Consider the following 235,281-nt stretch of genomic DNA (forward strand, 5'->3'; position numbering starts at 1 on the left):
GTGAAAACAACATTAAATTGGATAAGGTGTATATGCTCCAGGATCACTCTTGTGGATGTCTAATGTATCTTTCCTAATGTTTTTGTTAATAAATCTGGATGAGAGCTTAACAGGATCTGTGATATAAATGTATAAACTGAATATTTGAGTATGCCAGATATTAAAAGAATATTGAGCATCTAAACAAAACTAATTGCGTTGTCTCTCCTGATGTCCCTGAGAGAGTTTCTCTTAACGTATGCGCCGTCATGATCCTCCTCTGCCTGTTTCTCTTTCTAGGTTTTGAGTTGTCCCATTGTGAGGACCCTGGCGTGCCTCAGTTTGGCTTCAAGGTCAACGACCAAGGCCATTTCTCCGGGAGCAGCATCACATACAGATGTGAGCCTGGATACACTCTGCACGGTGCTACCACCTTGAAGTGCATGACAGGCGAGAGGAGAGCCTGGGATAACCCTCGGCCTTCCTGCATCGGTACGTCCCTGGCCTTTTTTAATTGTGAAAAGAAGTGCATTGAAAAGACACAAGCATATGTATACAGACACACAAAGGCAAGCACAAACTCAATTACAAGATGAACCTTGAATAGCAGTCTGCAATAAGCTTGAGAGGGAAAGGTGAGGAGGGTTCATTGTTGCTCTGGCTTTCTCTGATATTACAGCATTTTTTGGATGTATGATGTGTGGTCCATAGTGCTCCCATCTGCAGACGTGTATCCATTTATCTGTTAAATAGCCACACAGCAACCCAAGGCCTCATACAGGCATTGTTTTCAATTGAAAACGTTCATTTTGTTAAAGCCAAAAATTAAGAGCAGGATAAATTCAGTGAATACATTTCCACATAACTGAACCCTTCTTCTCTTTTGAGTGTTTTTTCCTCCATAATTGATGATGACATCCAGCTGTTCTCAGTGTAGAATATCAAATTCAACCCAGAACTCGAAAAACGCATCTTTTTTAAGTTGCAGTAAGCATTACTGTACTGAATCTACAGTGCCGTGGCTCTCAGCTTTATGTTAAATGTCTGCTCACTGGATGTTCATTCAATAATCTGGAAAGAAAGCAGTTGGAGAACAATTTCCTGTGGAATCCCCTTCTTGATTTTCTCATAAGATCACACAGTGCTGTAGTTTTAAAGTCTGGTTGATAAGCCCATTTATTTTGGATAGTTTACCACCTGGACTCCCTCTGGCAAATTGACCCATTTCTCTTCCTGCAGTGTCCCTTCCTGTAGACCGCCTCACCCCTAAATGTTCTGCCTTGTATTTTAACATTCACACACATACTGAGCACACCTCCTGGCTTCTTCTTAACCCTTATTTATGTCATTCCTCCTCTATAAAGAGCTAAGTGACAAACCTGTTTATAAGACTTGTTTCATAAACAGATTTTAATTGATTTGGTTTGCCGCTGAGAACTGTATCAATACGCAGGCCATTTTATGTTAGCCATTAAGCGTACCGGGAAGCGACCACTCTTTCAGTATTGACATAATTCTAAATATTTCATTATAACCTCATTGCCTTTTAATTCATTTTTCATGACTCCAAACTGATGGGGAAACTACAAACCACAGCTCTGAATATTGATGTCAACAAGTCAATAATAATGCATTATTATGCATCAAACGGACTGCACAACTCAAACAGGCCCATTGGTATACGTGTCTGAAAGCTTGAAGCTTGTTCGGAGACAGACCTTTCTAGAAGCTTTTTTTGTTTGAATGAATACATTTCCCAATTAAACCCAAATAAATGCTAAGACTGTACAGAGTGGCACACAAAATGGACGCTGCAGCTGTGCCCCAGATGGGAACTATAAGGATAACAGCCGCTCGATGTTTTAGGGACCTTTCCTTCTTCATCGCTGCCTGTGAACTTTCTGATTTTGGATTCAGCTTAATAAGTCTCTCTCCTTCTCACTATCAATAATGAAAGACTCATAAAACCACTGGCTGATATTCTCTGACTTTATATTCAAGCAGTGACACACAATGACCTCAGCGAACCTCCAGTCTTAATATTATATTGCTTCTTATTATTACTCAGTAGTGTTTCCCCCCTTGGTTCTCGAGTTTTGTCTTTCTTTTCCCTCTCCTTCTCTCTTTTTCCCTCCTTCCCATCCCCCTAATATTGCTCCTAATACTCTCGTTAATATATTCCAGTGAGGGGAGGGCAGCCTGAGGGAGGAGGAACATAGGGAGGGAGGGGAAGCAGAGAGGGGATGGAGATTGTGGAAATATATAACAGAGAGAGACAAAGAGAGAAAGGGGAATTATTTTCTGTTATATAATGTGTGGTGGTTTCTTCAGGGATGGTCAGCAGTTTGTCTCTGCTCCTCTCCCCTCTCTGTGCATGAGAAAGACAGAGAGTTGCAGAGAAAGAGAGTTAGCTTCTTTCTGAATCCATTTGTCTCAGTGGTGACTATTAAATCACTGCTCAGCGGCTGCTGAGGTGCACTTTGTGGATCTGATTGCCTTGATCAACAATTGCCACAGACAGATAACTGGTTGACTTGTCATACATCACACACACAGTTAAATACACACTCATCAATTACCCCTTGGTTTTAATAGATTTTTGGTAATGTTGACACTGTGCTTATCAGACATTAGGATATATAATACAGGCTCGTTTGTTTACTGGTTCATATTAAAAGTGTGTAATGTGTGTGTGTGTGTGTGTGTGTGTGTGTGTGTGTGTGTGTGTGTGTGTGTGTGTGTGTGTGTGTGTGTGTGTGTGTGTGTGTGTGTGTGTGTGTGTGTGTGTGTGTGTGTGTGTGTGTGTGTGTGGGTGTGTTGTGTGTTGTTCCTGTAGCCGAGTGTGGAGGCCGTTTTAAAGGGGAGTCTTCAGGGCGGATTCTTTCCCCTGGGTACCCTTTTCCTTACGACAATAATCTGCGCTGCACTTGGACCATCGAGGTGGACTCCGGAAACATTGTGAGGTAAAGTAGACCATTTAAAACCCTCCCATTGGTAAAGTAAAATAACTCTGTCATTAATTTTAGTGCCCACTTCAGGAGAAAATATGAAATTGAAAGGTAATTTCCTCTGAGTGTTTTTTTTTTCTACTACAACTATTGAAGGAAATGATCTCACTAAATTAAATCACCAACCACACATTATTTTTTTTTATCTGAAATGATTTTATAATAGTCTCCCTGTGAGTTGTTGGTTTTACACAACGAAAGCAGAGAAAATGTTTTAATGAATAGCTGAAGATATAATATTTAGATTGTTGCTAACTTTGTTTTTCGTTACAGTCTCCAGTTCTTGGCGTTTGACACCGAAGCCAGCCACGACATGCTGAAGGTTTGGGATGGACCACCTGAGAACGAAATGTCTTTGTCTGAGATTAGTGGGTCTCTACTCCCCGAGGGAATCCACTCTACACTGAACACTGTCACTATTCAGTTTGAGACAGACTTTTACATCAGCAAGTCAGGATTCGCTATTCAGTTTTCCAGTGAGTATTGTCCAAAGTAATGTCCTTAACATTCTTGAATTGAGACGTTTCCTTGAGACTGTGGATATTACTTTTTCTAGTGTATCCTCATTAGACTCAAGATATCTGTATTACTCCTATTTGAAAGATCCACATGTGCAAATACTTGGAATGGAAGGAATGCTTATTGAAACTTAATTTGACCAGCCAGAAATGATCTTATTTAACAAAACAGGAGCAAACTATTATTTTATTCAGTACAGATTTTATGCTCTGAGTTAATGCATTAGCTTAATAAGCTCCAGATATCCAGTGTGATACATATTTTAATCAACCTCACCTCTTTCTCCTCCATGCACTCTTCTTTCTCCCTCTCTCCCCTGGTTGTATTTCTATCCAGGCTCAGTAGCTACAGCCTGCAGGGACCCGGGTGTACCAATGAACGGCAGTCGTAGTGGAGATGGCCGTGAGCCAGGGGATTCGGTGTCCTTTCAGTGCGACCCAGGATACGAGCTCCAAGGGGATGAAAAAATCACCTGTATACAAGTGGATAACAGATACTACTGGCAGCCCAGCCCGCCTGTCTGCATAGGTGAGGAGCCCAGCTTCCATATATGCATAGGAACATTCGATATATATGTGCTGCATACACAGCCGCAGTTGTTTAAGGCTGATTGCCTTGCTCAAGGACACGTCTGTAAGTGACTTATATCAAGGCTGTGTAAAGAAAATAATGTTTAGTGAACTCGCTTTTCATACAGTTTGATATTGTTCCAGTTGCTGCCACATTTCTCCATGCTGCTGCCTGTTATTGAACATCACATCACTGCGACTCACAAAATAGTGTTGTGAATGTAAATGTTAGGCTACTTTTAGACTTTATTGACCTTTGCTTATTTTTCCGTCATAGCTCCATGTGGAGGAAACCTAACGGGCTCCAATGGATTTATACTGTCTCCTAACTACCCACATCCCTACCCTCACTCCAAGGACTGTGACTGGCTCATTGCTGTCAACTCTGACTACGTCCTGTCGCTGGCGTTCATCGGGTAACTTTCTTGTCGAATCAAAGTTCACAAAGTTTGATAAAATAGCATTTTAAAACATTTATTTGCCTGAGTTTGCTGTGCACAAAGGCCTTCACTCCTACTAGAAACACAGTCTTTAGGTAGAATAAATGTTAAGAAATCACTAAATTCATTAGGAATCATATAGAAACACAGCATGTGTACATAGACTACCACTCCTAATTGTGTTTTAATTTTGTTACACACATTATGCTTTTATAAGAAACTGTCAGCAGCAGCTTCTGTTTTTTTTCAAGAACTGTTTGGACCATGACACTGTTTTTGTAAAGTAATTATGACTAAAAGCTGCTCTCAGAAACAATCTTCACATGCGTCCTAGTATCAAAAAAAACAACATTAAAAAAATGATTCAAATTAAGACTCAATGATTGAGTTTTATTGTTAACTCTTACTGTGCCTCTCTTTTCTCTTCCCCCTACCTCCTATCTTTGTCCTTATCATAATCTTCTCTCCAGTTTCAACATTGAGCCAAACTACGACTTCCTGTATATATACGATGGTCCGGATAGCAACAGTCCTCTGATTGGTAGCTTCCAGGACAGCAAACTCCCAGAGCGGATAGAGAGCAGTTCGAATACCATGCATTTAGCATTCCGCAGTGATGGGTCTGTTTCTTACACCGGTTTTCACCTCGAATACAAAGGTACAATTTTCTCAGAATAGTACCACCATCTCTTATGTACTATAGTGTTTTGCGCCGGAAAAGCTTCAAAGGTGTAAGAGGCAAACAGAATAGAACACAGACATATTTCACACCACTGTTATAGGTGCACATGTACACTGTGTTATTTAGCAGCCAGTAATTAATGATTAATATCTTGGACTAGGTGTCCCCAGGAAATAGACTCAAAATATATGTCTTTTGATTAACCTATGATGACATGAGATAAAAAAACAAAACAAATAGAAAGACAAACATCCCAACTGGGAATGTATTTATCGCTTCAATAATGTACTCTGCTTGATGTAATTGCCTTAGGGGCGGTTTTTTTGTGTTCTTCTGTTTTTTTATACGAGAGGTAAAATGTTTCAGATGTCTCTGTAATGTATTTAGACATATTTCATTTTCACATTGAACAAAGAAGACTCCCGCATTACCCCTTACTGCTCAATACCAATGTACATTTGCAGTTAATCTCCCCACACTGATGACAGCATGATGCACACTGATGACAGTGTGCATCATGCTGATTTTAAGATGAAACGGAATGATTGCTCTCACAGTCCATGTTGAATTAGTGTTTGTTGAAATAGTCTGTCATAGGGGCAAATTTGATTCAGTTACACAAAAGAATCAACATTGGCAGCATGTGGATTCAGGAATTAAGTCTTGAGTTGATGCAGGGTGGCCGCTAATCTTGTAGGAGGGGAGGGCTGAAGCCATAATTTACAAGGTTCATGTAGCATATAAAAGCCGGGGGATGAAGTTATCGTTCTCGCTCCATCTTTGGCGAAGAAGGCTAAGTCAAACAGACTGTTTTAAAGGCCAACGAAATGCCTGCCTCATTTGATTATGGCTAAGGATATAGTAATTATTAATTTGACTTAATATTTATGTGTGCCTGTCTGTTTTTATTTCCCTCAACTTCTCTCCCACTTACTCGTTTTCCGTGTCTAGCCAAGCTGAGGGAATCATGTTTCGACCCAGGTGTGGTTCTGAATGGGACCAGGCTTGGATCTGACTATAAGCTTGGCTCTACTGTCACCTTCTATTGTGAAGCCGGATACGTTTTGCAGGTAAAACATTCAAAAAAGGTTGGTTGGCTCAATGAATTGGTGTTAGTGGTAGATTGATTTGTTGGTTGTTGTCTTGATCGGATAGATGCTTGCTACGTTGGTTGGTTGGTTGGTTGGTTGGTTGGTTGGTTGGTTGGTTGGTTGGTCGGTTGGTCAGTCAGTTGTTTGACTTGCTTTTCTGGAAGTAAAATTATTTTGATTTTTTTCTTCAGGGCTATTCTACCCTCACCTGCAGTATGGGAGATGATGGCAGACCAGGGTGGAACAGAGCATTGCCGAGTTGTCAAGGTAACACACAATTAAACAGACTGGAATAAAGCATCCCCACACAACTAAATCATATGTTTGATCAAAAGTGGTTTCCTCTTTTCCTGTCCTCATGTGCACATGTTTATGTTCTGTCTCCAGCTCCCTGCGGAAGTCGTTCTACAGGAACAGACGGGACTGTTTTATCCCCAAACTTTCCCAGAAACTATACCTCTGGACAGACCTGTGTGTACTCCATTTCTGTACCTAGAGAGTTTGGTAAGTTCATCCTAAATAGAAATGTTGTTAATGTTAATCTCTAAAAAATGTATAACGCTCTAATATGACAGTGAAGGTCAACAGACAACAGATCAAAGGACACTTGCTGGCCATTTATTTGATTCCAGGTCAGGGTTTCATCATTAAAATGACATTTAAATGTGAGGCTGTTTTTTTATCTCGCCACATTTGATTGGAGGTCCATAAGCCACTCATAAATGAATCATTACAAAGATATGAATATTGTAGAGGATTGTTCAAATTAAATAAGGTTATTAGTGTCTATGAGAGCTTTAGAGGAAATGAGCATATCATCTGGTCATGACCAGGGCTGCAGCAATTCTGTCAAGAATTAATATCTCAAAAATCACTGATTACAGTCAGTCTGTGGGACAATTAATCTCACTTACATATTCAATTTTAATTTCATAATAAATGTATTTCAAAATATGTAGAATAGAGGGCTACATTAACAATTTATTCAAATACTCGTTATGGTTAGGGTTGACATTTTATAGAACTTATAAAGTGTATATAGAAATAGTGAGACATTGTTTTCTTAAGCAGATATTAAGAGCTAGCTAAAGAGCTAGTGAATGCACGTAGAGTAAATTGGGATTGTGTCAAGTATGTGTTTCATTAAATGGTCATGTTGTGCGAATGTACATTTGTTTCTCCAATATCGGTATCATGTATTGACATCTACATTACTGGCTGACTGATTATTAGAACGACTGAGTCATTGGGTCTGATTTGAGCTTTTACAAACAATCAGTAGTCGTTGCATATGATGTCCAATTATGCCCTGTGGTGTTATGAATAAATAGCAGTTTCCCTGAGGCTGTTGATGGTCGCTGTCTCATTATATTAGCAAAGCAGCGTTTGGAGTGTCAGCTCCGTGAAGACATTTTGAAGTAGAGGAGCTAACATTTGTCTGGCCTACATATTGTTTAAGACACGGCAGTCTCCACATGAACATCCTACACAGAGCAGCTGTCATTGTTCAAAAAACAACAACAAAAACAGTGGTTGAATGATACAGACTAAAGGTAGCAGGATTGTCAGTTTGATGATGAGGTGAGATGAGTTGTATTCAAACCACTTGGTTGGCCTTTAAATGGTTAATGATGGTTCACCACTCATCCAAATGGCTACTTAGGATTCAACACCAGGTGGGGGACCACTCTTGGCCTTCGTTCCTGTGGAGATGCCATACTTCCTGTTGTATGAGGACGTGGCTCAGGACAACTACTCAGGCAGCTCCACATGGATGGATACCCAGTTTTCTCCACCTGATGTTAAAAGCTGAAGCAGCATCCTTTTGAAATTAAACATTTCAATCATTTGATAACAAGTCAAAGGGAATATTTTAAACTTTATGAGACATTACTAAACAGATCTATCAGGTTTATGTAGTTCAGAGGGATTTCTCTACTAAGAAGCCAAGTGGGAAGCAAATTGTGGGGCAGCACTGCTGTGATCACTCATCACTGGGTTTAACTTTCTCTTATTGAATGTATTCATGCATTATTTCATGTTATCTAAGTATAAGTAAAATCCACAATGGTATTTTAGCTGCGTGTAAGCAATTTTCCTGTGTGTAATAGTGCTTTAAGGTTCCATGTGTGTGAGTTGATTCATGTGTGTCCTCGTGCCTGAAATCTGTGCTGTTATGAAATGGTTTCGGCTGTGAACTCCTCCACCTGCTCTGCGGTCTGTCGATATTACAGCAGGGCATGATGGAAACCTTAATCACTCTAGTTTCCTTAAAATCCATACGTGGTGGGAGCTTTTAAGTATTTCTGCTGACAAGCAGAATCGTGTCATTTTTTATGACCACTCAACTCCATGCCCTTATATACATCCTCATGTACAAGCATGGCATGCCTATTAGATACCAGTATAAGGAGAGAGATTTATCTGCACTAAAGAGCTCTTTCTTGACAATTGTGTCATCTCAACAGCATTTGAATATTCACTGTTTTGTTTCTGAGCCGCATTGTTTTCTACAATTATTTACCTTCGTCAAAGTGTTTGTTTCAGGTTTATTTTGGTGGTTTATTTGTGTGTTATCAACAGAATAACGTATACAAAAAGTAATGGCCTAGTTGTCCTGAAACTTGGAGGAAGGTTGTAACACAAGCAAAGGAAGAATCCATTATATTTGGAGAAGATCGGTTTCAAGGGGACATGCATTATTTTTTCAGTTGCGTAAACGGCCTTGGCGGAGGGGTGCGCTCTCTGAGTGCCCTTCATCTTTTAACATGAAGCAAAGTTTTACATGAAAGCAGACAGGGTATCTTTGTGAGTCAGATCAATGTTTTAGCAAAATGCGGATCATGCTTTAAAAGAACTCCACAGAGGGAAAAAGCCTTGTACAAAGTGACTAGTGACCTTCTTATAGCGCAATATCCTTGGCAATGTTCAGATTTAATCCCTTACACCTCAGCCGCCGGGCCAAATATAGAGGAAGGGAAAGATGGAGAGGCGATATTGTGTGTGTGTGTGTGTGTGTGTGTGTGTGTGTGTGTGTGTGTGTGTGTGTGTGTGTGTGTGTGTGTGTGTGTGTGTGTGTGTGTGTGTGTGTGTGTGTGTGTGTGTGTGTGTGTGTGTGTGTGTGTGTGTGTGTGTGTGTGTGTGTGTGTGTGTGTGCGTGCGTGCGTGATGTGTGATGTTTGAGGGAGCCTGTTTCATTGAGGCTGAAATAAATGTTAGTTATCCTTTAGGAGGATTTTTCATGTGCAGCAGACGCACACATTTTATTTATACAAGTACACCTACAGATCTGCATCCTAAGGCAACTTTAAATTATTTTAAAGAATCAGTGATCAACCAAGACAGAGAGTATCAGTTTAAGCAAGTACGGGACCTAGGGGCCCCAATGATGCTTCCTTTCACTGCAGCTGCACTGTAAAATCCTGGCTTTAGTCATGGTTCATGGCCGCTGCTCGGTCTTACCTTCCATCATGCTGCAACAGAATGAAACATGGGTGTTAGGGCAGGTTACCACTCCATATACTATTCTTTCACTTTGCTGCTTGTAATAATGTAGAGAAGACAGACAGAAAGACATCTTGCCCTACTGACATATAGTTGTTTCCAAAACTAGCATTTCTCACTAGCTGACAAAATTGATACACTCAAACCGAGGGGGCCGAGGAGGATTGGCGCATGATGATGATAAGGTGATGTTTAGAATATTAAGTGTCCTGATATGCAATTTTGTGCCAATAGTTGACTTCAAATAGAGGTTGACACTGCAGCTTAATACAATTTAAATTAGGTATTACAGTTTAATTTTATCATCAGAAGGTCAGGCACAGACGGCGGCTTGGAATAATAATTTGCAACCATGCAAGTGTGGTTAACTTATTTCCCTATCTGTCTTTTTTCCCTTTCGTCTCCAGTCCTCTTTGGACAGTTTGTGATGTTCCAGACTTCTCTCAACGATGTGGTGGAAATTTACGATGGACCAACTCAACAAAACACACTACTGTCTTCTCTCTCTGGATCCCACTCTGGTAATGATGGATGGATGGATGGATGGATGGAGATGGATGGATGGATGGGTGGGTGGGTGGGTGGGTGGATGGATGGATGGATGGATGGGTGGGTTGTTTGGTGGTTGGAAGGATGGATGGATTGATGGATGGGTGGGTTGGTGGGTGGATGGATGGATGGATGGATGGATGGATGGATGGATGGATGGATGGGTTATTGAATAAATGAATGGAAATTGACAGCAAAAGGATCCATAACTATATGTCTGTCTTGTTGATATTGTCTTTATTGTCTCTATAACTCTGTTTCCCTCTTCCTAGGTGAGTCTCTCCCTCTGAGCTCGGGAAACCAGGTCACAATTAAGTTTACCACGGTCGGACCAGAAACTGCTAAGGGATTTCACTTTGTCTACCAAGGTCAGCAAATAACAAGTAGCTCAATGTGTTATTCAAAGTATCATTATTATTAGTTGCCTTTGGCTTAATAGGGTGTAGAGTGTCATTTAAAAGTCCTAAATCCAATTGTATGAATGACCAAGATAGGCAGTAATAACTGTTCATTTTGCATTTCTTTTTGAGTTTAACATTTTTAATGATTGTTACTTCTTCTTTATGTCTGCAGCTGTACCAAGGACCAGCTCCACACAGTGCAGTTCAGTCCCTGAGCCGCGTTTTGGGAAACGTCTCGGTAATGACTTTGCAGTCGCGTCGATGGTGCAGTTTGAGTGTAACCCTGGTTACGTCCTGCATGGCTCAACTGCCATACGGTGTGAGAGTGTACCTGACAACCTGGCACAATGGAATGACACCCTGCCAACATGTGTTGGTAAATATGAATAACGAAACTAAAGGACACTTTGCTATTGAGAATGCTGTAACAATATAACATTTATTATAAGCTTTACATTGGATGCTCCATTTTGATAAGTATTACAAGCAATACCTACAGTTAAAATGCAGAGACGATTTAAATTTAGCTGCATGCTAAGTCTTACTATGCCAGGTCTCACCCTGTTTGGTCCTCTCCTCTATAGGAGAGGAGATGGCACAGCAGGCTCTCTCTCTTCCTGTTATTTGTAGACAACATCTTGTTTAACCTCTTCTTTTTGCTCCTTTCTGCACTATCAGTTCCCTGTGGGGGTGTGTTGACCTACCGTCGCGGGACTATCCTATCGCCTGGATATCCAGAGCCCTACGACAACAACCAGAACTGTGTGTGGAAGGTCTCTGTTCCAGAAGGAGCTGGAATACAGGTATCACCTATCACACATTGCTTCCTGGCTGACCTATGTATCATTGGCTTAAAAGCTGAGCAGGCAGGATGTCAAGGAAGATAAGATATTATTAGAAGGATGAATGGATGGATGGTTTGGGAGAGAGAGGCCATCCAGAGATAACCAGATAGTATCTAATCGTGAGAATAATGCCTGATTGTGTGTAAACTAAACTGCTCTCACGGACAAATACAAAGGCAAAGATACCTCTGACACAAATTGGAGTCCGTTGCAAATATTTAACAGACACCTCACAGCAGCACAAGTACAGGTGTGTTCTGTGTAATTTGACTTTTAACTGAAAGCTTTGTTTCAGTCTGTTGATGTTGTTAGACAGTTTCATTTGAACCATAATTAACAAACATCACTAGTTTCACTCTGAATGTGTTTCTTTTTGATTATGATGTCCATTGTACCAGAAGGGATCAAATGACAAAGTAGTTGTGTTTTAAAGAGAAAAAACCAAGCTAACAAGAACGTATTTTGTCTTTCTCTTCCTCTCTATCCGTCCCTCCAGATACAAGTTGTGAGTTTTGCCACAGAGCATAACTGGGACTCTTTGGATTTTTACGATGGTGCTGACAACCACGCACCAAGGCTGGGCAGCTACTCTGGTAAACATTATTATTTGGTGTTTTACAAAGTCATCGCCAAAAGTAATGTCAGCGATAAAGTGTTGTACAAATTGCATTAGATTGGCAAGTAGTAAATTATTATATCGTAGTTATGTTCAATTACAAATAGTTTGAATCAAACAGAAGTTTTGAGAAGATAATTCTGAACTACAATCAACATTTTTTAATCAAGAGATCCTCTGTAACAGATATGACTATAAATAAAAATTAATGCAGCAACTTCTTCATACTCTACATAAGCACATTTAGGGAAGAGGTCAAATGACGTTATTGCATGTTGCCTGTAAACATAGCTTGAAGGTTAAATACACAGTGACAACATGCAAATGAGAACATTACATGTTGTCTCACTGATTGAAGCATACAAGACGCTGGCCATGTGGCCCCCTGCTAAGTTTGCAATTGGAGCTAAACTGGTCTACCAGCAGGAAGCATTGAACACACACACTGACACATGCTTGTTTAGCTGTGATTCCTGTAAAGACATATGAGCAATGTTGTCGCATAGCTAATTAAACCTTATTCACTGTAATCCCCCCTGGAAATAGATATTCCCTGAGTAAGATATGACATAATGTGTCAAACATAGAAATGTAAACAACAATACAATGATTCACGTTAATAAAAAGCTCTCAAAATGTACTTCTCATCGTTGTCAGCTTAATTCATGTGATGGGAACCAATTGATATTAAGGCCTGTTAAATATGAACTTATTATAACCAATAAGCATCTAGTAGTAAATATTTCTTACAAATATTGGAGCTCAGTACAATGGGAGTCCCTCTGCTCCAGTGCTCCAGAAACTCATATTTAATGAAAAAATGTGTTTAATCTTGGCAAAGCATCCCTCTGAGTTCAGTCACTCATGTAGTTTAAGCAGCCATCCAAAGCTGGAGTCAGCATCTTCTGGGGGTACTAATACTGCTTTTATGAGAGCAAAGTCATGATAATCTGCGGGTTGTGTTAAATAATCTATGGCAGGGCCTGACATCCCAACGGCAAACTGGATAAGAGATGATATTGTTGGCAAGGAAACAACCGAGTTTTTCCATATATCCCGTCAATATATCAAGGAGGATGGTACACTTTTTTTTACTAGGGTTAATTACAAGTGTTAACTAATATTGTCATGAATCCAAAAATGATGTGTAATGCTTCAATCTGCACAGCTAATTATTTACCATCATTCATAATTTATTATTGGGTAAAAATATGTTTTTTTATTTCATGATGATGAGCGAGAGTTTCTCTGGAATATGACCAGCAGGGGTTCTACAATTTACCCCTCACAACAGGCAACCAATAACACCTATTGGCCTAAATTACTTCTAAGACAGAGTTCTGTCTTTTAGACTTTGATACTGATTCGGCTGCTGCTGGACAACAATAAGGCCGCAAAAACTGGCTCTGAGAAATGTTCAACAAGTGGCTACTTTCGGAAAAAACTTTTACTACTTTATAGTCTTGACGCTAGCCAAGAAATGACAATTTCAAGGAGTTGGATAAGGTTAATATTCCTTTACAATAAAGTGCATCATCTACTGTCTTATTGTGAGGGATAGCGATCACACTGTTGCATGGTGCCAGCTTTGAGTCAGGAGTGCAGCATTCATTCTTTACTTTGTACTTTCCCTTGCCATGCTATGTAGGTCAAGCAACAATTTGAAAAGTAGTTTCGAATAAAACAGATGTCTCATATAAAAATAATTCCCTTCTCTCTCCTTCGAGAACACTTCACACACAACAAAATATGAAAATGTAGGTTTGGGAGGCCTTTGTTGTTTCCTCTGCTGTCAGATAACTAAGATAATTTGCTTTCAAAGCTTGGTTGAAAAATGTAAAAATGTGATCATGTTCCTCCGTTGCAGGCACGACTATTCCCCCTCTCCTGAATAGCACATCCAACAACCTCCATCTAAGCTTCAGCTCAGATATTAGTGTCTCAGCTGCTGGTTTTCACCTGGAATACACAGGTAACATACTTATTTTGTATACAGCTTTATCTGCAGCATATGCAGTATGAACACAAAAAATGTGTGAATCTTTTACAACCGTGTTTAATACACATGTCTTATCAGCTATTGGTCTGGAGTCATGTCCCGAGCCACAGACACCCAACTATGGAATAAGACAAGGAGACCGATTCATGGTGGGAGATGTCGTACAGTTTTCATGTGAACAAGGATACTCTCTTCAGGTAAAAACTCAACCTATGTGCGTGTATTCTGTTTGTTTTCTGCACATATTCCCGCTAGCTACTGAGGGCCTGAAGGATAGTCATTATACATACTGTACATAGAACACCCACATGCACTACGGATTACTGTTATTTAATGCATAACAGACTGCCGGATATGTTTGTGAGAATCATTAAAGGCTGCTCAGATGTTTCTTATGCGCCGCCATTCACTCTTTTTATCTCCCGGCTGCGCAAACCCAGAACTATTTCAATCGTAAAGGAAACGCTGCTCTCGGGTGGTTTTCCCACTTCCTAGTAAACATACAACTCTAGTGTGGACTGCAGAACTCTTAAATAATGTATGCTTCTGGAGGGGTCTGCCCAATTTCTGTGGAGGACTGTATACGACTGAAATGGAGCTTTGCCTTTATCCCGCTTGAGATACAGTAACGCATTACAGCTATACAGTTGAACAATAATTGATTTTGGTTGCTTTCACATTTCTAGGGCAATGCTCATATCACCTGCATGCCTGGACCTGTAAGAAGATGGAACTACCCTGTGCCACTGTGTCTCGGTAGGTGTTTCTACAACACATATATGCACACATGCATGGATATACTGTGAGAAAACTCCAGTGCTGCAGTAATGATGCAAGCTGTCCTACCCTGACTCTGTGGAAAATAGGACTTATGATCAATTCGCTGTTCTGTGATGAGCTGATTATTTAGTATTCTGTGCAGAATACGATTAAGCTTTTAAACTGATGCAAAGCTGAGGCAGAGTCTGCCATAAACATGCAGTGTGCCAAAGCATCAGCATGCACTGAGGCAAACTAGGGAAAACAAGCCCTGGACACATTTCTACTTGCACAATGGTAAGTTATTCAAGAAGGGTATTTATTGAAGACTCAGAATATTAATGTGTTATTTAAAATGATGCAAACTGTCAGGTTAAAGAAACTCAAGAGTCCAGTCAGCAGCGGCAGCTTCCTAAAAAAGGGAGAAGCTGGCTGTGTGTGCCGGTGCGAGGTCAGCCTGCAGCTTTTGATGTGTTGCTTTCAACACTGAGCCTCTGTTTCCCTGTTCTCTCTGTTTGTGCATTATGTGTGTGTTTGTGCCCCCAGCTCAGTGTGGTGGGTCTATGAAAGATGTAAGTGGAGTGATTCTAAGTCCTGGTTTCCCCGGCAACTACCCCAGTGGATTAGACTGCACATGGTCGGTCAACTTACCTGTCGGCTTTGGTAAGAAACACTGTCAACTTTGAACTTCAGGAAAAAGTGTATGCGGTTCTCTCTCAGTTAGCCCTTGTCTATTTCTGTCTCACCCTTCATGTAACAATATTATTTATTGTTAAATGTATTTAATTACTCACTCAATAACTCATTATCAGTGGCCTTTATTCACGTCGTTGGCTGCTGCTGAAGCATTGACAAATGTTTTTATTGCCGGTTTCTCTGCCAGTCAAGCTTTGCTAATCGCTTCAAATGTCAAAAATCTCTCTCAGGAATCCATCTCCAGTTTCTGAATTTCTCCACTGAAGCGATCCACGATTACTTGGAGATCCGCAGTGGAACGCTGGAGATGGGCTCGGTCATTGACCGGTTCAGCGGTCCGGTCATCCCTAAGTCTCTGTTCAGCACCACCCACCAGACCAGCTTCTTCTTCCACAGCGACTACTCACAAAACAAACCAGGGTTCCACATCACATATCAAGGTAAATGGTGTCTCTACACGCTCCTGTCCGACATCTTGTGTGCACTGATCGAGAAAACAAGAGCGACTCTCTGATGGCTGTGCTTTCTCTTTGTTGAAAACAGCGATTGTTGCTGAAGTGGAAACGTGGTTGTTGACTTATTTATTGACTTTATTTCCAAGGAAGTGACTGACAATAAAATGATTTCCTTTGTCAGACAACAATATAACTGTTTCTTGACTTCTAAAGCAGTTGCCAAAAAAAGTCAGGGTGTAGAAATCTCATTTTGGAGGAATTGTTGGTGATGAGATGAGTTTTCTATTTAATCTATCTGACACTGAAAAGGTTTTCAGAAGGTGTTGTATTTTTATTATGACATATCTCCTTGATAGCCTCAATGTGTTATGGCTAATTCTATTTATGTGCAAATTCCAGTGACTCATGAATAAAACCCTTTATCTCATGACAGGGCACTGCCAAGGTGTTTTAAAACAGGAAAAATAAATCTGAATACTATTATTTCCCCTTCTAATATTTCTCCTAACCAGTGTCTTTTTCAGTCACTTGTCTGTCTTCAGTCATGCAAACACTTGACTCATGTTACTTTGTTTGTCAAAATTCACTGTAACAAAAACAGTTATATAGCAGACTGTCAGTTTTAAATTGGGAGAATGTTGGCAACATCAAGATAACAAGGATGAACTTGTTTGGTGCATGACTTCCTTTTCAAAAAGTTAGTCATCTTAATTTGTGTCTAGAGATCTGCAGCTGCTATTTTTTGTTTCTCCAGTATGTCACACAGTATGTCAGTGTTAATTGAGATTTCTGCTACTGGAAGAAAAGGCAGAGGAATTTGAGTTAGTCTTTTCTTGAACTGGATAATGACTGTTCAGTGTTAGAACTATCTCTTTCTCTGACAAATGTATTTTTATGTACTAGTTTTCAGCCTAATCTTGATTATTGTGTCTCAAGCCTACCAGCTCCAGAGTTGTCCAGACCCTCGGCCTTTTCGAAACGGCATCGTGATTGGCACAGATTTCAGTGTAGGGATGACGGTGTCGTTTGAATGTCTGCCCGGATACTCTCTGATTGGCGAGGCGTCACTGACATGTTTACACGGAATCAGCAGGAACTGGAATCACCCACTGCCACGATGTGAAGGTAACACAGAACTAACTGTGTCAGAATGACTGTGTCTCATTTGTTGACAGCGAGATGTGACATTGTGCTGTGTTGTTGTGGAAACATATAATGTTAGTCATTTTCTATCTGTTAGGTTTGCCAGTATTGAATAGTTCAATTTCTCAGACAAACATATACAGTACATATTGTATTTGGCTGGTTTACTATTCTTTCAGTCCAGTAAAACTTTTGAAGGAAAATGAATTTCCTAACTTGTAAATGCTTTTTAAAGCATTTCAGCATTTCTTCTGTCACTGTTGTGACTGTTGGTTATGTTGTTTTTATGCTGATGACTCTGATAACCTATTACTACATTATTAAACAATATAATCTTCCTCCAAGCTGTAACTGTTTAACCTATACATGTTTGTGATGTATTCATAGCTGCCAACACTGTTTCCTAACAATAGTATTTTAAACAGTATTTCCCTTTGTACTTCTACTCAAGTATAACCAGTTGTTGTTAAAAACACAACATTTGATTTGTTCCTCTGTCAAGTGGATGCATAGCAAAATAGCTAAACTGTTAAGGAGTGTAGAATAAATCTTGAGGCATAGGAGAGGCATCCGGTACGTTGTTTTTATACATTGCCACAGTGAAATATTAATAAATTAAATGATATTGTGCTAGTGTTTTGACATGTAACTGCACACTAATCCATGTTTTGTTCTTTTTTTTACTGTAAGCCTATACTTTAGAGCAAGAACAATTAATCAACTCTTCTTGAATTAATTTGACTCTGTGTTTGACAATTTATTAAAGCCATTTAGTTGTTATGCAGTGGTCATTATATGAATAAATATGTGTCCTCTCTCAGTCATCCAGATCATCACTCAAGCCTCTCAAAGGTAAAACTTCTTTACTGGTAATTTATTAGAGGTAATTCTGTTAATATTGTGCCTCGCAGCTCTCTGTGGTGGAAACATCACATCGTTAAATGGAACCATTTACTCTCCTGGCCACCCTGAGGAATATCCCAACTTCCAGGACTGTGTTTGGAGTGTCCGAGTTCCTCCTGGACACGGGATTTACATCAACTTCACTGTCCTGAGCACCGAGCCCATTTATGACTACATTACTGTCTGGTAGGTGTTATTTGTTTCCCTACATCTTTACCTCTAAACTGACACTGTTCATCGTCATGATGTACGGCCGCTGACAAATCTTTTTTGTTCGACATAAGCCGAGAACTTCTGCCACACACACCACCTCTCTCACACAGGAAGTTGTGCTCTTTACAACCTTTCAGAGATGGCCACTAATTTGCTAAACAGTAGCAAGGGTTACTATGACTACAGACGTCTCCCCCTGAATATAAAGCTAGTCTGACATAATTTCCTTCTTGTCATGTTTTATCCGTCCCTCTTTACCCGTAAGTATCTCTCCCTTTACCCTCTGCCTCTCACACTGTCTCCAAGGCTCAATTGGTTTTATAAGTAATATACATTACGTCTTTCTCTCCCTACCTGCCCGGCCTTGACTTCTCACTTCATCATTCTTCCTAAGGAGAGCAGACAATGGCAGCAGCAGACATCTTGTCAATGCAAAAAGTTTAAACACTGCTTAGATACCATGTTACACATTTATCTGCCTGTACAAGGTGGCAACAGCACCATAAATAGGCTGTATCATCTATTTCTCTTTGGTTGCAATGCAGCTGCCCATTCTCTATAGCTAAAGCCTGTTTCCTATAAATAGACAGCAGGGTGCAGTTTAGAAACGTCACCTGGCATACAGACATGGAGAGGCAGGGCGAGGAAGGAAAAACAAACAAAAAAAACAGTGTGAGAAATAATTTGCTGGAAATACATTCCCATTTATTTTTAACCAACGCAGAAGGACCAATCGTCTGGTACTTTTGTATGCCTCTCATATTTTTAAGTACTTTCAACCTTCCAGATTTCAGGGTTTGGTTGTTTCCCTATCCCTCAGAAAGCTATATTTTTATTCCAAATAAAAACTTGAAAACCATTGTCCCTTTTCTAACAAGTACCTAGATCAACTTATATAAGAGTTTACGTATAAACACTGACTTTCATCTCAAGAGAAAAGCTGACATAGACAAAAAAAGTGCATGTATTCTCTTACAGAATAAATGATTGAAGTTACAATGTCCTGTACCGCAGTTTCTCCCAGTCTCTAGTTAAATCCACCTTACATTTGGGAAAACTTTACTTTATGAGGTCCTATTTTAGATGCAGACAACACACGGTTCCCTGTGGTACACCACATTGTGTCTCAGGACATTTATCTCCGACCGTCTGAGAACAGTTCTTTGCCCTTCTTTCACATGTAAGGTGAAAAAAAATCATAATCACTCAACCAACAGGTAATAAGAGATACCTTTAAACAAGTATGTATCCATACACACTCGAAACCATGAGTTACTTTAAGTCTTCAATATTAATTGATGAATCATTTAGTTTATTCAGTGTCAGAACATGTTAACAACCCCAAGTCATGTCACATTGCTTTGACCAATAATCTAAAAGCCAGAGAATGCAAATACACAATAGTCAAACAAATAGTTTAAAAACAGCAAATCCTCAATTTGAAAAGCTATAACCTCTTTGAAACGATTCACTTAGTAGCTGCTAGATATTGTATAACAAAATGATAGGAACAAAATGCAAGTACTTGTTGGGATCTAAACCCATTTGACTTTGGAGGACTGCCTCTCACAGCTTTTTAGTCGCTGAAAATACAATCATGTGCAACAGCTTGCTTCCAGATAGCTGAGGATTTTGTAGTGTATAGAGGTCTTTAATGTTTGGTAGTTCATAACTGAAAAATTATATAAAGCCTGCCTCTCCCACATCTACACACAGTTGAGCCATGTGCTGTCCACCCACAACCGAATCTGTGAAGTCCATGAATCGGTCGCACAGCATGTTCCTGACCCAGCTGTCACTTGGAAAAGTGGACAAACTGGTGAACTCACATTGAAATGTACAAAAAAAACTTCACAATTTCAGTCACACAGCCTCAAAGTTGGCTTCCTGCAGAGAGCCCAGTGTCTGTAGTAAAGGTGTGATTTTCACAGCGGTCTCCTCGGTCCAGAGCCAGCCAACCTGACAGTCAGTTAGTCTGCTAATTGGTCTCAAACTGAGAGGCTTACTACATGATTCCATTGTAAGTATTATCATATATGCCACAGACTTCACCTTTATACACTAAACTGTACTCTGTATGTTGCCATTATGTACTCATAAATGTAAGTGTGTGTTGGCCTCAGCAATGTGAATCACAGCAGGGGACCATTCCTAACATAACCTGACAGGTATAATTGGCCACATAGAAAAACACTTACCAGCAGGAAATAATTATTCCATTTAACTTCATGATGATACTTTTTCATCACTGATAATGAGCCACCTATTGGTTAGTTCCAGTCTGACAGCTGTTGGGTCGGTCATTAAAGGTGAAATATGTTCACGGCGTTGCACACAGAGCATGACCTGCCAGTTGACAGATGTCCCCCTGTCTGCATTTGCTGGTAATTGTGTAACTTTTCATGAATGCCAGGCTGATATCAGCGGCAAAACTAAAGCCAAGTCTACAAGAGGACTCGCATTTGTTATTCTTACGATCTGACGACAGTTCAATCAATATTTATGAACTTGAGCGTCCCAAAGCAAGAATAAGAGAGCCGGGGCTTTGAACTGTGTTGTTATCCGAAGACAAAGAGGAGATGCTGTGAGTTGAGTGGAATCTGAGTTTGTGAAAGTTGTATGTCTAAATGAGCTTTCCGACATTGTAGTTTGGGTTCTTTTGCAAGAGGGAAGATGAGCCTATAACCATGCACAATCACTCTGGGCGACGGCATTTTGTCAGACAATGTCCGACTCCATTCGCAGTCAATGGAGCAGCTCCAGGTTTTGCCTCATGAATATCGTCAAGTGTCTTCTTTCTTTGTTTTTTGCCTCGGATAAACCATTTCCTCATCACAAATAGCCTTTTAACTGTTAGAAATGGCTGCAATAACTTATTCAAATTAGATTTTGGGTTGAATTTTTCTCTCATATTGTTCTATAAAGAAAGATCACTTCCATTTCTTTATGGATCTTTAGTCTCTGATCCCCTACTTTGTAACACAAGCTTTCTTTGTGTGTGTGCCTCTTTTTCCTTGTTTCTTTCCTTTTGTAGGGATGGTCCAGACCAATCCTCTCCTCAAATTGGCCAGTTTAGCGGGAACACAGCTCTGGAGTCTGTCTACTCGACTTCCAACATCATACTCATCAAATTCCACTCAGACTTCTCTGGAGCCGGCTTCTTTGTCTTGAGCTACCATGGTGAGACCGTAACAACATTATACTTCTTTTTTTTCCCCCAGAGCTAGTAATGGAAGCATTGGATTGAATTTGTTTGGGTACAATACCTTTCTCATTTACTTGCTCTGCTGTTGGCTGTGTTGTTCTGAGGTATAGTGGTAAAACTATAATGCTATCATTAGTTCCTGCAGCAGTGATGGCATCGATCTGTTTGTTTGTGTTCGACTCTCTGCAACTCCATCCTCATCAACTCAGACCTGCTTCCTTTGACTCATTCTTACTCATGATTGTTTGGTCTTTCATGTGAACTTTTTACCCTCTGAATGAAGCCGTCGTCTTAGTCGCTGCCTACCAGTACAGTAAGGGTCTAGGGTCACAGTGTTGCTATTCATGTTTCTCATGCCAGTTCTGCTACAGACAGCTTTTCTTAGTAAACACTTTAACATGTGTTAAACATTTGCAAGCTTCCATCTCTGAGTGTACTCAAACAACCATGCTTAATGTTTATCCAGCTGATTTAAATTATTAAAGAAGGAATACACATTAAAAATGTGTCATACAACACTTCAGAAAATGCCATATGTGTCTCACTTTTGTGCGGTATTTCTTCACTTTTTCAAGGTCTCTTTTGCTTGGTTATAGAAGGAATGGATCAGACTTTCTTTTGTCAAACTAATTCTGGATTCAGTTATTTAGACCAGGGATCAATTCACTGTAGTTTGCCATATATTGCCATATTTTCAAGTGTTTTTTAGGTTGTTCTTTTTTGCTTTCAAGGTTACTTGTATATTTAAACTTAAATTTGGTGTAAATACTTGCTAAATAGTTTCTTTAAAATAATTATTTTTATTATCTTTGTCATTGGACCTACTTTTGCAGCTTATTTTCTTAGATTGTTTATATCCACACCGCCAGACACCAACTCAAATTCTTTGTGTGTGTAACGTACCCGGCAATAAACTTTATTCTGATTTTGATCAGTGTAATGTGAGGTACACATGATATCATTGCTGAATTTATTATCTTAATGATGCTATTGTTGGAAGAAAAGGTATATTTTCTCTGTCAAATGCCTGATCGATTAAAAGCTTAGAGACACTGAACAGCTGAATGTTTGTTCATTTATCAGCTATCTAGATACACAATAGGGGAGCAGATGTTCTGATTCTTTTTCGTTCTGACTTCCTAGCATGTTGCACTGTTTTCCAGTAGCTTGATTTTGTCGGATGGAGAACGGCACTACAGAAAATGGCTGAAAAGAGAAAGAAAAATGTAACTTCAACTTAACCTTTTTGTGAACATTAATCTTGTCTTTCAACATTGTTTACCTCCACTTGTCTTTCAATTTCTGGCAGATTAATTTGAAGGCTTAAGTAGCTTTAGCTTTCACCACACAAGAAAAAAATGACACAATCTAAAGTGAAACAAACTTTTTGATTTTATGATTACATTAATAAAAACAATTTAGTGTGGACAAGCAGCTAATTTATCATTCTAAAGGCAAAAGTAAACCTGAAAGTTGGTCAACAAAAACAATTAGCCTTGGCACAATGCTCTCAGAGATGTGTATCAGTATGTTTTACAACAGCCTGAGTTTGTTATGTTGCCATTGCGCAGACTCACAGTCATCCTTCCTCCACAGCTCTTTTGGAGATTGTTTTCTTGCTGGTTCTGATCTGTTCTTTCTCTGTGTCAAAGCTGTTTATGCGTTTCAGTTTTTCAATCTGTGTGTTGTTGTCCTTCAGTGCACTTAGCCTCTCTTTGTTTTCAACTGTGCTTTAAGATGAACCCCCCCCCCCCGCAGTTGTCTTTATTCTCAGTTCACCTGCAAACCTCGGACACGTTGGCTTCTGTACATTTTTTATGTACGCATCTACGGTTTTGAGGAAAGAAATGTAATGCTGACCACACAGACTCAATTATTTGAAGTGGTAATATCCTTTGTTTTGAAACAAGCACTAAACCTGCAACTTGTACATCAACTTGCATACATGTAGGAAACCACCATCATGTTAAAATGCAGTATTGTAGGTTCTCTGTTTGAATTCATAAGATTTAACTATAGTGTCCTTTTTACAATATGTGTGCTCTCTAGATTTATAGCAATGGGAACGTTTGTTAATCCTATGCTTTAAGTGAAGAATAAGAGAGAAATTACCTAAAAATGATCTGCATAAAATGCAGAAAGAATGAATTAACTTTATTCTAGCATTATAAGTTTTAAACGAAAAAGAAACTGCTTATATTTCTTATTGTTGTCAGAAAGTTCCTGAGAGGGTGCATTTCAGGAGGAATATTTAATTTGACAGAATGGCTCCTAATGAGTAAAGCTTTCTTTTCTCTCTTTAGCCTTCACAAAACATTCAGTCATATATGTACACATCTTCCGCCCTCCCTCTCATGAAGCTTATTCTCACTTCTTCAAAAGTTTCTGTTCAATGCTCTATAGTGAAAACATGTCAAGTTGTTTTAGCTAGAAGAGTTTCCCTTTTCAGACAGTCAGGGTGTTAATGAATTTCTGTTGGCAGGTTTTAACTATCAGCTGTCACACTCACACGGGAACTGTACCGTTAATTTTCATTCAAGTTTATTTGTAATTTCTGCTTTATCTGAGGATGTACAGCAGAGAGTGACAGGTGTTGATTGATAAGAGGGAAAGGGGATGACATGTATGGCAGGGGTTGTTAACATCATTTTCTCAATTTTGTTCTATCAGACAATATAAAAAGAAAGAGAGGTAAAATTGAGTCGTACAGCAGGTAAACAAGATGTTAGCAAGATTGCTTTTTGATAGTCCAGATGCAGTCTTTGTTTATTTATATATATATATATATATATATATACACACAGGAGGAATTGTCACCTTCTCTGGCAGCAGAAGGTTGGCACAATTAGACATAAAGTTTCAACATTTAATCTTCAGAGTCTGTAAGTGATGCAACTGAATTTCAGAATGTCAACGTTTGCTTCGGAGACAGCTGAGAAAGTGTGGATTTGGTTCGAAATGCCAAATGAACCCCAAAGGAAGCATCAATCCACGGTTTAGGGATGTTTATCTTTGTCATTGTCCTTCTATTTATTTATCTCTGGGTTCAGGTTCTGAATGCCAATGCTTCCATGCAGAGATGACGACCATTACAGTTTTGGATAATGTTGTCATGGACGTGAGACTGAGGGAGCCACTGTGACATGAATGTTGAAGCAGCTATAAAAAATGGTCGTGGAGCTTAGTGAGATCAATGACTACTCACAGTGATCCTCTCCTCTCACACTCAGACACATAGACATCGCTACACTCACCCCACACACTCGGACATGGACATATACTGGCACACACACACACAGAGACCACAGGGCTTTGATATGCATGAGAGCAGCAGATACTATTGGCAGGTCTCATTTTCATAGTCAATTTCATCCTGACTTATAGCCCTCAGTCCTTTCTCTCTCTCTCTCTTACCCTTAGTCCTCCCTTCTCTCTCTCCCTCTCTTTCTCTCTGTTAGTGAGTGATCTATGGTCATGCAGTAGTATTGATTGCAGCCCTCAGCTCAGTGGTTGTGAATTCAGTTCCTTCTTAAAGATTCAAGACAGTGCTGCATATGTAAAGCTGCTCTGTCGTTGATTCCATGCTTTGTTATCCGGATCACCTTAATTAAAAAATAAACGTAATCTAAAACAAGCTGGATTAAATAAATTGACAGAAAAGAGGTTGAGTAAGGACTTGTATTTCTAAGTTTCCTCAATGTACAGACTACAACAGAAAGCTTACATATTGTTCAGGTAAATTTCATAGTAAAAAAGTTACTTCTTGCTAGTTTCCAAACAATCCCCCTTTTATTACGGGGTTTACAGACCACATTTCCTCTCACAACCTTATATAATGTCCCTCTTTGTCATCTCTCCCCTCCTCTGCTGTGTCTGTTCTCCTAGCGTACCAATTAAGGGTTTGCCAGCCTCCTCCAGAGGTGCCCAATGCTGACATGCTGATGGAAGACGGAGAGTTGGAGATAGGTGAGTCTGTCTGTCTTCCTGCAAAGCCTCTAGACATGTCAATTTGATGGAGGAAGCAAAGTTAAGACTTGTAACTTTCCAGCCCCAATATCATCTTTTAATAAAGGATATCCAAGCTAACATCTGATACTCATTAGCTGAATACAGTGAATACAGACATGCAACACTTAATGTATATCTATTTCAAAATTGAGTCTTGACAGCACTGCACACATTATGATGCACCTTAAATTGTAGGGAGTCTTCAAATCCTTTTCTTGAATAAAAATTGCAAAACCCATCAACAGAAATACTTCATTGCAAGTGTAAGTTATACATTTAAATATTTACTCTTATAAAGTACATCAGCATTATTAGAAAATATTTACTCAAAGTATCACAACTAACTAATAAGCAGAAAAAAAGTCACTAACTTTTATATATATATATATATATATATATTATAGTAAGTAAGTAATAGTTGTAATTTGTTATAACAAAGCATAATTTTTATGATAGTATTAAAAAGCATATATTTTACGATATTATATGTATATTTTTTTAATGTAAAACCTGAAATAAATCTTTCCAATGTACAAAAAGAACAATCATTTCCTGTCATATGTAGCGGAGTAGAGGTATTTGCTTTTTTAACACTTCATATCCATTTTGCGTGTTTAGGTGACATCATCAGGTACAGATGCCATCCTGGTTTCTCATTGGTCGGCAGTGAGATTCTAACTTGTCGCCTTGGAGAGAGACTACAGATGGATGCACCTCCTCCAACATGCCAAGGTGTGTGTGTGTGTGTGTGTGTGTGTGTGTGTGTGTGTGTGTGTGTGTGTGTGTGTGTGTGTGTGTGTGTGTGTGTGTGTGTGTGTGTGTGTGTGTGTGTGTGTGTGTGTGTGTGTGTGTGTGTGTGTGTGTGTGTGCCTGAACAATAACTATATTTGTAACAAAAAGTAGTGAATACTTATTTAACTATGGTTCTCTATTTATTTTCTGTCTATAGTCCAGTGCCCTGCACATGATGTCCGATACGACTCGTCGGGTGTCATCCTGAGTCCCGGTTGGCCAGAAAGCTACCCTAACCTCCAGATGTGTTCATGGAGCATCACAGTAGAGAAAGGATACAATGTCACCATCACCTTTGAAGGTTTCCACACTGAGAGAGAGTTTGACGTGTTGGAGATTTTTGATGGTAAACAAATAAAAAACACACTGACAGAAAGTCTAATGGTGTCCATAGGACCATTCCAGTCCGGTGTTTCACCATGGGAACACTGGACAAATAAAAAGTACCAAAATAGAAAAAAAAACAAGTTTAATTGTACTTTCCTTTTTGATTCTCCTTATTTATTTCTCTTCTCTTTTTCCTCTTACGCTGTCTTCATCTCTCTCAGGTCCCACAGCCAACAGTCCCACTCTGGCAACGCTGAGCGGCGACCTTCCTACGCCCTTTAACCTCACAACCTCCGGCCACCAGTTCCTGGTCCGCTGGTCTTCAGACCATGGCACGAACAAGAAAGGCTTCAAAATTCGCTATGTTGGTGAGTACCAAAGTATGTATCCCAACTTTATTTTACTTCTACTTTATATCATGATAGTGCATGGTAATACGAACAGAGAGACATTCTGAGTAATGGAGCACTTGGAGGAGTTTTTAAACCCTCTAAGTTGTGTCATTATTGTAAGTTAATCATGTATCCAGACATTGAGACTGTTTCTCAATTTGAGATTTCAGAACAAAGATTGTACAAGAAAGTGGATTATAGGAAAAAAGGAAATTAATTATTAAGAGTATCATTAACTTCATCTCACACATTTGATTCTTCATATTCAGTTTACTTTTTGATCTCACCTCTGTCTGTCTCCTAAAGCAGTTTACTGAATTGCATTACAGGCTAGTTGTTAACTTTAATTCATTGAAGGAAAGCTTTATGAGCGCAGATGCTGTCTTTGCATTCACACATTCTTCCACCTGGATCTGCTAATTGTAGACTGTTGGCTATTAAGCACCTTCACTTGGGTAATGAAGCTTGAGTGCTTTATTCAAGGGCATATTTTGGCATTTAAGGAGAGGGGCATTACATGTTCAGTTTGCTTTTTCACTTAATACCATCTATTCAGTAGTTTGCTTCCTTAACCTTTAAAACACCACTGTTCTGTATGATGAATTATATGCTGAATCATAACAGAAAAGCCTCCTCAGTAACCTTCTGTAGTGGCTGTGATTAATGTGAGCATCTGCAAGGATTGTTAAACATGTGTTGTAGGTTTTTTTAATATGGTTGATTCTTTATGCCTCGAACCAGTATTTGACAACGTCCTCCTGCTAAAATATGCTCAGTTTGTAATCACATATTTCAAATTGGACTCCAAGATTATATTGACCATTTTGTAAAATTAAGTCAACATTTGGTTTCTTTCTGTCTTCTGATTTAAGAAGAAACATCATCTTTATAACAAGATAAGCTGGCATTGCATTAGAAAAGGTTATTGTGTGATTGAAACAGCAGTTTAATGCCATCAATCTTAAAATACTGTAAAAGGAAAAGAGCCTGGACTGAATCTAATCAGCGGCCGTCAGCTCATCTTGTTGCTTTTCCTACAGTACATGCTGGCACACCGACTTTTAACGCTGTTTAGAAATATGATCTGTCAGACAGCTTTAATTAGAAATCACCGACACACTGTAAAAACTATTGCTTCACATAATCATTTTGTATCTTCAATGCAAGGAAAAAGCACAGAAATAGCAACAAAACTCCCACCAACTCACAAGTTGTCCTTGAACATTTTGATATGAAAGCACCACACTGATGAGCCTGGGCCGGTGACAGAGCAGAGGGATATAAAACAGGTTTATCACTAATAAATAAGGTCAGTTAAGAACTTATGTTTGGGCCTGTGTCCAATTTGAAGAGTTACAGGCCAGGCTACATGCCAAAGTCAACATCTAACTGGACCCAGGCCCGGATCATCTTTATGGTTTGACTGAGGAGCATAATGAAACTGCCTGTAACTTATCTTATGAAATACTGACATCATCTCATAAGGAGACAGAGACGGACAGTAAGGGATAATCTATGAACAAACGACAAACTATCTGCATAACTTGTTGCCAAGCTCCTCAGCAGAATTCCCTTTTGTTTTGCCCACAGCTGCCGATATTGTCCGGGGTAAAGCGGAAATGTTTCCTTGTTGAGGAATATTTCATAAAATTGCTTTTATAGCCATTGATTTTTGGGCAGTGTGTTCGACAAGGTGTCTGACATCTACAGTAATTCTACTCATTGATTGTTTGATTGAAAAACACTGCCAGGAGAGACTTATTATGTTTCTTATTTAGCATTCATACAGCTTGTCGGATCCTAATTAGCTGAAACACTTGGGTTTTAAGACGTGCTGGAAAGGTATAATTCTGTTATAAATGGGGTTGTTAATAATTCTGTTCACAGAACTTTTAGTTTCTTTAGCTCAACACTTTTTCTGAGATACATTACTTGGAGTGATGACATCCTACTTCATCTAATGTCTGTAATACACTGTTGTGCATGTTTCAAATGCACAATTTAAGATATAATTGCAGCCTGTAATCATTTTACAATTTACTCACAAACAAGATACATTTGCCAAGTCCATTATCGCTTGGCCTTCTGTCTTGTGGTAAATAATCTTCTGTCTCGTGTTAATAAAAGATAGCCATTACCCATTGTACGGTCAATAACACTTTAACCTTTATAAAAAGACTTTCATTACATTCTGTGTGAATCAGATCAATGGTCTTTTAGATTAAGTAACAAGTAATGTTCAATGATATGGTGACAGGATAACACTGTAGCCATGGTTGTAGAATAGCAACTGTATAATAGTAGTAAAATACACTTCTGCTTGGTTTCTAACTTTCTACTTCCTGTTTGTGCTGCAGTGAGCCACACTATGCGAGGTCATTATGAGGTCTAAGTGCTTTGTTTTGTTTCCTCCACTCCAGCGCTGTACTGCTCGACCCCAGACTCTCCGCTCCACGGCTCTATCTCCTCTCAGAGCGGCGGCCATATTAACAGCGTGGTACGCTGGGCTTGTGACCGTGGTTACCGTCTCATAGGCAACGCCACAGCAACCTGCCGCCGCTCGTCACTCGGCTACCACACATGGGACTCTCCTGTACCTGCGTGTCAAGGTGTGTTTGTTTTCCTGTGTTTATTACTGTGTTTGCACTTAGTATTTTGTATAAGTGATGTGTAAAAACCAATTATTATAAATATGAGCTTGGAAACGGTGTGACTAACCTTTAGCAACAATGTAAACATTTCAGAAAAAAGGAGAGCTTTTTTGAAAGGGAGGATTGATTGCACTTACAGTGTCACCCATTCATTCTGTCATGTTGCCAACCATTTAAGTGGAATGCTAATTGAGCTAATAAAATAATTTTGGTCGGCTACATTAATGTGACAATCAGGTCAGATTGCTTATTGACTTGGTAATAAAGTAGCTGATTGAATTGCCAAAACAAATGTAGGTTATTTGAGAAAATACAACTTATCCATGCTATTAAAACAGTGAAAACTGTTTTGATCATTTTCGCTCCAAAATAAAAGTACTGCACATTCAGTGGGTGTGTAAATGCCAGAGTCACTATTCACATGAGGATGCTTCTGAATTCCAAATATAATTTATATTATTATTTGGTAAGTTAAATAAAACACATAAGAGCAAAAAAAAGACTGTATTTTTGAAGACTGTTTCGTAACCTTTTATTTGCTTCCTATTTTAATGGGTAATTTCAGAATATACTAGATTATTTTCCAAGACTATAAGAGATTTGCACATGGTATTGTCTTACTCCAAACATCAAATAATGGTAGGAGGGCACAGCTTGTAGCTGGTATCGAAAGAAAGTCAAATGAAGGATGAATAGCAGATTGTCGACACTCTAATTACATGCTGTGTTGCCCCACAAACCAGTCTATTTAAAACAAGTATGGACTGTGAAGCAGCATTTTCTGTAAGATGGATGTCTGTTGTTAGTTGGCACTGAAGAGGAAGCGTCTCTTGATTTTAGTTTTAGTTGGATGACTTCATTACAGAAAAAATGTATAATTCACTGAGTAGCTTTGAATCCCAAGAAACAATTTGGACAAGTATCAAACCTGCTTCCTGACATAAGTGTGTGTTTGTTTGTGCGTGTGTGGGTCCTTCTGCATGTTGTCTTAACCACTGTGTATTTGTCCTCCCCTAGCTGTTTCATGTGGGGTGCCCAAGGCTCCTACAAATGGAGGCGTTTTAACAGCCGACTACTCCGTCGGAACAAGAGTTTCCTATTTTTGTAACGACGGGTACAGACTCTCCAGCAAAGAGCTGACGTCAGCCATCTGTCAGCCTGACGGGACATGGAGCAACCACAACAAGATACCACGATGTTCTGGTGAGTAACCTTAGGTGTCAGTGGAATATTAACAACACAAATAACAAGTCTTCTAGTGTCATAAATGTTGAAATACCTAATTGCATGAATGTAAATATCAGTGTGGTGTGAGAATTATTGCATCAGTGACAAAGAAACCACATATTTAACATTAAATACAACATAGTGCAAAATAATTGATTTATCATTGATTAAACTAAGTGAAATACTAGATTGTCAGCAACATATAATTACCATACGCTTTGAGTGGCAGCTTTTTTTGGCTGGAACATTGTTATTTAAATGGAGTCATTATTGTGCATCTGTTTGATATTTAACAATGGCTTGGCCCCACTCTCAGCCAGCATTTCAATATCTGACACAATTTCAAAATGGTAATTGATGGTTGTTATTTAAATGAGTGTTATTAATGTTGTTTTACTGTCTCCTCCCTCTGTCTCTGTAGTGGTGGTGTGTCCCAGCATCGGGTCGTTTTCCTTGGAGCACGGCCGCTGGAGGATTGTCAACGGCTCGCACTACGAATACAGAACTCGCATCGTGTTCACCTGCGATCCGGGATACTACAGATTAGGCCCCGCCCACATCCAGTGCCTATCCACTGGCGTGTGGAGCTGGAGAAATGAGAGGCCACACTGCCAGAGTGAGTAAAACAAAATCACTTACCCACTGCAAGTGAAACACAACATCAGAAATAAGCCAGCCATTATGCATATTTAAATGAGTAGGCATTAGAATTCTTCCAACTATTGAATCCACACCTGAATATTAAAAAACTATAAATACAAACAAACATATAAGATAAAAAAACTAGCACAACATTATTTAGTTTTTATATAGTCTGACATACATTTGACAATTATACATATATATGTATATATACTGTATATAAGAATACAAATGCATGATGTGCTGCTTGGTTACAATAAATAGGATATCTGAACAGCAGGGTAGAGTACGGTGCATAAATATGCATATGAATACAAATAGATATAATAGTATGAATATGAATATCACAAGGTGCAATGGTACAGTGTGTACAACTATATAGTGACAGCCAGTGTTAGTTAATCTTGTGTTTTTTCACTGATCCATTTAGTGCAAATAGTAACAGCAAAGTCTTAATCGAATTCTGGAATCTCCTGTGGTCGCCTGGCAACTGATCCAAGCCAAGAAATAGTCTGGCACAAAATCCCTTGTAAAACGATAAAATAGTTGTGAAAAAAATATCCAAATATTATATGGGTGAGCTTTAGATCTGCTGGAAGGCGGGTTCACTTACAACTGGAGTGAAAAACAGCTTCTCCCCAAAATCTGCGACACTACTGAACTAAGACGTCTCCTCAAACTGACAGGACTGATGTGCTGCCATCACGGCGGCATGTCACTCCAAGCCACTCATTATGTTCAGTTTACCAACCACACATTCAACAGCACATCACTCATGCTGCTAACACTACTGATAACATTTGTCAGTTATGTAATATTTTCATTTTCATAACTTCTATTAATTATTTTAACTTATATGTGCTACTTTGCACCCTTTATTGTTAATTTCTTTGCACTTAAATAATGACAATAATGTTCTTGGGCCTTCCTAGCTTTTTCCCGTTGTTTCTACGATTGCTAACCAGCTGTTGGTAGTTCATATTTAAAGGACAGATAAGAGATAGATATAAAGGTTCTCATTTAAATCCTCCACAAATAAGCATTTTCCTTCAGAATCATTGAATGTTTTCTGATTACTTTATTAATTACATGTTACTTGTTAGGCACTTTTATCCAAAGCGATTTGCATACATTCAATACTGTGGACAATCCCCACAGGAGCAATTTGGGGTGAGGTGTCTTGCCCAGGGACTCAATGACATGCTGACTCCAGAAGGGTTTTATGTACTTCTTGATGAAACTAATGAAAGTATGGGCCATGAAAACAAAACATAATTTATATTAAAATAAATAAAGTGATAAATAAGTAACTGTAAAAGGAAAACAGCTCATTCTTTCAATCTGTTTTAGCTTTGACATTTTGTCATGTGTTATTTCAAATGTGGGGATTTCTTGACATTTTGAATCAATGTTATTTACCTTTATAGAAGTGTGAGATTTCCAAAATGGCTGTTATATTCTTCACCAGCCATTGTGAAATAGTTCCATCGTAGTAAAAAAATGCATTAACACCAGATTTGTAAGAAGCATCCGTAGCATACTCTCTCGAAAGCAATGTTCTTTACCAACAACTCAAATGAACCTGCTGCATAATTAATTGCTGCACGAGTGCTTTAAAATTGCTTGTTTCTGCCTGTGTGTTTCAGTCATATCCTGTGGTGAGCAGCCATCTCCTCCCAATGGTAAGAAGATCGGTACTCAGACAAGCTTTGGTGCTACAGCAATTTACACCTGCGATGCCAGCTTCATGCTCGTGGGGTCAGCTGTCAGAGAGTGCCTGTCCTCTGGGCTTTGGAGTGGAACAGAAACTCGATGTCTAGGTACGTAACAACCGGAATAAGTAATGCATTGAAACATGTAAGTATGTAGATAATTATTATAGTATATCTAGAAACTGTATTGTATACTTAGACTTAAAATGAAGTCATATCACTGCATGCCACTCTGAAACACTGACCATTGAAAAGGGGCTTTGAATGATTGTTTTCAAGTCAAGCTAATGAGGAAAGGTATCAAAGGCAGGGTCTGCACAGCTGCTCCGCTCTGCCCTCGTCCACCTCCCAAGAAAAACTATTACGAGCTCCTGCTGTGTACTCACTAAATTCAGAATGTTATATATATATATATATATATATATATATATATATACTATATATATATATATATATATATCTTCTTTCTTCTGTCACAGTACCAGCAAAAGTTAACAGATGCTATGACATGTTGCTGTCACTTCTCCATGAAGCCTCGGTAGAAACAGCGCTTCCCAGAATACTTCACAGGCTGAGGGGGATATGAGATGCAATTTATAACAGAAAGGTTCAATGGAACTTAACCTAGAGTGATGAGAAAGCATGGCTCTGTCAAAACATAAATGGATTGAGCCCTAAAAAATTGCTATAAACATCATTTTCAGTCAGTAACTTTTAACTTGTCTTTTGAACCTACACTGTCTTTACTGTTCTTGTTTTGCTAATTTTAAAGTCGGTATAGCTGTGTTTCTTAATTCCAATCGTCTTGTAATTAAAGTTATAATTACCATCATAAGTTCAATTATGAAACTTGAAGAATACAGTTCTTACTAATGTCTATTCTTTATACATAACTTTCTGCAACATTTTCAAGAAAGCAAAAATCGTCTCACTTTAGAAATGCCCTTTAACTGAACAGTCATCAAAATCTCAAAGACAATGTGGAAGGACAAAGGCTATGTGGAGCAACCTTTTCTCTTTCTGTTCTTTCCCACTCTCATGGCTGTCTTTGACATTGTTTGCATTTTGTATTGAAGTCACAGCGCAAGTTTCAAGGTTTCAAGGTTTTATTGGTCATATGCACAGCATATACAACATATATGTTGGCAATGAAAATCTTATGTCCCATGCTCCTCCAACAACTCAACATACATGGTGCGAATAAGATAAATAAAATAGTGCAAAAAGAGAGAACAATATTTACAATAACAACAATAAAGATTTAAGGATGTGAAATATATACATATGTGGAATACATTGAAAGTATTTAAATACTTTACACGGTTGAATGAGGGGTATGGACAGATGCATATATTATGTATAACAGAGGTATATGGCAGATATGTATAATATATAGATATGTGTATTATAAACAGATATGTATGGCAGATGTGTATAATATATATATATATGTATGTGTGTACTATAAAAAGATGTGAATAGACATTCACAGAGCTCAGGAGTTCAGCAGTCTTATAGCCTGTGGTATAAAACTGTCTTGGAGTCTGGTGGTCTTGGTCCGGATGCTGCGGTACCGTCTGCCAGATGGCAGCAGACAGAACAGATTGTTGCTGGGGTGATGGGGGTCCTTTAATATCCTACCGGCCTTCTTCCTACACCACTGGGTGTAGAGGTCCTCCATGGATGGCAGCTCCGTCCTGGTGATGTGCTGAGCAGTTTTCACCACCCTCTGTAGAGTCTTACGGTTCAGGGCGGTGCAACTGCCATACCAGGCGGTGATGCAGCCAGTTAGGATACTCTCGATGGTGCACCTATAGAAGTTGCAGAGTATCCTGGAGTCCATGTTGAACTTCTGCAGCCTGCGAAGGAAGAAGAGCCGCTGTCGAGCCGTCTTGGATATGACCCTGGTTTGATGTGTCCATGTCAGGTCCTCACTGATGTTAACCCTGAGGAACCTGAAGCTGCTGACTCTCTCCACAGGAGTCCCGTTGATGGTGATGGGAGGGTGTGCCTCTCTCTGCCTCTTCCTGTAGTCCACAATCAGCTCCTTTGTTTTGCTGACGTTGAGATGGAGGTTGTTGTCCTGGCACCAAGATGTCAGGGCTCTGACCTCCTCTCTGTACGCCGTCTCGTCGCCGTCTGTGATCAGGCCGATGACGGTCGTGTCGTCAGCAAACTTGATGATGGTGTTGGAGCTGTGTGTGGCCACGCAGTCGTACGTGAACAGGGAGTAGAGGAGAGGGCTGAGCACACAACCCTCCCACCCGGAGGGGCTCCGGTGTTGAGGGTCAAGGTGGAGGATGTAATGTTCCCCATCCGCACTGCCTGGGATCTGCCCGTTAGGAAGCTCATGATCCAGTCACAGAGGGCGCTGTTGAGCCCAAGGTCCCTGAGCTAAATGATGAACAAGTTTTATCTACTGTAAAGAACCAAATCAATACCAAATCCAAAGCTTCTGGGAATGCATTTCGTCCTACATCTTGCATTAGAGCTGTGCATCAATTAGACCTTTGGGGAGAATCCTGTTTGATTGGCTGTTTCCGGTAAAGCTTGATTGTTTAAAACCACAGAAACATCTTCATTTAAAAGATGGATGCTTTTGACAGCATTGCACAACGACACATCTGTGAATGGGGGTAAATTCCCATGTGAGACTTTACCATAAATGACTGGTTGTCCAATTTGATAGTGCTTGTAATATTTTTCTTGATGATATAGCGCTTGTTGTGCTCCATCTTTGATGTTTCATGGCATGTGTTTGCTCAGAGTCAAATGTCTCATAGACAAGATAAACAGGTTTCAAGCGGCAATTGCTTCTTTTACAGGCTAACAAAATGTTTCAGCAGATGTTTAACATCTTAATGTCCCATATGGAGGCAGCAAACTGTCTTCTAAGCCAAGATGATGTTAAACCTGCAAAGTTTGTTTAAAACTCCAAGGCTTGATTACATTCTTACTGTGTTTCTGAGATTCTCACAGTCTCCCTGTAACCCAGAGCCTGCATATCATGGGTATGAGCCTGAAACATAAAATATCAATGTCTTGAAAAACAGTTTTGCCCTTGATCACATGGCAAAATAGGAGATTTGTTAAAGTAAAATTGCAATTTTAAAGTTAAAGTCAACATTTGAAGATGTTCGGTCATGCACCAAAAATTGAGCCTACAGCAACCTGAAATCAAAGCCTTAAGATTTGCAGTGTTAAAAATCGGTTGTCTGTTGCAACATTTTCCAGGAAAAGGCAAGACTGTTTGGATTTCTTTGAAGTGAGATCAAAAAATACATCTACAATTACCCCTTCAGATCAGAGCAGCACTTAAGAGCATCATACATGGAAATCTCCAGATCTTAATTATTATTGAAGAGTATATATCAATGTGTGTGTATATTAGGTAGATGTAGGACAGCCAAGAACTGGAATCATAGAGAATTATATTTATAGGTATAGATGCTAACATCAGTAATAGTGAGAGAGGCCGTTTACAAATAAAAGTGGGTGCCTCCACAAAGTATTCAGCAGTGATGTTTCTGAGGCAGCTTGTAGGACACGTATATTCTGAGTCGTCTCTATGTCTTTCTGTGTCTTTCAGCCGGTCACTGTGGAATCCCAGAGGGCATTGTGAACGGTCAGGTGATCGGGGAGAACTTTGGTTACCGTGATACGGTCGTGTATCAATGCTTGCCTGGATTTCGACTAATAGGCTCATCGGTGCGGATTTGTCTCCAAGACAACCAGTGGTCTGGACAACTGCCTGTCTGTATATGTAAGGAATACACACTCTCACTTAAGACTCACATTATCTGATAAATTAACCCAAAACCTCTACTTCACTTCTTTCTCTGTATAACCTAAGATCTGGTCGGCTTCTTATCATTTAAGAAAAAATGATATTACAAGTAGTGGAAGAACGTGTATCCTGATCCATTCTAAAAATCATTATATAAACGCCTGAAGTAAAATGTTTGCTATAGTTCAGTGGTTACACAAACAATGAATTAGGGAATACTAACAAGAAACAACCTTTTCAGGTATGTTGGTGTTAGTGTGCAATTGTGTGGCTGTGGTGTGTGTGCGGTTGACAACAACAATTTCATTCATTAAAAAATGTATTTCAGCCTTAATGTGTTCTTAAGTGCAAACTCTAAGTAAAAACACACAATGAGAGCCTCACAACGCTTTCTTTACAATTGTGATAACATTGAACATTACCTTTGAAGGCAGGGTAATTTGTCATTGTCCCAATTCTTTTTTTCCCCTTTTTTTGAGGCTATGTCCAGTAATCAAGTCTATAATATTGTCTGACTCACAATAAGCCAAAAATATACAGAGCAACCAAAGATACCGTCTGGTTTTAGTGCACATTTTCTACATTGTTGTCAAAACCTGCCCTAGAACTACCCACAATTTAATTCAACTGGTAAAAATGTAGTCGTAGATTCAGCTGTGTGAAATTGGTTTAATAAGAAACAAATGTAAGAACATATTCAGTTAAAAAAGTAGCTACTATAACATTGTTTATGAACACAGCACCAAGGGACTTAGTCTGTTAGAGCCGATAAACCCCAGTCAAATTTCACTGGAGGGTGGAAATGTCAAAATTAAACCTTTTTGTTCAACAGTGATTCCATATTGAGTTAAGCCAGCATGTGGTTTGTATTTTGAGAAATATCATGTTTTTGATGTATTCACCAAATGGTCCTGAGGTTCTGCAGATCCACACCAGCAGTCTTATATAAAGTGCCAGAGGGCCAAATTGCCTGTGTGGTCTGGCTGAGATAAATTACTAGGCTTGAGGATAAAGCAGACCACTCTGAAATGTCCAGGCTTCTGTGAAAAATCTTCTAAAAATGGTCACTTACTGTGGGCGTCCTGAATGTTTTGAGGCACAAACTGGGCACTGTTAAGGTGGTGATGATGAGCCAACTCAAGCCAGCTAGAGGCGCCTTTTCCCCAGAGAGACAGCCCGTTTGTTCACTAAATCAGAACCATGTTTAAAAGATGTAGGTGGTGAAGCAGTGTCAACATTTTAGCAGTGGCCTGAAAGGGAGTTTATTTCCTCTGTAAAATGTTTTGACTATGACACTTAAAGGACAAGAAGTGTCATCATGGGGACTTTATATTAGATAATATGTTTTTGTGTAAGTATTTTTCTTTGTATTTAGGATAGTGTGTGTATCTGCTGTTTCTGTGCTCTGCTGTTTTTATTGTGTTTATTCATGCAGGAGTTATTGAGGGAAATCATTTTACAGCCAAATTATACTGTAATTATGTAGATGAGAGGCTCTTGTTTAGAGGCACAAACACAGAATGATGATGAGGCCGTGTGTGTGTGTGTGTGTGTGTGTGTGTGTGTGTGTGTGTGTGTGTGTGTGTGTGTGTGTGTGTGTGTGTGTGTGTGTGTGTGTGTGTGTGTGTGTGTGTGTGTGTGTGTGTGTGTGTGTGTGTGTGTGTGTGTGTGTGTGTGTGTGTGTGTGTGTATCTGCAGGGCATGCTGACAGTGTCGAAAACATTTGTATCTTAGGCAGGCCCACAAACTTCTGATTCTCACTGATCAAGTGAAAACAAGGCCTTGGCTTCCTCCCTTTCTTTCCTGTCTGCTCTTCTTATCGCTTTCATCTGTTCTAGTTCCTTTTTATTCTCCTTTTCCCAATGCACCTTTCTACCCTCCTCTTCTGTGTCTTTCCCGTGTTCTTTCTATGGTCAAACTCCTCTCCTTTCCTTTCCTTTCCTTTCCTCTCCTTTCCTTTCCTTTCCTTTCCTTTCCTTTCCTTTCCTTTCCTCTCCTTTCCTTTAAAAGGGGGGTAGTTAAATTATCTGTTTACACAACATCAAAACCCATTTGTCAGCACAATGAGGACAAGGGACACACACAAACTTCTAAGTAGCTCCAGTGAGTGAAGTTAACACAATGAATAATTATGAGGCACAATGCCAAGCAGAGGACGCTTAATGCTAATGCAGATGATTGCAAGATCTAATATTCTAAAATGCTGTCCTGAAATACAGATCCTTGCTTTATATGCTCCATCATCAAGCTTTCTCATAATTATTTATGATTGACTAAAAAGCAATTGCAATTTGGCCCAAATCTGTGTTTATTGTATTTTATTTTTGGTTGCGATATATTGTATAGGATTTTTATGCGTGGGCCGCCAAATAATTTGCAAAACATTTTTTTTTAAATGTATATATATGTATATATTTTTTTTTTCAAAACTTAAATTGGAAGTTGATAGTAGGAACTTTCCCGCTGGACCACCTTGATAAGGCACCTGATTGGTTGGTTTTGGTAAAACTAAACATCCGTAGTGTATAAGTAAGGGATAATGTGCAGTCATCATTGTGGTCATTATGGGGAAACACCCAACAGGCTGATCAGGGAGCCCAACGCGAAGCGATCTCTTGCTCCTGGCTGAGCCTACATGCTGCTTTTACAGCATTTTTTCAGGCCTATCAATTTAATGCACTTGTTTTGGCTTGTTTTGATGTTTTGGTTTTTTCTGCACCATTGTATGTGTGATTAACCTTACTACAAATGATGCGTGTAACATGTGCAATTGTTATGTTTTCTCAATTTCTGAATTAAATGGTTATTAATTTGCCTATTGCAGACAGCCCCTCACTTTTTAGTTTCTTGTTTCTGTTTATTACTGATGGGCAGCTCCTTTTATAAATGAAATGAAAAGTAATTTGAGAACTTTATTTAGCCTCCGTATTGTTTATGGTTGAAAGAGGGCCGTGGATTTTTTTTTAATTCTTAAGTGGGCCCTGAGTCAAAAAAGTTTGGGAACTGCTGCTGTAAGAGATTATACGTTTTAGTGGCTTTTTTTCAGGAGGAGATTTTGCTGAATTTGATGTTCTGAATTTAAGGAGAAAATCTGTCAATTTGTCATGAAAATTCAACACTTTTTTGCCAAATAGACTTAACATTTAGATCAGTGGTCAGCAACAAAAGGGCATTGTTAGATTATTTATAGCACAAAGGGGAAAAAAAGAAATACAATTTTAAAAAAACATGCATAAAAGAGATACAAGTAGCTGTACAAATTGTCATTTCCTTTTTTTCCATGCGGTTTAATAAAGGTTTTTAAGAAATCCTTATTAAACACAATGACACACGGCGACATGCTAATTTGTAAGCTCTATCTCAAAATAGAGTTATTTAAATGGAAAAATCTGCTTGTTCCATGTATCCACGGTTCACTCTTGTCTTCCCTTTAGCGATCAGCTGTGGCCATCCAGGAAGTCCCATATATGGTCGTACGGTGGGAAACGGCTTCAACCTCAACAACGTGGTCAGCTTTGTTTGTAACCGGGGTTATGAAATGGAGGGGCCCGCACATGCTCAGTGTCAGGCCAACCGCCAGTGGAGCCATCCGCCCCCAACGTGTAAAGGTGGGGAGAAAAGTTAAGTGTATTCACCCCTAACCTTATTTATCCCTTACCTTTTATTACCATCCAAACTCTTATCTTTATTTACCCTTTCTGCATTTCCCAAGATGGTTCTCCCATGTTTTACCACTGCCCGTTTCATTTCAGCTCAGTGACTGTTCATCCTTTATTTAATTTATTGAAGTTTTGAGCTAGATTTATTCCTCTCCATCCCTCCTGACTCCAGCCTCATGAATGGAAATGTCTTGATTTTGCTCACAAGCTTGTACACAAGCTATAAGCGTTCTACCAAGATTACAGAATGAAATGCCAATGAATCGTGTAAAATGTACAATGCAACCTATTGGAAGCAAGCATTACCCTGCATGGGTGCTGGATCCAAAACACTCAAACCTGCCATCATCATGTCATTTGCCATATTTACCATTTTAAACACCATCCTTAATTAATCTCCTTTTTAAGCCCTTTATTATTTCACAGGCGGAAAGAGGAAGAGAAGGAAGAGAAATGACTCTCCCTGGTTTAAGCCAAATAACACATGCTTTTCTCTCTGTGTGTACTTGTGTGTGTGTGTCTCTGTGTCTCTCTGTGTATAGTGGTCAATTGCTCTGATCCAGGTATCCCAGCCAACTCCATTCGGCAGAGTAAAATAGAGCATGGGAACTTCACCTTTGGCACTGTGGTTTTCTACGACTGTAACCCGGGGTTTTACCTGTTTGGATCACCTGTGCTGACATGTCAACCTACTGGACAGTGGGACAAACCTTTGCCCGAATGTATAGGTTTGTTTGATCTGTGTTGTTTTGTCTTTTTGATTCCACAATGAATAAAAGATAGTGAATTGCCTTTGCTAAGCCTGACTGCCCTTAGTTACTGTTGCCTCACCTGTCTCGTATCCAATTATACGAAAGGCACATAATGCAGTTTATTTATTTTTGAACAAATTGGTCCTTCATGTTGAAGACAGCAATAGGACAGCAGTCTTCTCATTGTTTGTGATGTGTTCCTTGGCTATGGGAATAACCTCAGAACGAATATTAACCTTTACACCTTTTTTAATTGGACACTTTAAATGTGGCTGCATTTAAAGTTCACGTCTTCTGAAAAAACACTGTTGACTTTTATTCATAGAGATGTCGATACTATTTATATATAAACAATGACATTTTTGATGAATCATCTTTTGTTAAGTGGATATAAACAAAGAATAAAAGGGCAAGAAAATGATGTCGCTTTAATGTTAGTTATACAGACTTTAAAACAAGTAAAAGTCACTTTTACATTATTTCAATATCCAAAGTCTAAATCTATGTCAAGCAGCAACAGAGTGAGAGTGAAACACAGGACAGTACAGATTCACCCAAGGTAAAAACACGATATAAAAATTGTAAAGATATATACATATTTGGATTCGGATTGTTAAATATTACTGCTCACTTTAAACAAATTGCTTTAATAAATCCAGGCGTGCAAAACATATCTGAAAGCAGTGTGTCTGAGTTTCTTTACTACCCATAATCCTTCACTTACATGTGAGTTTCTGAAACTGTGCTTTGAGTTCTTGACGGCACTTAATGCAGCTCCTCTCACAAAGCTGTGTTTAGTTGAAAATAGCTGTCTTTCCTGCCTTCATCTCGCTCCCTCTCTTTTGATCTCTAGTTGTGGATTGCGGTCATCCCGGCTCTCCCCCTAACGGTGTGCTGAGTGGAGATAAGTTTACATTTGGTTCAACGGTTCGATACTCTTGTCTGGGTGGGAGACAGCTGAAAGGAGAATCATCCAGGACGTGTCAGCTCAACGGGATGTGGAGTGCCCCCATGCCCTTCTGCTCTGGTAACCATTTTAACCTCTATTGAATATACCGACTTTGAAACCCACCCTATCACAAGGGGAGATGGATGGATGGGAGATGTAGATGAAAGATGAGACGTCTAAAAACATGTAGACTCAACAGAGTGTGGAGCACTTCATGCAGGCCCAATTTCTTAGCCCTTTTGCACTCAGTGGAAGGGATAATGGGATGGATGGATGGACAGATAGAGGCTAGGCCTGGCGAATGAAAAGAGAACATATCAGTCCCTGTCTGTTAAAAGGGTTGTGGAGCATAACCTGCCCCCCCCTCCCCACACACACACACACACCCACTGTAAATCCTCAGCCATAGACCCTTGGCCATGTGCATTCCTTTTCTGGTTGTTGAATTTCAACGATTTGTTAACCTATTTTATTTCAAGTCTTTTCTCATGAAGTCTCTCGGAGATGAATGTGTTTTCTCTCTTGAGGAGTACTGTGAACTGAAAGGATGAGAATAAAGAACACATGAAGCAGTGACTGTAGGTTCTTTAAATATTAACACCTTTATATACTTCAGTGTGAGTATTCAAGTGAGTCAATTTAAGACAACTTTGTTTACCGTAGTGTAGCCTTTCCCCCCTTGCTCGATTTACTGTATATGCATATATCATCACTTATTGAGCTATATTGTCTCTCCAGACAGAAAGCCTCCTTACCTTCCATCTTGTATAAACAAACCGGCTAACTTATATTGTTCTCAGAGGGATGGCTGGAGGCATGATTATGGCTCTCCAGACTGAGAGGCTTCCAGCTGCTTCTTATATAACAAACTGACTGAAAACACATTCCAGACGACTTGAGTAAAAACTCATTGTTATTTACAGCTATTGCCTGGGGCATACGCAGGGTGAGAGAGGGTAATATTGTACACTGCAGTGATTCATGGTTTACACCTGGCAGGTTTGTACCCATGGTAGAATAGCGACGTCAGCAATGCCGCTTGTTGACTGTTTATAAGCTAATGTTATTTCTAATGTATTGACGTTTCTGATAGCACATTTCAGGGGTAGTAATACAGTTATTTAAAACTAGGAGGTACAATGGTTACTGCGTCTAGCCCTGGAGCCTCAAATTACATTTCTCTCATGTCTCATTTTGACATTGTGCAATAGAGCCGATTGTGCAGTTTCTAAGTGAGGATTCGGGATTCTTCCTACACTAAAATGCTATGAGACTTGATGTACTTGAGAGTTGAATCAGTATTCAAGCAGGACATTCAGAGTCACATGCAGGCCTTGCATAGCAGCTCGAATATCTATTTATTCAGCCTCTACTTTAAACAGCCTTGGTTCATGTTTTTGGTTCTTTAATTGAACTGATATAAGATTAATACGACCCTTTGAAGCATGGTCTTCCCAATAAACTCATGTCAATTAAGAGGGAATACAGCTGGTGTATTTAAATGACGTTTTAAAGTCTGTGCTGGTCTATCTTTTGAAGTGAATTTGTTTTTTAAAAAATGCTTCCTTTATTATCGTAATAACTACTAATTATTCACAAAATTAGGATTCAAAAGTGAAAAACCTTCCAGCTTCACATTGTTTTTTGACATACTGTATGTGTTAAAGAGGCGTTTGTTTGACAGTCTTGATTTTATATTATTTAATTAAACATAATGTTCAAATGTTGTATAATGTTTTAATCAGTATTCCAAAAACCTAGAAGACATGCATGCAGCTAGCTGTTTCCCTGCTTAAAACCTTAATGCTCAGATCCGTAGCTGGCTGCTGCAACATATTTAAAGGGCAATGGTAGAATTACCCAACATGTCAGCTATTCCTTGAATCTTTAGTTACTGCTAGTTAAACAAAAATGTGATCTGAAAACCATATTTGATAAGATACTACATGATGTTCAGACCGTTTTATTTGCCCCCACCTTCTCTACTCGCCAGCCTCCAGTAAGTCTCAGGATCAGACGAGTAAGAAGGTTATAGCCTTGTAGCTTTTATCGTCTAGCTTTATGACAACTCCTGCAAACCTGGGCAAAAGAGCTTCAGCTCAGTAACCCGTGAATTTACCCGAGACAGAGTAGAGCCAAAATCTTTCTATCAGATGGATGTGTGCGTGTGTGTGTGCAGATGCATGTCTGTGTGACCGATTAGTGGTTGTTCCAAAGTCACCTAAGGGAAACGACCGAGATTAGTTTTCACAATGCTCTGTCACACAAAAACCTGCAAAGATACGTGCATGCCATAGACTTTGTATGACTATAGGTCACGCACATTCAGACACATAGAAATACACACGTGCGGCAGTGACATCAGGTAAATTGGTTGTTCTCCCCGTTGAGACCAGCTACACCTGAGGCTGCGTGATGACTTTGGAGCTGTGTATGTGTGAGCTTCCATTGCAGTTGGAAGCTCACACTCTAAAGATGCAATGTTTTTGTGTTTGGGCTAGATCCTTATAGTCACATAGAAAACCTCCATCTCGCTGAAGACGTTTTCCTCACATGTCTGAGCTTTTACAGACAAGCATTCATGAGACAAAGCAGTAAAGGCTTATTTGTTTACACTTGAAAAAAATCCTGGGCCATTACAGAAGATGTTGTGTCATTATGAGTTGTGTCTGAAGTATGTGTAAGCTCAATTTGGCTACAGGCCTCTAGATGTTTGCAGTAAAGCACCAACCGAGCCAGTGTGAAATTAGGTTATTTTTCAAAAGTATGAGGGTAATCACAAACACATTGCACATACATTTGGGAAATTCTTAGGTTGGTTGTTTATCACAACAACTACGTTGTTCCACACTTTGAGTTATGGTCAATAATGGATGAGGATGCTGTGAGTAAATTTAAAATCACTGTAAAAATGATAAAATATTTATTCTGCGTTCTCAGAGCTATCCAAAACTATCTAATTAGTCAGGCGTTGACATTAATTATATGCACACATAAACCAATGCAGATGTTAGATCATTAACAAAATGAAAAACAGTGACTAGAAATATTTGGCTTGTACATGCAGGTGACAATGTGTGTGTGAAAGTGTGTGGGTGTTCCCAGGAGCACGCTCTGTCTGTCAGGCAGATTTTGCTGACCAGGCACCCCCGCAAGGGCAGAGTGAGAATCACTCACACACACAGTGCGTCCCAGCCAAGCAGCAGCACACACAGGCACCCAAACACACACACACACACACACACACACACACACACACACACACACACACACACACACACACACACACACACACACACACACACACACACACACACACACACACACACACACACACACACACATTCCCTCTAAAGGCAAACATATGCCTCTTATCACCAAATGTAGTCCACAACAAATTGTACCCATGCTATACTCAGGTCCCCTGAGAGTCATTTATATTAAAATAAAGCAAATATTCACCTCAATTTGCTGAATTCACTTTACTTTTTTGTTGATGATTAACAGTTATTGTTATTTTGCATCTTCTTAATCTTCTCTGTTCTCTAATGGGATTTCTAATGTGATGAATCAAAAGTAATATAAAGGTTTGAAATACATTTTTGGTTATGGTAAGTGTTGTAGTTTCGAAGTCGGAAACCTAACTCTGTCTCCTTGTGTTCTCTATAGGCGACACGACAGGCTCCTGCGGCGATCCCGGCATTCCCTCCCAGGGTTCGAGGGAACAAACGGATTTCAAAATCCGTTCCAAGGTTTACTTCAGCTGCACAGAGGGCTATGATCTGATTGGTTCTTCAGAAAGGATGTGCTTCCCTAATGGGACGTGGTCTGGCACACAGCCCTTCTGTAAACGTAGGAAGATACAATTTTACTTAATCTCAACATAGAAATAACACTCTGACACTGATCCAGTCTATAGATCCCCCCATGTACTGCACAGTCAGTTTAAAGGACCATATTCATAGAGCTGGAGCTAGTTTAGATGTTCATTATCTCATTTTTTCCCCAGCTGTCCAGTGTGGTAACCCTGGCACTCCCAGTAATGGCAGAGTATTCCGTTTGGATGGAACAACGTTTTCTCACTCGGTCATCTACTCCTGCATGGAAGGCTACCTGCTCAGCGGCGCCACCACCAGGCTGTGTCAGGCCAACGGGACCTGGTCAGGAGCGCAGCCCAACTGTACCAGTGAGTTACCTGATGAATGTTTACAGTGGTGAAAAGTAGATTAATTCAAGTACTCTTCTTCAGTACAATTATAATTTATTTGGACTTTACTTCAATATATGCAGCTTTCACTTTTACTTCACAGCATTTTGGAAAAATCCACTCCACTATATTGACATATATCTGACAGGTTAAGTTACTTTTCAAATTACAAATTCCCATACAATTCCTGCTAAGTAAAATCCCTGATTTGTAGTTTGGACGGAGTTAAAAGTAGCACTTTGTTTTGCATTTGCAGAAGAAGTATGCAAAATGCACTTAATCAGCAGTAATATTAAAACAAAAATATGTGATATATATTTATATATAAAATATTATATCAGGATATTATTTTGTTTATAATACTAACATATATTTACTTAAGTAAGATTCCTACGTTTAATTGAAGTTCAGTGTGTGGGATTGGTACTTTGACTAGGCGATCTGATTACTTCTTCCACGACTTATAAATCAGTTTAACTTCTCAAAGAAAGTGGAGTTTTCTGCGATACATTTTATGTCAAACCTTTTTTTTTCTAATTTAAAGTGATTTTAAGCTAAACAGCAAACTGTCAGCTTTATGTATTACTTACTATATATTATCAAGGTATTAAATCCTTCAGGTAATAAATAAACACCACCAAACTCCTGATGTGTGATTATAAAGTCTGCTCTCCAGCCTTTTGGGACTCTGTTTCATGCCCAGATTTAAATGATTCTGCGACAGTTTGGCTTCTGAGTAATGAAATCGGCCTCAATTGTTCATTTTACTGCTACAGACTTTATAGAGTGACATGAATAACCTTGATTGTTGTTTACTTTAGCTAATTTGCTTTTTGAACTCTGTAAATAACCATAAAATATAACGTTCTGCTCCCATAAGAAATGTGACCCGGCCATGATTGAACAAGTGTTAATCAGTGCTGCATGTTACACATACTACAAAATTGCATGTAAAGTTGTGTATAATAATATTCATTAACATAAACTTTAGTTGGTAACAAAAGATCTCATTGAACACAGTTCTACATTGTGTTTAACGGGGTAAACTTGACCTTGCTCTGGACCCATCATAGAGTGTTCAAATGTTACCATTTTTCTCTGACAATTGAAATACCCAGCAAGGAAGGAAAGAAGAGATAGAAGTGCTGAGAATCCATATCTCTTTGTGGTGGGATCCTGGCAAGAAACTATGTTTTTTAAGAATCCCCTGACTTCAAGGATATAGCCTTTTACAGTACATTACATTACATCTATTTACAGCCATGACATTATCTGGGGTGGGTAAAAGCATTTAAAGTGCCTATTAGACCATGAAGGACGGAGCGTTATAAGTATAGTTTGGGGAATCCTAATGCTCCTTAAAACAGTCCCAGGACAACTGCAGCGATTTTAAATATCTGTGTTATTTCATTCACGAGAAGAAAAGCTCATAACTGAATCTGCCCGATCTCACAGATTCTCTATGCAGTGTGATTGTGACTGTAGAAACGGAGCACAAGTAGACATCTAACTAAGTATAGTTATAAAAGATAAATATGAAGTTTTAGTCGTCATCTTTTGGATCACTGGCACTTTTTTAAGACCAGATTTAATATTTGTACATTTACAGCTTTAATCTTAAACTATGAAATTCTGAAATATGTATCAGAGGGTCATTTCTAGGCCCACGCAGATTTTAAAAGAGTTATAAAAAGATAGCAAAATACAAATAATGAAAAAACAGCTCCCCTTCCCCTTTTTTTTTCGGTTAATTACGTCTCGTCAGCTTTCTTTTCCCTCCTTCTTCATCACTCCTGATATTTCAATCACACATGTATGAGTTTTATGCAAATTGATTACTAAATTGTCTCGCCATAGCAAAAAACTGTGAAGCAATTTTCGTCTTCATCCAATTTCTCCTTATCCAATCCCACTTGTCCATCTCCCTAGTGATAAACTGCGGGGATCCTGGTGTGCCTGCTAGTGGTCTTCGCTATGGAGAAGACTTCACGATTGGTCAGAATGTTTCCTTCCAGTGCCAACCCGGATACAGGATGGAGGAGGATGGTTCCCCTGTGAGGACATGCACCAACAATGGGACGTGGAGTGGGAATATGCCTATGTGTACAGGTAAGTTGTTAATGAAATCACTTAAAGCTTGGGTAGATCATTTATTTTAAGTACAGTTTTCAATGAATCATATGCTCATAAGCTTGTCCAATCACTTCAGCCCACGTCAAATTATTAATTACAAGCTCTCATTGTTTGATAGAGCTAAAAATGGCACTCCTCTACCCATTGCCCTCTTGTGGACTTGTCCTCCAGCAGTAGTCAGGCAGTGAGCATTTATGTGTTTTGAGTAACTGGCCTTGGATTTACCCCAGCCTTAATTAGCTTAAGCTATTTTTGGCAGTCTTTAATTGTTGATACATTTGTTCTATAGAGTGTATTATACAACTATCTCTAGCATTGCTTTGTCCAGAAGATGTTAATAGTATATGACATGTCTCATGGCTACAGCTAGCACAACGTATGTAATAGTATGGTTGCTCTAAATCCAACTCTAAATATAAAATGTAAATATTTTAAGACCAACACGGCAGATTCTGCTGTCATAAGAACATCAAACAATCTGCATAACATGCTGTAATTGCCTTGATTAGTTTAAACTGTATCTGTTATTGAATTTGATTAAGTCTCCTGTGGCAAAGAGATTAAATCGGTACATTTTAATGGCTCTAAAATTATAAATCAGTTGTTGAAATCAGTGATCTAATCAATGAGTCTCTCTCTCAAAAGCTATCCCTCAGTTTGCACAACAATCACTTTTCACCTGCAGCTGCTAAAACTGGCAGCTTTTTTTTCTGTCTTTCTTTCCTAACACGTCCCTCTCTCTCCCTCTTTCTCTCTCTCACACAGCTGTGACCTGTCCGGCTCCCCCTGCCATCAGTAACGGGGTACTGCAGGGCAGTGACTTTGAATGGGGCAGCAGTGTGAGCTACAGCTGCTCACCGGGATACGAGCTCTCATTCCCAGCCGTCCTGACCTGCGTGGCAAATGGAACCTGGAGTGGCATGCTACCACAGTGCTTACGTAAGAACACACACACACACACACACACACACACACACACACACACACACACACACACACACACACACACACACACACACACACACACACACACACCTACAAATATGCCAGCTCGCACACTTCCTGTCATTATTCTTTCATTCATTAGTTACAGTTGGAAACAAAATTTACATTTGTCCTTGAGCTACTCAGAAACTATGCACTTATTTGCAAGGTAAGCACCACATAGTAAAATGGGATTGTGTTTGTTTGTGTGTGTGTGTGTGTGTGTGTGTGTGTGTGTGTGTGTGTGTGTGTGTGTGTGTGTGTGCGCGTGCGTGCATGTGCGTGTGTGTGTGTGTGTGTGTGTGTGTGTGCAGCCAAGTTTTGTGGAGACCCAGGAACTGCAGTCGGGGGTTTCAGAGAGGGACGAAGTTTCATCTATCAATCAGAAGTCTCCTTCAGTTGTTCTCCACCTCTCCTTCTGGTCGGAACGGCAACCAGACAATGTGAAAGTGACGGTTCCTGGAGCGGCACGCACCCTCGCTGTATCGGTAATTTGATTCAATTACTATTAAAAATCCATTTCATGAATATTTTATTCTGGGAGTGCTTCCTTTAAACTAGCGAATCTGATGCTCGTAAGGTATTAGTTTTATTATAGTTATATGAAGTTTTTTTTCAACTTGGCCAAATGAAATCATTTAGAGTTTCCCCTCATTTTATAATTCATGCTCAATCTCAACTCATGTTGACTCTGGATCTTGTTACATGCAGCTACGCTACAATTATTTTATAAAAGATGTAATTGGCAACATATTCAAATTCAAATTTCACTGATCTGAAAGGGGATGAAAAAGAGCATTAATGACCAGAGATCAAATGCCAGTTTTTGGAAAGTTTTAAATACTGAGATTTGAAAGTCTTACTCAACCAACTTAAAATATGAAAGTGAAATCTTTTGCACTTTATTTCTGAATACATGTAATAGTTAAGAAAACTCCACTTTAGTATGCAGTGCAACTAAGTCTCCAATTTGTTTAAAATACAGTCCCGAGGCTGTTAACCTCCACCAAAAGATTATTAAAGATTTGACTAATTACTTTTTAATAGTTCCTGACTATATCATCAATCTTTTACCCTCAAATAATCTGTAGCGTGGCCTGCTATCCTCAGGCCGGGGTATCTGACCCACTTCAAAGTTTGGGTTAATATTAAAATGCAGAGATGGAAAATCTTTAAATGATATTTCATAGAAGGAACAGACCTGTTTTGATTGTCGTCCCACTGCTGTACATATCCTTTTGATTACTTCTGTTTTGCTTCTTTTTTTTTTATGTGTTTACTTTATTCACTGAAGAGATATGTGGGTTTGTAACCTGTGAAGCAGATGATTTAGTTTATGTTGTTGGCAGTTTATTAGGACTGGTGTGTGGCTCAGCAGGGAGCCCAGACTGGTGACTGCTTAATGATCATGGCAATTAATGGTCGACGCCCACATTTCAATTTACTCCTGGGTTTGCTGTGCAGAGCAGCTGCTGTTCTGCCAAAGCTAAAGTTACACAGACTTATCCGAATAATAATGAGTGGAGGAGTCATGGGAGGACAAGCCTTAAAGAGTTCCACGGATGTTAGTAAAGCTATCATTTTTACAAACAACTATTCTTACTTGTTCGTGAATATTACAAGTGTATATTCTACTACCAATCACAACTCTGTCAAGGTTGCAGTGTCTGTAACAACAACACGTTTCTCCAGCATCGTTAATGGCAAGGCTACAACATACATTTTATACCAAGAGTCTTCAATTCTCTTTTAGATTATCATATAACTACTAAATATGTGTTTTAAATCTATGTTTTGCAGCTGATCAAACATCACAAAACCAATGTGTTTTAAATTAGTTATAGTAACTTCTTGTGATGCCTACTTACTTACTCCCTTTGAAGTTATTGTACAATGAGCACTTTGACTATGAACCGAATTCCAGCATTTGAAAGAAAGATAATACAGTATTATGTTCAAAAACATTCAGTGAGTAATTTAAAAGGTATGGATCGTATATAAGATCCCCTTTTTCAGAAACTAAAGAGACAGCCCTTGATCATTATCGACAAAGGCATACGCTCCTTACTATGCAGTATATAGTAAAAAGGTTTCAAAAAAAGGGCGTCCACAAGCTGCTGCTATCCAGGAATTAAAAAAAAAAGCATATTAAGCACACATTACAAATAGTCCCATTGGGTCACTTCATCGCCACTGGATGTTTAGAGCACCACTTCACATGTCTGACTCAGAGCAGGTGCTTAAACATCAAGTATGGTGATGAATTGTAATAAATGAGAGCTTTTGTGATGCGAACAGACACTTGACTCTTTGTTCCTTCATAGCGCTAGATGGGGCATGCTTACAGAACTCTGCAGCTAGTATAAAGTCGAATGCTCTTTGTGAAAACGACTATCTAAAAATAGAAGGCTCCCTCTGAAGTGTTTCTCCACTGATGTAAAGGCTTAATCTATAGCGACTGCAGAAGGAGAAGTTACAGCATGAGTGTGCTGCTATCCAGTTTTATACCATGACTTCTTCTCAAGACACGAGCACACACACAAACATCCCAGTGTTTTCTGCTGTGATGGAAGTGAATGTAATGTTCACTGTGTGTGTGTGTGTGTGTGTGTGTGTGTGTGTGTGTGTGTGTGTGTGTGTGTGTGTGTGTGTGTGTGTGTGTGTGTGTGTGTGTGTGTGTGTGTGTGTGTGTGTGTGTGTGTGTGTGTGTGTGTGTGTGTGTGTGTTTAGGTTGATTTATTAGTGTGTGATTGCAGGTGTACATTAGTGTGTGATGTGTATTACGATGTGAGCGAAACAGAATGAGTTTTGAGCCCAAGCAGCCTGCTCTTTAAATAAGAAAGAAGAAGGGGGGGAGTGACATGTAAAGATAGAAAGAGAGAGGAAGAGAGCAGTTAAAGAAAGAAGGGGAAGACAGAGAGGGAGGGAGGGAGGGAGAGAGCAGTTAGAGAAAGAAGGGGAGAGGGGAGACAGAGAGGGAAGGAGAGAGGTGCAGGAAGAAAGAGCGAGGTAAAGGCAGGGGTAAGAGAGAGAGGAGTGGGGAGTGAATCTGTCATTTCGGAAGCTGTATTGAATCGAGCTCTGCGTCAGGATGTGCTCTACATGCTGATGTTCATGCCCCTCACACACTCTCTTTCTCTCACTCACACACACACTCTCTCAGAGCTGGCCCCGCTTCGTTTTCTGATAAAGCACTACTGCCCCCTGCTGTCCTGCTGGGGTACATGCACTACAGTTACCATGACAACAGAGGAGAGGGAAGTAGAGTTGAGGGAGGGTATATAAAGCTTCTGCTAATGTGTCTCTCTTTTAGATTTTGTGTAATTACTTCCACGCCTGTTCTGTTCCTTTCAGAACCGACCAAAACCAGCTGTGATAACCCAGGGACGCCACGCTACGGCTCCTTAAACCGGACCTTCGGCTTCAAGGTAACATACCCCTTCTGACAGATAACTAACTCCAGCTAACTTCCCATACAAGTAGTTAACTCCTAAACTAATATAGAAGCTGACATTGTGCCTCCTAGCATAAGTAAATGGAGCTTAGCATCTGTTGTAATACAAAGAAAGAGAAGGGGAGAAAGAAGTAGGGGAGAGGCGGACAAGATGAAATGGAAATCTTTTCAAACTGTTGCTCAGACTCAAGACATTTAAAGATGTTAACTTGGATATTCAAATATGTCAAACTTGATTAATGGGGAAGGTAGTTTGCAGATAAATCCATTATGAAATTAATTGTTCGAATGTCCTTTTACAACCAGACAAATTAATGGGGTAGCTACCACGCTACATGGAGGCGGCAAAATCCCTCATGACAGCAGGGGGGACACAAATGTGAGATGTTGTGATTACATGACTAACATTTCAAACTTGAAAGTCTTTTTCTCCTTTAATTTGAAGCTTTATACCATACTCACACCGCATGTTTGTTAAAAGAGTGATGGTTGCGGTAATTATTCATCCTGTCCCTTCCTGCGTGTACATCACTGTAAAAAGATGGGGGAGGGATGATTCACAGTACAGTTCTGAAGAGAAAAATACTTTCTAAAGTTCAGCCAAAGCTTCAGCTTTCCCCTTCACTGAGGCTCATCAAGGGAAGAAACAAAAAAGAAATGTCACCAAAATAACCATAGCATCCTCGATTCAGCTGAACTTTGAAATACACGAAAGAGCACTTTTATTCATCCCCATAGGTATTACAGTATAATGATGATATAAAGAGAATTACTGCAAACTATATTCAACCTCATTACTATGTGTATTGTAATGAGATGGGGATTTAAATAACCATATATATCTGGTGAATAGATGAAATCTTTGTAGTATTCCATTATTTTAAAAATGGTATCACTTTAGTCCTGTGTGTGTTTGTATCCTTCACTCTCTCCATCCCCCTCTCTCTTTACAGGTGGGGAACGTGGTGTCTTTCCAGTGCCAGCCAGGTCATTTGATTCAGGGCTCTTCCTCTAGAACCTGCCAGCCTGACCTGACGTGGAGCGGTTCACAACCCGAGTGCATACGTAGGAGACATTCATCCTATCATCTTGTCAACCTATCGCCCATCCATCCCTTGTCCCTCAGACTCCTAACTCCAGTGCACAAATTTTTCCTCTCCACCATACAGCCCACGCCTGCAAACAGCCGGAAAGCCCGCTCCATGTGGACGTGGTGGGGATGGATCTGCCTGGTTTTGGCTACACCTTGGTGTACAGCTGTCAGCATGGCTTCTTCCTGGCGGGAGGCTCAGAGCACAGAGTCTGCAAGAATGACGGCACCTGGACGGGAAAGATGCCTATATGTCGAGGTAAAAAAAACCTCAATGTTTCATGTTATATCTTTTTGAGTTTTGAACGGTCTTGCCTGGAAAAATTAAGTCGGAGTGAACAGGTAGGAACATTTAGTGCGTCTTGCTCAAGGACACTTTATCAGCATGCAAACTGGGGCAAACAGTCCATCTGGAGTAGGGTGAGATTACCTATTGGGCTGGTCTGGCTGCCCTGATTAAATGAAAATTAAAAGATAAAACAACATCCCGTGGTGTTTCATTCTTTATTAGATTAGCATTAATTACATTTCTTGAGGAGAGCAATGACAGACTGATTTTATTGTTAGGGTATTCTACTTGATTTTTCAAATAACCAAAGTCTGTGCACAGTAATATAACTCTACTCAAGTAAAAGAAAAACTGCTTAAATACTCTGAAACTAAGAAGTACTAAAAAAAAAACGTCTTGCATGTTGCCTCTTTTTACATGAAATGGAATCATTTGTTTTTGGTCGTACAGGGCCAGTCTGACCGACATTTACAGGCATGTGTTTTTGTTGTTGTTCTATTGTTTTATTCTGGTTGTGAAGAACATGCCAGCTAATGCAGGGATTGTTGTGACCAAAGACCGTTTATGACCTTATACACTTGCATAGGATTTTCACTCAGACAACATCAATGCTTGCCAAAACAATTTTCTCAGTAATGTGTTTCTGTAGCTGTTTGGAAGCCTTCAATCGTATCCCACAATCTCCACCAGTAGATGGAGTTTGCTGAGCTGTAATTTTAGATGTTGATATTTTCACCCTTCTGAGCACTTTAAGGACTTCTCGTCCCCATTAGCTTGAAAGTGTCTCTCTGACTCTGAAAGTGGTTGTAGACAAAACAACCTCACCACCACAAGGCCCATTTAGCTCTTCAGTTGTTTCCTCCATCAACACTATTGCACAACTCATAAGGGACATTCCCTAGAATCTACATCTTAATAAAATGTACACACCAATATTAATGTGTCTATTTTTTGGGACATTAGTAGAGTTCCTGTCTTTTTTTATCAAGACATGCTAACAGAGGAAGTTGTGCAGGGGAACAATTCCAGCTTCAACTTTGAAATCACTCACAAGGCGTGTCACCTTTTTGCCCCGTGGTAGCCTTTAAAATTGGAGCTCTCTGATCCAATTTGAGATTCTAGGACAAATACTCTCTCTTGCTTGCCATTACCTGTTGGTAACAATGGCTGCATGTTGAAGTGATGTTAGGAGCAGCCCTGAATAGTCAAACCCAAAATGTCTTAATTCTATTCTTAAATGGATCCAATATGCACAACAGTTATTGGTCATGAACTATTTCCAGTGCCTTTAAAGACCCATTAAAGAACCTTATGTTTGAGGACCCTATTCCACACACTTGTCGCTTACTACGCACATGTGTGACTAATAGTAACCAACGCTGCATTCTAATTTGCTGTTCTGATACTATTAAGTGCGATCTCCCCTGCATAATGGCCTTAGATATTATCTTAACCACCAGTCAGTTAAACACAGGGCAGACTGATACCTTTTAATATCTCAACATGATTTGTTCTGCTCGTTTATTATTTGGACATTGTCTTTAACCCTTTGTCTCTCCTGTGTGTGCAGCCGGGGAGAAGAAGAAGCCTGTGAAACCAGCAACAGGAACTCCAAGCCCCAAACTAAACGGTCAGTTCTATCCTCGTCTTTTCTTTTCCAGAATAGTCCAATCATTCTTTGTCTATTTGTTGACTTTTCTTATCCGTTCTCTTTTGGTCAGCTTTAGTTTGGTGTTGTCTGCTATACTTTAATAGATTCTGCTCTGTTCCTGTCCAACTATGCTCTCCTCTGTTCCGCACTGTTGTTCGTTTTGAGTTTTGGTCGCTTTTGTTGTTCCATCATGGTTCTAAATATTTTATATTTCCTCATTGCCCATAGAAAGAAGGATGAACTATGGTGATGATCTGCTTTTCTTTGTACCGCCTTTTGTTTCTTTTTGTTCAGTGCTCTATATTTTTCAGATCTGCTCTGTTGTTATCTGTACTGTTCTGTTGTTATTTAATAAGTCTTTGCTTTTTATTGCAAATGAAAGAGTACCTATAGCTACTATATATGCACGATGGTTGTTATACTCAAACCAACTAGCAACCTTTAAATCTAAGTAATGATTCAGCCTAAGCCAAGCATTAGTTATTGTTTCTTATTATACAGTATGTACTTCATATGGATTTAGGGTTATAGGTGACCTGAACTTCTTTACATTTACTACCCTTTGTGTAATTTTCTGCAACATGTTGAATTGATTGAACTAAATTGGATAACATCTAAGACCTCAGCCCTCTGAGACTTAACCATATTGTAAAAAAGAAAAACAAGCAGTTGCTTATGTTGTTGAATGGATATTATGTTCATGCATCTATGTATCATTTAATCAATTCATATCTTAATTTTTATCAATTTATTAAGATAAATTGTTGTAAGAAAATGTTATAAACAAAGTCAAGCAATCAAATATAATCTTTAGATAAGACATGACCTTTGTTGTTTTTTTCCCTCTCTTTTATGTCAATTCTGTTTTGTTTTTATCTACCCTGTTCTATTATTTTCTAATCTGTTTGGTTATTAATCAGATAGTAAAGGTCCTTGATTATCATTGGCTTAGGCGCATTCAAAGCCGTTGTAAAATACTCTGTACTCTGTCAACACATGCTGTACCTGTGCTGCATTACATGCTAAACAAATTGTTTCAAATATCAGATTATGTTGCTGAATCATGATTACTGGGTGGACTTATGGTGGTAAAAATAGATGGAGAGGATAAAGGAGGAGGTAAATTAAAAAAGGAGACACCCTGAAATTACTGAGGGACACATTGAAGGGCTGCAAAAGTCATTAAAAAGTGAAAAATGTGATTCGTTAAACGTTTTCAAACCTGACGTGCAGAGAAACACCTGGATATTGATTTTAATGAGAGCTAAAACAGGAACGTTGAACCCTGTGGTTCAGCAGTTAAGTGTGTGGGGCTTACCGAGCGTGAAATGCTGCACAAATATCCTCACTTCAGGTACCTCATAATTAAACCTAGCAAAGAGGAGTGCTAACATTAGGGAACACTACTTTAACATTTGCACAATTAATAGTGATATCCAGCTGAAACACCGCATTCAGGAGTGCTTTCCACTGTTCCCCTAAATGTTGCTGAAGAACAACTTTGCATGGCTGAAGAATAATTATAGTTCTCAAAAAAGAATGACATATTTCTTGCTGTGTATCTATTTCTACATATATTTAGTAACCATCTTGACATGCCCTGTGGTTTAATCTGCTCCGTTTGATTCTATTCTCTCCTATAGTTCCTGATGACGTCTTTGCTCCTAACTACATATGGAAAGGCTCCTATAATTACCGTGGGCGGAAGCAGCCGATGACACTGAGCATCACCAGCTTCAACTCCACCACAGGGAGAGTCAACGTTTCCCTTAGCAACGGAAACATGGAACTGCTCCTATCAGGCATGTCTGCAAATGGATAATTAATTATACTAATTAACTCCATACTGTTCATTCAGTACAGTATGGGGAAATGACATGACAGGACACGTCACAGTCATAATGTATGTCGTGATAATGCTACAGTACATCATTATTTATCCATTGGTGACACACTAAATACACACATAGCTTTTCTGTTTAAAATGGAGCTCCAACCCTTTAAACATCCTCTAAGACTATTCAAATAATGCTTCTGTCTGGATTTCACTACTTTCCCAAGGCTACCAAGCTTCTTTTTAATGTTGTTTCTATATTCCACCCGAAACTGACACATGCACTTTTTCACACACAGACCTCCCAGGGTCCTACAACAGTGTCTGCAGGGGGTTAAGACCCTATTAAAACACAAATCCTCTTGAAGCAAGAATTGCTTCTTGGAGTGAGCAGAGAGCACAAACACCATATCACAAAAGCGTGCAGCTATTCGACTTTTAACATTCATCTGCTGGCCTGAAGGAGCAGCTTTACTGCTGTTCAATAACAGCTAAAGATGCGCTCAAAGAGGCACAAAAGGCCAGGGCCCCCGTTGCGTAAAATGTGAATGTTTTTCTTCTTAAAGGAATGCTTCATCATTAAAATGAACAGTTGAGTTTCAATAACTCCGCCTGTGTTACCTTCAATTCTTTAAGAAAACATGTTTTTTTTCCACCGTGATGGAGTATCCAAAAGAGGAGGAAATTCTTTTTTCAAGTGAAGTAAAAAGAGGCCAGATTTAACAACAGCAAAACTATATCAAAACATCTGTTTACAATCTCTCACACTACTCGTGCTGGATAATGCAAGTTTTGTTTATCCGGTTGTGTGTTCACTACTTCCCGAGGTCAGGCGTACTATTGGAGACAACATTATGCTGTGTCCCAGATTACATCATTTTTCAGCTTCTACGTGAACGAAGGAAAGAAGAAACATAATCAGAGATCTAACAATGTGTAATCAATTGTATTCTTGTTACACTGTGCTGTAGTGCAAAGCAGTTGATTATTGTGTCCCCTGCAGGAGTGTACAAGGCTGCTGAGGCCAGGCTCTTACTGCTGATGTACCAGGTGAACCATGCGAACCAGGGAAACCAGCTCAAAGACTCAGCCATCTCTCCAGCTAAAATCATCGATGACTCCTGGACCATGGATGGATTTGTAAGTCTCAGAGGATTATAAAGCAATCCACTTAATTAGATTCAGTTGAGCTAGATTAATTCAGAGGGGTTAAAACAAAGTGTCAAATGAGAAATGCTTCTTATTGTAGTTAATCAAAAACACAAGACAGGCCGTTTGAGTGTAACAACGCCTTTTTGTAAAGGCATTTAACTGAAGTGCTGATAACTTTATTATGCATGTTCAGGCCACATTTCAGTGCTTTATAGTTCGTGGAATTTTAATCAAACTTAATGGTATTTGTCAAACTATAGATCAAAGCCAAATATTAATAAACGTTCATAAATATGTATGCATGTTTGTTCATACAACATGTTAATTACATGTCCTCCTCATATTACTAAACAGCAGTGGTTCTGAATCAGTTACTTGAAGGAGTTTAGGGGGGTCCCCAGAAAATTAGGAATCTTTTTTTTTAACCATTTAATTTAATGTAGAAGAAATCCTTATTTGACTTAGTGGCACAAGAGTGACTTTTCTGATCATAGGTTTCAATTCCTTCAGGGTCATTTGCTCATCTCTTGTTCAAAAGTACAGATTTCTTGTCTTATTCATGTCAAAAACCCACATTTTTTAGATGGAAGTCCCTTGAGAATAAGCTTCACTAAAAAGTCAAATTCAGGTGTCCTTGACACAAAAAGTTTGAGGACCACTGCTGTAGAATATGTGTTGTAATCCTTTTTTTGTCGTCTCCTCTCTTCCCCTCAGGTGTCAGCAGAGCCTGATGGTTCCAGTTATGTATTCCAGGGTTTCATTCAGGGAAAAGACTACGGACAGTTTGGACTGCAAAGACTGGGTAATTGTCTGAGCTTCACATAATCGATGCGTTTCTGATAAATCAATTTGGTCTTTAAATGGTAATTGTAGAAACCCTGATGAACTCCTTACAAGAACCTCACTAATGGAGAAAGTGATCAGGGAGCTTCTATCTGCTGGCGACAGAGACCTTATTGCTCACGCCAAGTCAGCCCCAATTAACCTTGAACTCCATTAACCTGTGTCCAAAGATCACTACCTTCTTCATCAAAAGGAGTTGAGAGAAGTCCCTTCTGAGCTCATCTGCACTGATCCTGAAATAGATTGGCCAACAACTAAAGATTTAGGGATGACAACACATTGAACAAGTTCTGAACACTTCTACAACCCATAGACATCCTGAAATATTAAACAATGTAATCCTTCTCCATATCATACATACTTAACAGTATTTCTATAATTACTTACACTTTAAAGTGCAGGAATACTTTACATATGGAACCCCAACTTAAAATCATGTTTTACTATTTTTAAGCAATCTCTCTTATTTGTTTTGTCTTTTAATCGAACTGTGTGTTTCCCTGTATGTCTCAGGTCTGAATATGTCTGAGAGTCAGAACTCGCCGCCCCCTCAGCTCGGTACCAACAGCAGTTCTGTGGCTATCGCTATTCTGGTGCCCTTCTTCGCCCTCATATTTACCGGCTTTGGCTTCTATCTCTACAAACAAAGGTATCTTTGCTTATAAAAATGTATCCCTTTTAAGTGTATTTCTGTTCAACTTCAGCAGCAGGAAAATAAGACGTTTCTGTCACTGCATAGTAATCTCACCCCTGTTTTTCGTTATTGTCATTGAAAAACCTGGAAATGCATTGTTAACATTTTAAGAAGCTGTGTGATTCATGGAAAGAGTAGCTGCCTCGCTGATTCGGTTGTTGGGAGTCATTGTCTATTGCAATCAGTGCAGCAAAACAATTCTGTTTAGGAGCTGTTAAATTGGATTTTTCAGAGATATGATTTAAGCACAATGACTGGCGTTCGCATTGTTAACAGATGCAAATAGCTTCTGTTCTGCTGTTAATATCTGAAGGAAAAGCCTGCTGAAGGAATTAGTTTTGGATGGGCTGATTGGAATCTCTCTAGGCTTCCTAAAAAGCACAACACTCTCTCTAATCCTTCTTAAAGCTTGTTTACTAATGCCTCTACTCCCAACACTGCATTCACTATTGTCCACTGTTGTGTTCATATTAATAAGCAATTAGAGCAAAGTTTATCTCTTTAATGATGGTATTTATATATTTTTTTTACTGTACTTTTCCACAGAACCACACCAAAAACACAGTACACAGGCTGCTCAGTCCATGAAAACAACAACGGCCAGGCTGCCTTCGAGAACCCGATGTACAACACCAACGCCAAGGCTGTGGAGGGGAAAGCTGTTAGATTTGATCCCAATCTAAATACTGTCTGCACCATGGTCTGAGGATTGATTATCCCCACTTGAACTTCATGACTTATATACCTAATGGGACCACATGGGTGCGAGGCTATGGGAGGGAGAAACCATAAGCTTTGACTCAGACCTCGACATGTTTAGCAGCACTACAAAAGACCTTCAGAAACCGGAGCTCCCCAAGCAGAGGGAAAACTGGCCACATGAAACTAAAATCAAGCGATGGCTCCTTTTATTTACAGCTCTTTGTATCCACCGATGAAATCTAAACGAATGTGAACACAAAATGTCTGCTGCCTACAATGGATGCAACACAACCGGATTGAACTCACAGTGAGACATAAAGCTAAAGAAGAACCCAAACAGAAAACTAAACCGACTATTATCCAAGACTCAGCTGGTCATAGTAAGTTTATAATTTTAGTCTCAACCGGGCACAGCCATTATATTTCAACCTCCTATTTAACCCCGCTCCCTGTCCTTCTTGCCAGTAGTAATGATTATGCCACGACCTGATGTCGGTTATCATGATATGTCGGCGTAACCCAATGCTGACTTGTGTTCAGCAGAGCTTCAAAAAGAATGACCCTCTGTGACCCGGTGAGAGGGGGTGTACGCCATCAGCGCTCTGGCCATGGTTTGACATCACACAAAAAAACTGCACTACAAAAAAAGGGTTGATTTAATTCGTAACAAGTTGTCTCCCCAGCTGAACTGAACAAATCCTTACTGTGAGGAGCAAAACATCCACAGATGGGAAAGTGTGACACAAAGTCACAGAAGACACTGTGAAGCAAAGACAACTGTTTCTAAATATCTGGATTCATAACTGACAGTAAAAGACACTGTCACCAGCAGACCATCAGTAAACCACACTGAGATGTTAATAGGAGCCGAGTCCTAAAACAACCAAACAGGACAACCTCCTGTCTCCATGACAACAAAAGGATGGTATTGCCTGTCTTTTTTTTCTATGAAAGCAGACTCTCAAACAGCTAATGCTAGCAGACAGTAGCTAAAGTTGCTTTGAAAACTCCTGGGCAAAGGATAAGGACCACCCTGGAGACAGAGCTATAATCCTAACTGAACTGGGATTAAAGGAGAAAGCAAAACTAAAAGGAGTCTAAAAGAGAGCAAGCACTAAAAGAAGAGAAAAGACTGACTCATCTAATGGATAAACTGCTCCTTCACATCCAAGAGAGGATGCCGAGCAGACAGAGACAACCTCTTCCTGAACTTGGAAGTCAAGAGAAAAGACACAGCCAATCAGAGCCTGTCTAACCTGAAATCAACTACTGAGAGAGGTCAGCCTTGCCTCTACATGATTAATCAGATCAGACAGAATATGGTCTTGAGGAAAGATATTCCTGATCCTGTGAATTTAAATGGATACAGAGGACTCTTATGAAACAAAGAAATAGACTTTGAGAAGCAGAGAAAGCTCTGGCACTAAAGCACATTTCACAGGAACACTACCTGTCTACCCACTGAGAGATGGACTAACCCAGAGACAGATAGAAGGGTTAGAGAGGAACTGATGACTGATGACAGACAGAAAAGATGACAGGTACACGCGCTAACACAAATCTGTAGGGACGGAAAGACAGATGGTACAAAGACCAACAGTTAGACACACAAAGAGATAGACAGGTTCAAGACGAGCATCGTCTAAAGACTGTTGTGGACCATCGTCCATTCCTCCACAGACAGATTTAAGGGTTAAACATAGATTAACAGGTTTATAGTTGGACAGAGAAAGAGACAGGCTGATCGACAGAAGACACAGACTGATATCATTTGACGGAAAGGCTTAAAGAAAGACAAACAGGGTTGTATCCCTCCGATTGTGGACGCGGCTCCACTGTAATTCTGCACTCTGCGAGTGCTTATCTTCTTTCTTTGTTATTGCTGCAGAATCTTCTGATCTGTAAATCTATTGCATATATATTCGGGAGCATTCATCACCTATATTTTTGTGCTATATATTTACCACAGGGGGTGGCTGAAGGGGAAAAGACGGCTTATAGCGGACACTTTTTAGTAAAAGAAATAATAAAAGGAAATAAATACCAGATTAAACGATATTACAACTATGTGTTCACAGAAGTCACACAAAGTGTTTTGGTTCCTTTGAAACATGATTTTTTTATTTTTTTTATCTGCTGTGTAATGTGAAGTCCCTCTCACTATCACTGTTTTTCCAACTGAGGCGATTGTGAGTGTCAGTGGTATCATTGTCGTCATTGTTGAGATGCAAGGTTTGTCAGCAACAATCATTGTCTTTCAAGTTAATTTTTTATCAACTTTTCAACTCAGATGGAAGATTTCTAAACCTGCGAGAGATAGTAAAGCTACTACAAATACATACTGTATATGTCCCTCAAAATAATGCCACCATTGTGACACAGACTACACTTAATGATCTCCTGGAATAACATCACAGTTTCCTAACCTAACAGGTGAAATGTGCACATTACAACTCAGTTCAGACAGATGTCAACACAGAAAAAAAACCCTCTTGTTTGATTACACATGGCCAAATTCATAGCCTGCTCTTACCCTGGTTTACTTTCTCACGAGGCAACAGTGAGAGAACAATCGCAGTGAATATTATATGACTATTAATAGTGATAATTGCTGGTGAACTGCCCAACATGTAGATTGCTGATGATGGTCTACAAGTGTCAACTAACGTAGGAAATGTGTGTGTCAGTTAATGTTTGTATTCTTTCGTCATACATTTTAGGATGTTTTCCAACGGATATGTTTGTGAACTTTAACTAAAGTCATGATCTGATTTAGCTGTTCATACAACCTCAAAATCTTAAATTATCATGACCCTTCAGGTTTTATATCACTGAGTCTTTCTCCCTGTGATAAAGATGTGTTTTGTCTCACAAACCAGTCCTGAAATGTTGAAATCATTATTGAAAGGTTTGTTTTGTATCCCTTTGGCACAGTAGGTTTAACAATTGCTTGTGTACAGTACGTTGCATTTCAAAGACTAAAAGGCCTTGAAAGTTATTTCAGAGACACTAAAGTTTTAGGATGAATTGAACATTTTGTCAGAAGCTCTTATAATTTCACATCCACATGTTGAGTAAATCCAAACACATTACTGATGACATTGAGATTCAACATTTCCCCCTTCTTCTGGTCATTATATTTCATGAAAATTTAGCCTTAAAGTCTCAGCTCAGTGTTGCTTGACTGGTAGCTATTTTTCACATCTGATCTACCATCTACTCTATTAGTTTTGTCTATAAGCAACCATCCCTGATTTAGCTCCTGTGAGCTGCTGGAAGCTGCAGGTGCACATGTTGTTGGCAATCTGAGGGTTTCATGTGTGTAAGTGAACCACTCCTGAGAGTTTGATTTTGTGCCATCCATAATGTAGTATCATATTGTAAGAAGTGGGCCTGAAAGTGCACCATATTATATCTCTAATTGGTAAGCGGACATGACAGGAATACATGTATCAATCGATCTTCATGTGTCTTTCCACTTTGGTGCACATTTCAGATAAACAATACTTGTTTTGTTTTAAAGAGCCTGGTTTAAAGTTAGTGAGTGTGTGTCCAAAACGTGATGAATACCAGTTATTTTTAATGAGTCTGGGTGTCAGGGTGAGCAAAAACATTTCCTTTGCTTTAAGAACCCCCGCTGTCGTAACCACAGGCGCCAACTGCAACCAGCTGACTGAAAACTCCTTTTAAACTCATTACTGATTTAAAAGCAACGGTGGCTGCGGCTTTCATGTTGGTCACTGCTGCAACTGTCCCGCACTGCATCGCTATGGTGACATTGTTTCTTATTACAGTTTGGATTGATTGTTGCTGCTGCTGCTGTTGTTGTCGTTGTTGCTGTTGTTGTTTTTTCGGTATGGATCTGACACAGTGCCTACCAAAAACCATGGGACCCTCCCTGTCATCTACACACACACACACTCTCTTTTAAACACACACATACATACAAACACACACCTGCTCCAGCGCCCCCCTTTCTTCAGAAGTCATTTTTTTCTAAGCTTCAGTCTATTTTGCCACAAGCTTTTCCTACTGACTGACCGCAATAAGACCCATGTGATTTGAAAGACTTAAAGCTGTTCCTGCCTGGGGACATTGGAAATATTCACCATTTGAAAAAAAAAAGATGAAATATAGAATAAAAAAGTGTTTTGTACAGAAATATATTTTTATGATGAAATTATTTGTAAAATGTATGAATCTATTATGTAAATTTTCAATGCAATGTAAGATTAAAAAAGGCTAATTGCTTTTGTAAAAAATGTGTGTTTCTTTGCTGTCTTTTTTTAAAGTGACTGATATGTTTTAAACACTTTAACTGATGTATAACAGGCAAAAAAATCTTTAACAAAAACCTGAATAATTGTCATTTAAGAGGAACGTACATCACATTACAAGCCAAATGTTCATGTGAAGTTTAAAAGTTTTGACTTGAAAACTAGTTTTCAAAGTCAGGGATTGCATGGAAGAGAAAATCCTGCAGGCATAAAATATTGAATTATGTACATATAGATAAACACCGCTATCTCACCTTGAGAGGACATCCTTAAAATTGTGAAATTTATTCACAGTGAATTTCTTATAACTTGGAAATTCACAATATTATTTTGCAGATACGTTCTGCATAAAAATGCAGGTTATGTGAAGAACAAAATAAAGAGTATAAAGAGATATTGCACACCTTAGATGTGTGATACTTTGTAAGTGCAAGACTATATTGTTTTCAATCATCCATTTTGTATTATTAAATGAAGGGTGCAGTGGTATCCATGTTGTTGTATATTCATCAACCAAACGACATTCAATTGTTAATACTGTAGGAACCACACAGAGCAGGTCGACCTTTGCAACTACCCCACATGCCCTGAGCATTAAGCGTAAGCAGGCGTTGGGAAATGAGACGGGTAAGCTTAGTCAGAAAAAGCACTCTGTGTCTCTGAAGAGACACAAATAAAGTGCTGTTCCCCCAGCTCCTGATTTAAAAAAAATAAAGGCTTCATATATTTTGTCAGTGATGACAATCGTAAGCAGTCATTATCTGCATTTAGATATCATTAGTTTCCACTTAAAATGTAGGATTTGCTATGCTAAATACACATTTTTATTTGTGAATACAACCTAAAATGTACATAGTGTTGCACATTTTCCTAATACATATAAAGTTGAAATGAAAAGTGCTTATGACTTTGTTAATACCCATACACTTTAGATGTTCTGAGCCCACCTAATAGCTCCCAAAGGATCCAGCAGGTTGGACAGGCTATGCATACTAACAGCAGCACCTTATTTTCTGTGTAACAAGTACGCCTTGGTTTTTTTCGTTTTTCCTCAAAAATATCCTATTTGACGAGCCACTTCAAAACCTGTCAGCTTTTATCATCTGCTTTGAAAATCATCATTTTAAATTCTTGCGCGTGTGTGTACATTCCAAGCACCAAAATGTTTCTTTACAAATTAGATTAAAGGTCTCCTATTATGCAAAATGCACTTATGGCTGTCTTTTATACATAATATGTGTCCCCGGTGTGTAAGTAGACTCACAAAGTGTCAGAAAATACAGCTATCCTCCTTACCCACATCTCTAAAAACTTTAATGATCCAGATTTGCTTCGGTTATGACGTCACAACCTAAATGTGGGCTGGCTTTACATTGAACTCCTGGCAACTTCCCGCCCACGTGACACGTCCCAACCTATCGTCCCCCATATAGTCGGCGAGCTGAATCCCCTCCGCAGCACATCTGTGTGTCTGTGTATTCAGAAGGACGTCTGCAGGAGGGACTAAGAGTTGCTGTACATATAATGTCTCTGTTCTAGTGGTAAACACTGAGAAGATAAGTGTTTCAGAAATAATGCTTGATGTGGTTTTGAACATAATGGCATTTAATCACGGCAGCTTTAGCTGAGAATCTTCTCCCAGTAGAAAACGTTCACAGAGAGAGAGAGCTGCATGATGCTCCAAAGGGGCATGGTCTGCTTCAGCTCAGCCAAAATGTTAAGCGACAGTCACACAATCAGCACTTCAGGAACAGGGCTGAAATAGAGGGGTATGAGGTATGCTACAATGGGTGATTTGTTTGTTATTTTGAGCAAAACACTCCACAGACAAGTTAGATATTGCCCTACAATATATTGTTCAAATATAGCATAATAGGAGATCTTAAGACTTCTGATCAACAAAGGACTGAGGTAGCTGAGGTAACAGCCAGATGAACTGTGAATTCATTACATTCTCATATCATACCAGAGGAGAATGGTTGGCACTAGCTCAACAAAAGCTTCACGTTTTGCTAGAAGGAAATGTTTGAAATATGGAGCCCTGTGTGACCTTTACTGATCTCTGATGGTTGCCAGGGGGAACAGCATAAACTCTAACTTTTTCCTGCTATCTTTGTCTGCTGGTTAGCTCTTTAAAGGGCTTTTGGTTCTGTCTGGATCAGTGTTGGGTGTAACGAATTACAAAAGTAACGGAGTTACAGTAATGTATTACTTTTAGCTGTAACGTAGTAATGCATAATGCATTACTTCTGAAATGTGGGTAATACATTACCCGTTACAATTCTAAGTAACGCAGTTACAACACATATGATGTAGTGTTTTATTTTTAAGAAATCACAAACATCGCGAGACATTCCGACACCAGAGAAATAATTGCGCCGGTACAATAGTAACTCTAAGCCTGTTTACTATTGGTTAAGAAGGCTGCAGAAACAGATTCGCGATTGCTCATAATGGAGAGCTGCAGGCTCACAATGCAGAGCTGCAGGCTCGGATAAAAGAAAGAAAAGACAGGAGTGCGCGCAGGCCAAAGCACCAGAAGGTAACTTTCTCTCTCGGTCTGCTATGCTAGTTGAACCCCGACAAGTTCAGAGACTCGTGGCAGAGTGTTTAAGATCTGCAGCCTCTGTCCTCTGTGATATCGCCGGCTTTTAGAAAGCTTGTCAGCCAAATCCCTGTTAACACACCAATGACAAGGTGAGCTAATGTTATCATAGAGACTCCTTCATATACAGCAGGTTACAGGGCCGTGCAGAGGCTCCACTAACATATTAATAACAAACAGCGACTTAGTGTTACCGGTATCACATATTATTCAGCCCACTTAAACGGAGCATGAGTTTAATTTCAGCATACTGCCATAGATAGCTTTAATTAATGAGCTGCAATAAACTACATTTTAGCATTTAAAGCCCTACTTTTGCGGTTATTTTTGGTGAAAGTAACTCAAAGTAACGAACAAGTAGTGTGACGCATTACATTTCAGAGACAGTAATAATGTAATGTAACTTATTACTTTACAAAGCCAGTAATATGTAGGCTACTGTATTACATTTTGGAAGTAACTTGCCCATCACTAGTCAGGATATATGTTTCTGTATGTTTCTTTTTGAACATTCACATCTCTAAACTTTGCAGATATGCGGGTGTGTTAAACTTCAGATAAATGACGATATCTTTCATCGGATTATAACTAAAATACAGTAGAATTGGAAATGTGTTAATTAGTTTTAGACTCTTCATTTATTCTTTCAATTTACAATGCTGTGAAATTGGGTGTAACTTGCTATATTTGCGTTTATATCTTGTAAATTAAAAACGTTACAATAAATATAAGGTTCTATCATGTTCATAGATATTCTACCGAATTCAGCCTAACATTTGTATTTTTCTCCCAAAAAGTACTTTATGTATCTGGTTGTAAGTTCAGTTCCCATGTTGCCATGCAGCTACGTCACAATAGCTACTTGACTACAGGTGCGTTTTCCTTGCCTCGTGACAGCCAATGGCCACCATCAAATCTACCTAATTGTGTCAACACCCGTGGAATCATTACCATTGAAGTTATCAACGGTTCTAGTTGGACGGAGCTCTTTCTCAAGTGGGCTTTTCTCAAAATGGTGAGTCGCTTTTGACTTTTGTTTCTGCTGCTGCTGCTGCGGGTTGCTAAAGTTGAAGCACACATGTCTTTTGCTAACAGAGCTTTAACTTTCATTGTTGCTTGGTACGGCTAAGTTATGCTAGCTGTCAACCTGCTGCTACAAACTAAATGTAGTTATTCGGTCTGCAAGTTACTTTCTTTGTGTTGGACCTAAGGCTTGTGTTATTGTGCTGTTGTGTTTTGATTTATTAACATTTATTCACGGTATTACAAACAGTCAATTAGTTTTAGAGGGAGGGGGTGCTGCAGCAGGCCAAGTTTTCACTCGATTGCATTTTTTAAAATGTATTATCATCTACTTTACATGTTTCAAAACAGATGTGAGGAGATAGTTGAACTTTTTAAAAGCTTCACTTTAGGTACTACTTCCAAAGTAGTTTATACCGCTTTTAAAGTTAATCCAGTTTGGTATTAGAACATGTGGTATATCTCATTTGTAGACAAAGAAGAAAAAGAAGAATAATATGATTCATAAAGTTCTGTTTATAGTTTCGTTTGTATAACACTTTCAAACAGCCATCATGGCATGAAGGCTACATGTTATCTGTAATGTTCAAAACATGTTTTTAAACACGCACGCGCGCGCACGCACTCAAACACATCTGATAGAGAGCAGTTGCCAGGTAGAGCTGCTCTGCGTGTTTTCTTTGAATATAGGCTTCATTTGGAGTTATTTGGTGTGTACAGAGCTGCTGCAGGGAGTGTGTTGTCGATCACTGTGATGTGCTGGCATGTGATTTGTTTGGGAAACCTGCCTTAAGAGAAGTATGACAGAGAAGGTTATATTGGCTCCTAATGTCTAATTTATATGATGTTGGTTCTGGGTGGAGGGCTCCAAATCTTAAGGATTTTGATTATTAGACTGTAATGATATTTACTACAATATTGGTAAAGATATATAACAAGTGTGGTGTATTTGCTTCTTGGCTGGTATTGTATTTGCCTCACATCCCCGCTAGATGGAGCCAGATGACCTTTTTTTTTTAGCCATTCAGCCTGTATGACGCATGTGTTTCACCATGATAGCCTTCATTAAATTAGTACATTTACAATTAAATATATACGGACATTTAGTTAAAAAAAAACATTGATTACTCAAGCTAAAACTTCATATGACAGTTCTTTATGATTCAGTCTTCAGAAAATAGTTGTTGGTGTAGTTTTGCCAGAGCCTGGATAAAAACCCTTTTCATTTTTGTGTCCAACTAGAGCAATAGGCTGGCATGTTTTCTGTTATCTTCTACAGAATTGAGTAAATTAGTTTCCAAATCTAGAGGATGAACATATTTCAATAAAGTATAAACAGAATCAGAATCAGGATCGGTTTTATTACCAATTAGGTTTACACCTAAGAGGAATTTGCATTGATATATCTGGTGCATACAAACTCACAGTAAGAAGAATACGTGGAAGGATCTAGTTAACACTTGCAGTGTGTAATGTAAAGGTGTGAAACCGTATACGTATAAAGACAATGCCTGGGATAGTCAGGAATGTGTTTGTTTTTATTTGTGCCACATGATTTACTCTCTCTTAAGCTCAGAGAAAAAGCATGTTATTGTACGGGCCATGTGTGACCAGTGGATGGCGCCAGATAACCTCTAAACTACTTTGCCTCTGTTGGCACCATGCAGCTGTAAAGTGTAAATGTTGGTGTTCTTAACCATCATTTTGTCTTTGAGGTGTAAATAAAATCAATTTTAAAACAAATATTTCTTAAAATGTCGAAAACCAAAATGAGTTCACTTAATAACTTTACAAACAAAGACATTTAGTCCTAAGTCTGGATGGCAAAAACATTACACTTATTTTTGTAATTATTTTTAAGAAATGCTGAAGTTATAGCCTCTATAAAAGTAATGCATATTTGAAAAATGGGCTATGGATGGTAAACTATGTTTTATCATAGTGTTTAGTATACATAAGAGAGGGATGATAGACAGTAAGACATTCAAATGCAGTCATTTCCTTATTAAATACAAAACTCAAATGTTCGTCCTGAATAGAAATGCGGTAAAGCAATTGAAACACCACCACGCAGGGGTGTCCAAACTTTTTGCACCGAGGGACACGTACAGAAAAATATACGGAGAGCTGGGCCACTTATAGAGGTGAATATAGCCTCATAACTTAAGTAGTAAGTTAGCAAAACAAATCAAATGTAGGTGAATAATGCGCAATACTTGACAATGCTTTAAGGAAAAAACAGCCCACATCCCGTCTCTCTTTAGGGTTTCATTTATTTTGTTAGCAGCTCATTCCTTAAAACAGAAGCCTCAGAATGCTTATAATAAGAGTAAATATGAAGGTTCAATTTCAAGCTTGTTATGGAAATAAGTTATTGGGCTTTTTTTTTTATCAACTAAGATCTTTTAGAAAATGTTTTACATTTTGAATGACTGAAATGATTTGAAAATTGGGCTCATTAACACATGAATACTGTGTCATATATTTTAACATATATATTTGAGAAGTACAATATAAGACAAGCTAAAGTTTAATTTGTGGGCCATACTCCATTATACTTTTAGAATTTGCTGAGGGCCGATTCAAAATGGCCTGCGGGCTGCATTTGGCCCCCGGGCCGTAGTTTGGACATCCCTGCTATAATGCTTTGGCATAATGTGTGTGTATTTGCATTGGACTTGTATTGACGGTGTGTCGTCAGTAGATGGAGCTTGATGACCTTTAGTACAGATTCCTTTACCTGAGTAGACAGCATAACACAACATAGTGTTGCTGAACTTTCCTGTTTGCTTTAGAGCTAAAACACACGTTATTTATTTCGACAGTGAGCCAAATTATGACTAGTTTACATGAATTGGCACCTTTTTTGTTGAAATAATTTTGATATAATTACTTTCCTTCTTGTTCCTTTGGAAGTGGAAGATATTGTCACATTATAAACATTTCTTTCTTCAGTATCACTGTGTTTAAAACCTTAGTGATGAGGCCCTTTTTTCTCCGGTGGTGGCAGCGAGGGGACAAAGCAGAACATTAAGTCCGCCGTGTGTTCGTCAAAGTGGGGCACGCTGAGGCTGCAGGCTCCGTGGGAAAGGAAAATGATGCAGCAAAGCTCCTCGGGAAGTCTTTTCGTGTATGAAACCCTTGTGTAGCCACGTGAGTGTAGAGGAGAGCGTGTCGGAGGGTAATTGCAACAAAGACAGGGACCATAATGTGTCCCCGCTGCTGCACTAATGGAGAGAAAAGGTGGTTAGGGATCAGCTTTGCACATTTAAATGATGTGGATAATATTCTATTTAGGATACACGCCATCACTTTTTTTTTCATTTAGCAGAAAATATATCTAAAATGTAAAACAATTAAACACCTAATATTGACATTCACAATTGATAAAAAGTGAGAAAAGTAAAAGAAAACCAACTCTAAATTGTGTATTTTAGGAGGCATTGATTGAAAATATTTTCCTTTACTTATGTTGCAGTTCCGTGTCTGCCTTTTCATATATGAGACGTGTATTAAATCTTAGAAAATATGACAGTATAATGTGTATTCTTCGTCCACTTCTTGTATTGTCTTTCTTGTCACTGACTCTTCTTTCATTTACTCTTGCAATATCCTGGAATCTCAGCTTCCCTCTGTGCTTTCTCTCAGACACAGCGTGCAGCTTCAGTAGTACCAGAATAAATAAATACATGACTGCCATCACAAACGCGCACACACACTTAATCGAATCAGTGTGATATGCTGATGTGAGCAATATATGGTTAAAATAACCGATAGCTTGAGAATCTTCAGAAAAAATGGGCTTTGAATACAAAAGAATAGACTAACCAGTAGGCCTACTTCAAGGCTTTTCGCTTAATCACTTTGAGGCTTTGAAACTCCACATTTTAAGCCAGTGTGGTTTAAACAATCATCACATTTCGGTCATTTGTTTCATTTTTTTTTTTCCAGAGCTATTTTATTATCCTGTCATTTGAAACCGGAGCTTCCAGAACGGTTTCTTCCGATCACCCCGCTTCCCGCAGTCTCCCTCCTGTGACAGAGAGCTTTCCCAGATTTCTCCAGCTTTCTGTCTTCGACTGCTCTCAAATCAATCTGGGATTAGGCTTGATTACACGGATATCCCTCTGGGACGGTTTATTTCAATGAATTAGTCGAGTGAATGAACAGAACTGCAACAGAACGGTATTTTGTACCAGCCACATAAATTATGCATAGTCTGTGGATTTCAACCAGCCTTGATCATCTTTTTTATGGTCTGAATTCAGAGTGAGAGAAATGGTTAATTGCCACTCTTGTCACATATAATCTGGCCTGTGTTTGATGTACAATAGGGATGCAGTCTATATGTTGCTTATTTATTTAGGTGGGGATGGGGATGCTGTGTGTGATAAAATGCAGACCTAGATAAAATGGTTCTGTGATGTTTTATGTTTAACACTACGTGGTTATTGGTAGAAAAATGCCAAGCAAAATGAGAAGGAAAACGCAGTGATTGCAGAGAAAATAGGGACTTCAGCTTTTTGTCTCGTATCAATAATTTGTGTCCGTGCAGCATGTATATAAATTCTATAGTGGTATGCATTTTATTTATTTGGCTTTCATCTGCTTCATTCTGTTCCTCTGCAACATCATGTGCAGCCTGCGTTATGTTTCAGTGGGGTAAAATGAAGAAATAATTAAACGGCAGAGTATAAAACTCCACCTTTTTTTAAATCTGAAAAACACTTTTATTTGAATTTCAAGAGTTTACCGGTGTTAATGTGTCCTTATCAAAGCTGACCAAATAGATAGTGTTTGTAAGAATTATAAATGTGCTTTAATAGCTGAATAGTTTCTAGCTGAGAAGGTGCAAAAGCAGTTTACAAACACACTTGTGTTTTCCCTAGTTGGAAGTATTTTCACTCGGGTCGTAATGAAATACATATGCATTTCTGACTCATTGTTAGAAGCATATGAGTGTTTTATATGATTGACAGAGGTGCGTCAGTCTGTGATCAGACACGAGAATCCAGTGAATCCTAGGGCTTGAAATATTTAGAAATGCAAATTGTGTGCAACAATTTGCATATGGCAGTATTTAAAAGCAGTGTCCTTGCCTAAAGAGGGGTTTGTAATAGACAAAGGGAGGGATTATGGGAGGACACCCACCCACGTTTTAATCGCAGCACCATTGGTCAAGTCAGATCTCGGTAAACAATGGGCTCCTCAGGAGGCTGGATGCTGCATTTAGGCTAACACGTACAGTGCCTAGAAGTGCTGTGACTAAATGTAAATGATCATCTGGTTTAGAGGATTTAGCACCAAATATAATCCTCTTCTTCTTTGCCCTTGAAATGAGAAACTTATATTGCGTTTAGATGCTATTCTCTGGGTAGATGGATGGAGAGATGGATAGATGGATGGATGGATGGATAGATAGATGGATATTATAGATAGATACTGTAGATGTAAAGATACTATAGATAGATAGATATTGTAGATGGATAGATACTATAGATATTGTAGATGGATAGATAGATATTGTAGATGGATAGATACGATAGATAGATAGATATTGTAGATAGATAGATACTGTAGTTGTAAAGATACTATAGATAGATAGATATTGTAGATGGATAGATACTATAGATAGATATTGTAGATGGATAGATATTGTAGATGGATAGATACTATAGATAGATAGATATTGTAGATGGATAGATACAATAGATAGATAGATATTGTAGATGGATAGATATTGTAGATGGATAGATACTATAGATAGATAGATATTGTAGATGGATAGATACTATAGATAGATAGATATTGTAGATGGATAGATACTATAGATAGATAGATATTGTAGATGGATAGATACTATAGATAGATAGATATTGTAGATGGATAGATACTATAGATAGATAGATATTGTAGATGAATAGATACTATGGATAGATAGATATTGTAGATGAATAGATACTATGGATAGATAGATATTGTAGATGGATAGATACTATGGATAGATAGATATTGTAGATGAATAGATACTATGGATAGATAGATATTGTAGATGGATAGATACTATGGATAGATAGATATTGTAGATGGATAGATACTATAGATAGATAGATATTGTAGATGGATAGATACTATAGATAGATAGATATTGTAGATGGATAGATACTATAGATAGATAGATATTGTAGATGGATAGATACTATGGATAGATAGATATTGTAGATGAATAGATACTATGGATAGATAGATATTGTAGATGGATAGATACTATGGATAGATAGATATTGTAGATGGATAGATACTATGGATAGATAGATATTGTAGATGGATAGATACTATGGATAGATAGATATTGTAGATGGATAGATACTATGGATAGATAGATATTGTAGATGGAGAGATACTATGGATGGATAGATAGATAAATAGATAGATAGATAGATAGATAGCTCTCTCCAGCAGAGGTAAAGTGCTCTCTGCTCAACCTGCAGTGGTTTGATGCTGTGACCAATCGATTAGCATGACATGCTCAGCCATGTCCTACAGCGAGGGGCTACAATGTTAGATTAAATGCCGGCTAGATCCTCATCAGGAGGAAAATCAATGCTTGTTGTTAGGGGCGAAGAGTGTCCGAGGGGGGTTGGGGGTAGAGGATTGTAGAGTCACTTTACATGGTGTGTCCTGGGCTGTTTGCACAGTGGCGCCTGCTTGTATTGACGGGAGGAGGGAGGAGGGAGGAGGGAGGAGGGAGGAGGGAGGAGGAGGAGGAGGAGGAGGGAGGAGGAGGAGGAGGAGGAGGAGGAGGAGGGAGGAGGGAGGAGGGAGGAGGGAGGAGGAAGGAGGGAGGAGGGAGGAGGGAGGAGGAGTTCGTCACCGTGGCTCTCCTTCACTCCTGAGTCACCACTCACTTACTCTGACTTTAGATTGCTTACTTATGATCATACTACACTACGACTGAGAAAGCACCACAGAGAGAGGCATGTACTCACAGATGTCCAGACGTGTCAACCCAACTTCATTCCATCTAATTTTAATTCATGTGAAGAATTGTTACACTTTTTAATATAGTTTTTAAATTATACACGACCTACATTTTAAACTTAAGAAACCAATCAATCACATAATTATCAAAAATCCACACGTTCCCAAAATATATTGCTGTAGTATTTTACTAAATATTTTTAGACAGTTGCAAGTCAGCTGCATGATTAATTTATGTCAACATATAAAAAAAATAGGTTCTAACAGGTGAACATCAAACGCATCACTACGCATCAACACATCCGTCATTGTTTTGGTTATTTTGTTAGACCATTCATTATTTACGTTTTGTTTTCTTGCACGTCTGTAAAGAAAGGTCCAATGTCCTCATCGAAACTCTGCGGAGCTATGCATATGTTTAGACGTCCTTTTATTTGTGTTGCAGGAAATCAAGTATACATAGTATTTGTGCTGCATTTGAGTTTATTTAGGTTTATAAAGAAACTATACAACCAATACTCTGCTTTTTGTTGGATTTGACCCACCATGTCTTCCTCTTCCAGATGTTGAATTGCAGAGGGTTTCAGACAATCGGGCTACAGGGCATTCACAAATCAAATCTGGATGACTTACTTCTGTTTCACGACGTACTGTGGTGAAAATCCCAAACCTCAAAACCCCACAAAGCTGCTCTCAACATGCCAAACTGACAGATAATATTAGTCAGAAAATATCAATAAGGATAGTTAGAGCCAGCCACCAAAAGAGGCCGATCAGTAAACAGTGGGGGGGGGGGGGGTTACAATCCTTTAACCAGGCTTTGCACAACTCAAATAACGCCTGCAGTTCGCATTGATCATTAAAATTATTCACACCTGATTTGTTCGACACTGTACGGTTCTAGTAAATGTTTTTGCCGTTTCAGAACTTTGAGTAAAATCCGTCAGAAGTCAGTGCATGTTGATGTCTCACTTCAGAAGAGTGTGTCCTTAATACTTTCAGTTGCTCAGAAGCGGGGCCAGTCACTTTTAGGGTACTTTTGGTTTACCGCCATTAACAGCCCTGATGTTAGCGAACGCCTGTGGAGTGTTTGCAGACCACACTGAGCAGAGTGACAGGTCAGGCCTGGCATGTGTGAGGACAGCCTCCCGCAGCTGCACTGTTTTGAACACAGAAGTTGTGCGTAGCTGCTGCTCCGTACTGCCTGTCATAATGTTGTGTCATTTCAGCAAGTAGACCCAGCTAGCTGGAAAGCAGTAATTAGGTTGCATTTAAACAAAATAAACAGAAACTTATCAATTGTATTACTTTGTTGCCTACTGTTTAGCCGACTAGGAATGGAGCCTCTTCAGTCAGCTCTGTGGACATGTTTGTTCCTGTATTAAAAAAACAATGTAGGATAAAAATGCTGTTTATTGAATGTATTTACTTTTATGCCCGTTTTTGTATTTGCCTGCCAAAACGGCTGGCCAGGAACAAAATGAACCACACATGAGTAGAGGGAGAACAAAGACAGTAGAAATGAAAAATGCTTTATTGTTAATGACATCAAAAAGTTTAGGACTGGCAGTTTTTTTATGCTCTCAGGTGATGTTGCGTCCCCTTTTTTACCTGCCAATATGGATACATCTCAAATTGTATGATAAGTTATCTTAGAACTGCTGTATGTGGTGTTTGACCTATAGTCAAATCTGACCTCTGTGTACAAACTCACAATCCTGAATACCCGAGTACTCCATTCTGAAAGTCAGCACCCACATTATGAAACCCCCATGAAACAGGACTCCCTACCACCTGTCTGAATGTTTGTGTAATGGATTAACCCTCCTGCGTTGCGTCTTCTTTTCAATATTTTTCTTTAAACAATAACTTTTTGATGTCAACAGTACATTTTATATACACTGACAAAAGGCAACACCAAAGTACCCAATTGAAGGTATGCAGACTCACTGTTAATAAACCTTTTAAATTATTCTTATAAACAGTATTTGTGAAACATTATTCTTGTACTATATTTTACTTATTCTTCTACTAGTAGACAACCAAACGTATGTACTGAGGAAATGGTGAAATAATGGTCTCACCGACTCTCTCCTGCTTCACACACCTCACATCCTCTCCACGCCACGACTCTCAAGGACAAAGAGAGAATGACTTCAGTGTTTTGCTGCTGTGTGTGTGTCGTGTGTTTCTGGGGCAACAGAGAGATTACTACTGCAGCGAGAGCCCTAGGTGCTGCTGGTGATGCCAGATAATTATGCATAAACAAACGAACCTCCAGAAAAGGTGTGCTGCCAACACTCTCGGGCCATTTCAAACCAATAAGAACACAAAAAATCCTCTCTGCATAATTAGAATTTTGAATTAGTGGTAAGAAAAATAAATGCAACTAAATTATTCTGAGGCCCTGACATATTTTCCGTATTTTTGCTTTTAAAATATGAATTAGTTTGAAGGTTGTTAGTTGCATGTGGTGTGCTACATTCTTCTCTCTTGTCATTAAAAGTCTTCCCTAAATTCAGGTCAGGTCCAACATAACATCATAGGTTTTGTCACATTATAAAACTGTTTTTCATAACCTTATTTTATTGTAAACCCTGTTACCTTCTATAATTATTCAGGTGCTTACTGTCTATTACAGCTTCACTGATTCAACTATGTTTTACAAAATAGAAATGTAATCAATACATACGTCTATATGTAATCTCAAGTATCACATTTGATTCCCAGATGGATTTTCCCTGAAAAAAACCCCAAACTATTATATTTTATTTCCCAAAAACACAACAGATTTTCATAAAGCTTTCATCGTTGCCTGTAATGTATTCAGTTTCACAGCAGGGAGAATCCACAACTCAAGATAAATAAATAATACATAATAGTAATACAGTGACATAAGTACTTAGCTTAATGGAAATGTGATTGTCTTTGAGTATTTTTGCACAGAGTAACTCGTAATGCTAAGAGCTCCACGGGGTTGACATGTTGCTGTACATTTAAAAATAAAAAAGTAATATAACATTTTAAAACAAAGAATCTGCTTGAGATAATTTAATCTTCTACGAAAAAAATCTGCCATTTGCCTTTTTCATGTTTTTACTGGCAATTAAGGTCTCACAGTATGCGAGGAGCGTTTAAACCTGCGAGTGAACTGCAGCTGCTGTGAAGTGCTTGTTAACAAGTGATTTATGACTCCGGCTTATTACGCTGAGATTTCATTGATTTGTGGAAATTGCCCACCCCCGGTTATTGTGTGGTTTTCACAGAAGAAGTCAGGAGGTTGGTCAAAACTGATTTACTTAATGTTTAATGGGTTTTGTTATGAATCTCGTAGTCACAAACGTGTATACGAGCTCTGCAGTGTGCGTGGGAGGAGGGTGCAGTCAAACATCTATACACACCGAGAGCTCTGAGAACACCTTAAAATCATCTCCCTTTTCTCAGAGCAGTTTGTACCCTCCAATTTCTGAGTTCATGCTTGCCTTGTCCAGAAAAACTCTTCCCCTTCATCGTAGTGTGGAAGATCTCCACAGAAAAACCAAACGATAGGCGGAGGAGGACCTGCTGGGGTGTGGGATTGCTTGTAGAGAAGCACCCGACCGCTCGTCTGCAGGATTTGTTTGACTCGGGTAATTGAAAGTGTTTTAAACTATTATAGCAACCGGAGGGCTTGTTTAACTGTCGAGCTGCCAGTCAAGCGGGTGGGCCAAAAGCCCGAGCCCGTCAAGGCCTGTCAGTCAATGGAAACGAGAAGTGTCGGCTTAATGGATTTCTCCACAGCGCTCCGTCTGCGCACACAGCGGAGCTAGCAAAGAGGGGGAGGGAGGAAAATAAAAATCAATGCATTGTCATGTGTGAGTGTGTGAGGCATCAAAACACCAGGTGGATTGGAACTGTGTTTGTCTCGTGTCGATGTCACCATGCAGTACTGGGAGTGAGCAAGAGCTGTTGAGTGTGTGTGTATTTGTACCCGTGTGTGTGTGCCTCACCTGTATCTCTTACACCAGTGTGTGTGTTTTGGTTGCCCGAGAGGAGCAGGCGTTTTGAGCCTGTCTCCAGGGGCTTTTGTTGTGATGTGAGGTGTAAGAGGGGTCACGTCACCCTCAAAATAAGTTTGCTTTTCATCCCGCGGTTTCTCCACAGGTGAGAAACTGCCTTCTGACTGAATGCTCTCTGTCCTAATGGACGCATGTTGGCAAGAAGAAACTGCTCACTGTTCTCGTTTTTATTGTTCCAATTATCTGATATATAAAAAATAGCTTAATCTGGAAATAAGTGAGTCTGATCAACGTATTTAATCAGTTACCTCATTATGCCATTGGTTAGAAAGTAGAAACATTTTTTATCCTAGAGATCTTTTTGAGAGATTGTGCCCCACTGTTTTGCTGAGGTCTTTCAGCTCTCATGTTTGTCTGACTAATGTTCCAAAACACGAAGATAGAACAGAAAACTGACAAAACCAAAAAGTCATTGCAGTTGTAAAGCTCGAACCAATAGCTAATAACAATGTTGGCTTATTAGTTTGAATAAAGAATGAAGAACTTTGAGAAGATTGACCTCCCTTTAATCACCTAATTGATCATCACTCTTTATGAATGTTTATTGGAAGACTTTCTTTTTCAGATTACAATCGGCCACCTAGCTGTGTCGATCTAGCAGTTGATGAAGTTATGGTTGACGTGGAAAATGTCCCAATATATTACTGCTTTAAAGACGGCATTAATAGAGGGCCATTTCTGCCTGACATTGCCTAGAGTGATCTCACTTATTAGTAGCAGTGTGTTTAACCAGAACAATTGGACAAAAAGATCCCACATTAAAGCGTGGATCTGGTCTTTAAAAAGGGTCATTTCCCACATGTGCAGTCTAATCTAAACATGTGGAGAGGTTGGCTGATGGATGTCTTTCCAGTATTCCAAGTCCTGCTACAAGGCACAACACGAGTAAGGCATCCACACACACCTTACACACTGCGCCCCCACCCCGGGAGATGTATTTATTTTATCCTCACTGGTCTTGGCCGCAGCGAAAAGGCTGTCGTGGCACGTACCTTCACTTCATCTCAATACCACCTTGTGTGATTTATAGCCAGCAGATCCAGCTCCAGCGCCATCATTTTTAACCGCCCCGTGTTTTATCTCCACCAAACGATCGTATTAACCACCGCCAAACACTAACACAAGGCAGAGGGAGATGTCTGTGTTGAGCTAAACCAGACGACCCTCCGAAAGACATCGAATCATTTCACCATGTTGAGAGCGAAAAGTGGTAATTACTTGTAATTGGGGCGTCAAATTCTTCTCTCGCTCGTCCTTCTTTTGGTAAATTGGATGATTTCCTCTTTCTTTTTTTTTCTTCTAGAGGGACGATAGATACCTCAAAACCTATAAGGGGGCCAAAATTGAAAACAGTTTTTGTTCCATTTGAAATGTATCAGTGTTAATGTTCTTCCATTTTGCATGCTTTCACACACATGCACACACACTCCTGTTATCCCTCTAATCCTTGATACATTTCAAAGATTCTTCATCATGCTGTTGACTTTGTATAACTGCTCCTAGTGCTTTCTGTAGCTCTTCTTTTATTTTTAAAGTTTTTCTTGTAATTTTTTTCCTACTGCTATAACACAAATAAAGAGAAAATGCAGCACGTTGTTACAATTGACTGAGCAAGCAATGCTAATAGTTAACATTTAGTTGACAATTACTAAAGAGATTAATTGATTATAAACATGGTTGCCCATTAATTTCCTCCACGGTGACTAATCAATTAATCAACTAAATGTTTCAGGCGTAAGACCCTCCCCCTTCTTTTTCATTTGTAGCATTAGAACACTTAATAGCTCTGCTTCAGAAAAAAAATCACAAAAACTTGATGAAACAAACATCTTGTACTGTAACATGTTGTACCATGAACATGTCTGGCCCACAGAACACGTAATTATGAAAAGTCAAACAACATATTTTAACACACAGATGGTTCAGAATTTGCAATGCATGAAATGTACATAAACATTTGTAATTACTGCGAATGCATCCATGTTTTAGCGCTTGCATAAATAATCCAATTATTGAGCAGGATTTTGAGTGGGAACTTTTTTCGGAACGCTGGGACACAAATAATTGCTGTGCTCATGTTTCTTTGTAAGAGAAAGACAAGAAAATTAGTAAAAGGGAGGGAGGATGGGAATGTTTGGCAAAATGAGAGCAAGAAAGGAAGATTGCCAAAGACTTGACATAGTGCTGGAGGAATATTTCCTTCTTGTCTCTCCGAATCAAGCAGTGGTGTCTCAGCAATATTTTAATCGTGCTCTAGCATGGAGTTCCTGTTGTTATTACATGTGTGTTACTGTCTGTCTCACACACACACACTCGCGCACACACACACACACACACACACACGCATAATAGCACACACAAGAGGACTGAAATGGTGTAATGTTTTCAGATTATGCAGCGAAAGCTAGAGGCAGACCGTTCTCTGCACTGGTGTGAAACTAATAGTAAAGAACACAGAGGTTCTCCGCTGAGTAATCCAATTTGACCTTGTCTATGAGAAGACGGTCCATCGAATAACATTCTTCTAAGTACGGCACTGGCAGAACATCTTATGACCCACTTTCAAAGGGTCTCAGCTCACCAGCTTTAAAACACTGTTCAATGACATCCAGGGGAGGAACTCATCTTTGTAAAACCTCTGAGAGAGTAACAGTAAAGCGTTTATCTCATATCTCTAATATCGATGATAAAAAAGGATATAAAAAGGATACTGATGAGAGAAAATCCCCTTTGTATATTGGATACACCGTATGGCTTTGTGGACACCTCTGCCTCTCACCCTCCATATGCTCAGCCTCACTTTTTCCTCACACTGCAGACTGTGTGAGGCGGAGGGTAAAGAGCTCACTGTGTCCTGCCAGCAGCGGAGACATCTAAGGAGCTTTTTGGCAGAAGTTGGGGGGCCTGAGCACATAGGATTGCAGCAGGAATAACACAGGGTGAGATGTTATTATTACAAGGCTGATTTAGGACTATTATGGAGTAGCTCTGTGGGGGTTTCGGTGCTAACCACCCTGACGCGCACACACCAAGCACACATCACTTGCATATCACTGGCACACATTCATAAAAGCAACCTACACACACGACAACATGGCATATGTTGTTGGGTTACATTCCCAGTATGGAGGAAATCTCACACACACACACACACACACACACACACACACAGCTTGGAGGGAGATAGATGTGTACGCTCCGAGGGGAGGGGTGTGAGGTTGTCTGACGGCGAGTAAATCACATGTGACAGTACCCAAATCCAGCCGAGGTGTGTCTGTTGACATGGTGCGATGGGGCGCGCCCTAATGCATTACCGTCCACCAGGGGTGTGTGTGTAGGCGAGCATGTATGTATGCATGTGTGTTTGTGTATGGGCCCTCTTTACTGCAATGTTGTGAGCAGCCAATCATTTCTTCCAGTCTAATTAGCACACATGTAAATTCAGGGTAACCGTGGAGCTCGTCCAGGGAAACCAACTGCGACATGGCAACTGTTCACCATGAGGGGGGGTGACTGTGTGTGTGTGTGTGTGTGTGTGTGTGTGTGTGGTTCACTGATTTTTACACAAGATAATACAAAGTGTAACAGGGTTGTCGACCACTGGTGACCAATGAAATACAGTGTTGTCATAAGTGCTCATATTTGACCCCACCCGCCCGCTGCCATACACTGCTACATGGACCATCACTGACCGTGTTCAGGAACCATCATCTCCACCAGCAGCCACCAAGCAGATTTTAACCGCTGCTCTGTCAGATACACACAAACCAGTTTACAAAATAAATATAAAGACAGTCAGGGAAAAAATATGTCAAATGTTTAAGAGTCAGAAATGGCAAAGGGGACAGTGCCATTTAAAAAGCAAAAATAAAAAGGGTAGTCTAAAATCTAAAAAAGAGGCAAGCACACATGAATAAAAGTAAAAAATGCATGTAAGTAGCAGCAATGATACCATAGATAAATTAAAAACCCTATATTACACAGTGTTATTCATGAGCATTTGAGGTACAGTGAAGAAGATAAGATGATCAATTGAAAAAAATATTTGTTTTTGCACATTTTCTAAGGGTTATTTTCATGTCATGTTTCAAAGACAGTAAGATACAAAAGTATAAATTGTAATGCTATATTTCTAAAAAGACAACAAAATAATAATCTATTTTTAAAATTGATCATATCTGGATAGGTTTCAAATAAAAAAATGTTTTGTTTAGCTATACGAAATTTCCCATTTTTCCAGCGGTTGGGGGTGGGTACATATCACACCTGATGTAACAAGACAGTGTTTCCTCGTTGGCACCTGGGGGGGGGGCAGGAAAGGATGGAGAGACGCTGGATCGGAGAGGGTAACGACAGGAAGAATAGACACATGAATAAATAACAGCAAAAGGCAAACAGAGCCCAGCCATCAGTCCGATTTGGCCGAGCCTTGTCGCTCGCTTGCTCCCTCGCAGCTGGGAGACTCACGGTAACTTGGTTCGGTCGAGACATTGGACTCACCTCCATGTTGGCGACCAAATGCATGTGGCAGATGTCAGCATTCAGATTTCTTTTTGTGTGTGTGTGTGTGTGTGTGTGTGTGTGTGTGTGTGTGTGTGTGTGTGTGTGTGTGTGTGTGTGTGTGTGTGTGTGTGTGTGTGTGTGTGTGTGTGTGTGTGTGTGTGTGTGTGTGTGTGTGTGTGTGTGTGTGTGTGTGTGTGTGTGTGTGTGTGTGTGTGTGTGTGTGTGTGTGTGTGTGTGTGTGTGTGTGTGTGTGTGTGTGTGTGTGTGTGAATATGTTGACATTGAAGTTTAATTATAAGCATTGATTACATGTATAATGTAAATGAATATATAACCACTTAAGGCAGTATTATATTTAATAGTTTTGCATCACTTTATATCAAAATAAAATGATAGTTTTATGTTTGGTTGGGAGCAATCAACATGGCAGAACAGGCAACAACATTTTAAGTAATACTGATACATTTCCGAACCTGTTGGTCCTGCTTTGTTAACAACAGCATGCAGATATATATATACATACAGTTTGTGTGTATATATATATACAGAGGCCCGGAAAAAAATGAAGAGACCACTTCAGCATTATCATGTTCTCTTGTTTTATTATTTATAGGTATGTCTTTGAGTTAAATGACTTTATTTTTTTATTTTATTCTTCAAACTACTGAGAATTTTTCTCTGTGTTGGAATCCAACAGACACTGGAATGGTTGCCATACATGTAGAGATAAAGATTTAAGAGCCATTTTTCCCGGAGCTGTATATATATAAACGTGTTTGTGTGTGTTTATTTTTGAGCATTCACTCAGTAGTTGGCAGAAACAGGTTTTTTTTCCAGGATCTACCCCACAGTCCAGGCTTTTATATTTAATTCCCAGAAGAGAGCTGTACAGATATTTTTCTCTGGGCTTTATCTGTGCGCACAAGCAGTAATAAATACACATATTATACATGTGTGTGTGTTCGTGGGCGTCTGTGTGTGTCTGCATGGCTGACTCAAAAGCAGCCCTTTGAAGTGAAGTAACGATGAGGGGAAGTTAATTACGTCCCATTATGCAGGCTGGGCGCGACCATGCACCAGTTAAGGCCATGTTTTTCCCTTTAATTAACTAGAAAGCCAAACGCTCGGCTGTCAGGGAGCCGCTAAAAGAGCGTTTCAGAGGAAGAAACCCTCGGGGGGCTGATGAGAGGGCGCTAGGACTGGCCACATGTTAATGGCGAGGTGTTAGCATCTTAAACCGCGTTATCACTCGCCACTCTCAGTAGTCTTACGGAAATGTGCAAAGGGAAATCTCCGGGACAGTCTCCGGGGGAAACTAGCAAACCTCCTAGACTTTGAGAGTTGATGCTGCGGCACTACAAAGTGTGCAGGACTGGGGGAAGTTAAGGAACTTTTTTTCAAGTGCATAAAAAGAACCAGAAGTGCCTCAGTGGTAACTTCTTAATTAGAAAGTCCCTTGGATGGCTTGTGGATATTTTGCCAAACTGGAGAACTTTGGAACCTTGATTATCATCTCCAGCCTAAATAAGTTTCTAAAGAGCAACACTCAGGTTAGGAATCGCTCCATCAGAGCTGTAGATGCGACTACAGATGAAGCAAGTAAACAAGTTTAAACTTTCACTCATTTTATGTTCCCATGTAAATATGTGACTTTAATTTGAAGGAGAAAAATATTTGCTAAAAGGTTCAACCCAGGTCACAACAGATGCATTTTCAAAAAGAAAATCCTATTAAATGCTTCAAATGTTTGGGTTTCATCAGTGAGAAGTTTCCGTTTTTTTTAATTCACAAGCAACTAAATTAAAAAGCATGCGTCTCGCAGTTTGAAATTTAAAGACTTTGCGTGTTAAGCACTAGCTTAAGAGAGACGGGATGTTCAAGTTGAGTTCAATGTGACCAATATCGTGCCAGAACGTTGTCTTCTTATTTACTTTATCCTGGCAAGGATGGATGTTGATGGATGTAGGATAATTGCTTTTTCCCACTTGTATCCTTTATTACACGTAGATAATTTTGTTAAAATGACTGAGGAAGTGGACACTGACTCTACAGAAAATGTTTGATCACGTTATTTACCAACCTATCATCATTTCATGTTGGAAATCAAGCTGCCTGGCAACAAGAAAAATCAGAGCCTCTTATTCACTGCCCCCTCACTTGCAGGTTTACAGTCATTTCCTGTCTTTAGCAGACAATACCTGCACATCTTACCTCGTTGAGACTGCACAGTGTTCACCTGAGCACGGTTTGCCATGTTCGCTCTCAAAATAAACACACGCGGGGCCTTGTAACGTCGGGTTGTTTGAGAAATGACATGATTGCAAAGAATTAACTTGTCAGGTGCTGCTGGTGCAGGTAACTAAAACTAGCACGCTTTAATTGGTGTGTGTCTGTCTTTTCTTTGCTGCGCTCCGTAGGATAGGGAAAGTTGCCGGGGAAGCACGTTTCCAAGGCGAGCAATTATACAGAAAGTGACAGCATGAAATATGATGATTACTGTTCTACCAAAGGCACATTTATTGGATTGAGAAGATAGCAGTTTTTTTTGTTTCCTCCCAAAGCTGTTATTTTGGTCACTTAGCTTTGTTTGCTCTCTTAGGATTGTCAGTCTCACACGCCATAAGTTGTCTGCTATTTTACTAACTGCTATTATTTTGTCTAGTATAAATCCATGGTGTTTGAGGGTTCCTTATAAAGTCAGCAAAGGGAATATCTGACAACAGCTGCTGTATTTTTGTTTACCAGGGTCTGAATAGAGTTAATACCCTGAGCTTAATTTCCCATTTGATGTTGGATACAGACAAATCCAGTCAAAGCATTGAGGGTTGTGTTCATATGAACTCATCAGTCAGGAATTATTCTTGTTTTAGATGCTTATAGCAGAGAATATAGAGCTGACCTATTGCCACAACTCATTATATTATGAAGGCATGTTTTCCCCAACACATGTACCACGTTAACATGACTACATCATTCACACAGCCTGCATGCAAAGAGGTTAATTAACATGAACCGCTCACACGTCTCCCAATGTTCAATACTGTGCTCTGCCAAAGGGTGGTGCTAACCACAAACTGAATCAAAACCTACACACACATATATTTGAATCCAGAATACATATGGCCACAATAAAATATCTATCTGTAGTCTGCATTTATCTGTGTTTTTGTAATGTATTTTCTGATATTTATGTGATTTCAGAAGCAGTTTTTGCTCATGCCATGGTAAACACCCATCCGTATAGGGATACGCACTCTTTTTCTCACTCTCTCCTCACATATTGACCGGTCTGGGGGTCAATGACTGTGCAGATGACAACTGAGTTGTTATTAATGGCCACTGCGTTCCAATATATCCGTATCTGTGCTGGGAAAATGGTCTGCAGCTCCTTCCCCCACACTGGGCTCCAGCTGTCTGGCTCCACGTGTAAAAAGATCCAGGCCTGTCTCTCTTCTTTACCCCCTCATAACCTCTTAAAAACCAAGGAAAAGCAGGGGAATCAATAATAAAGATGCTTCTGGAAGTTCCCACTAGTTTTAAAAATGTTACGGGAAGTCATTACGGTAAAACATGTTTGTAGAGGATGCAAAAGAAAAATCAAACAATTAATTTCCAACTATAAGACTATATACATGAGATGCGTAATCATATTATGGTTCATTTCTCCACCTTTTTCTGGTGCATTGACATTTATGTTACAACTAGAAGTGTAATGCTAGGAAATGTATTAAACAAATTGAGTGAAATCATGGCAGCAGAAACCAGGGCAGCATTCAGATGGTGTGTCCTGGAACGAGGAGGAGTGTTGGAGTAGGAGGAGGGCCTGCAGCTTCACACACTGCCCGCTCCAGCCAGGCTTTTTATTCTCAGTCCTCGGAGCAGCCTTCTATTCCCTCTTATATCTCATGGCACCAACCCCCACTTCATCCCATCATCTGTAACCATTATGTTGTTTTTTTCACACTTCTCTATCCTCCCGTGACTTTCAGGAGGACTGCAGCCCTGTCGCCACCCTAACGGCTGCTTTTGCTATCCTCTCCCTCAGAAATCATGAGGCCTGTATGAGTGCAACCCTCTCAACTAATTCAGCCTACCTTTCTTTTTGCATCCTTGCATGTATTTGTTTATTGTTGTCCTCGTGTTAGTCTATCCGGTATTTCGTCCTTCCTCATAACTCATATTCACCCTCATACCATTCCTACGTCAAACATTGAACTTGTAATCTGTGCTAATTAAATCCAAAAAAGATCAAATTAGAGTCGTTATGATTTGATAATATCCTGATTCAATCTCAAGCTGACAAGGAAACACATCTTTCGTTCTTGTTCACTTGTAACCACAAAGATATGTTGTAGATGGTCTTATTTCTATATCATTCTACATTGAATATATTTGGGTTTTTGGTTTGTTGATTGGGCTAAGACACATTTCGCTATTTTATGACAGTGTTCGGACAATTAATTCATCAATAAATCATGAATGTATTGGCAGTAATCTATAATGAAGATAATGTTGGCCTTCATTCCTAGTTTCTACTCAGAGGTCATGACTATCTTTTTTCAGAACTCTTAAACTGTGTCACATTTATAAGTATGTTTAAAAAATGGAATGGATTATGCAGTTAATCAGAAATTATGTATTGTTAATTTTTACTCCTCCTTGGTCCTCTTTAGTTTCTATTTTACCCAATAATACACACACCGGGATCTGTTCATCTCAAATTGGTGTGTTCCTACAGCACTACTACAGTGTAATATTTCGTATTCTTTATCATTCACATTCTCAATTCATCCTTTTCACACAAAGCATTTCCTCTCTCCTTTCTTCTCTTTCTCCCCAGTGTGTCCCCGTGTCTGATCCTCTTTCTCTCCTTTACTTCCTGCTCTCTTCTTTTTAACTCTCCATCTTGGTCCATTCTTCCCCGTCTCCTGCCCTGTTCCCCCCCCCCCCAATCCTCTCAGTCCCTCTCCTCCTTCCCCCTAACTCTGTGTGTCTCTCTCTCCCCTCTGTGTCTGTCTCCCTCTCCGGATGGGTTCCGGCTGTTGAGCTGGTGGGGCTGGTGGCCGGTGTGACGGCTCGGCTGTCTGGTGTCGCGTGCGATCAGGGCGGATGTCGCGCGGCGAGGACGATAGGAGCTGAGCACCTCCGCCTCACCGCGGGTCACCTTTCACGGGCAATTAGTGTCGGAGCAGAGGCGCGCTCGCCGCTTGTCGGCCCTGCTTATTGTGAAGATCAACGGCAATCAGTCTCCACACTCCACTCTGCACTCTCTCCCTCGCTCCTTCCACATCTCTGCCTCCACCCCTCACTCTCTCTTCCACCTGTCTTTCTTTGTTGCCTCTCTATCTCTTTGAGTTTCCCCCTGATGTGCTTTTGCAGCTCTCTTGCTAATGGCTGCTGTCTGGCAATATGTTATCCGACCGTTCAGCTCTCTCTTCATTATACACTGTTTGACTTATCGGCCACTTCTATTGAATAAAAAAATACAATGTTATGAAGAACAGAAGACACTCCACAATGTTCCTCTTCCTTCTCACCGCACATTATTTAACTGACTTTTACTCTCTATAGCTGACGGCAGGATGCGTCCTGTGCTTCCTCTCATATCATGAGAAGGCAATTTGATTCAAACTTAGATATAGAATAATATGCATCTGCATTCGAGGCTCTTAGCTGTGTTCCACATACAGTAAGGCATTAGGGTCTAAATAACGGAGGATTTGTTTCCAAAAAAGCTAAACCTTGGTGTGTGTGTGTGTGTGTGTGTGTGTGTGTGTGTGTGTGTGTGTGTGTGTGTGTGTGTGTGTGTGTGTGTGTGTGTGTGTGTGTGTGTGTGTGTGTGTGTGTGTGTGTGTGTGTGTGTGTGTGTGTGTGTGTGTGTGTGTGTGTGTGTGTGTGTGTGTGTGTGTGTGTGTGTGTGTGTGTGTGTGTGTGTGTGTGTGTGTGTGTGTGTGTGTGTGTGTGTGTGTGTGTGTGTGTGTGTGTGTGTGTGTGTGTGTGTGTGTGTGTGTGTGTGTGTGTGTGTTGCCTGCAGTTGACTTGGTAAAAGCAAAGTGGGAATCTTGGATGACACTGTGGTGCTGTTTGGTCGCGCACAGTAGAAGATCCTGATCTGAGAATGACATTTTCACTTTGATTGGAGCGTTTGAGTCATGAGTTTTCTTTTATGCAAACTGTCTCATAAATCGGTTTTTAAAAGCCAACATTTATAATGTCTCTCAGAATCAGTGCATCGAATCTAGTTGCATTCTTTGAACACTTGCTGCTGTAGTTTCTTCTGATACCTCCGATTTGTTCAAGTAGGTTTTACTTAAATGAGATATTTACTTTTGTGGCAATTCATTTTGTAAGCAAACAACACAAGAAATAAACTAAGCTTAACTTGAAGTGAAAACACTTTAGTGTGTCGTCCGTCCGTACCCTGTCTGTATGAATAGTCTTTACGTGAAAACGTAAAGATATAAAGATTAGTGACACCTACCGTTGCTTAAACCAAGAATCTGATTTGATTTGATATGTATAAAAAGATATTTTCCTATTTTTGCTCGCTTAGAGTTTCTACATAGTTGACACATGAGGTTTTTAATCCTCATGAAGACTTTGCTGTTATCTCAAAAAAATCTGTTTTAAAGAAACGAACTAGTAGAGCTCGGTGCATGAGTGTGTTGTGCGCAATAGTAAGTGTGATTCTTTAGATAAATACCGTGTCCTCCATACATACATTATCCTGTGAATTTAGAGTGCTTGTGCTGTAACATTTCTGCCACATTGAAACGCCCACTTTCACACATTCAGCTGTAAACACAGAAGAGGAGAAATCAAGGAAAAAGGGCATGCTCATTTGCATACGGGGGCTTCATTAGATAAAGCTAAGGACAGCGAGGAGTGCATCTTCAGCCACAGTGATGAATCGCTGCTGCATTACAAAGTTGCTTCAAAGTAGTCTCGTCCTAACCCTCATTTGCATCAGGGCCTTTTTAAAAAATATATATTTACCAACTCACTTAATAGTGGACACTTACCGTTATCCTCCGTCCTCTTGAGGAACCTCTGCTGGTGTTCTGCTATTTAAATTGACTACTTTTGATGGCATTAGAAAAGGCTGATATTTCAGAAAAAAGGGTAGTCAGTTGTAATGAGAATGACGATCAGCAATTTAAAGGTGTAGAAAAAGGTGTTAATTACATGATGTTTTAATAGAGAGCCAGTGGTGCATACATTATAAGCTTAGTTTTAATCACAAGAGACATTTCTCTGAAAGGTTTCATGCATACACACACCATGTTACGCAAGTAATAATCCTATTGCAGCATAATACAGTTGTACCGTTGAATATGGTTTAATTAATTGTGTCAAATGGAAGTGATTGCTTCTGTAACCTCAACTAGTATCACTTAGGAAATTGGAGTCTTTACAATAACCAAACAACTTCAGCTGAGCTTTTTTGTATGCAACGGGTTTCCCGGTCAATCAAAAGGCGATCTGGCCTTTAATAAGAGTCTGTGGTGGCTCTGAAAGGCTGTACACAGGCATATTGGTGACTCGGCCTAAATGCTAACTTAAGTTTGCTATCATGCTCTTAATTATAATACTGTCATGCTAATGTTGGGCAGGTATAATCTTTTACAAATATGGTATTTCCCTCAGGACTAAAGGGATGTACCAACCCAATGAGCATCGAGCAGATTTTGCATGCTTTGTGGAAAAATGTACCCGAGTGTAGCGCACATGCATTGATGTTTTTAATCGGCCTATAGATAGAAGTATGTCAAAACCGCCATTGTGTTTATTCATAACAGCTGCATACAGTAGTTAGGTTGAAAACAAACGTGTAGGTTGTTTTATTACAGAATAAATATAAATAAATTGAAATCTAAGGCACTAATTGTTTAAGCTAGGGTTGAAACCTGTGTCTTATGATTTTAAAATGCCTCTTGTTAATTTAAAAATGCATTTCTTAATTTTAAAAAAATGTGATAAAAAGTTAGATTCATTATTATGTTCAGGTTAAGATATCTCACTGAACATTCACATTCCTTATTCGCTGTGACAGCAACACATCTTGAAAAGGTAAACAAAAAATACAACTACTAAATTGTTGTACATTTTGTAGCCACATTAGTTAGCATAAGCAAATGTGATTGTTAGTATTTTGTTCTCAGTTGAAACTTCAATTACCACCTATAAATCCAGCTCCTCACTTTGAATGTTAAACTATTTGCCAGAAATAGAAAACTAAAGCAATGGAACTTCCCCGTGAAGGTGAAAGAGATCCTGCCTAATAACGGGGGATCAGTGCTGAAGTCAGATGCCACAGGAATCCAAAATTGAAACGCTTGGGATTTCAAGTCAATGTTTTCTTGAAAAAATGAATCTGCTCTCCAAGAAAAAGCACAGTAAACATGCTAAATAAATCATATAGTTTCTCTTTCCATTCCTCCCTGCTCTTTTTTAGCCTCTCACTTTATTTTTATTTTTTTGTTATAAACGGACCCATGGGCGTTTGCGTCTCCCAGGCCTCATGCCATGCTGTCTTTTGAACACAAACCTGTGCGGATAGGCCTTGAACGGCTGTTTCATCTAGTCATCCAGGGCCTGACGAGATTTGACTGGTCCAGTCCCAAGTGAGTCCTGCATCTCAGAGGCTAGCCATCACCCTCCATAAACAAACCGTGCCCCAACAATGTCAGATGTTGGCTTGCATTTAAACGATGGTCGCTCTGGGAGGCGAGTAGGAAGGGTGGGGGAAATAAACCAAAAAAATCAAGATCTCATGGAACAAAGCAAAACAATCTCTAGAGAACCGTTTTGGCTCTTTTTTCAGAAATCGTGATACATCCTGACACAAATCATCTTCTATCATTCTCCTTTTCTGTGTCTTCATCACTGGTGATTTTTTAGCTGTTTTATTTTTTCAAGACTGTTGATTCTCTTCACAATCTTTTCCCAGAATGCTCTTAATTTTTTGTAGATACACACACATAATCAATCAATGCAAAGCTGCCAAACATTTTGTCTTGTGAAAATGATTCAAATGCCCAATTTTCTATTCCACATGGCCACTGTACAAGGCTGCTATGCGTGCACAAAGGGTCCCAGCTGGACTCAAACTAGTTGTATTGCCGTTGCATGGTTTATTATGCCACCAGGACGTTTAACTCAATATACCACTTTCTTCTTTAGAGTCTTTGATTGTCTGTAATTGCTAATACCAAGAATTTTCAGAAGAAACCATAGCCCAGATTATCTCATAACACAAGCTTCCAGTGTTTTCTTCATCCTACTAGAACCCAAGGGTGAAGCTCAACCAGCCTTCAGGACTGCAGTGCTCTACATCTTATGTACCAGTCTTTTTTGAAAAGAAAAGGCAACAAAAAAAAAAATTGTAAGAGCTTGCAGGCAGGACTTTATTTTTTGGTCACAGGCGCAGATTTATTAGATTTTTGAGGAAGATTTTACTAAGCAGGCTAATGAGAAACAGTGCTGTTGAATGATTTAGTAGGGATATCGAGCTCCTAGAGCGAAAGTCACAAGATAAATTCTCAGTATATTCCCTAATTGGTGAGAGAAAAAAGAAGGTAGTTTAATAATCAAAATGACAATTTAAAAAAAGGGTTGCTTACTCTAATTGTGCCATATGATTCACAATTAACCAAAACAAATAATTGTATCATGCCATTACTTTAAAGAGGTTTTATTTTTTAACTTTTCCTTAAAGGCATTAAACAAACTGGTTCTATGCTTGTACTCAAACCCACAAGAACCACCAAATGATTATTGGTTATCACTGACAGTATTCTCCTCAAAAAATATAGTTGGCAACAATGGAGGCATCACACATACAAAGCTGCCAATCGGATCAAACTCACATCTGGCTCTTGGGTCAATTCATATTTTTAGTAATCTTTTGTATTATTATATGGATTTTTTTAACATACTGTTGCGAGCAGTAAGTGATGAGCATTACTTATGCTGCAAGTACAGCTTCCTGTTTTTCAGGAGATTCTGTAAACCAGTGGTATATGAGGGAGGGTAGCCAGAGGAACTCACAGGGAAATCCAAAATGTTGGCTCCATGAGGAAGTTTTACAAAAATCCACTGACGTAAACCCTTTGCACTTCTCTCAGGAGATTGTGAACCAGCTCACTTGATGTGTGATAGTACTTTGCACCAACCTCTGGTGTTAAGAAAAAACAAGATGGCGACTGCTAAAATCAACCAAACTTGAGGCTTCAAGATGTGGTCGGACAACCAATGGGTGATGACTACAAGCACTTGTGGTTTACATTCAATGTGCAAACCACATTGATCTGAAAACATTACAGGACAGGTTTGTCTACTATTCGGTAAAATCTGTAAAAAAATCCCCGTTTGTTCTTCTAGGGCTATTTGCATCATGTATTTGCTCCTATACTTCAATAATCAGTCATAAGTTGCCAAAGGCCTACCATTTCTTTCTCACTTTTTTTCAGTTGCATCAAGAAGATTATCTAAGAAGAGCCCAAAAGGAAAATTATCTTGGAGGGAAAATATTTGATATCCATTTTGACAAGAACTCCTAAGGATTAAAGGTGTAAACGGTCCAATTACTTTCATTATCCATTTAAAAAAAGACACTAACATGCTAACGGGAAATATATTAGCAATTGCCCATCATATTTTTTATATTATTCACAGAGAGAAATTGACACTTTTTATTCTGTGAGCAGGCGGAGAGCTTAAATCTTAAAATTGTGTAAGACTGATGATTGGTGATTTATAAAAAATCTTTAGAAGTAATATCAGGTTTGGCAAATGTGTACGTTCAGAAGACATTGAAATATCCTGCTGGCTCTAAGGGAGTGTATGGAAAACTTGTTCTTCTCAAAACAGGTTTTGATTGTAAGTGGATTTGCTGTTCTTGTAAATATGAACTTTGACCCCTTACAAGTGTAGCGGAAGGAGGACTAGGCTCATGTTTATTCAGCATGTGTAACAGCCCCTGGGACAAATCACACTCAAGAGTGGCTGTCGCCCCTGGAGACTGAGAGAATCACCTAAGGGTGTGGAGCTAAATATGGAAATTGTAAGACATGCTCCAATATGCATATTCACTAATGTGCAGTTCCTCCAAATAAAAACAGCTCCTCGTTCCCATTATCCACCCCTCCGCCTGTCTTTCGCAAATTCCTCAGCGTAGAAATGTAAAGCTGCCATTATCTGAGGCATGTTGCATTAATAGAAATAAACCCAAGTCATGTTTTAAGTAAATTGTTCTCCTTTTCCATTCTGTCTGTGTGCCTGTGGAGTGACTGAGAGCTGTGTCTGCACAATGATGTGTTTGCTCAGGTCTGTTTAACTGCAGCTGGAGTTGTCACTGTTAATCTGGGTTTGTATTCAATCATCCTGTCAGCTTCTGAGCACGATGTGAGTGACAGATGTAAGAGGCAGTGGAACTGGGGGCTAAACTCAAAGAGGGCAATTTCTTTCCTGTAAACGTAAGATCTCCGACAGACAGGCGTTAGCTGCCGAAAGTTAGACAACACCGTCTGGTCCAGTAAACGCATTGACAGTGATCAACAAAGGACTGTTGTCTTACCTTTTTTTTTTTTAAATTGTCTTCCTGCGGTCTCAAAGATCAACTGCTCAGTTTTTTTTTCCTGCATTCGTCAAATGTTCACTGTCTTTTTTTGTGTGTGTGTAAAGCTGTTGAAGTAAATGAGATTTCCCAAAGAGCTGTATTCGCAGAGACGCTCTCAAAGTGATATTGACATGTTGTCAAGCTGGTGCGTCTCTCTGAGGACGTCTTGGGTTGTTGACGGGCCCGGGCTGCGATCATGATTTTTTTCCCCTTCTGCTGTTGAGTAATTTCAGCTTGTCTCCCACAAATGATTGGTTGCTCCTATTTTTAGTCCAAACTCCAATCTTCTTAAGTCAAGTCCGTCAGAAGTTGTCTAGAAAACACCTGCCGTGAAGTTCCTCAGAGATCAGCTGTCTGAAATCTGGCCAGTTGAGGGTTTCTGATTGAGCGGAGAATGATGATCCTGACTGGAGATTAAGAGGCGAGTTAGGAGAGGTGAGGCTTGTTATTTGAAAATGTTACTTAAAGATTGGTGATATATTTCCCTCTATTCAGATGTCTTTAAGTAAAATCCCCTGTGTTTTTGCTGTGAGTAGATATTGAGAGTATCCTCCATGGGTCCGTCTTAGGGAGTAGCAAAGCAAAGCAAAGTGAAGGTACCCGACTACACTTTGAAATGCTGAGCTCAAAAATGAGGTTATCACTCAAAACAGCATCTTCTCAAAAACAGAGGAGCTCAGTTGTTCTTAATACCCATGTTGTCCTTGTAAGTCAGTGGAAACATGCACCTGCAGTTGTGAAATATATGTCTAGTTGCCAGTTTTGACACATTTGGAAGGATTTAGCGCTGTTTAAATGTTGTCGAGAAAGATACATTGGCCATTGGTGAAGATTCTTGGATTCATTACTAACCAAGTATTGGCCTGAAGATTTAAAGTCCAGACCGGCATGATTTTTGGCCATATAGTCGCAGTGCAACCATCTGTCAACTCAACGCTGCTATATCATTACCTACGTACATTTTTTAACCTTTGTACAACCCCTGATGAGATAAGGTAACGTAAGCATTACCTATGTTTTTGGAGTTTCTGGTCACCCGCCTAAAGTAAAAAAAATCCCTCTGCTTTTATTTCTGTTTTTGGTCTCCACCAACTACCGAATGTATTGAATTATTTCATGGTTTAGTTGAATACTGGATTCTGATTGGTCAATTCAGAACATGTGACATGTTGTTAATCCAGTAGTAGAGACCACTGTGAAGAGCTTTATTGACCGTTGTTAAGGAGGATCAAGAAAGAGAAAGGACAAGATGTTAAAAGACGTAGCGCTGGACCTCAGATAAATCACCAGAAGAAGACACAGGAAGTAAACACTAACAGGAACACGGTCTGGGCTCTGCAGAGTTTAAGGACTTGTTAGTGGATCAGAAGCTGTAAACAGACTTGAACAGTTACAGAAAACCTCCATCGGTGCTGCTTTCTTAGCCGAAGAAAGATCATTTTTGAGTCATTAAATGATTTCAATTAATATTGGGAGTGGTTAGTTTGCTTAGTGTCTGGCCGTGTAATAAGCGGGATAATGTGCAGCGAGGCGGTCATTATGGGGAAAAGAACATCGTTTGAGCTGATCAAGATCCCTGATCAGCCTGTTGGGTGTTCTTTTCCTTATTTGATTGATAAAAGCTATGTTCACCAACTGGTTCCTAACTTTGTAGTTGTTGTTTGTTGCTACTGTAGGCTTGATGTTTTTCTTTTTATTTCAGCATCAGTGGTATGACTAAACCAAATCATCAAAAGTTTTGATCCTTAAAACCATACAATTAGAGATGCTAAGATGCTCTACAGAACCGATGCTGCAGTCGGGTGATCATTGTCTTTGGGTTAAACCATGGATGTATAATAAGAACTGGATACAGCGTTGGAGTCGAGCCTCTTTCATTCCTATGACAGCTGCTCATTAGCGCATGAAGACAAAATGGCCTGAGATTCTCGAGAGCAAAACGTCACAAATTAGCAGTCATGCCTGGGTGGTTGAGTTTCCCCTTAATCCCCGCCCCCAATCTCCCACTTTGGCTCAGTAGAATGAATGGAGAAAGAAAACAAATCTGGATTCAGCTTTTAGCACATTTTACAACTTTAAGGACTTAATGTTTTTAATAAGGGCTATAAAAGGGTTCATGCTGGGTAGTTTATTTGGTTTAAAAAAAATTATCCACCGATTTACAGACGTCTCTTTCCCAATGTGAGTCAATGGGAAAAAGTATTTCTGAGCCGGGTGACGCCACGGACTGATACAGAAGTTGTAGTACCGCTGTTTGGCCACTTCAAATATTTTCTCATTGTCCGGAGCACTTCCTGGGGGCTTGGGTTAAACAGAGTGGTTCCTGTCACAAACACATTACGGTATATATTATATGCAGCTGTCCCTGTTGATCAGTACAGCTTTAAATCAAACAATCACTTATTCAGCTTTCTTTTTACGTTTGGAGAAAAAAACACATAAAGACTTCTTAAGCAAGTATGAAGTTGCAGGTTTAGAAGGGAGAGTACGGCTTTGTGGAGGTGGCTAAAATAACAAGACATGCCCGAGGCAGGCCGGGTTGGTGGCTGACTCTGTCATGGGCATATATGGGAATCATGTGATAACAAAGTAGGAATATTATCCAGTCTGAAAAAGACGTATTGCTTTCATATTGCAACTACCCTCAGGATGAAGATGCGCAGTCAGAGCCCTGCAAGGTTGAGCGGTCGAGGTCATCAGGCAGCTGTGTGACATATTGTCCTGATGTTTGTCTCTATGGGCACCTCATGGGCCCTCACCCCCCACATCTACTCATCCCCTCTCGAAACACATGAGGCCAGACCAGCTCAGATGAGGAGCTTGTGGCTGTTGACCATAAAAAGAACATCAGGGCAATGAGCCACAGAGAAAAGAAGGAAAAGTGAACGAGGGATGGCGAATAGGGAGGTGGATGAAAATAGAACAGGGAAAAGGCACTGAGGACTGGTTGGTGAACAACTAAGATGAGAGTGAGAGAGAAAGACAACAGTAAAGTATGGTATAAAGAAGAGCAGGGCAAAGAATAAGACAACGAGAGATGGAGGAAGTGAGAGAGATTGTTCGCTCTGGGCCAAATGGGAGCTGCACTGTTCCAGCTGTGACCATAAAACAGCAGGTGGATGCCGTCATTAGGCCTGGCAGATAGAGCAGAGTTCCCAGAGTCCCCGCTCTCCTGATGCATCCCTCTTAGTGCCAGCCGCTCATCGCATCTAGGCATTATGCATTGCTGCCATGACACAAAACGTGACTCTGAAAGGAAGAGCAAAAGCCCCAGAACTTAAGAATGACAACCTACATTTATTTAATTCACTTTTTTCTTTTCTTTTGAACTTCAGTTTTGTCTCCTGTTCGTAGTTCTGGCCATATATTGGGGTTGGGTATTTTGACTGAATAAAGAGAGTACATCACTGATAATACAACGCAACACTTATTACATTCAGTCAGTTTCTAATCCTAAACAAATCAATACATTTTCCAAAATTGTAAAAAATGATCTTTTATGTATAACAAAGAAAGTAGATTAAGTTCGGTATGCCTTTTTTATCTTTTTCCTACATCTTCCACCTCATGAAGATTACACTTTGATTGTCAAGGTTCCCTTTAAAGTATGTTTCACCAGGTTTCCGTACAGTTAATCACTTTTTACAAATTTGAAAAGAACTTCAGGTCAGATTTGCGCTTTTAATAAGGACTGCTATAAGTGTTTGCAATATTGTGCCCACTTCCTTGTCCTTGTCTCCTCTTTATTTGTTCAGCTGTGCAATAGTTTTGAGTTTTGCTAGGAGTGTACCTAAGAGCTGTCGTCTGGGATGAGAGTTTGATGGCAGATGAGAGCTGCCATTGCAGCAGCCTCCAGCAGCCCTCGGGGCTAAATGGCTGGCTGCAGCATGGCACTTTCACAAGGAGTTTCTTTGCTCTGATTTGTCTTCAGCTGTGTTTTGCCTGCCATTAGGAGACATGTCTTTTTGGGATGCTTCTTTTCTTTTAAACTTAGCTGTGTCCCAACTTCAGGACCCGCTCATTTTGCATTCCATCTTCCCATACAGTTCAAACAAACGTATGGTAATAACATTAAGTTTGGGTACCACCTTACAATAAGACTACCCTTATAAAGAGTTTACGAATATTTGGTAATTCATTTATTCATTAGGTTGTGATCACTTTATAAATCATTAATACGCTTTTTTAAGACAAGAGATAAACAGGGCAACTGTTACCGTTGCTTGCCAAATAGTGAGCCCTCATTTATCTGTACTGCTAATCCAAAGAGATGCCAAGAAACATCAAGATGGATGGGGGGAGAATCAACTCAGTGAACAACAGATACCAAGGATGTTGGCTGATGAAGAAGATGACGAAGTAAGCTAGGTAGCAATATAAGGCTTAGTCATCTTGCCAAATAGTGAGCCTGTGTTGATGTATGAAAACTATATTAGCACTGGTTTATAAATGGTTCTTACTGATTAATAAAGTGTTTACAACATAATTAATAACCTTATTATAAACCTTTTATGAATCCTTTATAAGGGGAGTCGGTGGTACCGATGTTTGGAATAAGTTTGAATTTGAAGTGATAACGAGTGACAGGAAAACTTTCCCTCTGTGATTAATGAGATGATTTCAAACCCAACTTATTTGTTTGCTCATGATTGTTTTTTTCCTCTTTTATGAATAGTATATCTATTCATTAAATTAAGCGTTGTCAACAGGGGAAAGTTGTTACATTGAAATCTACTCAATCAGTGGTAACAGGCGCTCACTGGGACTCGCTGTGCTGTGGATGATCTTCCTGATTCTGTTGTTTTGGATGCGGCAGCTCCTGATGCAGCTTTTGAGTTTTTGATTGGTCTTTCGCTGGAGTTCAGTCTTTTTCCCTCTGTGGCCTCAGCGGGGAGCCAAGTGGTGTGTGGAAGCATGTCATCCCCTGATTTCCTTTTAAAAAGCCGACCCTGATGCTTTTAAATGCATCATCAAGGCAATGGGCTGTCCAAGTCGGTTACAAGTTAACCAAATAAACACTGACAATGAAATTAATAATGCATATTGTTTGCGAATGCCTCAGCTGGATGATTTGACTGATGTATGCAAGGATGGTAATTTATTGAAAGTAAATTCATGTAATTGTGCAGCGGAACTTGATGAAGCAAAAGAAGGTGTCAGCACGGCTTCCATCATCATCAGAAGAAAGAAATCATTAAAGAGCAAAAACAAATCCAACTTCAAAGGACGGTGCAGAACAAACACTTATTTTATGGATGTGTTTCATTTAGAGCAAAGTTCAGAACGGCTGTTATGGTAAATATGTCAGATTTGTTGTTGGTTGTTTGCGGATGTGATAGTTTTGGTTTATTTATTTTTCTCAAAGTCCACAGGGATGTAAACACTCACTCTGCACATATCAAAGTAGTCAGTGTAAATTTAATTTGAAGATGAGGGTGAACAAGAGCTAAAATGTAGTTGTCATTGTCGAGACATATTTCAAGGATGAGGAGCTCAACAGACAAGACCATCCCAGCGCCCAACTTGATAAAAATAGTTTACAACCAAACTGTCTTCATAATGATTATGATGTCAGCAAAGTGACATGATTTGAAAATAATGCGTTTGCCTCACTGGTTTCAAGCAGCAGTAGTGACACACACATTTGCAGCTCGTAGTAGAAGTGCAGCAGGCCTGTCTGAAGTCTATTATGGGAAATAATGCAGTAAGGAATTCATATTTACTTGTGTTTATACTTTATCTTGTTGGGGCTCAAATGAAACAATGTGGTCCTTTGCTGACCTTTGTGGTGCCTCACTATCTTAGGACAGTCTGTATCCCAAGCTATCCCTACAGTAGGCCTGATGTAGACACAGGCTCAAGTCTGTCCAGTGTGTGCTTTTTTTTTAAAGCTGTAAATTGCTCTTAGGTAATGATAAAAGCATTTGCGTCAGACTTTTATTATTTAGTGCATTGCTTTCAGAATTAGAAACATCTTGGTGGGTGAGAAAGTACAATAATAAGACTAATGCTTTGGCAACATATCCCAAAACCAACCATCTTTGGTGTGTGGGTTTATGGTATTGCTAATCAATACTGAGCAAGAACAAAGAAATCTGATGAAATGGCAGGAGAGCTAGAATACGTTAGCTTTTAGCACAGATCTGCTACAACAAGGACGTTACTGAAGCTAACGCTGCAATGAACTGTCTCTGATGAAGATACCTTATGTGTTCAAACGCTACTTAGTCAAAATGCATATTAGGTTCAAATGTATTCCTATGCTATCATGACTTGTTTAAGTCAAACACTGTTAAGTAACATTTTAGAGAGTTTACCCTAACTTTGAGACGGTTGAAACAACTTTAAAAAAACGTTTTAAAGTGTTGTATCTTCCTCTTAGGATTCCTAAAAACAAAGCTTTAAATATGAGTCGGTGACGGCAAACGGCTCACTCACAACTTCGCTCACATTGGCACTCACACTATGGCCTGTTTCTGAAAGGGCCCTGTCAGACAGAACATGACAATGGATGTTGAATATTAATAAAGTACACCATATGTTCCCGGACAAAATATTATCCATGCATTATTAAATGTGATTCGCTGTGTCAGCCGTTAATTAATGCTTGTTAAAACATAATAAAAGAATGGGATGTTGGACATGATTAAAGAAATTAAAGTTTGTTGTAAACACAGAAATCATATGAAGGGTAATGAGATTAGAGAGAATAAATTATTGTCAGAGATTGTCTTTTACATTCTTGTGGGCCCTGCTAAGACAGCTACTTCTGATTGATATGTGGTCTTTGTTGTAACTCATTTGAATATTTTACTGGTTTGCATATTAAACATGATGGCGTTTCAGAGCTGATGATGGTTGCTGTGTGACTGCACGTCTGTCTGTTTCTGCGTCTGAGATCCAGCGGGTTGTTGAGGGCGACTCAAACACACTGGACGGTTTCTTTGCTGTCCACTGGATCGTATGGAAGAAGGCTTTGAAAGTTGGATGTTTAAACTGTCAAATATGCTAATCTGCAAACTTTAGAACATGCTACTTTCACAAGATAGCTTCCATCAGTGGTCTGTTTCAGAAAATGTGGGTCATTAACAATTGGAAATACTCTGAAATAAATGTTTTACAGGAGCTGTGACACATCTTTGCAGAGTGCTGCATCTGGTTTAGTAATCCATGACTTTTTAGAGACTTTAATTTAACAAAAATATAGCTTTTCTTGCAGCCCCAGTGTGTTCTGTATGTAGGATTGAATCAATGGTATTGAGCTAAATGTATCACTTAAATGTTTACAACTCGTCTCAACCTGAGCAGATATTCAGTGTGTTTGATGGATAGCTTGTTGGGACAAAGTATTACTAAATGATAATTAATCTGTTCACATGACAGAATGACCCGGTTGACAAATAAAGACAGTTACAAATTAAGTGATGGGTTTCAGAATCTAAATCCAGATTCGCCGTGTTCCTCTGCCACATGAAGAATTGGAATCGGGGAGAGCAACATCACCCAGCAGTTCTTCTGCTCTGTCTGGTGGCGTGTTAATTTGATTTCAAACCGCCAAACATGGTGTCATGGTTTTCTGACAGGGCCTTGGGAGAGAGTTTATCTCATCATTAATTAAATATCATATTTCCCTACATGCTGCCTGTGCTTAATTAGGAAGAGGGGGTCATTTTGGAGGGCTTATTAACTGGAACAAATTTGTTAAAGGAAGGAGACCGACACAGATAAAAGAGAGAGGGAGCGAGGGGAGAAGAGCGCCTCTGGGTTCAGTCGTCCCTGACAAGGCTTGGCTTTCGTGATTGATAACTGCAGCAGTCACGGCTCGAGTCAGACTGGTGGAGATGAAGGAGTTACTGGGGAAGAGACAGAGGGGAAGAGAGGAAATCTGGGAGGAAGGAGAAGGCGAAGAGGTGGGGGCTGGGAGGAAATGATTGGAGACATATGCTAGAGCTCAAGCAAGATAGAGTTAGACAGAGAGGAGGGAGATGTAGGACGGAGAGGGAGGGACAGTGAGATATGAAAACAAAGAGAGAAACAGAGGGAAGGGGATGCAGGGAGATGGTGGAGATGGATTGCGGCACAGAGCCACGTCACAGAGACTTTATTTATCGTATCCCAACCTTGTATTTTTAGAATGCTAAATATGATAGCTGAACAAGAAGGAGATCTAACTTATTTTCTTCAGTGGAATATTTGCACTACTATTGGTCAGCAGTGGAAAAAGCCAATCAGGTGTTGGTGTCTGATTCACACGGGTTTCCTGTTTCCTTAATTCACTGCGACAGAATGGGTTTGGCCAGGCTGGTAGAACAACAGATGTTTTGCTCAAATTTGACACCAGGGTTGCCAAATATGCCCAGTCGTAGTGCTTGTGTTTTGAGCTGACCTAGCTCAAGTTTTGGCAGACGGGGAACAGCACGGGACAATATGACTTTAGGGCAAAATTAATGTGACATAAAAAATGTAGTCACTTACATAAATAAAAAAAACATGTCAGTTTAAGAGAGGTATTTGAAGGAACATCAACATGAAATTCAATTCCAAATCCATATCTTCATTATTCTGCGTCTTTGTGGCCTAATTTTAAACTATTGGAGGGAGAGTCAGACATTTTTAGGGAGGCCCTGGGATGAAAGTACAGGAGGAAAACTAGGAGGTACAATTTTAAATTCACCGACAAGTTTACAGACATATAAATTAAAGACCAGGAAGTAAGAAATGTCTGCACACTGGTGCGTCAATCTGCACATATGGAAAATAACACTGAACAAGGAATTTGTTAGACTCTCAAATGAAGACATGGATGTAATTCATTGTTGGATGCAGTGACTGAAGCACATTGCCTCTTTTCTCTCTTTTAGGAATAAAAACACAGTCTATGTTCTTAGCATGACAAATGATCAAGTTCTTTTTAAACTCATCTTGGCAGGTCTTGCGTTCTGTACTGAAAGTTTCATTAGGTCCCTTTTCAGGATATAAAACCAAAACAATAAAGCCAAAGTGCTGATAACTAGCAACGACACACACCAAACTTTATGAGACTGAGCCACATCATCACTTTGCCACAGTGAAAACTTCTGAGAGCTATTAAATGTTGAGTGGACTGTCTTTGAAGGCGCAGGCAAACACTGGCGCATTGATTGACAGGGTTGGCCTTGGCTTAATAGAACATAATTGGGCAATTTTGAAGGGTCTCTAAAAAATGACCAAATAATAACACATGACTTATCTTGAGACTTGTTTTCTCAGATAATTGTGCAAAAAAGCATCTGGCACACCATTAGTTCCATTTTCACATTAGAATAATAATCCTTTTGAACTAATAGACTCGCTCAAAACGTCTGTGCTTGGGTGGTGGGGACCGTGGGGGGGAGGAATACTGTATGTTGCTCAGAGAGAGTGCAGAGGAAAGGTAATTTGGGGGGGGAGAAATAACAAGGAGTAGACTTCCCTCAGTCCTCCATCCACCCCTCATATTTCAAAGGCATACATCAGCTTCTTTAATGGTGAAGTTTTTAGTTTTTAAATGCAAGAATTCCTTTATTACCATTTACCTAATGTTTTCTATGAAACCAATAAATCATAGAATGTGTATCAGGAGATACTTAAATGACAAATGCTGTGTGTTCCAAACAATAAAATGGCTTGTCACTGTGATTCCTTTCTAAATGTCACTATCGTTAAGAAAATGAACACTAAGAGATAATACTGAATTAAAATACAGTGTGCGACCTAAAACAAATCCATCAACGTGATGAATCTTTAATCGATGTTAATTGAGCTGCAGACAAATATTCCTGCAAGTACCAAAGTATGTCTGCAGAAAAAAAGGTCTTGTACTTTGCCCTGCCTTTTTACCTTTTTAATGTGCAAAACAATAACAATCCCCAAGGGGACCATTATTGTTTGGGTCTTTCTTCCAATGAGAGATTGCACCAATATCACCTCTCAAATTAAAGGATAATTAAAAAATGTTATTTCAAAGTTATTGCCGTCCATAAAACTTTGATTAGGCAGACATTAGCCACATTAGGGCTTAATGGCCATCGCCCCTGTGATTACAACAACACTTTTATGTACTGCACAAAGCATATGAAGAAATGAATAATAAAGAATGCAGAAAAAAGGCTTTTAAAGCAGCAATTGTATGGCTAATGTTGGACTGTTTTTAAAACAGCTCGTGGTAGGTAAAATGAGGCAGTGTGATTAAAACAGCAATGTTTTTAGAAGCCACACTATACTGCAGAATAACTACAGAGGACAGAAGAAAGAAACGGTTTCCATTCAGGAAACTAAGTATTTAGCCAGTGGAAGAAAGTAAACTTCAAGGAGTTGCTTCTTTGGTTTATGTTTTCCATATGTTTTGTTTTCATGTTGAATAAAGTTAACCATTAGAACAGCTACTGACTTTACACTAGCAATTACTGTAGGTCCAATCAATCAGAAATCTTGGAGGTTTAATCTTAACAGAGAAAAAGGAATATTTCTTTGCCACTGCTAAATATTTAAACTGTCAAGCGCTTTTTAATTTTTTTTATTCTGGTGCTTTAGCAGTTTTATGCACAGCTGTTTAATGTTACAAGTGTTGTCTATCGAGTGGTCTGAGGAAAGGTCTCTGTGTTACCGCAGCTACCTGTGTTCTCCACTGGAGAACAGCTGATCTGTCAGAAGGAGGATTCAGTCATCTAAAATACCAATAATTGTCAGGATTTATCTGGAGATGAGAAGCATATCCCTAGATCCTTGCCTCTTCTTTGCTGGCCTGTATTTGAGATATTGTCAGCTTTTTGTTGCAGCGTTTGTCTCATATTCACTGTATCATTTTTTAAATCAGAGAACCACTACGGTTTGTTAACACAACAGAATGAAACAATACGTTACGGAGTGCAAGATCATATTTTTAACTGTAGTACAGGTCAGGCAGCTAAATCTTCCCCTCAACAGGAAGTATTTGGAGCAGAGGCAGATATTGTTTTACTCAACAAGAGTTAGGCTTCAGTATTAGAGTCTGCAGATGCTCCCAGGTTGTTGAAAAGGACATTGAAACTGTACAATTAGTCATTTCCTCTCATCAGTTTTTCACATTATTGTTGAGTTATTTTATTTGTTCCCTAAGAAAGTCATACATTTGGGCCTCATTTGTAAAAACCTGAGAAAATGAAGCTGTGATTTTTCTCAGAGAGATTTACGTGCAAGCTTTAGTAAAATGAGATGAGCCGTCAGCGCCTAAGGTACTGTTAAATTCAATAAACATACCAGCTATTTTCATAAAGCCAGTTTATGGCAGCATTGCACCATATGCCTCTTTCCCCCCTTCTGACTCTGCCGACGGTTCAGCATGCAGAAGAGGCCGGGCTTCAGTCCTCCCGTGCAGCGCTGTTTATGTTTTTGATAGTATTTATGAGCTGTGTCACAGCAGCGTAAAGTTGTGGATTAACATTTATTACCGTGACGATATTGCCAATCCATCTCCGGGCATGTCTCAAAATGGGAATGAATGTTTTTTATTAGATAAGCAGGGATGAGCTCTCTAAGAGGGAGGGTAAGATAATTGCAGATTAGTTGGAGTTAGTGTTTATAGTTTAAGACATCTTTCATATGGTAATATATATGTATATTTGAAGTTTGAGTTTTTTAAAATTCTAATTAATTGTAGGTTCATGAAATATTGTGTATCATGTTATACTGCATTTACATGAGTGGGTTTTATCTCTGAAGAAAACAATGGGATGCAACTGAAAGCTCCAAAAAAACAAAGGCTTTATACAAAGGTGAGTTGGCTACGTATTGGAAGAAAATGAAAGGGTTAACAGTGAGCCTTATACTTTCTAAATCTAACATAAAATATCCAGTTTTTTTGCTGATTTTTGTAATGGTTGTTGATGGTTATTGGGTTCTTTCTTATATTCCCAAAATATTAAAACTTCCACAAAATAGTTCATTCAAGGTCTGTTCAATAGTTCCCATTTAAATAACATGTATAAAGGTCTACCCTGGTAACACACACACACACACACATCATCATCAGGGTCACCAAATGAAATGTGTTGAACCTCAATGAGAAAAAGCAGCTGTCCCCCTTTGTGTAAGCTTCAGGGGTTTAAACGGGCTTTATGCTGGCAAAAACATTTTAAAAACTGCCTCTTCCAAGTAAAACTTAGTTGGGTTTCTCTCATTGTAATTTGCAATGGAGAGGAAAAACAACTTCCTTTTGTGCCATCCTTGGAATGCGTTATTAATTGTGCTTTCATGTTTCTCCATGATGCTAATAAAGCAACAATGCTCTTCCAAATCACCTGAAAAATGAGTCCAAGGACAACGGGCATTGCACAGGAAAGGCGTGGCTGTCCACTGTGAGAAACGATGGGACTCAACAACCAAGATTAATGGAACTCAGATGGCTTTTAATTAGTGCAGCTGTGCTCATTAATTATCTGCCCACAACACAAATGTTTTTATATTTGGGCAAAGTGTTGATTTATTTGATTTTGTTTGCCAGAGGATCTAGATGAATGGCTCTTCATTTTGAATTATGTGAGAAGAAAAAGGAAAGGAGAAATGGCCAGTCCGGTACAGACACAATATTATGGACGATGGTGTGTGAGATGACAGCTGTCAGAACTTTAATAGCTCTCTGAAATATTGTGAGTGAATTTCAGGTTGGTTCATGAAGTTTAAATGTTGTGGTTTCCTTTTTGCTGTGTCGCCTCTACAGTGTTATCTTGGGCCTTTTTAATGAAGTATTGACCTCTGACCTTTAGTCTTAAGTCTCGTAAAAATACACGAACATTGAAACCGAACACCGACAAATCTAAGTAACTTCCATTGTTGTAGGCTCCTTTAGTTTCTCTTATACTTTTGAAATACAATATATTATAACAGGCACTACCAGTTCTAAAAAAAATAGTGGCTTAACTTTGGTGTATGTGAAAAAATTGGTTTCAGTAGTAATGATATGTTTTTTTAGTGTAGCACCTTTCACAGAAAGAAAAGTGCTTCACAAGAAAAACCAAAGTTAAAAATAAGAACACAGAAACATGAATGCAATAAAAACATGTGCCAGAGTTTAAGGTTAACATAGAAACAAAACACAGACCACAGAGAGTCCCGAAAAGAACAAACATAAGAACATAACACACCACACATCTCAAGGAGACACAAAGGCCAATTTACAACGATAGGTCTTCACTTTTATAAAAGCCTTTACAGGGATTGCAGACCGAATGTCCGTAAGGAGAGAGTTCCATGGAGTTGGAGCCACGACGCGAACGGCACTGCCAGCTATAGTTTCTAAACCAGACCGTGGGACAGCCAATAGGCCCTGTTTAGAAGACCTAAGTGACCATGTAGGGATGGAGAAGGTCACATAATGTACTCAAGTGCTTTTCCATGCAGAGCTCTATGGGTAATAACAAGAACCTTAACATGTGTTCTAAACGGAGGGGGAGCCAATGTAATGATCTTAAAATCATTTGATGTGAAAGTTCCGTGTTGTAAGGAAAGGACCTACGTTGTTCATAGATACTTTTTAGGAAATGCTTTTTAAAGTAAATTAGTACGATTAATCCTGCAGTTACATGTTTATGATATCACTTTTCAACAATTGTGGAGATTTGAAGTATCTGTAGGTAAGGTTGATTTGGTTTGCCTTTTTAACTTCATTTAAAACCTTTCAGCCAATTAGTCGTTAGTCGTCGGGATGAACAAATATTCCATCTTCTGCCTGCTTTCTGTCTTTTCTCTCTCTAACCCACTCTCTCCTCCCCTCACCCTCCGGTTTCCTCACAGCCGCAGTTCATTTCTTTGAAACATTCATCCAAACATGAATGAGGAAAACGCAATGGCAAGAGCAGAAATTAAAATTTCATTATTTACTGCGCCCAAGTTTGGGAACGCAATTAGTATCTGCTCTGTGTGGCCCAGGGATATTTACTGCTTTGGCCTCTCCTTCCTTTATTGTGCTGCTTCTTTCATCCCGTCTGCAGACTGTGATGCTATCACTTGCTCATTACCTCCAGCAGCCTGAGACACAGCAGACAATTACACCGTTTCCCAGGGTCCAACATGTGAACTTGAGGATGGACACACAGAAGATGCATCATGCAATGATTGCATTTCAGGACTCTGGCAGGAGAAAAGCAATCATTTCACCCCATTGAAAATGATTTATAGAATAATTATAGCCAGATTTTTAAAGAAAGCAGGACTTTCTTGCGAATGGATATGTTCATACACAGATGTACACTTAGGTATGACTATAGGCAGGATGTGAATCATATTGTGTGCAGGCAAAGAAGTGTAGAACATTTTTCTTGTAGACAGCACACAGATTTTGCTTCATAAAACAAAGCTATCTATAGATCTATACGTAAGAGTGTGAAATATAAACAAAAGCAAAGACAAAGTGAAACTTTTCATTCTGTCTGGTCCTTATGCAGAGGTTTTAGTAATACTTCTGTACAGATCATGATACAAGATCCCAGACACTTAGCAGCTGCAGGCCTCTGCTGACGATAATCCACATCTTTTTAGAAAGCTGGACTCGCATAAGCACCAGTGTGTTTAGCCTCTGATCTGGCAAAGCTGTTCTAGGGGGAGATAACATTATAACTCCATAAGTCTTCTAACATGATGCTGGTATTATGGTTGATACTGTATAAACGGTCCAAACCTCAGTTTATCCTCACTTATTACTACTTTTAAAATCCCTGAAATATTACAATTTTCCCCAAACAGCCTGACATGATAACAAGAACTCTAGGTTTTAAATCAACATGAGATTTACGATTGTTTGAAGTACTTTTACTTGCATTTTTTGTCATTTAAAAACCCCAATGTGTCCTTAAAACAGGCTGAATCCATACAAAAAAATGTAATCAAGTTATGCTTATTGTATCATTGATCTTTGTTTTATACATTTAAACAAATTACACGTAAAGAATGGGTTTTGTTAAGGTGTTAATGTGAAATGTGCTATTATACTCTACACTAATATATTATTCAATAAGGGCAGTACCTTTTTATGATGAAACACCCCAACAAAGAAAACAAAATGAAAGCTTATTTACATACAGCGCTCCCTAAGCCACCGTTTTTCTCATATGTGCAATTAAGGACAAAGCTGCGAGTGCTAATTTGCTTGTTGTTCACTTCTCATAGGCAGCTAAAACAAAACACCACCACCAACAACACTGAGAAATGCAGGTTTTTATATTAATGCTGGTTAGCAAACACTTCCTTGAACAGAGACAGGGTTGTTTTCCCTCTCATATTTTTTCGTTCCTGTTCCTCGACATAATATGCATATGAACACTGGGGCCTGTCGGATATAGGAGATCAGACGAATCGCAGCGGGGGATCAAAGGGAGCTATCTGATCTTGTAAAATCATATTAAAGCTCGTTGCTTCTTTCCAAGACACCCCGTATTGATCACAGAGGAGACAAGGAGGTAAAAAAAACTAAACTTGGGGGGTGACGAGAAGTGAATCAGGAAATGGGCGCACGCTGGGGGTCATTAAAACTGCATGGCACTGTATGTATTCCACAAACAATCGGATGTTTAACTCGAGGGCAGAGGGGGGAAAACAAGAGCAGCGTATGTTCATAATCGCGTCCCTCCCACCTCCCAAAAATCCCCCCTCCTCTCCACAATTCATTGTATTTATTTCCATTTGTTGGCGGCGCCATCTTCAATAAGTACGGGAGACAAAAGGCAGGAAAGTATCAGTAAAAAAAACCTCCTGTCAAGGTCGCAGGGCTTCTTCGAGACTGTTGCGACTAGGTGTGTAGAGAGATTTGATTACAGCATGCGGGCGGCGCCGTGGTTACCCAGTTTGACTAATAAGTACTTTTCAAACCTGCACCTCTCCTTTCCATTCAGCAGGAGAGCCGTGGTTTCTCAAGGAGCTAACCTTCACACACTATCATTACTGTCATTCTGCGCTGAAACTTCACAGAGCAGCTCGTGTGTGTGTGTGTGTGTGTGTGTGTGTGTGTGTGTGTGTGTGTGTGTGTGTGTGTGTGTGTGTGTGTGTGTGTGTGTGTGTGTGTGTGTGTGTGTGTGTGTGTGTGTGTGTGTGTGTGTGTGTGTGTGTGTGTGTGTGTGTGTGTGTGTGTGTGTGTGTGTGTGTGTGTGTGTGTGTGTGTGTGTGTGTGTGTGTGTGTGTGTGTGTGTGTGTGTGTGTGTGTGTGTGATGAAACTCACTATTTGTCTCTAATTCGTCTCAATTATCGGTTCCCCTGATGTTAAAGATGGCTTTTTCTTTGAACTGTTTCCAACATTTGCCTTTTATAAAAGTAAAAGAAATAATTTTAGATTCAACATTAGGTATTTTATTCTTCTCGAAGCTTGCCAATGGGTCCATCTGCATAAACTCATGGTGCTTCAGAGCTTTACAGAGTTTGAATTCTACTAAAGAAGATCCAAAAGTTACCGTCAGATGATAAACTGTGGCATAGGTTTCAGGAAGTTTTAGAACACAATCCTGACTTTGAATATGTACTATAGCATAAGTTTTGGAACAAACATATATTGAATATGTATTAGATATGTCAATTTTAACAGTGTGAGAAAACAAACTCAATAACTGAATTGGGATTTAAAAGAATTATGAGAGTTTACTAAATCTAAACATTGTGTATGCTCACTATGTAGCATAAATAATGTCTTCAATGTATTCCAGGCCCTTAGCTGAACGAGAGTATGATAAGGGACCCTACATAAGTATAAACTGATCTGAATATAGAATAATAATTATTAACACACTCATATTTATCATGTTTAATGCAATCATGTAGAAGGCACAGTGAAGCGAATATATAAATATATATCTACTCTGCTCAGAAATTATTCACTTATAGCTATATCCCATGCCTCATGCCTATTTGCTTATGAAAGGATTATCTGCAAACCGGGAGAAACACAATTGACGCACATTTTGTTTTAACCGTCACACATTGCGTTTGACCAAAAACAGTTTGCTCTTTTCCTGGCCGAAGCACTTGCCTATATATATATATATATATATATATATAGGCAAGTGCGTCAATATATATTAGTTAATAAAGCTTTGGATTCATGTGCAGTAAATTAGAATTTTTGGCCTTTTTTTTTTTATTTGGGAAAAAATGAAAGTGACGAACCATGGCATAGACTGGCATTACATTGGATGTTTAATTACTTCCTGTATCTTACTGTTGTAACCTGAATGAACCTGCAGCGCTGTGTACGAAGCTGTCCAACATCAAAACAAGTTAATCAATCGGATGACGCTGAAAGGAGAGAGTAGCAACAAAATCAATTCCCCCTCGTCAATAGCATCTTAACAAGCTTAAATCCTAAATGAAAATATACTGTGACCTGCAAATATGAGTCAGAGGCCAAAAGTGTTACAGATGCCCTCTCAAACAAAGCGTACACTATATTGCTTTTTTATTCTTTGCTTCATTTAGCATGTACAGCTACAGAGTTGACAGTTTTTTCTTACCAACATTATGTTTCTAAAGCTTTCCTGACCTTTCCCATGCTGCCAGGTTCAGACAAGTTCACTGCGCTCATCCCCCTGCCTCTGCATTACCTGGAAACATGGTACTGTAATCCCCCAATGCACCGTATGTTGCTAAAAGCAGATAACAAACAATAGATGCAGGTGTCCCGGCTTTCGGTTGGCGTCTGAGAGCATCTATTACAAAATAGTCCTGTGTAAACTGAAGTTGATATCCTAGTAAAAATCTCGGTGAATCTACAGGCTTTGCTTCTAATATTGTGGTATTTTGGGGATTTTGGTTTCTAAAATATGCTGACAGTGGATAAAAAATGATTTGAATTTCCAAAGTGAATCTGATCCAGCATTAAGGTCATACAGTTCCAGATAGGACCTAGCCCTTGTGTACTAAGGCCTTAATATAATATATATATTTTTTATTCGGAGCTCAGTAGTAGCTTGTCTTATCACCCTCTAGACACATTATATGACAAAGCTGCCTCAATAACAATAACTTCATTGCATGCAGCAGTTTTAATGTTCATCACATGTTCTCAGCATGATCTGCAGTCATGGGGAGTTCTTAGAATAGGGCAGGGGGAAAGAAGAACTCTAAATTTCCCTTTAAATATCAATATCTCCTCTGTACTTTTGCACATGTTGTTGTGATGACTCTTGACCCAGAAAGAATTAGGGTAAACTACTGAAAATCTGGGGCCATTGAGTCAGAAAGAAGTGAAATGTGAGGGATATCTGGACTGAGCTGATTTACAAATAGTTTAGGGTTAGCCAAACTTGTAAGGAGCGAGTATTTTGTTCATATTAGATCATTTCCATACAATTCAAAGATGATTCCAGTCTAGACACGTCTATAAGGTGATGATCAAACAGATTTGAGAGGCCTTGTAACTTAAAATAACCAAGAAATGGTTTTATTTGGTGAAAGACACTTTAAAGGCTGAGCTCAAACCGGTTTGGACTGTTTATGCACTCTGTCAGAAAACCCGGGTTTGATCCGTTTTATTAAAGGTGAAGTTGCAGACTATAAAAATCATTCGGATAAAGTGTCCAACTTTTCTCACTGCCATGTGGAGAAATGAACAATGGTTTTGATGGATAAAGGGATACAACCGTTGGTGTGGTATTTAGTAGTAGCTTATAAATGTTTCTTTTCTTTGTGTTTCTTTTATCCGTTATTTCCTTCTTCACCAAACCCTTCTTCCTGCAGGATCAATCACTTCTCCCGTCCCTGTTATCCCTTCTGTCTGCGTCCCTCCCTCTCTTTCCACAGTATGTGTCATTATCCATCCAGTGTGACTTCACCCGTCGTGCCCTCTGGTGACACAGCCTGCCCTTGTTAAGTGGCTCCAGTCCCTCACCTCGTTTACAGGTGAAATCTATTCTCACACACAGGCCTCCAGGGCCCAACTGGACTGTAACAGAATTTCTCCAGCCCCGCCGGGCCCCAACCACAAAGCTGAGAATAAATGGCCGAGGTGCCAGGGCTGGACAGAAAAATCAATGCCTGTTTATACAGACATGACAGTCTCGGCGCCCAAGCAATTCTCCTGCGTGCCTCTCTAGACGCTGTGTTATACTGTTTTTTTTCCCCCTCCCCTGTGCTCTAACCTCTGCTGAGGATAAAATGCGTGCCCTCCTGAGAGGACAGAACAGTAGGTGATGCGCTGTGGCCATTTTGTCTTCAATTTGTTCTCCCCATGCGTTGTAGTAATGCGCGGGGGTCGACTGAATGCTTTTGATGGACCGGCTGTCAGCGCTGCGTCTATGCTGAGCAGATGTAATGCAGACAACCAGGGTCATGTGTTAGAGCGCCATGCTGTTTCTCTACTGCCGGGTCACTGTGCTCGCCAGGCATGTTCTGACAGGGTCACGCAGCACTTGCAGACTTGTTGCTATTAAAACTGTTCAGCTAGGTTTCCATTTCCTGTTGAAGACACAATAAACTCAACTGGTTATGTTGCTGTTCTAAGGAGCGTATTGACTCAGGTTTTATGGCCTTCAGTCGCCTCAGCTGAGAGTCCAGCTGATATTAATCCATTTCCTTTCTTATGTCTGCAGCAACTAAAGACGTGTTTCTACCTTTAACTGAAGTTAAACATTTTTTTAATTTTTCTTACTTTCTTACTTAATTTGGAGACATTTTGAGAAACATGAGGCCTTCAAATATAAACTGACCCAGGTCTTGTAGACAATATATTCATTTCAAAAGTTGGACCACAGGGGTTTAATTTAATATATTTTTCTTGTTGTGACATTTTGTTGATGTCTTTTTCTCAAGCAAAAACAGAGAAACAGAAAAAAAAAAGTTCCTTAAGATGAGCACTTTTGCTATTTTCTGCCTTTTATGTTTAAAACCTTCAATTTTGGACAGTTGGTCGGACAAACAATTGGTTACAGATTCCTTGGATATCGTGTTGGTAGTTTTTCACAATTTTCTGACATTTTACAGACCAAATAGTCAGAATACCTTTATTCGTCCCACAGAGGGGAAAGTTACTCCTGTCAAAAGACAAAAGAATGCTTTGTATCTCCCAAGAAGCTTGCATAAAAATAATATTAAAGATACAAAAACTAGAAATTACACAATTTACCCAATGCACATCCAGTAAACAATGGCTATTATACCGTAAACAACAAAATAAGGACACCAATAAATAGTTATTATACTAAAATAATCATTAGTTTGCACTTTAAATCTTAATTGCTCCCTTTTTCAAAGATTAAATAAAACATTTAAGTGAATTGTCTTTATACACAGTACAGTGATTAAAATGCATCTTTCATGCCTCGGTAGGATTTGTTTTTGTTGATTTATTCAGTATTCTTTACCTTATTGATTGTTTGTGGAGGTGTCTGTGATTATATCTTTGTTTGCCCTTTAGTGTGTACATGTGTGTGACTGTATAAGAACTTTGTGTGTGTGTGTGTGTGTGTGTGTGTGTTACGTGTGTGTTGCGTGTGCTTCAGGCAGGCGGTTGTGTGACTCTCGAGGGGAGGTAGCCCCGCACTGGTAACTCATTCTGATTTATGCCCCCTGTCTGAATAAAAACATAAATCACTGCACCTGCCACAGAAGTCACTCTCTCAGTGGTCTAGCTTGTCCGGCTCGGCTGAGGGTTGTGCTGTTGCGCCCCGATGACAGAAACACAATTGATTCCCTCATTGCATCAATTTGTCGCCTAATCTGGTGATATGTTGATAAATTTTACAGCTTTGTCAATTAATTCTCCTGAAAAATGGGCCTGGCCGGGGTGGACACATCAATACTGAGGCAGTGGAAATATTGGTGACAAAATTAAGTGATAAAATTAATTGCCCCCTATCCCGTCTTGTGAAAACATAACTAATGAGGGAGGCAATTATAGTTGCATGTGGTCTCCTTCGGGGAAAGATGGAGGAGGGGTTTGAAAAAAGACTTCTATGGTAATTAGACAAGTGGGACAAGGAGGATCTTGGGGAAAAATGGTCATCTGAAATAGAGGGTGACTTTAGAAAGATAGCGCAGTGGATAGATGTTTGTTTCAGCACTCAGTCAGGGATGGAAAGAGACAAACAAATGGAAGAAACCTTTCAAACAGGAACAAATCAAATGAGAGGAAGAGCTAATTCCGTCTGCATGAGACATGTTAGCGTCTCTTACTTTTTTAACACATTACCAAGAGAGAATTATCAATGTCAGTGCTTTAGTTGGACATTGTTTTCCAGAGGGTTTGTTAGCAGGTGAGTTAGACGCTGTTGTTCTCAGAAGAGTGACATCAATATTGTTCTTTATTTTAGCATCAGCTGTATCAGACAACAGAATTTGTACATCACTGAGACAGTAATTTATTGTAAATGCTGGATGGGATGTCACACATTACTTGAATCAGGAGACCCAGTTCTGTAGTTCACTTTTAAACAGTGTGTTGTAGAGTTAATATAATCCGTTTCCCAATGGGAATGCAAATCACAGTCTCACAGGCTCCTTGGTCAGTGATCAAGGTGTTTAAATCATGGCAGGTATAAATAATGATGCAACTGCAAACATCATTAGCCAAAGAATATTGTACTGTGATGAGAACTTTTTGCAAATACTGTCCAACAACATGTCCATTGACTTTATGTTAAGCAAGCTGGACAATGCAAAACAAAATAGTTATCTAAATGGGAAGTGTCAATAATTGGATAAGTGTAGGCTAGATTGTGTATTTTCAATATTTGACAACTAAATATTGTACATTAATCTAAGACAGCTTATTTTAAGATTTGGTCCTCTGACTTGTAACTTGACCCTGAAATGTCAGAGTCTGTGTGGTGTTTCTGGTACATTACTGGTAGCAATTGCAAAGGTTTTAAAGCCAGTATCACAGCCCACTGGGGAAGCATTAAGAGAAAGTACTTTAGAAAGGAGAGCTCATTTTAAGACTCTGGTGCCCACAAACAACCCTGAAAGGTACTCTCAAGAGCAGAAACATCATTAATACATTCATTAGGAATGGCTTAAGCTATTGGAGAGCTTTTCCAATGCCCAGGATCTGCAACATGGGAGGCACATTTAGGTTTTATTATCACTATCTCTGGACTGCTGTTGTTTGCATGCTTTGTGCAGAGTAATGAGATCCCTCCATCAAACAAAACCTTTGTGTCTCTTCAGGGTGAGAGACGGTGATGGTCCAAACATTTTCACTTAGGCTCCCTCTGATGTCAAAATGTCCGTCTCCTACAGCACCAGAATGTTCTACAATACGGTATCTGCAAAACAAAAACACTGTGGGTGTGTTTTCCATTTTTTAATCTCATCAGTATGCATTGGAGGCGTGTCCACGCTCCAGAGGAGATTAGGCAAATTACTTTCAAGATTGATTTACAAAACCAGGAAGCTCTAATTCCATCATTTATTAAATGCCTGTGGAAAGTGTGAGGAAGCTCCTCATGCTAGCCTCTGAGGAATAGCAGCATGCTCTCACATTGTATTTACATTGAAAGCCCAATGGTAGATGTGATCAAAGATCAAGGATGACAGATCATATCTGTCAAAATTATATATTATATAATGATATAATGTTGTTGTTTTTAGTGTTCGGATAAGGACAGCTTTATTGATGTAATGCACGTAAATTTGTAAAATCATGTGAGCTCAGTTTCCTGTGAATGTCAAAAGATATGGCACACTATGGGGACTGTGAACGTGCACAGTAGGTGATATTTAATGAAGCCTTAATAAAATGGGAAATAATGTGGAAGATGTCCATCTGTGTGGCCTCTGTTTCATTCAGATTAACTTTTTGAAAAGACTTTATCCTTAATATGTTAGTGTTTTTTGACAACATCTCAGAAAAGCCTTATTTTTTTTACACTTTGAAAACCGTAGGGCAATTGGTTCGCCAACATTTGAAGTTTTTAATCATTTTTAGAGGATAAATATACGTAAACATTAAACCTTATTAGAAGTATGACGTTGTTGCTCAAGAGTGCTAATGTTTGCATTCATGTCTTGAGATTTCTTTTTTAATATTTCCTTCAAAAGGTCAAACCTGGAGCGTGTTAGATGTGATGGGTCAGCAAGTTTTATTTTGCAATGCCAACATTAAGGTGACCGTATCTGAGGGTATGTTTTGGCAAACCGTATGCCTAAACAAGATGAGCTTGACTGAAAGGCATGTGTGTCACTGACTTTTTTTCAGTAAGCATTTTTCTTGAAAGCAGAGAGAGGAATGTGCATGTCAAGAGAGAGACGGAATCACGGCAAGTCAACTCTCCTAAAGGATTAAGCCGAAACTGCCATTAAGAATAGGTGTCTGCTTTAAATATGAATCAACCCCTTCTAGTTCAAGTTGTTAACTAAATAATTCAGGAACAGGGATGCATTATCGACTTGATGTAAATGTGATATGAGTGGAAATCAGGATGTGTGACTGAGATGATAATTGATATGATAATGGGGTTAGGAGTGGATGGAACAATAGCAACAAATAATAATGAAAGGCTAAATAAAAGATGGGTGTAAAACTGTTCGTGCAGCAGGCTGCCACGCTAGGGGGAGGGGGGAGTGGGGGGAGCTGGGCAGACGGGCAGACGGGAAGTGATACGCAACGGATACCAGCTGCTTGGATACTTCAACTACTAGTGCAGTTTTTATATGTGGTTCAATGGTGTGCCAATGAGAGAATATGTTGTAATATCTTCTAAAGGGAGTGAAAAAGCTGCCCTTTTGCCCTCAGCATCCTTAACATCACCAACTTCTTGATTTGCGTGCGATTAGGTTCACAACGGAGGCCAGTACCATTAATGAGATCAAAAACTGGTGCTATCAGACGCCGCTGATGTGGCCTTCAACTCATCCGCTCCTCTTTCCTTTTCTCTCTTCTTCTCCGCATGAGAATAAAAGGATGAAAAAAAGACGACGTGATGGTGTGTGTGTCTTTGAAGGGGGTGGTGGATGGTGCGGGGGGCTGCATAAAAACTGCTCAAGTGCAGAGAGCAGCCCCATCTGGAAGACATCGGTCCTAAATGAAGTTGTACAAAACCATTCCATTGATAATAAAGCTAATTTTTATGGCTCTGACAAGTATGTAATTATGTGCAGTGGTGCTTTTCAGATTTTATCACAGTCAATAAACTACCACGCTAATTTCATTCCTGTTTTGACATATTTACATGGAAATATTCGATTTGGGGGGGAATTAGAGGCCTTGAAAGCCGTTGATAGATGGCTTTTAATGATCTGTGACCCCCGGCCTGTGGGCTCATCTGTTTGTCGGCCCATCGATCTCGCGGGAGATGTGCTTGGTGTTCTGATCTCTTTAGACGGAGTGCCATCCGGACAGTGCCGTCCAATAAGCCCCGAACACTGGCCCTTTTCTTGTTGGCTGATTTGTCAAGGCCGCTGATCTGGAAAGATTAAGAGGAAATAGACGTTTAACTGCTCCTTTTTATCTGTTATTTATACATCATAGATAACATCAACGTAGTTTTTCTTCAGCCTGACAGTTTAGGACACTGGGATGTTCAGCACATGTAGAACTTTTACTGCTGTGTTTTCCCCCAAACTTAGCCCCTCCATCCAAACACAAGGAGGTCATGGTCGAGTCGACCCATCTTCAGGCTAGCGGTGCAGATAAAGTACAGCTGGCCTCACTGGCCAGACTCATTCTGTTGAGAGAACGCCACAGGGGTCACCCGTGATGACAGGGTCCACTTATGGAAGGTGGGAATTGGTGTCAAAAGTGGGAACTGCTGCCCCATCCTCTTTCAGCTAAGCACGTACAGCGTCTCGCAGGAGGGGAGCTGGTGTCATAAAAAGTCCATCAAAAGCACCAGTAATTACCCAGGAAATTGACAGTGAAATTGAAAAAGTTTGCAGCCACTATGACAGACAGCCCATCCCCCCACAGCCCCAAGATTCCTGTTGTGTGACAGCAGCACTTTTGCTGTGGTGATAAAAGTGCTGTCCAAGACACCTGAGTGAACACATAATGTGCTCATGACAATTTATTTCTCTGAGTTCACCGGCCACTTTGTTCCAATGGATGTCCCGGTGCTAATCCAGCTGTTTGTGATGGAATCCAACGGTGATGAGAGGATGCAGTCACAAGTTCACACCAGCATTAACATGGTGATCTTTCAAGACCCAGATAAACATTCACTTTATTTTTTCTTGAAATAATTCAATACAAATCCCCCCGATTTAGAATGGCCAGTGGATTGATTTGCATAGTGTGAAGATTTTCTTTTTTGGTAGTCTTTTCCCTGTAATGATTTCCCCTTTTATTTGTTTATGATATCCACTCTCACTCTTTATATTGGTTATTAAATGGGGACCAACTTTTAATTATTTCTTCTTGAGCTAACTAAATTGAAAAAGGGAGATGGTTGTTTGTTTCTTATTTCAACCGACAATAATTGTTGGTATTTAGCATGACCACATCCATCACAGTTTGTTGTTGACTACATGATGATGATGAACCTTGAGCCTTTCCTAAACCCTAGTAAACCATTACCATAGGCTTGCCATATCATAACGTTTTTTTTAACACTGATTTTTGAAGACAGAAAAACATTCAGAATCTTTATCTTCCACTTACTTTGTAAATATTCTTCTCTCTTTTTGCACTACTTTATTTATCTTTTGCACCATGCATGTTGAGTTGTTGGAGGAGCACGCGACATAAGATTTTCATTGCCAACATATACGCTGTATCTGCTGTGCATATGACAAATAAAACCTTGAAACCTTGAAATGCACCCTGGGAGTTGTAGTTATCCCCTTGACTTACGTTGTAAAGCGCACAATCATAAAGACATTTTCGTGCGTACCCAAGCCACGGACATGCTCTATCAGTCACATGTAATGTTGCTAATGGAGGTAGAAATTGGCCTTTTAGTCCACCACAGGTTGTACTTCTCAAATCTGAGCTTTTGTCATCACTATCCCCTTTGGCCTATTGTAGGTGTAGAGTGCTACAGTATTAACAGGAAGCAAATGTTCTTACATTAATAAGAAAACCATGCAGAATTTATTGTACTGATATTTTTTTTTCTATAAAAGTCATGAAAATAGCTGACCAGCCCTGATCCAGAATGAAATATAATTCCCACAATTATGTGAATGTGTTTTACAGTGTTTTACAGTTTACAGGTGTTCCTTTGTCTGACATTAACATGTTAGAGTTAAATCAAATCAAATCAAACTTTAATTTATTTGATTTAAATTATTCTCCTTATAAATCGTAATCTCTCCAAACATATAAACGTATGTAAGCATTTTGTTTCTATTTGTAAATCTAATTGTAGTCAAGACAATGAAGATAGCATTGAGAGTAAAGTGTGTTTTCTGGAGGGCTCATAATGCTTCCAGCAGTTGAGTCTAACCCGATAAAGACAAGAGGACACATAAGTACATTATAATGCAGCTTGTCAATAGTAATGAAATTGTGACATGTTCAAGAACGGCCATGCGCGAGGAAGCAGCGCTGTTCCCCTGATTTTAATGCCAATCTCCATAATCAAGATGAAACCACACACTGCCAAAACTGGCATAATACCGGCGCTCGCCGATGAGTGATTGATTGAATATGAAATAATGAGGGTTTCTGGTGCTCTACTGGTCATCTAAAATTCTGAATACAAATCAAATGGAAATTTTATGCAATGAGATGTATTAATGGGGTTCTGGCAGCGTTTTAAGGTCTTAATGTACAGCAATAAGCGACATAGGTTGTCTGAGAGAGACGAACAGTTGTTGCTGTTGATAGGCCATTTTAGTGCATTACTGTCAAAATAATGCATGTCTGTCTGAATATATTCCAGGGCTCCGTTGTCTTAACTTTGGACAATTACAACACGACCAGTTACTGGGTGCATGAATTTCCCTTTTTAAACTAATAAATAATCATTGTGGACTGTACCTTTAATGCCACTGCAGGAATTGTAAAAATGTTTTTGATCTAGGACAGTCAATCCCATGTGTGCGCTTAAATAATTTGATATGTATGGTTCAGGTATTTGTTATTATGAGGGTTTCAAGCTGCTCTTTTTTAAAAATAAGAACAAAATCTATCGCTACTTGTTATTCATCTTCAAATGTACTAGGTGCCACATCATGAATTACATCATTAACTTTATTTCAAATGTACTTAAAATTCTGGCTGTTTTTTATATGAATTCATTCCACATTAATGAAAGTCAACGACCTCAAGGAGCCACTATTATATTAAACATATTATATAAGTATGAAGGAAAACTGAGGCTAGGAGGTGAAGACGTCTGCTTGGTTTACTCCATTGATGTTAAGTGATTTTTACAGATTGTGGCCGGCAAAATTGCATATTAGAAGCCCAATTAACATTTCCGTTGCCCAGGGCATTGTGTAGTAGATAGCAGCTGGTAGGGAGAGTGCCACTAGTTGTGAAGTATGGTTGCCATGCAGCAAGAGTAACATTGATGTAAAAGACAAACCCGCTCATCATGTGATTAGCGACCCTGGTAATCCGTCTGCATTTATTTAAATCTCATTTAGATGTCCGATCAATTACATCGACTTAAGTGGAATAATATGGTTATGATTTCCAAACGGAGCGTCATCTTTACGGGCGCCCGTCTTTAGGAGGCGTGGTCTCTGCGCGGTATAAAGCCACAAGATAAACATGGAGGACAGGGTGGATGAATGTCATTGGGTAGACGAGCAAGCTCTGATTTTTAAAGTGTCTTGTCTACACTTGGAAGGCAAAATGTTCACATTGTGTAAAATTTAAAATGAAAAATATGTATTTGTATCTATGACTGAATGCAGTGCTACTGTGTGTGGTTTAAAAGCAGAAAAATGGACGGTTTTAAACATTGTTATTCTTCCCATGCAGGGCTTCACACACAATACATTCTTGTTTGTTGTTCTGAAAAATCATTTGTTGAGCTGTTGAATTTTTTACGCAAACGCATTAATAATGAATGCTGCTGTTGTATCGTGCCTGTTTGTGCACCATACGGATTATGTACATTGAAAAAGGGAGACAAATAAACAGGCAGGTACTTTTTTAAATGTACTTTAAATCATAGCAAAAATGCTTGTAGAAAACTTTTCCTGCGTGTTTGTTTGTGTCGATCCGTGAAGACAAATTGTGTGTTGAAGAGACATCCCATGCAAAGATGCAGATGTGTTGCTAGCTCTCGTCTTTTCTATTGTCACTCAGAACCCCCCTGGGATGTTGTTTGCACCATATATCTTCTATGGACTGTTGTATGGTTTGCAATAACATGACACTGATTAAGGTGAAAGATTCCTCTTGTTTGTTCTTGTTATAGACAGCAAGGAAACTCAGAATAATTATACAAACTGACTTGTGCACAACATGTGAGCAATCATACACCATTTCCTAATTGTAACGTAAACCATTTTTTGTTCATATTATATTTGACATTGTGTCTGTTTTTTGCAGATATATTTAGTTAAATCTCAAAATCCGAAATGAAAGCATAATAATAATAATATAATAATAATAATAATAATAATAATGATGATGAGAAAGACGTCCGGGTCAAGTGGCACGGCATGGAGGATTAGACACGCTCTCCGCACCATCATTATTGGATGTATCTTCCTAAATAAGTAGCTTTCTAAATATCACCAGAAAACAACAGCGTGAAAAAGAGCGAGGTATGAATTCCGACGCGGCTCTTGCTGAGATGAAGAAAATGTTTTCTTTTGTTTTACATATGTGGAAAACAAATGACACTATGTGCATGAATTGTGTTTGCTTTCCTCCACCAATACAACTTAACTTCTTTAAGCTACGTCATGATTTAACGTGGAGCTATTTTTGTGTTATATTTTGGTTGTAGAGTCATTCTTTTCCAAACTGATTCCTCAGCCTCTCCTTGGTTATAGATGTGATGCACTCACTTGGCCTCGGTAATATTTCTGGGTGCATCCGCTCTTTATGATACTGACGTAGGCTGACTCTTAAATACTCTTTTATGTATGTTTTATGAGGGTTGCGATTACAGCAATTCCACTTCTGAGCCAGTTGTGTGCCAGTGATCTCAAAGGATGTATTCTCTCCAGACTTTACATCAGCGTGACACTAAGGGAGGGAGGGACATTTTGAAAAATACTGAATTCTTTTTTTTGTTTCTTTTCCTCCGATATTATGAAGAAGATTTGGGGGCATAAGGACGATTTGCTTTATAGAAGCATTTGAGTTTCTTTTTTACAGAAATGATCCCACCACCACCAACACAATTGTAAGCTGTACAATATTTAGCAAAGTAATACACATTTCATTATCAAATGTTGTCTAATACATCTATTCATAATAATACTAGAAATAATCATTTAAAATGCAAAAAAAGGATAATATCGAGCCGACCTCGAGAAACATAAAGACAACACCGTCTTTGTTCAGGTTTACATGTCATGTTTTATCACAGCACAGGATCAGTAAAGAATACAATTTTTAGAAAGATATGCAAGATAAGCGAGTCCTTCATTTCAAACAAGCTCATTATTTAAAAATGGACTTTTTCACTGTAGAAATGTTGGAATAACACATTCGTCGCACGTCAAGTGTAAGGACTCAAAACTGTCTACTTTTAAGCACCAACTGAAAGTTATTTAACAAGTTTTGATTGAATAAACGAATCAAATATGCAGTCAAAATGAGTTGTAATAGTAAAAAGATTAATATGATAGATACTCCATTAACCCATGTATGATTGTGTGCTGTCAGAATGGCACTTGAATGTCTCGTTGAGAAGCAAATGGTTTCTGATGGCCATCCAGGATTCTTCCTCTTTGAAAAGCCCGGATCAAACGGGCTCTCTCTTGTCAGCGACTGAGCGGGAGAGCTTCCCATATGAAGGAACGATTGATTGACAGGTAGACATAGGTTGGCTTTTTAATTTCCCTGCCTCGCTTCGAATTAAACCTCTACCTGGGATAAAAGCATAGGCTATCCTCCATCAAGAACGCCCAAATGATAGGAAATGGAAATTCTGATTAGCTAAGGATGAGGGATTTTCAGACTGCTGGATATCCCAATAGTGCTGACGGTTGACATTTTTTCACGGAGATAAAATAGTGATGACAATTGTCTTTTTAGGGATTTTGTCAGTATTAGTCAAACAGATAAAACGCGTACGGTTTGGAAAAAAATGGGTCCCATTTGTAAAGCTGTGATCTTTTAAATATCCAACAAAGTGTTCATATTAAAACAAAGGGAAGAAGTTTTGCTATAATGACGCATTTTGGAACAGTACATAGTGAAAACATTCAAAAGAAATACAAAATATTATTATGTTTTACTAAAAGAGGACATTTTAGTAATCTCTTAACCATTTTAAGGTCCTTTGCTCAAGCCAAACAGAACATGTGTGCACTTAAACACAACTTTAAAATCAGTGAGGTGCAGCAGAGGATAAATTTAAGGCTCTCCTCTAAAACATACATCGCCTGAAACAGCTGTTTGTTGTGAGGGCGCCTGTTCCTCTGACAAGACTGAATAGCCACCAGAGAGTAATAGTAAATGTGCGGCTGCTTTTATTGTGTGTTTTTTACGAGACAACATACATTAAACCCGCTGTAGCTGCAGTAAATAAAGCGTGTTGTAAAACTGTGTTCGTGAAAGAGCTTGTAAACATAAACAGCAACAATGAGGTCAACATCCGAGTAATTGTAATGCTGTATGAGCAATGAAATAAAACGTAATGCTTCAGGACAAAAGGACTCGGCAGTGTACCTAAAGTTCGTGGTGATGGAAACGTGTTGGCTGTTGAACAATTCCAAACTATAGCTTTTTCTGTTGGCTTGCACACACAACTTTCCTGAACTAGCATTTGTTTTTTTTCCATTTGTCCAGAAGCTTTTCAGAGAGGGCCCAGCAAAAATGGTGGTCAAATAGTGTGACTCAAAAATATCCAGCTATATATAAATATATTATATTGGACAGTTCCACCATGCAATTTCAGAATCAGAAACAGGTTTATGCCAAGTAGGTTAACAGTAGGTTGACTTGGTGTTAAGGTGCATACATGTACACACATAAAAATAAAACAAAAATTGGGACTGTGATAAAAAAACTATGATAAAATAACTATAATATTAAAAATACACCTATATTTGAAATATGGGTGTACCCGTAGAAATTAAATTACAATTGGAATGAATGATGTGCATTTTCAATGTGCAATGTGCTGAATTCAGGGATCTGCAGTACTGACATTATTATAATGAAAAACAAGATTGTTTAACTTGGTGTTTAGTAATGTAATGCGTAGAGTCTATCATGTGGCTGAGGGTCAGTGTCAGTGGGGGTCCAGGGGCTTGATGAATGGCAACATTCAGTGCCAATGCAGGAAGTATTGTCTTTGTCAAAAGGTCATTTTTTTCAAGCATTTTTTGGTACACTGTCACAGATTGGAATGATCTTTTGCCCAATACTCAAAATATCTTTGAAGGCAAACATTTACACTTTGGTATGAGATGTGAAGAACAAAAACACGTCATTGAATTTAGTTTTTTTTATTCAAAATTGTTGAATTTATTATAGAATGGAAATGCCTCTAGCACAATAGTCATGAGCTTTTTCACTTTGTCTTCATGTCTAATGATAATCTGACAGATAGCACCTGCAATATCAGTGAAAATGACTCAGATTGTCCACATTTACTAGCTTCAGTTGTTAACATAGCATACGTCGATGCATGGAACACTTGATTGTAATGATCAAAATGTTTAAATATCACCATTTTTCAGGTTTTATGATTTGTTCACACTGAACATTTTAGGAAGCAAAACATTTTGAAAGACCCTCTCATATATCAAGTTGTTCCCCACATATAAACACATATTTTAATGTACAGATTAAGCAAATTGAAGTTTATTGATTAATGTTTTAAAGCTAGAATCCTCTAAGCTGTTTTAAATGTGCCTCGGAAAAAGTTGTGCTTTTGCAATGAGATCAAGAAATTCAAACATTTGATTTGTAGCAACTGAGTTGAACGTATTCACTGAGACAGAAATGACAGCCGGCTTTGAGATTCCTTTTACTGATCACGTTTCATTATGTTTGGCAAAAGGGCCTGCGCCATTACCATGAGTAATATCATAAGTTATGAATGAGGCAAACGGCAAATGGCATAACACATCAACACTTGGGGCATCAGCGCTCATTTGGAGCCGTTTGAGTGTCACTGCACACTACATAGGCCCAGACAGCATTAGACGGAGAGCAAAATGAGCTTGACGTACACTTCTCTCCCTTCAACATGACTTCATTTCATAATGTGACGCCGGCCTTGCTGCAACCCAACTCATGTCAAGCTGTTACGGACCATCCGCACACAAACTCATACACACTGACTGGGATAATCAGTGGAAAAGTTGACTCGGCCCCATCAGCATCAGATGTTTTGTTTCTTTCAAGCATGTTTTAAGGATTAGCACATAAAAGCCAGTGAAGGCTGTGGTCTGTCATGAGCACTGTAGGGGGATTTGTGGATCATTATATGAGCCGCTCGCTAACTTGAGGCTTTAGGGAGAAGAACTTGGGGCCCCCTGCCAGGGAACTTAGTCAGGGGGCTGAAAAGTTTTGTCATTTGATGTTTTACATTTTGTCATTAGCAGCCGTCTTATATGATTAACAGCAGAGCCCTTCGGTTCACCCCTTCCTGCTCGCTTCATTTAACTATTTCAACCTCTTCATACTGGACTGCGTTAGTTAAGAGCTCATAGTCTAAGAACGCTCAGTCAACATTAGCAAGAATGTTAAACTTCCTCCTTAAAATTGCCAAATGCTGTCAAACCAAACTTCTATTTGTTTTGAGTGAATTCAAGAGCAAATGGAGTAGAGTGTGACAGCAGGGTGCTTTCAGGGCAAATTTCAATATCTGACTTTTGTACAAATACAAAAAAGACAAGTTGTTTACCAAACTGCTCATCGGATCGCTTATTGATTTGAGCTGAAGCATACGCAGCGATAACATGATGAAAGAAAACATCCAGCCTGATGATGAGATGACTATGTTCTCAACATCTCAAAAGGAAACTGGAAGATATTTAATTCATCACAGTAAAATACTCTAAAAAGATTTGAATCTGTGGCCCCTGTAAAGAGTTGTTCTTCTAGAAGGAACAACATACTCTAAGTACCTGTTTTGAATTATATTTATTATATTCATGTTTGATTGAGATTGTATTTTTCCAGTTCAGTCAGAAATAGGAATGCACATAAAACAACACATCCATAAATGTATGTATTGTATTCTGCAGATTGTTATAGGTAATTGCCGCTATTGGAAAACTTAAATACAGATTACAATACAGAACTGGTCAGCCTGCTTGTCAGGAGTTCCACTGCAGGAAGATACAAATAAGTATGTGCATTGGCATATTCAAAATCTTTACATGTGTGATTCAGGCTCCTAGATAGATGTTAATTAAACGTCTAATAAAGACACTGGAAGGAGATTAGCCTGAAATAAATTGTATTTCTCTCACTAAAAGTACAATAATTTCACATGAGCTTCAGGGGATTATGGTGAGGTACTGTGCATAAGAGTAACAACCGCTCACTTCCTTCAGATGAAACATAACATTGATTTTAGTAGAAGATATGAGCTGCATTTCAGACTATAATTATCAACACAACTTGTTCCCCTAACTAGTGACCAGCGTGCTCTCCTTGTTAAGATAAGTCCACAGCATGTCCACTTTTATGTTGTAACATTGATAAGTAATTCAGAAAAATCTAGACAAAACTATATTAATTAGTTTTTGTTGTATTTCCTTTCTCAGGAATTGTGATGAGAAGCAAATATGTCCCTCTGTTGGTTGGCATGGAGTTACCTGCACAGCTTGCCAATCACGCTGACTGACAGTTCTCAACTTGGAGAGTCTAATTTCTGTCTGTTTTTGATTGGTTTGTCAGCTTTCATCTGGGGACCCTATTTGGTACATTTTCTTACCCTGAAAGGACATGTCTGTCAAGATGACTGACAGCCCTCAGGCCCTGTGTGGAGCAGCAATGATTCCCAGCAGCCTGCTCTGCAACTAAAGCCTGCTACAGTGTAAATCAAATCCCATTATACACACAATGATGCAGCTGATTGTCCAAAAGACATAGGTAGAGAGTTATTACCTCAAGTATGAGTTTTCAGTCAATCGGTCGGTTGAGTAAACATGCAGCTCACTATAATCCAACATTTTATGGGGTTTTATATTTTAAAATGCAGATGAGTTAACCACATGGCCATAAACTAGGGTAAATTACTCTTTCTTCAAATACCTCTCAAGAGAACTATGTCACAATTGAAGAATAAGGTAAAGGTTGTTGTTCGCGCAGACAATCATTTGTATAATGAGCAAAACATTTGGAATAAAAATCCAAAAAACCAAAGCAGTATTGTATACTTTGAACTAAATGCTAACAGCATGTTTACAAACTTATTGTTTCAATGATTATCAGAAACAACTATATTCTTATTGTTAATAATGGATTTGTTGTTATTGCAATGGATAAATCACTCTCTACTTTATGCTTTGTTTATTAACTCTATATTATTCCTTTTTCCAACCACCTGAAAACACGTGGACCCAATGCCCTTCCTTGTTACCCCTCATGTCGGTTCCCTGTTGTACCGAGCTCAGCAAAGCTGTTCATTAGTGATGTAGCGGGATCATTAACATAGTGACACTGGGACCTTGCCGTTAACATTAAAGCGTCCAAGGTGAACTGGTACACAGCGTTCGATTTCAATTAATATGTTGCTCAACTAGGATTTGGGAATGGAATTGGAGCATGCTTCAGTGAATGAATTTACTTGGACACCTTGAGACAGATGAGGATGTCAATGCATTGAATTCCCCTTGGCAACCGTGGCTCTCAGAACACAGCCTGCCACTATTTGTGTAACTTTTGAACCAAGCCATTCTAGTACCCATTGCTATGGACCATAACAATTTTAATGAGGTTTTCCATTGGTTTACCACATCAGCAATGTTAGTGTTGCATTGTGGTAAAAGGGGCAACGTTTTGAAAAGGAAAGATAATAATTTGAATCTCCTAATTCTACTGCATCAATTTGAATTCTTTTTAAACGGACCATCGTTAGTCAAACAATGGTAAAACAGTGCAATGCTAAATACTTGATATCGTTTTGAGATGAGGTCTAAGGTTTGATTGATCTAAGACTCTTATCAGCTAATGAGGCAAGATATTTCATTATTTCACAGCAGGGATGTTGTGGTTTGATCACCATATCTTATCACAAAGTGCAGAGAAAAACTTCATTGTTGCTTTTGTGAGTTTAGATATATTGAGAATTAGTGCAAAGTAAAAAAACTGCTCTCCTTCCGCTTATTCATCCTAACCCTTTTCAAAATGTCTGGGTAAACCCGGGCCTGCAGAATTTGCTTAGGGACCAGATTGCGTGTATAGCCCAGAGTTACCCACATTTATAACAAAAAATGTGCAACTGCTTTTAAAATGTGTTTATAATCAAGCTTTAAACAATTTAGCAATTAGAGACCTTTCCCGACAACAGCCTATTGAAGCTGTCTGAAATTGGAGTATCTCAGTTGTATTTATGTAATTTAAGTATCATAATAAGATAAAAATGCATTTCATTGTCACTATTTTTCGACCATGAATGCATCAGAAATGAGCATTTGAATGTCTTTGTAATATACCTAAAAGTTCCTTCTGGGAAAGACTACACTGTTGTGTGTATTTGTGGTCTTATCAGTGTGTGTAAGTGTGTGTGCATGTTCCACAAGCGGCAGGAGAGGACGTTCTTCCATGTGACCCGCGGCTCCACAGGGCTTTATCTCCACCGGTGTTCCACATTATTGATAGCTGCAGTGATATTGACAGGCGATGTGGTGCAGGAAAGGGAAAATAGGAGTTTGATATGACATATTGTGCTTCTCAGCAGGTCCCATAAATAACTTTGACACGTTTTTGTATGCATGGGAAGGCCTCTGATTCAGCCTCCCATAAAAAATAAACTTCTATTATGGAATGTATTTGTCAAGTGGTGCGGTGATGGATGGACTAGTGTTTAGCCCTTGGCAGGTGGATGGGACCCGCCACAGCAAGCAGCAGCAAAGGCTTGTGGGGAGGATTTGCTAAGCAACTGTGGGTGGGAGGTGGAGGGGTGTCTGTGCAATTATTCAGCATGAAAGGGAATCATTTCAGCACCTGCTTTCTCTTTCCCATCATGCATTATTGTGACAGGATAGTTTCATCTTATACAGTGACAGTAGATGAGAAAGAGGACGAAAAGGACATTAAAAACCCAGCCATTGGTGCAAACGAGTTAGTGTGTGACCCTCCAGAGGGGTCAGGAGATAAATCTGAGGGGTCTTAAGATAATCGATGCGATTGAATAGAATAGCATTGTCCTTTTTTGTTGTCTTCAATAAGACAGTAAAAGAAAAGCAACAACCGGCATGTCCCCTTAAGCCGTTCTTGCTTAGCTTCATTGATTCATTTTAATGCCTCAGGGCCCCGCTCGGCATGCTGGTTCATTTCATGACTTCATCCTCCACAGTCTTGAAGACGTCTTGTCACAATAGGAAAAACATGCACACATACACACGTGGAAAAACAGATGCCATTAAAAACATAATTTTGCTTGTGTGGGACCAAGTTTATGTTCTAACGTGTTGTTGTGAACGTTTTGCAGGGTTTTGTCTAAACCGGCTAACTCAGCTCAGCGTGCACTCTCATTCCAAAATGCAGAATTTACCTGTGAAAGATGAGGCAAGAAAACTATATTTCTGGTTGTCAAAAACGAGGTAATTACTCAAAAAATATGAAAATAGTGTCAAATCGACCGACAGCTTTGTGTTTATGGAGCTCTGAATGAATAGGGGATAGATGTCCGATGGTGGACAAATGGCAGGCAGCACGCTTACACTTAAACTGTGATTTCTGAATTAGATTGTTTCTTTTACTGTCCTTCTTTCTGTAGAGGAAGTAAAGAAAACGTAACTCTGGATTTATTTGTTGTTTGTGGTGCAATATACAGCTCCGGAAAAAATAAGGGAGAACTAACAACATTTTTCTTACGTCTCAGTCTCTACATGTATGGCAGACATTCGGGTGTCTGTTGAATTCCAACACAGTGAAAAAATTGTTAGTAGTTCATAGAATACAAAAAAAAAAAAGTTTAACTCGAAGACATCACTGTATATAATAAAAGCAGAGAAACTGATCATGCTGAAGTGATCTCTTCTTTTTTTCCCGTGCTGTATGTCTCAGCAGCTTCAAGACATGAAGAAACTATTATTTTCTGCTTCGATCAAATGCATTATTTTCTCCAGAAAATGGGCAGGGCTGTAATATTAGCCAGAAGTGACCTAATACTATATTTTTCTAGAAAAAACCGTCTTGTATGTTTTTTTGATGGGGCAGATTTTCGTCAGGACCACCTTGACTATTAAATTGTTAGAGAATTGTTGACTTTTGACTTTAGGGCCTAGAGCTTTACTTGTGTACACTCTGAAAACTGTCCTTTGAAGGTCCTTATCATATAAATAGCTTCCTCCTATTACCTCCTCTTGCATGCATAGCAATCAGATGATATAAAAATCAGCCATATCTGTGCAGTGGGACTCCTTTTTGAGCAGTCGCCCGTAAACTTCCTGAACCAGAAAGCGTGTGATGGAGAACACTTAGACCCTCTCATCCATTTCACATTTGTTCCAATCAATTATTGAAGTAGACAGCCAATTACAAATGAGAGGATTTGAGTGCCCGGCTTTCGTTTCTCCAAAGGCTTGCATTAAACGTCTCTTGGTGGTGAATAATTGGTGCGATTAATTTACTGTTGGGCGCAAGAGGTGTTTTCATCTGTCCGTCGGAAAACGGCCCTCCCTTATATGATTTAAAGTATTAAGATCATGGAGGGGGGCTCGGCTCATCAGCGAGCTTTAACAGGTTGAGATGAAGTTTTAATTGTGTTTTGATCCATGCGATTACATATAGCATTCTAGTTTATAATCTGCAATTACTCCCGTCTTTGTACTGCTAATTGGGATGGTTGAGTAGCATTGCATGCAAATGAAGAGGGTTGGGCAGGGGTCCAAAAAAATGCATTTATCATTTCATGTATTCACACCATAAGAGATGAAATATGGACTTGTTTTTTTCATCTTGCTTGTTGCTATTGATTACTCCTACAATGTGTTTAATTTGATGGCCAGATTGACAGCAAAGTTAGTTTTCAGTCGGCACTGAATGGTCATAACAGACTGACGTTCCATGTTGATGCTCCAACTCTGGATCACTTCCAGTTTACTCATAAATATTATATATATCCAAAGAAGCTTTAGTAGAGGCTGAATGTGGACTTTTAACTGTTTGTCGTTTTAATACAGGACAGGAGAAGTGATTGAGTAGTAAGCCCTCTAAAAAAAAAAAACTTGTCCTGTCCTTGCTCTAAACAATATTTTGTTCTAAAGAGCGATCAGGTAGAGGACAGGGACTGCTCGGGTTGGTGATCCTCCCCGAGCATCAGGGGAAGCACAGGTGTGCAAGGTCAGTGCCCCTTTTCTCTGGAGACTCCCCTAAGGGTAAATGTGCCTATGATGGAATAGAGTGGCAACAGAGCAGACGGGACGACTGCTGTAGGCCCGTGGCACTCCATCACTCTCCCCGTCCCTGCTAACTTCCCAATTTAGACATTCTTCTACTTCGTACTGTATGTTTCCAGAAACGGCAAACTAATTCATGCTTTATATGGTATGTTTATTGCCTCTTTAAGATTAGGAGTGAAATCCCAGGTCAAATGTGCAGTTGTCTTGGTGTTTGTCTTGGTTGATTTTGTAAATGGGGGCTGTGATGCAGGAAAAAATGTCACACTTGATCTGAGCTAGTATTATCGTAAAATCACCTTGGAAAACATTTATTTTTTCAGTATTAAATAAAAAAGATTCAGCTTACTTTTTGCATTATACAATGAGGGCATTATTTATTATTTGATTTGAATTGGAGCATTATGTGGTCAAATATGGGCAGGGTAATGTTTTCCAAACTAAAACAGTGGACATTTCAGATCGAAAATTTGAATAATGTTATTTGCCCAATGAGACATTTTCAGCAAAGTCTAGAGTATGATGCTTTCGCTCCCTGTTTTTGGTTAAATTCTCACAGATATGTTTTTTTTCTGCTCTGATGTTTCTATACCAGCTTTGTATTAGGAAGTAAACAATACAAATGCAAAACAATGGGCCTTAAAAATGCTCCTACATGTATGACTCAAGCTTGATATTTCTGCATCTGATATAAAAGTCATAACACAGAGGCAAGGACTTATAGCACTCACCCTTATTATTGATTGCACGATCTGCTTTTAAATCCACATTTTCACTTTAATTGTCAACAACTAGAGTTCTGTGCTGGATAATGTAAACTCAAAGTCTTTTTATAGACAGTACGGAAACCTCTAAGAATGCCTCAGAGTTGTCCTCATGCCATTCAGCCTCACAGGTTGAAAGAATATGTAACATCTGCTGGGCTTTGCATGCAGATGTGACACCATATGTCTTCCTGTGATAGCTAGTTGACTCTCTGTCGGTTTCATATCATGCTAATTTGAGAATTTGGTCCCTACACGTTCACATGGACCATGGGCAAAATCAGTCATCTCTTTGTATTGAGTGTGTATAGTAAGATCTAAATTCTGATCACACCACGCCTCCACCTTCTCCCATCATAAGTGTAGCGCCCACACACTACACAACTACATCGACACTCGCAGCCCACTTGTTTTATTCACATCCCTGAATCCAACTTGCTAGTATTCAATCATTTTGATTAAAAGAGCGATTTTGTCCTGAAACTGTGCGGGAGTTGGGAGCCCCATCAGCCAATGACATTTGAGGAATCATATATTTTCATAAACTTTTAACAATGTCAATGGGACATGTCTTCAATCTTAGCCTCACAATGGCAAAGGCACTCAATCTTCCTTTAGCTCTCGACAGAACATTTGAATATGAGCATAGGATTATTAATGTGACAGTTCAAAGGGGAGCATCATGCAGGGGGTGGGGGGGATTTCTGCAGGTGGCTTTAAAAGGAAAGTGCTCAATGTTTGCTTCAGGTTAACCATTCAGATGTGCTCTCAGCATGATTTCCTTTCTTTCCTTATAATGGATGAAATTATGGATTTTTCATTCATAACAAGCTGTGCCGTTTGGATGGGCAGCAGTTATTATCATAATGTCTAAGCAAAAATAGAAGTGAGAAAAAACTAAAGTAAATTAACAAGACAGATTCATCACATAAAGGAGAGCAGTTTTACCGTCAAGAATGATCAAAAGTGAATATTGGCATTATATCGTCTTAATTTGTGAACATGTTAATCCTGAAAAGCTATTGAAAAATCAAATATATATGTCTTTAAAATGTGCTGGTTCCAACAGAATTTAAAGTTGTTACCAAGAAATATAAAAGATATAACCGAAAGTCCACTTAATAAGTAGAGCTAAGTGATATGGAGAAACCAAAATATCACAATATTTTGACCAACATCCTTTAACTGTAATGCAGTATTTTAAACCAGGGTAATACAACTCTTATGCCATTACAAAATATGAATAATATCAGAAATGAAAAATGCTTTGCTGTAGACTCTGTAGACAAAGTGGTCTTTCTTTACGACTGACAAAATTCTGGTTTTCTTTTATTTGAATTCAATTCATCAATCCCAATATCACGGCCCTTGCTTGATTGTCTCAGGTTATGGGAGTGACTGTTGGTCAATGTTTGCATTGATCGCTGCAGTTTTAATCAGCATTGCACTTCCTTGCAGTATTAACGAGTAGACCTTTTCCACAGCTGTAGCTTTCAACTCCCTGAAGCACAACTTTTGCTCAGCCATTGTGTTCTTCTTTGTATGTTTTGTTGCGTTCAGCAAGTTCCTTTATTCTCCCTCATCTGTTTGTCTCCTCCTGGACAAGTCACATACTTTTCCACCTCCTGCCTCCTATCTCCTCCCTCCTTCCTCTCTTTTGTCTTGTGTATCACAGCTTTCTTGTCATAAGAATGAATTGAATTTGTCCCCTTCAGTGCAAACAACAATAGACAGAGTGGGGACCTTACAGGAAAACAAATCTCCAGCTCCTGTCCCTGCTGGGGATTGGATACAGTATGTGTGTTTGTGCACGTGCATTGCTGATGAGGCTGAGGGGGCAGATGAGGAACAGGCCTATGCCAAAGAGCTACCCAGGGTCATTTATTAACATGTCATCCTCACAGTGTCTGTTGGACCAGCGAGAGATCCAGACAAATGGTGTTAATAATAATAAGTAGCCCTGTGGTGAGACCAGGAGGTCTGCTCTGCTGTCCGTGCTGGGCACCTGATGCTTATTATGAATATAAAAAGGGTGATACGTTAATGTCTGCAGTAGTGTATGCAGCAATGCAAAGGCCTTCACACTCCACATTGGGATTGTACGTGCTTTAAATAGATGCTTCTTCCCCTCTTTTTCTAGTGCGTATTTTTTCCTCTGCCTTCAGGCTTTTGTACCAGGACATTCTGCTGGCGAATTCCCAGCAGTTTAGTGCCTCTAAAAGTCCTTCTTGCTCTATATATACATTAGTGGTGTCAAAGTCTTAAATTAAAGGGACACAACTTATCAAATAGACTTGCTGACAAGAGCCTAAAGTGTCAATGATCCATGACCAGACACTCCATCACCCTGACTAACCGGCACACTGGTGGTTACGTATACACATTCAAGGACACCTTATACCCCTCACTTTACAGGATGAGCCATGCATCATCTCACTTGGGTACATGATTTTTGTTTCCACCCGTCATGCGTACCAACCCTTCCTTTCTCCCTTTGACCCTAAATGGTGCATACTGTTTGTTGTTTTGCGCTAACCTAAAAAAAAAGGTGCAATACATTCAGATTGTTTTGTGGTTAATAGATCCCGACTGATTCATTTAGACATGGCCGGTTTAATCAGCTGGTCACACTATATCATATTGGTGTATATAAAGTAGTCAGTATGTAAGACATTGAAGCAGGAAATGGCAAAAATGTATTAATTTGACTTTCAAGGCAAGTTGTTGTTCATTTTAGACTTGAGTTTGTCATTTCGCTGGCAAGTCTATTTTTCAACCAGAAATCATTTAGTTATGTTTGTTTATGGCCCTGACCCTAATCCTAATATCTGTTTTTAAAGCTTGGCATCAGCCTAAAAATAAAGCAGTATCAGCCCCGCATTACTTTACAGCCGTCCAGGGCACTTACATTTTGCTGGTGCTTTTATGAAAGTCGTGCAAGAATTGTAACTCAGCACCTTGTAGCTGTTTCCAGAAGCAATCATGTTGTCGACACAAAACTCACAAAGGCTTGAGGAGGGTTATACATGTATTGGTGTAAAGAAAAGTTACTTTGCTTTTTTACCTTAACTGTCCTCTATGATATACATTTTCGTACAGCATGAAATAAAAAGTAAGTTGTAAAAAAATCCAAAATTTTAGAGGGTTCCAAAGCACTGGTAATTGCACATTAAAGACACTTTGCAGTAAATGCATTTACGTTTGTTACATCAGATAAATTCCATCAGAAAGAAACAATGTTTTTGAATTGTACAAAATGTAAATGAACCACTGCATGGGTCTGTTAGTAGATTATCATTCAAAATCACCCTGACTCTAAAAGAGGCAAAGGGTGAAGAGAACAAGTTGATTAATGAAAGAAGGAGAAATATATGAAACTCAGTATGCACAAGTAAAGCTTCATGGAAATAAAAACAATGGTGAAATATGTGACTTGGTTTCAATGGTATTCAGAAGCATTCACTGGAGTCAGTCGTTTTCATGCAGCATCCATAATGGTATCATACAATAGCATTTTGTAAAAGGGACAAGCTCAAACCTAATTTCACATAATGGTGCCATTGACAACATTGTAATTCAACCTTAGTACATGACCAGCGGAGGTCTGTTGCAGCCATTCAGACCCCAAGAATATGCCTTTTATAACCACATTTAATTAATTGCAGAGGAAGGGAAGACACAAAGACAAAATGGCTCAGCTTTAATTGGCTTGACCGAACATTTTCATTACACAGAGGGTATATCTCTCTCCGACAGTTTCAAAGACCAAACTTGGTCTTTTCAGGAATTATTGAGCTTTATGGGAGCCGGGGTGATTTGTACCCATTTTATGCATGAAATAAATGGAGAAATACAAGGTCCTTCATTGCAAAGGTTTGCAAGGTAACTTAAGTCTTTTAATTTTGCTCTGCATATTGCTAATAAATGTAACTTTCTTCAGCAAATTACATTTTAAAGTTTACATTATACTATACTAGTAAATCTGCCATAACAGCTTTGGAATGGCCCCTGTATATGTGCATTATGATACAGAGCTGTAAAAATCTAATGGATACTGTTTAATTTATACACTATAAGACGTGCTAATGTAAGTTTACTGCCGTCATTTATATATTATCAACATAATTCACCAGTGTCAATTGCCATCACTTTCTCATATTAAAGGCAGGCTGGATATGATGGTATGTGCAGCTGCCTTCATGCCGGGTTTTGTCTCTGTTGCTCTAAGCTTTATCAGATATCCGTTTAATTTATTTGGTAATGGTGCCTGGTGAATCTGCATTTCCGGAGGCATCCTGAGTGAGTTTAGCATTCCATTAGCTGCTACATTTTACAGCTGTCATTCAGATTTACCTGTGGTTATGAGCAAATATGCCACACTGCTATTGTAAGCCTTATCCCAGAGCAATAAACTGTATGTTCATGCAAATTCAGAGGCGTTCAGTGGTGATTATGATAAGTGCGGTAATCTCCTTATCTCATCACGGTTTTCTTTGGTTACTGAAATGTGCTATGAAATGCAGCTATACACACAGAAAATGAGCAAAACTGCAACTAATGCCACAGTCTTCCCCCCTTATGTTACCCCTACAGCATTGTGCTGATGGTGTGGAACTACCCCAACGACATCAATCACAAAGTTCGAATCTGCTAAAAGTGCAGTTACCGGTGCAGTTATTTTATCGCAGATGCAGAAGAAATGTGTAAGCCTTGTTTCACACTTGTTTTACCAGCTGGCAGTCGTATATATTTCCATGCGGCCTCAATGATGATGGATATTTGCACGCTCTCCTGCCGCTTTCTACAGGTCCACGGAATCCTTTGTGAAGGGTTGGTCGGACTTGCATTGCACGGTTAGGCTACAATGGCAAATCTGCCCGGCAACACAAAGGATGATAATCAACATCAATATTTCATAGCATTTCAGTCAAAAACGTCATACTTAATAGCCTGTCGGTCAAAGCTAATTACCCGGTGAAGTAACACAGACCTGCTGTTACATTCTGTTGTTTGCTATTAAGGCACTCTGTGACCTCTGTGACCTTGCAATAAATCACACATTTCCTTCAATATATAAGCAGATATCTGTTGTATCATCTGTGCAAGGACATTGGCTACAATAGAAGCAGAGTGGCAGACACAATAAATATTTTTTAAGGACTCAACATGTCATCTGTAAATACCCATAAATGCCATTACCTCACTTCATAGCATGTAGCCATAAACAAGTGATGAATAGAGTCTCCCAGTGCATCAGTACAACAGGTTTCTAAGAGGCCATTGATTTTGGATTTGAGAGTGTGTGTTAACGTTGAGCACTTACAGCAACTTGCTGACAGTACAGCAAACACTCTCACAAAAGCTATTAGCGGCGTGTTAATGCGTTCAACGCCTTTTCACATAAGCCAAGGTCACATATTCTTCCCCGCTCTGTCACGTGTCAAAAACAGTCTGAGGTTATATAAACCGAAACATGCCGAGATGGGGGGAAAAAAACAGTAAAGTTTTGTGGTTAATTATGCCACATAATTCAATTTTGATTAATAATTAATGTCTCCTTTCCTAACTAAATATCTATAATTAATCAACAAGTCATAGCAAGAGAGTAGGCTAATTGGTTTGAAAACACAAACCTGAATACTTAATTCGTAGAGGAGGTTGACATCGCTAATTGCGGGAGTAATCAAAGCTCCACCCTCTGGGATTTGACGAAGAGATTGGTAAATGGGGGTTAGCGTGATCCTTCATAGCATTATCATGACAGCTCCATTTGTAACTGGATGAATATCACCAATGACACAAACAGTAAATGGCAAAAGCCTTGCTGCATTAGGCTGTCTGAATGATAAACTCCTTGAATCGTTCCAGGAGTTTCACTTAAGACTAACTTGTAACTGTTTTTACTTGAGTCTCTCAGGCAGCATGCAATCAGTGTAATGTCTCTGTTAGCCTGTGAATACCTGTGTGTGCCTCTGCTACTGGATGAGCAGAGAGAGGCCTGAGAGATTCAAAGCAGCATCGAGAGCGAGTGACAGAGAGGGTTAGTTTGTTAGGGAAAGCCCTGTAGTGGAGGAAAAACAAAGAAACAACTATAAGTGTTCGCTGCTATCCAAACTGTTGCCAAATTCCTAAAAAAAACTAAAAATGGATCACATAAGTATAGCCTGTTCATCCTTGTATAGCTTCTCTATGTTTTTTCTTTATTGATGGGACACTCAAAAAGAAGTAAATAGTAGCAACCACAACCAAAAAGGATGGAAAGATCATTTTAAGAAATGATTTATTATTAAGAAATAACCATCACATTACATTACATTTCATTTGGCTTACGCTTTTACAAAGTACAAAAAACATAGAGAATCAAACTCCGAACAGCAAGGAAAGGACAGATATATTCACTTTAAGCAAGTCCTACCAATATGAGGGCTGGTGAATTTAAGCTTACTCTATAAAGTGTTTTCTTCTTTTTCTTTGCAAGCGTTTGATTCCCAAGATGAAACCGGACTTATCGAATAGGACCTTTTGATACTGAAAAAACTAAATGATGCATAAAAGTGTAATATTGTTTTGTCTTCATTAATACAGTAAAACACAACATTAATACACCTTTTTAATAATGTATGGTGGCTTGAAAAGTTGGCACATGTAACATATTTTAGTTATTATGTCCACCACGTGTCTCTGCTTTTTCTGGGCCGTCCAAAAGTTTCCCTCCTGAGCGGTTTTACGAGCGATTGAGACAAGATTAGCTTCCAGCACGGTGTACCTGTTAACACATGACTTCTGTTGATGGCTAATTTGCACTGGATAAGTGTCTCCCAAATTTCCGAGATGGGAGTGCCATACACCATTTATGCATTGTCATCACACTAAAAATCTACCCTCCGTTACACATAACCTCCGATAGGGAACCGTTTGAGAGGTAACAAGACTGCAAACAAAGGAAATCACAGCTGCAGAGAGCAGGTTCAAGCCGGGGGTGTGATCTCAGTTTGAGGTGAAAGCTGCTTCCAAGTGCAGCCTGACCTGATAGATCACAAGTCAGAAGTTTTGGAAAGAAATTAAATGAGCTTGCCAACAATCTCAGGAATCCCATTTTGTTTTGAACTCCTTTTTAAAAATGAAAAGAAGGCTCAATTTCTATGGTTGCAAAGTAGTTGATAACTCTAAGCTATAAAGCCTCAAGTTTATTTATTATTTTCATTACGGGTCATGTTGACCTTGGAGTGGCATTCTTTCTTCATTCACTTCTTTTTGTGTCAATTTATACTTTAATTGGACATCTATTTTTGTCACCAAAAAAAGATTTATTACCAGCATGCAGGTGAGAGGGCACTTGGCTGAAATTAGAATACTCTTTGTCCATGACATGGGCACATCCGTGGAGGGCTGCAACCTTGGAGGTTTGTTCCCTGCTGAAGGGGAAGCTGTTTGTGTGTGTTGGAGGTACAGTGTAGGTATAGAAACAAAGAAATATGGTGAGAGGAAGTCAAAGTGTGGGTATTTTCCAGGGGGAAACTTCACCAATGGGTCCCCACTGGCCTGAATTCACAGTTGGGGTGTTTTATCTGCTTTAAAGTGTCACATTCTGTACCTGGCAAGGGAAACATATTTTGAAATAGGATGTATTAATAATGCAGTGTCAGAGTACCATGATATTAATTTACTTTAATGCTGCTGCTGCTGCTAATAATTTAACTTCTTTGGGATGGCATTAGAAAGTAGATACTTCTATTATTCCCACCTGGGCCCATTGCCACCAATATCTTTCTGCCTCAGAAAAAACCTTTTACATTGATTCCAAAACTACTGACCTTTTGTAAGCGGATCTAGTACAAGCCAGATCACTCGAGGCATCTAGTTAGTTAGCGGGTCAGTATCATTATAACGTTTCTCTGAAATACACTAAACTCACTATGGACAGATACAGACTGTAGTTTTGATCATGTTAAATAGTGAACAATAGATTTGTATGTAAATTGTCAGTAAGGGCGCTAGTTGATATTGGCTGTTAGCTGTTAGCAGCTGATGGGCAACACAGTCCTGCTAGTGCAGGGTTCATTGAGTTATGGTATGATGTGTTCAGGCTCTGTTCAGTGAATATGATTACTGGGTGAAGGTAAATGATAACATTATCATGTTTTCCTGTTGTTTAGTTCTTGCATAATTTAGTTTCTGTAGAGAAATCCAGTTGTGAGAAGATGTTTTCACAACAGTATGAAAAATATATTCCAGAGGGAAATATGACTTCTAACTTTCTAACAAAAAAACCTTTTAAATTTTAGAATTATTTAACGTTTTTTCCTGGTTTTAATTTGGTTTCAAGTGTTCGACCATTGATATTATTGGCGAAGACTACTACAGTTTTGATATGTTGAGGTGTTAGTCTCTATATAATTGTATTGGCCAATATAAGGTGATTCAGTATACAGTTATCAGTTCATTTGTTAGTAAATGATTTAATATAAAACATTTCTTTGTAACAACAAGATGTCATAGATGAGTTGACATATTTTTTAAGTTCTTCTTGTCTTTACCCTCTAAAGTCTCTACAGTGCTGGAACACACTCTCTAAAAATGTGCATTTCCTTTTCTCATCAGCTCCTGAGGATGTTTTATTTCCTGCTGCCCATCATTTCTAAATTTGAGTACAGTCCGGAGCGCCACATGAGGGTTAGGGGCTAATTACGGTAATTGATTGTAAGTGTTTGATGACAGCTCCCCTGATGCTGGTGAACAAGTGTGACGTGGGCACTTAAAGGCCTGCTCACCATCAGCCGCGGATTGATCCGTCTGATCAATAGTCTGTGCACATAGACGACATCTGAGAGGGTTCACGTGTGGTACTAATTGTGAGCGGCGTGTGTGGTTTTCCTACTGTAATTATTTTCCATGCTTAATGCTTTGGCAGCTAGTAAACCTCTGCTTTTTATGTCTTAACGGCTAGGAAATGACATTTGTACCATTTATGGAGGCAACAGTCACATAAGGGACAGAACAAGGAACAGGCTGGTATTCCTTTTATAAATTGGTTGTATTAATGAAACTTAACTCACTCGTGGGCTTTCTGCTACAGTAGGCTATGTTGTTTACAACCTGTAACCTTCCATCAGAGCTGTGGAAGGGATTTATAAGGGGACAGTGAAAGACCACAGTATTAGAATGGGATGTAACATGGCCGTAGAGCAACCATTAATCTCCCTCTCTGGCCCTTTCCCCCCCTCACAGACTTTTTTCTATTCAACAATTTCCCATCACTGTCAACTTCGGGAGCATCAGATTAGAAACTAAAAAAATCCGCCTTCGTCACAGCTGAGGCTCAGGCTTGCCAAGTTGGCAGGCTTCTGTGTCGGGCATCGTTCGAATGTGTCCGGTCTGATATTTCCCCTCTATCTCCCATGACCTGATAATGTGAACTCTCTAATGAAGCTATTGTGTGCCTGTCCGAAGCCATTGTCTTCCGGAGGGAACTTTCTTTTCTCTCTCCGACACGCGCTGCGCTCTGTGATGAGCGCACCTGTAATGGCCAAATCTCTCTGTCTGCTGTCTCCCTTTCCTCTCTCTCTTTCTCTGCCTTATCATTATTCTCATTTTTGGTCAGATTCCCTCTATCTACATAGGCAATTTATTTTCTTTATTTTTTTTTACTCAACCTGTTTACCTTTTCTGATGGAAAATGCACCAATGGAGGAGTTTGATGCAATAATTTGAGTCCAAGCAACATAATTCAAAACCTGACAAAAAAGATAAGGGAAGAAAATATTTGTATAGTTTTTTTTAGAGGTATGTAATGAGTCCAGGATTCTAGTTGACAGTCAATATGCAAACAATATAACAGAAGATAAGATGTTAGAAAAACACATTAGAGATCCTGAGCAATGATACATTAAAGCTTGGCTTCCTGTTTCAAAGAAAACGTTAGTGTTGGCATGTATTTACTTTACACTGTACTCTTATTAAGATGTATAACTGGCCCATGGATGTTTAAGTGACATTGTACGAGTTGTGGATTCTACAAACTGACCAGTTTTTTTTTTATCCATTGGTGTCGATGAGCAGCTACCTTTGCATGTTCATGGAAGAATGTTGGCCAGAGAGTTATTTCTGTAAGGTTACCCAGCAACCTATATGTTGAATATCATAGTGAAAGATTTAACAGTTTCAGGGTTTAGTCTAAGCCTAGTAACGGGTGCTGCACCCTCTTACTTTGAGTGTGCGCCCTCGTACCAAAATGATGATTTTTCCCTGTAACCTTTTTAATTGATGCCAGAAAATAATATTTAAGTTTGTCCAAAACTGTATAATTACTCAAAAAATCAGAAAATCGTGACAAATAAACCGTCAGACGGTATACACCGCTCCGAATAAATAGGTGATGGATGTCCAGTCGGTCTGCCGGTGGCAGGCAGGAGGCTTACACTGAAACTGTGATTTCTGAATTACATTGTTTATTTTACTGTCCTTTTTTCTGTAGAGGAAGTAAAGAAACCATAACTCAGGATTTATTTGCCGTTTGAGGTGCAATATGTCTCAGCATCTTTAAGACATGAAGAAACTATATTTTCGCTTCGCTCTGATGCATTATTTTCGCCATAAAGTGGGCGTGGCCGTTATTTTGACTGGAAGTGACGTTAGCACCCTCATAATATATTTTTCTAGAAAAAAACCCTAATATTATACTGAACCCATTTTGACAGCAATTTTGGCTGTGTTTATCACATATTAAGACTAATTATGATCAACTCTAATTGGTGGTTAGAAAAGGTCATAATCCACCCCTAATGCTTCCAGCTTTACAATGCATTGAAATAATGAATTTTGGATAGAATCTTGTTGTGCTCTTGCTGCTCTGACAAGCGCTCTTTAAATTGACTCTGCTGTTACTGACCACAGAGGTGTGCATTAATTCATTGAACACTGTAATGACACTAAAGCCTGTGTGAGTCAGTGTTTGTTGACGCTGTTGTTATTTATCTTTTGTGTTCTCACGGCTCATTGTGCTCTGAACTCGATGAGGAAAGACAACAAGTGAAACTGATTTACATTTGTTTCTAACACACCTGTCATAGATTGAACTGACTGCTGTTTAAATGTCATATTCCACTACATTCCCCCCCGACAAAGGAAGAGATTTGTTTTTTCTTTACCCTATGAAAAAGAAAACAGTGTGGATGTGACTTCCTTCTTACATTTCTCATTTCCTTATGTAAACAGTGTTGAGTTAGAGGATAACACTTTACGTGGATGCGTGAGTAAATTTCTCTTTCATGCCAAGATTTCCTGAAACTCATACCCAGAGTGACACACACACACACACACACACACACACACACACACACACACACACACACCGTGCGCCCGCAGACAGTGAGAGCCGAGCACACCTTTGATGAAGTGAGCTAAAGAGCCTTTGATGTTGTGCAAAGTGTGTGAGGCTGATTCCAGCTGCTTTGTGCTCTTCAAGGCCGTCCTCCTACGGCCTCTCCCACCAAATTAGAAATGGCACCTGTACACCTCCCTTATTCTTAAACAATCAATTACTGTTTTCCTCTTGTTTGTCTACCACATATCATATTTGTTTCATTATGTTCCTCTCACTGAGGGGGGTGTAGAGAAGTGCCAAAGAGAGAAGCACTTAGGTGGTAGTGGAATAAACAAATGCACTGCAAAGTCCTATATCACAAATTTGTTAAATTTCACAATTGGTTAAGGGAACACATTTAACTGAAAACTATGACTGCCTGTCTCACCGGTACTCGCCCCATATGCAGTGGCGGCGCCAAAGTTTCTGGTTCAACTACGGTGGGGCTAACCCACACAGCGGTGGGGCTCAAATCAATGCCATAATTTCAATGTGAATATATATTCAATAAAACAACACCCTCCCACAGCTAGAAATACACACACACACACACACACACACACACACACACACACACACACACACACACACACACACACACACACATAGAGAGACGGTATAGTTACTTTGTCCTAAAGCCATATATAGTCTACCACACAACAGCCAAGAGTCAAAACACATCTCCAACAAATTAAGTATGCTAATTAGGCAACAAGACCGCAGCAAGGAAGAGCACCACCACTACCCAAAAAATGTCGGCAGGCGAAGCAGAAAGTTGCGTTTAAAAACAAATGTATCCATGATAAAGTTTGACCTGAGCTTAATAGGCTACGAGCACAATAGAACTTCGGGTTAACTTCCGTGTGTTGAGTGTACGCTCGAATACTTCCGGTAGGTTGTGTTGTTGTGGAGATTGGAGACGCTAGTTTAGAGTAGCTGTTTATAATTTGATTGACAAAGTTTAAATATGAGTGGATTTCGGGTGAAAGAGAGGCGGTTGGCGTATCAACACGTGAAAAAGACCGCTCTCCATTGTTGTGTACCACCTTGTACGAATTCATCGAGGTACAATAGTACTATAAGCTTCCATAGCTTTCCAGTGGATGTGTCGGTGAGAGCCAAATGGATGGTAAGAGTATGGCGGGACGACTTCACCCCAAGCAAGACGAGTCGTGTTCGCAGCAGGCAAACATCTGCTGAGTTGTATTGTAATTAATAAATTGTTTATTTGAAATCTATATCAACTTGGTCTCCTTCGTGTTGTTTAATTTCCTCAAGTGTGGCTGACTCATTGAATATTAGTTGGTTTTATGGTAGGGCTAACACAATTCTTGGTTGGGTTGGTATAGCTATAGCCCAACCAAGCCCTACCCTGGATCCGCCTATGCCCGTATGTTATAAAGTAGACACATAACGTGTGTTGTGTGATCTATTATTTCCACCCGTAGAATAGTTCAGTGTTTCCCAAAGATCTGAAATATACTTGTGGTGGTAGCCAGGCACGAGCACGTGGTGCAACAACATGTCACGTCTTCTAAGTTAATTCCAACGTCGTCTTCTCTTTTTCTTGTAAGGTCTCCCTTTCTGTTGGTTGCTTGTTAGCAGACCCTTTACGCTACGATAGCAGAGCGAACAGGTACAGGAGGCATAGAGCGAGGTATCATTGTCCACTAGTTAATCGATCGCAGATGGCGTCGTGCTCGCGGACGGATAAAAAACAATAAAAAAACACATGAGTTGCGAAATATACTTTGGCAGCTGTTAATATACCTAGAGTAAAGTCTATGTGTGGGGAAACCCTGTAGTTCTGATCCTTTACTAAGATTTAATGAGTTTGAATAAAACATAAAAAAGTCCTAAAGTTTTACATTTCAAAGCTTAAATTTACAAATGTACTTCAGTTAAGAACAACAAATAAAGCATCGCCTTGCAGCTGAAACATTGGCAGTACATGGTTTGAGATTAAAGATATATGGAATGGGTGATAAATTCAAATTATAGATATATGTTCAAGTTAATGTAGCAATTTTGTTTAAGTTAGTAAAATGGCCTGCTCAGTACGTAACTTTTACACGTCAATTAACTAATAACCACATTTAGATTATTCTTTATCAAGACATTGTTAAAAACCAAGTCAATATCTAGTTCCAGTCAGATCTACTGCTATTGAAAGTTTTGGGGGTTTTCAGCAAATGCATTATTGATTGTGTTTTGAACGCAATATCAAATAAATGTAGTGGAATAAACAGCACCAAATGCTTCCCTAAGTTTGACTTGTGTAAAGCCAAGGGACTTTTGTTCCATCTTAAGCACTGATATGTATTCATAACTATAAGCCTTTACAAACTATATGTTGTGCTGCTTTCTCTGTTGTTTACTGCCTTAAAGCCGCACACAGCAGTACAACAAAGTGCACAGCAGTGTTGGAGCGTTTTATATTTTCCAGGTGTGCCTGTGTATGATGAAGCCACTACAGAAGCCTCATACTATCAGGAAACAGCTGTCCAGCTCTAATCTTTTTATGAGCGATATGCTGTTTTTAATGAAAGCCCTCGCAGCTCTCCACAATCAGCTAGCCATATCAGAGCTTATATTTCATCCTGCTATTGTGATGTCATCACCGGGCGCAGGCATAATACATAATTCCCTGTGTTATGACAAACTGTGGCCCCGGGCCAGAGAGGTATATGAACGCTTTTGGGCCCATGTCAAGTCCATGCCATTTGTGCTGGAATAATGGCTCTGGGCTTGTTGGTGGATCATATGAAATAAGGGCTGGCATCGAACAAATAGGTCAGGGCCATTTGAATAAAAAGTGTAAGAGTCAAATGAATGACTTTACAGCCGCTTAGATGCCTGTAAACTACCTCACTCCTTCCCAACACTTCTTCTCTCTCTCTCTCTCTCTCTCTCTCTCTCTCTCTCTCTCTCTCTCTCTCTCTCTCTCTCTCTCTCTCTCTCTCTTTCTCTCTCTCTCTCTCTCTCTCTCTCTCTTCTCTCTCTCTCTCTCTTTCTCTCTCTCTCTTTCTCTCTTTTTCTCTCTCTCTCTCTCATTCTCTCTTCTCTCTCTTTCTCTCTTTTTCTCTCTCTCTCTCTCTCTCACATGCATTTAGTTCTCTAGATAGTTGCAGCAGAACAGCAAAATGATTATAAGAACAGTCATTTTGTTTCCCATTAGTTTTCAACTTGTACTGGTTTGGTTAGATAAAAATAACGTTCAGCAGACCACACATTTGTTTTTTGATTGATAAATAATAATAACTACACCAATAAGCCTTAGCAGGTAATGCTGAATCAGAGTGATCAGAGTCGTAGGAATGCAAGTAACAGAAAATATAATGCTCCGGTAATATAGCGGCCAAAGAATATCTGTGTCAGAGACGTTCGTTGTTGTCCAAAAAGGATTTTATGAGCCACAAAATTACCTTGAACATGGATCCATATAATTACATTTGAGTTCATGCTACCTATATTGTACTGAAGATTTTGTTACACCACTAACTTGTGTAATGAATATCTAGTAGCTTTAGAAAATCTAAAATGATTGTACAATTTCAACCTTTGTTGATGTTTTCTAAAACTAAGGAGCTTTAGACACATTTCTGAGCATGTTGCATTGTTGAGGTGAATGAGCAGGAATCCAACAGGACAGGAAGCATAATAAAAAATGAATGTAACTAGTTTTAAAATAAATGCAGGACTCAAAGGCTAATGTCGTCGTGGTAAATCCTACCCCACCTGTATCAAGTGTTTGAAAATGTATGATACAGCCGGGCGGATGGTGGCTCCAGAGACACAGGGTTGTTGTTTCAGTACTGGCCCCCAACCTCCACTCTCTCAGCCCCAAAAATCTTTATCTGCTACATGATGCATGAAAGCACACTGTCTTCTCATACAACTTTACATGACCCCTGACCCCATCTGCACAGATGCAATATGACCTAGCTGCCACCATCCATTTTGGCCTGTGGAGCAGATTCCATGAATTTTTATTATCCTGCATGTGTATGTCACTCGGTTTGGCTCTTTCTTTTGATCCTCATCGCCACCAATATGTCTTGGAAATACATAGCTTGGCGCTCCAGGAGTAAGATGTTGAGAGAGATCTTATAGTCTATAACATAATGTCTTTGTATTTGAAGTCCACAAGTCCGTAGTGATCTGCAGAATACATACTTGGCGTGTGTGTGTTTGTTGTTTAATGTAACTGGCAATTTCAACAGAATTGCGACTGATTTCCAACCGCACTTTTCCTGGCAAACTGAAGAGTGTTGATGAATATTTGAATTCCTATCTTTTTATACATGTTGGCACTCAGTTGAAATGCTGGCATTGTCACTTGCATGTTTTCAAATATGTTCTTTCCAAATATTTCAGCCTATTCTGCTGATTTATTTCGGCACAATATCCGGGTAATTTTTAATTACCAAATTGGGTTTTTTACCAATTTGTGTACTGCACCCGAATGTAGCTTGATTATTCCAATGGAGATATGTGTGCTTTCGGCTGGCATGAGGTTTCTATGGTGTGTGGAAGGAGTGTCTGTCAGTCTGCACCACAGAGAGATGCCTGTGTGTTCATCTGTCTCATTCTGTGTCTTTTTTTGTTTCCCCTAGGAGCCTCTCAAATTGTCAGTGCCATGCAACAACTATATGTTCCCCAGAGGGAGCCCAAATATCCAGGGAATCAAGCGTCATTTAGCCTGTAAGAGCCTCTTTCTTTCCTCGACACTCTGCATTGCCTTTTATTTCCCCCTCTCTTCTTCTCCCTCTATCCTTTCAGCAGTGCAAACATTCACTCTTTGATTTCACATTAGGTGGTCTCATTCATTCTCCCTCAAACCTCCTCGCCTTCCAGCCCCTCTTATACATCACGTTTGAATATTTTGTTGTCTTTTTGGACATTGATGCATCCCCGGATAAAAGGAACACCTATAGCTAATGGTTTATTTTGAATGATCTTGCCCTTGAGCTTGATGTTGTTTTGTTTTAAAAACTTAAAGTAAGGTTGATAGATCATTTTTTGTTTTACAAATACAGAGTGAAACATCAGGAATACCTGTTCAAACATTACATGTACTTCTATGATCAGAAAGATATCATAAACAGATAACCAGGGGGGAAAAACAGCACACAGTGAAAGCATCATGATCCTTTTGCATTTATGAGCATGGACTTCCCTTACATCCAACGTCATTATGTTTTTGGAGTGAAACCATTTTTATCTCCACCTCTCTGTTGGGCCACACACAATTGCACTGTTTAACTGTCAGAGATGAAAGGGATAAAGCAGGGATGAGGACGTGTGTGTGTGTGTGTGTGTGTGTGTGTGTGTGTGTGTGTGTGTGTGTGTGTGTGTGTGTGTGTGTGTGTGTGTGTGTGTGTGTGTGTGTGTGTGTGTGTGTGTGTGTGTGTGTGTGTGTGTGTGTGTGTGTGTGTGTGTGTGTGTGTGTGTGTGTGTGTGTGTGTGTGTGTGTGTGTGTGTGTGTGTGTGTGTGTGTGTGCGCTAAACAGGCTGGAAATGAGATACATTTTTATCAAGATATCCAAATGTGATTGGTCATAGTGATTGGTATCCATGGAAGCTAAGTTACCGGGGGCAATTTGTTTCTCAGAGTATAATAAAATGCAAAAATAAAACCCTTGTACGTCTTGTTAGAATTTTGATATAAATGATTATGTAACACATGTCTACATGCAGAGAGAGAGAGAGAGACTCTGTCAAGATGTGATGACTCAATTCCTTGACAAGCCTGACACTGAGCAGCCATTTGGAAACTGAGGGATATACAGGATGATGAGGATCTGCCACTGCCTATTAATTCAACCTTTTATAACACATATAACTGCGATATCTTGTGAAAGAAATAGCACACAAATGAATAAAACTATCAAAGTATCCATAAAAGCTTCTCAAAAATGTCTCTACAGTAGGACTCACACTCACGTTGCTGGTGTTTGGTTAAGACCGAACACTTTTTTATTACACATTTACACAGCCAGTTGAGAATCAGCAGTTTTCTCTTTAAAGGGGCCCTCTTATATTCGCTTTCAGTTTCAAATGTGTTTCTTCTTGAATGTTTCCATGCTTTAATGTTCAAAAAGGTCTTTATTTTGTTCATACTGCAGCACCTCTTTTCACCCTCTGTCCGAAACCAGAGCCCAGTCTGCTTTGATTGATTAGCAGACGGCTCTATTGCGATTGGTCAACCACTTAGAGATGTCCCACCCCTTAACCTATCTGTACAATGAGTTGGAGCGCTAGCCAATAGAAGTGCAAGTGTTATGAAGTGATGTCACTGTGTTACTGAAGTACACAAAGGAGTCCAATGGAAGCTTTGGAATCCCTTTTGAGATTTTAGACTTAACAGACCATTTACTTGCACTAAAACCTATAACACACACTACTGGAAAGGAAAACCCATGAAAAGCATAGCCTCTTTAACAACATTTGTCTTTGTCATTAATTATGGACTGTAGTGTTTTTGTACTCAGAGGAATCCATAAGAAAACTAATACTTTGTAGTAGATGTTTTCAGCATATATCTGTATTATTTTGTCCTTCACATCAACAAAGCATCTAAGCTTGGTTGAGTTTCTTCAACTTCCTCGGATGACTAACTCTACAACATCTGAGTTTTTCTTCTTTTATAAATGGGAATTACAACTCCCCCCTTCAAATAGGAAAGGAAAGATAGGCAAAGGAAACATTGTGTGAATTTAAGTACAGTATGTGGATGTACTGCACACCTCCAGAGATCTGATTCAAGGTCGCACAGTGGACATACCAGTGTCCTCTCTGGCTTATCTTCACTCAATCACTGTATCACATCTGACAGGGAGAAAAAAAGCACTGTTCTATGTACAGTACAACACACTCTCTCACACACACATACTAATCTCTTCCCTATGAGATATAGATAACCCCAGAAACCACAGGTAACACACAAACAAATCACCAGAAGTTCACTTTATCAGCAGCCAAAGGAGACCTGGCAACCTGTCTCCTCGCTATTGTTAATCGTTCTCTCTCTCTCTCTCTCCAGCCTCCATCTGTCTTTCCCCCTTTTCTTACTCCCATGATCTCTCTCCCTCCCTCTCTCTCTCTCTCTCTCTCTCTCTCTCTCTCGCTATCTCTCTCTCCCTCTCTCTCGTTCCTTGAAGCCCACAATTTAATAACATCAAGTGCTGTCAGAGGAGGCATTGAAAAATGGCTTCTATAAAACATAACGGCCTTAATCAGAGTGCGCCGAGGATTCTCCCTGCTGCCTCCGATCCCCCTCCTCTTCCTAGAGCGCACACCCCCACCCCCAATCCCCGCCTCTAATGAATTAATGTTGAAATATGCAGGGGCTCAGTAGTCATTAGATGTGCACTGTGGGACATGATTTAAGATGGCTGCCTTTATGTGTCTGCCAGGCAAGATGGAGCGGGACGGGCCGGCTGGACAGTGATTGTCTTGGCTGACTGAGTCAAAAAGGGCTTTAAGACCACTCTTTGGTGAGGCTGATGTGTTATCATGAAAGTATTTCTAACAGAGAATTGGTGGTCTGTGCTTTTGTTTGTGTCTTTAATAGGAAAAGCATGGAAGTGCTTCAAATTTCAATATGTGTTCAGTTGACAAAGATGTTGGCTGATAAGGAGATGTACAGTATGTCCTTCGTCCACTGGCTTTTTATAGCATAATGGCTTGGTATGCTGTGTTCATATGCATTCAAACAATGCCACCAAAGCCTAGGGTAACTGCTCTGAACTGTTATATTATGGCCTTGATTGGCTTACTGGACTGTAAACTCCTGCAAAGAATGAAATCATCATTCCTAGAATGCATACATATCCATATAGGTCATATGAACTTCTTTCCATGCTTTTGTAGCTTACATGTAAAATACTTTATAGAAGAACCAATCACAGTTTCAATTCCAAGCTCTTCCTCGTTGCATGTCTTCATTCTGTGTGTAAACCTGCATCTGTGTAGGTTCATCACAACGAGCAGGGCCCCATTGGATGCATCGTTTATGAAACACATACTGGTTCTAAAGCTGAACTTTTCCTGTTGTTGCTTCATATTTATTAACAGCTGTCCAAGGACAATAGACTGGTAGATTTGGGGAATTGTGGGGTCTCAAAGGTTAAAGAAGAATTCATAAACAAAGGTTTGAACAATATATAGATTTAAGCAATTGTTAAGACATGTTTAATCAGTTTAATGTTCCGAGAGAGTCAGACAATTCAGCCACGTTAAACTGGTGTGCATGGGTTTTCAGAAAATATTTTTGTTGCCTCCCTATCAGGGTCTCTGACCTGTATGTTCACAGTGAGTGTTGAAACAACCAATTGATTAATGGATTTGACAGAAAATGATATACTGTATATATTGATCTAATAATTTAAGTAATCATCTAAGCAAATATGAGAAAACTTCTCTTTGGATTTTTCTTGATTTCATTTTGCTTTATGAATCAAAAGGTGAACTATATGTCACCCTGCATTGTTTTCATTAGGTGTCACAAAATAGATACTTGCCACATAGCTTATCTCATACTCCTAATGGTGTCATTTTGAAATAGCATTTCCAAATTGGTATATATTAATATTGTAATATGTTCTCAGAGAGGAAACCTAAAATGTAAAGGCTGTTATATGTCTCACCAGCGCGCCTCAAAGAATTTATAAAATCCTTGATACTTCTTCAAAACCAGCCTTACCATCAAACACTCTTCAGACGTGTGTTTAAAAAAAGCAACATCAAAGTAAAGATGCTGTAACTTTTCTGAACATTTTCTGACAATGTTTCATTACTGCTGGGCAGGTCTATAATCTATTTCCTTTGAGACTTCCTTCTTAAGTCGAGATCACACAATTATGAGAGCTCTCATTCTGACGGCAGGGCGGAAATTAATTAATAAATAAACACTGCATTTTTACATTCATCAACATGCGGTAAGAATAGCTCTAATTATCACAGGTGAATTAACACTTTCATTTTTGTGTCAAAAAATTAATTGTATCCCTTAACAGCTATTCCCAGGGGGAAGTTAAAGAAGAGAATAGGGAAGGTAAAAGGAGAAAAAAAAAACACAACAGTGCAGACCACCAGGAGTGCTAATTGCTGCTTTCAAAGCCTTGCATCAGTGTTACCGTCTTTCCACAAGAGTGTACAGTGTCCCACAGAGAGATGCCGTGGATAGAGCCTTGTTACAAATACTCAGATGTCAAGTCTTGATCTTCAGGACCTGGCAGGGAAGTTGTCTTCATCTCCACTTAACCAGGCACGCTGACCGAGAACAAGCTGTATTTAGAACAGAAACAGCATGGGGTACCGGTATTATTGAGTTAAATGCGTAAGTCATGGGAGGCATTTTCCTGTCAGTGCATGCCAGCTATGACTTTTTACCTCAAACATGATGATTACATATTTATGTACAGGTGCATTTACCAAATATAGCAAAGCAGATGCCAAATGCAGTCCGAAAATATTGTTTTGTGGTCCAATACATCTGCTTAAAGTTGAAACATACATACAAATTGCACACCAGCTCTGCCTGGAGGAATAGAACTGTGTCAAATTGCCCTAAGGTCATTTTTTCTACACTAAAGTCTTCCTTCACACATTTGGAAGGTTAACCGTCAAGTAGGGCTGCAATTAATGATTATTTTTAGCTTTGATTTCTCTGGCTCTGTTCTTTCCAATGAATTGATTTATCGTTTAGTTGTGAGAACATTGCAAAACAAAAATTCCCAGAGTCCAAGGTGATGTCTTATTACTTGTTTTTTCTGACCAGCTCAAAAGCAAATTTTACTGTAACATAAAACGGAGAAAGGCAGGAATTACTCCCATTTGAGAAGCTATGCTAGCCAATGCATGGCATATTACTTTCACTGTCTATCCACTAATCAGTTAAAGGATTAAATGTTCTATCTCTTCTGTCGAGAATAGTGTGGTTTTTTTTATTTCAGAAGAACAAAGTGAGAAAGACCGAAGAACTTTTTCCAAAAAATGAGGACTTGCCTCCCTTACCATTTATTTTATTTTTATATCTAAGTGTGTCCATGTTCCTCTGAGTGGGCATGCCCTATCTAAGTGTCTTTACCCCTTTCCCCATTTTGTGTGTTAATGTCTGAGTGAATATCCTTGTACCTCAGATGTGACTGAATGACAGAATGAGTGGGAGTGAATGTAGGGATCACTTTATGCATGCCTGCTGTGTGCATGTGTGGTCAACCCACCTGTGAATACCACTGCATTAGCTGGGCCATTAGCACATTTAGCTGTCTGTAATGCCCGACTGTTAGTGACACGTTTGGGTCCCCCCTCCACTTAGGCACTGCATTTGATGGACAGGGCTGACATGCCAGGTGACAGAGTGTCACCATGTGGCAGTGTACAGAGCCACTGCTCCGAAAACCACGTGAGATGTTGTTGGTCTTCCAACTGAAAAAAAAAATCCTGGCAAATATAAAATTACAGTAACATTTCAGCAAAAATAACACAAGACTGAGACATACTGTGCAATATAAGGGTATATGTTCTGCAGTAGACTCGTTGAAGCTAATTTTTGCTCTGATTTACAGTTTGATTTGGAGAACTGTCTGAGCAAAAGGGTTGAAATCTCTCATCACACCACAACTATAAAATCATATCATTGTGGTTACTGTCAGAGCAAATGGAAACACTGTATTAGTAAGTATTGGACCCACACAGTAGTTTGGATTAGTAAAATAGTTATTTAGCAAACAATTATAGATATTGAAAAAAACTGCGTCTCTCTCCACTCTTCTTGTTTTGGATCAGAATCAGCTTTTTTATAACTGTTTTCTTTCATTGTTATTCATAGCTCTATCTTTAGTTCTACCTCAAAGTAAAGTTATACTAAGCCATCAATTTCCATCTTGGTTCCAACATATCTGGATTGGAGAATGTTATTCTTAGTCAATGTTGGTTCACACATTGTTATACTATATTATTAAAGTTGTGATTCTTGGTGTGGATGGCCTTTAAAGAGCAACCAAATCATGATACACGGTTGGTAATTCCTTTGTGCAACAGACCTGCATGCAGAAATAACTCATTACGTTTATAATGAATAGGTATCTTTATTGTTAGATTGGGTTTAATTAGGATGCCTGTTAAGTTTATAGTTGGTAGTTGATGCTGACATGTGAAATATTGTCAAATTACCTTTACGTTTTTTATTCATAGACTGTATTTTAAGCAGCTAACTTCAGGAAGCATATATATTTTCAAACTACTCCTCAGCTTAAACGCACCAACAATGAACAAGTACAGTTGGATTGACTAAGAAGATAATAGCACTAGTTATCTGCTCAGGCTGAGGTGTGCATTAAACAATAGATGTTCCTCGCTCTCCTCCAGTGTATAAATGACTTGCTGTGGTCAGACACTGGAGTGTTACTGTCAGATTAATCCCTAAGTGTAAATCCAAACGTGGGTGATGTGAAGTGCTTCTCAATCTTCGCTCAATATACTGCACACTGCCAGTTCACCATAAATGAAGCAATTTGATGAGCTAAGTTTGGACACGAGAGCCTAATGGCGGTATTAAAGAAGAGACCTGAGAGAATAAATGGCCGGACATCATTCACTTTAATCACCTGTTTCATTATTCAGTGGATGGGTGCCACCTGGTCATACATGAAGGGTGTCAATGGGATCCGGCGTGTGAAGAGGAGTGAGACATCCTAAAGGGGGGCTGTGGTGAGTCCAGTCCAGATAAACCTCTTTATTTTCACTGGACGCAAGAACACATTCGTCTGGCTCAACGTGTGTTTGCTTTTTGAAAGATAGGAAATAAAATAAATGGATTATATCTTGTGTTGGTCCAATTTATCTTTGAAAAGGAGGTCATTTCTTTAATCTACCTCACTGGAGATTGCATCGTTATGATGAAAATCCAAAGGCAGTGTTCACAGGGGGTTGAAGGTGCAGCAGTATTACAATCTGTTACTTTAAGTTCTGCTTTACTTTATGTGTTTGGCTGATTGAATGATTGGGGGCAGCCAAATGCAAGCTGGAGTCCTATTTGGGTCTGAATCTGGATCAGTTCCTTTTTTCTACATCAGCAACATGGTTATTACTATCTTGCATTTCTGTAGAGTGTATTATGAAAACATCATAATGAACGTAAAAAAAGCTTTGACCCTGGCTTCCTTTTAAAGATGTTCTTTGTGAACAGTTCATCTCACTTTTTTAAACTGGTATTTTTGAAGGACAGCACAAGTAACCTCCAGTCCATATAAAACATTTGAATTCTGGGTAAAGGTCAGGACACAGGAAAAGTAAGCCATGCCTATAGGATGATTCACAGCCTCGCATCTCAATGCAGTCCCACCGTCCACTTTTCACAGCACATAGGAGATAAGAGAGAGAATAAGCTGTCAGCAGCCTGAGTTGGCCCGTCCCCTCTATATTCTTCACATTACTACAGAGGGAACAATGTGTCTGCAGTGGCAGGTGGCCATAGTTCATAATGTGCTGATGCTGACCAAGTGTCAGTTTGATCCATGGGATCGGTGAACGGGACGGGGCTGTGGCTCCTGAATCCTTAAGCAAGCAACTGTGTGGTGCCCCTATGGGGACGGTCGGAGACATGATACAGATGAGACCGGCGACTATCTGCCTAATGGCAGACAGATACAAGCAGAGAGAGAGGGAAAGAGGGATGGAGAGGGAGGAAGAGAGTGGGCAGGAAAGATGAAGGGTTGAGTATCACGTTTTAAAAAAGGCACAAAGGCAGATCCTGCACTTGTCATTTGGTGTTATTTGTCAACACAACCCTGTAACTCTAACTAATGATCTGAGTCCGTCCTACAAACAGTAAATGTAAGTGTTTGTAGGCATTGTGTCCTAACAATTTGTTGGTGTGTTTGAATGAACTGCTGAGGACGATGCTTTTACTTCATCAGAGTTCTTACATTTGGTGATTAAAAAGAAAACAAAGCTGTACCTACATAGTGTATGTAATAATGAATGAGGCATCTCATTACCACCATGATTTGTGGACTGCGGAGATGAGAAGAATAACACAAGTGAAAAAGAGAGTTAGAGAATATCTTCAATCATTTTATCGGGATGTAACCAATTTAGAAAAAATTAATTGGGCTAAGAAACAGTGTAGAAAGCAACATGCAGTGTGTCCTCTGCAGTTTGACAACACTCTTGCAATAAAAGGAAGCTACCAAAAGTCACCAGATGATGTTTAACACTCATTTGCATACAAGCGACCTCATCTTGCTTTCAATTGCATAAAGCCGCATTAGTACCACTTGGAAGTTGAAAAGGTGATACTTCAAGTCATCTCAGTCTGAAAGCGGGGAGGAAATACCACAAACTAAGTGTTTCACTTGAGAAACACACAACTATACGCTTTTGTTCAATGCTGTGGAAGTGGATTTGAACATCCCACAGCAACCTAGGTAGAGGTATATACTTTTAGTTTGTAGTCCTGACACAAATACATTTGGAGGGACATAGCTAGAACTCAGTTGTTTACACAAATACACACACACACACACACACACACTCCTTGAGGCAGGTTTTGCAGTGAGCGATGAGCCGAGTGAGCGTGATCAAAGCAACAAAGCACAGCAGAAGAGACACACTCATCTTGAGCAACAAAAAAAAGGAAAAGTGTAACTCACACACGCATCGACAGAGCTACTTTATCAGTCTCAGCATCTGACTCACCAGCATTTACATATTCAACAAACTGTCACATCCACAAATGCACAGTGGAGCCAAAGGCATTTGTTTGAAATAGATAAGTTTATTAAGATATTAGCGAAATATTTACACAGTTACAATATATTCATGTCAACTAAACAATGCTCATGATCAACTGAAACATGTAGCAGCATGTCTGTGGATTCAATGAGGTGTTTCCTTAATAAGGCTCAAATGGTAGACGTTGCAAGGCAGAAATCTGGTGTTTTTAGTTAATTAATAAAAGGATGATAATGTGTTAATATCGTTATAGACAGCAGAATAATACAACAAAGGCACAGATTATGGGCAGATTATTTGTTGATTTTTCTGATACAGATATGTTTTTCCTCTTCTCGTGTGCAGGTATTTGTGTCTTTATAGGTCTTGGAAATGTTTTATTTTCCGTACAAATATCCAACTGACTGGTGGATTTACCCTCCCCAACATCGCTGACCCCAGCTCATCTTCTCTCATTGTCCCTCCCTCCTCTCTCATGTCCATCCCTACCCTCCCTCCCTCCCTCCCTCTTTCTCTTTTGGTCTTCCTCTGCGATTTATTGTACGGTGCGGGCAGACAGCAGAGAAACCTCCCTGTATGGAGCGATCTGTCATCTCAACATTATCATCCAAACACACCGCCTTCCATATTGTGCTACAAGGGCTTGGGCAAATTGCTATTTTTATGGGACATGATAAAGGAAATGCTACCTTATGTTCACATTTTTTACTGCCCAATGTTAGAGCAGGACATGCCATGATTCACTATATTGGAAACTGTGTGTGTGTGTGTGTGTGTGTGTGTGTGTGTGTGTGTGTGTGTGCGTGTGCGTGCGGAAAGTGGGGAAAATGAATATTGCTGTAAAATTGTCAACCATGAAACATTCCTACAGAGGTTTCATTCAATAGATCGTCAAGTCGGTTATAACGGCAACAAAGCACATGAGTATGGGTATATATTAAGAGGAAATATCAAGTGGTAGATTAATTTCATATACAAATGGCAACACTGCTGCATATGTAATATTTTTAATCTCAAATAGAACACCCATATGAATTATTTCTAATCTTTTTGGGTCAACTACTGGTTCTCGTAAATCAAAAAGTCTGGGACTCGTAAAGGGTAAAAGGGCAAAATAAATTGTGAGAGAGAGAGAAAAATAACTCTAAAAGGCAAAAGGTAAACCTATTACCATGTTCTGGGGTAAGACAAGTGCATGTTGACTTCATCTGTCTGCTCTCTCCTCTCCTCTCTTCTCCTCTCCTGTCCTCTCTTCTCCTCTCCTGCCTTTTTCCCCTCCTTCAATCCTTCTCTCCCTGAGCCCTCGGCGGGCCTGACAGCCAGAGCTGCACCAAACTGACAGGCCCTCAAACCGTGGCCAAGAAAGCGAGCATTAATTAAGTCATTGCTGGACTGTAATTTCCTTGAGAAGTAAAAAAATTTCCTCACACGCGAAAAGGTTACCAAGACCTTTTCTGTGTCAAAATTACCATGCGTCATGAATATTAATGCGCTTAATGAAGACAACCTTTGGTTCATCAAGAATGTTCCAGTAGCAGGTGCCAAGCTGATAAACTCACTCGGTGAAGGCTGTTTTTTTCAGTTTTTCTTCCATCTCTTTCTTCTTTTTCCAGTTTTATGTCAGATCCTCAGAGAGTCAGTTATTTAAATCAACATCTTCCTATCAGAATGTACTCACTCCCGTGAAAACACACACACACACACACATCTAAACACCTTTTCCTCTTATTCTCTTTCCTCGTCCTTGGGTTTGTTTTTTTTACTGTTCGTCAGATTTCTAAAAGACAGTTTGATTTTAACTGTTTATCTTTCGCCTGTTTGAGAGAATATCACTCAGATGCAGTATCCCGCTGAATATAACATTCAGTTAATGCTGTTAGCGAGACAGTTATATCTTCACACGTGGTTGAGACTTAAATGTCCATAAGAAATCCTAAATGATTAAGGGAAAAACTAGTCTAGTAAAGAGTCTGGAGTATTTGAATAACCACTAGCTGGCAAGTTAGCTCATTGGTTAATATGTATTTTGTATAGAACATTCATGTTCAGACACGATTGAGGCCAGTTTCAAAATGTAGCCATGCATTAGCTCTGTCTTGAATGTAAACACGTTCTTCAAGAGCTATTATGAAGCTTCAACGAGCACTAATGAACTATTACTGTTTGCATATTAACCACAATAGTTTTAGATCTTCATTGGTCCGTCAGCTGTGTCATAGGTATTGCTATCAACAGTAAGCCATGGATGTTGCAATACCAAAAAAATGCAGTTCTTAATATCAGTGAATTTCTACAATATTTGAAAACTCAGCAGATATATATATTATAATTATATGCTTTTCTTTTTCTTTACTGTTCTGAAATATCCTTCAAACAACTGCATACATGCCTTGGATGAAACAGCAAAACTACATATTGATTTTGAGAATTCTCTCATCAAATTTTGCCTTTCACGACATCTTTAAAAGTATCCATATCGTATTAGGGGTTTGCAAAGGCCTCCATATAATAAATATTTTCATAACACAATTGATTTTCTAGCTACAAGACTTTGCAATGCGGTCTACTTTACAACTTTTCACTTCAATAAGAGGCTTATATTGGCCTCGGATGAAAGACAGTAAAATTCATGATTGGTTGATTCACATCAAAGATGAATGCTGTCTTCTGGCCATACCCTTAAATTACTTTTAAAGCCATTTAAAAAATTGTTAAAATGTTAAACACTGATGGCGAAGCTCCATCTTACCGAGTGAGAACAAGTCACCAAGAGTCATTGACGGAGTCTTTGATCTGTCTGCTCTGCCGCTGAGCTGCCCCCATCCTCCTCCCCCTCCTCCGCCACGCCGCTTCCTATTATTTCTGTTGTGTAATTGAGATGCAGAAACATTGACAGAACTCATTTACTGCGATGGAGAACTGTGTAATGTCGAAGGGAACGCAGATTATTACATCAACGTGCACACACTCACAACAGCAGACGGACACGCACATGTTGGTAGGAGAGAATGTAATTTGGCACCATGCTGAAGAGCCTCTTCAGTTGTTCTGTACTTGTGGTCTCATGCAGCCAGGGAGGTGAACAGAGGTGAAAACATGTTGGGTGATTGCTTCTTACGCTGTTGCATCCCTGTCAGAGTGTGCACAGGTGTTTATTATGAGAATCACACATCCGTATGGCTGTGAGGGACTGGCTATTGAAATGGGATTGCTTGTGTTGTCTGGTGCTTTCATTAAGCCAACAAATCAGGCACTTAAACAGGAAAATGACAAACAAAAAACTCCAATCTGGAAGGTTTATCTGTGTCAAAATGCTAAGAAATCTCTCGAGTCTTCTTTCCGTCTCACTCTTCCTATTCTTCCCGCATCACGGTGACAAAAGAAGGTGGTTCATCCTCTTGAGACAAAGGACCTCACTCACACACATGTGGACACACTCTCAAACACACACCCATACACAAGAGCACTGAGGTCTGCTGTCATACACCTCTCATTAATTCCTACCTGTCAGCCGGCTCCCCCTACCGTATCGGCCCCCCGAAAGGTGACAGCTTTCCAATGACTGACAAAGGCTCTTTAGGTGATACAGAAGATTCCTAGCAACCGGCGGTTTCTGTAAAGTGCCCCTCAAATGTCACTTTTGCTGCTTGGAAATGTGCGTGCACACACACCCACACATGGTATTTTTAAAACAGAGGCCTGCTCTCAAGTCTTCAACCATCTTTGACATGCAGAGGCTACGGATGTCACAGAGGCCTCAGCTCTTAAAGCTTTTAACATCCGAGAGAAATGGCGTTGTTTGACAGTGCTATCGTTGGATGCTATTGTTGCGTGTCGTTTTACCACCCGAGTGCATTGGATTTGCTTGTTTTTTCTGTTGTAAGTGGCAGATAAGGAAGAGCGAGACACAGAACCAAACTTTCCCTCTGTGTCCATTCAGCTGTCATGTGTTGAGTGGCAACAACAAGTAATATTGGTGTTGAGTCGTAACAGTTGGGAAGGGGTCATGTACATCGAAATGTTGGCCTCATGTGTCGACAGCATTCAGCTGCAGGGGATCATTCCAGAGTGCAACCTTACCTGTGTTCGGTTCTCTCTGTGTTGTAGAGCTGGTGCAGAGACTCTGAAAATATTTGAATGTGGTAAAACTTCACTCCTGAGTTATTTTACCAAGACCTTTTAATCATTCACTCATTGACTAAATCGTGGGTGCTTCACCAAATATGAATACATTAATTTGCCGAGGTTAAGCTCTTTTTAAAAAATGACACTTCTAATCTAACAATATTTTTTCCCCAATTCTGTTGACACAATTTATTGCCGAATTAATACCACATCCTCTCAAATTGTTTAGATTATAATCATTTGAATCCACTCTTCAACGTGTTTGCAGGTCATCGAGACAAGACATCCATAAATCTGTTTATAAATCTTTTAAAAAATGAGCTCCTCCTGATATGATCTTGTCTCATACAGACATCAGCAGATGAATATTTCTTCACTATTAAAGTAATCAAGGTAAGAGATGCCTGTGAAGTGGGATCAAAGACTGCTTTTGAAGATAATCCCAAATTATAACTCTACTTTTTAAATTGCACTTTATTAATTGATATTAAAGCATCACTATTAAGATGTAGTAAATAACTAGCTGGCTTACAACATATCTTTGTCAACAGAAGGTCCAGCATCTGAACTAACACTTAAAAGAGTTTTTTTAATGACGTTGATTAAGCTCTTCACTCGTTGCTGCAGTTTGAAACGGGGAGCGTGTGAGTGAGAGAATGAGTGAGGAAGAGAACGAGCTTATCAAATTAGCAAGTTTTACACACTGTGACTGAAATGAAAATCACAACAGGGTACCATGGCTTAGAGAACAAAAGGCCTCTGGTCTGTTGGTACCCTGTATACTCTCAACCAAACTTAACTGGATGTGTTTTTGCAATGGAAAAGTGCTCCTGTGTAATTTAAAGGGTATCGTCTGATGCAACCTGACTTTACCGGCTCTGCCGAGGTTTGAAATGTAGACTTTTATTGCAACAAGCATGCACTAGTGTTGCATGGGATCAAGATGTTGCCTTATTGTTGATGGTGGAAAAAAACAAATCTTTAAAAAAACACAAAGTAGCATTAAACTGATAACACATCTGAATGTAGTAATCATAATCACCTTGTTAGATGTTAGCTTGTTAAACAACTCAAATGAGTCTTGAGTCTGAAAGTTGTCACTTCACATGAAAAAATCTTTGTGAGAAAAAGATGAGAAGAGCAAGTGATGTTAAGATGTGAATAAGTGCCCCAGAAACCAATTATCACAAGAAATGAAGCAAAATGATTTCACATTCTCATGCACGCAGAGGATGTCGTGCAGGTTAAAATTAACTCCATCAGTAAACCAGATGATTACAGTTCTGTAAACAACCACGAGTCGAGGCTCTGTGCAAATAACCAGCTTGTCTGTATCCCACATTTAAGTGCAATTAGATTAAATGTGTTGGGATACTTTTGCAAGACTGACAAGTGTAGTATTTGATGAACACAATAAACCCTTAAACAGAACACTCTTTATAGCCCTGTTTGTGTCTGGTAAACTAATAACTCAAGTGTATGTGGAATTAGGAATGTCTAATCGTATTGTGGACTAATATGTGTTGGTTCAAACCATACTGCAAATGTTCTTCCCCCGTTAGTCAAAACACAATAGTTTCTAGTGAAAGAAAACATTTGCATCATTTGCCTTCCGTAATTTTTGGAAATAATTCCTTATAATGTGATTTGTATCTTAATATTTACCATCTAATCTGCTCTGTGAGATGGAGTCAGCAATGTTGAACTTTGAACCCTGATATTAATGGAGATTCAGTTTTACATTCTCCAACACCAAGGGACTATCACCCTGTAAGAAGGGGGGAAACCGGTGAAAATATATAGCTCTGGGATCCCTGCAGAAATTAATTATATAACCTATTGTAGCATGCCTCAAAAGTTCACGGTGCATGAAAAACTTAATATGCATGGCCTTCACCTTTACAGGCTCATAAAATTGTAGAGTTGTGCTTAATTTTTTTTTATAACGTGACAGAGATAATTTATTAAGACCGGCATATGTTAATAGCACTCCACATTGGTGAGACTTTTAAAAGTTGTGTTTGATGTCCACTTACACATCCATGGAAAGGTCAATACTATTTTTAATACGGCTTTAATGATATTCATTTTCTTCTTAGTCGCTACTTTTAAATTGGACTTTGTGAATTGCAGTGGAATTAATACTTCTGTATGAAAAAAATGGAGGGTGTGTAATTATAATACAACTTTTTCTGTGATCACAGTGCATGAGTTAATGAAATAACCTGTGTGGGTGGGCAGTGCATAGGGGAGGTGCAAATGTTACAGTATAGGCTTACAGGATAACTACACTCGGACACTTTTGACATATAATTTTATTTGATTCCACCAAACCACGTGTTTTTTTCATGAGAGCCTGTAATGTTAAATATATGCCATTTAACATTTAAGTAATATTCATTTTCTTCTTAATGTGAAACCTAGAAGCAATTTAAATTGAATTAAAACCATATGTATCCATTTTAGTTGACGTAATTTCAGTTTGAATACTTCTGTGTTGTACACAAGATATCTAATTCCTCCTTTTTTTTCACCCATATCTTCAAGGTGCTGTCTTTGTTAAAACCCCTTTTTATGCACATGTATCAGCTGGCTGATGGAGTCAGGGCTGAGCGTGTTCTCAGAGCAGAGCAGGTCCGCCTGATACTGGATTACGCCACTTTGACAACCCAGCAGCCTGGTAAGGTCAAGCCCTACAGAGTGTCAGAGAGGTGGGATGATGATGTATCTCTCTGATGCCTCCGTTTTTCACCTCATGACTTTGTTGTTTTTCTCCTTTGTGTCAGTGTCAACTTTTTTGCCCATCTGCCGGGGACGTGTCTCCCATCAGAGTTGGACAGTTGAACTGCTATCCCTCTGTATACCTAACCAGATTTCTTCTTCTCATACTTTTTGTTGGTCGTTCCTCTTATTGAGTGAATATACCCTCAATAATATCTCGAATTTCCACCTTATTCTGCTTATTACAAACAATGTAACAGTTTGCATAATGTGCAGAATGAATCACAGCCGTAATCCCGCACCAGCCTGATGATCATTTTATTTCACTTCAGTTACTATTACTCATTCATTATGTATTTGAATTGCTGAACTGATCCAAAATGTGTGCATGAGTTAGAGGTAACAGGCTTAGATACTTACTATGTTGGAATAAAAACAATCACAGTATCTATTTTCCAACCTGGTGAAATCTACTGCATCCTCTCTGATCTTTTCTGCCATGCTTGAGATGTTTATATCTGCAATCACAGTAGAATAGGAGAGTAGAGTAGACTGGTTTTGACATTTAAATTGATAACACCATTACGTGACTTCTTAATTGAATTGAATTTGCAATTTGGGTAATATTCTGGGTCAAAGATCAATTTACTTGAATTTTTCTTGAAAATTCAGGTGAAAAAGTAGCGAATTGCATGCCTTGTGACTTATGCAGCTAGGTGTGCTTCACTGAACATGCAAAATATAAAAATGATCTATAAAAGGTAAAATCTGTGATTCATTTGTTTAAAATGCCCACAACATTCAGAAGAAGAAGAAAGAACTGTTAATCGTCCCTCAGATGGGAAATTTACATTCTGCATTTGATCCATCCTAAAGTTAGGAGCAGTGGGCTATCGTATGTACGGCGCTCGGGGACTTGAAAAGGTGGCCTTCCGCCCACCCATTCACTATCCGAAAACACTCACTAAAACAAATGTGCCTGTGTCTGTCAACAGGTATTTGTGAATGAACAATGACCAAAATGGTACACATGCATATCGTATTTATTAACTTGCATACGCTGCATTTTCATCACAAACACAAAGAGATGTACCCCTTTGCAGGATGATTGCAGCTGGCTGGTAGGTGACAACAGCCGCTGTGATCCGGATGTCTCGCCCTGAGCCAGTGGTCCTGTGTGCTGCTGCCTCTGTAGAGACGTCTCTTGTTGTTAGCATGCAAGGGGGGGATATTTCAGTCCATAATGCTGCAGACTTCACTGAGGTCAGGGAATGGGCTATTGCAAGTGTGACCTCAGTCATATTAGCCATTATATCCTAAAACAAATAGGTATAAATCACACAATGAGAGTATAAACTGTACCATAAAACTCACATTGGTAAATCTGTGTACTTGTCAGGTGATGTGACTCAAGGCGACACAATGGGATGCCGCTCTGCCAGATTTCTCTCTTTTCCCTCTTGGTGTAGGTGAGTCTCTGCGTCAGCGTCTCTGTATGTATGAACAACGGGAAGGAGGGGAGAAGCTTTTGGTGTGTGTGTGTGTGTGTGTGTGTGTAATTGAGTGTGTATGAGGAGAGCAGTGCATGTGTGGGTGCTCAGGTGGCAGATACCCTAGGTAAATCATTTCAGATCCATTTATTCAGACGCCTGTGTGCAGACAACACCTGCACACCGCTGCCAAAGAAGTGCCACAATGTCAGCGACTTCGTTTGCAGCTCTGACCCCCACGGCTGGCGTGTGTGTGAATGTGTGTGTGTTCATGTGTAAGCATATATACAGTATATACAGTGTCTTTATTACTGTGTGGTAGTTATCTGTCTTGGGGTTGCTCAGTCAAATGTCTTATTCAGAGGAATAAAGCAGGGGAAGCTTTCCATCATGAGCGTCTGCGTTATTGCTGTGTTGCTTTCAATAAGTCCTGCTTTAAACTCTCGCATCCCTCCCGAGAGTGATTAATTAATTTAATTACTCTAATGAACAAACTAACGCTAAAAAGGAAGATTGTTTGTTTCTTAAATAGCAAATTAATGTTTAAAACGCCTGAGATCAAATTGATGGTATTTTCAGTCCAGATGAATTTCTATATATTTTTTAATATGACAGCTGTCTTAATCTGTGTTCAAAATGAGCTCGTTTGCGTGTGTCATTTGCGCGCTGACAGTCAGTTGTGACAGTTGTAAAGTGTTCTTGAAAAAGCGTCTGACGTGGACACTCAAGGCAGCCAGACGAAAGATTTGCAGGCTGTGATGTCTGTGTGTCAAATTACTTATCTCACTAAGCATATGCTGGCACTTCAGAATCATATACTTCAAACCCTCGGCCTTCAAACGCGTCAAAACGGACTGTCTTATTCAACACATCAGTCATGTAGCCACCAGCAAAATGAGCGAGATGTCATTTGCACTCAACAAAAAGCTCCCGGAGACATTTAAAGACACTCTTGATGACTGTTTCAATTTGGAGAGACTGTTAATGATATCTTCTCAGCTGCCTTTTGCCGTTTTTTTTTTTTAAAGATACAAGCGAACGACAAAGAGTACTTAGATGTGCACTTCAGCTGAAGCTTTGCCAATTATTAATTTGAGTCCTGAAGACAATTAGTAAATCACTATGGCACCCATTATCCAGCTGTTGCCCTGGATTTTTCAAGAGTGAGCCAATCTCAGGGTCAATTTAGTCTGCCAGTAATGACAAAACATAAAATAATGATTCTCTCTATCACACTAAGACACATGTTATGTGCCAATAACAAAGCCATCTTTTCTGTGATGAGCCTGAAATAAAGTTATACAAATAATATTAACCTAATAAAGGAGAAAAACAACAAAATAATATATTTACCGAACACCTGCTGTGTCATTCACAGTTCTCTTTTGTTTGAACCCTTTTTCTTACACTTCAACACACACGCACACACTTACGATGCAACAAATCAGTCCTTGGTGCAAATATCCCATTTCGTTATTACTGTTCGAAGTGTTAGAGAGGGTTAAACTATTTCATTGCACTAATTGGCCAGTGTCATTCCTGACGTTTGGATAAACAGCGGAAAAGAGGGAAGCTGAGACAAATGATGGCTAATTAAGTGTGTGTGTGTGTGTGTGTGTGTGTGTGTGTGTGTGTGTGTGTGTGTGTGTGTGTGTGTGTGTGTGTGTGTGTGTGTGTGTGTGTGTGTGTGTGTGTGTGTGTGTGTGTGTGTGTGTGTGTGTGTGTGTGTGTGTGTGTGTGTGTGTGTGTGTGTGTGTGTGTGTGTGTGTGTGTGTGTGTGTTGCAGTGATGGAAACTAGCTGACAAAAAAATGAAGTGACGAAACACCCATCTTGACAAAAGCAACAACTACTTCTTGCGATGGAAACTTAATGTAAAGAAAGAACTCCCTGTTGCTTTCTTTGAAATGCTCAACTTCTCTCTAATTGGGTTTCACTCAGCACTGGATGGGAGGGAAAGAGAAACTATTATTGGACACATTTTACTTACAGTATTCTGGCAGGAGCGAGCAATTGTAAGCTTGAACTTAAAGTGTTTTATCTGGGTAATAAGTTTCCTTTTCCTATATTAAATGGGAGTGTTCATTAAAAAGCAGGCATAGGTGTGTTTATAAATCTTCCTCTGGCAGTTATCCCTTGTCCTCAATACTGCTAGTGGTCTGATAAAGGGAAACTCAGATAAAAACTTATCTTAAAGGAATGAGAAAAAGGAAGATAGAGCTAAGGAAAGCGAACTCTCAAAATGAGCTGAGGCATGTCTGAACTCCGACCCACAGGGGACATTTGTTTTCAGAGGTAGCGTGTTGGCTCACCACATCATCCCCGGGGAGATATCTTCCTCACCATATCTCTGCTACTTCACCTCGTGTTACAGCCTCTCTCTCTCTGTCTGACTGACTCACACATGTGGACGCACACACCCACACACACACATGCTCACATACAATCCCTCAAACCCTCGCCCAACCCCCCACCTCGCCTTTCTCGCATTTGACCACTTGTCAAGGGATGTTTATGGGCCATTGTTTGCAGTGCTGATGATCATTGTCACTGGTTGATTCCATTACCCATAGCCCTCTGATGGATGGGGCCTACCCTGACGTCCACTGATACGGGTGTCCTTGACCACTGGGGCAGATGCAATGAACGGAGGGGGCAGTGGGGGGAGGGATAGATCTTCTGTTTTTTTTATCCTGTAAAAACATGCATCATGCTGTTCAAATAATTGTGCTCGATTTACTGATGTGATGAGAACTGTGGTAGGCAATCATTTCTCAAATGTACAAGCATGTTTTGATGAACACATTTATGAATTACGGCAAATGAAATATAAATCAGTTTTTTCAACAATGATTGACAAGATAACATATTTGATTTATTGATTAAATGCTAAGCGTTATCATACCAAAGTGAAATTGGTTCTCAGTTTGAGCTGTTAAAATAAATGACAACTATGGGTTGTTTGTGAAAACAATTGTTTGTAAAGAATTGCTTAAATGAGTCTATTTCAAAAATGTTTTACAAATAACTGTTGAACAAAAAAATACTTAACAGGGCATTACCAGGGTTTTGTTAAAACCGGCTGATAGGCTGCACCCTCTTATTTCCGGTGTGCGCCTTCATACCAATATGCAGATTTTCCCTGTAAAATGTTAAAATGATGCCAGAAAACATTATTTATGGTCGTCAAAAACTGTATATTTACTCCAAAAATATGAAAATCGAGTCAGATAGACCGTCAGACGGCATAAACAGCTTTGTTTTTACTGAGCTCCAATGGCGCGTTGTTGTATACGGGCGTCTTGCAACAACGTATATATCTTATATTCAAGATAAGCGGCACAGTATTGCAGTCAAACCCTGATAACAATGCTAAGAGTTTGGTAAGCTTGACGAGAAATAGGAGTAGGTCAGGGATCTGTTTTGGGCTGGAATACATTTGTTAAGGTTGGTGGAGCTTTGCAGTAAGAACCACGTAGCAGCAATTGAGTCGTCCAATGTTCATATGCATTGAAAACAGGGAACAAACAGCACTTTTTTATTGACTTTGTTGTGCGCTGACAACATTACCTGACTTGGACACTTCAATATCAACATATACTGTTTAAAAGAAACTGGAGATTAAGTATCAGCTGGCTTTCAAATGTAATGCAATGTTTCCCTTTCATTGCAACTCAACTGCAATAGTTTTTTCTGTGTAAAATGAAACCCTGCAGAAGAATAGAAACATTCATATTCAAACAATCAAGACATTGTATTTTTGTTTTTTTATTTAAAACCCAAAAGTAAATAAACATGAAGGTAAAATTTGTAATCAAGGCATAAGCTGTTTGATAGGTGATATCCACAAATATATGAGGTAGTTCATAGAAAAAACAATGTAAGTACATTTATAGAACTTTCTAATGCAGTTACAGTATAGTTCTTCCTTGATAGATTCATGTCAGTCAAACCAATTTGCATTCAATGACAGATGTAATTTGAATGAGAGATGTGTAATCATGTGACCTAAAGAGTTAACAGGATAGCTGTAGTATATGTATTGCGTTCCTTTGGTCTCGATCACATTATTACAGTACATGTAAACCCACCAAGGGGTTGCCCGTGGTCTGGCCTCCTGTAGTGTGAAAGTGTCACAACGTTATTTAAATATTTCTCCACCATCTCATTGAATTAGAGCTCCAGACTCCTGAAAAACAGATGAAGGAATGGTTCACAAGTCACACATCACGAGCAGACAACTGCAATTACTGATGGGAGAAGATGGGCTTGGATTTAACCAGGCTGAGGCCGCGGTTTAGTGTCAGTGAAGGATTGACTGTGGTGTTTGGTGACGGGGGATGAAGCAGTGTTGATAGCTAAAACATTTACCGCGGCTCCAGCCATCGCTATTTTTCACAGAGCCGCGGCGTCATTGATCAGGATGATATCTGGCAGAGGGGAACACGTAGTTAAAGGCACATGTTTAACAAGCTACTCCCAAAAATTGTCACATAAAGACTTTCCATTATTATTCTGAACAAAGACAGAGTTGTTTTCTATCCCTCAGATCTGTCTTTTGTCAACCAATACTCACTGGATAGATTACATTTCTTTGGAAATAGCTTCCCCTTGATCAGACAAAATAGTGTTCTCAGATACAAACAAGCCCAGATGCTGCACTTTGAGGAAGAAATTAGCCCCTTTTTTTGTCTCAATGATACTTCAGTTAAACCATCTCTATAACAATCGGATGTCCTTTTTCCTAAGACAATACCAACGTGCAGGAAAACCCAAGCCTCCAATAAAACGAACATTAATGGCATTGCAATATGCAAAGCTATGCTAATTATATGCATACTGTCAACCTACATTGTGGCTGTTCTTCGGTCATTTCAGAAGATATGACTGCAATTAGACGACAATTGATTGAAATCATTTGCGTTTTATGATTCCGTTACTTTTGAGAGCTGACAGGGCGTTGTACAATCCACTGACAGTATGTTTTCTCTGCTCGCGTAGATTAACTGCTATTATTGACCCTGATGCAAACCAACGAGTAATACATTTCAAACAAACTACTCACTATCGCGCTGATTTGCATGTGGTGTGTCATTTACCATATTCCCTGATTACCTCATGATTTATGCTTTAATATAACGCACAGAGGCCTTTCAAAGCAATATGCGCACCATACCTTTACAGTGACTTTATATGTCGGAGACAGAGAAAAATTGAAATGATAGTTTAAGGACTGCGGGGAAAAGAGAAGTCTTATCAGTTGAGACTTGCTTTGTATGTAGGGTTTTTTTCCTCCTCTCTCTTTAGAAGGCAGGGGTGCAGTTGATGAATTCTTAAGCAGATCTGGCTGATAATTGTATTTCATAACTGTCACGCGGAGAGGGACTGTCCGCTGAGAAGCTATTTGTGTCACTGCATCTCTCTCCCTCTCTGTCTCTCCCTCTCTCTCCGCAGCCTCTTCAATAAAACTCAATTCACGACAGGGATTGTTAAGTCTACCTCCAAGATTATTAAATCCAAATGGAGAATTTACGGGTGACACTTCATAACAATTAATCTGAGATGCTTGATTAATAAAGTTCGCTCACCCCCCCACACCGCCCCGCTCTCTCATTCTCTTCTGTATTCACTCCCCCCCCCCATCACTAAAGTTGTCCTGTTTGAGTGGGATGGAGGAGGGGAACAGACGTACGGGTGGCAGGTTGGTTGTCAGGGACGACTTGAGTGTCATTCTTTTTGATTAATGGAGCATTGTGACCCCGCCCCTAACCCTCCTTCTTTCCCAGCATGCCCACTTTCACCTCTGCAAAGCCCCCCCCCACCCCATACCCAACCCCTAATAACAGGTAAAAATAGATGTGGGCCAAGTTATGCTCTCAATTTGAATTGTAGCTTTACGTGATCTGATAGGGGGGAAAGTAAGGAAGGAACAAAACTAAGAAATAGAAGGAAAGAGAACAAGTGAGAGAAATAGGTAAAGAAAGAAATATGAAGGATGATTGAAAGAAAGACAGAAACAAACAATATAAATGGAAAGAAGCAAAGAAAACCACCGAAGAAAAGAAGAAGGAAGGCTGTGAAGGGGAAAGGAAAGGGAGAAAGAGGAGGCAGAATTACAGATTTTTGGAGAATGTCACATACCTAACCTTGTCACCATGTTAAGTCAGCTGTGATTAATTAGTTGAGTGAGACTGAGCAATTAGGTCATGAGTTTCGGGTGTGTATGAGTGCAAATGTGCGTGTGTCAGTGTGTGTGTGTTCATGCACATTTTCTTTTGATCAAGATCGTTCCATTAAGTATGTATCAGTTTTTACAATATGTGATACATTTATATATTTGTGCTTCACTGAGGACAAGAACAACTAAGCCAGAGGAGAGAACAAACAACAGAAAAACGACATAGTCATGATTATAAATAAATAAGATAAGCAATCAGTAGAACATGTTGAGATAAGAGAAAATTGCCTTTCATAAATAGATAGATTTAAGTAAAAAGGTTTGTAACAAGTCAATGTATCTTCCTTCATCTTTTTAAAATAACTTTAAAGCATTTCAGGATTGATCCTTGATTGGAGTACTGAATATTTTTAACAAAATGTGCTTCACAACCTCCTTTACCCAATGTCTGTGTACTGATGGCAGTTAAAACTGATTCAATCTTCAAGCAAACAGGACCATCACATTTGCCAGAGACAACACATGTTTACGTCCAATGCGGCAAACACTAAGTGCATTGAGGAGTGATGGTTCTGTATATTTTTAAGAATGTGTTGAATATGGATTTCCAAAATCTGTTTTCCACCGGTCCCATGAGAGGGTGCTCTAATCTCTAATGGTCCTTCTCTGCATCAAGAAGCCGTTTTTGAACAGTTTTGTATGCGACTTGCATTTGAATTCCATGTCAAATCTGAATTTACAACAAAATGCAAATGTACAAAATAGTCATATACTCACAGTTTTTGCTTGATTTGCATTAAAGAAAAGCAAGAGGGATAAAAATAATTGTTTTTTTAAAAAATGGCCATGGTGCGTATTATAGTAGATATGTGGCACGAGATTCCTTTGAAAGAGTTTGTGGATAAAAATCCCTTAGACAAATCCTTGAACCAGTAAAGGCTTACAAAAGATCATATTTAACAATGATGGCTATATATTTTCCTTTTTGCAATTAAAGAGTCCCTCTGTGTAATTTAATGCTTCTTTTCAAGTGTCGGGTCCCCGGAGACTTGGCCTGTAGCTATGCCATCGCTCTTGGTGATTATCATTAATGAATGTCGGCGAGGACCATCCCTCAATGTGACTAGGGAGGAAACACAAGCCCTAATTAAAGGTTCCTATTCATAAATATATGCCTCAAACTGCACGGATCGACATGCGCTGTGCACACAAGTCATTCTAATGTCAGGAAAGCACCTTTTTAAGAGCGTTTTCTCCCCTAATGTACAGCACACCAGCAGCAATGACACATTTTTGCAGCCAGAACCCGCAGCAATAGATCTGAGCCATTTGAGATTTGCAGATTTAAATTTAAGAATAAAGCTGAAGATTAGAACGCACTTATTTGACGTGTAAGAAGACTGATAACGAAATGGCTCCACTGCTCACTGTAGTCTTTCTGTATGAATGTTAGGATATAGTTTACAGCATGTAATCCTCAAGACACTTTGTCGTGTTTGTACAAAAAGGGTTATAGGGAGCTCCTTGTGTGAAGGAGTCATAAAGGGAAATATATTCCTCTATGTAAGAAATGGAAATATTTACAAAATGTATAACTGATTACAGGATGTCTTTAAAAAAGAAAATAATCTTTTCTGCGTTCTCTCACAAAAAGTCGTTTAAATTGTTTTAATTGCTCCAAATGCAGACAGACAACTGCTCTTATAAACGCTATCGGTGGCTTTGTCACATCGGTTTCCCAAACAAAGCTTTTGTTATGTGAAGAAGATCATGTTAACATTGAGGATAATATCGAGTCAATCTGAATGTTGTATTTTTTTTACGAGGGCTCAGAGTCTTGTCGGAAAAGGAGCTTGGTGAGACAAACATTTGGCTGCTTCTTTTCTTCCTTAATGGCGGAAAAATGCTAATTGGAGTGCACGTGTCAGGGAAAACAAAAGGGAAAAGGAGGAGGAGGAGAGGGAAGGTGTGTGTGTGTGTGTGTGTGTGTGTGTGTGTGTGTGTGTGTGTGTGTGTGTGTGTGTGTGTGTGTGTGTGTGTGTGTGTGTGTGTGTGTGTGTGTGTGTGTGTGTGTGTGTGTGTGTGTGTGTGTGTGTGTGTGTGTGTGTGTGTGTGTGTGTGTGTGTGTGTGTGTGTGTGTGTGTGTGTCAGAAAGGGTGGTATTTGGAAACGTGAAATATGTCACTTTATTTAGTCGAGTTGGGGAAGATTTTTTAGCAATGCTGTTTCCATCCAGGAAGCAGGAAATCTCAGATAGAGTTGTGCCTGTGGTTGGTATGAATTGCAGCTCGTGTTTAAGAACCTGTGCTTCCTGATGTTCTGTACTGTATATATTCTGCTGAACGATTATTTCATAGTTCGTGTAAACATGCTGAAGTAGCTTCCTCTCCTCAAAGTTTTCTTGTTGCTGTAAAATAAAACCTGGAATCCCTGTGAGACTCGGATCCTTTAATAAACCTGCATCTGTCACCGCTGCACGGCATTTCATCACATACTTTGTCCAAAATGACAAAATCAGAAAAAGCTCAGGTGGGGATTAAAAACCTTTAATTGCATTGTCAAAACTACAGCAACACATTGTATTTTAAGACTACACATTAAACAAGTCATGGAAAAGTAAATCTCTATAAAATATCAACCCCCCTCCTCTCTCTCTCTTTTTCTTCATACTCACACTTGGCATTTTAATTATGCAGTCTTATCTGTTAGATGTGGAGATATAGCTTGTGTCAAAGTTAGAGCCTTTTCTTTATTAATTTTTTATTATATATTCTTATATTCAGGCTGTCAATGGGTGTCTGGAATCTGATAGGACCCATCATTGATTGAAGATTACTCAAGATTATGAAGAGAGGCATTATCATAAGCTGTAAACCTTCGTCATTCCAAATGTTAACTTATTTGAATGACACTAAGGGGGAAAAAATGACTCTCTTTCAGTCCACTAAGAATAAGTTTAGACGTCCAGCGCTCTGGCAGATTTCTATAAAACTTAAAAGAGGAGGTTTGTCAAAAAGCATATTGCTGAGACGTTAAACACCACGTTTCACCTCTGACAGCAAATTTGCAGTATTTGAATGCTGACACATGCACATACCTTTTGACATCAAAAGTTTATGGCTGCAAAATAGCTCGGGTATTTAGCCACAGGCCAAAACCTGCAAATACACCGTTAATTATTTATGAATATTAAGAGGTAGACTTCATATTCTTGGTTTATGTCATGATGTTTTTTGTTGATACGCTTTGCAAGATAATTCCAAAATATACCTTAACTGAATTTCATCACCTAATTAAACCAATAAAAGTGTAAAGGATCATATTCATACATTCACCTCAAACTTTGTCAGCACAAACACTTATATTTACTGCTTAGCATACAGATCCACTAAAACCGGTTTTCAGCTCGTTTACTGATGAAAAAAAGGATATAATAATTACATTTTTGCTGCAGTGTGGCTCCGGCACATTTTCTATAATTGTATTTTCTTTTTCAAAAACCAGATCATGTGATGTTCTCTGTGGTAGTGATGCTGTTAGTAATACTGTGAGGAGAAGGATGGAGATAGTAGTGCAGATGATGAAGAATAGAGAAGAGAAAGAAGATTGTGTTTACTGTGATAGTGTTTTCGGATATTTTTAGAGCTGCATATTTCATGTATCGCATGTTCAACCGGCAGGCAGAACAGCTCGACTTGTGTTTGGATTTCAACAAAAATGTAGACAAAAAAAACTTAAGGCAATACTTATTTTATATTTGTTTTATTTTATTAAATGATCAGACAATTTTACAAATCATGTTCCGATTTGTTGGACGGAAAACAGAAAAAAGTTAAATGAAAATATAGCTATAGTGTTTTTTATTCTGGAATGTTCATGTGAAAAATGTGCGCTATAGTTGACAACATTTATAATAGACAATTAGATTAAATTAAAGAACTTCCTCACTTACTAAAAAACTTGTTGTTTACTCACTTTCATAGGAGTAAATGTTTCCATAATATGTGAAAATGTTTTAATATTGTGTGAAAAACATGTGGATTTAGTCATATACGGAAACCACACAATGTTACAATACTTACATAAAAAAGAATACATCTTTACATTTTTGTTATGGTTGTTCCTATCAGTTTAAGCTTCTAAACTTTTTCAAACAAGGTCCCTCACCTCATTTGACAACCTGCAGAGCTCCTTTAAGTACGATCCAGCAGATCTTGTAAACAGCTTCTCTTTGTAGATGGTCACGTCAGACATAGGGGAAAAAAAGGACGAGACAAAAGTAAGTAGGGAATATGTATGTAAAATATACATGACGACTACAAGCGTGTTACACAGTATCGTCACACAGAAGAGAAGGAAACAGGACGACATGTCATCACGCTGTCACCGTGCCACAGTATGTTGAAGAGGGGCTTCATGTAAGTTGGGGGGTGGGAGACAACTGTTTGTTTTTTGTCATACATGCATACGGACGCGGGTGGCTGCCTCACAATGTAGCTTCTGCAGCAAATATGGATCATAATCGTGTATTTAAGATATTATAAAACATATCTTGAGTCACATTGTTCTTATTAGGTCACAGGTTATACAGAACAGCATTTTTCCTAGTAGGATTTTTTTATCTCAACTGAAACATTTGAATCGTTCATCGTCTGAATCTGATTTTCAGGGAGGAGCAGTGGATTTTTATGAAAATACATTTAAGAAGATAATGACAACAAATACATCAAATGACACTCATGGATATACAACATGTTTTACTTTTACAGTATTGTATATATGCCATTTAAAGAGATGAGGGTCAAAGAAAGAGTTAATCTGAATGAAAATGAGCTAAATACTGTTAAAATATATAAATATGCTGTGAAAAGAATTTACTACAAAGACAGAAAATGTATCATGATAATAAATTAAGTATATTTTACAAGAAAATTTGATCATATATCGTTATCAAGTCCTGTTTATGTGCAGACATTTCAGTTCAGGTATGGTTAGTACCCTTGCCTCTTGAGCCACATGTCCCCCCCTGCTGGCCCAGGATCAGATCCTGCACTGGATCCCTCTGCTGTGTCTCTTATGCTTAAAAACATAAAGCCTTTACAGAATGAAAGAATTCTCACTAAACCAATACCACAAATATTAAAATGTATTTCAATGTCTAGCTTTTATTGTATATTTTTTAGATGTTAGGTTTGTTTTGTTCAAAGTTTTTATTCACTAACCTAAACCGTTTAGAATCGTTATGAACACTGAAGATGGAAAATAATTTAGAAGCCAAATGGTATGATTTTATTGAAGTGGTCGATGAAACATGTTGTTTTTCTTATTCTTCTTTTATATTGCTTAGTATCAGAGCAACTAGTACATTCTTTTTAAATGAAAATGTTAACTCAGAAGCTGTGATAGATCTGTGTCCCTTATGTAATCACAGCCAACCTTTACTGATTTAGTTTTGGTTGTGAGGTACTGCAATCTGAAAACAGTCCCACATTGAATATACCTCGAAGAAAATATTCAACAAGTGTATTATTCTAAATGAGCCCGCAAAGGCTGCAAATAAAGGCATTGGTATTAAACATTGTTTCCTTAGATGTTAACATATGATTAGGTTTTGTGTTATGGTGTTTGTTTAAATTGTAAGAAATGTTTCTGAAATTTGATAAGTCTGAATAAGTAGGCTTACTTTTTTAATGCTTCTAAAGCACCTCTAAGACAATGAACAATATCTTGTTGTATATATCTGTGACTCTTCTGTCCATCCGTCTGTCTTTCGTTAGACTTTGGGATGGAGATATTGGTGACGTAAATCGGCTCCATCAATCAGCATGCAGGCCGCTTTGACAGACAGGGACAAACAGATGTTGGGGCGGTCCTTGGTATTTCCTTTACTTCATAACAGGCGACCTCAGACATCCTCTCTGCGCAGATTATCAGTTTTTACAGACTGGCAGTAGCTCAGAAACCGGGCGTAAAGACGCAGAGATGTTCAGAGGAGCTTGACTGCTGTGCGTAATGACGAGGAGACACTGGCTGTTTATTACATGTTCACTGAGAAAACGTCAGGTAGGGGAGAGTAGATTTGGAAACTCACCAGAGTCAGTTAAAGCAGGATTGGAGAGAGTTTGTAATCCGGTTTCTGGTCAAAGATCCAGTCCAAACCCCCGGTTGTATCCCGTTGCTTGGTTAGTCATGTCCTAAAGTCCTATGGATGGCTGCACGCGGAAGAAGATCGCATCCAGTGTGAACTGAGCCAGCTCCCATACCAACCAATGCATATTGTGTTTGACTCACTCAGAAATAAATACAAACTTTAGACTTATTTTCCTTCTCTCTATATAAATCACGCTCATTGGAGGTAACATTAGCCTACTAGTGTGCCCTGTATAAACACTTTATGGTGGATAATAGTTAGGATGGAGTGTAGGCTATTAATGGAGCCTCTTGTGGATTCAGAGCCCCTCCCCTTCCCCACAAGCCTCGCTAAAAAGGTGTAACGAATCGATCTGCAGCCTCCTTTGTCCCGCTAAAGAGGTCACCGAAAATATGCACATTTTAAGCAAACTTTGGAGCAGAGCAAGAGCGGATTTGCACATTTAAGACTGTCTGAACAAGGGAAAGTCCTTATTTTATCCTACATGTTGTGCTCAAGTAAGAGAAAAACAGAGTCTTCAAATTGGGTTTTATTCAAGGAAACACTTTTATTATTATCGTTGTGTTTTTATGTAATGTCATTTTCAGCAGTTTCACTATTGACATGAATTATTTGGCTATTTCAGGTTGTAATCCAAACCATCAGTCAGGCCTGATTTTGCTATGCTTTAAGTAATTATCCTCCATGTGCCGGACCATCTAAATCTAGTATATTTCATGGAGATTTTAGCGATTTCATATGGAAATTGTATTTGTATATGTTTTCCAATTGAAAATGCAAGATTTGCATTGTTGTCGTTAAATCAGTCCTAATCTAATACATGTACTAACTGTATTACAGTATCAGCAGGAACTTTTACCAAATCCCTGTTTAATGTTTAGATATCTCCCTCTCTCACACACACACACACACACACACACACACACACACACACACACACACACACACACACACACACACACACACACACACACACACACACACACACACACACACACTTGCTGCACGTCAAGTTTTTGAATGTCATTCTGTTGTTTTTAGTTTAAAAATTGGCTACTTGCATGTCCAGGACAGGGACGCGCCTCTCCTATGAGCGGAGACAGAGAGGCGTTGAAAGGAAAGCCATCCCAGTGAACAATTAGAGCCGCGGATTGACAGGTGGGCTCTGACTGTCAGGGTGACGCTTGTGGAGGGGTGGAGTAAAGGAGAGGCCGGAAAGGCAGCTGGATGTGTCTGTCTATCAGTGGGAGCTGTCTGAACGCACGGTGCATCACCAATGTGCGCACATTTCACTGCGGAGAATATCCAGGGACGCTCGTTAGAACAAACAATAATAAATAAAACCCCGGAAACAATAACAACAGTAAGTCTGATGTTCAGAGGGCGGGCTTGCTCGATGGGTTTTGGGATGACTTTCTGAGAAATTCGTCAAGTGTCTGTGTTGACAATCGGACGGACAGCGTATATGTGAGTATTTCATTATCCAAGGGGTGTTTTCAGGGAGACGGGGTGTGAGCTGATCGCTGCTGCGGGATTTTTCTCCACACACACACACTTGACTGATTGACACAGAGACTGGCTAACGTGTCACTCTTTCCTCCTTTTCCTCTTATTTCCTCCTAAAGACTGTAGCGGAGCCCGGAGCTGGCACCTGGAGGTACGGAGGAAGCGAAACACTACGGTGCAGTTTGGACTCTGACGCCGAGTGAATTAAAACGCCAGAAGAGGATCTCCGTTTTCTTCACTTTTCCCGTGAACAGAGGTATGAAATAGTCCAGTTAAGGGTGTAAACCTCTCTGGATGGAAACGCAGCGAGGATCTCTCGTAGCTGTCCATATTCCCCCTTCGATAAACTGTGATCCGCACGGAGCTTTCAGCCAGTTTTCACCGACGGCAGCCTGCGATGAGTTTCTGTGATCGGCAGAAGTTAACGGACGAGCTCCCATTCGCTTTAAACGATCTGTATTTTTAATTTTCCCAACGGACATACCGATTATAAAATGATCAGAAGAGAATAACTCTCCAATTGCATCGATAAAAAAGACTTCTTCACCCTTCGAGGGATCTACACTTTCATTCCAACATCCAGCTGAAGAACTGAGGAAACGCTGCTGGCTTTGATTTCCTCATTTTTGGTTTCCTCTCCAGTTTGTCCGCGATTTTTATCTCTGCATGAAAAGTCAGGCGGAAAGTCTTGCAGCAGCATGCCGAGGAGAAAGCAGCAAGCACCGCGGCGGTCAGCAGGTAAGCCTGATACACACACATACACTTTATTGTCCTAACAGTCCGTGAAACAGCCAGGAAGCACATTCAGTACGCATACAAGTTTTCTCGCAGCGTGCAGGCCTAATGCAGGACACAAGACGAGGATAAGGGGATATGTTATAGACAGTAAGCTCGAGTCGTTATGTGCATTCAGCAAAATGTCCTAATGTATAATTGTCCAACATTTTAACAGTCTATAATAAGTTCATTGTTACTTATCTAAGGCGTGTTGGATTGGCAACTGTAGTGTTACATTTACGCAGCCATTCCTCAGTGCCAATACTGCCTCTTGAGAAATGAATACACTTCACTTTCAACGCTTTAAAGCTGATCCTCCACTAGGTTGCCAGCATCCAAGTTCCCCAAACAAAGCTCATCTTATCTCATTTTTACAGGCCAACGTGTTTGATGTGTTGGTGCCAGTAAAAAAAAAAAGTGGCGTATTTTGAGCTTGTGTTCCGCTCAGGGATTGCCATCCTTGATTTGATGCTTGATTGATCGCCTGTCATGCGACTGCCTTTGATCTATTCATTCCTGATAAACATCAGTAAATCATTCACCATAGAGACACGCATGCGCCCCGGCAGCTGGACTCCCTCAAAGGATAACTGTTTGCCCCCACCAGGAGCAAAGAAAAGACAAATTGAAAGAAAAGTTCTCAAGCGGGATAAATACTTGCGATTAATACCCAAGGGGGAGGGAACAAGGGAGTAGGGGAGGAGGGGTGCTGGGGCGTAGCGAGATCACAGAAAAGCATCTCATACAGAAATAGTCCCAAAATACTGCAGGGTGAAGAGGGGAGGTTATCTCTAATGGTCACTTTAAGCTCTTGACCTGACCTCTGTGTGTGTTTCTCAGTAAAAGCTGTGTTGTGAATGTCATAAATGTTAGAGACAGGGTGCAACAACAGAATTATATACATGAAAACACAATTATAAGAGTGGTAAAGTATGTAAAATCCCAATTATGTATCATAAACCAGTCGATATTTAAGTGTTAAGGTGTGTTTCCGGTGAGCATCTGTAAAAATAGGCACTATAAATGTTAAAAGTTAACCACTCATTTGTATTTACGCTTTGTTTTAAGAGAAAGAATCTCAGCAAAAGTAAATAATTATGTATGTTTTATAACACAATATCTGTTATAGCTCCCACATTTTGCCTTCTGACACACAGGCCTACATGCTTTCGTTAAGTTGATCAGACATGAAGTGTTCTGAGGGAGAATGGCATGTTTGCCTCCATCCATTTGATGTCCCTGGGCGATGTGTGTGATTGACATGCGTTTTTCAAATGACGGGGAAAAGAGGAGCCTTTGAAGTTTGTGCAGTAATGACCAAAGCCGAATAAAACAGCTGTAGAATGTTAAGCAGGCGGTGGAAATGTGAGGTTAAGCAGACTTAATCAAGGTTGTGACAGAAAGACTTTGAACTCGGTGGGGCTGTAATTTCTAATTGACGCCAGGCTTTAGTGATGGATAGAAAGAAATGTGTTTGAAGAACAAGCCTGGAAGTGAATAGTGTCGGTTTATACCTCTGCCACTGGTGAAATCCCCAAAAGAGAGCATTAAAAAAAAAAAGGGTTTCCTGTTGTTCAGTCTCTTCTGGTCACTCAGTCAGCCAAGCTCTGAAGTGGCCCCATTCCGGCTCAGCTTTTGAATATTGATTTAATTGTCTGTTTTTGTGACAGACACATACATCACAGGCAGTAATGGTCAATCCCAACTTGGCAGGCTTTGTCTCTATGTTATTTCCAGCACATGACATATGGTCAATCTAAAAAACTATAACACCTTTACTGAAGTGTATGCGACTGCTTTGTCTAGTGAAATGGTGTACACACCTTTTTAAACACGGCCGTTTTTTACAATAAATTACCAGATATTTCCACAACCTGGATTTGTCAGTTGTACTAAAACAAAATGTTGCATACGCTCCTCAGAGAGAGAAAGAGAGGCTTCAATGGCTCTTTGTATGCCATTTCAAATGGGCTCTGTTTCATCAGTCACAGTGATGATTTTAGACCCTGTAATGGCGCTGTACCCTATCTAGTTTATGACCAGTGACAATACATCAGTGTTCTTTCATTTGGAACCACATTACTGCATCTGTTAGTTTTGGCAGTTGAGTTCAGTGCAGTGCAATTTGAGCAGCAGAGACTTTTGCTGCAGTCATTTGTCGTCATTTTCCTTTTTTTTTCTTGTCTCCTCTCACTGGAGAACTGTTGTGCTGTGAGGTATTTATCATAGGACCTCAAGGAAAACAATGCAGTCATATTAAGTTATTGTGATAAGCATTCAAATTTAGTAAGAGGAGAAATTTGAAAGATAAAACAGTACTGTGACTCCAAGCGAGTTTAGTTCCTTTCTATCTGTGATGCATTTAACACTTTACAAATCATTTACATTCTTTATCTTCCAAAACACATTTACAATTTCACAATATTAACAAACTTAATGGGGGATCAAAATTGCAACACCTATAAGCACCACATATTTTAACTGTATGATATTGTTTACATTGGTTGCATTAGCCTATTTAAATATGAATAATATATTATGCATATTACATAGATAGGCAGTAATTAGTTCAGTTATAGATGCGAAATGTGGTGTACAAGATAAACAAAGAAGCCATAACTCTGTATTGGCCTTGATACCGAGGTCACCATTTTGATTGCTGTCGGAAAATTAATGGTATTTCTGCATGTTTACTCCCGCTTTTAGTTGCCAGCCACAATATCTTAAATCAAGCACTGTCACTCTAAGTAATGAATCTGTCAACTAATCATTCAACATGTCAGTGTGATTACAGTGTGACACTGTGTTGAATTCATTCCAGGAGTTAAAAAGGTCTACCTGTAAAAAAAGATATATTTTTACCTATCCTGCACAACATTCCTGAGACATAGCAAGAGGCGGGGCAAACGGTATGTGACCAATCCACAGTGGGAAGGACCAAGATACTGGTTAGTTTGTGGGATAAACATCTTTATAATTACTTTTCTTACATTGATTATTCAGGGAAGGTCAAATCTACTCAGTTTCCTTTCACTCGTAAGTGTACACGTTTGGAAATATTTACTCCTGCACGATTCTTATCTCCACTGACAAAAGAGAGAGCAGCTTCTACACTGACAGAATTAGTACAGGTCATGAAGGGAGAGAAAGTGACATGCTGTGATATTGCCAAACATTACCATTTGGAAATTTGTTCTTTCATAGCTAAATAGTGTAATTAGTTTGCCTTTGTCTCCTCTTGATAGAAATGTTAGGCGACTGGCTGAGTTCGGCCACTCACACAATGATGCTACTAATTAAAAAGTTTAGCACCCTAAACATAAATCAGGTTACAGTCAGAGACTGTTGATGCTATTAATTTCTTTAATATGTATGATTCAGTGTCTCCAATAAATGGACATCAGTGCTTCATTTTAATGATCTGTCTGTATAGCTTAGCTCAGCATGTGTTTAATTAAAGCGCTCTGCAACATTTGTCCAGATTGAAGACGCAATGAAGAACAGGATGCACAGACAGTGACTTGCCTTATGAGCTTCAGAACTGACATCAGCGGCAGAACCCCCTTTACAGCGCAAAACAACTACCTCAATGCAGAAGGAGTCTCTTAATTATGACTTGTGGGCGGGGGAGAAATTGAGTTTCCATTCTTCCCGACGGCATCGTTAGCCGTGGTCCCTAATTATCTAGGTAGCTGACGGATCAGTGACAGGACCCCACCGATTAATGCTTACAAATTCAGCAATGTGTCAAGTCGGCAAGCTGCCTTGATATAATCAACTTTGTGTTAGCTACTTTTCACACACCCAGATATTTCAGTGTACACTCATCAGCAGAGGTTGCAATGTGATGTGACAAATCGGAATGTGTGCCCGTGTTGGACACAAACACCACTGTGACCAGGGTATTGATGGTAGCAGTCTCAACTCTAGATGTACACCAGCTAAGTAGAAGAAATATGACTGCATATAGTATGCAACATAGGTAGTTTTCAATAGTAAAGCAATAGCTGGATTCCATTGGATGTGAAAGATGTTCCTAATACTTTCCCTCTGATCGTTCTGGCAACAACCTTTTGGTTTGTTTGACAGAACAGGAACAAAGTTCTAAGCGAGGCAGCATTCATTCATTTTGCTGCTGTTGTTGTAGTTACTTTGCATTGTATTTCTTCTGCAGAAATCTAGCTCACGGCACCTGTCAACTGAGAAGCCATCGCCTTGGAACCTTGTGTTGGTTTATTGGGATGTTTCTGTTCAAGTTTTTTAATGACATTTGTCAGGAGTTGAAGCTGTGCTGTGAGAAAAAAATACATTATTTGTGAAGTGAAAAGCCCTGTAGATGCGAACAGAGCGTGTGTGTGTGTGTGTGTGAAATATTCTGATCCTCTGATAAGGCAGTGTATGTAAAGTGTCATTAACAGGTGACATTGACTGAAGGAGTCAGTGGATATATTTGCTACCCCACACTCCGCTCCACCAGCAGTTTCATTTGCATGTGGTGTCAGAGCCGGTAGGCCTTCAGGAAATCAAAGACACACACTAATGCGCACACTCGCACAACTACACTCGCACAACTACACTCTCTGTCCTCATCTTCATGGAGGTTAAGTGACAAATGAAGATCGATGACTGCTCTTATGGAAAAGAGAGGGTTGAATTGAAAATATGTGGGAATTAGGCTTGCCAGCAGGGTGACGATGTAAAGGCATTCAGCGCTGCAGCCCAGAGGTAAAACTATCCCAGAGCCTGATGAGGTTCAGAGGAAGCAGGAAAACCTGGGTTTTCACTCAGGCACGACACAAAGAGCCTTGACAATGAAGTAAAGAAAACAAGGTCATTTTTACAGTAATAAAACTCACTATCATCCCTACTCTCAAACACTTCCTGCATGTCTTTATTGTCTCTGGTTTTCAGTGTCTGTTTTCCATTCGCAAAGATACCTTGGCTTCGTTTCAAAACAACTGCACAACAAAAGCCATGATGTACATTGGGGATGTAAAATAATAACGATAGTGGAATAATCCACATGATTTATCCTTGAGGGGTTTAGGGCTCAAGATGCAAAACAAACTGTTGGTGCTGATTGAGTAAAAGAGTCAGTTGGGTGAGCAGAGGAGAGGGTGAAATTACAGATAGGGTTTGTAAGATTTTCATTTCAATTGCTTTAAACATTTTCACAAGCTAAAATATTCCCCTTTGTACTCAACACAAACATATGTATTTCACCAATCCTATGTAATTGTGGGCCTTTATTCTGGGCATCAGGATTTACGGTTAGGGCTGCAATTAATAATTATTTTCATTATCAATTAATCTGCCAATTATAATCTTAAATAATAGATACAAATGTTACCCAAAGCATGTCAGAAATAAGATAAGAAATACCTGTTTTCATTTCAAACAGCTAAGGGTTAAATGTCTTGTGATTGTTGTCAAAGAAACAATTTAAAACCCCCACAGATATGCCGCTGACCGTCATGTAAAAAAAGAAAGGCATCGAATCCTCACATTTAGAAGCTGACAATTAATTGTCTGATATTAGATGAATCTTTGCAGCTCTAGTGAGGTATTTAGGGTTAGAAAGAATTGCAGTCAAATAGAAGCCAAGAAAGGGACAAAGGGAATAAGGCTAAGTGTAAAAAAAAGGAAACGTGCAGAAGAGAGAGGGAGAAAAATGTGAAGTGATGATTTAAGGCAAGAAGACGGGAGGTCCAGGGTACACTCAGAGGTCAGTGTGTACTCAAGGGAAGCCTCCAGCCTAGAATGTGTTTTATTTTTACAATACCGAAGTCTTGTGCATCTGACATCTAATTACTTTAATATAAATGCACTTTATGTTTTTAGTTTTACATTCCAGTGCCATGTAACACCGGTGTGTCTTGTGTGCGTCCTTCCTGATTAATGCTCTGTAGGCCAGACTGACGCCGGCATTCGAGAGACAGAGTTAACCAGTGATGGCTGCTGTGATCTAATTTGTCACAAGCCAGACTAGACGAAAAAGACTGCTTAGATTTTGATATTTGTTTCTGCATTTTGCTTGGAGTGATCTCAGAAATAACTCTTTTTTTCATGCTACACTTGATCTATTATAAATGACCACTGAGGCGGCGCCTGTTAGAGTAAACATGGTGAACATGCTAGAGATAAAGCTGGAGATTCATGGCTACCATAACAGTCTCGGTGAGGTTAAATTACTTCTCAGTAAGCTTCTCGTTTTTATTGAATCTTTTGTTCCCTTTTATTGCTGATGTTTAAGTCCAGAGTTCAGTACATGAAGCTAAGAAAGAAAAAACTGTCTTTGATCTAACCGGGTAAATGTTAGAAAACAGCAGTGAGGTGAATGAGTTGCACCGGAGGCCCCGTACGACCCAGCCCCTGAGCTGCTTCTGTTAGCCAGCCTTGAACATCTGGGTGGGGAAGAGAGGGTGTGGGTGAGGGGAAGAAGACAACAGAGGGAGAGAAAGATAGGCTGTGAAGAAAAGGTATTAAAAGTGACAGATGAACAGGACTCTGGTAGACGTTCTCCTGCAGCAGCTGTGACTGCTGCCATTGCTCTGACAGGTGTCAATTAAGAATTACTGCAGAGGCCCTGTAGTCATTTTTTCCTGCCCAGCTGTCTGTCTCTGTGCCTTTTTGAGAAATAACACTTTACCCTTGTCACTGCTTTAGCGCTTAGCCACGGTCACCCCAGAAAATGAGAGCATGGCGGGCACACTAATCGATAACCAGTGTATTAGCAATTATTTTGCCCATTGATTTACGGTGGGGCAGCGACTCCCACCGTGTTATTAGCCACTGATTACATGCGCCTGTGCTATACTGCAGGCAAGCACGCCAACGCGACTATCGCTTTGCTGTTGCCAGGTAGACATATTTTATCCTTAGATCTTAGTTTACATATAAAGACAGAAATAAAACCCATATTTCCTTCTTGAGTGTTGAAGTTTATTCCTTGAACTTGTCTCCAGATGTAATATAACCATAATTTAATACTCTTTATAGGCCAATTAAATGATGTGTTTTAAATGAAACCAAGTCAGGTTACAGAAACCACTTTCACCACTAAATTGTCATGTGACTTGGGCAATAAAACACAATTTAGCTCTCAGTCGTATCTCAAAATGAAACAATCACTCAGGTGTAGCTCTCTGGCTGAAATAATCTGTAATTTATGGTTACTGGGAAGACCATTTGAACCACTTTGTTCTTGTTCACACCCTTTTGGCTTCCCATATTTCCAACAAAAGGAATCCTTTAACAATTTTAGAATAATACAAACCTACTTGTGTGATTTAAGATGGCTTTATAAGCCCCTAAATAAAGAGACACATATTATACTCACAGATGCACCAACCAAATCCTTTTGTGGCTTTTACTGAACTAAATAGTCAGATGAGTTATCGGCCAGATCCACATTAAGTGGTTTCTCATCAATGATATCAGGACAATGAACGCTCGATCAGTGCATCACTAGTTTTACCCAAAAATAAAAATAAAAAAAAATGTTAAGCTAATGATTTTTGGAAGGTTTTACACATTTCAAAAATGGCTCGCATGCATTTAACATGCTTGAAACATTTGTAGAAACTTTCTAGTATAAAAAACATCATTCGTCATCATTTCAAGACAGTAACCACTGCAGTACTCTTTGTCTGAATATTTTATCTCAGCAGAAATTCCATTGAAGTTCAGAACAGGAATATGAAAACTTTGTAATGGAGAGTTACATAAATTCTTCACGGCAAAGTATAAAGCAACCCTACAAATACTGGAGGCTTACAAATAGAATTAGTGAATTTTGTTTGTATTTTGGGGGTTGCCAAGGCAAAGGCTCGATATGAGCTGGAATATGTATGCACATGATAGCTGAACACTTTAGTGTTTGGAATATAATCCCCCTTTAACATCAGCGGAACATTAACATTAATCAAACGTATGCAAACTGAGCAGCAGCAGCTTGTGGTTACGTTTATTTTTCCCTTCATAGAGCCTTGGTTGTACTGCATGTAGATTATGTTGACAAGAACCAGTACAGTATATCAGCAGAAGAAAGGTACTTGTTTTTATTACACGGATAAAAGCTGGCCTCAGTGTATCCAAACAATGCAAGTGGACAAAAGTCGGGGCGGAAATTTCTATCCCCAAAGGAGTGTTTGTTTAACTGAGGGTGGTGGGATGAAAAGCGATGAATATCATTCTTTTGGACACTACTTTACTGCAGATAAGCCATCTGGGAATAGATACTGTTAACATATGACAATTTGTCCTTGAAAGCGGACGCTGAGGAAGGTCACACTGCAGCCCGATGTAGTGCTATCCTCCCCTCACCTCTTCATCTTTATCTCAGCCTACTCCCTCTTTTTCTCCTGTTTTTTGGGGGGATTACTGGCCTACTCTCTCTGCCTGTAAGCCTTTTCTCATCTTCCTATCTGTCATCAATCTCTATCTTACTGACTCAATTCTCCTCTACCCTGCTCATATTTTCTTTCATCTTCCTCCCTGTCTCTTGCCCTCTTCTATCGCTCTCTCTCTCTCTCTCTTACCGGATGCTCAAGATTCAGTGAGCTGGTTACAAGAACATAAACTCGACATCTGAAAAGGAGAGCATAATATACCCTTTCAGGCCCACTGGCCGTGTTCTCATATTTCAGGAACCTCTTTTTGCAATGGTCGGATTTCTACAACACACTGCAGTCACACATCTGAGTTGTAAAAGCCTGAAAGGTCGCAGGGCAGTTAAGTCATGTGTCATCCTCTCTGAAGTTTAAACACATGACTGTCACATATTTTCCTAGAAAACATTCTTCCATTCCCATGAAGCTCTGTTGCACTGGAAAATAGTGAAAGCATATTTTGTTGGTGTGTCTTTCAGTTTTGTTTGACTCATTGAAAACCCGTTGAGCTAACTTTTTTCAAGGTTTCATAAAATAATCATTTAACGGTCCTCCACTTGATGGGCAGCTGAAAGGGGATATAATATCTCTGGATCCCAACCCATTCAACAGCACCACATGCTACCCCCCAAAACAATTCCTCCTAAATCTTTCCTGAGCCACCGTGTTGTCTCAGACTTGACAATCACAGGGGGTGTATAAGCTCAGCTCTGTCCCTCTAAGTCGTCCGTCTCAGAGTGAACAGCAGGACGCTTCTTGTGCACCCAAACGTCTCCTCTGTCAGCGTGTCTCTCTCCTCACTCAGTCCCTCGCAGAGCAAATCAACTCCCGTCTGTCTGTCCCTCTAACTGGCTGTCCACCTGAGCATCTGTTTCTGATCACCTGTCTCTGCCTGTCTGTTGACCCAACTGTTGTCCTGTTTACTTGTCTCTCTCTGGTCCATCTGCCTCTCCGATGCTACACGATGACAGGACTGCCACTGCATCAAAACCAGCCACCTTGAAACATGTTGACATTGAATAATATTCATAGGGCAATTCGCATCAACGTCAGTGTTGGTGTGAAGTTACAATAATTAATACATTTTAGCGGAAACAAAGTTGAGGAACAAAGTTGATTTCGGATTTTTGGTAATTAGAATACTTATGTTTGGTCAGGGAAACACCTGAAATCAATTGTTTATATATATTTTTTTTTTTATCATCCGTACCCCAACACTTCTCCCAGTGTGCCACCCTAAAAAACTCCAGTGTATCCTCTCGGAAACTCTTGCTTCACAAGTGAAGAATTGAAATTGTTAAAAATACATCTTCTCTTGCAACTGATTCTAGTCTATAGATACAACTTGAATATATTGTGGTCCTAAATAAACATTTTTGCTGGTCCCTTCTGCAAAATATCGTCCATGGCTTCTGGTTCCTGTCAAACTGGTCCATTTATGTCTATGAAGAGGTATTTGCTCCTACCTTCAAATTGTTATTATACTTTGGGTACTGCTTGCTGTTCTAACGTTCTGAAGGTCTGTGTAATATATCTGTCATCTTGCTGACTACTTACAGTATATTTGGAATATGTCTGGTCTCATTCAAAGTCGAAGAATGGGCACATTCCCAGTGTGCGTGAGTCATTTCTAGGTGTGACTGTGACCTCCTTATTTTTCACTTTAACTAATCTGTTTTTACTCTCAATCATCTGAGTCTGTCACTTCATTTAATTCCTACCTTGCTTCATAGTTGGAGCCTTGTACTCAAACTTCTCTGGTTTAACAATCACTGCTGTCAGACGTTGAACTGTAAGTCCAAAGTGATGATAACAATATTCACATAGAAACACAAGTTTTCCAAAATATACTGATATACAATTACCTTTTAATTAGTGTTTATTCTGATTCAGTGTGCTTAAATTTAAGTTCAATTATCAATGAATCTCCCAAATCTTTTCTTGTTTTTACAGTTAATTGGGTCTTTAATAAAATGCTCGAATAGAAAAAAATGAACATTAAACTTATTAAAGCCCAAATGTGTTTTCATTAAAATTACAGCCCAAAACCAAGCAGGTACTTCAATAAAACAATAATATCCATCATTGAAAAGTTCATATGAATGGCTCTCCACTATAAATATATTAAGACAGCAGAGGTTTACAAACTGATACGTTAAATTCTAGGTTACATGTCAACATGTCGTCATGATTTACACGGCTTAAATAATTCCTTTAACAAGTAACAGAAAGAAATTTGTGCAGCTTCTTACTTGCTCGAGGGTTCTCTGGCATACCGAACAACAGGTTGTTTGTGATAGTTCAGTCTGAATAAAAACAGCTGCAGGCTTTGTTTTGGACTTTGTGTTTAGAAAAATACTTTACAGTGTGAGAAACAGGAGCTTCAGCGTTCGTGTGTGTGATTACAGTTAACTGTGTGAAACCTTGAATAGGAAAAACATAGCAGAGATTTAGACTAACAGTAAAATGGATCTGGTGGTGTAATCTCATAAATAACCCGACAAACCATACTGTTAAGTTCTTTTTGTGTGCACAGAGCAAAGCGTTACTCATGGGGGAGAATGTGTGTGTGTCAGGATTTGGTAATTAAACTTGGTCAAACTAAACAAGATCAAAGGGCAGAATGGCCTCGCGCTGATTACCATCGAGTTCAGTCAATTATCTCGTTAAACTCTCTCCTCCAGTAACTTCATGCTGCTATATAACAGCCAAAGAGAGGACAAGATTATCTAATTTCCACTTTACAAAAGGACTTTGAAGTTGAATTGCTATGAAATTGTCATTTTCCACCCGTTTTATAGCAATCGGCATTAAATACAGAGGAACCGTTTCTTCTAGGGGACAGTGTAGACTAATGTAAGGTAAAACAACCCTGCACTATTGTTAATCCACGACACTTACTAGTGCTGTAAGGTTTAATTATAAAATTCAGAAACAGTAGAAGCTTGCGAAGTGGCTTCTAAACTGTTAAAAGGGCCCTCCTTGGTACAGGAAATTACCACTGATGATTTGGTAAAAAAAAAAAAAAGATGTTTTCACATATTCATAGGAACCCTTTAAACTATTTTAGATCTACATTCAGACATTTTTAGCCTCGCAGTGCCAGACAGTGGAGCTACTGTGGAAGCAGTGCGGATGGTACAATCCTGAGCGGGTGAGAATGTGCACCCCTCCTCCTGATATTTAGGATCTATTATGTATGGAGGAGCTGAGTGTCTACATGACCAGGGCCAGAGAACTAGACAGGGCTGAGTGAGGCACTAGTGTGTGTGTGTGTGTGTGTGGGGGGGGGGGGGGTATAAAGGGAAACAAAAAAAAGAGGAGAAAAAGAGAGTGACAGCAGACAAAAAAGAACCAGGGAGGAAAGAGGGGGTCGAGGGAGGGAGTGGAAAAAGAGGAGGCGAAGCAACAGAGGAGTGAAAGAGAAATGACTTGAGGGGTTGAGGGATGGAGAGAGAGCTGAATAAAGCGAGAGAGAGAAAAGTATCAAGGCAATGGAGAAGAAAAAAAGAGAGAGAAACAGTGAAAGCAGTTGGATAGTGGAGGGGAGAGAAAGAGAGAGGGGAGGATGTCACCCATGGCTGCCACTCATCACTCACAGCTTAATGATGCTGTTTTTTCTCCTTCTCCTGCTTCTTTTCCGTGGGAGAGAAGGGGGGAGGGAGTAATACCCAATCAAACAGGGTCATACAGAGTTCACAACCTCCAGGTGGGACTGTCCTCCACCAGGGAAATGTTTGTGCATGTGAGGCTTCAAGGACCGTCTGGACCTGGAGATAGTTTAGCTGTTTTGAGAAACTCTTATCAACATATCGGGGAGTTTTGGTTTAATCAAGTTGTGGTGGAAAACAAAAGCAGACTACAGGATGCAGTATTTTATATCTGATACTTTTTTCAGCCTTTTATGTTGGTGAAGGTGCAAACGCCCTAACCAAAGTGTCTGTTAATGTGTTTACTTATGTGTGTGTTTGGAACATGTGTGTTTATGTGTGTGTACGCATATGTTTGTTTTCAAGAAATCCGCTCCGGCTGTCTGTCTGCTCCTTTCTGGGATTGGCTTGTTTCCTATTGGAGTTTTGATTCTGTTTGTGTGTGTGTGTTGTGAATGTGTGTGTGTTGTGCATGTGTGTGTGCGCTTAGCTCCACTTGTCCTCTCACTCAGTCCCATTTCTGGGAAGCATCAGCCGTTTAAAACTCAAACGACAGGATTTTATCCCTCGCTCTCCTCCTCGCACCAAATTTGGGGAACAGCTGGGGCGGCCATGACGATGATTTGTCTCCCTCTGCCCGTCCGCCTGACAGGTTGAGAGCATGCACACACACACACACACACACACACACACACACACACACACACACACACACACACACACACACACATATATATACTCACTAACAGGCACATACACACACAATTAAACATGCACTCAGTATCAGAGACAGACAGACACAAACACACAGACACATACCCCTTATAAGAGGCCATGTTCTTCAAGCACTGCCAAAACACTCTGATTTCCTTTAGCCTGGGCGGCCATACATCAGCTCGGGGCCTCCCAGCCCGGATGGCAGGGGCTGACAGAATGACATGTGTCATTTATCAAACGAGGGGCGCCAGGCCTCAGGAAAAGAACAGACCGCCGCGTGACAAAGCCCCCCGAGAGCTCTCCTCCACTCGCAACGAGGGGAGTGTGTCATAGGATAGACACTGACAAATCTGCGGAGATAGAACACACATGGATACATGCTGACACTAACACACAAGCAGAGGAAACACACACTGAGAGGCACTTCCAGCACGGAGACAAACCCAGGGATCACATTGTATCAGGCTCCATTGTGGCTTTACAGGCGTTCTTTTTGCTTGTTTGAAGAAAAGAAAACACTTGTTAAACACTTAACTAAAGCAAAAGAGTATATTTTCTGGGTTTTATTGTGCTGGTACTGGACCTACAAACACACATACCCACACATACACCCACATATATGTTTCCCTTGCAGGCAGAGAAGCCACATGCCAACGCTTCTCCTGTTGCCAGCCGCATGCTTGTCTGTGTGCCCGTCCTTCTTAATGAACGGCCACTGGCTACCGAAAGGAACTCTCTTAGTTGGCAGTGCAGCTCCATCTCTTTCCTTTCATATCTGTGGCACTACATCCTCACAATATCCCTCTTTTCTCCTTTATTATATCTCCGTCCCTTCATTCCTTCCCTTCCCTCTACCCTGTCCCTGCCACTATCCCCCTCCACCCCCGTTTACTCTTTCCATAGCCTGTTCATTTGTCTTCATAAGCCTAATTTATTTTCTCTGCCAGATGCAAGCTGACAGCCATCAGTCTCTCTCCCACACACACACACACACACACACACACACACACACACACACACACACACACACACACACACACACACACACACACACACACACACACACACACACACACACACACACACACACCTGACCCCCGGACATGTAGACAAAGACACTACCGTGTACGCACAAACGCACATAGCTCTTTTCTCACTTTTTATTCATTTTCTCTGTCTCTATTACACACACACAGCCCATATTACCTCACACTGCTCTGAGGTCAGCTCTGCAGTCGCGTACCCTCTGCTTTACCTCTGTCCTCCACCCCCTCCAACCCCCAAAACCCTCCCATTAACATTACTGAAGATGGATGTGTCTTCATAGCTGAGATTGATTGCGGATATAGAGTTATGGTGCCATTTATGTGTGTGTGAGTGTGTGCGTGTTAGTGTTAGATGGAGGGCACTTTGGGAGGGGGCGTTTGGAGCTGAAATGTGAGGGAGGCAGGCTTTTTCTCTCGTTTCCAGAACCTTCCAGCCGTTCGTTGTCTGTCCGCAGTCTGGTATTGTGCACTGTTGAAGGATTGCTTCCTCTCTTCCTGCCTCTCTCTCTGACTGCGAAGCTGTTCATAGCCATTGTACCCTCACACACATGCAAACACACACGCAGGCATGCATAGTCCCACACAGACGCAATCAGGCCGAGATGGCTCCTGATACTAGTCTACTTTGAGAGCCCAGTACATAATTTACTGACTTTCTCCAGGGACCCTTTTTCAGCCCCTAATCCCTCCTCCCTCCTATCATTTCTTCTTTTGTCACTTTATTGCCATGGTCATCAGGAAAGGGAGAAAAAGCTCCACACAAGCACACATACACACTCCTCACTGCTGTGAGGTTCAGCGTATGCTTTTGTTATGTTTTTTTGTTATGCCCCCATGCTATTCATCAACCTTTAAATCCTAAACTAGTGTTGAAATGAAACAGTAGAACTTTGTTTAATGGAGCGCCAGACTTCAGCACTAACTCGTCACTTAAGCGGGCAGAATGAAAAAGAAAATGTGGCGATGCATAAAGGATAACGGTTTTGATTGTGCACAATTGCTGGAATTTCCCTGGTGACCCATGCAGTAAAAGCACTAAAATGTTTGGGGACGTTTGGTTGTCCCGAGCAGACTCCTGCCCGGAGGGTTTGCGGTTCTAATTAATTTCCCAGAAGTGACTTTATGGTTTTTAAAGTTGTGATTTTTTTGTGCGTCTCTGAGGTCATCTTCTCAATCCTCTGCATTCTTGTGTTGCTTATCTGGTGTGTGCTTTGTTATTGTCTTAACAAGAAGTAGATAAGCGTAGAGGGGAGGGAATTAAATGGGTTTTTTTTTTATTTTGAGACAGTAGCAATCCCAGTAGCTATTATTTATTGTTTCTAGGTTGTGGCTAACAAAAATCTGAATGCTGTTTAACGTTAACGTTGATTCGGTTTTATGTTGTATTTTGTCGGGTTAGGGTTATTATAGTTAGTATGTTTTGCACTAAAGAGAAGTGGAGAGGAAAAAGAATCCCTGAGAACTACTTAGCATTAGCATTAGCCCATCTAGCTAGCTTTTATTCAAGTACCTTCCCAGCAGCAGTCACACACTAACCCTGTAAGTGTAACGCTAGTCACCTATCTTAAAAAAGTGTTTTGCAAAGACACATTGCAAGCCTCACTGGAGTGAGGGGCTTTTTAAGGTGCATCTTTCCCACTGTGGTTATTTTTTCTCCCACTGTCTCTTTTCCCTCTCTAAGTTTTGTTCCCTCAGCAGTGTACAAAGTGGATGGCCTCTGAATCAAGGGGAGGTCTGACAGCGTGAAGAAGGTTGATTGATGGCTTATTGTGCAACCAGACTCGGCTAGACCGAACTGGTTAGGTTGTGACCCTGTTTTGGCCCCATGCCCTCTCGTTTTCTCCTTTTTTCATTCTCTTGTTTTTCGTGTATCTCACTATGTATGGTGCCATGTAACTCTCCCACATATTCTCACAGACACACACTGAGTATTAATATACAAGTTTGTTCAGACTGTAAACACATTTCCTCTTTGTGCGTTTTCTTCTCCAACCCCCTCTTCTCCTCTGCTACACTAAACTCATCATTGTTGCCATCATTCATTCTCGGCTGTTTCCTTTCTTCCTTCCTCTGCCTACTTTGTTTTCTTTGTCCCTGTTCCTTCAGGACAGGTTTTGTGTAATGAGTCATTTCATCAGGTTTCATTTTACAGCCCCTATTCATTCAGACTGAAACCACTGACCATTCTCCAGAAACGCTCCAAATAACTACACTTAGAGACAAATTCAGTGCCACTTTTGGTTTGGTTCACCAGCCAGTTCTTGCCAGCAGGAGAAAGTAACTACGACTGCAATTCAACACATTCATGAGAAACGAGGTTAGCAGCAGACACACTAGTTAGAACTGGTTCAGCTTGTTTTTTTTTTTCACGATTATTTTCTGCTTCTGTTCTCCACACAACCATAGTGATTTATGGTAATTATCCATCTTTGGGGTCATCCATCAACTGGTTGTTGCTAGGCGATGGGAGCAGCTGTTGTTTAGTCAGGGAAAGCTCCACTGTCAGGGGCAATGCAGGTGAATTCAAAAGACGCCATCTATGAAGAAAGGAAACATGTTATTTTGTTAGCTTCCGTCTTAAACAACACGTACAGTCATATAACGGCCACCCATTATTGCACAGAAATAACACAACTTAAATAATCAAAGATGTGTGAAGTACTATAAAGTGAATTTTTTTACAAATTTTGCTCAAGAATAATTTGTTTAACAAATGACATCTGTCTGGTGCAGTCCACATTGAATCAGTGCTTGGCATTGGTTGTGTAAATCTCACTCACATCATCTTTAATTAGCATTAGTAATGCTTTATCTGTACTTCCCCTGAAGACAAACCAGATGGTTTGAAATGTGTTGTGCAGCACCAGTGCAATGTTCGATTGTTGGGCGTGGGGGGTTTTGGCAGAAAAGCAGAAAGGGCTGGAATCTGCCGTGCCGATGATCTAATGGCTGTTGTTTCATCTCAGAGCAAGCAGGCACTGACAGTTCAGGGAAAAGGTGATTTATAGACCACAGTCACTGTCATGGCGTGTCGAAACTGGCTCACAGGAGATCTGAACAAACATGGGCAGCAAGGAAGAAAGAGAAAAACTGAGAAGAAGAAAAACGTGCAAAACGCTCCAAGAAAGAATTGAAAATCCTTTCCTGTAGAACAAAAGGGCTGCAGCTTATCCTAAATGTGTTGCTTTTTCAATGATATATTCTGTCAGAAGCTATAATTTTGTCTATCTTATTTACGCATATTGTACTCGTAGTGGCCTGATGAAGCTCAGCCAGAGGTAAAACGCACTGTCTATGTGACCCATTTAAAAGGCTATTAGCATAATATGAGTTCAAGTAATTGCAAATTACTTGGGAACATATGTGGAAGCCCTCAGGACAGTCAAAAGTTTAGGGGAAGGTCATTTTTCTTAATCTTTTTTTAGAACGAATCCAAAGCAGTGATACCAAGTGTGCGGTAACAAGGGTCAAATATAAAATCTTATCTGCACATGTAGCTACACCAAATGTCCAGACTTGTGCTGGCTGTTTTGTTTTCCCAAACCGGAAGAGTCGTGGATGCTAAGTCTCTGGATTTGTACAAAACATAAGCTATTACAGGCCCCGGAGCTATTGTGCCATATGGTGGACTATTCCATGTGGGTAAGGCGAGGGTGGGGCCGCAGGATGGGGGGGGCTCTGTTAGGTAGGCTTTTACATGTCTGGTCAAGCAAGCTGTAGTTATATTTTGGCTAATGCATCTGATGTGTGTCTATTTATGTAGCTTTGTTCTTTGTTAGGAGGCAGTGGCGTTATAAAACATGCATTTGAATCTAACCCTGCAAGGTGTTCTACTCCAAATAAGCAACAAGATGGATTTTCTTTTTCATAGTAGCAAAACAAAAAGGAAAAAAAACAATGTATCCTCAATCTAACTATCTAATAAGATCATTGATGATGTTGATCAAATGAAATCTGATGCAGAATTGTATAAAACGCCAAATGAGTTTAGTAGTTTATCTTGAACCTGAGAGGAGACTGTTGTGTGTCCGTACTACCAGTCTGCTTCAATGTGTCATCCATGGAGAAGTCCAAAGAGAGTGTCAGGTACTATGAAACCACAGCCACCACTATCCCAGAGAGAGAGAAAAAAGAGCAAGAATGAGGAGGACGGGTAGAGCCGAGAGAGACAGAGATTGCCTGACATACTAAGCATTACCATAATTGGCTTTTCTACATGATAGGACAGAGGAAATAATAATGTCATTTTATTTACAGCCTTCCTTTTGCTGAAACACACACACACTCATGCACGCCATACAGGTCAATGACACACACTGATCAGGCCTGTCCAAAGCCATCAGAGGTGAGTGGCAGGGAATGGAGGGGCCGGTGACAAAGCGAAACGGGAGAGAGAAATAAGACTGCCACGGCAGAGCTCCCATTTTGAAGGGCCACTAAACGGTGTGAGGGAGCCTCGCCGGCCGCCCCGCTCCAAATGCAGCGGACGGCCACGCAGGGTAAATCAGCAGGGTGAGGGCTGGCGGAATTGGACATTAGCACCGCAAATGAGAGCCGGGATTGCCCTCTTCTCCGAGACAACATGAATAAATGAAGGGAAAGTGTGTGTTGTTTGGGTGCTTGTTGTTTTGTTTGTGTAAAAGCAAAAAAAGAAAAGAAAGAGTGTGTTTATTGTGCCAGTGCGATGTCACACTCAAGTTGTCTCACCTGGCCTTGTGTTATCACTTAGAGGTTGTCATTGTGTCTGACACCAGCCAAGTGTTTGGCTCAGTTTGAATTCTTAAGTGTGTGTCCAAGCTAAGTTAGATACGACTTGTCTTTCTTAGAAAACTTTATACCTTGCTTTAAAATATACATATTTTTTCCAACAAAGATCAAAGCATTTCAAACTTGGCTTGAATTTCCTTTAAAGTATCCAAACATAAGCTTTACTTCAAAATGTTTAAGTTAAAATTGACAAAATTAGTATTCAGATCAGTGAATGTGAGTATGCAATTAGAGTGTAAATAAATACAAGATTATAAATCTGATTAGATATTCATTCCAAACTTTTAGTTCTCATTTCTTTGGACAAGTTACAGTTGGTAATAAGTATTAAGGCTAATTTCCAAGGCCTAGTCCAGGAGTGTGTAACATGCATTTTAGTAGCATAGAAATCAGCTAGGACACATTTTTCCTCTCAGATGTGTAAAAGTGTGTGTGTGTGTGTGTGTGTGTGTGTGTGTGTGTGTGTGTGTGTGTGTGTGTGTGTGTGTGTGTGTGTGTGTGTGTGTGTGTGTGTGTGTGTGTGTGTGTGTGTGTGTGTGTGTGTGTGTGTGTGTGTGTGTGTGTGTGTGTGTGTGTGTGTGTGTGTGTGTGTGTGTGGACCTCACACAGCTTCCTGCCTTAGGGGAGGGATGTAGTTTGGGGAGAGGTGTGTGTATGTGTGGGAGGCTGGGTGGATGTCCTACTGTGGTGTCACCTGTCTGCAGCAGGAAATCCTGGACTCTGGGCACAACAATAGTGACAGGCTCCTGTCCATACGCAGATGGCTTCGCGTTCCCCCCCCCCCCCACCAGCCACATTGCATCCCTGCATGCACCTGACACACTGTGACACTTGAAAAACACACAAGTGATCAGCCACACCTCTCTTAAACACCTCAAAACGTGTCCACACGGCAGAAATGTCCCTACTATCTCTCCTGAAATATCACACTTAGTTTGTTGGATGCTTTTGAACTTGTTTCCCTGTCACGTGTTTTTTTTGGGGGGAGATATGCGCACACGCATTAGCACACAACAATACACACACCTCTTGTTCGCTGGCCTAAACACATCTTTCTCCTCTCTTTTCAAAACTTCCCCTCTTTTCCCTATCCTCCTTGACGGCACAAAGTGGGCTTACGTTTTTGACTGACAACCACAACAGACACCTTCCCCCACTCCTCCCCTCAACCCCCGTTTTAATCCCCACCCTATCCCTCTCTCCCTCCCTCTCCCCTTCCTCTTTTGTTCTGAGTGACGCTCGAAAGCCGCCGTGTCAGCATCTTTTCCATCTCTGATTGCCTTATTAGCCGGCGGTGGCACCCGCAGCTTTTCTGACACAGATGGTGAAGGAGTAGGCTCGAGCAGGGGGGTGAAAAAAAATGGCTGACTTGTGTTTGTTGTTGTTACTTTCCCATCCCACCTCCTCTCTGGCTTGTTTGCGTGGACACTGACACCTCGGGCTGACACTGACACACTCCTGACACTGATGCCTGTCAAGGCAACATACGGAGGATGGCAGGGAAAGACTAGAATTTAATGTCAGTGTGTTTCGTGTGTGTGTGTGTGTGTGTGTGTGTGTGTGTGTGTGTTTGTACTGCTGTCAGGTTTCTCTCACTTTGTCAGCTAAGCTGCTTTGTCTTTAACTACTCTCCCCACATTGACTTTGAATAGGTTTAGTTTTGCATTTATTTCAATACAGTGGGCTGAATCTTGACAGGGAGGACAAGACAGGTTTAAAGAACGCTGTGCAGCTGCATTGCCAACAGGTTAAAATGTTCTAATTTAGTGACTCACTCAATTGAATTATTTCAGACTGGCCTGAGTATAATTAAAGCTTACAGTGAAGAGAAAAACGACCAATAGAATAGTTTAATTAAGAAAAGGAACGTTGTACCTTTGAGCACGTACGTTCTTTCTCTCATACACACACTCTTTTATACACATGCGGGGCTGAAAGTTGCAGCTGTTGGACATCCAGCATTTCCCATGCAGCAGTAACTGGCACCTCACAAACATCAGGTATTATGTCCATTCCGATTATGGGATAGAGAGCTACATGCTGTTTGAAGCTGACAGCACATCTGCCTCCTCACTGGAGACTGATTCTGGCACCACAGACAAGCATCTTACGAGGAATGGATTGGGGGAGCTGCCTTAGCATATTTAACCCTCTACGTTTCCCTCTCACTTCTCCTCTGTAATATTTCTCCTCTCATCTGGTTCCATGATCATATTTAAATATTTTTATCCTCCTAGGATTGTAGAGAATTATTCCCTTTTTTTTATCTTGGTCATCTTAAGGAATTATAATGAAGATTTGTTAAAAATGTGGACAGTTACAGAAAGTGGGCAGCCATTTTCCACTGATACAATAAATCCCTCTCTTCTTTTAAAATGGCACACTTGAGGCTGTGAGTACTCGGGGAGCATAGGCAGTAACAACACGGCTTGTCATGTCCACTGGCCGTTTCAGAGCATCACGCTGTGAGGACTTCCACAGTTGATGCCAAGTTGACTCCAGCCAACCATGGCTTGGCAAGGCTGATGCAGCTGGCATTTTCCTCCACTATCTCTTACTTGTGAATCCATAGCATGTGTGGCATGTTGGAAGAACAGAGTAAATCAAAGTCGGAAACAGATCTGTGTTTGCTTTCCAGAAGCAAAAATAGACAATGGGAAATTCTGCATCGACTAGTGGCTGTGGGCTGCTCTTGCATTTTAATTTGTTAATTAAAATTATTGTAATTGACGAGTATTCTGAAATCTTTGCCCAAATGCGGTACATTCATCTTATTAATGTTTTGTTACATTGACTCTATATTGTAAAGGAAACATCAAATTGAATTGTTAAAAGAGCAATCAGTGTGGCATATTTTTCTCTTTCACCGTTATTTTTTTCAGTTAAGAGACAAAAATGTCTGTGTGTCTATTGGGAAGTAATATATATCACCACATGATTAATAAGCATCATCTTCGCTGGGGATTTGTTCTCTGTATAATATTACATTTTTGCTTGTTTGTAGTTTTTAAACTAAGCAGAGTCATTTCAGTGGCTCATCCCTGCTCTCTACCCTTGTTGGTATGTAGTGTTCAATAGCTTCATTAGGCAGCGCAGTGAAGAGGACTATTTGTCATTGTCAAGATATGGATGTTTGCCACTTTATTATTGCAAACCTGTGTCCTCTGCTGGGGCAATCGACAAAAATCCTCGTTAGGTTTATTACACATACTACACTCGTGAAGTAGGGGCGGTAGAGGCATCATTTGTGTAATTTGAATATATGGAATGTATATTTACGAAAAATTTCTAATATCCCTTTTCCTCTCTTTTGTGTTTTCCAGTTTACGGACCAGAGGATGAATTGAAACTGGATAAGATTGATGAAGAAGCTCTGCAAGATGATGGCCTTTCCCTGGATGGTCAAGATGCAGACTATCTTTACAACGATGACGCAGCAGATCGTTATAGCTGCGAAAACTCTCCACTCAGCAATGGCACCAACCCAGACGCTGGGTACGCCTCTCCACTCAGCACCACCAGTGACCATCTGGTGGACCTTAAGACCACGTCCTCCTTTGACGATCAGGACAAAGTAGAAGAGAAGCTAGGGGAGAGCACAGAGTCCATTAATGGTCTCTCACTACAGGATAGTCTGGCAAAAATGAAATCTGTCTATGCAAACTTGATCTCGGATGCCTCCTGGTCCAGCATTGCTCTTGATATGCTAAAAAGTAAACAAGGGAACAATTACGCAGCTAGCAATGACAATGGGAGCAATCACAAAGGGAGCAATGGGATCCGGAACAGTCACAGCCCAGGCACCATCCATCTGAAGAGCAGGTCGAGCACTAGCAACTCCTCAGCCACTACTAATATTACCATGAGCAGTACCACAACCAGAGCAGTGTCCAGCAACAGTGGCTCCAGTGTAGGCTCGGGTAACACAGGAGGATTAGCCTATGACTGGCACCAGGCAGCGTTGGCAAAAACCTTTCAACATACACCATACCAACTCCTTCCTGAGCCGAGCCTTTTTAGCACCGTGCAGCTTTACAGGCAAAACAACAAGCTCTATGGCCCTGTGTTTACGGGGGCGAGCAAGTTCAGGTGTAAGGACTGCAGTGGGGCCTATGACACTTTGGTTGGCCTGACGGTGCACATGAATGAGACAGGCCACTACCGTGATGACAATAAGGATACCGAGGATGACAAAAGCAGGAGGTGGTCCAAGCCACGTAAGCGGTCTCTGCTGGAGATGGAAGGCAAAGAGGATGCCCAGAAAGTTCTTAAATGCATGTACTGTGGCCACTCCTTTGAATCCTTGCAAGACCTAAGTGTTCATATGATCAAAACTAAACACTATCAGAAAGTGCCTCTAAAAGAACCAATGCCAGCCCTAACTTCAAAGCTGGTACCCCCAACCAAAAAAAGAGCATTTCAAGAATTTATGTCCCCAAGCTCGCCAGAGTCCATCTCATCAGGCATACACCTGGGAGAGCATCATAAAGACCAAAGAGTGACCAATCCTTATGTCACTCCAAACAATCGATATGGTTACCAGAACGGGGCCAGTTATACTTGGCAGTTTGAGGCACGCAAGGCGCAAATTCTCAAATGCATGGAGTGTGGCAGTTCACATGACACCTTGCAACAGCTGACAGCCCATATGATGGTCACAGGACATTTTCTGAAAGTAACCAATTCAGCCTCTAAAAAGGGTAAGCAGTTAGTTTTTGATCCTGTCATTGAGGAGAAGTTTCAGTCAATTCCTCTGCCACCAACTACCACACGACTCCCAGCACCCAATGGGAGGTCACAGCCTGGCTCCCCAATGCCGGCCACTACCCCTGAAGAGAAAAATGAAGTCATGAAAGATGAAGAGGCAGAGGAGGAAAAAATTGAAGCAATGGAACCAGAGAAAAAAATAAAGGAAGAGAAAGAAGATCTTCCTGAAAAAGCTGATAAACCTAAAAAGAGTAGATCTTTCCAATATCTAAGAGAAGAAGACTTGGAAGAGGCCCCTAAAGGGGGCTTAGACATCTTAAAGTCTTTAGAAAATACAGTTTCAAGTGCAATCACCAAAGCCCAAACAGGCACACCAACCTGGGGTGGATACCCCAGCATTCATGCCGCCTATCAGCTTCATGGATCCTTTAAGTCTACTTTACCGTCATGTGCACAAGTCCAACCTCTGTTCAGCAGCAACAGTTTGAAGCTTCTTTCCTCTGATTTAGGCACACTGATCCACTCACCTAATAGCCCCTCTCCACCGCCGAGTCACAAGAGCAATGTGCTGGCCATGGAGGAGCTAGTTGAGAAAGTGACAGGGAAAACTTCAGTAAAGACTGAAATGGAGGAAAAAAACGTACACAGTAAGTCCAGGTCCACAAAGTCTCCAATGCCAAATCCTAAGGACAAACGGGCTTCACCCAATCCAGAAAAAAGCTCAAGGGCAGGAAAAAAAATGTCAGTAGAGGACCAGAGTGAATTGAGAGGCAAAGAAGGTGAGCAGGCAGAGAGTAAAGTACAGACGCAGATAAAGAGTGAAGTTGATTCACCAAAAAAACCTGTAACCAATGGCTGCAATAACCTGAGCATCATCACTGATCACTCACCTGAACAACCACTTGTGAACCCTCTTAGTGCTTTGCAGTCTATCATGAACAACCACTTGGGGAAAGCTGCCAAAGTGGCTACCCCATTTGTAGACCCCTTTGCAATGCTTTATAAGATCAACAACCACTCTGCTCAGATTAAGTCAGCAGAGCCTGTGAGTCAGTGCTACGATGAAGAAGATCAGCCCATGGACTTGACAAAATCCAAAAACGCCAACAGAAGTACGCCCAAGGGTGCTTCTACACCAAACAACAATGGCAGCGTCAACAATAGCAAACTATCTTTCAAAGATTTCTCACAGTCCTCACCGCCGCCTCTACGGGAGAATGCTTTGATGGATATTTCAGACATGGTAAAAAATCTGACGGGCCATTTGACACCAAAATCTACAACCCCTTCTTCCGTCTCTGAGAAGTCAGACCTTGATGGCTGTTCTTTTGAGGATAGCTTGGAGGAGCTGTCTCCCATCCAAAGACGGAAGGGTCGACAGTCGAACTGGAATCCTCAGCACCTCCTGATTCTCCAAGCCCAATTTGTCTCGTGTCTAAGGGAAACTCCTGAGGGAAAGTTTGTGATCAGTGACTTGGGACCCCAGGAACGGGTCCACATCTGTAAATTCACTGGCCTCTCCATGACCACAATCTCACATTGGCTAGCCAATGTAAAATACCAGTTGAAGCGGACAGGGGGCACAAAGTTCCTAAAAAGTATGGACTCTGGCCAACCCCAGTTTTTGTGCAGTGACTGTGCGTCCCAGTTTCGGACTCCCTCCTCCTACATTCACCATTTGGAGACCCACCTTGGGTTTACCCTGAAGGACCTCTCAAAGCTTTCCATAGATTTAATAGAGCAGCAGACAGTTAGCAGAATAGAGGACAAGACTTTCAGTTCCTCTGGACTTACAGAAGAAGACACTGGCTCAATATATCAGTGCAAACTGTGCAATCGGACATTTGTGAGCAAACATGCAATCAAATTGCACCTTTGCAAATCACACGGAAAGTCGCCAGAAGACCATCTTATCTTTGTGAAAGAGTTGGACAAACAATGAAGATCAAGCTGTTAGCATGACAGATTACTGTTGCACTATAACTCTAAGCTACAATCTGTCACAACAGATAGTGCCACACCTGTATTGACTCTTGTTACAACACATGTTGTAATGAAAACATGGTAGCTTTAATACCACATACTGTAATTATTCTGTTATCCATAAATGGCAGGATCTTGCACTGCAGAGGCTCAAAGCTACATTTTTTAAGTAGAGTTTTTGTTGACATACACGTACCAAATTGGTGCAGCGGCTATGGCACTAAAGTCGCTGACTGATTGTTGCTTTCCTAATGCACTGCATCTTATCTGAGCCTTTGGGAAAAGTCCATCTGTTTTAAAACTGGACTCTTATTTTGATGACTGATTTTGAATGATTTTTTTCAAGATGAATATATTTCAACAAAACGTGCATATTATTTATGAGACAGTTTGTGCATGTTTTTATGTAAACAGTAAACATATTATGTCTTACTAAATTTCAACCATAATGACATTTCCCTGTTTATCAAATTGCAGGTTTAGCTGTTTAAATGAAGGTTTATGGTTATAAAATCTGAAATAAGATGTTCTAAAATATTAAGAATATTTCAGCACTTTAAGTAAGTGTAAATTGATGAAGAAATGTGTGGCTAAAAGGACAACACATCACGCTTTTTGAGTTTTAATTCCCTTGTTCAACATGGCATTTTGGGGGACAAACTTTAATATGATATTGTTTTTGCCATTAAATCACAGAAAATCTTATAAAATGTTTAGAATATTTGTTTCTCGAGTACAATATACTTTTCTGGTTGTTTCAACATGTACAGTATTTGCATTAGTAGGCTACCGATTTTATTATTGTGAAGCTACAGTTGTAAAATGAAGTTTAAAAGTTGTTGTATGAATAATCAGCAAATGTGTATACATGTATTTCAGCATATCTTGCTCTTTGCAGTTCAACATTATTTGTACTGTGTGCATTTTTATAATGTTATTTTCTTGACAACAAAGGGGGGGACATGTATGAAACTAAAATATTGTCGGACCACATTGTCCTTTTTCAGTGAAAATTAGGTCCTTCAATGTGGTTTACATAAAATGACAGAATTTTACCTCCGTCTGCTCTGCTGCACGGTCCTGTGTATAACATTGAAAAAGTAAATTCTCACCCAAGGATATATTTGCAGGTTTTATCATCAACCCAATTATACAGAGTGGCATTCTTTTATCCTGAAATAAACTCCATGTCCTGGATTACATGTCTGTGTTGTTTGAGTGATTTTGGGAGTGTGAAATCCAGACAGAACAATAAAAATACAATATCATACAACAAGCTCGGAAATGGTACTACATCTTTAAGAGGACAAACCGTTTGTCAGACTGGATGTGTGTATAAATGAACTCTTCCAGCGGCTCAAAGTTTGGCCAGTTTGAACCACTCCAAGTTTTTGGGAGAAACATTAAGTTAAAACCCAGTGCTTATAACTAGGATAGGCTTCATTTTGTGATACACTGACAGAGCCACCATCTTAGCTGGCTTAACTGGGAAAAACACTGATGGCCACATAAAATCCTCTACATTTGTGTTCTTGTTGCAGCACACACTGAACAACCTCCAGATCCCACTGAGGGAGCAGCAGCTTTTCCCATGTTAGCAACAGCCCTTCTTAATCCCAGCAACTTCCAAAAGAACTGAAGTGCATGTGTTGAGGCAACGTTCCCTGCAACAGGTTTCAAAGCTCACACTGCACGGCCGGGATCCCTGACTCTGACTTGTCTACAAGCGCAGCGTCCTCAGGTGCCAGAGCTTCAGTCCCTTTGGTGAGGATTAGAGCTGCTCCTTCCAGACTGCACGCCCTTAGTCAGAGAGAGCAGGAGGCTGAATAGGAGAAGCAGACTGCTGGGTTTGAGTCTACTGCTGTGCCGCTGAATGATAGCAGAGGAGGGTTGTGAGCCAACTCAGAGCTCCAAAGCATGGTTCACATCTTTCAGCTGACAATTAAATCTAAATTAAATTTACACAACTAGCTGAGAAGGCCTCCGATAGATTAGTAATGTTGTTAGTCCATGAATAGGGACAGTTTCAGCTCATATCTACCAGTGCAATGTACGCTTTCAATGTAATTTACATGACCAACAACTCTTAATACTGGTTAGTTAAATCACGTCATTTTTTTGTTATTTAAGTAATATATTACATTTTAATTTTAAATATCCATGACAAAACAAACAAAGTTTTGACTTAAACTTGAAATAATGATAATAAATAATAAGAGTTCAGTTTTATGGGATGTTATGTGATGGACTTCATAAATACTTATGTGCTTGACTTCCTGTTGTCACCGTTAAAGGTCTCCTATTATGCTCTTTTATGGCATATATTATAGGTCTCTAATATATAAAAAAAAACATGTCTCTGACGTGTTTTGCTCAAAATACCAAACAGATCATACATTTCACCATGTCCACTACGTCCACGTTTCAGCCCCGTTTTCGAAAGTGCTGATTCTGTGACTTGGAGTGTCATGATCTCTCCTCTGAAGAGAGAAGTTTCTAATGGAGATACTCAGCTAAACGCTGCCGTGATTAAACCGTATATAATGTTCAAAACCACATCAAGCATTATTTCTGAAACACTTCTGTGTTTACCACTAGAACAGAGACATTACGTATATGTGTTATATATACAATAACTTGAGTCCCTCCTGCAGACATCTTGCACAGACACAGTACACAGATGTGCTGCAGAGGTGATTCAGCTCGCGACTATATATTTCAGACAATAGGTTGAGACGTGTCACGTGGGCGGGACGTTGCCAGGAGTTCAATGTAAAGCCAGCCCACATTTCCGATATGACGTCATATAAAATCTGGAACAGCTCGACACTTTGTGAGTCTCCTTACACACCGGGGACACATATTTATGTATAAAAGACAGCAAAAAGTGCATTTTGCATGATAGAGGACCTTTAAGTTACCTGTCCTGCACCTCACACCTAATCAAACCACAACTTGTTGTCTTTAAACCTCTGTTTCTTAGAGATTAAATAAACCAGACTAGTTTAGCTTTAGAGGTGCTGGTAGGTGGATCTTGTTTCATGTTGATGAAGCTGGGCTTGCTCTTTCACCCTGTTTCCTGTCTTTCTGCTAAGCAATGCTAACTTCAAGTAGAGCCAATAGTGAGAGTTGTATAGATATTTTCCTCACTATCAGATTTCAGCCAATTAGCCTATTTAACAATAAACCAGACTGTTTCTTTAGTACAACCTCTTTAGCAGCAGGTTTCTTCTTGTGGGCCGAGCAAAGGGCCTGTTTTAACCAACTGGTAGGAAAATGGTTAAAACCCCCCTGTAGCATACAGTTTAACCCTACTGAGTGAAAACTGAGCACAACATTTCTAAAGCAACCTGGTGCACAAAGTGTTGAATGAATGTGAAGTGCTTTAATTCAGACTCCATGATGAGCCCAAATCAGGGAATGTGTATGAGCAATTTCAAATAGAGACATAATCCCTTTTAAGGGGAAAAGAAGTGAATAAAACATTGTCATAAAAAAAACAGGATTTGACTTTATGGTTTAACAGAGTGCTAAGCTTTATAGTTCAGCCAGTGAGACACCTGATAAAAGAGGCCATGGCAGGTCTCCACTGAAAGTATTTAAGTCGACATGCTCCCACCCTACGCAGCTCTTGAACACTAGCCTGAGGCGCTTTTTCGAAGAAACAATAGAGTTCCAGTGCCTTGCAGCGCTCTGTATGGCGGGGAAACATTAGAAGCAGCAGTGACGAGAGGCACAGAGAAGAGTCACATACAATAGGGGTTGCATATGATAGATGGCAGCGTGTGGGAGCTAATGTAGAGAAAGTTAAAGATATTTGCAACAAGGAAGACTGAATAACAAAAACACAGAATAAATGGGAAATGTAACAAATTGGGAGGAACTTCAAGGGATGTTTCTTCAAAAGATGTTCCTAAAAAGGACCTTTTATGTTTTTGAAAAAAGTCATATTCTCGGAAAAAAAGCATAAACCAAATGTTTAACTTTGAAGAATATCCTAGTTTGCTATCTGTATTATATCAAAATGTGCTTGAATTTTGAAGTGATGCCAAGTAATTTAGCAGATTTAGTACAAATGATATTGGCTTCTTTTTATTAACCGAGTTAGCTTTGTGGAGTATCTAACACAAGCTGTCCCCCTCAGCCTCGTTCAGTGAATACATGTATTATGATGTTGTCGTTGTCTCGAAGATGGTCTCTAAAACAAGCCATCTTTGTCTTGTCACAACAGATACAAAAGCTCCACGTATGACTTTGTCAGGGAGGAGATGTTTTGTTTGTTCTCTCGTGACTCTTGTTTGCTTTAAACCAAACACAAAATAAATTGGCTCAGTGTCATCACCATTACCAGGTGAGCGGAGGCTCACGAGACAGCAGCACAAATCTGATGTTAAACAAAAGGGTGTTTATGACAAGAGGCGTCGTGATGCAGCCTGTTATCCATTTATAATAATCAGAACGGAAAGCTTCCAGTCGCAGTAAGCTGCTCTGCTACTGAGTGCTAACATCTGTACATGCATGAAGTATTACGTGTCAGCAAGATGCACACAACGGTGCCGGCAGGGTTTGAATCCTTGTGACATGCATATCATGTGTACTCATGTGCGATGTGGTGAATTAGCCCTGTGCTTTCTTGTCCCCCCTCACTGCTCTCTGGGAAACCTTCTGTTGATCTCAGGTTTGTTGGACACTTTCAAAACATGTGCTGTCCAGAGGGAAATATATCTGGAAAATCCCATAATGTGAACTGTTTCAGAAGGGGACTGATTACAACATGGAAGACAACACATATGAAAGGTGCCATAAATAAAAGTGTACAGTAGTTCTGATTTCAGGAGTCAACTCACTGCTGTCGTAAAGTTTATGTATGGTAATAATCAAAAGCGACCTCCCTAACTTCATTACCATCATTTTCCTACCTGGACTTATGACAGCGAGACACTTAGAGGATGCTGTTTATAGAGATTTTATTGATACAATAACCCAATATATTGTATTATCCAAACCATTACTCTGAAAACCTAGAGATATTAAATAAAATATGTCGTTCTTCACATTTGACCTGGATTACTTGAATCACTTTGAAAGTAGTATTGAGACATTTTGCTGGATTCATTTGTTTATTAATCAACTCAGAAGAGTTCATTTTTTCTAATATAGATGAAGACATGACTTTATTCCATTCAACTGTTATTTTATATTAACTGTAACTAATGGCAATATCAATGGCTAATCCATTGTTTTGCTCTTGCTGGTTGATTTAGCCTTTGGCCCTTTATACTTTGATAGTTAACAATGAAATGAATCCTTTCGTCCCCATGATGACTCTACTTGAAGATGTCTGAAGTAGTAATCCATCAGAAGTGAACTCACTTGTTTCCCACATAACAAATAAATATTCCTGATGTGGCAGACTCATTTCTTTCTGCGCAGACGTTCTGACAGCAAAACAATATAGCACCTTGAACTTTTCTGTAAAAACATTAAGCCTCAATGCAGGATTTGAAAAGAAAGCTGAAGGTTTAAAATCACCTGAGACATCTCATCATGGACAGAGAGTTCAATCCGATCGGTCGTTGACACGTTTGTCCCCGCTGAGATCTGCAGGCAGTCAGAACCGTCTTGTAAAGTGTTGTGTACCTGTCAGGAATGAGCCTTGTTTTGGAAGATACAGACGACATAATTCATCAGGCCGAGGGAGAGGCTCTTGAAGAATGGAGAAGTGACAAAGTCGATTCTTTCGAGAATAATGACGGCTGCCAGCGTGCTGAATGGATGGAGTGTCTTTTAGGATCTATCAAAGCCGTTTCCTCCGCTGTAAAGCCCACAGGTGTGCAGCGCCGTCACTGCGTGTCAAAGTATTAGAAATATTGAGACATTTATATAGAATGTGGGCTTTTTTTGTGGCTGCCGTAATTTTTCACATTATATTCTTTTTTATTTATTCAACGAATGAAGTGGACCTACTGCAAAAAATGGGCTGGGCTTCCACGGTATGAGAATCAATACCAAACTATAAAAATAGCTTATTAAAGGAAAAGTAAGGAATTGAACCTGCAATGTGTAGTTTAAGTGTCAAAGTAAAAGCAATCATGATGCAGAATGGCATGTCTGTGTTATGTTATGTATAACTATTTTATTGGGCAATAATTGAAGAATAAATCTGTAAATGTTTCTTTAACATGTGAAAGTGTGTTGTTGTGGGGATGATTTTCACTACTTCATAGTCTGATTGCTAGTTCAATTTAAAATAACACACCACTTTAAAAGAAACTGATCATATTTAAATTATAATTTTAAAAGTATCCATTAACTATTTTTAATAAGGTAATATTTCCCTCTCATAGGTAATGTAATGAATATTAGCATAATATAAATCTCCTTCAGACCTTCTTATAAGATGTAAAGTAAAAAATAATGGTTATTTTGTGTAATCAACTTTGTAAATCCTCTGTTGTAAATAGGGTACCTGTCTGAACTGTAAGACAAGTTTTCTCGTAGGCTGCAGCATGTGTGAGTGTATGTATGTGTAACGTACTTTGCGTGTGCTATTTAGGACCTAAGAAAAGGTAAATAGGTTACACTCGTTGTGCTGTGGTTCCTCTCTCAAATCCCTCATTATTTTTGAACTATTCCTGGTATTGGTTGCCAGGTTTGAATGTCAAATGTCGTATTTATTTCATCTTGAGCTGTGAGAGAAAAACCTCTGTCATGTGGTTTGGTTTAGACCCTTGGACAGTGTGACGAGTCTCATTCACATTCTGTCCAAACCTGACATCATTTGCATGAGAATAAGCCCAAACTCTGCAAACGTGACACGTCCCAGACAAGGGATCACAACTTGGCTGTCATATTAGGCTGGTAAATTCAGGTGACACGGATCCTGTGTCCTCATCTGGGCCAACCTGACAGTGGTTCATGTTCCCTGCTGTCTTTTTCTGAGGGGCTTTGTGAGGGGGGGGTTGCTTTAATCAGCATGACGAACCCTGCCACCCCCTGCGCACACATACACACACTCTTACACTCACACACATTTGCAAGAGTGGGCATATGCTGAGGGGCAGTGGGCTGGCCGCTGTGCCATCATTAGTCCAAGCCTACACGGCAAGCTTCTGACACATGTCGAAGGAGCTTCATTCGACCTACAGAAGGTGCATCCGCATTATGCAAAGGTAGCAGTGTCTTTATGTGCAGCACCACTGTCAAAGGTTTGAAGGAAGAAGTGAGGAAGGAAGTGCCGGAGCCAGGGGAAAGGGGGGGGGGGGAAGCCATGGAGGGAGAGAAGCTGACAATAAGAGGAGTGGGGGAACCTGTTTTAAGTAATAAGTAAGAGATGCAAAGTTGTATTCTTTAAATAAAGGAAGAATTGGATGAGAATATCCCACATGTTTCTGATGCAAATGACTCTTCCTGAATGCACTGAAAGAAAAATGACCCCTATTTGAAGGTATTATAGTTATTGAAACTGCACATGAAAGGATCGATCCTATTGTTTCATGTATTGTTACTTTCTGTAAAACAGGATTTTTCTGACTCGATATTAAGGTTTTATGATGTTGCAGTGGGAGCCGTTCGTGGTGGTGAAGTGGCATTTTATCAAGACAAATGGATGTTTTTTCTCTCACCTGTGCCCTCTGGCATTTTGATGACTCACTCTGAATTGGACTGTGTTCAAGTTAGAGGCACAGTACGACACGTGTCAGTGATGATCAAGTGCTGCAGTGCAGCATCACTAACATCACACACTACATGACGTCTGCCTGCTCTCACCGGGGGAATGTGTGCAGTGTCGTGTTTATTTAGTTTTTCTGTGGCTTTAGTGTGTGATACATGCACGATGAAATCTTATTGAACTGCTTCCAGGTGCTGTTTGTACACACTGTGGTTTATTACATTCACTTCAGCCAAAAAACATGACGTTTTTCTATTGTAACTTCATACATACGTTGCTGTGACTTTGATATTTACCACTCCTAGTGTAGAATTTCATTAAGTCATTCCTTATCCTATGACCAGTGGAGGAATCTACATTTACTAAAGTATTACACTAAACTGAAATGTTAAGATTCTTTACTTGAGTATTTCAATGTTTTGCTACTTTATATTTCAACTCCACTACATGAAAATGACCACTTTGGTTACACATACTGTACAGCTACTTGTATAATTATTGCTTAATATAAGTGAACATTTAAATTGTGATATAAGTATAGCTACCCAGCAATAAATACATGAGTTTATACTTTATTCACATGTATACTTTATTTCTGCCAGATGCCACATTAAAGTGATGTATCAAACGCTATAGACCAGCTTTAACCCTAACCCTAGATGAGTCGGAAATTGTACTTTTACTTTCTGTTAAGTTCATTTTCATGCCAATACTTGTGTACTTTTACCCTGTTAACTATTAATTAAGTATTAAATCGAATTAATTCCTCCACAACTTCATATGACCAGCTTTTGATTTTCTATGATCATATAAACAGTGGGTTTAAGCAACACAACGTTCTTTATTTAAGGTGCTATTCATTTTTCATCTTACACATGGCCTTGTGTGTCCTGTTCAGTGACTTGAAATATCACAAATATCAACCACACTTTGCACCATTTCCAACTCATTCACTTCATTAGAACATTGTTTTCTTGTTTTACTTAGATTGCAAATGTTACTACATAATGTGCAAACACTTTCCCCTAAAAAATGCTTTCTAATTCAATGCTCAGTTTAAATACAGCTTCTATATATGGTTATTTGTCTTGTGCTTTGTTTACTATGATTGGATTTGTGAAAGAACAGTTCTCGGTGTGTCACAGAAGTGACGCCACCTTCGGAGCAGTAAACGCTGATAATTACAAAGTCTCTTTAAGCTTGCAGTTTTTAAAATTAGTGGCGGACTTAAAGGTTAACTGCCATCCTATCTGATGCACACTCAGTCGCAAATTCTCTCATCTGTATGAACAGAGATAAAGTTTGAAAGAGTCACAAAGTAAGCAGTTGTACTGTAAATGATCACGTCACCTGTGTTCCTCTTTCGCCTGGCTTCGAACAAAGCTCAATGATTGACCAGTTTAGGAAATGTGTTAATAGAATAACCAACACTCCGCTCAATGCCCAAAGTGAGGGGTAGAGTCATTTTTACAAGTCCAGAGATGAGATTCAGCTTTCATTGCCCACGTCAGTACAATGATTTAGTAGCAGGCCCTGCCAGTCCTTTGTCACTTGGGCACTGCAATCTTTCTCTGTCACTTGCCAGGGGGAAGGACTGAGATTCAGATTTTCCAATAACGCTAAATGCATCGCCAACAGGGCATGGTCCAATAGCTCATGAATATGAATATACATATAAATAGACAAGTTGAGGAGGCGGATGGATGTTGGCCTGTCACTTTAGCGTTGCCTAACATATCCACTGAGGGTAAGTTGTGTCCTGGATCCACAGCACAACCAACTTCCTGCAAAGTCACACCAGGCCTTACTTTTTTCCCCTTGTACTGTGTAAAAGGCTGCTTAAATATTGTTGTTTTATTAGTTGTTTAGCCCTGAACAAAGTTGCTATCATTAGCAGTGTGTTGTTATCTCTTTAATCAACAGTTATTCAACAATAATGATCACAGTTAGAATACAGTGACGGAGGAATGACAGGCAGGCGATGAAGGAGCGGCAGCATGGTGACAACAGCTAAATTTGTGCTTAACTGCATTAATATGATGAGTGAGTTGCTCATCACATTACAGCTGTTTTCTTACATGCATTTCAGAAGATGTTATCTGAGACCATTACAACTCGGATAAGAAATCAGGTTTGAGATGTTTATCTTGTGTCTTAAAGAGGTTACTCCGCTTCGTGCAGAATGAGAGCTGACAACTGAGTGTGTGTGTTTACTCGGGAATTCATATTCATATTTCACAGTTGATTTCTTTCTTGCATTTCTGTATTAATATTTTCAACATTAGTTAATGCTTTAGGAAAGTCAGTTTCTTTTTATTGTACTTCAACCTTTATCACGAGTGTGTTTGGCTCTCTGCTAAGATGTGCACTTTGGCGAGGTGCAGTAGGTTCATTTCCATTAAACTGTTTTTTATCCACATTCTTAATTTAATTCTTAAAAAATTGTTTGTGGAGATGCAGAAATAATAATCACAAGAAAGTTCCTACACTTGGCTGAGTTGGTATTGATTAAACAATATGAAAAAAAGACTCATGACACACGGCGTTCACTAAAGATGATGCTTCACAGAATATAAAGTCAAGTTTTATTTTTCTCCTTTTTCATTGTTTTCCATTGTCTGAGATTGACTGGTACTGTTAAATACTTATTTTTGTTGAAGGTTCTTCTTTAAAGGACTTATGACACCTGATTGGAGAATTATTGACTGTTTATCTCCATGACCCCAAAGTCTTAATAATATTTTCCGGATATATGGTTACGATGTGTGCTAAGAAACCTGGCTATTGTAACAAAGCACACATTTCTTCTTACTTCTGTCTAGTTGTAGCTGTATGTCATTTAATGAGTCAAGTAAATTCTTCTAAAGGTCTTATAAAATCATCACTTTGTTAGCTACGTTTAAAGCTCTTCAGACTACATGGTTAAGTTTAATGTAGCATACAGAAATGTATATCTGCCCCTTGAAACTTCTATGGTATGTTCTCAAAAACTGATTCATTCCTCTCAGCTGAACTTTGCCATGACCCTCATTGAAACATGTGGCCATTGTTTCCATACATAGTTTAAAATGGAAGCTGGAGAAAAGGATAGTGGTTGAAAATTCAGAACTTTCAAACTAGAGAATGAACACATGGGTTCTCCAAAGAGCCCTTGTTAGCTATGTTTCAAAGACATCACAAAGCCATAAAATCACTCAATCCTCTAAATTAAAAAGGAACTTTACTGTGAAAGGTATTTGTTGGTGCAGCGTTTGAAGCTTTGGCTTAGAGCATCCTTCTAGTGAATCTACTACTTCTCTTGTCATACCTGCCAGGCACACAATGCAAAGAGTAACTCTGCTTTGTTTGTCAAGACACTCACCAAACTCGGCTCTCCAACTCCTGGTTTAACTCCCACACTGTCACTATCCGGCTCTCTTCTCCACTGCCGTGGGAGTATTAACGTGTGACATCTACAATGGCCTTAACACAACACGCCGAGATTGAGTTCCTCATTCTGCCTATACGCACCTCCTCTTACTTTCACTCTGAGTTAAGCCAACCCCACTGCTGGGAAAGAGATGTGACAAAACCTGGGGGAAGGGAAGTGGAAAATAAGGAAGCGCCAAAGCCGAGCTGCCACTCAGTGACAGGCATTTTGACAATCATAGGCTGTCATCACTTTCTGATCAGACCTGTCAGCAAGAAATGCGGCAACAAGACAGCCCTGCAGAAAGAACATCCGCAGACTCCCTCCTTACTGTACACACCCATACAGATATTCAGAGTTGTGTTATTTATGTACACACACATCACACCGAGACGTGCAAACACATCAAACTTGTCAGAAAGTGCTACGTACCGACCCTTAGAATGAAACAGGTTTGGTTACACAGTGGCTGCGCTTCCTGCCAGTGCTGCAGGGATATCCTACCGAAAAAACCCAGAGAAGCAGCGTGCAGTGGCTTTTCACATCTGACAGCTGATGGACAAAATTATTTTAGATAATATAATTATTATTAATAATAATAATAATAATAATAATTGGAGAATTAATGTCAGTGTTGAGCTTGATTTACATGCCAGTTTAAACAGAGATCACCTCCCATGAATCCTTTAGGTGCTCCTTTTTTTAACTGAAGGAAAGTGGAATCTAGAGTCTCATTCAAACTCTCTCTTGTGCTTCTACTCAGTTTTAGGCACGTGTTAAATTACCGTAAAAGTTTGTTTGGATCAAAACAGAGCTGAAACAGACTTTTGAGGAAAACTGAGATATGAGTTGTATGAGATTCCAAACAATAGATCCAATTATCATTCTGCGTCCAAAGAGGAAAACAAGAAACAGAGAAATGAAGTAACATCTGTCACATCATTTGAGTCTAACTGCCAGTCAGAGGAGCCAAGCTGCCATCTGGGTGAATAATGGAAATAAAAGGGGATCTCTAAAGCATTATTTATCAGATTTTTTTAAAGACACAAATTGGTGGGAGGACATTATTTTACTTGCTTCAACATTTATAAAGACATATCAATTGAATAGTTGAGTTATATTGTTTTTGATAAGTTTTTAAGGCTTTCATCTGAGTTTGTTTTGTGACCTAAAATTGCCAATTAAAGCTGACACATTTAATACTTTCTGTATGAACTAAATTAGGCAAAGACCCAAAACAAGTCTCACCTGGTTATTACTCAGTTCTAACCATAGACTGTATATATAGAATCTATGGTTCTAACGTATCCATCCATCCATCCATCTTCTCCCGCTTTTGCGTCAGGGTCACGGAGGTAACAGCTCCAGCAGAGAGCCCCAAACTTTCCTTTCCCTGGCCACATCAACCAGCTCTGACTGGGGGATTCCAAGGCGCTCCCAGGCCAGCGAAGAGATATAATCCCTCCACCTGGTCCTAGGTCTACCCCTCGGTCTCTTCCCAGCTGGACGTGCCTGGAACACCTCCCTAGGGACCAGTTTTAACGTATATTCATTAAAACCTCCCCCAGTTTTAAAAAGATACACATTTAAAACAGCGTTGATGCTCAAATCTATAATATACAAACACAACAATGGAGCAACATTTTATAAAACAAAAGTATAACTTTGATTAGTCTGATGGTTGTGACCATGATATCTGCAGTATATGGTACCAGAAGCATGTTGTCAGCTTTTCTGGATTCAAGACAAACTTGTTTAAGTTAACATCATGAAGCCTAAACCAGCTGTAAGACAATGCATCTACTTTCATATAATCTTCTGTCTTTGTCCGTTTAGATGTAGGTAGAAGCATGGGAAGGGTCCATCATCACGACGCAGCGCTTTATTGAAACCAATGATGACATCAACAGACACCCCTGCGTGTGTATTGTGTGTTTATTTGTTTGCTGCTGTTCATTAGCTCCACATCTGTCACTGCTGCTCGTCGTTATTACAGTCACTGCCACCAGAGCTGCTCAATGACTGTGGAGCTCTGAGAGACTTCAGAGAGGCCGGAGTGGCAGCTGTCAACACAAAACCACATCTGAAAATAAGTCATATCAATGTTAATTGGTTTAGTCTATGAATAAAACACTGCAAGTATATCCTGTTTGGATCCAAAGGGGGCCTAATCAGCTTTCCTATTTTATGGTGGAAATGAGAACACAATTAAACTTTTATGATTAACTCATTATAATCCAACATACATGTATAAAATATGTGCAGCAGAATCAAGTGCAGGTGGATATACCATCTTTTATTTACTCTAATAATTCATAAATCAAACCCGAATGAGATTCCAAAACTTTCTATTAACCTGAATTGCTATACCATTTCCTTTCGGACCTTCTTACAATTTCTTTGTCCACTTTCCTTTGTTCCATGTTTCGTGTGGTGTGTTGTGATCTTGGTAGGCTGAAGAGTACCAATTGCCCGCTATATCTGCAAGGCCTATGCTGAGGAGAGAGTTTTATAAAATAACATCCAAGAGATATGAAATCATCATACATTGTGTTAACCGTTATAAGAACACATGTCGTTGTCACGTAGTTTCTAAAGACCTGCAAAGTGTTTCAAGGCTTCACATATATTTAAACATTATTCCAACTCTCATTTAACATTATACACTGTAACGAGTTATTAACTTTACACAATCAGTACACATTTTTTGTTGTTATCATCTGAATTGCATTCTATACTGTGGAATAAAATTGCGTTTCACTTGAACTCAGAGTGGTGGGACAGAAACAAATGCCTGCTGCAACTCATAATTAGAAAATTTTAGTTCCTGGCGCGCAGTGCTGCAGTGCTTCACAAGTCGCCTGTCCTTTTAATCCCGTCCCCATCACATGCACATTGTCTCGAGGATGATTGCAAGAACAGAAGGGTGTCCCCCGGTGGTTCTGGGTTTGCGCGAGGGCCTATACTTCCCTGTCACTTGAAGCCCATGCCAGGAACATAACAACAACCCACAATGGGATGATGAACAAGGCTTTCTAGTGGTTGCTTGTTGTCTTTTCCTTACAATAATAACTAAACCAAACACAGTTGACAACTTGTCGAGTGACGTTAGCCTCATGTGTTTCTTTTCTATTGTATTTCAGTTTTTTCTCCACTCAACTCACTCCGACACATCGGTTGTAGGTCTCCTGCTGCTTGATGAACTCTTTGTTAGGCCATAGGGATTGAGGATGTGTTTGTGGCAGGCTTGGGTACAGGTGTTTGCAGATTTAGTGATTGTTACACACAGATTAAAAAGGTGCCATTTCAAGCGTAATGATATGCAAATGGTCTGTGCTGGCCCTCTTACTGAATGGTGTAACAATGTGGCTTAAGCTTCTTAACTGTAATTTCTTGATCAGCGTGACAACAACAGAAAGATAATCTTAATTTTACATGGCACAGTTTTATTAATTCATAGAAAATCTTGAAGTGATTTCTGTTTTTTTTCTCATTGTCTCTGCATCAGCGTATACAGAACTTGAAATAATTTTCAGCCTTCTGTTCAGTCTCGATTTTTCATGGAATCGATTATCTTGTCTTCATTGTTGTGATGAGTGTACGTGCTTGTACCGCCACGATAAGTAACACGTTTGTCTCCAAGGGCAGATTTCATTAAGTGCTTAGCATCCTGTGGGTTATTTTCTGCATTTTTATAGTGGGAAAGATACACATTAGTTTTGATGATTTTACTCATAACATTGACACTTATGTTTTATAAGATTTGCAGATCAGAATCTAGTGCAGGTGGTGTATTTCTCATCTTTTATTTACTCTAATAAACATAAATCAACGAATGAGGATGATATTGTGAATATTGTTTTCTGACTTTTGGTATGGCTCCTTTTCTTTTCTTCTGCTATCAATAGAGAGACTTTAAACTTCAACCCATCCTTTATCTTTCTTCCTCTCCTTTAGGTTTCACAGCAAACCACATGTTCTTGTGAGTGACATGAATGATATTTAAGGATGCATTTTATTCAATTACAAAGACATATAAAAACTGCATTTCAAACACCTTCTATAACCTTACATTCTATACCATTTCCTTTCGGTCCTTCCTTTACAATTTCTTTTGTCACCTTTTCCTTTTGTTCTCAATGTTTCTGCACTGTACAGGAGGTGTTGTGATCTTGGAGGATGAAGAGTGTTACAATTGTGCGGCTATATCTGAAAGAAAAGAGTATGCAGAGGAGAATTTAGTAAATAAATAACATCCAAAGAGCATATGAAATAAATACATACATTGTGAGTAAAGGTGTAATAAGAACACATGTTGTTGTACGTAGTTTCCTAAAGACATAAGTGTTCTAAGGTTCACATCTATACTTTATAAACATTATTCCAACTCATATAACATTATACATGTAACAGTATTAACTCTTACACACATCCAGTACACATTTTTCTTGTTTGTTATCCACTTGAATCTGCAGCTATATGGTGGAAAAATTGACGTTTCACTTGAAATCAAGGTGGTGGAAGAGAAACAAATTCCTCCTGCCAACTTCACATAATTAGAAACATCTTTTTCCTGGGCGCCGCGAGCCTGCCTCGGCCCAGAGCTCCACACAGTCTGTCCTGGATCACATTTTTAATCCCCTCACCCCCATCCCACAATGCACCATTGTCTCGCAGGATGATTATGACAAGAAAACAAGAAGGGGATGGTCCGGTGTTGTGGCAGGCGAGGGCCTACATACTTCCCTGTCACCCTCTGAAGCCACCATGCACCAGAACATAAACAACAAACAACACAACACACTGGGATGATCTGAACCAAGGCCCTTTCTAGTGTGTTGCTTTTGTCTTTTTCCTTACACTAATAACTAAACAAACACAGCTCCGACAACCTTGTGAGTGACTGTTAGCCTTCATTGTGTTTCTTTTCTTTGTATTTCAGCTCTTTTTCTCCCACTCAAACATCACTCCGACACACATCAGCGTTGTAGAGACTTCCCTGCTGCTTGATGAACTCGTGTTAAGTGCACAGCGGCTGAGGATGTGTTTGTGGCAGCTCTGGGTATCAAGGTGTTTGCAGATATTAAGTGATTGTTACACACAGACTAATTAAAAAGGTGCATTTCAAAAGCAGTAAATGAATATGCAAATGGTCTGTGTCTGCGCCTCGTCTTCTGAAGTGGTGATAACAATGTGGCTCTAAGCTCTTCTCTTAACTGTAATTTTCTTGATCCACCGTGACAAACAAACAGAAAGGATAATCCTATTATACTTTTAATGGCACAGTTTTGTTTTCTCCAGGCAGTCTGTGAGAGATGTTGTTTTGTGTGCGCAGTTGTTTTGCTTCAGCGTCACTGACAGAACTTGAAATCAATTTTCAGCCACTTCTGTTTCAGTCTCGCAGTTTTTCAGCTAATTCCTGCTTCTTCTTGTCTTCATTGTTGTGATGAGTGTACGTCGCTGTACCGGTCAACGAAAGGAAGCACAGTTTTCTTCTCCAGGGCAGAATTTACATTAAGTAGCTTAGCATCCCTGTGGGTTATTATTTGCTGCCATTTTTCATTACTGTGGGAAAGATACATTCATTTGTTTTGGATGATTTTTCCAAACATTGACACTTTGATGTCTTTCTTATTTAAGCATTTGAATGATCGTCTTTTCAGTAAAATGGTGTGGTGTTTTATCAAAATCATGCACTCTGCTTTATTAACTTTAAACATAACAGGATGTGTTGTGTACTTGTGACGAGAAAGTCAAACTGAGTATAATTCAAGTGCCTCCCAGCACTATACATTAGAGGCAGGAAGAGGCCCTCTGTAATCGTGGTCGAGTGAGAATTTACATTTTCGAACCTGCACGGACTATAAATGATCTACTTAAACCACATAACAGTTTCATCCTTAATGTGTTTACTTTATATCAAATTCATACAATTTAAGTATGTGTGCACATTCCATTCAAACCAAAATAAGTATTAAATACGTTTAATAATATAAATATGTAATTGTATCTTTATTCTATATAAGATATTTGCTGTATTTAGCTGCACTGCTGTGCTCTGAATTCTAGGAATCCAGCATATGTTTACTTAATTAATAAATTGTGATTACATATTTGATAGAGAGTTATGATTGAACTGTCTCTGTCTGTTTCCCCCACAATTAGTACCAAAGCATTTTGTTAATTCCAGGAAATGTCTAAATTTATATTTTTTATAATCTGTCACAGTGTGCAATAAGGGCTCGTCAAAATTGGGCACTTTCAAATTCTACACATACAGTAACTTACTATGCAAAAAAATATTTAGACATAGCTCATGCTTTTATAAAAGCAAAGAAGATAAACTGTGCACAAGCTGAGTGCAAGAAACTCTATTGGGTACTATATAGATACTATTATACTATTAATATCCATATGGTCAAAACCACAAATATAAGAATCAAATCTCTGAACATACGTCCATAGCCAATTTTAATCCAAGTTCCAGGAAGTAGTTGTTTAGGCTTTTGAAATGGAGAGCATTGCTTTTTTTCATCAGCAGATAGAAATGGCTCAGACCAAAGTGGACCTTGGGTTGTGATTGTTTTGTTAGTCTGCTGTTTCAAAAGTCAAGATAATGTCAAAACACTTGGAGATGCTGTCATTATTTGTCAGTATTTTCCCCTGAAGAACTCTCTCTCTCTCTCTCTCTCTCTCTCTCTCTCTCTCTCTCTCTCTCTCTCTCTCTCTCTCTCTCTCTCTCTCTCTCTCTCTCTCTCTCTCCTCAAACCAGGTTTTGACAGTCACCTCTCAGCCTGCCAGGTTCATACAAATGGCCACTCATGTTTGCATTCAGCAGCAGCGGTCACAGCTGCTCGGACGTCTGACAGGCCCGTCTAGAGTTCAGCCACCCTGTCTGTGTTGACAGCTTCTGCTATTAAAGACACCAGCAGACCACGGCTTCCCACTGAGACGCTGACTGGTTTAGAGAACACCGTGTGTAAGACGTTTCTCCTTCTAAACTCCCAGCTTTAAAGTCTTAAACGTGAAAGTTGAGTGCACTTTTGATATAATAACAATTGTCTATCGGCAGCGAGGTGAGGGTTCATAGCCGGCTGAAGGATTTTGTTTGCCAAAAGACAACAAGAAAAGGAAAAAGAAGAGAGAGAAGCACCAGCTCCTTCAGATATGGTAAAGTATAAGTCATTTTAAGTGCATGTGTGTGTGCATTAATCCTTAAAGGAGCTAAAAGACTGCAAATTGAGCACACAATGTCATCGCTATAAGCAGGATACCTTCAAGAGACACCTTTGACAGCCAATGGCACTTTCATTTCCTAACTAATACCTGAACTAAATACCTCATTCCTCTTCAACTCCAAAGGATTTATGTGTGCTAGCATTATTTTTTTCTATGCCATGTGCCTTAATCAGTAAATGATAATAAAACATTCAACTTGAATAAACAGCACCGGGTACTTATGTTGACAATGTAGGAGTTTCAAATGAAAATGCATTACCTTCTCCTCTAGCAACGAAGAAAAGTCAACTTGTAATTATTGTGGAAGTGTTTGTTTGAATCTTAGTCGACAGAGGTATTTAAGAGTCTGAGCCAAATCCTCATGCAGTCTCCCTTGAACCCGACAGAAGACACCGAGACCCCTTTAATCTTGGCGGTAATGCACTGACAAGCTCTTCTGACGCACCTTTCATTTGAAATGTTTTAATGTCTCCTCACATTCTGCTGCTGTCAGCTCGCTCTCCTTTGGTTCTTCAGTCTCCTCATCCCTCTTTCTGGAGGTAGGTGTTGTCAAACATATAAAAAAAAAGCAAGTTTGAACCAACTTCTGAGGAACATCAGTCCAGCTTTAATCAGAATTTAAGTTCAGGTTTCTTGAGGAGTTCATTTATTAAACTGATGGCATTTTTAACATCCTGCTCTGCGTTCCCAAGGGAGGACAAACCCAATCATCCCCAAAGCTCATCCGTTAGAAGCGAGCATTTAACAGTATGTCTCCATTGCACTTACATCCATTCAACCTGGTATGGGGCTGAGTGAGGGTGGATTATGAGACAATGGGCCCCTGGGCATAGACCTGCAATAGGACCCACCATCTTTCCCACATAGGAGTGAGACACAAGCTTTGGGATGCTTTGCCTCTTTTGGGTTGTTGTTTTGTGTCAATTTGAGGTTTTGTGTCTGTTGGTAGGCCTTTTTTTGTCATTTTGTGTTTATTTAAGGTTGTTTTTTGTCTCTTTAGTCACTTGTATTCATGTTTGTGTGTTTTTAGTTACTCTTTTTATGTTAATTGTTTTTTTTATGATAGTTTTGTGTCAACTTGTGGTTGATAAGTTTCTTTTTTGTGGTCTCTTTAGGTCTTTGTATTCACTTGGTGGTTATTTGTGTGCCTTTTTGAGGTTATTTTATGTCTCATTGAGGTTGTTTGATGTCTATTATGGTCATTTGTTATTTCTTCCTGATAAGTACAGTACATGTCTTTTTGAATGACATTTGCATGTAATGGCAAAGGTGAGCCTCACACTTATTATATATTTGGTTTCTGCCCTTTAGGCCCATTCAGTATGCATCCATGGGGCTGAGGGTCAGGAGACTCCAGGGTGTTTGTTATCCACAACCTAATTTCTAGATGTAGGCCTGGCATTGATTTGTTGCAACACATCCAAGGATTTATCACAATTTCTGTTTCTCCGTGTATCTATCCAAGAGGCTTATCATGTAGGCTGTGATGATGGCTTTTGTTTGCACATTACAATCTGCTGTCTGTTTCCAGTTATACTTTTATGAAAGACTCCGTGCAGTAAGAAGCTTTAAAGAGGATTATAATGTTCTATGATGAAACTACGAGCAAAAGAAAAGTTTCAAGGTTTCATTTTCTCATGTACTAATGAAGCTATAAAACAGACCTATAGCATGATTAACCTGTCTCTGTTTCCTCCCTGAGGCTACATAATGGACTTATTAAACAGGGATCCTTAATCTCATGCACTTTGTTAATTGGAGCTTCTTCATTGTCTGTTTCTTTTCAGACATCAGACTTGTGTAAGAGGATTGAAATGCTTCACATAGTGTACTTTTGGAACTGATTTATCTTAATACCAAACTAGACAGCTGAAAGATTTTCGAGGGCTGTCTTGCTGAAGGTATGAGGGGTTATGGGGTTGAAACTGTCAGCGTCCTGCTGTGTCCACTGCAGGGTGCACAACTTACCATATGGAGAGGAATCAGATGTTTCAACACCAGACGTTTGAATGCTGCCTTTATCCAAAACATATCAAGTTGCATAGCTGCAAGGAGAACCTGTCTTCATTCACTTCTTACTCTTCACTGTACAAGGGTTTTCATAAAAAGCCACCTTTGTGAATCCCTCCTCTTATACATTTACGTAACTCTTTATTTTTTTCAAATATAAAGTTGAGAATAAATACAGAAACCCAATTAAATTTCTTTCAAAGGCATCGTTATTTTCACAAGTACAAGTGCCAAGTCATATATTGAAACTAATCAGAAAAGGATTTGAACGTGTCCTAATAATTATGTTAATATAGTTTTTTTTTTAAATCCCCAATTCCTTTTTTTCAGTTTTAACTATTTAGGTAATGAAAGCAGTTACAGTATATTAAGGGGAACGGAAATATAAAAATGTAGTATGGTAATCAACAACCAGATACTTCACATGTTTTCTGCATTAAACCAAGATTATGATGACGGTTTCCCTAATCCAGGGCTGCTGGTGCCATTGCCTAAACCCTAATAATATACATGATGATATAATAAAGGTGGTACATCATGACTCATCCAAGAAACTAAATGACCTATGATAACAAAATATGAATAAGACAACCTTATTATAGCAGAGAGCCCCAAACTTCTCTTTCCCTGGCCACATCAACCAGCTCTGACTGGGGATTCATTTGACTGGGGATTCATTTGAGTTTTACTTTGCCAAAATATTTGAAAACACTGGATTCTGTCCTTTTAGAATCTGAAGAAAGTTCATAGTTAAATATATGATCATTTATCTGCTTAAATAGTTTATCTGTCTATCCCCGCTTGTAGGAAGCAAACACAACTGATTTGAGGCCTTTAGTACTGCACGATAAAACTTGTTTTTCCAATGCTCCCCGCCTTGGGATCTTAAATGTTTTAAATGTTATATCCTGAAGACAAATAATGATTGTTGTGCTGATATCATTTAGTGACCATTAAGGGCCAGAGCCTCGTGCCCTCCTCGGCAAATAAACACAAACGCACAGATGCACACACACTCACACACACATCATTAATGTATTTCACTTCAAAGTCTTGGCAATTTTCTGATGACATTCACACTCCTCCAGGGTCAAACAACATCTCACTGGCTTCGTATCAATTATTAAATATTTTAAGCAGCATCCCGCCTCCACCTCCGTCACCCCCTCGAGACCGATGCCGTTATCATTTTTGTCAGAGTCAGTTTCCATCTGCATTTGTCATCCCCGCACACATTTACGAGTTATCAATCGCTGTGTCAGGATGCAAAATAACTGATGTTCTTTGGGGCGGGATTGGATGGGACTATCTGGGGCTTTCAATCAATGCATATTCTCTCTCTCTCTCTTTCCTATGCCACTACTCCCTCATAAATCTCAAAGCATTGTGGGGCTGTAATGTATTTGCGGGGGGTGTAGGCCCGGCTGTGGTTGCAGATGGGGTAGGGGGTCCTGGTGACAGAAGCAGCAGTTATATTATCAAACATTACACCTTAGGGCGAACACGGTATCAAGGGCTTTCAGACTGTGTAAGCTCGGCGCTGTGGCAAAGGAGGAGGCACGACTACAGCGTGCAGGACAAGAAGGGATTACTTTCTGTCGCCCATAAATCAACTCTCCAGCTAAACTAATCTCTCTGGCTGGATGGCAGAGTAAATACTCAGGGTATAGGGATGTAATGTGTGCTTGATGCATCTGGTTATGGCTGCCTGACTGCACACAGGAAGGGTGAGAGGCACTCTGCCAGCGGTTACAAGTTTGTTAATGTATACTTTGCTGCCTGCTATATCCTTCTCTATCTTGTTTCAGATGATGCTGTTTTCGACGGCCAGCTGCACCGTGGTGATAGAGTGTGTGTGTGTGTGTGTGTGTGTGTGTGTGTGTGTGTGTGTGTGTGTGTGTGTGTGTGTGTGTGTGTGTGTGTGTGTGTGTGTGTGTGTGTGTGTGTGTGTGTGTGTGTGTGTGTGTGTGTGTGTGTGTGTGTGTGTGTGTGTGTGTGATCTTCTTTTACTAAATATTGGGAATAGCTGACCATAACTAAGCACTATCTATCTATGGTGGCAATTTTTGTAAGGCAGATGACTGGATATTGGTGAAATTGCATTTATTTTCATTTAACTAAATGTGCCCTAATACATGATTAACGGGTACAAAGGTCAAACAATGAGTGACAATACATTTGATTTATTTGTATATATTATTTTACATGTTATTTGTATGTAGGCTACACTTGCACACATGGTTAAACACATGGTTAATGTTGTAAATTGAAACAAAACACACAAAAATAATACTTTTTCTCTGAAAAATATGTCCCTGTTTGGCCTAAAATAATTTCATTTTTGATGAGAGATTCATTAAAATGTTTGAATGGATTTCACATGAATAAGGTTTTTCTGGATGAAAGCCCTGAGTGTGTTTAACACCTCTATCCACACCGTCCTGCCTTTCAGACTTAGAAACATATTTGTGATGCATCAGAAATAAACATTATGCATTATCCATTGTGAAAGTAAGCTTTAGTCATACTTATATTAGTATGTATAGCCAATTTATAAATGTAGCAGGTTAACTTATTGCCCTTTCTATGATGACCTGGAATACAACATTTTCACATAAGGGTGTAAAGCAGTTGAGAACAAGGGCATTTCATCTGAGGATACAGTACAGCAGCACAGTACATGAGGCTCCTTAATGTTTCAGCAGTAGGAGGGGCAACATAATGAGAAGCCAAGCCGAGTCTTCACAGAAGCAATTTGAGTTCAAATCAGACCTCCGGGAAACAAAGAAAGCCCTGGTGACATGTAGCCCGCTCAGAGTAAATCACCTCTTACATTGTGTCTGGGCTCACCTGATAACTTGGTGCATTTCTACATTTCCCTTTGAAAAGGATTTTGTCACTCAGGTTGAGGACACCACTGGGGCCTTGGGACCCTAAATGACTATTTGAAATTGCAGCGCAGACAATTGTGCCTCATTTTTAGCACTCCCTCTAGAAAACTATAATTGACCGAGAAGATGCATAAATGACGGTAAAAATGTTATGTAATAGATTTATTGTTATTACAAATGATCAGAACAAATGTATTTTAATGTGTCTGGTTAAATTTGATGCAAATGATTACTGAACAAAACTATAATGAGTTGCATGTTATGCCATATTGTTATGAGCAGAGCTGGCATAATCAGCAGTCTCTTAGTGCATTAGTTTATCAAAAGAAAATAGACATATCTCAACAGTGTGTCTGTTTTAACTTCTCAAATGTCTGGACTTGTTGCTTTTTCTTGTCACACATGATAGCAAACTTGGATTTTTAACATTTGTGATTTGGACAGCACCATCGGCACATTATTCATTGGCAAAAATGATTTGTAATAATGGAAGATTGGCTTTGAAAGACGACATTTCTCGAGGTGGTTTAGCATTGGTTAAGTGTTTAAACTAGTACTGAACAAACTAAAATTAGACCTAAAGTAAGCGCCAGAGAAAACATCAGGGAATCATCAAGGCCATTAAGTAGCTGAAGTTTACATTTCACAGCCAATATTCTACAATTTCCTAGAGGCTATTAAATGCACCATTCTTGGTTTAAGGGATTTGTGAAAGTAGAGAATCTACAGTTCCTCCCACCTTTGCCTTCTCTGCTGACCTTGTGCAAATACTAATTACATTTTGTCTGCAAGTGTGGTATTATGTGAGGTTATTTTACAGAACAGAATACACTGAAGTGATAAACTACACGAGGAAATGAAGCATTGACAGGGTCTCCAGGGCACTGAGGTCAAGTGTGGCTCATAGTGAAATCTTATAGGGATCTTTTGACCTTCCGTGCTAACATGCATTTACCGCCTTTTCATTCCAGCAAACTGAGGTGTTTGCTTGTATGTCGTCTTCTACATGTCTGAACGTCACTACCCTGATCCAGCTGGCCAGTCGCAATATTGCATTATTCATAAAACATAAACACGCAAAATGGATTCCACTGGTCCACTCCCCTCCAAAGTCAGAAGATTAATGAGTCACTCTTTAGGTTATAATTCAAAGTTCATCCTCACATACATCATATTTTGAAGCACATAGATTATAAGAGAGAGAACATTTATCATATGACAGGGTATACACAAGCTCCCCTGCACACATAACACACACCCTGACACACACAAACACACACACACGACTCTCTGCCGCAACACACTCTCAAGCTCGTTCACACACAATTTGTTTTAACACCAGGCCCCAGCAGAGTGAACCTCCTCTTTCACATCCAGTTATTCTAATTTTATTCCTACACATCTCCTCTGAAGCATTAAAGTGCCGTTTGCGCACAGATGAGAGATAATAGTCTTAGAAACTGGTCATTCCTTTCTTCTGCTGCCCTGTGAGAGCAACAAAGATGATAATCATTCATCACAATAATCAAACCGTGAGACACACGCAGGATTTCATGCAGTGTCCTGCAAAATCCGACTAACAGAACTGGTTGCTGGTTGCTTTAAAATCAGGAATCTAAGTAACACAAAGCTGTGGTTTGCATGTGAAATTATTTCAAATAATGAACATAATAACTGATATTACCTTTTAATAACATAATATTATATATTCACATCTAAACAGTATCTTGTTTTCACTACACATAATATTATCTGTTATTGTTTGTCTCTGATGGTTACTTTTCTTTTAGAAAGTATCTGGTGGCCTGCTTTTTATTTTCTTCAGTACATTTGTATTTATATAGAGCAAGATCATATAAGACTTTATATCATTTCTTTTAAATAAAAAGCCGGTTTTAATAAGTTTAAATTGACAGACACCCAAGATTAGTTGTCAGTTTTATGCTTAATTTGTCATACTTTTATAAATTAAAATTCAGGCTTTTTTAAAAATGTGTTTGTTCGGCAAGAATCTTTCAATTCAGAATCAGAATTCTTGGCAGGAAAGCCAATAAGTGTATATCCACAGTTGCATCTAGTATCTTTGCAACAAATCAAATCTGATCCATCATGGCACAGACATCTGTCATGGTTATCTACATTCATACTTATGCTCCCCATTTACAGTCCCATGTAAGTTGTTGGTCTGACGTTGGCACCATAAAAAGGATCCCCTCCAAAATGTATTTCCTTCCTTGGCCCTCAATATATCCTTCCACTAGTGCGAGCAATTGGTCCAGCAGTATTTCTGTAATCCTTCTGATAGAGAAACGGTCAAACAGACAATCAAACTGAGCCAAAAGCAGAAGTAAAAATATAGCAGCCTTGTTGGAAAAAATGTAACACTGCATTTGGAAATATGTATGTATACTATATACATTTTTTAAACACATTTTGAGAAAAACAGGCGTCGAGAAAACTCCTAACCCTGACTGCGACATTTATGTACCGTGCAAACATGCATAAAATGATGGAAAAAAGGGCTGGCAGGCTTCATCCCAGAATACAAATCGGGTACATTGGATTAACTGCTGGTCACAAATGAAACACAGACTTCATCAACTTTCTAGCAATTTGTACTGACAGCTGATAACCTCTCAAACATCCGAGCAAACATTAACCCTGCCTCTCAAAATGATAGACTGTATTATGTTCTAATCTTCCTTCAAATACTTGATAAGAAAGGCTAATTTGAGTGCTGATGGAGTTGAGAATACAGCTGAAGCTAAAGAATAAATACAGATATCGTATCATAATCACAAAGAGGCCTGACTTCACATTTAGAAACAAATTGGT

General features: G+C 39.5%; 2 protein-coding genes across 4 annotated transcripts in view; both read left to right on the plus strand.

Annotated features, from left to right (window-relative positions):
- Positions 1–65,724, plus strand: part of csmd3b (CUB and Sushi multiple domains 3b) — a 312,509-nt gene extending 246,785 nt beyond the window's left edge. The window contains exons 25-72 of the mRNA XM_063899320.1: positions 280–471; positions 2,816–2,942; positions 3,261–3,463; positions 3,843–4,034; positions 4,353–4,491; positions 4,986–5,173; positions 6,149–6,267; positions 6,480–6,555; positions 6,676–6,792; positions 10,200–10,313; positions 10,614–10,709; positions 10,915–11,118; positions 11,421–11,545; positions 12,084–12,180; positions 14,071–14,175; positions 14,281–14,399; positions 14,889–14,958; positions 15,508–15,624; positions 15,888–16,097; positions 17,049–17,237; positions 18,167–18,344; positions 21,406–21,551; positions 25,462–25,542; positions 26,203–26,316; positions 26,534–26,722; positions 26,925–27,083; positions 29,516–29,704; positions 30,764–30,949; positions 31,395–31,589; positions 33,262–33,435; positions 36,917–37,090; positions 40,549–40,734; positions 41,316–41,501; positions 42,379–42,552; positions 46,144–46,326; positions 46,484–46,660; positions 48,611–48,790; positions 49,580–49,753; positions 50,113–50,286; positions 53,153–53,226; positions 54,206–54,317; positions 54,422–54,601; positions 56,202–56,261; positions 57,926–58,084; positions 59,120–59,256; positions 59,983–60,070; positions 60,625–60,760; positions 61,352–65,724. Of these exons, the coding sequence (XP_063755390.1) occupies positions 280–471; positions 2,816–2,942; positions 3,261–3,463; positions 3,843–4,034; positions 4,353–4,491; positions 4,986–5,173; positions 6,149–6,267; positions 6,480–6,555; positions 6,676–6,792; positions 10,200–10,313; positions 10,614–10,709; positions 10,915–11,118; positions 11,421–11,545; positions 12,084–12,180; positions 14,071–14,175; positions 14,281–14,399; positions 14,889–14,958; positions 15,508–15,624; positions 15,888–16,097; positions 17,049–17,237; positions 18,167–18,344; positions 21,406–21,551; positions 25,462–25,542; positions 26,203–26,316; positions 26,534–26,722; positions 26,925–27,083; positions 29,516–29,704; positions 30,764–30,949; positions 31,395–31,589; positions 33,262–33,435; positions 36,917–37,090; positions 40,549–40,734; positions 41,316–41,501; positions 42,379–42,552; positions 46,144–46,326; positions 46,484–46,660; positions 48,611–48,790; positions 49,580–49,753; positions 50,113–50,286; positions 53,153–53,226; positions 54,206–54,317; positions 54,422–54,601; positions 56,202–56,261; positions 57,926–58,084; positions 59,120–59,256; positions 59,983–60,070; positions 60,625–60,760; positions 61,352–61,511 (7,124 nt within the window). The 3' untranslated portion in view covers positions 61,512–65,724. The remainder of the gene's footprint in view (positions 1–279; positions 472–2,815; positions 2,943–3,260; positions 3,464–3,842; positions 4,035–4,352; positions 4,492–4,985; positions 5,174–6,148; positions 6,268–6,479; positions 6,556–6,675; positions 6,793–10,199; positions 10,314–10,613; positions 10,710–10,914; positions 11,119–11,420; positions 11,546–12,083; positions 12,181–14,070; positions 14,176–14,280; positions 14,400–14,888; positions 14,959–15,507; positions 15,625–15,887; positions 16,098–17,048; positions 17,238–18,166; positions 18,345–21,405; positions 21,552–25,461; positions 25,543–26,202; positions 26,317–26,533; positions 26,723–26,924; positions 27,084–29,515; positions 29,705–30,763; positions 30,950–31,394; positions 31,590–33,261; positions 33,436–36,916; positions 37,091–40,548; positions 40,735–41,315; positions 41,502–42,378; positions 42,553–46,143; positions 46,327–46,483; positions 46,661–48,610; positions 48,791–49,579; positions 49,754–50,112; positions 50,287–53,152; positions 53,227–54,205; positions 54,318–54,421; positions 54,602–56,201; positions 56,262–57,925; positions 58,085–59,119; positions 59,257–59,982; positions 60,071–60,624; positions 60,761–61,351) is intronic.
- A 3,559-nt stretch (positions 65,725–69,283) lies between these two features.
- Positions 69,284–210,427, plus strand: tshz1 (teashirt zinc finger homeobox 1). 3 transcript variants are annotated; one of them, XM_063899993.1, is made up of 4 exons: positions 69,284–69,404; positions 151,892–151,979; positions 183,308–183,926; positions 205,859–210,427. In XM_063899993.1, the coding sequence occupies exons 3-4, from the start codon at positions 183,887–183,889 to the stop codon at positions 209,182–209,184; spliced, it is 3,366 nt and encodes a 1,121-aa protein (XP_063756063.1). In that variant the 5' UTR covers positions 69,284–69,404; positions 151,892–151,979; positions 183,308–183,886; the 3' UTR covers positions 209,185–210,427. The 3 variants fall into 3 exon arrangements, with proteins under 3 accessions (XP_063756063.1, XP_063756062.1, XP_063756064.1); XM_063899992.1 differs by lacking the exons at positions 69,284–69,404; positions 151,892–151,979 and adding an exon at positions 182,934–183,149; XM_063899994.1 differs by lacking the exons at positions 69,284–69,404; positions 151,892–151,979 and adding an exon at positions 182,975–183,045.
- Positions 210,428–235,281: the final 24,854 nt, after the last annotated feature.

Source organism: Eleginops maclovinus, chromosome 13 (genome assembly GCF_036324505.1).
Source record: "Eleginops maclovinus isolate JMC-PN-2008 ecotype Puerto Natales chromosome 13, JC_Emac_rtc_rv5, whole genome shotgun sequence".
Classification (NCBI taxonomy): domain Eukaryota; kingdom Metazoa; phylum Chordata; class Actinopteri; order Perciformes; family Eleginopidae; genus Eleginops; species Eleginops maclovinus.

Bases quoted from the DNA above. Each gene is read 5' to 3' on its own strand.
- tshz1 (XM_063899993.1), top strand. From the start codon at position 183,887: ATGCCGAGGAGAAAGCAGCAAGCACCGCGGCGGTCAGCAG. The intron at 183,927-205,858 runs GTAAGCCTGATA...TGTGTTTTCCAG, and splicing joins AGCACCGCGGCGGTCAGCAG to TTTACGGACCAGAGGATGAA.